This window comes from Elephas maximus, chromosome 3 (genome assembly GCF_024166365.1).
Source record: "Elephas maximus indicus isolate mEleMax1 chromosome 3, mEleMax1 primary haplotype, whole genome shotgun sequence".
NCBI lineage: Eukaryota > Metazoa > Chordata > Mammalia > Proboscidea > Elephantidae > Elephas > Elephas maximus.
The window spans coordinates 39,779,933-40,034,055 of record NC_064821.1 but is presented as its reverse complement, the minus strand read 5'-3'; the positions used below and the strand labels follow the sequence as shown (position 1 = coordinate 40,034,055).

Here is a 254,123-nt window from a genome sequence, read left to right as displayed (position 1 = left end):
ATCCAGCCTTGCACAGCTTTCCCCATGGCCAGCCCTAGGCCCTCCTCCCTCCCGGTCCCGCCTCCCCCTCCAGCTCACCCAGACAATGCCTGCAGTTCATGGTCTTGACTCTGCCACGTAAAATCAGCACCCACCCTGCTCCCCAGCCCTGGCCCTGCTGGGTGCCTTTTCTGAAGACCTGGCTCCCTCAGCCTCGGTAAAACAGGAAAGATACTAATATTCATATTGTAGGGTTGCTGTGAGGAAGCAATGAGGGGTGTGTATGAAACGCTTACTGTGGGGCCCAGCACATAGTGGGAGCTCAGTAAACAATTACAGACATCCCTTGTGTCTGAATACAATCCACCCTGACAACAGACAGGATAACAATTTTCAGAGAAGAGCATGTTTCCCATGATTTCAAACAGGGAGGGGCATTCCAGGCACATTCTGTCTTAGCTACTTAGGGCTGCTCTAACAGAAATACCACAAGTGGATGGGTGGCCTTAAAGAAAAGAAATTTACTTTTTCACAGCTCTGGAGGCTAGAAGTCCAGATCAGAGTCTTGGCCATGTGGATTCTGTCTGTGGGCCTCTCTCCTAGTTTCTGGTACCTGCTGTCCATCCGTGGCATTCCTTGGCCAAAAACCCCAATTAACCTCCCCAAATACTACTAAAATACTCTGAACACCTAACAACCCACCATGATTTTCTTGCCTAACATAGAGCATTGTAAACACCGTTTACATAGTTACTCAACACTTAAACTAATGAGTAAGTTGTTTGTGAGCTGAATGGAAGCAGCCTGTATGAGATCAGATACCAACTACTTTTCCCGTTTACTCCCTCTCCTGGGGTCTACTGTCCCTTCCAGCTTTTCTTCCAGTCCGGGATTTTCCAGACCTCTCAGGCTGGCCAGCTTCCCTCAGACCCCTGTGGTTGGCGTGGTGACAGTGATAGTGCCAAGGACATTTGAGGAATGCAAACCTGAGACGTGCCCAACAGAAAATGGCTGGAGCTCCCCAGCATTGCACACCAAACCTTGTTGCCCAACTTGCATGAAACCTAATTTTGTTCACTGGCACAGACATGCCAAGATCTTATAGTGGGTGTTTGTTTATTCAGATAGTAAATTTGGGGGTACAAATCTTGCAATACACAGGTGTCTGTTAACAGATGAACAGATAAACAAATTGTAGAATATCCATATAAGACAGAGGTCCCCAGGCTTCAGAAAATTCCACTGCCTCAAGCAGCTTGCTTGGCATGCCCCATAGCTATACATTAAAATCCTGGTTTCTTTGCTTGGCACACCCTATAGCTTTACATGAAAATCCTGGTTCACCTCTCCTTAACTGCTGCCCAAAACTAGAGGAAATTGCCAGGAACTGGTTTAGGTGCCATGTTGACATTCAGGATAAACTTTTAGCCCATTAAATACATCATACCTAGTCTGTAGGGTTGCTATGAGTCGGAATGATGGCAGTGGGTCTGGTCTGGTTTTTGGTGTAGTAACTTCCCCGCCTCTGGGTAGAGTTTAACTGCCATTTTCTGAACATGTGATCCATGAAGTCGTATGTAAACCCCATCATGCCTGTGTAGTATGATTAAGAATGTTGCTGATATAACTTGTATGAACTTCCTACTTGTAAATCCCTTAAAAGTAACCTTCTCCCTCACTCTCACTGAGCAGCCTTGGCGGCAGCAGCCCCAACTCTTCCTTTCCTTGTGCAATGAAATAAAGGCATCTTTCCACTCTCCCATGTCAGTCTCCCGTTACTGGCTAAGATGAGTCACACAGAGCAGAACCTGGGGTTTCTATCTGATAACACATACAATGGGATATGATTTAGCTATAAAAGGAATTTAGTTCTGATACATGCTTAGATATGAATAAACCTTGAAAATATTATGCTCACCTAAAGAAGCCACACACAAAAGGACAGATATTGTATGATTCCATTAACTTGAAATATCCAGAACAGGAAATGCACAGAGACAGAAAGTAGATTAGTGGTTACCAGAAATTGGGGGAGGCGGGAAACAGGGAGTTATTACTTAATGGATAGTTTCTGTATGGGGTGGAATGTCATGGATTGAATTGTGTCCCCCCAAAATATCTGTCAATTTGGTTAGGTCATGATTCCCGGTATTGTATGACTGTCTACCCATTCTGTCATCTGGTGTGATTTCCCTATGTATTGTAAATCCTATCACTACAATGTGATGAGATGAGTTATTGGCAGTTATGTGGATGAGATCTATAAGATTAGATATTGTCTTAAGCCAATCTCTTTTGAGATATAAAAGACAGAGAGTGACCAGAGAGACATGGGAACCTCAAACCACCAAGAAAGCAGCTCCAGGAGCAGAGTGCATTCTGTGGACCCACGGTTCCTTCGGGGAGAAGCTCCTAGTCCAGGCGAAGATTGACGACGAGGAACTTCCTCCAGAGCTGACAAAGCCTTCCGCTGGAGCTGACGCCCCGAATTTGGACTTGTGGCCTACTAGATCGTGAGAGAATAGATTTCTCTTTGTTAAAGCCATCCACTTGTGTTTCTGGTGAAGCAGCACCAGATGACCAAGACAGGTGATAAAAAAAAGTTTCAGAAATGAATAGCGGTGATGTTTGCACAACATTGTGAATAAATCAGTGCCACTAAATTTTACAGTTAAAACAGTTAAAAATGACAAACTTGATGTTCTATGTATTTTATTTTATTTTTTTCCTTAAAATATTTATTGTGCTTTAGGTGAAAGTTTGGAGCCCTGGTGGCACAGTGGTTAAGAGCTTGGCTGCTAACCAAAAGGTCAGCAGTTCAGACGACCCTCCCTGAAGGCCGAGCTTGGCCTCTCTCTGCAGTGCCAAGTCCCCCCTCCCACAGACGAGGTGCCCTAGTGGCTGCTCTCTAGTTGGAAACCCTAGTGGTGTAGTGGTTAAGGGCTACGGCTGCTAACCAAGAGGTTGGCAGTTCAAATCCGCCAGGCGCTCCTTGGAAACTCTACGGGGCAATTCTACTCTCTCCTATAGGGTCGCTATGAGTCGGAATCGACTCGACGGCAGTGGGTTTGGTTTTGGTTTACTCTCCAGGGGGTTCCCCTTCCCACTGCCACAAGCTGACCTGCTGATGCCAGAGCCTATGGCCAGCACTCTGTCCCCGAAGCACCTTCTTGGGAGAAGGGTCCCACCACAGCCCCCTGCCTCCCACCCCCTCAGGTGGAGAAGCTGGTCTCCAGCACCAAGGTGGTCTCAGCAGCAGGGCCAGGGTGAGAGGCTCAGAGGGGCCTGTGGGGTGCCTCCCTGGTGGGGAGGCTGAGCACATCAAAGGCATGCTCCCTGGGGGAGTGGAATCTAGGAGCTGCTGTCCACAGCAGGCATGTTCCTACTTGTCCTCCACAACCTGCTGGCTTTTGTTCCCCAGGAGAGAGGCTGGGCTGGGGGAGGATGGGCTTATCCAGCAGGTAGGGCCTTCCCTTAAGTTGCTGGGTAAACACTGAGCCAGGAAGCCACAGGTACCAGTTCTGCTCCCTCCACATCTTCAGCTCCAAGACCCCACTGTCTCCCTTCATGCCTGCAGGAGTTTCCTGCAGAGCCATCACAGAGTGTATGCGCCTGGGCCTGAAGCAGCATGGAGAGGACCCTCTGTGTGGAGAGCATCACTGGTGGGAGGAGAGAGCCCCTGAGCCTGCTGCCTCTGGAGGTAACTAGGAGCCAAGCCCCTCGGTGAGCCAGAGCGCGGCCTGGGGACACACTGGGCTGGGCTTTCCTGGCCTCTGCCTGCAGCAGAGTTTGTTCCTGTCCTCCCCAGACCAACCTCCAGCAGAAGCCAGGAGAGCAGACCTCTGCAGAGGCTGCGGCGGAGCAGGAACTGCGGTGGCTGGAGCTAGGCTCCGAGATGACCCTGGAAAACGGGAAGGAGGGAGCCCGTGCCCCGCAGGGCTGGGGTCGCCTGTTCCAGGCAGTGTGGCAGGGCCAGGCAGGCCTGGTGACACAGCTGCTGCGGCAGGGGGCCAGAGTGGACGACAGGTGAGCCCAGCCAGATGGCTTTCAAAGGATCCCTTCCCCTGGCCGGTGGGGAGAGAAGCCCAAGTCTCTTCCCCCGATGGGGGAGGGCACCCTTCTCCGGGTAGGGGTCCCTTCCCCCGGTGGAGCGGGGTCTCGTCACAGCGCCCGCGCTGACACCGCCCTTCGCCCCGCCCGCAGGGACAGCGCCGGCCGCAGCCCGCTCCACCTGGCAGTGCTGCGCGGCCACGCTCCCCTGGTTCACCTCCTGTTGAGGCGCGGGACCCCAGCGGGCGTCCGGGACAGCGCAGGGCGCACGCCGCTGCACGAGGCCGCCTGGCCTGGACACTCACAGCTGGCTGAGATGCTGCTGCGACGCGGGGCCCCGGCGGCGGCGCGCTGCGGAGCGGGCCTCACGCCGCTGCACTGGGCCGCCGCGCTGGGCCGCCCGCTGCTAGCCAGCTGTCTGCTGGGCGCGTCAAGTCCGGGCCCTGCGGCGCTGGCGGCGACGGTGGACGCGCACGGCTGGACGGCGGCGCACTGGGCGGCAGCGGGAGGCCAGCTGCCGGTGCTTGAGCTGCTGTTGACTGCGGGCAGCGCGGGCCTCGAAGGCGCGCTGCACGTGGCGGCCGCAGCCGGGCGGGGGGCTGCGCTGAGCCTCCTCCTGGCGCGTGGGGCGTTTGTGGACGCCCGGGACGGCGCGGGGGTCACTGCACTCGGCATTGCCGCCTCCCTGGGCAGCCGGCAGGTACGTCCTCGCCTCCCTGCCGGACCTGAGCCGGTACAGGGGTGGAGCGCCAGGGCCCTCCTTCCCCTGCTTCAGCCTCTGCTTCAGCCCCGGGTTGGGCGGGAAACAGAGTGGATGCTGCCCAGGATCTCAGAGGACGGTGGAGGCTCGGGCCTTCTAGCCAGTCGGTGCAGGGAGGCAGGGAGCTTCCTGCAGGAGGCGAAGAAGGAGACAGAACTCTCCGGCGCAAGGCTGGAGGGCTGGAAGGTGCCATCTGGAGCTGGGGAGTGGGGGCAGGGGCAGGCCACGTAGGGCCGAGCCCTGAGTGCCACCCTGATTTATACTCCTGGTGTTTGTTACTTCACCACCTGCCTTCTTACCGCAGCAGGGTAGGGTTCCTTGCCTGGCATTCAGATTTTATTCTTGATCTCCAGGCTGTACTTGGTCCAGCTGGCCCCAGGCAGCCAGGGAGGACAGTGGGGTGGCTGTACAGTCTTGAATTTAATTTTACCTCAATTAGGGGGAAAAGTGAAACCTCCAAACAGAGATCCTCCTGGAGTGGCTTAGGCTCGGGCTTATTTGCTAGAAGGGGAAGGAGAGGTAGGAGTTCTAGGTCAGACAAACGCTGAGTGGCCCTACCCCACCTTGGGCCTGGGCCAAGGTCTCTTTCTGCTCTCCCTTTTTCTCTCCTCAAAGGATATAGAGGTGCTGCTTGGCCATGGGGCAGATCCCAGCCTTCGGGACAGGCATGGCCGCTCTGCACTCCACAGGGCTGCCGCCGCTGGACACCTGGCCTCGGTCCAGCTACTGGTAGTCCACGGTGGGGAGGTGAATGCTCAGGACTCACTGGGCCTCACGCCCCTGCACCATGCTGCTCGGGGAGGCCACGTGGAGGTCGCCAGCCACCTCCTGGACAAGGGTGCCCAGGTCAATGCTGCAGGCTGGCTTGGCAAGACCCCCCTGCACTTCTCTGTGGAGTCATACCATGGCCCCACCACAGAGCTTTTGCTGAGCCAAGGGGCCAACCCCACCCTGAGGACACAGTGGGGTGAGGTGGCCCAGGACTTGGTGTCTAAACAGAGCCTTTGCAGGGAGCAGAAGGGGTACTAGGGGCACACAGCCCCTCAGGGCCTCAAGCTTCTCCCTGAGGGCTGGAGCCTCCACAGCCAGGATGGGACAGAGGCTCCTGGCCCCACAGCCTTCCTAGTTCTCCCAGGGCTTTGATCTGGGTCTGAGGCTGCCTGGTGGGGTAACTGCTGAGAGACTCCTGGAGGAGGAAGAGGATGATAGAGGAGAAGAAGGAGGCAGTGTCCTGAGCCCCTGGACTCGGACCTATGGCCGGACAGCCCCCAGCTCTGGAGGAGTGTCCATCTCCACTACACCTCAGTCCTCTGCACTCTTTAGCAGAGAGACTGGGCCATGCAACAGATTTGACCACAACCTGATGGCCTCCCTTCACCTTTCCGTGTCCAACCACGAGGGTGTCACATGTGCCTTAGCTGCTGTTTCTGTACATACATATATATATACATGTATCCATTGCTGTCAAGTCAATTCCAACTCATAGCGGCCCTATAGGACAGAGTAGAACTGCCCCACAGAGTTTCAAGGAGTGCCTGGTGGATTCGAACTGCCATCCTTTTGGTTAGCAGCCATAGCTCTTAACTACTACACCACCAGGGATAGTTATCTCTGACTAACCCACTGCTGTATCCACATACAAAATCATCCTTGTCATTATTTGATTTAACAGTATTGTTTTTGTAAGAACAGCTTTACAGGACAGATTTCACCTTTCAAAAATGAGTCTTGTCATGCCAAGTGAGCTCCTCTGGGCCCTAGTGGGCCATGGAAGCACTTGGAGTTTACTCCAAGTAAGCCCTGAGAGAGTCTGATGGTGACATGGTCTGCTTGGCCCACTGGACTGTACCTGGGAAGCAGAGACCAATGAGAGATGGTGGTGACATGGACGATGGTGGTAGTGTGGAGCAGGGTTGGAGCAGGCAGAATTAGGATGGCTCTGGATAGAGCCCACTAGACCTACTGATGCCTGGATTTGAGGGTGAGGGAAAATCTCCAAAACGTAGCAATTCCTCTATAGCAATTTCCCCTAGTCAGGTTTTGACCTGAGGCAGTGCGGGGTGGATGGTAGGGCTATCTATCGGAACAGGGAGAGCAGGGTCCCCAGGCTTTGGCCACATTACCTTTGAGATATGCATGTTAGATACCTCAGGGGAGATGGAAGGTGGGCATTAGAGACATGGATCAGGAAAGGTGGGGCCTGGAGTTACATCTTTGAGAGTCCTCAGAGTGAGGATGGTTTATAAAGCTACAGGATGGACCTACGTGCAGCCCTCCGACAAACCCTGTGGAGTTCATCTAGAGTCTCACTGCTTTCTGTCCCCTCTGCTGCTTCCACTCGGGTCAACGCCAAGGAATGCTGCAACAGCCAGGCCAGCCTCCATCAAGAAGACCCTACTGGTCTTTCTGCTTCTGCCCTTGACTCCCTGTAGTCCATTCTCAAAACAGTGGCCAGTAGTCATATTTAACAAGTCAGATAAAGTCACCGCCCTTCTTCCAAGACAGATCTGTTCGTTCTGGCAGTCTGTGATATAGTCAATATTCTTCACGAAAACCATAGTTCAAATGCATCAATTCTTCTTCGTGCTTCCTTTTTCATTTTCCAGATTTCACATACATGTGAGGCAGTTGAAAATACAATGGTTTGGTGATTATTATAATTGTCAATTATTGTGATCACTTGTACATGTTTCCTTAAAAAAAGTTGAATTGGCAAAACTTGTGTGACAGCTATATTTACAACAATAACCAAAAAATAAAAGAGTAGCTGGTTGAGCCTTCTTATGTACAACCAAAAACCTCATGAGATTTGGTTCTCTGGTTTGGAGGTTTAGGGTCACGGTTTCATGGGACATCCCAATTAATTGGCCTAATAACATGTTAGGCTAGGTTCTCTAGAAAAGCAAAACCAGTGATGTGTGTATATGTATATATAAATAGAGAGAGATTTATCTCAAGGAAATGGCTCACGTCGTAGAGGCTGGCAAGTCAGAAGCCTGTAAGTCAGGCATCAGGCTAGAGGCTTCTCCTGACTCATGTAGCTGCAGGGGCTGATGAACCCAAGATCGGCCGGTCGGACAGCAGGCCGATGCATGTGGACTCACAGACTGTGGAGGCTGATGCATCCCAATATCAGCAGACAGTATGGCAGTCCACAGGCTCAATCCCAAGAACCAGAGATCAGATGATAATGAGTTGGATGCAGGATCCAGAGCAAGTAAGCAAACTTTGCCAGAACACCCATATATACATTGGATGCAGGCCACACCCCTGAGGAAACTCCCCTTACAACTCATTGGCTGATCATATCCAATCACATCATAGAGGATGACTACATAACTGCCAAATTACATCATTACATGACCGCCAAACTACATCATTACATAACTGCAAAACTGCATCATTACATCGCTGCCAAACCACTGAGAATCATGGCCCAGCCAAGTTGACACTCAACCTTAACAATCACAGTCCACCTCTCATCAACATGGCACCTATACACATCTCCTTAAACCATACACAATCTCTAAATAAAGACAACTGCAAAGTCATACTTACATCTAACGTGATACAATTAACATGCGTACAACCAAAAACACACTAGCGAAGAAACAAAAATATTTGGTGCACATATACGAGGAAATAATACACATAACAACTACAGTCCTCGTTAATGCAACTGATCTTGTGGTCGTAACTGGTATCTTGAACTACCTTCTTCCACCACATATTCCGTATTTCCTTTACCCTCAGCAAGCACCTGAGATAGTCATAGTTCTTTGCCTGGTCATGTGACCCAAACCTTCATTCCTGAAGGGTCTGGGGCATTAGTGGTCATGTCAGAATTGGGTTCCTGTAGTTTTCCATTGACTTAAATCACAGTGGGTGGTAGCGCTAAGAGACATCCTAAGGGATCTTCTGTATTCCAGAAACACCCTTCTTTGCCTTCGTTATGCAATACCAATCTGATTTCCCCTTGGTAGTAAGAATCAATCACACCAGCCAATACAGTAACTCCCTTCTATGCCCATTGATCCAGAGGCATAAGGAGCCCAAAGTGGCCTGGTGGGATTCTTAACTTCCAGCTAAATGGAATCAGTGTTGTGTTTCCTGGTGGAAGCATACCTCCCTTTGGAACTAAGACCTCTAGACCTGCAGAGCATAGGGTTGCAGGGACAGGGAGCAAAAAGTTCACAAGTGGGTCACTAAGGGTAATAGTGAGTGGTGCCACTCCCATTTCTACTTCTTGATTCCTAGAACTGTGCATCCTGGCTATGGGAGAATCAGCACAGGATGCTGATTTAGAGCACATGAAGCCTCCTGGAGAAAACTGTCCCAGTCCTCCAAAGTATTGCCACCTACCTGGCACTGTAATTTTGTCTTTAGGAGGCCATTCCATCATTCTGTCAAGGCACCTGCTTCAGGATGATAGGGAACACGGTAAGACCAGTGAATTCCATGAGCATGGGCCTGTTGCCACACTTCGTTTGCTGTGAAGTGAGTCCCTTGATCTGAGGCAATGTTGTATGGGATACTGTTATGGTGGATTAGGCATTCTGTGAGTTCATGGATGGTAGTTTTGTCAAAGGCACTGCATGCAAGAAAGGCAAATCTGTATCCAGAGAAGTATCTACACCAGTAAGAACGAAATGCTGCCCTTTCCATGATGGAAGTGGTCCAATGTATTAACCTGCCACCAGGTTGGTGGCTGATAACCTCAAGGGATGGTGCCATACTGGGGACTCTGTTGTTCTCTGCTGCTGGCAGATTGGGCACTCAGCAGTGGCTGTAGCCAAGTCAGCCTGGGTGAGTGGAAGTCCATGTTGCTAGGCCTATGCATAACCTCCATCCCTGGCACCGTGGCCACTTTGTTCATGAGCCCATCAGGCAATGATGGGAGTGGCTGGGAAAAAAGGATGACCGGTTACTATAGAATGTGTCATCCTATCCACTCGATTGTTAAAATCTTCCTTTGCTGAGGTACCCTTTGGTGAGCAGCCACAGGAGACACAAATACCTTCACTTCTTTTCCCCATTTAGAGAGGTCTAAACATATACCTGGGTGAACACATACCTTTTCCTCATACCTTCTTGTCACAAATTTTCCAATCATGTTCCTTCTAAGTTCCTGACCATCCAGACAAACCATTGGCCACAGCTCATGAATCGGTATATAATCACACATCTGGACATTTCTCCTTCCAAGCAAAGTGAACAACCAGGTGCAGCTGCTCTAAATTCTGTCCAATGGCAGGATTTCTCTTCACCACTGTCTTTCAGGGAGGTCCCAGAAAGGGGCTGTAGCACTGTGCTATCAACTGATGGTAAGGAACTCCCCATGAGGCACAGGCGCAGACTGGGAGAGGGCAGGTAATGTAACAGGAGTGGAAACTATGGGCATTTGGGCCACTTCCTCATGCAACTTACTTATGCCTTTAGGTCCTGCTTGGCCCAGTCTCGTATATACCACTTCCATTTATTGATGGAGTGCGGCTGTGCATGTCCGACTTTATGGCTCTGTGGGTCAGATGACACCCAGGTCATGATGGGCAGCTCAGGCTCATGGCGACTTGGTGGCCCATGGCTAAGTGTTCAGTCTCTACTAAGGCCCAGTAACAAGCCAAAAGCTGTTTCTCAAAAGGACAGTAGTTATCTGCAGAGAATGGCAGGGCTTTGCTCCAAATAATCTAAGGGTCTGTGCTGGGATTCACCAACAATGGCCTGCCAAAGGCTCCAAATAGCATCTCTAGCTACCCTTGACACTTCAGGCACCATTAGATCAGCTAGATCTTGTGACCCAAGAGGCAGAGTGGCTTGCACAGCAGCCTGAACCTCTTGTACAGCCTTCTCCTATTCTGGGCTCCACTCAAAACTAGCAGCTTTCACATTTACTTGATAAATAGGCCAGAGTAGCACACCCAAATGAGGGATATGCTGCCTCCAAAATCCAAAAAGATCCACCAGTCGTTGTGCTCCTTTTTAGTTGTAGGAGTGACTAGGTGTAACAACTTATCCTTCGCTTTAGAAGGAATATCTTGACATGCCCACGCCACTGAATTCCTAGAAATTTCACTAAGATGGAAAGCACCTGAGTTTTTGTGGGATTAATTTCCCACTCTCTAGCAAATTAAAAAAAAAAAAAAAAATTTTTTTTTTTAGATGGTTTACCAAGCAAATTAGTTTCTCGTTCAACAATTAATACACATTGTTTTGCGACATTGGTTGCCAACACCATGACATGTCAACACTCTCCCCTCCTGGACCTTGGGTTCCCCATTACCAGCTTTCCTGTCCACTCCTGCCTTCTCATCTTTGCCCCTGGGCTGGCATGCCCATTTAGTCTCATTTTGTTTTATGAACCAATCTTTGAAGGGTGAAGCTCAGGAGTGACTTCAAAAAGAGTATCCAGGGGCCATACTCTTGGAGTTTCTCCAGTCTACGTCAGACCGGTAACTCTGGTCTTTTTATGTGAGTTAGAATTTTGTTCTACGTTTTTCTCCAGCTCTGTCTGGGACCCTATTGTGAACCCTGTCAGAACAGTCCGTGGTGGTAGTCAGGCACCATCTAGTTGTGCCGGACTTAGTCTGGTGGAGGCTGTGGTAGTTGTGGCCCATTAGTCCTTTGGACTACTCTTTCCATTGTGTCTTTAGTTTTCTGCATTCGCTTGCTCCAGATGGGGTGGGACCAGTGGAGTATCTTAGATGGCCACTCAGAAGCTTTTCTTTCTTTTTTTTTTTTTTTATTGTGCTTTAGGTGAAAGTTTACAGCTCAACACTATCATAAGAACTTGAGAAATAGTTTAAACTGAGAAGAAAATATTATTTTGTGGTTACAAGAGGAGGGAGGGTGGAAGGGGGGGAGAGGGGTATTCACTAATTAGGTGGTAGATAAGAGCTACTTTAGGTGAAGGGAAAGACAACGCACAATACAGGTGAGGTCAGCACAACTGGACTAAACCAAAACCAAAGAAGTTTCCTGAATAAACTGAATGCTTCGAAGGCCAGCATAGCAGGGGCAGGGGTTTGGGGACCATGATTTCAGGGGACATCTAAGTCAATTGGCATAATAAAATCTATTAAGAAAACAGTCTGCATCCCACTTTGAAGAGTGGCGTCTGGGGTCTTAAACGCTAGCAAGCAGCCACCTAAGATGCGTCAATTGGTCTCAATCCACCTGGATCAAAGAAGAATGAAGAACACCAAGGACACAAGGTAATTACGAGCCCAAGAGACAGAAAGGGCCACATAAGCCAGAGACTACATCAGCCTGAGACCAGAAGAGCTAGATGGTGCCCAGCTACAACTGATGACTACCCTGACAGGGAACACAACAGAGAACCCCTGAGGGAGCAGGAGAGCAGTGGGATGCAGACCCCAAATTCTCATAAAAAGATCAGACTTAATGGTCTGACGGAGACTAAAAGGACCCCTGCGGTCATGGCCCTCAGACCTCCTGTTGGCCCAGGGCAGGAACCATTCCCGAAGCCAACTCTTCAGACATGGGTTGGACTGGACAATGGGTTGGAGAGGGATGCTGGTGAGGAGTGAGCTTCTTGGATCAGGTGGACACTTGAGACTATGTTGGCATCTCCTGCCTGGAGGGAAGATGAGAGGGTAGAGAGGGTTAGAAGCTGGTGAAATGGACACGAAAAGAGTGGAGGGAGAGAGTGGGCTGTCTTATTAGGGGGAGAGTAATTGGGAGTATGTAGCAAGGTGTATGTAAGTTTTTGTGTGAGAGACTGACTTGATTTGTAAACTTTCATTTAAAGCACAATAAAAATTATAAAAAAAGTTTACAGCTCAAGTTAATTTCTCATACAAATATTTATACACATATTGTTATGTGACAGTAGTTGCAATCCGTATAATGTGGCAGCACACTCTCCCTTTCCACCCTGGGTTTCCCATGTCCATCCAACCAGCATCTGTTCCTTTCTGCCTTCTCATCCTGCCTCCAGATAGAAGCCACCCATTTGTTCTCATGTATCTGCTTGAACTAAGAAACACACTGTTCAAGAGTATTATTTTATGCTTTATAGTCCTCTAATCTTTGTCTGGAGTGGGCTTTGAGAATGGTTTTAGTTCTGAGTTAACAGAGTGTCCGGGGGCCGTGGCTTCGAGGATTCCTCCAGTCTCAGTCAAATCACTAAGCCTCGTCTTTTTACGTGAATTTGAGTTCTGCACCAAACTTTTCTTCTGCTCCATCAGGGATTCTCTGTTGTGTCCCCTGTCAGGGCCATCATTGGTGGTAGCTGGGCACCACCTGGTCTTCTGGTCTTAGGTTGGTGGAATCTCTGGATTATGTGGCCCTTTTGGTGTAGGGGTTAAGAACTATGGCTGCTAACCAAAAGGTTGGCAGTTCGAATCCTCCAGGCGCTCCTTGGAAACCATGTGGGGCAGTTCTACTCTGTCCTATAGGGTTGCTATGACTCGGAATCAACTCAAGGGCAACGGGTTTGGTTTTGTTTGTCTGATTTGTCTCTTGGGCTAATATTTTCCTTGTGTCTTTGGTGTTCTTCATTCTCCTTTGCTCCAAGTGGGTTGGGACCAATTGATTCATCTTAAATGGCTGCTTGCAAGCTTTTAAGACCCCAGACACCACTCACCAAAGTGGGATGCAGGACATTTTTTTAATAAACTTTGTTATGCCAATTAACCTAGTGCTCACAAGATTTTAAGACCCTAAATGCTACTCACCGGAGTAGGATGTAGAACATTTTCTTTATAAACTATGCTATGCCAATTGAGCTAGGTGTCCACTGAGACCATGGTTTCCAGCCCTCAGCCCAGTAATTTGGTCCCTCAGGGACTTTGGATGTATCTATGAAGCTTTCATGAATTTGCCTTGTTTAAGTTATGGTGACTTCCCCAGTATCGTGTACTGTCTTACCCTTCACCAAAGTTACCATTTATCTGTTGTCTAGTTAGTGTTTTTCCCTCGTCATCATTCCCCTCCCTTGTAACCATCAAAGATTGTTTCTATGTGTAAATTTTCTCATGAGTTTTTATAACAGTGGTCTCATACAGTACGTGTCCTTTTGTGATTGACTTATTTCACTCAGCATAATGCCTTCCAGATTCATCCATGTTGTGAGGTGTTTTGCAAACTCATCATTGTTCTTTATCGTTGCGTAGTATTTCTTTTTGTGTGTATATACCATAGTTTGTTTATCCATTCATCTGTTGATGGGTACTTACGTTGTTTCCATCTTTTTGCTATTGTGAATAATGTTGCAATGAACATGAGTATGTATATGTCTATTCGTGGACAGCTCTTATTTCTCTAGGATATAGTCCCAGGAGTGGCATTGCTGGATCTATGGTATTTCTATTTCTAGCTCTTTTTTTTTTTTTTTTTACAAAGTATGTTATTTATTTTCTTCTCAGGGTTTTTCCTTAAACATATGCTATTTTCCTTGGACCTCTGAGGCTGTCTGGTTCACGATGCTAGCAGAATATTTTCTATCGGTGCAAATTTTCTCCCAGTAGAGCAAGATACTATCTTTTTTTTAAAAAAAAATTTTACTGTGGTTTAAGTGAAAATTTACAAATCAAGTCAGTCTCTCACACAAAAACTTATATACACCTTGCTACATACTTCCAATTGCTCTCCCCCTAATGAGACAGCCCGCTCCCTCCCTCCACTCTCGCCTTTCGTGTCCATTTCACCAGCTTCTAACCCCCTCTACCCTCTCATCTCCCCTCCAGGAAGGAGATGCCAACATAGTCTCAAGTGTCCACCTGATCCAAGAAGCTCACTCCTCACCACCATCCCTCTCTAACCCATTGTCCAGTCCAATCCATGTCTGAAGAGTTGGCTTTGAGTATGGTTCCTATTAAGGAAACATTCTGGATCCCACCTTGGAGAGAGGCCTCTGGGGTCTTAAACGCTAGCAAATGGACATCTAAGATGCATCAATTGGTCTCAGTCCACCTGGATCAAAGGAGAATGAAGAACACCAAGGACAAAGGTAATTACAAGAGACAGAAAGAGCCACATAAACCAGAGACTACATCAGCCTGAGACCAGAAGAGCTAGATGGTGCCCAGCTACAACTGATGACTGCCCTGACAGGGAATGCAAAAGAGAACCCCTGAGGGAGCAGGGGAGCAGTGAGATGCAGACCCCAAATTCTTGTAAAAAGACCAGACTTAATGGTCTAACTGAGACTGGAAGGACCCCAGTGGTTATGGCCCCCAGACCTCCTGTTGGCCCAGGGCAGGAACCATACTCAAAGCCAACTCTTCAGACATGGATTGGACTGGACAATGGGTTAGAGAGGGATGGTGGTGAGGAGTGAGCTTCTTGGATCAGGTGGACACTTGAGACTATGTTGGCATCTCCTTCCTGGAGGGGAGATGAGAGGGTAGAGGGGGTTAGAAGCTGGTGAAATGGACACGAAAGGCGAGAGTGGAGGGAGGGAGCGGGCTGTCTCATTAGGGGGAGAGCAATTGGAAGTATGTAGCAAGGTGTATATAAGTTTTTGTGTGAGAGACTGACTTGATTTGTAAATTTTCACTTAAACCACAGTAAAATTTTTTTTTAAAAAAAAGATAGTATCTTGCTCTACTGGGAGAAAATTTGCACCGATAGAAAATATTCTGCTAGCATCGTGAACCAGACAGCCTCAGAGGTCCAAGGAAAATAGCATATGTTTAAGGAAAAACCCTGAGAAGAAAATAAATAACATACTTTGTAAAAAAAAAAAAAAAAAAAGAGCTAGAAATAGAAATACCATAGATCCAGCAATGCCACTCCTGGGACTATATCCTAGAGAAATAAGAGCTGTCCACGAATAGACATATACATACTCATGTTCATTGCAACATTATTCACAATAGCAAAAAGATGGAAACAACGTAAGTACCCATCAACAGATGAATGGATAAACAAACTATGGTATATACACACAAAAAGAAATACTACGCAACGATAAAGAACAATGATGAGTTTGCAAAACACCTCACAACATGGATGAATCTGGAAGGCATTATGCTGAGTGAAATAAGTCAATCACAAAAGGACACGTACTGTATGAGACCACTGTTATAAAAACTCATGAGAAAATTTACACATAGAAACAATCTTTGATGGTTACAAGGGAGGGGAATGATGACGAGGGAAAAACACTAACTAGACAACAGATAAATGGTAACTTTGGTGAAGGGTAAGACAGTACACGATACTGGGGAAGTCACCATAACTTAAACAAGGCAAATTCATGAAAGCTTCATAGATACATCCAAAGTCCCTGAGGGACCAAATTACTGGGCTGAGGGCTGGAAACCATGGTCTCAGTGGACACCTAGCTCAATTGGCATAGCATAGTTTATAAAGAAAATGTTCTACATCCTACTCCGGTGAGTAGCATTTAGGGTCTTAAAATCTTGTGAGCACTAGGTTAATTGGCATAACAAAGTTTATTAAAAAAATGTCCTGCATCCCACTTTGGTGAGTGGTGTCTGGGGTCTTAAAAGCTTGCAAGCAGCCATTTAAGATGAATCAATTGGTCCCAACCCACTTGGAGCAAAGGAGAATGAAGAACACCAAAGACACAAGGAAAATATTAGCCCAAGAGACAAATCAGACAAACAAAACCAAACCCGTTGCCCTTGAGTTGATTCCGAGTCATAGCAACCCTATAGGACAGAGTAGAACTGCCCCACATGGTTTCCAAGGAGCGCCTGGAGGATTCGAACTGCCAACCTTTTGGTTAGCAGCCATAGTTCTTAACCCCTACACCAAAAGGGCCACATAATCCAGAGATTCCACCAACCTAAGACCAGAAGACCAGGTGGTGCCCAGCTACCACCAATGATGGCCCTGACAGGGGACACAACAGAGAATCCCTGATGGAGCAGAAGAAAAGTTTGGTGCAGAACTCAAATTCACGTAAAAAGACGAGGCTTAGTGATTTGACTGAGACTGGAGGAATCCTCGAAGCCACGGCCCCCGGACACTCTGTTAACTCAGAACTAAAACCATTCTCAAAGCCCACTCCAGACAAAGATTAGAGGACTATAAAGCATAAAATAATACTCTTGAACAGTGTGTTTCTTAGTTCAAGCAGATACATGAGAACAAATGGGTGGCTTCTATCTGGAGGCAGGATGAGAAGGCAGAAAGGAACAGATGCTGGTTGGATGGACATGGGAAACCCAGGGTGGAAAGGGAGAGTGTGCTGCCACATTATACGGATTGCAACTACTGTCACATAACAATATGTGTATAAATATTTGTATGAGAAATTAACTTGAGCTGTAAACTTTTTTTATAATTTTTATTGTGCTTTAAATGAAAGTTTACAAATCAAGTCAGTCTCTCACACAAAAACTTACATACACCTTGCTACATACTCCCAATTACTCTCCCCCTAATAAGACAGCCCACTCTCTCCCTCCACTCTTTTCGTGTCCATTTCACCAGCTTCTAACCCTCTCTACCCTCTCATCTTCCCTCCAGGCAGGAGATGCCAACATAGTCTCAAGTGTCCACCTGATCCAAGAAGCTCACTCCTCACCAGCATCCCTCTCCAACCCATTGTCCAGTCCAACCCATGTCTGAAGAGTTGGCTTCGGGAATGGTTCCTGCCCTGGGCCAACAGGAGGTCTGAGGGCCATGACCGCAGGGGTCCTTTTAGTCTCCGTCAGACCATTAAGTCTGATCTTTTTATGAGAATTTGGGGTCTGCATCCCACTGCTCTCCTGCTCCCTCAGGGGTTCTCTGTTGTGTTCCCTGTCAGGGTAGTCATCAGTTGTAGCTGGGCACCATCTAGCTCTTCTGGTCTCAGGCTGATGTAGTCTCTGGCTTATGTGGCCCTTTCTGTCTCTTGGGCTCGTAATTACCTTGTGTCCTTGGTGTTCTTCATTCTTCTTTGATCCAGGTGGATTGAGACCAATTGACGCATCTTAGGTGGCTGCTTGCTAGCGTTTAAGACCCCAGACGCCACTCTTCAAAGTGGGATGCAGACTGTTTTCTTAATAGATTTTATTATGCCAATTGACTTAGATGTCCCCTCAAACCATGGTCCCCAAACCCCTGCCCCTGCTACGCTGGTCTTCGAAGCATTCAGTTTATTCAGGAAACTTCTTTGGTTTTGGTTTAGTCCAGTTGTGCTGACCTCGCCTGTATCGTGTGTTGTCTTTCTCGTCACCTAAAGTAGTTCTTATCTACTATCTAATTAGTGAGTACCTCTCTCCCAGCCTCCCTCCCTCCCCACTCTCGTAACCATCAAAGAATATTTTCTTCTCTGTTTAAACTATTTCTTGAGTTCTTATAATAGTGGTCTTATACAATATTTGTCCTTTTGCAACTGACTAATTTCACTCAGCATAATGCCTTCCAGATTCCTCTATGTTATGAAATGTTTCGGAGATTCATCACTGTTCTTTACGGATGCATGGTATTCCATTGTGTGCATATACCATAATTTATTTATCCATTCATCCGTTGATGTGCACCTTGGTTGCTTCCATCTTTTTGCTATTGTAAACAGTGCTGCAGTGAACATGGGTGTGCATATATCTGTTTCTATTTCTAGCTTTTTAAGGAGGCACCATAGCGGTTCCAAAACGGTTGTACCATCTTACATTCCCACCAGCAGTGCATAACAGTTCCAATCTCCCCGCAGCCTCTCTAGCATTTGTTATTTTGTTTTCTTAATTCATGCCAGTAATGTTGGGGGAGATGGTATCACATTGTAGTTTTGATTAGCACTTCTCTGATGGCTAGTGATCTGGAGCATCTCCTCATGTGTCTGTTAGCCGCCTGAATGTCTTCTTTGGTGAAGTGACTGTTCTTATCCTTTGCCCATTTTTTAATTGGATTATTTGTCTTTTTACTGTAGAGGTATTGGATTTTCTTGTAGATTTTAGAGATTAGAGCTTTGTTGAATTTGTTGTAGCCTAATTTTTTTTTTTTTCCCAGTCTATAGATTCTCTTTTTACTCTTTTGGTGAAGTCTTTTGATGAGCTAAGTGTTTAATTTTTTGAAGATCCCAGTTATCTAGCTTATCTTCTGTTGTTTGTGTATTGTTAGTTATGGTTTGTATTCTATTTACGCTGTGTATTAGGGCCTCTGACGTTGACCCTATTTTTTCTTCTATGGTCTTTATAGTTTTTGGTTTTATATTTAGGTCTTTGATCCATTTTGAATTAGTTTTTCTGTATGATGTGAGGTATGGGTCCTGTTTCATTTTTTTACATATGGCCATCCAGTTTTGCCAGCACTATTTGAAAAAGACTGCCTTTTCCCCATTAAATGCACTTTGGGTCTTTGTCGAAGGTCAGGTGATGGTAGGTGGATGGATTTACATTTGGTTTCTCAATTCTGTTCCGTTGGTCAATGTGTTTGTCATTGTACCAGTACCAAGCTGTTCTGACTACCACAGCTGTATAGTAGGTTCTGAGGTCAGGTAGTGGGAATCCCCCTACTTTATTCTTCTTCATTAGTGGTTTACTTATCTGGGGGCATTTTTCCTTTCCATATGAAGTTAATGATTAATTTTTCGATTTCGTTAAAGAATGCTGTTGGTATTTGTTCAGGATTGCATTGTATTTGTGGATTGCTTTGGGTGGAATTGACAGTTTCCATTAGCATGGTATGTTTTTCTATTTGCGTACATCTCTTTTGGTTTCTTGCAGTAGTGTTTGTAGTTTTCTTTGTATAGGTCTTCTATGTCCCTGGTTAGATTTATTCCTACGTATTTTATTTTTTAGGGGCTATTTTTTTTTTTTAAATGGTATTGCTTTCCTGATTTCCTTTTCATAGTTCTCTTTGTTCGTGTATAGGAATCCAACTGATTTTTGTATACTTATCTTATATCCTGCTGCCCTGCTCAATCTGCCTGTTAGTACCAGCAGTTTTCTTGTGGAGTCTTTTGGGTTCTCTATGTATAGTATATCATCTGCAATAGGGATAGTTTTACTTCTTCCTCACCAATTTGGATGCCTTTTATTTATTTTTCTTGTCTTATTGCTCCAGCTAGGACTTCCAGCACAATGTTAAACAGGAGGTGATAAAGGGCATGCTTGTCTTGCTACTGTTCACAGGGGGAATATTTTCAGCCTCTCTTCATTAAGAGTGATATTGGCTCTTGGTTTTGTATAGATGCCCTTTATTATGTTGAGGAATTTCCCTTCTATACTTATTTTATTGAGAGTTTTTTAAATCGGGAAAGTCTGTTGAACTTTATTGAATGCCTTTTCTACATTGATTGAGATGATCATGTGATTCTTTTGTTTTTTTTATGTGGTAACTTATATTGACTGATTTTCTAATGTCGAACTATCCTTGTATACCTGGTATGAATCCCACTTGGTTGGGGTGTATTATTATTATTATTTTAATATAATGCTGAATTCTATTGGCTGGAATTTTTTGAGAATTTTTGCATCTCTATTCATGAGAGATATTGTTCTGTAATTTTCTTTTTTGTGGTGTTTTTGCCTGGTTTTAGTATCAGAGTTATGCTGGCTTCATAGAATAAATTTGGAAGTATCCCTTCCTTTTCTATGTTCTGAAATAGTTTGATTAGTACTGGTGTAACCTCTTCTCTGAATGTTTGATGAAATTCTCCAGTGAAGCCATCTGGGCCAGGACTTTTTTTTGTTGGGATTTTTTTTTTATTTAATTACTTGTTCAATCTCTTCTCTTGTTATGGGTTTGTTCAGATTTTCGACCTCAGTTTGTGTTAGTTTAGGTAGGTAGTTTGTTAGCATGCAAATGTTTACCAATAAGTCCAAAGTCATTGACATTTCTTCCTTATGTCCAATCAGCATAATGTCATCAATGTGATGGGCTAGGTGACATCTTGTGGAAGGGAAAGGTGATCGGGGTCCCTGTGAACTAAATTATGATATAGGGATGAAGAGTTGATATATTGCTGAGGTAGGACACTAAAACTGTATTGCTGGCCTTGCCAGCTGAAAGCAAACTGCTTCTGATGTTCCTTTGAAACCAGAATCAATAAAAAGTCATTGGCCAGATCAATAGCTGAATACCAGGTACCCGGAGATGTATTAATTTTCTCAAGCAATGAAATCTGGAACAGAAGCTGCAAGTGGAGTCAGCACCTGGTTAAGTTTATGACAATCCACTGTCATTTTCCAAGACCCATCTGTTTTTTGCATGAGCCAAATAGGCAAGATGAATGAGGATGTGGTGGGAATCACCACCCCTGCATCCTTCAAGTCCTTGATGGTGGCAGTAATCTCTGTAATCCCTCCAGGAATGCAGTATTGCTTTTAGTTTACTATTTTCCTAGGTTGGAGTAGTTCTAACAGCTTTCACTTGGCTTTTCCTACCGTAATAGCCCTTACCCCACTTGTCAGAGATCCAGTGTGGGGGTTCTGCCAGTTGCTGAGTATATCTATTCCTATTATGCGTTCCGAAACTGGGAAAATCACTACAGGATGGATTCAGGTACTGACTGAACGCACTGTGAGGTTAACTTGAGCTAAGACTCCATTAATAACCTGAACTCCATATGTGCCCACTCTGACTGGTGGGCCACAGTGATGTTTTGGATCTCCTGGAATTAGTGTCGGTTCAGAGCAGTATCCAGTAATCCATGAAAACCTGATTATTTCTTTTTTCCCAATGAACAGTCACTCTCAGTCACGCTGTAGATCCCTTTGTGGAAGGCTGGGAGAAAGATTAACAGTGTAAATTTTTGTCAGTGTAGTCACATCCTTCCTCAAGGGGACTCATCCTACCCTCCATTCAAGGGGTTGTGGGTCTGTAAACTGGCTCAAATCTGGGAATTGATTGAAGGGCCATGGCTCTCTATTCTGGTGATTCGAGTTAGACTGTCATTGACTTGACCTAGAATTCTTTTGCTTGTACAGATCAAGTAAATATTTGGTAGATTTCCCATCTATTTTAGTCCTGGGGCACTATGACTAAGTAACCAACGCCATAAGTCCGTAGGAGTCAGGCTATTCTAATTACTGCTTTGACTCTGCTGTGCATTATGATAACCACGCTCACCTTTGTTGGTTGAGTGCTACCACTTGGCCCCTACCACTATGGGGTCCAACCAATCCATTGTAGTTAGGTGTCTTAATTCAGCTAGGGCAGTTCCCACTGTCAAATATGACTTACATAAAATAGCAATCACAGCAGTCTTCAAGGATGCTGGGGATCCCTTCACAAATTTGTTCCTCACCGTTGAGGTAAAAGGTATGTCCTCTAGGCACTCATGTATGGGTCTGTGGGTCTAACCTGATAAATCCACCCTAACATGCCAATTTCCCTAAGCCTTTGGATACCTTCTTCTACAGTATACAGAAGCAGGTCTGGTACTTCAACCTGATTTAGTGTAGGCCACTGTGTAATCCAGGCTTCAGTGAACCAACCAAATAAACTATTTAGATCCTTTCCTAACCTCTCAAGCTGAAACATTGAATGAAGAATCTGTGATTAGTGGTCCCACATCAACAAATTCAGACTGATCCAATTTTATGTTCCTTGCACCATTATCCCATACCTTAAATAGCCATTCCCACACATATTCCCCAAGTTTCTGTTTGTACATATTAGAAAAGTCAAGCAGTTGTTTTGAAGTGTAGCATACCTCCTCCTGTGTCACTCTTCATACTCCTAGTTTGTTGCGTATGACTGGGGTTTTTCAAGCAGTCATCTAAGGCATGATGATTGATCTTTACGTCTTTATTTGCCTAGAGTAAGACAGGAAGAAAGAGAGTCAGGAATAGGAGGAGGATATGGAATGTGTGGCTAATTGCCACCAGGAACAACTGCCTGCTTTGCTATGAGACCAGAAGAACTGGATGGTGCCCAGCTACCACTGCTGAACATTTTTATCAAAGATTCTATAGAAGAATCTTGATTAAAAACAGGGAAATGCAGAACAGAATTTCAACTTCTCATGGACTCCAGACTTTCTGGAGCCATCGAGGTTGGATGAACACCTGAAGCTATTGCCTGAGATAATCTTTAAAACTTAAACTAAAAATATCTCCTGAGGTCTTCTTAAAGCCAAACAATAGTTTAGTTAGTAAAAAATGTCGGCCTTGAGCATTATAGACAGCATAGATAGTTTTAAGAACTATCTATACGGATCAAAGTGACAACAGCAACTCAAAAGATAAGAACCTTAGGAGGCACTGAGTTTATGTTCATGGGGGAGGAACAACTCAGAAAAGGAGGATGAGAATGGTTGCACCACTCAAAGAATGTAATCAATGTCAATGAATTGTACATGTAGAAATGATTGAATTGTACATTTTTAAAATAATTTTTATTGTGCTTTAAGTGAAAGTTTACAAATCAAGTCAGTCTGTCACATGTAAGCTTATATACACCTTACTATATACTCCCATTTATTCTCCCCCTAACGAGTCAGCCTGCTCCCTTCTTCCAGTCTCTCCTTTTGTGGCCCTTTTGCCAGTTTCTAACCCTCTCTACCCTCCCATCTCTCCTCCAGACAGGAGATGCCAATACAGTCTCAAGTGTCCACCTGATACAAGTAGCTCACTCTTCATCAGCATCTCGCTCCAGCCCATTGCCCAGTCCCTTCCATGTCTGATGAATAGTCTTCGAGAATGGTTCCTGTCCTGGGCCAACCGAAGGTTTGGAGACCATGACCGCCGGGATTCTTTTAATCTCAGTCAGACCATTAAGTCTGGTCTTTTTATGAGAATTTGGGGTCTGCATCCCACTGTTCTCCTGCTCCCTCGGGGGTTCTCTGTTGTGCTCCCTGTCAGGGCAGTCATCAGTTGTGGCCGGGCACCATCTAGTTCTTCTGACCTCAGGATGATGTAAGTCTCTAGTTCATGTGGCCCTTTCTGTCTCGGGTTCATAGTTATCATGTGACCTTGGTGTTCTTCATTCTCCTTTGATCCAGATGGGTTGAGACCAATTGATGCATCTTGGATGGCCGCTTGTTAGCGTTTAAGACCCCAGACGCCACACTTCTAAGTGGGATGCAGAATGTTATCATAATAGAGTTTATTATGCCAATTGACTTAGAAGTCCCCTTGAGCCATAGTCCCCAAACCCTCGCCCTTGCTCCGTTGACCAAAGTATTCAGTTTATCCCAGAAACTTCTTTGCTTTTGGTCCAGCCCAGTTGAGCTGACCTTCCCTGTATTGAGTATTGTCCTTCCCTTCACCTAAAGTAGTTCTTATCTACTAATTAATCAGTAAGTAACCCTCTCCCACCCTCCCTCCCTCCCCCCTCTTGAATTGTACATTTTGCTGGGTATATTCTCGACAACAACAAAAGAAAAAGAAAACACCATGGATCAGGGCTGGTGCACCTCAGTCCTCAAAGTGACATCTTTGCTTTTTAACACTTTGAAAAGGTGTTTTGCAGCAGATTCGCCCAATGCAATATGTCATTTGATTTCTTGACTGCTGCTTAGATTGTTGATCTAAGTAAATTGAAATCCTTGACAACTTCAATATTTTCTCCATTTATCATGATGTTGCTTGTTGGTTCAGTTGTAAGGACTTTTGTTTTCTTTATGTTGAGGTGGAATCCATACTGAAGGCTGTAGTCTTTGATCTTTGTCAGTAAGTGCTTCAAGTTCTCTTCACTTTCAGCAAGTAATTCTGTGTTGTCGGTATATGGAAGGTTATTAATGAGTCTTCCTCCAATCCTGATGCTGCATTCTTCTTTATACAGTCCAGCTGCTCAGGTTATTTGCTTAGCCATACAGATTGAATAAGTATGGCTAGAAGATACAACCCTGACACACACCTTTCCTGACCTTAAACCACACAGTATCCCCTTGTTCTGTTTGAACAAGTACCTCTTTGTCTATCTACAGGTTCCTCATGAGCACAATTAGGTGTTCTGGAATTCCCATTCTTCGCAATGTTATCCATAATTTGTTGTGATCTACACAGTTGAATGCCTCTGTGTAGTCAATTAAAGAGAGGTAAACATCTTTCTGATAGAGCAGTACTAAAAAACTAAAACACCACATAAGCAGTCTGACTGCCCTGACACTGCCACGATGTGAGAAAGCCCAAACAAGCCCACATGGAGAGACTACATGAAGAGAGAGAGGTGCCCAGTGCTCAAGCTTCATCTGCCACCTGACCAAAACTGCATTGGGCACTCTGAGCCAACTACCCACATAATGTCTTTCCAAATTCCTGATCCACAAGATTGTGAGCAACATAAAATGGTTGTTTCAAGCCACCAAGTTTTGAGGCAACTTGTTATCCAGCGGAGAAATTGGAACATCGAAGTCCATACAACACTTTCAAGGCTCTACGCAACTTGTACCTCCTTACCTCTCGAGCCTCCCACCTCCTCACTCAGAAATAATGGCCTCACCCTGGGCCACTTGCTCCCTCCACTCCATTTTTGCTGTCCTTTGTCCACACCAGGAGTGGGTCCTTTGCATTTTCTGTTCCCTCTGCCTGGCAAGCTCTTCCATTAGATACCTGCCTGGCTTGATCCGTCACTTCCTTCTTTGCCCGAATTTCACCTTTTCAGTGAGGACTCTTCTAATAATATTTAAGATTGTACCCCCTCCCAAAAGGGAAACCTCTTTAAGCAGAATGCCAAGTATATGGGGAAAGAATGATGGAGTAAGAAAATTACCAATGGATGCTAAAATGAGTGAGTGGCAGTATGAAGAGGGATAAGATATTTATGTCATCTGAAAATGTGGAGGCTATGGAGGGGTGCTGCTCAGATCTATGCTGAAGGTAGGATTTGTCATTTAGTGGCAAGGCCACCGCAGCATTTCAGCTGAGAACATGGTCTTGCTGGCAGCCCCAGCCACTGACTATGCACAGCAAGGGTTCCGGGGCCTGGGTATTTCTGCCCATCACAAGACTTTTCTAACAGGCAATCTTTGATTCACAGCTATTGGGCTATTCAAGCTGTAGTCAGGTCTCCATTCCCATCTGAGGCTCTCCTTGCGCAATCCTACTTCCTGCCTTTTTGATAGGCATTCACCCCAGTAAATCTCTGTATTCTGTCTTGTACTTTGTCTCAGCATCTGCTTACTGGAAGGTTTGTAATGATGCACAAAGTATTTCTCCACAAACTACTTATGAATTACAAGGGAAAAATAGTTGAGACGCTTGGCAAGCGTGACTGTAACCAAGTGGTCCAAGCTACCAACATCATCCACGTTGGAATAGACTGACATGGCTTTCTGATATGCTGCACTGAGGACGTGATATCATTTCTATGGTATACTGCCAAAAATGCATATCCCAAATCTAATTATGAGGGAAAAAAAAAATCCCAACTGAGGGACATTCTGCAAAATAACTGGCCTAATGGCCCCCAGGCCTTCTGTTGGCCCAGGACAGGAACCATTCCCAAAGCCAACTCTTCAGACAGGGATTAGACTGGACAATGGGTTGGAGAGGGATGCTGGTAAGGAGTGAGCTTCTTGGATCAGGTGGACACTTGAGACTATGTTGGCATCTCCTGCCTGGAGGGGAGATGAGAGGGTGAGGGGGTTAGAAGCTGGTGAAATGGACATGAAAAGAGAGAGTGGAGGGAGAGAGTGGGCTGTCTCATTAGGGGCAGAGTAATTGGGAGTATGTAGCAAGGTGTATATGGGTGTTTGTGTGAGAGACTGACTTGATTTGTAAGCTTTCACTTAAAGCACAATAAAAATTATTAAAAAAAAAAACCTGACCTATACTTTTCATGAATACCAAGAGCAAGAAAGATGGAAGAACTGTTCTTGATTAAAAGAGACTAAAAAAACATGTCAACTAACTGTATGATCCTGGAGAGGGAAAAAACATACTATAAGAAACATTTGATGAAATTTGAAATATGGACTATAGGCTAGATAATAGTACTTGTCTTAGTCATCTAGTGCTGCTGCAACAGAAATACCACAAGTGGATGGCTTCAACAAAAGCAGTTTATTCTCTCACAGTCTAGTAGGCTAGAAGTCCAAATTCAAGGCATCAGCTCCAGGGGAAGGCTTTCTCTCTCTGCCAGCTCTGCAGGAAGGCCCTTGTTATCAGTCTTCCTCTCTGGTCTAGGAGCTTGTCAGGTGCAGTGACCTCAGGTCCAAAGGATGCACTCTGCTACCAGTGCTCCTTTCTTGGTGGTATGAGGTCCCCCTGTCTCTCTGCTCAGTTCTCTCTTTTACATCTCAAAAGAGATTGGCCCAAGACACAATCCAATCTTGCAGATTGACTCCTGCCTTATTAACATAAATGCCACTAATCCCACCTTATCAACATCATAGAGACAGGATTTACAACACATAGGAAAATCACATTGGATGACAAAATAGTGTACAATAATACTGGGAATCATGGCGTAGCCAAGTTGACAAACAGTATCATATCAAAGCTAAATTTCCTGATTTTGATCACTGTATTGTGGTTTGTAAGAGAATGTCTTTGTTCTTAGGAAATACACAGTGAAGTATTTAGATACATCTGGCTTACTTTCCAATGATTAAGAAAAAAGACACACAAGTTGTAAAGTGGCCTGGCAGCAGAGGTATCTGACGTCCTCTAACTTCACAAGGGGGAAAGAGAATCATTATGAGTTTCAATTGCCCAAGGCAACCTTTTTACCAATTCTGACACCAACCATGGCTCCCACTGCACTCTGTACTAATTTGCTGGGTTCGATAATTTGTTGCAATGGCCACAGAGAACTCACAGACCATACTCAAGATTATGGGGTTTATTAGGGAAATAACAGGCTACCACTCAGGATCAGTATCAACTTAGAAGTAACAGGAACAACTTGGAATACTGTTCTTAATCAGGACAGCTTCTGCTAGCCCTCTGCTGCTTGGCCCTGCTCAGGGCCTTTTGCTGCTAGGCCCTGCTCAGGGCCTTCCTGGGCACGTGTTACAACTCTTGGCTCCGTGGGTCAGTGAGCCTAGCTCTGACAAGTGCCTAGAGGCACCCCACTCAGCCAGCAAGCCTCCTACCCAAAGGTGCTCATCTTTCTCACTCTGTGGGCCAGGAAGGCCATCATCTCCTGCTTGCTTCCTGGTTCTGCTGCCTCTACTAACACCATTTCTCTGCCACTTCTTCTTGCCATCGTCTCTTGCTGTCTTCCATGTTATAGCTGTCTTTCTTTGTCTCCTGTGTCTAGGATGTTCCTAGTACAGGAAGCCTGGATCCAAAGGATGCACTCTGCTCTCATCTCTTCTTTCTTGGTGGTAGTGATATCCCCCTTCTTGCCTCTGGAATGGGTCATTTTATGCCTAGTGAGATGGCAAAACTGACTAATCCCCTCGTTAGGGTTCCATATACCTTATTTGCATGGTCCCTGTCCCACAAGGGTGCCATGAACTTTATTTGCATTATTAGCAAGCTGTCCAATCCCCCTTGGAAGGCCACAAACACCTCATTTGAATAACCCCACCCAGTCATTTGGTGGGAGTTACAAACACTATGGCTAGAAGAGCCATATTAAATAATTCTTTGCACTGTACATGTGTTTATAAATATTTATACAGATAATGATAAAAAATGGAGCAAAATGTAAACAGGGCATTTTGGTAAAGAGTATTAGAGAAAATAAAACACATGAAGCAAGATGTAAACAGCCTGTGTATTTGGGTACAGTATTCTGAAGTTCCTTGTACTAGTCTTGCAAGTTTTCTGTATCAAAATAAAAAGTTACAAAGAAATTGCACACCCTCACTTGCCCTCCTGCTTTATTATTTATTGTAAAATAAACATAGAACTTACCATTTTTTTTATTGTGCTTTAAATTAAGGTTTACAGAGCAAATTAGTTTCTCCTTAAACAATACATGTTTTGTGACACTGGATGCCAACAACCATGATGCATCAGCACGCCCCTTCTCCACCTTTGGTTCCCCATTGCCAGGTTTCCTGTCCCCTCCTGTCTTCTCGTCCTTGCCCCTGGGCTGGTGTGCTCATTCAGCCTCATTTTGTTTTATGAGCCTATCTAATCTTCGCCAAAGGGTGAACCTTAGGAGTGACTTCAGTACAGGCTTCAAAGGGTGTCTGGGGGCCATACTCTTGGGGTTTCTCCAGTCTCTGTCAGACCAGTAAGTCTGGTTTTTTTTTGTGAGTTAGAATTTTGTTCTACATTTTTCTCTAGCTCTTTCCGATCCTGCATTATGATCCTTGTCAGAGCAGCCTTTGGTGGTAGCCGAGCACCATCTAGTTGTGCTGGACTTAGTCTGGTGGAGGCTGTGGTAGTTGTGGTCCATTAGTCCTTTGGGCTAATCTTTCTCTTGTGTCTTTGGGTTTCTTCAGTCTGTCTTGCTCCAGACAGGGTGGGACCAGTGAAAACTTACCATTTTAGTGTGCAATTCAGTGTCAGCAATAATTATATCCACAGTGTTGTGCAGTCACCACCTGTATCTAGTTCTGGAACATTTTCACCACCCAAAAAGGAAACCCTACCCATTAGCAGTCACTCCTCAATGCCTAGTTCTCCCTAGCCTATTCTGGACATTTCATATAAATGGAATCTTATGTGTTTTTTTTTCTCTGGCTTTTTCTCAAGTGGCATTTTCTGGAGTTTCATCCGTCTTGTAGCATATACCCTAACTTCATTCCTTTTCATGACCTGTGCACGGATATATCACATTTTGTTTATCCACTCATCAGTTCATGAACACTTGGGTTTCCCTGCTTTATTTTTCCACAGCACACACCACTGTCTTATCTATAATACATTTAACGCAGGTACAGCCAGAGTGCTTCTTGGAAGCGAGGACATATTAGGAGGGACCTGGAGAAGAAGAGCATGCTTGGTAAGGCAGAGGGTCAGGGAAGAAGAGGCAAAACCCTTGAAGAGATGGATTGACACAGTGCTTGCAAAACAGGCTCAAACATAGCAACGATTGTGTGGACGGGGATTGTTGTATATGGGGTTGCTATGACTAGGAACCGACTCCACGGCACCTAACAACGACCAAACCGCGAGGGCAGAGACAGCCTTTTGCTCACGGTCGCATCCCAGCACCTAGCGTTCGCTCTGAGTAAGACTTCCGGGGGATTTGCTGAATCTAGGGCGGAAGCTCGGACGCGAGAAACGCAGGTCTCGAGAACTACAGCTCTGTAAGCCGCCCGTGGGAGCCCATGCGCGAGGCGCACGCGCGAGGCTCCGGAAGTCCTCTCCTGGCAGTGACCTGATCCGGAAGCGCTCGCGCGCCTCCACCGCTTCCACTCTCTGCAATATGGCGGCGCAGTGCGTGCTTTGCTGAGCGTCCCGATCGCCGGCCCGCGGGCGCCATGGTCTTCCTTACGACACAGTTGTGGCTGCGGAACCGCCTCACTGACCGCTACTGGCGGGTTCAGGAGGTGCTGAAGCACGCCCAGGTGAGTGCTTGCCCGCACAACCTGCCACTCGCCGCCTTCTGCCCACTGGGTCCCTTCCCCATCCGGCTCGCCAGCCACTGGGCACACCCGGGTCGCATAGTGGCACCCAGAGGGGGTCCAGGAAGCCCAGGGCTCACAGATGCAGGCCTCATGTCAAACCCCATTTCCTGTTTTTTTTTTCACCCAGCATTTCCGGGGAAGGAAGAATCGGTGCTACAGGTTGGCCATCAGAGCTGTGACTAGAGCCTTTGTGAAATGTACAAAAGCACGAGGATTGAAGAAGAGGAACATGAGGACAGTAAGCGTGGGTTTCTGGTGGACCCAGCAGAGCCCAGCTGCTCCTCAGCCCCCTTCATCTCTATTCCATTGAGACCAGTGTCACTGCAGGGCAGAGTGGCCTTTCCCACAATTCCAGGATACAGCCCCCGCCCCCCAGGCATCTGCGCCATTTCAAGTCGTGTGTGTCTAAAGCCAAACTCCTGGTCTTCATCCCAGGTCACTGAGCCTTTCCCAGGGAATGGCTTCTCCAGACTTCCGTTTGCTGAAATCAAAAGCCTTAGCACCATCCTCCACGCCTTTGTTTCTCCCACACCTCGCATCCAAAAAAAAAAAAAAGCCGCAGCAAATTCTGTTTGCCTCACAGACTGCATACCGGCTAGCTGGAATCCCACCTCTCCTCACTGTTCCACTGCCACCACCCTGTTCCCAGCCACCACCTGGGTCACAGTCAGAGTCTGCTTGCCAGTCTCCCTGGTTTAGTCTAACCACCACCCTCTACAGCTCACGTCTCCCCTCTTCGTAAGACCCTTTGGCGGCTTCCCATGGCACTGAGGGGTTAAAAACCAAAACTCTGGAAAAAGCCTGAGAGTCACCAAGGAGGGGCTCAGATAGTGTTTTAAGATGTAAGAGTAACAAACAGCTTAAAAGAGAGTCTCCCCTCCCCACCAGAGACCACCCTGTTTAATAGACTGGGACCCAGAATGTGGGGGCGCATGCCTTTGACCCCTCAGAAACTCCATTGTGCTGTGTCCCAGCCACTGAGTGGCATATTGACTTTCCCATCCTTCATCTCTAACTTAAATGTGCCTTGGGGCCACAGCCTTCCAGATCTTTCCTTGGCTACCCACTAGCCTCACCCAGTTCACTTGTGCAGGCCATGTTTGCAGTTCTTGAACAGACTCCTACTCTACTTGCCTGTGAGGTCCTCTGCCAAGGACCTTCCAGCCTCTTCCCTCAAGATTATTCACTCCCTGGAGCTTTTACTTGAGTACTTTGTTCTGCCTCTGTTAGCACTCATCTTGGTGGCTGTAGTTACTTATCCACATGGATCCTTTTTTAGACTCTGGCACAATCACTTAATGTTCGCTCAAAAAGTGCATGTTGCATCAGTGTGCCACCTTATAGAGTGGGAATTCCCTACTTACCATTTAGAGATGATGCTGGTGTTTGGATGAAGAGTATCAACCTTTGCTTAAGTAGAAAACACACTTTTCTATTTACTTTTACAAAGATACGTTTTAGTTCCATGGGGTCTTTGCTAGGAGGTGTGCATGTAATGTACAGAACTAGTTCTTAGGTATCTTTATGCCTTCTTATTTCAGCTTTGGATCAATCGAATAACAGCTGCTTCCCAGGAGCATGGCCTGAAGTACCCGGCCTTTGTTGGCAATTTAATTAAGGTATGATGAGGATGAGGCACCTGTGAGAGGGCTGAATGTCTGCAGAAACTGTCACATCTGGTGGGATCCCAGCTGGCAGCCCCAGCAGGCAGAGCTGCAGGGTGTACCCTAACGCTACTTTCTACACAATGGGGTCCGGCATGCTCCAGGCTCACAACTGTGTTTCTTTCCTGCATGTGGGACAGCTGTGAGCCTGGAGTTTCCCCATAAGAGGAAGGGCAGAAGAACTTGGCTCCGACTTTAAAGTCTAGCTTTACAGTTTTAGCACTGCAGGTGAAGTTGAAATACGTACAATCAAAACGGAGACTCTTGTGGAGGACAGGGTAGATTAAGCAAGTGTGGCAGAGCTGTGGTATTTGTTGAGTCTGGGTGATAGCTCAGTTCCCTCTGCTCTTGTGTACATTTAAAATGTTTTCTTAAAAAGTTATGGGGCGGGTGTTGTCCTTTCTGTCTAACCAGGCACTGCCTGTGGCACATTTCAAAGATCTTCATGGTATGCTTAGGTGTGATGTCCCATGTTACTGATGGGGACAGAGGCTCAAGAATGGAGAGGACTCTGTTCGAGGGTACACAGGTCCCACATGGGGAGTCAGGGCCACCCCATCCTCCCCCAGCTGCATTTAGTGCATGGAGATGTCCCCGTTTCCTGTCCTTATACTTCGGGCAGTGTTTGTTTGCTCTCTGAAGTAACTGACAGTTTTACCTGGTAGGTGACTCAGCGCAGCACCGTTTCGGGAACGGCTGTGCTCAGTGTGTGCCTTCCCTGTGCCTGCTGCTGTCCAGGCCTCGCACATGCTGTGTCTGGGTCTCGCCCTCAACGTTTATAAAGTAGGGCTGTGATCTTTCCTTCTGGGTTGACTTGGGGGTTACCCTAAGCCAGAAGTCTCTTTCTGGGTGATGACTGTGAGCCCTAAATGAAGTCTCTGCATCCAGGCTGGCCCCAGGACCAGATCCTGGCCTTGCCTTCTTCCCCGTGTCCCACAGCTTCCTTGGTGCCTTAGCATGGCTTCACCTGTGTGAGCATGGTGTTGACATACCATACACAGGATAACTGGGTGAGGGGTGGCCGTGTGGTGTTGCACTCAGTCTGCTGAGGTGCTCTTCTGAACCTAACTACTGTCTGTCCCTGACTACACAGTCCTGAACCTGACTGCTGTCTCCGCTGCTTTCTCTCCCAGTGCCAGGTGGAGCTCAACAGGAAAGTGCTTGCAGACCTGGCCATTTACGAGCCAAAGACTTTTAAATCTTTGGCAGCTTTGGCCAAAAGGAGGCGAGAAGAGGGATTTGCTGCTGCCTTGGGGGATGGGAAGGAGCCTGAAGGCGTGTTCTCCCGCGTGGTGCACTACTGCTGAGTAGTGCCAGTGTATGACTTAAGAAATTTTTTTCCCCACAATGGTCATACAACTAAAATAGGAGTGAGAGGAAAGTTTTAGCCAACAGTTTCTAAGTCAATTTACAAATGTTTATTTATATTTTATTAGCCAGTGTGAGAGAAAGGTCTTGTCTTTCCTCCTTTTGGAACAGCTTCACAGACTTGTCTTATGTAGATCATAAAAATAAACCTTGTATGGTGCTCCGCTTTGCAATTTGTGTTTCTTGCAAACAGGGCATCCCAAGGGATGCAATTACCTTGGGGTGCCCTGGCCTGGGGGAGCGTTGCACCTTGGTGGGGGTCTGTGCTCACTTTGCCTTGGGAATGCCTGGGGTTTGGGGTGTACTCAGTTGAGGGGTGCACTTGCCCAGGGATGCCCTCGAGGTCCTGGGTTGTAGTATGCACCTGAGCATGCTGTTTTCTCCCTTGGAATCTTAGATCATCTGTCTTCTGTAGATGGGGGGGCTTATGCCAGGCCTATACACACGGACCCCAGCTTTCCTCCAGGGCATGGGGTGGCCTGCCCTGTACCTACCTTCCCAGTTCCTGGACCTGCATCTGGGCTCATGTCGGGCATCCCTTGCCACCCCCAGGATGTACTGCCTGGGCTCTGATGCCAAGCATTCTCCGTCTTTGCCAAGTTCCCCTGGGTGGGTTTCTCATTCCTGGCTTGGGCCTCATCCCATCTGTCGCCCCCCACCCCACTTCCTGGTGCTTGGAGCAGGGACCCTGCAGCCTGCTGTTCAGCCATGCCAGCCTCAGTTCATCTGTGGTCCCCTCCATCTCTCACCTGCCTGTCCTGTCCTCCCACAACAGGCAGATAGGCACCCCTCCCTGAGATACCCCATGAAGTCCAACCTGGAATCCTTCTCAGTAAGCTTCCCAGTGAGAACGGCCTACCTACCCTCCTCATGCTGCCTGGCTCCCTGTCCGCCTCTTGACTGCAGTGACCTCTTCTCAGAGCACCTCCATGCAGAGGTATCCACACCTTGCCTCTCCCTGCTCAGGGCCAGGCCCTCCCTATGGTCTGAAGCTGGAACCTTGGCCTCTCACATGTGTCATGAACCCTCCTTCATTTCTGTGTCCCCTTTGCTATCACAGCCTGTTCTCCTTCCTCTGCCAAATGACTGTCCCCTTGCAGCCTCCTGTCCTCTGGCCTGGCAGTTGGCCCACTGTGCCTCTGGCTGCTCTCACCAAAGCCTAGGTCCCACAGCCACTCCAGCCCTGGCCTCTCTGATCCCAGGGAACACTTACTCCTTGTGGGCACTTACCCTTCCCACAGCCTATGACATTGTGGCTGCCTCTTTTTGCCCTATGAGGTCCTGTTCCCAGGGCTTGGGCCTCCAGATGCTTACTCACTGGCACCCTCACGTCTCCTGCCAAGACCAACTCCCCAAGCTCCAGTCTGCATGTCCAGCAGCTCTGTTGTGTGGCCACTGGTCAGGGGCTCCCACAGTGCCTCCTTCCCCTGTGGGTGACGGTACTTTTCTCACCTTTGCCAGGAGTCACCAGGAAACCATTCTGGGGCCCTCCCTTGGGCTAACCACCACCTACTAGCACACACTGTCCATGTTCCTTTATGTCTTCACCCCCACTGCAACCACCTTGGCTCAGACCTGAGCAACCCTCCACCTGATCCTTGTCCCTCTGTATACAACGGCCCCACACTGTGAACATTTGGAGGCTGGAGGCCAAGGGTGAGTTGAGCACTGCGGATTCCTGGCACTGAGTGCAGTGCTGGCAGCACACACAGGCACTCACTGCACAGTAATCGTCAGTACAGCGTCAGGGAGCAGACAGCTGGGTGAACAACAGAGCGCCCTTTGACAGGGGATTGAATTTCTCTTGTGTGTTTCATCTCAGTGAAGATGGGGCTGTAGGCTGCCCCCCTTCTGACCTAAGACCTACATTTTCCTCAGTGCAGGCAGGCATCAATGGCCTTGCCCCCAGCTCCAGGCCTGCACCTGACTGGAGTCATCAGCTCTCTCCACTCTGCCCGATCACTGTCCAGGTAATGGACAAGGAACCCACATAAGGCTGAGGATTTACAAGATGATTGCTGGGCCTTCCGGAGCAGTGGGACTTCCTCCTCCTTTCCCGTACTGTGTGCTGGGAACAAGAGAGGTGGGTGGACTCAAACTAGCTTGCCCATGGAAGGTGGAGAGGAGAAACTGCATCACATATGGGATTGTTTGAGCTGCTGGGTTGAGTCTCCCCAGAAGTCAGTCCACATCTGGAGTCTTCAGGGGTTAGAGCCAATGGAGGCCTTTACGTTGAGCCAGTTTGAGTTGGGCATGATGCCATTGGCCACTCAAAGTCTCTGAACCTGCCCCCACCTGGTCTTTCCCTGGCTCTCCCACAGGTTTCCCTGCCATCCTCACACGGGCCTTGCACTAGTCCTGGTGAAAGTTTGGGATGACTTGTGCAGCAATAGATGGCTAACGCAGCATTTGTTCATCTGTGCAGTGCAGTGGCAGTACTGCAGGTGGGTGATCTGACCCAAGGCGGCCAGAACTGCGCAAGGCCTCCAGGGCCACTAGCTCTAAGCCTTTTATAAGTGAGCAAATGAAAACGAGGGTCACAAATGCATTACACCCCTCCCATGGCTCCTCACAGTTCCATGAGGTGCCTGGACTCAGCTTGCTTCCTGCTGACATCTTCAGCCCAGCACCCTCACTTCCTCCTCTCCAACCCTAGCTGGAATCCTGTGGAACTTCTGCCTTCCACCAAACTGTCAGGGGCTTTGTAGCAACATCGAAGTCAACGTTTCCAGTTACCCACTGACCAATCTCTCTTCCTGTGGACTGCATTTTGAAGACAAGAACTTGGTATTACTTCTGTGTCCCCAGTGCCTGGGGTCAGTTAGGCTTGGAAAATAATGACCGTACTAGCCGCCACGTATTAATTTCAGCAAAGAGTATCCATTGCTGCGTGCCAGGCGCTGGACTAGTGGCGATTTACCAAGCACCTGTCAACCTCCCGCGAGGGAGGTAACACCATACTTCCACGCTCCACGCGTCCCTCCACCATGCTCTTCACAACTAGGACGCAGCCTCCCAGAACATAGCCGGGATGGACAGGGCGGGAGGGCCCTCTGGGGACGGCAGGTTGGCGGTTGGTCCACCCAGCACCGCCGAGACTGAGCCCACCCGCCAGGACCGCACACTGTGTCGGCTGGGGTGGCGACGCGCAAGCTTCCCCATCGCTGGGTCTCAGTGCGGACGCGGGCCGCGCTGGCTAAGGACCGGCTCGCCGTCGCACCGCGGGCTCTCAGAACGCGCCACTTCCGGGTTGGAGCCGCCTCGCCCGAAACGCCGCGAAGCCCCCTGGGTAACGAGCCCGCCCCCGCTCACGCCGATTCCCGGTGTCGGCGTCAGGCTCGTCACTGACAGGCAAGCCGCGCAGCCAATCGCGGCCAGGCAGAGCCGGGCCGCCCGCAGGCTGAGCCAATGACGCGCACGAGGCTGGGCGGTGGCCGTAGAGCGTCGCGAGGAGCCGCCCTGCCGGGAAGGAGCCGAAGGGAAGTCAGCGGCACAAAATGGCGGCGACGGCAGCGGCCGGGGCTCCGGGGCCTGCGGTCCCCGTGGCGGCGGCCGGGGCTCCGGGCGCGGGGAGCGCAGCCCCCGGGTCTCAGGGAGTGTTGATCGGGGACAGGCTGTACTCCGGGGTGCTTATCACCTTGGAGAATTGCCTCCTGCCCGACGACAAGCTTCGCTTCACGCCGTCCATGTCGAGCGGCCTCGACACCGACACTGAGACCGGCCTCCGCGTGGTGGGCTGCGAGCTCATCCAGGCGGCCGGCATCCTGCTCCGCCTGCCGCAGGTGAGTTCGCTGTCGCGAGCCTCGGGCCGGGTTAACCGTCGGCCAACGCCGGGGGTGGCCCGGCCCTTTGTTGGTGGCTGGGCCGGGCCTAGTGCGGCCTCCGCCCAAGAGTCGGGCCCAGCGCGACCCTCGTCTACTTCTCTTTCCTGGAGCCGGGCCCAGGGCGACCCCATCCTCCACCCTCTCCCTGGACCAGGTGGCCGAGCCTTTGTGGAAAACGATTTGGTTTTGGCTCGCTCTCAGGAGCCACACCAAGCCCGGTGACTTGTGTTTAACCATGAAACCCTTGAATTGAGCGCTTGGAAATGATGGGAAACTCTTTTTTAGGTGGCCATGGCTACCGGACAGGTGTTGTTCCAGCGCTTCTTTTATACCAAGTCCTTTGTGAAGCATTCCATGGAGGTAAGGACCTTTTTCTCCATAGACATAGCCCCAAGTGAAACCCAGGGCGGTAGCTCAGAAGAGGGCCTACCTGTCCTGTAGACCAAGCTCTTTTTATGTCTTTGGAGGCCATCAGGAGCAGAACAAACAACTCTGTGTTGAAATGCTTACGTTTTAGCATGTGTCGATGGCCTGCGTACACCTGGCCTCCAAAATTGAAGAGGCTCCAAGACGGATACGAGACGTCATCAATGTGTTTCATCGCCTCCGACACCTTAGAGAGAAAAAGTAAGTTTTGCTAGAAGTGTCAAAATTTCTTTTTGTTTTTATGACTCAGTTGCAATAACATTTCTGTAACAAAGCTCAGGGTGTGAGGTTTTAAACTGGTGGGTTATTCAATAATATATTCCCAAGTACCCAAAACAGAGTCTGGTGCCCAAGTCATAATCAACTGATAGTGTTTAGTGAATGAGGGAATGGCACCATGGAGGACAAAGGCCCTGTGGCTGTGGTTTTGCTGGTGTTGGCTTCCTGGTTCACCCATGTAGTCACACCCCAATCCATCTCTTGTGTAGTACATGTCTCTGAATGCCATAGAGTAGGGTTTTTCAACCTTGACACTATAGATGTTTGGGGTTAGGTGGTTGTTTGTTGCAGGGGACTGTCCTGTGCATCACTGGGTGTTTAGCAGCATCCCTGATCTCTACCCAGTAGATGCCAGTAGCACCCCCACCCAGTGTGGCAGCCAACAGGTGTCTTCAGACGCTGCCACTTGTCCCTAGGATAGCAAAATTGCACCTGATCGAGAGCCACATTACATCTAGCTAGACTTTGTATTCCTAAAGGAGGTGGAATTCCTTTGGAAAACACAGCTCCGTCTTGTTAAATGTCATCCTTTCATCGGTTGTCTAGTTTTCCATTTATTTTCAAACGTGTACACATGTGTTTTAGATCATGCGAAGTACATCCAGCCTCTCTGTGGTGAGACCCTGAGACCCTCCACTATATTTAGTTGGTGTTTATTATGCATCAGGGGAAGGTGACTGAGAAAAGATACTAAGTTAGCACTGGGGTTTGAGGAGGACTTTGTGATTTTGCTAGAGGAACTGAAGTTCACTTTCCAGTAACGTCTGCCTTGGTAGTGTTTGTAAGAGTCTTCTCTTTGGAGGTAATTATGGGGTTTGAAAGACCTCGTTTTATTTGACTCTTATGCAGGCCGCATGCTTTGTCTTTGCAGGAAACCTGTGCCTCTACTGTTAGATCAAGATTATGTTAATTTAAAGAACCAAATTATAAAGGCGGAAAGACGAGTTCTCAAAGAGCTGGGCTTCTGTGTCCATGTGAAGCACCCTCACAAGGTGGGTATGGGGCTTAGCCTGTGACCTGCCACATCACTTTTCAGCTTTTGCCACCTCATTTCTCCATTTTCACAGTGAGTGAAGGCTCCGGAGAGGATTTACATGCTACTTTCGCTTGGTTTTCTAGTTTATAATCTCAAATAATTGTTCATCTCTAACTTTGTCGCGTTCCCTGTTCATTTTGATAATATATTTTTAAGGGTTGTAGAAATGGTATCTTTTAAGTTTGAACTTTCAAAAATAGTGACAAATTTGTAAAAATTGGATTTGTCAGTAGACATCTTTTTCAGTAGAGCTAATTATTTTCAGAAGTTGTCTTAGGAATAGCTTTTCTTCGGGTCATGGGGTAACGGGGAGAATTCTGGACCCATTTACTCTGAAAGGAGCTGAACCAGTTTTGTGGCGCGTTAGTTGGGAGGATGGCTGCCACACTGTTAGTTTACTTGCAATGCCGTGGATATATTTCCTGTGTTATACTTGAACAAAATGTGTTTTGACAAAAGATTGTTGTCTGCATCTTTTAATTCACCCCCTTTTTGTTGGTGGGTTTCCTCACGTCTTCTCTTACTTTGGTTTTCAGCACTGTTTCAAATTTTTGGTAAAATATCAGCATATCTAAGTGTTTTTCTTTACTTGCCGAGCATATTTTCACAACGTGTTGTGTTAAGTTGGCAATTGGGATGCAGAGATGTTTAGGGCAGGTCAATATCACTGATTGAAAAGGTATTGAAGACAATCGTGGGACGGGCGGCATGCTGGCTGCCAGCAGGAGGCCTTTGGCCATGGGGCAGCTCATCTTTACCCGCATGCTTGCTGCCAGCTGCCAGAGCAGCGAGCAGGTGCGTTAGCCACGCTCACTTCTGCTGAGCTGCCACCGATGTGTGACCAGGAGCCCAGTCCTTGAATCTAGCATGAGGCTCTTACTTGCTGCTTGGACACCCCAGAGATCTGAATGCTTGGTCCTCAAGATTCACAGTAATAACTTACTGACCCGTATCTTCCAGATAATCGTTATGTACCTTCAGGTGTTAGAGTGTGAGCGTAACCAACACCTGGTCCAGACGTCATGGTGAGTTGATCTTCTTTGTTGTCTGGGACCAGCAAGGGCAGTGGCAGACTGTGTTCGTTTGAGGCCCTTTGGGCAGTGGGTAGTCAGGCTCGTGACTGTGGGCTGGAGTTGTCTGGAGTGCCCAGTGTTACTGCTGTGTAAATTCCAGTCAGCTTCCCAAAATGCAGGCACTGGCTTAACGGTAAGGTGGCCTCTATCTACCCTCTCCCCCTTGGCCCATCAGGAATCTTCCCCAGGGAAAGTGAAGGCCTCAGGTACCAAAGCAGACTTGGTGGCCTCACTCTACTGTGAAGTGGCTTCTCACTGGTTCCCTGTGAGAAATTTGGGAGGAAGTGGGGTATAAGATTCTTGTACAGCTTTGGGACTGGTTGTAACAATGCACATGTTAGAATTGAAGCCCAGAGTAACAGCTTAGTGTTCGGGGTACCCTGGTGAATTTTTCTATGGAGTTAAATCTATAAGGGTCATATTTTTGCTGACTGAATTGTCTGGTGCTATGATGTGTTTAATAGAGAACCTATTTTGACTTTTCTTTTCTGTACTCTTTCAATCAAAGGGTAGCCTCTGAGGGTAAGTGACTAAGACTTCTCCTCTGCTGTCCAAGCGCTTTGGTGCAGGACAGCGGCCGTCTTCAGCCAATCCAATGCAGGCTCTCCACAGAAGGCTGGCTCTAGACCGGTGGTATGCCAACGATAGTATAGTAATGGCCGGTGCTGCGTGTGGTTCTCTGGGACTGTGCTTCTTGTTTATTTTCTGTTCTACCTTAATATTGTACTGATTAGAGTTAATAACTGTCTCGACTTGAATTTTGTCCTTTTAAAACTGCCGCACTTGTACAACAAAGATGCAACACCTTTTTCTTTAAAAGTCTTGTGGAGGGCAGTAAGAATGGAGGTGACAGATTGGCTGGTGGGGACTCAGACGGGCAGTGTGGGGTCTTGGCATTATTTCTGGATGCCCTCAAGTTGCTCTTCTCAGCAGCTGAGCAATGACATGTTCTAGCAAAAGGTGTGCATCTTTAAATTATCCCACGGACACTTTTTTAAATACTGTAACTTACCTCAAGTAGAGCAGTAAGTTTAAACGTGTTATGAAGACTTGTTTTTAGGACTTACAAGTTAATGGATTAATGTTATTTTCACTACCTGAAAACTAGAAATTTCTTTATTAGAAATCAAAAATCATTACCGATGGTTATGTTTAAAATGTTTGAACTGTTTATTCACAAAGTTGTTCCTTGGTCACCTCTGGGGACCCTGAGCAGGCAGTTAAGAACCAGATGCTGGTGATGGTGTCTGTAGAAGTGACCGTTTAGAAATCTCTGAGTGGGTTTGTGTATTACATCTTCCAGGGATGAGGGCAAAGATCATGGGTGGGGGGTGTAAACAAAACTGTAGCGGGCCTGACTTCGCTGTGAGTGCAGCCTGACCTGAGGGTGGCCGCAGTGGGGTCTGTTCACCTGATAAATGTCTATTCAGCTGTTTCCTTGTGGGATTAATCCCGCTTCTGCAATGTTGACACAGCTAGTACAAGGTCTGGTTTTAGACTGTTAAATTTTAGAGAAATATATTTAAAGGAACATGTTGAAAACGTAGTCAATTTAAAAGGTCTTTTTAACTTTTTAAAGAAATGCACGTTTTGTATTTTAATATCTTTAACATTTTAAAAATGTACTGATTGTGATGAAACTTTGAGTATTTTTGTTGTTGTTGTCTGATTTTATGAATGTTCACTTTAAGACTCCTTGTTGCAATGGGACAATTTGGAAACCGTTCTTTGATAAGGCTGAGAAGAAGATGTCTTGGGGTGCTGCCTCTCCTGTGCGCCTGGATTGCACCACAGGCGCCCCCCCCAAGTGGACTCCTTCTGGAAGCCGTGCCCAGTCGTAAGGGGGCAGGCTGCGTGCCCCTCGGAGGACAGACCGGAAGAGGACGTTGGCCCCACAAAAGCCCCCCGGGCTCATGCTCAGCCCCTTCCTTTGAGTTTGCATGTTTCTCTGCACTGCGGATTTTGAGCGTTTAGACTTCTTTACTCAGATGCATTTTAACCACTGTGGTGGACATTTCCTCCTGAAGCGTTGTGCTTTGCATGAGAACAGGCCGAAACGGAGGGAAAAGTGAAGTTCAAATTGGTTCTCTTTCATAGCAATACGTATTGTCTGACATTCAGCCAGCTTTTTTTTTTTTTTTCTTCTTTTTTAATAATTTCTGTCTCCCTGTCCTATATACGGAAAAAGTGGCTAGGATGTTTCTCCACTAGCTCTTGAGGCTCCCACAACTGCCACGCCCTCAGCCCTGACAGTAGACCACTTAGAGGGGGCGCCTTACCCAGATGTGTGGACGGAGGTCAGGGTGCCGGGTGCTGCAATTCCTTGGCTTTTGCTTTTCAGGAACTACATGAACGACAGCCTTCGCACAGACGTGTTTGTAAGGTTCCAGCCTGAGAGCATCGCCTGCGCCTGCATTTACCTCGCCGCCCGCACGCTCGAGGTCAGTGTTCACCTGGAGACACCTGTGTGTGCTGCTTCAGATGTGCCTCTGCCGGGCCCCTAAAAGCACACCACTCAAGTACCTAAAACACCCTTGTTGGTCTGACATGTTGAGAAAAGTGTAATGTCGTGGTGTTTGTGTTTGCAGATTCCTCTGCCTAATCGTCCCCACTGGTTTCTTTTGTTTGGAGCAACTGAAGAAGAAATCCAGGAGATCTGCTTAAAAATCCTGCAGCTGTATACCCGGAAAAAGGTTCTTTTATGCTTTTCTGTGTGACACATACATTTGTGTTTGGTCAGAAACATCTGGTTCTGAATCAGTGGTGGTGCCTTTTACAGGTTGATCTGACACACCTGGAAAGTGAAGTGGAAAAGAGAAAACATGCCATCGAGGAGGCAAAGGCACAGGCGAAGGGCCTGCTTGCTGGTGGCACACAGGTTCTGGACGGCACATCCGGATTCTCTCCCGCCCCCAAGCTTGGTGAGTGTGGGGAGCACAGAGCCTGAGCCCTCATCTGGGGATGTGCCTCCCTGCCTTCTCTTAGAGCCCTGTTGGGATTCAGTCAGCAGCTTGCTTGAGCTCTTTGCGTGCATCAGGCCCCAATGACCGCTGGAAATCTGTGCATGTGACTGGGGCCCCTGGAGGAGCACGCTGTTTCTATGATCATAACAGGGAATGTGGGCAGGCTTCCAGAATGTTCCTGGTCATCTGATCCACCCGATGAACTTGTCCTTTGATGAAAAGTTTGTAGCAGATACTAGAAGGCCCTGCTCCTGACAAATGAGGGCTACACGTGGCCTGTCTGCATCTTTGATTTGTGTGAGGTTTCGAGTTTCAGGCCAGGAACGGAAAGTCCCTGCTAGCTTATGTCCCATCCGTACCATGGAGTGGCCGTGTCTTACTCTGCTGAGTCTTGCCCCTTATTGAAACAGCTTTCTGATGATCATTTTTTAACTCCCCATACTTGATTCTAGTAGAATCTCCCAAAGAAAGCAAAGGGAGTAAGCCCTCTCCATTGTCCGTGAAGAACACCAAGAGGAAACCAGAGGCCTCGAAGAAAGCCAAGGCTGACAGCCCTGTGAACGGGTAAGACCACCTGCCACACACTGCCTTCGTGGCAGCTGGGGGCTAACTAACTAGGAGGACCACAGGTCTGACTGTTTCTCCCTCACAGCTTGCCAAAGGGGAGAGAGAGCCAGAGCCGGAGCCGTGAGCAGAGCCCCTCAAGATCCCGGTCAGGGTCTGCCTCCCCAAAGAGAAGGTATGTGCATCTCAGCTCACCTGGGGTACAGTCAGGTAGAGGCAGGTTTCTCTGTGGAGTGGGGGCCCATGTCTCTGTGAGCCCCCCACAGCGTGTCCATGGGTTCTGGTTGGGACAGTCAGTCACCGGAGTGGTGGTGCCTCCCTCCCCTCTCCTCCAGGAAAAGTGACAGCGGGTCGACATCCAGTGGGTCCAAGTCTCAGAGCCGCTCACGGAGTCGCAGTGACTCACCCCCAAGACAGGTGCGCCCTGGTGCCCCGTACAAAGGCTCCAAGGTGAGGAGCTACACCAAGTCCAGGGACTGCAAGTACCCCGCCCAGAAACCTCCAAAGTCCCGGAGCCGGAGCTCATCCCGCTCTCGTAGCCGCTCACGGGAGCGGGCAGAGAATCCTGGAAAATACAAGAAGAAAAGTCATTACTACCGAGATGAGAGGCGGGAGCGTTCTCGGTCATATGAGCGAACGGGTCGCCGCTACGAGCGGGACCACCCGGGGCACAGCAGACATCGCAGGTGAGCGCAGGGCCCTATAGTGGCTGCTGGACAGCTGCTTCTCAGGGCATGGAGTCCTGCCCCGCCGCCCCAGCCCTCATGCCACACACCTTGTGACTGTCCCTTCTGCATGGCTCCCTTTGGGAATGCCATTGATTCTTTGGACCTTGTTATGAATTTCAAGGTGGAATTGAGAGGGCAGTGAGGTGCCCCTCAGCTGGCCGGCCTGTGCACCTACCCACGACCCTGTGCCTGGGTGTGAGGCACATACCCTTCTAAGCACGGGGCACCCCCAGCCTAGTGGCTGGTGGAAGGAACAGAAGTGCACACGGTGACGGTGGTGGAGCTCGGTGCTAAAGACAAGCTGTCTCCTCTCCCCATACTGATGCTCAATTACGTTAAACCAAGAAAAATGATTTTTAGAACCTTTGCCTATATTAGGTTGTACTTATGTACATATTTTGCGGTGTTTAACAGTACAATACGAGAAGATGGCCTTAACAGTCCCTCTCTGTCAATGTTGTAAATAAACATGTGTTGTATACAAGTGAAAGCTGTATATGAAAACTCAACTTGGATTCTGTCAGCTTGAGACTTGTGTAGAGAATTCTGATTTTTAAAATGTGAGGTATTTCGATCTGTGTTGAAAGTCGTATATTTTTATCTGTGCAATGCTGCGTGCAGGCCGCCAGCTCCTAAATAGAGAAGTTTCCTATATATGCATTTTATGTGGTTAAATAAACAATTCTCTCTACTCAGGACCTTTGGAACGTTGAAGGGTTTGTAGTTTGTCCCTCTGCTCGCTTGTTATGACAGTGGTGGTGTGCGCAGCTGGCGCTATCCGTTGTAGTGGTACGTCCACGCTGTCGCTGCTCCATCTCATTAAAGTGTTGGCTTTTGTACTGAGCCGTGTGTGCGTGCTCTCACTGGAGGATGGTGGGACTCGGCCATCTGCTCTCGGGACAAACGGTTCTTAGGATCCAGAGAAGGGAAGGTTTGAAAACTTGCCAAAGTGATTTGGCTTAATGGGCATTTGGTGTGTGACCTTGCCCACCTCAGTTGTGTCCCCTTCCTGCTCGAGGTGGTCATAGTCATGTCCTACCAGGGCACTGTGAGGCCATGAGCCAGCTCCCCAGGTTATCCGTGTGTATCATGAAATGATTTGTCTAAATTCTTGAGAGATAAAAATCAGATCAGCACAAAGGTGGTTCCTATGAGGTGGAGGTCAGACTTAAACTCCGCTCTCCAACTTTACCATGTGACACCAGCTGTTCCCCCCATGGCATTCTCTACTTCTCTGCATGGTTCGATAATTCATCGTAGTGACCACACGGTACTCCAGACCATACGCGTGGTTATATGGTTTATTAGGGAAATAGCCAGCTGCAGCTCAGGATCAGGATCAATTTGAAAGTAGCAAGAACAACTTGATCAGCGTTAGGAGGCACACAGGCCTCCAGTGGTCAGTGGGTGTGACTTCTCTGTTGGGCTGCCTTCTCTGCCAAGCAGGCCTCGCCCCGCTGTGACAGCCTCTCTGCCACTAACTGGCCCAGCTCACAGCCATTGTAGGAGTATGCTCAGCTTCTGGCCTTTGCTGCTGACTGGCCCAGTTCATAGCCAGTGTAGCAGCTTCAGGACCACCAGGCACCCACGTGGCTCTACTTCCCTGCCGGCCCAGCTCTTAACATCTCTCTCTTAACTGGAAACCCTGATGGTGTAGTGGTTAAGAGTTATGGCTGATAACCAAAAGGTTGGCTGCTGGTATCCACCAGGAGCTCCTTGGAAAGCGTATGTTGTTGTTGTTAGGTGCCGTCGAGTCAGTTCCAACTCAATAGCAACCCTATCCACAACAGAACGAAAGACTGCCTAGTCCTGCGTAATCCTTACAGTCATTGTAATGCTTGAGCTCATTGTTGCAGCCACCGTGTCAATCTACCTCGTTGAGGGTCTTCCTCTTTTCCGCCAGCCCTGTACTCTGCCAAGCATGATGTCCTTCTCCAGGGACTGATCCCTCCTGACAACATGTCCAAAGTATGTAAGACGCAGTCTCGCCACCTTTGCCTCTAAGGAGCATTCTGGCCACATTTCTTTCAAGACAGATTTGTTCATGCTTTTGGCAGTCCATGGTATATCCAATATTCTCCGCCAGCACCACAATTCAAAGCTGTCAGCTCTTTTTCGGTCTTCTTATTCATTGTCCAGCTTCCATGTGCATGTTATTGAAGATACCATGCCTTGGGTCAGGCGCACCTTAGTCTTCAGGGCGACATCTTTGCTTTTCAACACTTTGAACAGGTCCTTTGCAGCAGATTTGCCCAATGCAATGAGTCTTGATTTCTTGACTGCTGCTTCCATGGCTGTTGATTGTGGATCCAAGTAAAATGAAATCCTTGACAGCTTCAATCTTTTCTCCATTTATCATGATGTTGCTCCTTGGTCCAGTTGTGAGGATTTTTGTTTTATGTTGAGGTGCAATCCATACTGAAGGCTGTGGTCTTTGATCTTCATCAGTAAGTGCTTCAAGTCTTCACTTTCAGCAAGCAAGGTTGTGTCACCTGCATAACGCAGGTTGTTAATGAGTCTTCCTCCAATCCTGATGCCCTGTTCGTCTTCATATAGTCCAGCTTCTCGGATTATTTGTTAAGCATACAGATTGACTAGATATGGTGAAAAAATACAACCCTGATGCACACCTTTCCTGACTTGGAAATTGTATGGAGACAGTTTACCCTCTCAATCAGGAAGTTTCTTAAACCTTTGCCACTTCTTTGTCCTGATCCTCATCAGTTCCAAGCAGGGCTTACAACCATTTCATTCAGGTTTGAACCCCGGCTGAGAATTTGAGTTTCTAATAAGTTCCCTTGTGATGCTAATGCTGTTGATTTGGGACCGATTTTTTTATTTTTTATTTTTTATTGCACTTTAAGTGAAAGTTTACAAATCAAGTCAGTCTCTCACATAAAAACTTACATACATCTTGCTATATACTCCCAATTGCTCTCTAATGAGACAGCCCACTCCCTCCACTCTCTTTTTATGTCCATTTTGCCAGCTTCTAACCCCCTTTACCCTCTCATCTCCCCTCCAGGCAGGAGATGCCAACATAGTCTCAAGTGTCCACCTGACCCAAGAAGCTCACTCCTCACCAGCATTCCTCTCCAACCCATTGTCCAGTCCAATCTATGTCTGAAGAGTTGGCTTTGGGAATGGTTCCTGTCCTGGGCCAACAGAAGGTCTGGGGGCCATGACCGCCAGGGTCTTTCTAGTGTCAGTCAGATCATTAAGTCTGGTCTTTTTATGAGAATTTGAGCTTTGCATCCCACTGCTCTCCTGCTCCCTCAGGGATTCTCTGTTGTACTCCCTGTCAGGGCAGTCATTGGTTGTAGCCGGGCACCATCTAGTTCTTCTGGTCTCAGGATGATGTAGTCTCTGGTTTATGTGGCCCTTTCTGTCTCTTGGGCTCGTAATTACCTTGAGTCCTTGGTGTTCTTCATTCTCCTTTGATCCAGGTGGGTTGAGACCCAATTGATGCATCTTAGATGGCTGCTTGCTAGCGTTTAAGACCCCATGTGCCACTCTCCAAGGTGGGATGCAGAATGTTTTCTTAATAGATTTTATTATGTCAATTGACTTAGATGTCCCCTGAAACTATGGTGATTTGGGACCAATTTTGAGAACCACTCATACAGCAGCGGTTCTCAAAATTTATCATTCTTAAGAGTCACTTGGGGATGTTGTTAAGATGTACATTCTGATTCAGTGTATCTGGAGTGAAAATTAAAATTCCCAGCAGGGGTTTGAACCGGAAGGAACCAGTTTGAAGCCCTGGTTACAAGGCAGGGCCTCCCTCACCAGACCAGCCTGGAGAATCACCTGGACAAACATAACAAATTTTGGGGGGAAGAAAACAACCTGGGAGCCTTCCGTACCTTCTCCAAAGGATTAGGACAAAGGTAAAAACTCCTCAGGGCATAGGGGGAAAATCTCCCGAGTTGTTTTCCTAAAGAGCTAACGCAAAAAATCTTATAAAGGAGCTCATTACACCACAGGTTGCCTCCCTAAGCTTGTCTCCGCCCACCAGTTGGTGCTGGCTGCCTGTGGTCATCTGTCACTCTGGTTGACCTATGGCCCTCAACCTTCATTTGCATCTCAGCCCCCCACCCTGCCCTTGGACACAATCATGAACAGATGATGCTCCCAGCTGGCTGCATCCCCTCAGTGGCTCACTGAACTGTCCTTGGCTGGCCCCACAGGCATAGGGCAGCTTGGCCCACTGGTATTTGAGGCTTGGACTTCACTGGCTCACGGGCTTATGCATGTTTGACCTTCACTGTCACTGCTTTATCTGTGCCACTAGTTCCCTCCCTCATTCAGCACAGTGTGACCCAGCTGGCTGCAGATTGAGCCCTCGGGTGGCATGTAGTGTGTGGCCTCACCAACAATGCCATTGGGCCCCAGATCCTTCCCTACAGGTCACCTGGTGTAGGCTCTGAGTTGGTTTGGAAAGCTGGATGCACCCAAACTTACCCAGCGCTGACCTGCACCTCAAAAGCTCTGTTCCCTTCTCTGAAAGCCCAGGTGTGTCTGAGCTGGGGAGAGGCTTCGGTGGGAGGGGATGTGAGGCTTCAGCTCCACCTTTGCCCCACAGGGGAGTGCAGCCACAGCAGGAAGAATCTGGAGTTTCAAGAGCCTCTGGACCCCAACCACAGTCTGGGGCCCCCAAGACACATGTACCTTCAGTTTTGCCAGAGCCTATGCTGGGGCACAGCTGAGACTTGAGATCACCTGCTTAGGCCCATCACGCTGATGACACAAGTCAGCAGAGTCCAACCATTCCCGGGTTTCCTTCCAGGAACCTGATGCATTTGCAGTGACATGGGGTGTGCGACAGGCCCAAGGTAGAGGATACAGCCAGGTTGAGCCATCATACACTGAGCACTGGTGGAAGGAGGTCTGACGTGGGCATCAGGGTGATGCTACATGGTGACTGGGAGCTTGTGGTATACCATGTCCATGGCTGCCTGCCCACGAGCTGTCCACACATGGACCAGCTTGCAGCCACCCCATCCTTCGGTGGTGGTGTAGGTTGACGACTCCCTTCCCCTAAGAAAAAGGTGCAGCCTAAGGGAGAGAAAGTAATGGGTTTAAAGTACTAGGCTTTGTTTTTAATGCAACTTAGTAAATCGTAAATTTCTATCATTAATAATGGCTATTCAACAGCTGGTTTACAAAATTCCTGAAAACTTAACAGCTGGCTCTCTCAGACTGGTAGGAGCTGGCTCCATCACTGCCAGGTCGGCTCCAACTCTGACAAGCCAGCAGGGGCACTGCCCCTCCAACTCCCAGGTCAGAGATGCACAATTTTTCAAAATTATGATGTTTCTGAAGAAAAGGTTTTCTGGAGGCACATGGGTATTTTGGGAACAACAAAAACATGTGCATTGATTGTGTACTTTCCTTGAGAGACTGGAGCGCCTTTGAATTAGAAAGTGAGCCTCCCACCCCCAGCTCTTTCACTGCAGTCTGTCTTTCTAGCTTTTCAGGTCTTTGCGGAAGAGTGATCTTCCTACTCCACTTCTGGCTCATGTCCAGATCAGAAGGGTCTACTCTTGCCTCCATCTGATGTCTCCCAGGTGTTCTGTCACTCCTTTGGGACAGACACGGACCCTCATCAGAGTGGCTGCTATCCACCTCCCTCGGGAGCAGGCTACATGCAGCGCTGGTGACAGAAGCATGGGGGGGGGGTGCTTAGTCAAACGCCATCCTCTAGGAGGTTTCTTCTGGCTTTCAGACAGTGTTGACTCTGATTTTTCTTTCCATAGCCACAGTATGGGAGAGATAGGAGCTTCTTTGCTTTTCGAAAGGAAAAAGAAATCTACCTATGCAAAACCGCTACACGCGGGACCTCCTTCACTTACAGAGACTGCCAGACCAAAGCGATGGGGGTCACCTCAGCTGCCAGTCCGAGGACAGGCACAGGCACCTTGAGACTCCGCAAGAGTCACTCCCGCCGGGCGCCCCTGGTTCTTTGCCCAATACACCCAGCACCTGCTCTTTCAGGGCTCGGCGAACGACGGGCGACTGCTGGTGTCCAAGCTGCGTGAGGGGAAGGAAGAGGGGCCTGGAAGCTCGGGCCGAGTCCCCATCAGGCATCTGCCGTCCTCGCCTCACGCAGGGCTGCCCATCGGCCTCAGGAATGAAATCGGCGGAAGTCGGGTCCCTATCACCAGATTCTGGTCCTCTCGCCTCCGTCTCATGCTGTGACAGCCGCTCTAGCCACTTCCGTCGCTCCAAAAATTCTACTTCCGCCACCCCGAGAACGCCACATCCGTTCGTCTTAGCGTTCGCGTGCGTTCGCGTCTCTAAGGGACCTGGCCTCTAGCGCTAGGGATGCGTTAAGAGTTCGGGCCACGCAGGCGCAGACACCACTCCTTGGGGATTATGGGAAATGTAAGGGGGGGGGAAGGGCGGCTCCTTTCGCCGGAAGCCGATGCTTTCTCGGCCCGATAGGGCCTCTTGCGACGCAAGACCGGGTACCGTGAGGACGCCAGGGGCCGCTGGGCTTAGGAGCCGCCGGACGGTCGTACGCAGAGTTGGGGCAGGTTTGGGGACGGACCGGAAGTGCCTGAGCGTGGAGGCAGAATGGTCAGTTTGGGGCCCGCCAGGGTCGGGCTTGGGAAAGGTTGGTGGGAGGACCGAGGGCAGAAGAGGCTGCGGCGTGCGGCCTCGGCAGCGCGAGCCGCACCCGGATGGACGGGGCCCCGGACGGGACCTGTATCCTGAGGCCGGGGGCCCTGGGCCATTGATCCCGCCGCAGGGCGCAGGTCCTGCTCCTGGTGCGTTCGCGCGACGCCGCCGTCCCACTGTGGGCTTGGGTGCCTCAGCGGGGGAAAAGGGTTTAGGGAGGGTCGGTGACCTGCCTGAAGTTACGTAGCTGGGGCGTGGGATTTGAGCTCTAGTGTGGTCGTGTGAGGGAGTGAGCCGGGTTTGGAGTATCTTCACGGCGGGATCGGGTGACCGAGGGTGGTGGGATGCCGGAGTCTCGGCAGGACCGTCGTTCCCCATCCTAGCCTACCTGGGACTGCTGAAGGCACTGTCCAGCCGCACTCACTTGACTCTGAACGAGCATCTGTGTTCCAGCTCCCTTAAGCACCTGGAGTTGCCGCCATCCACGATGTTCTTGGTGCGTCTGACTTGTCAGCTGCTCAGGGCTGCTCCACGGGCAGGTAAGATCTTTCTGGGGGTAGATGAGTGGGATGCACACCTGGGTTAGGAACGTGGAGCTCAGCTGCCCAACTCACCTCCCCATGGCTGGAGCCAGGGGCCTTGCTGCACAAACTCTTTACCCTGCTGCAGGCCCTTGCTGAGCTCAGGAAAGGTTAACATCCGAGTATCACACAGAGGAAGGAAGCCTGGGTCTCAACTTTGGCAGGGCTTCCAGGGCAGGCCTTGGGTTCGGACCACTCAGTGTGTAGTAAGAGCTGATGTTTGAGACATCAGTGGTAACTGCCATCTTGTTTCCCACAGGCCGTGGTCTGCCCTGGGCTGTCCCAGGGGTGCTGGGCACCCATGCCTACAGGCCCTGCTATAGCACGCAACCTGTGGGCCCAAGCAGGGCTGCCTCCCTCCCTGGCAGGGGGACCCAGGTGGAGCTAGAAGAGATGCTGGTGCCCCAGAAGATGTCCATAAGCCCCCTGGAGAGCTGGCTCACCGCTCGCTGCCTCTTGCCCAGCCAGGGTGCTGCAGCCCCTGGGACTGTGACTCCCCAGCTCTATGAGTGCCCACGTAGCTACACAGGGGAGGGGCCTGAGAAGGGGGATGCAGGTGTCTTGGGCGTGCCCCAGATACAGTGTAAAAACGTGCTGAAGATCCGCCGGCGGAAGATGAACCACCACAAGTACCGCAAGCTGGTCAAGAGGACTCGGTTCCTGCGGCGGAAGGTCCGGGAAGGGCGCCTGAAACAGAAGCAGGTGAGTGAGGAGGGGGAGTCGGGGCTGCTTGAGGGCCCGAGGGGGCAGGTGGCTGAGGATGCCTGGGTGGCCACATACCAGCCAGTGATCCCCCTTCTACCCTCACAGATAAAATTCGAGAGAGACCTGCAGCGCATCTGGTTGAGGGCCGGCCTGAAGGAAGCCCCTGAGGGCTGGCAGACCCCCAAGATCTACCTGAAGAGCAAATGAGTGCCCTCCCATTGCTACTGGTGATCCATTGTAATAAAAAGTTCAAAGAGCCCACCTGTTCCCAGGCTGACCTGGCACCTCGTCTGTCCGGGCTGAGTTATTGTGGAGTGGAGCCTGGCGCCAATCTCTAGCATTGGAGTAGACTGAGGCCGAGGTCCCAGGATGGCAGATTGGCAGTCCGTTTCCCCAGCTGGCACTTGTCCTGGTGCTAGGAGCAGCCCCACAGGCTTCTGCCCATCCTGATGGTGCTAGAAATGACAGTATCACTGCTCACGAATGTCTGCTGTGTGTTGGGCCATGGAAGCCACAGAAGAGCCCATGCTCAGCCCTTCCAGGAGGAGGCAGACTCACCCTTAGCACAGACAGCGTAACGACTTAGAAATGGCCAGGCAGGGGTAGGGCCGGGTTGTTTTATGTATGTGTGTGTTGGGGTGGGGAGTCTTTGAGGGGAGGCAGAGAAGGCCCTGGTGCTCTCCACAGATGATAATCTGGCGCCTGGAGGCTCCATGACCTGGGCCTTGAGTGGTCTTCTGAGCCATCCTGCTTTTCTGGGATAGGTTGTGTATGCCACAGGGCCAGGCAGGATGTCAGCAGGGCTGCCAGCCTCCCCAGGCACTTTGGCCCAGGTCACTTGGCAGCTGTTGGCCCCTCGGTCCTTGCCCCTTCCTGGGTTCTGAGTGGCCATGGGGGTGTAGGGCTGATCAGGAGGGTGTGCTTGGGAAGGTTCAGGGTTGGGGCTAGCTGAGGAAGGGTGCCCATTTAGGGGGGCTGGAAAAGCTCTGCAACTGCAGCATTGGAGGACCCTTGCCCAGGGTTTAGGATCACTGTTCCTTGGGTTAAGAGGATGTCACCCCTGACAGCAGGGTCTGGATGAGCTGGGTGAGGCTGGAGCTGCAGTCAGGAGATGGGTCTTGACCTCAGCTACCTCTACCCACTCTGGCTCCCCAGCATCTTAGTTAAAGAGGAGCAGTACTCTCAGAGCCTTCAGGTGGGAGGCTAGGTGCTACCCTGCCTGCAAGGCTCTGGGGGTTTCTTATCTTGGTCACAGAAACATTTCTGAGCCCGGGCGGAGCTCCTGTACGCCAGTCTTCATGAGGGTCTCAGTGAGAGTCTCCCAGGGTTTTTTTTTTTACATTGGAGTGAATGCTATTGTCAGTTCCCTAAAGCACCAGGTTGCAGGGGGTTCCTGCCCTACTCACTGTCCACCGGGGTTTTCCTTGACACCTAGGGGCAGGGCGCATAGAGGGGCCCTGTGTAGTGGGCTGAGAGGACCAGGAGGCTGGCCTTGTCCTGGAGGGCTGGGATGCCTTAGGCCATAGTGGGGCACCCGTGTCTCCCATGAGTGGCCACAAGGTGGCAGCAGCCTGGCTCCTGGCAGCACCCTGGAACCGGAGAGGGCCAGACGGGTGGAGCTCGTTCCTGTTGGCTGAGTCGCCAGAGAGGATCCAACCAGACAGGATCACAGGTGTTCTTTCTGAGTCTCAGTGTCCCCAGTTGTGAGTTGGGTTGGGCAGGGGACCCAAGCCTGGGTCCCAGGATGAAGCCTCCCTTGTAGTGGGTGCTAGACCCAGCCTTCTTGTGCTGCTCCTGCAAGTTCACCCAGGTCCACCCCCCTGCCTGTCAAGCAGGAGCGCCCTGGCTCACCTGGCCGTCCCTGCTGTGGGAGTGGAAACCAGACGCAGGTTCATTCCCTGCCTTAGACTTCCAGCAAGGATGACATGATGGAAGCCTCTGCCTCTGGGAACTTAACTGGGAGGCTGCCTGATGCCACCAGGAGTGAATAAGTCCCATGGTGCCAGGTACCCCAGTCACCCCTGTGGCCCTTCAGGCCCAGCATGGGGACCAGCTGGGGGCCTGCAGGCCAGCCGTTTGCTTCAGGGCACTGGTTCTAGATCGGGGCATGTGGATGACAATTGTGGTCACTACAGGAGGTGGCACTGGCATCTCTTGAGTGGAGGCTAGGGTGCTGCTTAATGCCCCACAGCGCTCAGGATACCCCACCACAGTTACCAGGTCCCAACGGCAGCAGTGCCTTGACTGAGACCTTGCTGTGGGGAGGGGCTGTGTCCTGTCAGATCACCAGTGTCTCATGCTTATAGACCCCTCAGGTGGGTGACCCCTTGCCGCCTGCCCTCGACAGGCATGTGCTGCAAGGTGTACCCCGTTTTGTGGCTTGGAAGCCCTTGGGCCATAACTGCAACCTGGATAGGTAATCTTGAGGCTTTATTATTTTTACCTTTTCAGCCCCTCCCTGTGGGCCCCCAGCCTGCCTGCGGCTCATAGGCTCAGTTGGCCATTAATTCTATTGCCTCTTTGCCCTGTGCCCCCACAGGCCTTGGGTACCCACAAGTAGAGGCGGACCATTGCTGGATTCTGGCCCAGGACTCATTCTCCACCCTCCCACACTGCAACAGCTTGGCTTTCAGCCGGAGGGGGATCTGCCAGGCCAGAGCTGGTGGGGTGGTTCTGGGCACACGCTGGGGACTGTTCTCTTGGGGCGGGTGGGGGACAGCTCCTGCACGATGCCTCACCACTGCATTGCTCCTCGCCTGGACTGTGGCTTCCAGGGTCTCTGGCATGGGCTGTCCCAGTGTGGAGGGCCCTGGGGAAGAGCCTCCCAGCTGCCTCCTGCCTTGGCTGAGGAACCTCAGTCCCAGCTCCTAGTGTTCTGTCTGCAATGCTCAGGCCAGGCTCTGTGGACAGAATCAGGTGGCTGCTGGCCATCTGTGAGCGGGCAGCCAGTGAGCTCTGTGCACTCCCGGGCCCAATGCTGGCCAAGCCTGAGCAGAAGAACTGGCTCCTGGGACCAGGCTGCACCCACTGAGCTCCTCTAAGAGGGATGTCAGGGCCCTGGATCCTGCCTAGGGGCTCCAGGGTCCTGCCTAGGGGTGGGGATCTGTCTTAGTTTTGGAAAGCCGCCCCTTGTCCTTAGCCACCTGAATGGCTTCAGGGTGGGGCTGAGAGGTCCCAATTCAGGTCTGGGATTAATGCTTATGGTGGGGTCCTGGGGAGCCTTTGCCGGGGCATGTCAGCACCGAAGGGATGTGGGCAGGAGGGGCGAAGGGAGACAAGCACCCCACCACCCAGTGCCTCAGGCATTTAATGTTGGCCTCCAGGGCGCACACTGATCCTACTTGTAGATGAGGAAAGTCGATCCCTGACCTGGGTCACTTGTCCAGGGTTACACAGCAGGTAAGTGCACAACCTGGATAAGAACCCAGGCCAGCTGAGTGAGACTCTGCCGCTTGGGGCATCCTGTGGGAATTGGTGATGCTGGCTGGTCCATGTGCTTGTGAAGGCTGTGGTTCTCTGCAGGATGTATGGGCCTGTTCTGTGTCTCTGAGTGAGTCTGGGTGTGTGTGAGGGGGGCGCGGTATTTGGAGACCACTCTTGAATGAGTGGGAAAATGCTGCAAGGTCCCATTTGACAGGTGGGGCAGGGACAGGGCAAGACCCAGCATCCATGTCCTAACAGCCGCCGTGGGAGCAGGCAGCTCCAGGGTCATGGGCTGCTCCCCTAGCTGAGGCAGTGCAGGGCTGCCAGGCGCTCCTGAGTCCACTGGCCAGGACAACAGGACACGGGAGGCAGGGCCCCAAGTGACTGCAGAGCAGGTGGGGGTATAAGCTTGTGCCAGCTCCTTGGAACCTTCAGGAACACTAGGGCACAATGGTGCAGGGGGGATGAGGTCCAGGTGGAGCTGGACACTGGAGCAGTGGTCATCCGTGCATTAAAAGTTCACATCCCTCACAAGAGTATGCCGTGCACCGCTGATTTGGAAACACAGGGTCTGTGAGGCTAGGCAGGGTGACTGCACCCTGACCCCATGGCTCCGGCCCAGCTGCCTGTGCAGGGAACCACAGGTGTGTGCACCATGTCCTGCTGGCCATGCTTGGTTCAGCCCAGCTGCAGGTGAAGGGCCAGCCTACACACCACAGAAAGCTGGGTTGGCCTCCTTGCACGAGGTGACAGTCATCTGTTTGCCCAGGACGTTCCCAGGATCAGCACAGGTGTCCTGCACTCTGGCACGCTGGGAAGTTGGTCACCCTCCTGGGGGGATCCTGGGTGCTGCTTACACAATGCCTTCACCACAGCATGCTGGAGTTCAGTGTAGCAGTTTCCTGAATGTATTTTGGAACTTTCTTTTAAGCCACCAAAAAATGTCAGTGCTGTTGCCTCTGCTTGGAGTTCAGCATCCAGTAGCCTCCAGGCAAGTCTCACAGCCCTCCTCCCTTCCGCGATCCTGTCCATGCCTTGGACTCCCAGATAAATGCATGGAATCCGAGTTCCCGAGCCTGGCCTGGCCCTGCTGTGCCCATACCCTGTGGGGGGGTGGGGTGATGGTTCCTGTCCTTCGGGGCCACCTTGGCTGAGGTTCTGCCGAGAGGGGGCCTGGGTCTTGTCCCCGCGGAAGGGGCTGCATCCCTATAGAATGGCCCCCAAGACCTGGATCCAGATGTGGGAGCTCGAGGTGCACCCTGGCTCCTGCAGCCCCTGAGGCCCAGCAGTACTGTGACTGGGGCTCCAGGGTGCCTGCCGCAGGCTCAGCTCCTCCTGCCAAAATGAGCCCGTCACCCTCATTGGTGTTCTTGCTTTGTATTTGATGTTGATATTTTTGTGCTTAATTTTTCAGCCAAATAAAATTGTGTATAATTTAAAGTTAACTTGTTCTACAAGGTTTATAACAAAAACAGCAGTTCCTGCCTCACTCCTTACCCACTCTGAATACTCACCACCTGGAGGCAAGGACCTCAGCTCCTTCAGTAGATTCTTCTGATAGTCCTTGTGTTTCTAAATAACACACCTGAACTATTTCTTGATTTCTTGGTTTAAACACACATGTTGATTTCCCGTTCTGGGAGGACTCCGCTCTCCTACCTGGGCCTGCCCCGACTTGCCCTCCATAACCTCACAGTGTCTTGAGTAGGTGACTGTTGTGTTTATACCCGTAAATAGTATTCACACCTGGCCTCTAGCTTGTCAAAATCATGTTCCTTTCTTGTACAGCTACTTGTTTCCCTATTTTTGTTTTTCTTTTGTGCTCTTTTCTGTGTATCTATTATTAACTCAGCCCCAAACTTGCTGACAGAATTTTTAACTCTCAGTTCCATCCAACTCCTCAGGTAATTTTTGTTACCTTAGCATTGCCTTCCTGGAGCCTACTGTCCTTCTGGGTTTGCTGCTCTGGGGCCTTATCACAGCTGCCAGGTAGATCGTCCTGGGGATTTCTTTAGCCTCATCAGCTGAATCCTTTGTTTCTGGAATCTCATGTTTTTCTTGATTTACTCTTTTCTTTTCATGGAGCACATCCTATAGCTGTTTTCTGAGAAAGTGTCCGTAGGAGATAGATCACAGAATTTAGGTTTGTGTTCTAAATTCTAGAATTATATTTTAAAAACAATAATAATTTACATGTATTGAGTGGATATCCTCCACCACAGGCATTATTCTAAGTTACTTATAGGAATTATTTCACAACAAATCTATGTGTGAGAGCTGAGGCACTTGGCATGACAAAACTCAAGTTTGAATCAAACTCCATTTTGTTCCTAGCTCCTATTTTTATCTCAAAATGTCACAACTTGTAAAACTTTAAGTGAAAAATAAGGCAAGAATTTGGTTTGTCGAAGTCCAGAAAATTCTTGTCAGAAGATGTTTATCAAAAATGCTTGTACAGCTTGTTCCAGGAAGAATATATGTTTAAATTTGGATTACTGCTGTTAAGACAGACTATGATCATGTGCTCAGCTTATGATCTCCTTCCCCATTTTACTGTATGAAAGCTTACCCCCTTTTTCAGTTGAGTTGGAACGCTTTGTAATTTCACTTTTTGACTTCACATTGTGTTTCCCAGCCTAGCTGTTCTATTCCCTGAATAAATCTCTGTTGATTTCTCTAAATAGAATTCTTGATGGTCTTTTTGTGCTTTGACACTTCTGGTGTCAGAAGTGGGATCCTGACGGTGTATTATCTGTGGTGATCCCAAGGCTTCCAGGATGTGGGCTCAGGTACCAGCGGAGCCATATTTTGGGCTCTCTGTCTCCATGGACTCTTGGAAGTCACTTGATGGTAAATAACCTCTTGGATCTGAGCTCTGCTTCCTTACGTTGAAGCTCTCTGAGCTTTATTTGGGGATTTGATGTCTAATCGTCCTTTTTGTTAAATGCAAATCTGGATGATGGGCCAGATTTTGATTTGATTGTTGCACAGGTATCTCAGAGTTTGTTGTGCCACGAAAGTCTGTGGCCATAGGTCGAGCCTTTAAGAGACATCAGGGTGCTCACTACTAACTGAAAGACTCCCATGATAGGATAAGCTTGGTTGTTAGATGGACCAGAAGCACTAAGCTGCCTGCTGGGTGCAAGAAAACTCTCATGCAATGAGGGCACACTGTAAGACATCATACCGTCCAGACCCCACAGTGCTCCCTTCTAGGAATCTGACTCTCAGAAACCAGGAGCAAAAACAAACATTTGGTGTTTTTGTGCACATGTTTGATCTGTCCATTGGCAAATGAGGTGGGGAATGCCAAATATTAAAATGTGTCAGGGCCACCATCTGGAACCCCTGCTTGCTATATGAGTAAGCACTTTGGTCCTCTGGCCTATGCTTTTTTGTCTAAATGACGACCTTACTAAGGGCAGTTTGGAGAACACTGGCCACTTTGGGGATCTTTTGACAAATCTCTCTGAATTGGCTTTTCTGCACAGAAAATTAGAAGATAAAGGCTCCCAAGTTAAAACAACCCAATGGGATGCCTATTTTGATTGATACCTAGAGGTTTCCAAAAGACATAAAGATAATAAGATAGCTTCCCTGCAGGATCTCCCCCTGCCGTCGAGTCGATTCCCCTGAAAAAGCTTTAACTGAACTTCTTTTCTATTCAAACGCAAGCAGCTGACAATGCCTTTTAAAATCTGTCCTGCAGGTGCTGAGGACACTCCTAGTATTACTTTTGTTCCTTAAACTTGCACAGAACTACATAATATTGTGAGGGACTTTCCAAAGATGTGAGAGAGACCTTATAAATGTGCCAAAGAATTTAAGATTTTAATTGAAGCTTACCAGCCTGGGCTTCCAGGCCTATATCAGCTAATTCAAATGATAACCAGGCCTGGAGAAGCTCAGCTCTAGTTAGAACAGGCTGATTGGAAAGATCCTAACAACACCTTAGCCCCTAACATAGATAGAAAGCTGTTGATTTGCTTGAAGATGGTTGAGCAGTAGGTAAAATGTTGCTCAAAGCCATTCCCAGAGCCTTTCCTCCAATAACTGATCAGACTGAAATTCTTTTTTTTTTTAATTGTGCATTAGGTGAAAGTTTACAGAGCAAATTAAATAAAATTCATTCTTGCAAACAAAGATGAAACATTTTATTATTATCAGAATAGATTACTTCAAAAATTTTCTGAAGACTCAGGTTTAACTTTAGAAGCACCAGGTGCCACAGAAGCCTTTAATGCAGTCTTTATATCAGGGCTGAGACCTGATATCTTGGCCCTCACTAAAAAACACTGATTAGATTGGGAAACAGCCCTGAGCACGGAAATAACTAATTTGGCTTATAATCTTTCTCAAACTTTAGAAGCAGAAAAAAAGAAAAAGGCTACTAAATTATTTGCTATCCAATTGCAACAACTGTAGGACCAAACCAAAAGAAGAATATTAAACCTTTTAATAGTCCTAAAGACCCACAACATGGCCTCTGCCACTATTGTAAGAAACATGGCCATGGGAAAAGTGAATGCTATAAATTGAAAAACAAGCCAAAAGACTCTCAACCAAAACCCCCCATTGAATTTAATATGGAATGAGAGAGATTCAGAGATGAAACAGGAACTTACCCTATGGTGACACTTAACGTTCAGGGAGAACTACCCTTTATGTTAATGGAGAAACTTGCAATTTTTAAATTGATACTGGAGCCACCTTATCTTCTATTATCCCCACTTGCTTACAAAAATCCCTGCCACGGAGTACAAAATCCACTGAAAAACCAAGAACAAATATTAAACCACTCCCAGCGTATTTCTATATCCCTTGGCCCCACCGAAGACTTAAACTCCTTTTTACTTGCACCCCTGATACTCCAGTCAATTTGTCAGGCCAAGATCTTTTATCAAAATGGAATTGTCAGTTACAATTTACCAAAAGGGGGGATATATTTTTAAATTTGCCTGACACCCCAAAATCTTCCAGCACAAGTCCAGAATTAGAACAGATCCAAAGAAAAGAGCTTGCTTGCTGTTTGCAAGCAGTAGTATCACAGAAAGACAATGATTCAACCCAATATAACCCTCTCCCCTTTAATGTTTTTTCACTGATTCCTGAAACCTTATGGGCTAACACATCTACTGACATGGGCTGAGTTCTGCCTGCAGAAGCAATTTACACTCAAATAGACACATCTAAACCTTTACCAAAAATTCTTCAGTACCCCCTAAAACATGAAGTGAAGGAAAGGTTAACTCCTATAATTCAAGACTTTCTTATCAAAGGCTTAATTGTCCCCTGTACCAGCCCTTGCAATACTCACATCTTTTCTGTAAAGAAACCAAATAATAGGGGCTGGAGATTTGTTCAGAACCTGTGCATCATCAACCACATTGTTATTCCTAGGTTCCCAGTAGCCCCAAATCTTCATTTATTGCTTTCTAGTGTTCCCTCAGATGATGCCACCCATTCTACAGTTGTATATTTATGCAGTACTTTCTTCAGCATCCCTGTGGATCCCAAAAGCCAAGATCTGTTTACTTTTACTTGGGAAAATCAACAGTCTACCTTGACTGTGATGCCCCAAGGATTCAGTGAGTCTCCTACATATTTTCCGCAGGCTTTACATGCTGATTTGCAACCACTGCAGTTCCCTAACAAATCTGCATTATTATGTTGATGATCTATTGGTATGTTCAACCTCCCAGCTGACCTGCCTTGACAGTAGTATAGTCTAATTAAAATATTTAGCTGCTGGTGGATATAAAGTTTCCAAAGAAAAGCTACAATAGTCTCAGCCTTCACATACTTTCTGCAGAAGGTATTTCTATTGACCCTAAATGAAAAGAGGTCATCTTTGCTTTTCCTGTGCCCAAAACTAAAGAACAATTGTGAGGATTTTTAGGGCTTTGGGGTTATTGTAGGACCTCAAACAGGGGAAACTGAAACTTGGAAAAAGGAAGGCTGCATCCAAGAACCTGAACTGACACTAAACTTTGGGCTGGACCAAATAAGAAATTAGTTTTCCCCAAATTTTTACATGTTCCTATGATGTGAGCCCTGCATGGAAGCTCTCATCCAGGATGAGAAGCCTTTGGAAAAACCATGGCTTGGGTCAGGTGCACCTCAGTCATCAAAATTACCCCTTTGGACTTCTAAGTCAATTGGCAAAATAATTCTATTACGAAAACATTCTGCATCCCACTATGAAATGTGGCGTCTGGGGTCTTAAATGCTAACAAGTGGCCATCTAAGATGCATCAATTGGTCTCAACCCACCTGGATCAAAGGAGAATGAAGAACACCAAGGTCACACGATAACTAAGAGCCCAAGAGACAGAAAGGGCCACATGAACCAGAGACCTACATCATCCTGAGACCAGAAGAACTAGTTGGTGCCCGGCCACAATCGATGACTGCCCTGACAGGGAGCACAACAGAGAACCCCCGAGGGAGCAGGAGATCAGTGGGATGCAGATCCCAAATTCTCACAAAAAGACCATACTTAATGGTCTGACTGAGACAAGATGAATCCTGGCGGTCATGGTCCCCAAACCTTCTGTTGGCCCAGGACAGGAACCATTCCCGAAGACAACTCATCAGACATGAAAGGGACTGGACAGTGGGTAGGAGAGAGATGCTGATGAAGAGTGAGCTAATTATATCAGGTGGACACTTGAGACTGTGTTGGCATCTCCTGTCTGGAGGGGGGATGGGAGGATAGAGAGAGTTGGAAGCTGGCAAAATTGTCACGAAAGGAGAGACTGGAAGGGCTGACTCATTGGGGGAGAGCAAGTGGGAGTATGGAGTAAGGTGTATATAAACTTATATGTGACAGACTGACTTGATTTGTAAACGTTCACTTGAAGCTCAATAAAAGTTAATAAAAAAAAAAAGAAAGGAAGGAATGGCAATAAATTTCTACATAAATGAAAATAAATAAATAAATAAGTGTATCAATTTGGCTAGACCATGATTTTCAGTGTTGTGTGATTGTCCACCATTTTGTGATCTAATGTGATTTTCCTATGTGTTGAAAATCCCATCTCTATGATGTTAATGAGGTGGGATAGTGGCAGTTATGTTAATGAGACAGAACTCAATGTGTAAGATTTGATTGTGTCTTAAACCAATCTCTTCTGAGATATAAAAGAGAGAAGCAAGCGGAGAGACATGGGGACCTCATACCACCAAGAAACAAGAGCCAGGAGAATAGTGCTCCCTTTGGACCTGCGTCCCTGTGCTGAGAAGCTCAACAGGGGAAGATTGATAACAAGAACCTTCCCCCAGAGCCGACAGAGAAAGTCTTCCCTGGAGCTGGCATTCTGAATTCAGACTTCACAGAAGACTGTGAGAGAATAAATTTCTGTTTGTTAAAGCCAAAAAAAAAAAAAAAAAAAATTACCCCTTTGCCTTTTAAAACTTTAAATAAATCTTTTGCAGCAGATTTATAACTATAAATAACCATATGTTTATTACTACCATATTTTTAATGGTCTCATCACATTTGTGAGAGCTCCCTGTTTATGAAGCCCATACTGTGAGAAAAACCAGACTAAAAAATGTTTACCTTTCCTAGATTAATTAGAGACAAAAGTAATATTAATGTTATGATTATATTTTAGACACTTTGGGTTTTCATGTAGATGAAAGCATACAATATTCATGTGCAAAGACTGGCTCAATAACTGTCAACAAGCTGATTTTGTTTCTATGTTTAAATACTCATGCCATTTGATGATAGTCTATGGCTCTCTGAGATCAACTGGAGTGTTCTCAGTGTCCTCACTGCTCATGATATAGTCTTACTGTCAGAGTAACTGTTGAACAAATCCCTGTAAATTATGTTACACCTTCTTAGGGATTCTACTATCTTATACTGGGATGTTGCTGGATATATAATAAACTAGAGCCACTCAGTCTTGTCATCAACAGGTGGTTTCGTTTTCCCCTTCCGCTTAACTGAAGGCTCTTGTCACAAACTGCAGATCAGAAATGGACTCTTCTGATCCCTTTTTCCCCCAATTTTTGGCTACTTCAACAGGGATCTCCATCAAGAGAGTGAATAAATAACGTATTCATACAATGCTAAACAATTCATACAACACTGAACCACTGGAAGCTAAAGAACTAGAGCTATAATATACACTTGTATCCTTTGTGTCAACATGGATAAATCTCAAGCAAGGCAGAGTGAAGAAAAAGCAAGCTACTGAATATGTACCACATGATACCATTTATATGAAGTTTAAAAACACAAAACAGTACCACGTATTGACAAAGGACTCACACACCTGTAATAAGAGTACAAATAAATGCATGGGAAGATAAACACCAAATTCAGGGTAATGGTTACTTCTGAAGAGGAAGGTGGGGAGAGGGGGACACAGGCGATTGCAAATCTGTTGGTAAAATGTCCTAAGTGGAGTAGTGGGGACACAGATGTTTGTTATTCTTTGTACCTTTCTGTACTTCTTAAATACTTTATAATAAAATTAAAATTTTTTCTCTGTCCCAAGTAAATAAATAAAAATAAAAGTAAAAAAGAAATGGACTCTTCTGGAAGACAGATCCAAAGAGCCTTGGTACAAGGAACTGTAGCAGGTATTCTTGATTATCGATACTGCGGGAAGACCCTCACCAGATTCAGCTGACATTGTGATCATACACCAACCCCTGCCAGAGTGTTCCAAGAGACTGAGTAAGGGTCCTGGGACTTCATTGTGCCAGAGGCAGGTGACTAGTGAAAGCATCCACTTTAACCCAAGATCTCAAAAACTAGGCAGGATAAATGAGCTGATTTAGAAGAGAATAAGTAGGCACATACAAAAACTCTTATTTTCCCTTAACCCTCTCTAAAGCAAGCTTGCTTCTACAGGCTATTACGAAGCACTCTTTAAATGGTATCTTGTTCCATCTGACCCTCAGAATTCAGAAGAAAAGAGCATATGAAAATCTTAATATGGGTATCAAGCCAAGGAAACTTGAGAAACACATAGAATTCTGTAGGAAGCAATGAATGGTATTCATTGGACTTATCTAGAAAATGACTCAGGACAGTGGGTCGGGGTGGACTTATGCCCAGGGTCTCTGTGGAGTTCTTTGACATTTCTTGGCAAGGTCATTGTTTGATCTGTAGCAGGAAACCACAGGGGAAGTTTAACGGGGGGAAGTTTAATGGGAGAAGTTTCTTTCTCCCCCCCATAGCAAAGAAGTCTGCTGGTGTGCCCAGGCCAGAGCTGGTTTGTAGATGCTGGACATGCAATAGGCAGCCCCCTGGAGAAGGACATCATGCTTGGTAAAGTAGAGGGTCAGCAAAAGAGAGGAAGACCCTCAACATGATAGATTGACACAGTAGCTGTAACAATGGACTCAAGCATAGCAACAATTGTGAGGATGTGGCAGGAGCTGGCAACATTTTGTTCTGTTATGCATAAGGTTGCTATAAGTCGGAACTGACTTGATGGCACCTAATAACAATACTGCAGGTAGGGGCTGGTGATCAGTTACTAGTGGGTGTGCAGGGGGAAAGGAACCCTCCAGGTTGCAGGTGAGCTGTGAAGGGACCTAGAGGAAATCAGGGTGCTGGTGAGGGCAAGAGGCCTGCAAGGCACTGAGGGTGCTGGTTTCCACTCTGAGAGGGTGGTGGGAAGATTACTGTTAAGTCAGACCACGACTGCAAGGTTGCCCAGGGACTCCGCTTCATGGACTTGTGGCTGGGGCAGAGCTCCACCAGAAGTCCCAACGCCAACATCATTGACCCTCCATGGCATAGTCAGAAACAGGCAGAGGGACACTCCCTTCCAGCATATCCCTTCAGTGCCTCTACTGGGAAAACTTGGCTTAGATGCTTGAAGAAATTCCATCCTCATCATCACAGAAGAGCAGGTATTGAAGACTGGATTTGGAGTTGAGAGATAGTAACATGGTAACTGGCACAATATAGGATCAACACAAACCTGTCCTTTTTTCTACCAGGACATAATTGGACAAACAAAATGTTTCCACAATCAACGACCACAGAAGCAGTAGTCAAGAAATCAAATCTGCTGCAAAAGACCTCTTTAAAGCGTTAAAAAGCAAAGATGTCATTTTGCGGACTAAGGAGCACCTGATCCACGCCTTAATGTTTTTAATTGTCTCATATGCATGCGAAAGCTGGACAATGAATGAGGAAGACGGAAGAAGAATTGATGCTTTTGAATCATGGTGTTGGTGAAGATTATTGAATATACCACGGACTGCCAGAAGAATGAACAAATCTGTCTTGGAAGAAGTACAGCTAGAACGCTCCTTAGAAGCAAGGATGATGAGAACTGTCTCACATACCTTAGACCTGTTGTCTGGAACGACCAGTCCCTGGAGAAGGACATCATGCTTGGTAAAGTAGAGGGTAAGCAAAAAAGAGGAAGACCTTCAATGAGATGGATTGACACAGTGCCTGCAACAATGCGCTCACACTAACGACAACTGTGAGGATGGCGCAGAATCAGGCAGTGTTTTGTTCTGTTGTACATAGGGTCACAATGAGTCAAAATCAACTCCATGGTGCCTAACAACAACAATGCCAGAAATGTCACATTTAAAGGTAAAATCCCTTGGTTAGGCATGAGAAGCACCAAGATGTGCTTTGCATGTGCAGACAATACCCTCGGTCCTCCCAAGAAGCTGGTCTGGTAGCTGCTTGTCAAGCCCCAGCCTTCAGAAAGTAAGGAATGTCCCTTCCTGACTAGCCAGGAATGTAGGTGAACTTGAGAATCTCATAAGCGGAGGTTCACCCAGAATTATAGGCACCGCAGGTAGAATCTGGGAGAGGTAAATTGATCGTTCTTGGTTCCTGACTCGAAACTGATGAACTGATAAGGACAATAAAGATATATTTCTGGCATTATAAAAGAGATAAAAAATACAGGGGTTATCACACCCACTAGGATGGTTATTATTTAAAAAAAATGGACCCACTCCTTGGAATATACCTAGAGAAATAAGAGCCTTTACATGAACAGATACATGCACATTCATGTGCAGCACAGTTTACGATAGCAAAAAGATGAAAGCAACCAAGGTGTCCATCAACGGATGAATGGATAAATAAATTATGGTATATTCACACAATGGAATACTACACATCGATAAAGAACAATGAGGAATCTGTGAAACATTTCATAACATGGAGGAACCTGGAAGTCATTATGCTGAGTGAAATTAGTCAGTTGCAAAAGGACAAATATTGTATAAGACCACTATTATAAGAACTTGAGAAACAGTTTAAACTGAGAAGAAAACATTCTTTTGTGCTTACGTGAGGGGGGAGGGAGGGAGGGTGTGAGAGGGGCATTCACTAATTAGATAGTAGATAAGAACTACTTTAGGTGAAGGGAAAGACAGCACACAATACAGGGGAGGTCAGCACAATTGGACTAAACCAAAAGCAAAGAAGTTTCCTGAATAAACTGAATGCTTCAAAGGCTGGTGTAGCAGGGGCAGGGGTCTGGGGACCATGGTTGCAGGGGACATCTAAATTAATTGGCATAATAAAATCTATTAAGAAAACATTTTGCATCCCACTTTGAACAGTGGCGTCTGGGGTCTTAAACGCTAGCAAGCAGCCATCTAAGATGCATCAATTGGGTCTCAACCCACCTGGATCAAAAGAGACTAAAGAACACCAAGGGCACAAGGCGATTATGAGCCCAAGAGACAGAAAGGGCCACATGAACCAGAGACTACATCAGCCTGAGACCAGAAGAACTAGATGGTGCCCGGCTACAACCAATGACTGCCCTGACAGGGAACACAACAGAGAACCCCTGAGGGAGCAGGAGAGCAGTGGGATGCAGACGGCAAATTCTCATAAGACCAGACTTAATGGTCTGACTGAGACTGGAAGGGCCCCGGTGGTCATGGCCCCTAGACCTTCTGTTGGCCCAGGACAGGAACCATTCCCGAAGCCAAATCTTCAGACATGGATTGGACTGGACAATGGATTGGAGAGGGATGCTGGTGAGGAGTGAGCTTCTTGGATTAGGTGGACACTTGAGACTATGCTGGCATCTCCTGACTGGAGGGGAGACGAGAGGGTAGAGGGCATTAGAAGCTGGTGAAATGGACATGAAAAGAGAGAGTGGAGGGAGAGAGCGGGCTGTCTCATTAGGGGAGAGAGTAATTGGGAGTGTGTAGCAAGGTGTATATGGGTTTTTGTGTGAGAGACTGACTTGATTTGTAAGCTTTCACTTAAAGCACAATAAAAATTATTAAAAAAACGGAAAATAACAAATGTTGGCGAGGATGTGGAGAAATTGGAACACTCATCCATTGCTGGTGGGAAGTAGCATGGTACAGCTGCTGTGGAAAACAGTTTGGCAGCTCCTCAAAAAGTTCAACATAAAACTAACATATGGCCCAGCCATTGCACTCCTTGGTATACACCAAAAATAATTGAAATCAGGAACACAAACAGATACTTTTACACCAATGTTTACTGCAGCTTTTTTCACAATAGCCAAAAGATGGTGCTATGGATTGAATTACATCCTCCAAAAATGTGTGTTGTGTATCCTAACCCCTACATCTGTAGTAATAATCCCATTTGGGAATGGATTTTCTTTTTATGTTAATGAGGCAGGATTAGTGTAGGATGTTCTTAAACCAATCACCTTTGAGATATAAAACAAGCAGAGATGCAAGCACAGTTGGGAGATAGATTGCATGCCACTCGAAGCTCACCAAGGAGCCAAGAAAGAAAGACCTTCCCCAGAGCTGACAGAGAAAGCCTTCCCCTAGAGCCAGTGCACTGAGTTCATTCTTCTAGCCTCCTAGACTGTAAGGAAATAAATTTCTGTTTAAGGCCACCCACTTGTGATATTTCTGTTATAGCAGCTGCAGTGAAATGATTTACTTTATGAGGCCTTTTGCCTTGGTTCTTTGGAAAAACAGCTGGAGAGATTTTTCCTCTACAACCTGAGGAGTTAACCTTTGCCCTAGTTTTCTACCCCAGAAGGTTTGTTACTTTTGTCCAGGTTGATTGACAATTCCTGGATAAGCTGTAACAACTTGAGGCTTGATACTTTTTGTCGGGCCCTGGCCTGTCCTATGATTAGTCTATTTTGTGTACTTTTCAGGGATTGGTCAATATATTTACGCAATTGTAGTGACTATGGATTACTACGTAAATGAAGTATCTATGGCCTACCAAGAGGGGACTGGTCAGTTTGTGCCTTCAAAGTGATGAGGAGTTTGCTTATATATATGAAGCCAAACTTAGAGATGCTGGCAGACAGAAGCAGAAGGAAGAAAGAAGAGCAAAGAAGCAGAGAGAAAGAGGAGACAAGAAACCTCCTAAAAGAGCTATAACACAGGTCAAGGGGTATAACACTAAAGAAGGTGAGAGGCCCAGAAGGTGCAGTGCAAGTAGAGTTGGTAGTGAGGGCAGAAAACCGCTGCTAGGAATGCAGCTAAGAGAACTGAACAAAACTGCTATACTGGCTATAAGCTGGGTCAGTTAGCAGTGGAGAGGCTGATGGCAGGACGGCCAAAGGCAGAGAGGCCTGTCTTAAGGAGGCCAAGAGGAGGCCTGTCCTCAAGGGACTGAGAGAAGGCCTGCACGGCTGAGATGGGGCATGCGTGGCAGTGAGAAGGGCCCTCTTGCTTGCATGGTGGAAAGGAGCTAAGAGTGGTCCTGCACTGAAGAAGGAAGGGATGTGCTCTCCACTTCAAGAGAGCCTTCCAGACTTTGCCCACATATTTCCTTATCCTGAGCTGTAGCCTGTTGATCCTAATCCCAGCTTGTACCCTGTTGCTTCCTTAATGAACCACTTAACTGTGCGCATGGTCTGTGAGTTCTGCACGGCCATTGCAACAAATTATCTAACAGCAGAGAAGTAGATAGTGCCATAGGGAAGACAGCTAGTGTCAGAATTGCTAAAAAGGCTAGCGAATGGAGGTATGTCTGACCTCCACCTCACAGGGATCAGCTTTGGGCTGATCTTGGTCATTAGCCTCCCCGAAGTTAGACAGATTCTGATGCTACTATTAACCATTTTACAGCAGCACTGGATAACTAAAAGAGATGGAAACAACCCAAGTTTCGACCAATAGGCAAATGGATTTAAAAAATGTAGTCTGTCCACACCATGGAATATTATTCAGGCATATAGAGATGTCGGGGGACAGCCCCAGCAAGGAAAGACCCTCACTGTGCGTCCTGGCAGGTAATCTGAAGAGCTGACAAGTAGCCCTTTCCAGATTCATGAGTTCAGGGAAACTTACTGACACGGGCAAGCAGCTGCTCTCTCCAGTGGCGGCCGGCTGGAGTATTTTCTGCAACCACCTAGCAAGGGACCCAAGCTTATATACGATTTCCAGCTGGGACCAAGGCTCATCATTTTCTCCCACATCCTTGGGCAGTCAGTGTTCCCAGGGACTTCACATCCAGGCCCAGATGTTTTCCTTCTTGTTGCTAAGGCATTCCTCAGCCTTGGCCGCTGGCCCAGTCATGCCACTCCCGGCCTTGTACCTTAGCCGAGTCCATCCCAAATTCATCCCCAGCATGCTTCAGTGAAGAGCAAAGCTGATTCCATTAGGGAGGGGATGCATATAGCTGAATAGCATTACCCTACAGAGAAATGTAATTTTGATACATGCTACAACATGGATGAGCCTTGAAAATGTTATGCTAAGTAAAATAAGTCAGACACAAAATGAGACATATAGTATGATCCCACTCATATGAAATATCTATAATAGGAAAATCCATAGAGACAGAAAGTAGATTAGAGGTGACCAGAGAAGAGGAGGGGGAGTGGGGAGTTATCGTTTAAGGAGTACAGAGTTTCTGTTTGGGGTGATAAAGCTTTAGAAACAAATAATGGTGAATGTAACTAATGCCACTGAATTGTACGCTTAACAATGGTTAAAATGGCGGCATCTGGCATCTTAAACACTAGCAAGCAGCCATCTAAGATGCATCAATTAGTATCAAACTACCTGGAGCAAAGGAGAATGAAGAACACCAAAGACACAAGGTAATTATGAGCCCGAGAGACAGAAAGGCCCTAATAAATCAGAGACTACATCAGTCTGAGACCAGAAGAACTAGACAATGCCCAGCTACAACCAATGACTGCCCCGACAGGGAACACAACAGAGAATCCTGGATGGAGCAGGAGAGCAGTGAGACGCAGACCTCAAATTCTTGTAAAAAGACCAGACTTAACGGTCTGACTGAGACTAGAAGGACTCTGGAGGTCATGGTCCCCAGACCTTCTGTTAGCCCGAGACTGGAACCATTCCTAAAGCCAACTCTTCAGACGGGGATTGGACTGAGCTATAAGATAGAAAATAATACTGGTGAGGAGTGAGCTTCTTGGCTCAGGTAGGCACATGAGACTATGTGGGCAGCTCCTGTCTGGAGGGGAGATGAGAAATCAGAGGGGAATGGAAGCTGGCTGAATGGACACGTGGAATACAGGGTGGAGAGAAGGAGTGTGCTGTCTCATTAGAGGGAGAGCAACTAGGAGTACATAGCAAGGTGTATATAAATTTTTGTATGAGAGACTGACTTGTAAACTTTCACGTAAAGCACAATAAAAATTAAAAAAAGAAAAAGAGGGTGAGAATGGTTGCACAACTCAAAGAATGTAATAAATTTCACTGAATTGTAAAAAAAAAAAAGGCTAAAAAGGCAAATTTTATTATGTATATTTTACTACAGTAATAAAATAAATTTTAAGGCATAAACTCAAGACATCTTCCACTCTTACATAACAACCCCCTTTAAAGGCTCTGGGTGTGGCCTATCTCTGCTTTCCAGGTGACATTTGCCAGGATCCGAGTTGGGGATATCAAAGGAGGTTTCAGAGGCTTGGGAGAGGGCTGGAGAGCAGGCTGTCATCACAGGCTTTGAGGCAAGCTTCCTTGATTCTCACTTAGGCATAGGCCAACCCCTATTTTGCCCTCCCTGGACCTTATTTCAATCCTAGGTACAGAAAGTCTCTGGGTTATCAACTTCCGACTCATAGAAAACTCATACTTACCCTTTAATGTTGTGTAAATTTGCCCTCACTTTGAAACAATTGAACCAACCCCTAAGCCCTACTCTCAACAAATTCTTCATTACAGTCACCTCCACTTGCTGCAGGTGTAGCTTTTAAATCATTGACAAGACTTTGAGCCTTTTCTTGCACTAAACCAAAAAATAAACCAAACCTGTTGCCATCAAGTCGATTCCGACTCATAACTACCCAACAGGACAGAGTAGAACTGGCCCATAGGATTTCCAAGGAGTGGCTGATGGATTCGAACTGCTGACCTTTTGGTTAGCAGCCAAGTTCTTTGGCTCCTTTTTTGCACTAAGCCAAAAAAAAAACAAAAAACCATTACTACTGACTAGATTCCCACTGAAGGCTAAATAAGAACTGTATGCACCTGTTCCAACTTATCTACACATTTGACTTAAACACTTAAAGACACAGTTAGGAACAGATCTTATTCATAACCCAGGGACTGCCTGTACAGATTTAATAACGCTGACTCCAGAACCATGACTTCAGCTTTTGGTGAGAAGGGTTAGTCAGGAGAACATGTGAAAAGGCAGTAGCTCTTTGGCTCATGCTACTTTCTGTCTCCTTTCTCAGCAATGGCCATTTCTGCTGGTGCTGAGCACACCCAGAGCCTCTCCTCCAGGTGTGACTTTGACCCCAATTCGTTGGGATTAGCCAGAAGTCTCCCGACTCAAGCTTCCCTCTGGGGGCTTCTCCAGGTGACTCAGTTCTAGATATGCAGTTACCACCTGGGGGAAAAAGACCCAAATGTATGATCCACATTGAGGGTTCTGACAATGAAGTCACACTTTTCCCTCTTCCTAGTGTTTGTGTGAAATGATCCGGCAAAATAGATGCTACAGAAATAATGCATTTCCATGTCTCCCTTCTCAAATAATAACTATTATTGGTTCATCACAGGATTTCTTACCAAGCACAGAAGGAATGGAAGCTTCAGATATTCTCTTGTGACAGAGGAAATTAAAAAAAGTTTCTCAAACTTGCCAAAAAAAAAAATAATAATAATAATACGGCTGTTAAGTCTCAAGCCTAAGCTAATGGATCTAGTTTATGAACCAGATATAGGAGGTCTCGGTGGGTTAGTCATAGGATACTGCTGCACCTACATAAACCGAATAAGTCAAATAGAAGAGAATACCATGTAAGCGATGCCAGCATAGAAAATCACTGACCCAGGGTCTGAGCATGACTGGTAAAATCTTTGGTCTTGATTCCTTGACATTTTTTGAGGATAAAAGGACTGGCAGATCCTTGAAAAAGAATTTTTTTTTGTTGCATTTGTTATATTCTAATGCATTTCTATGCATTTTCAAATTACAATGTCTCGATGTATCAATTATCTTTCAGCCCCTGTCTCAACAGGTCATCCGACTTGTAGTTGTCTACCAGAAGGAGATGAAAGTCTTCCTGGGACACATTCAGAGCTTCATACACAGAATCTAGAGTGCCCCCTTCCTGGTGTGATGAGAAACAGCAATCTGACAAGCCATTAGTGCTCCTAAAGAAGAACCAACACACATGCAAGTGACCCGTTCTAGGAAAACTGGTTAGAACCAGCAGAAAAAAAGTCTGACAATGAAATTATGAGTGCATGTAGTTTGTGAAACTCTGGTCTCAACCTCAAGGATTTGCTGAATCAACAAAATTCCTACTGAAACCCAAAGGGACCTTGTGGTTCAGCAATCCATCCCCACCAAGCTCTGCTGCCAGCATTCAATCCTGAACTTAGAAACCAAGGACTTTGGAAACTGACCAATCACTTTTCCTTGTGAAGCTTCATGGCTTTTGTCTTTTTAAGTCCTGTCCTTGTTTTGTTCTGGAAGACAGTTGTATTAGTCTTCTGTTGCTTCACAACAAATCACCACAAATTCAGTGACTTAAAATAACACGTGTATTATCTCACAGTTTCTATTGTTTAGGAACTTGGATACAGGTTTGCTGGGGCCTCTGCTCAGGGTCTTGCCAGTCTGAAATCAAGGTGCCAGCCAGGGCTGCAGTCTCACCTGAAGCTCAGGGTCCTCTTCCAAGCTCAGGTTGATAGCAGTGTTCAGTCCGTTGTGGTTGTGGGACTAAAGTCTCTGTTTTCTTGCTGGCTGTTGGCCAGGGCTCCTCTCAGCCTCTAGAAGCCATCTTCATGTCCTTGTTATGTGGTCCCCTCTGCAGGTCCTTTCACAACATGGCAGCCGCAGAACTCATAGTAGGTTGCTCCTCCAAGGACAGCAGGAGATTATCCCTTAGTCAGCTATGATAGAGACTTCATAATCAGGGGAGTGACATTCTACCACCTTTGCCACATGATGTGACCTAATCATGGGAGCAAATATCCCACATTGTCTTAGTTCCCACCCACACTCAGGGAAGGTATTCTACAGGGTATGGACACCAGGGGTAAAGAATCTTGGGCCCATCTTATAATTCTGCCCACCAGATGGTCTTTATAGAGACTGTTTTCTTTGTGTTCTTGTTCTTGGCTGTTTTCGAGTAGCCCCAACTCCTGGTAACACTATGTACAACAGAACAAAGTACTCCCTGGTCCTGCGCCATCCCCATGATCAGTTATGGTGTGATCCATAGGGTTTTCATTGGCTGATTTTCAGAAGTAGATTGCCAGGCCTTTCTTCCAAGTACACTCAGTCTGAAGTTTCCCTGAAACCTGTCTAGCATCATAGCAATATGCAAGCCTCCACTAACAGATGGGTGGTGGCTGTACACGAGGTGCCTTGGCCAGAATAGAATCTGGGTCTCCTGCATGAAGTGTGAGAATTCTACCACTGAACCACCACTGCTCCCATTTTCCTTGTGTATTCATGAAAGTCCTAAGAGCTTTAATGGGATCTTCTCAGCATTTTCCCGTATCAGTCAGACCACAGCTCTCACTCACTGAACCCCTCCAGGGCTTCCCATATCGCTCCTGGGAAAGCCAGACCACAGCTCCAGGAAGGCTTCTTCTGGTTGTCACCAGCTGCTGTTCTTTTCACACCCAGAGCTTGTTCCCTCCTCAGCCCCTGGAATGTGGCTTCCAGCCTCCACCTAGTAATTCACCTGTAATTTTCTTACTCCCTCAGGGGCCTTTCCTGATCTGTCTGTGGGAAGGCGCCCCCTGCCTGGTTTTATTCTTTTGACGGTACTTACCACAATGTATAAAGGATCTCATTCATCAGCGTCCAGGTTTCTGGAGGGCAGGGATGGGGTGTTGTGTTTGGGCTGAAATGTTAGTGCCTGGGGCAGCATCTTGTGCACAGTAGGGGCTCACTAAATATTTGCTCAATAAGGGATCAACATGTGTCTTTGTGAAAAACAAAAACTGTGTGTGAACACGTGTCTGTGTGTGCCTCTGTGTGGTTGTGTGTGTGTGTGTATCTGTGTGATTGTGTCTGTGAATATGTGCTTGAGTGTGTGTGTTTGGGTCTCTGCGTGTGTGTATGTGTGTGGCTGTGTCTGGTGTGTGTGTGTGTGTCTGTGTGGTTGTGTTTGGTGTCTTTGTGGTTGTGTCTATATGTGTATGTGTCCAAGTGTGTATATCTGTGTGTGTCTGTATGGTTGTGCATCTGTATGTGTATCTGAGGTGTGTGGTTCTGTCTGTGTCTGGTGTGTGTCTGTATGATTGTGTCTGTGTGTATGATTGTGTCTGCTGTGTGTGTCTGTGTGTGAGTGTGGTTGTGTCTGGTGTGTCTCTGAGTGCCTGTGGTTTTCCTTCCTGACGAGCCAGCTGCCTGGAATGTCCAAGTCACCAGAAACAGAAGCCAGAATCAGATTCTCAGTCTTTGAGCTGAGCAGGCTGGCTGACCCCTTTGTTGGGCCACACCTCCTGGAGGGGGGAAGGCTATGGGCTCTGAGTGGTAGGGGCTTGGTGGGAGCTGTGGGAAGACCGTGGTGATATCAGGGGCATCTTATGTCCTGCTCCATCCTGTCCCAGGAGGCTGCATATTTACAGCAGAGCTTTAGCCCATGGGCCCCCTCTGCAGCCTAGGGAGGAGCCAGAGGAGCCCAGGCCTTGGCTGTGGGACAGGCAGGGGGCCTGGTCACTGCTTCCCCCTGCTGGCCACTGCTCTCCTCTGGCTATTTCCTACCACAGATGGGGGCGTGGGGGACCAATGGTCCTTTGCTGCTCACATGGGCTCCACTGGCCTCAAGCAGAGAAAACAGAAGATGCAGCAGGGAAGAGGGTGCTGAGGCACTCCACGGCATCCGTCCACCGTAGCTCAGGGGCCTAAGGGGCCCAGATGCCTCCCAAGGGGCTTCCCCTCATCCTGCAGCCAGGGCTGTCAGGGCCAGGGCCTGAGCTGGGCTCAGCCAAGCACGGCGTTTGCAGCCCCCTTGGGCCTCTGCACAAGCCTGCAGCAGGAGTAGGGGGAAGGCGGGCTCCCCAGGGAGCTTAGGGTGCCCTGGCTGAGACAGAGGTGTAGGCCAGGCGCTCCCAGCTCTGTCCTTCTCTGAGGCTGGCCTAGTCCCATCCATAGACCGTGCATCTGGGGCCAGTCCCCCCAGACCTGAGGGCAGTTCTGAGCCTCCTTCTATGGCCAGAGACACAGAGGACTCAGTGACTGAGGGACAGTGTTAGAGAGAAACAGCAAGAGCCCAAGGGTGAAGGAGAGAGGGACAGATAGATGCAGGGGAGGGCAGCAGGAGGAGGAGGCAGGACAGAAGGCAGCCGCAGCCCTAATAGAAACCAGTTAGAGAAACAGAGGGAAGGCCAGGCCTGAGGCCGCCGCCCAGGAGGGGCTTGTTTTTCCAGAATGAAAGGCCCCAGGGAGGGGCTGAGGGAGGGCCAAGTGGCTGTCCCGATTTCTATTTGGAAAAGGGGCTCCGCCCCCAGGCGGATCCTGCTGAGGAAATGGGTCTGTTAGTTGGGTTCTCCGGAGCCCTGGTGGCATAGTAGTTAAGCACTCGGCTGCTAACCAAAAGTTTTGCCTTTCGAATTCACCAGCTGCACCATGGGAGAAAGATGTGGCAGTCTGTTTCCATAAAGACTACAGCCTTAGAAGCCCTATGGGGCAGTTCTACTTTGTCTTGTAAGGTCGCTATGAGTCAGAATCTACTCCATGGCAACGTTTTATTTATTTTTTTTTAATTGAGGTCCTAGGAGGGAGGGGGAGTCTCCACGTGCTTCTGGCAGTCCTCTCTGTTGTCCTCCCTCGCTCCCTCTCACTGCAGCTGCTGCTGCCTCCTCCCCTATGTTGAGGCCCAAGTCAGGCTGGGGACTTGGGGAGCAGGGCAGGGTCCTAGGGTTGAGACCCCCACCCAGCAGAGAGGCTGGGGCCTGTGGTGTTAATTCAGTCCAAATGAGCAGTCTAAAAAAATGCACCGAGGATTTTTTGTGGTTGTTTAGGATTCTTTTTTTTTTGCTTGAGGTTTGCTTAACTAGAAGGAGTAGGTTTGGTACACAGTGAGAGCTCTGTTATTTCGCATTTGTTTACGGGACTTTGTAAGTTTTCCCAGAGCTTCAAATTTGTACCTTCTGTGTGGGGGTGGGGGGGCTCCCATTATCCCCCTCCTCTCCTCTGGGATTGGGGCCCCCACACCCTCTTTTCTCCCTCCCCTCCTCTGGGTGGAGGGGGTTCCCGTTGTCTGGGTGGGGGGTTCCCATTCTCTAATATGAGAGACTCACATCTCTAGAGCAGGAGCTCCCATCCTCCCTCTTTCTCCCCCTACTCTGGGTGGGGTGGGGGCTCTCAGGAGACCTGTAACTATGGGTCTGGTTTCAGGAAGCCCTGGCTAGGCCCTGGATGGGGGCAGGCCCAACCGGGAAAGGAGGGGCTGCTCCTGGGCCATCGCTCAGGGTCTTCACAGCAGCTGTGCCCTTCCAGACACGTTCCTCGCCCCCCTACGGCCCGATGGGGCAGGTGCTACTTCTGTCATCCCCACTTCCCAGCTGAAGGCGCAGAGGTCCAGAGAGAAGGACCTGCCACAGCTAACTGGTAGAGGGGGAAGAGCCGCCCTGTCTGGCAGGAGTGCCAAAGGGGTGCGGTCAGAGGCAGCACAGGCTCCCTGGAGGTCCCTGCTCCAGACACCTTTCTGCTGCCTGACCTAGAGTAGGCAGAGCCTTGGCCAGGCTGCTAACCCAGGAATGCCCTGGCTCTACTCCATGCTTGGGGTCTGAGCCCGGGGCCCCACCCGAGAAATGGACAGAGGGGCCTCACCCCAGAACCCAGCCCTGCAGCAGCCTGGGTGTCCCCTCCTGCTTCTTCAGAGTTGGGCTGCTGCCCCTCCACCCCCAGGACCTGAGCCAGAGAGGCGGCAGGCCCTGCTAGGACACCGCCCCCCCTCACCAGGGCCAGCCAAGGATGGGGGAGGCTGAGGGCTGGGGCGGAGCCAAAGGGGTGGTCTGGCCTCGGTCTTCCAGGCTCAGGGCTCTGTGATGTCATAGCGGGTGCTGACGAGGGGGGGGCCGGGGCCGGGCTGTTTTTCTGGAGAGTTAGAGCCGGAAGAGACAAAGCGGGGCTGGCGGGCCAGGCAGCGCCATGGAGCTGCTGTCCCGAGTCCTGCTCTGGAAACTCGTGCTTCTACAGGGTGAGTGTGCGGTGGGCAGGGGTCAGGGTGCATAGGGCGTATGTGAGAGAGGGCTCAGGAGTCCCGCTGTGCAAGTGGTCTGAGTTCCTCTTTCGGGAGTTTCAAGCTGTCTCTGTCTGAGCTGGAGCTGGAATGGGGAGGGACACCCCCGGGGAAGGGGTCGGGTCTAGGGGACTCAGACAGAAGAGCTCACAGGGAGACCTTAGGGCCCAGAGAAGAGGGGTCCTGAGTTAGACTGCCAGAAATTCCTTTCCAGAGATGGGGAGCCCAGAGGCCCTGGGGGCTCCAGGCCAAGAATGGGGAGGAGGCAGAGGTGGCTTTCTCCGGATGAGGTGCACCCACATCTTGTGGGTGTGCTTGTAGGTCCTTCAGTCAGTGCCTCTCCCAGTGGAGGAAGTTGGAGGTGATGAAGAGGGCGGTGGGTTGGAGGGCTGAGGGGGTCTAGCAGAGCTCACACAGTCTGCTCAGCCCCTCTGCACTCCCAGGCCCCCTGGGCCCGCCCCCAGTGGCCGCTGACCCGGCACATTCCTGTCCTCCCGGGCGCTCAGCCATGTCTCTCTAGCAGAGCTCAGCCCGTGGGGGCCGCAGTGGGGTCAGTTCCCACCTCTGCAGCCCTGAGTTCCTCCCTCCCCAGGGCAATCTTGTGTCTGAGGGGCCCTCGGCAGGTGCACGCCCCCCGCTGGAGAGGCTTGAGAACAGAGCCCTCAGAACCAGCCCTGAGCTGTGCTGTGGTGTCAGGCTTTGGTACTTTTGGTGGCCTTGGGTAGCCATGATGGTGATGATGACCATCCCTGAAAAGTGGCCCATGGGCCGGCCTGCACTGCATCTAGTCCTGGCCACATCACTACCCTGCTGGGTGACCACCCTCCCAGTTTCCGCACCCCTAAAAGGGCAGGGGCCATGATCCCCATCCTGTGTCTTCTTGACTTCTCCACTTCACCCCCCACCAGGGAAGTGGGTGTCGCAGCACCCTCTCATCCAGGTTATGGAAGGGACCCGGGGGCCCACGTGAGGCTCCACCAGAGGGCAGTGCAGCAGGTGGCCCCTCCTAGGTCTGACTCTCCTCTCTCTCCTTCCAGGCACTGCTGTCCTGGCATCCTCAGGTTAGTGACCACCGTGTCGTCGGGGTCAGAACTCCCGCCCTCCAATCGCTTCTCATCTTGGTGGCCCTCCTTCCCCTCCTGATTTGCCCCCTCTCCCCAGGGCCATCAAGGCCGGCGACCGTCGGCAGTGCTGTGGTGTCTGAGGCGGCCGTGAACTGGGCTGCGGGTGACAGGGTCGTGCTGCGGTGCCAGAGCCCGCGCATGGTGTGGACCCAAGACCGACTGCACGACCGCCAGCGCGTAGTCCACTGGGATCTCAGTGGCGGCGGCCGCGGCCCCGCGCGCCGGCTCGTGGACATGTACTCCGCGGGCGAGCAGCGCGTGTACGAGCCGCGCGACCGCGGCCGCCTCCTCCTGTCGCCCTCCGCCTTTCGCGACGGCAACTTCTCCCTGCTTATCCTCGGTACGCCAGGGGGCGTCAGGGCCTCGGGGCGCGGGAGGCGCGCGGCCGCCATAGGCGCGGAGCTCACGGCTGAGGTTTTCGCTGGCTTTGCAGCGGCGGAGGAGACCGACGAGGGGCTGTACACCTGTAACCTGCATCACCATTACTGCCACCTCTACGAGAGCCTCGCCATTCGCCTGGAGGTCACCGACGACCGTGAGTGTTCCGGACTCGGGCTCTTGACTGCACTTCCCTCACCGCACCCACCTTTCCTCAGTCCTCTGGCTGTGAGCGACCTGCCCTCATTGCCCTCCCACGCCCACCCTGGCCTCTGGACGCCCCCCTGCCCAACCCTACCCCCCCAACGCGGAACTCCCTAGCACTCCTGCCCTGTGCCACCCACCCCCGCAGTCCGGGCCGCCCCCCCGCCACCCCTTCGGCGAGCCTAGGGCGGTCCCCGCCCCATCCTCAGTTCTGACCGGCCCCGCCCCGCCCCCAGCCCTGGCCGCTGGCGCGCGATGGGACGGCGAGAAGGAGGTGCTGTCGGTGGAGCGCGGCGCGCCTGCGCTGCTGACTTGTGTGAACCGCGCGCACGTGTGGACTGATCGGCACGTGGAGGAGGCGCAGCAAGTGGTGCACTGGGACCGGCAGCCGCCGGGGGTGCCGCACGACCGCGCAGACCGCCTGCTCGACCTGTACGCGTCAGGCGAGCGCCGCGCCTACGGGCCGCCCTTCCTGCGCGATCGCGTAGCAGTGGGGGCCGACGCCTTTGCACGCGGCGACTTCTCACTGCGCATTGACCCGCTGGAGCCAGCAGACGAAGGCACCTACTCCTGTCATCTGCACCACCACTACTGCGGCCTGCATGAGCGCCGCGTCTTCCACCTGAAGGTCACGGAGCCTATCGTGGAACCGCGCCCCCGGGACTCGCCAGGCAACGGGTCCAGCCACAGCGGCGCACCGGGCCCAGGTGAGGAGCAGCCCTGGGGCCTTTGAGAATGTCGCAGGGTCAGCACGGGGAGGTGTGTTTCACGGAGCCAGCGGGGCCGGTCTTCCCTGTCTCACTCATGTCCCACATTTACGGACGTGGGGGTTCCCTGGGGAAGGCCCCCACTGGCTGGGGCTGCTCTGAACCTGCCCTCAGCTTGACCGCAGGAGCCCAGCAGGGCGGCCCCCCATCAGGGCAGGTAGGGGCTCACTGCCTGACCCATCCTGCACTGCCCCTGCAGACCCCACGCTGGCTCGAGGCCGTAGTGTCATCAACGTCATTGTCCCCGAGGGCCGGGCCCACTTCTTCCAGCAGCTGGGCTATGTGCTGGCCACCCTCCTGCTCTTCATCTTGTTGCTCATCACTGTCGTCTTGGCTACCCGTACGCGCCGCCACCGCAGAGGTGAGGGCTGGGCCTGCCAGCACTTTACCACGGCTCAGCTAGGGGCTCAGGCAGGGCACAGGGGCTCCCCTTCCAAAGAGGCCCCACAGAGAATGGAGGATAGAACTAGGAAGGCCCTGCCACCAGAGGTGGGGCTGGGGCGCACTGAACTGTGCGCTCAGCAGGAGGTGAGCAAGGGCCCAAAGGGGCACAGGGGCTAGCCAGGGGCTTCCTCAGGGTAGTGAGGAGTGGCTGCAGGGCCTGAGCTACCTCCAATATGAGTCTTTCTCCCAGGATATGAGTACTCGGACAAGAAGTCGGGGAAGTCAAAGGGGTGAGTATCCCCCTCCCGACCTTCCTGGGGACCCAGCTCCTCGCCTAACCTTCCCCTGCCCTAACCTTCCCCGTACCCCCTCCTCTAGAAAGGACGTGAACATGGCGGAGTTAACTGTTGTCTCAGGTGATCAGACTCTTTACAGGGGTGAAGATATTCAACTAGGTGAGAGGGGCCTCTAGGCCTGGGCTGGGGGAGGCCCATGTCTGGGGGGCTGCTCACCTTGGCCTACCTATGACAGATTACAAAAACAACATTCTGAAAGAGAGGGCTGAGCTGGTCCACAGTCCCCTGTCTGCCAAGAACATTGACCTGGACAAAGGTGAGTAGCCGGTGGGGGCCCCTCTGTACCCCCATCCCATCTCAGAGCCCAATGTCTACCCCTGCACCCTACTCCACCCACTCCCAGGGGCCTCTTAAGTCACTGCACCCAGCCCCATGTTCCCTGGGAAGCCCTGCTGGATGTCTGCCCTGAATTTCCCACTGGGAGGGTGGGGTACACCACAGATCCAGCCTTGACCCTTGATTTCCAGAGTTCAGGAAGGAGTACTGCAAATGAAGTAATCTGGACTCCTGGCTGGGCCAGCAGCTCTGCCACTTCCCATCTGTCCACCTTGGAGGACGTCCGTCTGACCCCCATGCGCTTGGTGCCACTGGCCCTCCTCCAGCGGCTGGTCCCGCTTTCCTGGAACTTGGCCTGGACTGGCGCAGAGTGGGCTGCCTCCATACCCTGCTTTGGAAGCCACCCCAGTTCTCTCAAGCAATAGTGGGCTCCATGGGACTCCTGGCTGGCAGCATGGCCACTGCCCATCAGCCAGCCCTTGCTGCCTCCTGGGCTCACTGGTGACCCTGTCCCCCCAAGACTCCCCTGCCACTGCCCTTGGATAAGCCAGGATTCCACCAGCATTCACCAAGCCTTCAATCCCTCCTGGCCTCTGCCTACTGAAGGCTGGGGTTGGGGGACATTCTTGGAGGGGACTCAGAGGCGATGTGATGCCCCAGGGCTGGCATCCCTGTGCCTATTCTAGGAGCCACTTTGGCAGCCCGGGCTCCCCAGGGCTCCTCTAGGCCCCACCATGGGTTACTCCGAGCGCCAGCTGGGCTGCAGTCCACTCTGCCTGGGACCTGAGGACTTGGTGCCTTCCAGGCCCAGGACTAATGCCCCTCTTCACTGCTTTGGGCCACCTGGGGTGCCCCATTGCCCCTTTCTTTGCTTTCAACCCCCTGCTCCAGCCTTGTTTCCAACGAGCTGCCTTGACAGTCACCGGGCTCTGTGTGACACTTGACCCTGACTGCCTTCTCACAGCTTCTCCCTGGGCTGGAAGCTGGGGCCACATTTGACTTCTGCTTTTGGCTGAGGACAGAGGAGGGATGAGGATGATTCTGGGGTGGCCTCTGCTGCCATTCTGACTCCCCACATTTGCTCCTCCTGGGGAAGTGCCGCTGTCATAATAAAGGCCACATCTGATTTTTAGAGCTTGGCCCAGGTGCGCCTCTGCAACTCCCCCTTCTCCCAGGGGGCTAAATCAGTCTCAGGAATCCCAGATGCTTTCCACACCTTCATCTGAAGTTCTTGTCTGGCCCTCCTAGAACAAGTATCCTGGGAAGGGGGACCATAGGAGCAAATTCTGTGGTACTTGATCCTGGTTGTGAAGGCATTTCAGATCCTCCTCTGAGGGCTTGTTTGGACATGGGAGGGGACTGGGTGGATATGAGAACAGAGAGAGAAGGCTGTGTTAATGCATGTCCTCTTGAGAAGTAAACACCAAGATGGGGTCAGATGGGCAAGGATAAAGGGGGAGGAAGCAGGAGTAAGAAAGAAAACCTTCAGATTGGGATGCAGGTCTGACACCTCCGAAAGGAGGTGGGCAGGAGAAGCCGGGGGTCAAAGGACAGCTCAGGTAAAGTCCCACCAGGCCAACAGGGGCTCTGTGACAGGGACCATTGGGCTGGATGCGTTCGATACCATGTCAGCTCATTGGCTGGGAGCAGGCTGCTTGGCACCAGTGTGGGATGGAGCCAGGGGCAGCAGTTGGGTGGCAGGATAGCAGAGTGGTGCATTTTCTTGGATACCACAGGCCAGTGACTAAGTGCTGGTTACTGAAGCCTGTATCTGTCCACTTCTGACCCATCCTCCAAGGCCCTCCCAGGACAGCAGGGGGCAGGGAAGAGTGATGGACACCCACAAGGATCCCACAGTGGCAAAGGCTGGGAAGGAGGCCAGGCTGAGGGGTGTGACCTGTTCGAGGAGGAGCCTCCCTCCCAGCCCAGTGACCTCTGGCCCCACCAGTGGCTGCACTGGCCACTGGACAAGGCCTCCCATAACAACTTATGCTCTAGCCACAAACTCACTCCTCTTGGCAGGGCCCAAGCCTGACCACGTCAGCATCAGTGCTGGGACTGGCCTCAGGCCATTGGCCACCACACTGTCCAGTTCACTGTGGCTTGGGCCAAATGTCAGGTGGGAAAGAGAGACCTCAGGGGCCGAAGGCCAGCCTGGGGCCTCAGACTGCCACATCTGTGTGCCTGTCACCAGCTCCTTTGACCAGCAGCCACCTGGGGCTATCCTGGGTGATGCCAGGCCCCAAATAAGCTCTCAGGACAGAGACTGCCTTCTTCCCTCCTAGGCACCTAGCAGAGAGCCATGGCAGACCCTTCTTCTGAGGTCATCCTGCCTGGCTTCCTCAATTTACCTCTGGGGAAACCAAGATTGGAGGGGAAAGGGACCAGGTTCTGGAACCAGCAGGGTGGGTGGCTGATCTGGCGGAGGCCTTGCTGAGTGGACAGTAACAGAACCCCACCCACCCTCCCCATCAGAGCAGAGGCAATGGGGGTCATGACCTTCAGCCTGGTCTCACCTGGGGGTTGGGCCCCAGCTGGGGCTGGGGTGTTGATGGTTACCCTCTGGCCCTTCTGGCCAGTACTAAAAGCCCAAGATGAGCATGACAAGACAGGTGGGAAGTCCCAGGCTTCTCCCAGCTTCAAAGGGGGTTGTCTGATGATGGGTCACAGGGACATCACACACTCTGCCTTTACTTGGGCAGTATTCTAGAGCCTCCCCTTCTTCCCTCTCCCACCAGCGTGGGACTCCTAGCGGTCTCAAGTCTCCTAACTGACCCCGAGGCCAGTTCGAATTGCAGCAGGAATGAAATTCCTTCACACACTCCCGTAATCACCATCCGCAGGCACCTCTGTCCACAAGAGCACACCGCTATACACTGGCTCGCACATGCACACCCGCATCCATCCGGGCACCCACGTCCCCTTAGGGCCGCTGTTTCTTGGAGCTCCCGTGGGACTCCGAAGAGGGCGCAAGAGCTCAGAGCTGGCGCGGGGGCGCAAAGTAACCAGGTAGTCCCAGCTCCCGGCCTGGACAAAAAGTATCCTCAGCTTCCCCGCTGGTGACCCCCGCAACCCGCGGATGTTACTAGGGCGCCTCCAAACCCTGAGCAGCCGCAGACCCTGGGAGAGAATCCTCGGGAAGTGGTGGAGGATTGGGACCCGGCAAGAGCGAGACTCCTCTCGGCGCGGGGCGTGGCGTAGCGTGGCCCCGGGGGCGGGTCTCCCTCTGACAGTTGCGGGCGTGACCAGCAGGTGGGGGATAGGGGCGGAGCCTGCTGAGGGCCCACCCACCTGTCGTGGGGTGGGGGCTTGCCCCAGTCAGCCCGAGGACCCCCAGCCTGAGGCCCGCATGCAGGTTCCGGCGGCATGGGTACCGGCCGGGCAGGGGGCTCCCAGCCCGAAGGTGGGTGCGGTGCCCAGGGAGAGGCGGGGAAAATGCCTGGCTGGATCCCCGCGCCGCAGGCTCGCCAAGACCTGCGCGCACGCACGCGTGCGCAGCCTGCGCCCCGCCCAGGTGACGTCACGGCCCCGCCCCCGCTCCCGGGCGCCCCCAGGCGGCCGCGCTCTCGGGCCTCGGGCCGGTAGGTCCCTTTAACTGCGCTGCCCGAGGGGGCGGCGGCGGCGCGGGGCGGGCCGGGCGGCGGCGAGCGGACGCAGGCCGCGCGGCGGGCGGACGAGCGCGCCTCCTTCTGACTCCGTCAGTCGCCCGCGTCCCCGGCGGCGGGGGCGGATGGGCGGGCGCGGGCACGGGCCGTGGGTCAGCAGCCGGGGTGCGAGCCGGAGCCGGGGGCGGTGCGCCGGGGCCGCAGGCCGGGCTTGTGAGGCCGGGTGGTGGCGCCCGGGGGCCTCGGCGCGGCCGGGCCGGGAGAAGGCGGTGCGGCGGCCGGGCGGGGCACAGGCCAGCGGGCGGGGACAGCGGCCCGCGTCCGAGCCCCGGGCTGGGCCCTGATCGCCGCGCGGGCCCCGCGCCCGCCGCCGCGCCATGGCGGAGACCAAGATCATCTACCACATGGACGAGGAAGAGACGCCGTACCTGGTCAAGCTGCCGGTGGCCCCCGAGCGCGTCACGCTGGCCGACTTCAAAAACGTGCTCAGCAACCGGCCCGTGCATGCGTACAAATTCTTCTTCAAGTCCATGGACCAGGACTTCGGGTCAGTGGGCGCGCGGGGCCGTGGGGCCCGGGGCTATCCTTCCAGACGCGCGGTCCGGGGTGGGCCGGGGCCTGAGTGCCCGCCTATGGACGTGCACAGGTGTCTGAGCACCTGTTTGTGGGGGCAGGGCCTTGAGGGTCCTGGGCCCGTGAACGTGCCCCACAGGCGCCCCTGACTGCGGCTTTGCCTCCCCGCCGCGCGTGGGGACCCCGGTCTGGGTGGTCTGGGTCTTCGTGTGCGCCCTGGTGGGCCTTGCGGGCACCCAGTGTGGCATGTGGATCCATCTATCTGACTCTGGGCCCTAACTGCCAGGCCAGAGGCCTGAGAACTCTGGATGAGGGTTTGTGAGGGTTCTGGTCTTTCCACCTGTGGGGCCTGGGCCCTGTGTGCCCAGTATAAGTGCCTAGGGGCACCCAGGGAGCTGTCTTTCCCCAAAATCACATCTTGACACCTGTCGGGGATCAGGGCTCGATGCCTATCTCTTATAGAGGGTGGGTCTCAGGGCTGCACCTGAGCAAAGACAGGTGGTCTGGAGGGTTGGCCTGGAGGGTGTGTGGTTCATGGGGCTGGGGCAGGGTGGATAAGGCAGAAGGAAGTGAAGGTGGAAGCAGGGCTCAGGCACCCAATGGGTTTCCTAGTCAGGATGGGGAAGTGGGCTGGGACAGGACAGGGATGTCTGCTGGGATCTGCAGAAGTTCCCAGGGGTTCAAGATAGACTTCCCCTGGCCCCTCCTCCAAGGCCTGAAAGCTGGCAGTGGCCAAGGGTGGCTGGGTTCTTGGGTGGCCGCTCACCCACTCCTGCCTGGGGCTCCTGGCCTATAGCCCTTGTGTTTCCTGAGCAGCTGGGCCATCTGCTGACTCTCAGCCTGAGTCCACGTCTCTGTGGTAGCTGTCCCAGGCCAGGGGACTTCCCGTTTGTGCTGGTCTGGGTCTCTGGGACTGTGCCTGCACAGCCTCGGGTAACCCGAGTCCCCAGCTCAGCAGTACTGCAAGGGGGCATGCAGAGGCCCTGTCGGCAGAGCAGGTGTGCCCTGGCTGCCTGCAGGCCAGCCTGAGTCCTTGTGCGAAGCGACCTCCCTGGACTTTGACATTGAGGCAGTTTCCTGGACTCTGGTTTGCATGGGCCCTGGACAGGCCCAGGTCAGGCCAAGCTCAGGCCACTCTGTGACTCTCAGGGGGGCCTGAGGGACATGGGGACAACTGAACACTGTTCTCCAAAGGGGGAGGGTGTGTTCTTGGCAGTCCCTGAAGGCTGGGCAACCCCCAGCCCTGCCCACTGGCCTTCCTGCCTGGTTATGAGCCTCGTCTGGGGTGGGGGTTCCACAGGACGGGGGCTGCCTGCCATGGTTCCACATGCTGGGTGACCTCAGGTGGCTGTTCAACCTCTCTGGGCCAGGGTTTCTTTGTGAGGATTAAGTACTTGAAAAGGTGTTTTTGCTTTTCACTTCATTAATTATTTTAACAAAAATCCCCAAAGTCACACTGCTCTTTGTCACAGACTCAAGTCTCAAGGAGAGGGTGGCATAAAGCGAGCACAGCTCCCAGGTTGCCTCCCTTGAGCTTGCCCTGGGGAGTACCGTGAAAGGGCCTTGCCAACACTGCTGCGCCCAGGGTCAGGAAATAACCAGGACCCCCTCAGCGCTCACTCACTGTGGGGGGGTTGGAGGACCTTGGGTGTCCTGACCAGGAGGTGGGTGGGGTGGACCTGGGTCTTGAGGCAGGCGTTCTTAGGTTGGCTCTTGCGGGGAGAGCAACTTGGGAATGGCTGGGGCGTGCGAGAGGAAAGAGGTCAGGCCTTCCCTGGGGAGAGCTAGCTACCGTGGATGCAGAGGGCTGGGGAGCTCAGGCATGAACGTGGCCTCAGGCTGACAGGAGGAAGGCTGGGAGTCAGGAAGGGCTGCTGCAGAGTCCAGGTGAAGGTGTAGAGCCTAGGCCAGGATGAGGGAATGGGGAAGGGACAGACAGGGGCACAATGGGCTGGACAGGCAGGGCGGAACTCACCTGGTTGCCTCCCTGGCTAGCAGCCTAGTAGCCTCAGAGACCCAGGGGAGGCCCTCCTAAATCTTCCTTCCTCCTTTCTCCTGAAGTTTCACCTGCAGAGCTCTGAAGTCTGTTTTATTCTATACAATAATTTATCTGATAAAAGACATTTCTATTGAGATGGACCTGTAAAAACCCATTGTCATCGAATTGATTCTGACTCATAGTGACCCTATAGGACAGTAGAACTGACCCATAGGTTTTCCAAGGAGTGCCTGGTGGATTTGAACTGCTGACCTTTTGGTTAGTAGCCGTAGCTCTTAACCACTACGCCACCAGGGTTTCTAGAATGGACCTTTAGCATTCACATTTAAGTATAAATGAGAACTTGAGACTCACCCTGAATACCAAGTGGCTGTAGCTGTAGGTTGGAAAAAGGGAAGGCAGGTCCTGGCTGGGCTGGCCCAGTGGCCCCTGCCATGGAAGGTGTGGCCTCAGCTTGGAGGCTGGTTCCAGCCTGTGAGGAACGAAGGGTTGGGCCCCACTCCCCGAGTGTGTCATTGGCCAGTTGGGTGCGGGCCTCTCTACCCTTCCTCCACCTAGATGGTTTGCACTTTCCACATGCAGGCCTCCAGTGTTCTGAACCAAGGCCCCAAAGGGTTAGGTGGGGACTAGGGGGCAGAGGGAAGGCTGAAGAGAGGAGCTTTGAGCCTATGGTGGGCTGGCCTGGAGGTTCAGCGTCAACTCTCACGTTTTGTGAGTGGCAGGTGCAGGGAAGGTGTTAGCTGTGAGACCGAAGGAGTTCCTTGTCATCAGGAGTGGGTGGATGATGCCAGGTTGGCTAGACTTGGCACTGGGCTCATCACAGAGGTGGCCCCGACACCTCTGTCTCGGAGGGAGGTTGACTGAGGCTCAGGGTAGGTGTCACATGGAACCCTGTGCCTGTGTGGGGGCTGCTGGATAGGGCTGAGTGCTTGTTTGGGCCAGACTCTGACCTCCCAAACACCTGGGGGCAAGGGGAGCATGGACCTCTGGCCTCATGGGCACAGCTCCTAGAGGAAGGAGTGCAGGCCAGCAGCCTCTGGGGGTAGCTCCTGGGGTAGAGGGGATTCCTGAGGACCCCCAGGGTGCTGAGGGACCCCCCACTCAGTCATGTGCTGGCTCTGCCACCACCTGCTCTGTGGCAGGCAGATTGTGAGCTGGGTAAGTGGGTGGGATATTGCCGTCCGCACATAGCTGGAATGTCCCACCTGGGAGGACTGGCTTGTTGGTGTTGTGTCCCCTGGGAGCCAGGCGGCTACCTCCCTTGTGGCCTCAGAGCAGATTCTTCATCGGGGTGAGTCTGTGGGGGTGGCGGGCGGGCCTCACAGCCATACATTCGGGGATAACTGGGATCTTGCCAAGAATTGTGGGGTGGCAACCAAATGCCAGGGTGGCCACCCCTGAGTATTGGTAGACTGTGTTCCTGGGGTTGCTTTCTGGGGTTGCTGCCCCGACTCAGTGGGACCTCTGTCTGGGAGGCTGTTGGGGGTCATGCCCCACACTGGGCTGAGCCAGCAACACCCACCCCCGTGGAACAGAGGAAGGCTTCGGGGAGCTTGGCCCTTGCTCCTCTGCTTGGGTGGGTTGGGGGCAGGGCAAAATCAGCCCCTTGGGAGCCAGGCTGGCCCAGCCACCTCCCTCTCTCCTCCTCCAGCCTGGCTGGGCCTGAGGCCTGTAGTCCCTCAAGTCCTGACCCTGGGTTGGAGGGTACGCCCAGGGGAGCAGGCCCTGGGAGGTGGTGTGGGGGTCACAGGGTCCTTGGGCCACCTGAGGTACGTAGATCATCTTGGGAGGCTTGTGTTTGGCATCTGGGACCGGTGGGTGGATAGTGAAGGCAGGCGACTGTCCTGAGCCAGGGTTTCTCCAACAAGGTGGAGCGGGATGGGGTGCTCCTGGGCCCCACCCTCCTGTGGGTGACTCAGAGTCCTGGGGTGTGGTGGGGAGGGGCTGCCACCCAGCCCACCTCGGGGTGGCATGTTGGGTACTGAGGTTCCTCTTGGGCCTCTGCTGTGGTCACTCAGAGAGGGTGCCCTCATCCCACTGGGCCTGAGGGGGGTGTTCCATGGCCTCTCTGCCTGACAACCACAACTGGAGGGCCCCAGGCCTCTCTCTTTGTGGCCCTCTCAGCCCAGAGTCCTGGGAAGCCTGGCCAAGCTCTGCAGGGCAGACATGGGGTGGGGAGTCCTCAGAGAATGATCCTCTGCCCCTTGGTGGGGTCTCTGTCATTAGTACACATGTAGTGGCTCTGGGGAGGCATGGGGAAGGGGTACTTTGGGGTCCCTCCCAGTGAGTGGGGTCTCCAGGGGCTTGTTCCCCCTGTGGCTGCTGCTACCAGGCAGGGTGCCTGGGGCAGATGGGGCAGGGGCTGCCCTGCAGCTGCATCTAGGTGGCCCCAAGGCCTGTGTCCTGCCAGGTGCAGATCCAGGCCCTGCTGGGCTCCAGTTCCCATTTCTGTGCCAGGGCCAAGTCCTGGGCATGGACAATCCTGTCTGCTGGGCACCAGCTCCCATTTCTCTGCCAGGGCCAAGTCCTGGGTATGGAAAATCCTGTCTGCTGGGCACCAGCTTTAAGAGGGTGGGGCATTCGGATGCCTCCTGGCTGGCCTGGCCCTGCCCCTGCCCCTGGCCCCCGGGAGGCCACCGCATGGGTGCGTCTGGGCTGGAGAGCCTGGCCCCTGCCCCCTGCCTGGGTGGAGCTGCCTGCTTCCCTCATCCCCTTGAACCCTGATGCCTGGCCCCCTGTCCTCACCTGTTTCCAAGTCCTGCGGGTCATCTGGCCTCCTTCCCACTAGCTTCACCCTGGCCCTCTGTGTCTTGTCCACGCCCGTTTGCCTTGGGGCCTGCACTGAGGTGGGTGGACATCTGGCGCGGGTCAGTGGGGTGGGCAGTAGGGTCTCTGTTCTCTCTCCAAGCAGTCTCAATTGGCTGTGTCCCCAGCTGCCATTCCAGGCTTGCAGTAGGGGGAGGGCATGGCTCCCCAGAAGTCGGGGCTGGTCCAGAGTAGGGTCTGCTTCCATCTCCCAGTGGGTGGGACAGGAGAGTGGCAGGCTGCCTATCCATGTGTACAGATGTGTGGGTGTGTGTGCATGCATGCGGTGTAGTTGTATGTATGTGTGTAGATGTGGGTGCGTTATGGTTGTACATGTACGTGTTTGTGCATGTGTTTGCGTGCATGTGGCCCTGGGTGCATGTGCTTGTGTACGTTTGCATTTGTGTGTGTGTACATGTGCATGCGTGCAGATAGAGAGGTGGTGGGAGGGAATGGTTTGAAGGTAGAGCTGAGTGATTAGTGGGAGGCGGGGACAGAGGGCAAGGGTGAGTCCTGGGTACCTGGGAGGATGGAGTTGCTACCCCAGAGATGGGGGTGCCGTGGGGCATGTACAGGAAGAGCGTCTGGCTGTGGGCTCAGCCATGGGCTCGGCCATGGTCGAGGAGAAGCCATTTGAAGTCCTCGAATGAGGCTGAGCGGGAGGTTAGGTCTGAGTCCGGAGGTTAGGTCTGAGTCAGGGCTCTAGGGGTGGTGCCTGGGCATCAGACCCAGGGCTGGACGGGGTTCTGCGTGGGGCAGGGTTCAGCACGGGGTAGTGCTCCGTATGGGAGCGGGGTATGTGGTCAGATAGGACAGGGTGGAGTCTGGGTCCACACTGGATGAGCAGAGAGGTGAGTGACCAAGTCTCATCCTCACGGTGTCTTGTCTGGGGCTTGTTGTCTGTCACCAACTCTTAGACCTGGAGCCAAAGCCAGGGGCCCCCCAGGGACTTGGGGGAGGTGAAGCTGAGGTGGCCAGGAGGGGTCTAGGGGCTGACCCTAGAGGTGGACAGGAGCCCTGGGATGGCCCCCTGTGGTGATGGAGGGTAGGGACAGGTGGGGCCTGGACCCTAAGAAGAGGATGTGGGGGCTAAAGAGACCTACCTCTGGGGTGTGGTGGCTCCTCCTGGGGAGTGGGTGGCTTAGAGAGCGTGGACGGTGCTTTGCGCAAAGATGGGGGTATTGTCTCTAGAACCCACCGGTGGGAAGGCTGTTGGAGTCTGTTGGGTGGTATGGTGGGGTGCAGAGTGTGGCGCCCATGGCTGTGTCCCTTCCCCAGGGTGGTGAAAGAGGAGATCTCAGACGACAATGCCAGGCTGCCCTGCTTCAATGGCCGAGTGGTCTCCTGGGTGAGTCTGGGGTAGCCCTGCCTGCCTGTCCCACCCAGGGGTACCTTGTGAGAAGAGTGATTCTAACTGGGGTGGGGGTGGTCCCACAGGCACAGAGAATGGGGAGGTTGAGGCTATAGGGGAGGAGGCTGCCACCTGTGCCCCAGGGGTCCTGCCTGGGTGGTCTGGTGGTAGAGAGTGGGAGATAGTCTGGGGGTGGGGGTGTTCTAGAGGTGGGTAGGAGTAGTCTGGAGGCAGGGGGATGCACATGAGGCAGGTGGGGATGTTCTGGGGGCAGGAAGGTGGTCTGGGGGTAGGCGGGGTATCTCTGAGTACCCACTCTCCCTCTGCAGCTGGTCCTGGCTGAGGGCGCACACTCGGATGCAGGGTCTCAGGGAACGGACAGCCACACGGACCTGCCCCCACCTCTTGAGCGGACGGGGGGCATCGGGGATTCCCGGCCCCCCTCTTTCCAGTAAGGACCTTGGCAGATGAGGGATGAGTTCTAGTGCTCCTAAGGGACCTCTGGCCTGTTGAGCCCACAAGGAGGGCAGCTTAGGGGAGGGTGGCAGGAAGTAAGAGCTTCTGTAGAGAAGACGGCAAGGCCCCCACAGTGCAGGTGGCATGGTAAGAGGCCGGAAGTACAGGGGAGGCTGAGGGCTGGGACAATGCCACAAGTGTTGGCGCCAGGCAGTGAGCCCACACCTCTTGTCGGCACAGCCCAAATGTGGCCAGCAGCCGTGATGGGATGGACAATGAGACCGGCGCAGAGTCCATGGTCAGCCACCGGCGGGAGCGAGCCCGGCGCCGGAACTGTGAGGGCCGCGAGGACGGTAGCGTGGCTGCCGCCTGCCACCCCCAAGCCCCTTGGCCTGGTGACCTTTGCCTGGCATCCCCAACTTCCCCCACGTCCCCCTGCAAAGCCCTGTTACTATCCCCACCTTCTAGAGCAGTGGCCCCCCCGCCGAGGCCTCAGGTTGAGGCCCCAGGCCCTACTTCCCATGACCCCTCACAGCCTCTGCGGCCTCTCAGCTCCCCAGAAAACAGGAGATTGAGGCTTCCATGACCCTGTGACCTCCGGAGGCCTCCCACTCAGCTCCCCCCTGCCACCCCCACAGCCTCCCGGACCAACGGGCACCCGAGGGCAGAGCGGCGGCGGGATCTTGGCCTGCCCCATGACAGCGCATCTACTGTGATGAGCAGTGAGCTGGAATCCAGCAGCTTCATTGACTCAGACGAGGAGGACACCAGCCGGTGCGTGAGCAGGTGGAGCCGTGCTGAGTATCATCACGTGGGTGTGCGTTGTGTGTATGTGCGCGTATATGTGTGTGCATATGCGTATCTGTACATGTGTGCTTTGAATATATGTGACTGGGTGGGCACGTGAAAGTGTGTAGGTAAATGCTGTGACTCTGTGTTTACATGAGAATACAGGTTCATGAGGGATCCATGTGTGCACCTGTGTGTGTGTTGGCGTGTTCCAGGCCCAGTGGTGTGTACACACAGGGAGCTGAGCCTTCCGAGCAAACCTGTCCCAGGCTCTGCCCAGCCAGGTGGAGCAGGGTCCAAGCTCCCAGCCCTCACATCCCAGGCAGCCCCCTCCCCCCTTTCCTCAGCTCCTCCCTTAGCTCCCCTTCGCACCCCTGCCCCCCGTCCAGGTTTCCTCATTTGTCTGGGTGGGTGGATGCATTCTTCCCTTCCCTGTTCCGGGTCCAGCCCTGATCCCCACGCCTCCCCAGGCTGAGCAGCTCCACGGAGCAGAGCACTTCTTCGCGGTTGATCCGCAAACACAAGCGGCGGCGACGGCGGCAGCGCATGCGCCAGACAGACCGAGTACGGGGGTCAGGGCTGGGGCGGCATGGGAGCGGGGATCAGGGGGTTACGGGTTGGGGTCAGCATCCTCTCACCCAGCCCCCGTCCCCCTAGGCCTCTTCCTTCAGCAGCATCACAGACTCGACCATGTCACTGAACATCATCACCGTCACACTCAACATGGGTGAGGGCCTCGGGGCTGCCACCTGCCTTCTTGCTCACCCCCTGACCAAGGCCTTGTTCCCTCCCATCCCCCACCTGCCCGCATGCCCCCCGCCCCCCCACCTCCCACTCACCACCTGCTCCCTCGCAGAGAGGCACCATTTCCTGGGGATCAGCATCGTGGGCCAGAGCAACGACCGTGGTGATGGCGGCATCTACATTGGCTCCATCATGAAGGGTGGGGCTGTGGCCGCCGATGGCCGCATTGAGCCGGGCGACATGCTGCTGCAGGTGTGGGGCCCAGGGTTCCCCCATGTAATCACTGATCCTCAACCCCCACCATTGCTGATTCATGACCCCTTGCCTTCAGTGACCCCTCACTTCCCATTCTCCACTACTGCTGACCTCCACCCCACCCCTGCCATTGCTGGTTCCTGACTTCTGACCCGGTCATTGCTGACTCTGAACCCCACCAACCCCAGTCCCCCTGCTCTCACTGACCCCTGATCCCTGGCCCTCACCCTGCTCCCAGGTGAATGATGTCAACTTTGAGAACATGACCAATGATGATGCAGTCCGTGTGCTGCGGGAGATCGTGTCACAGACCGGGTGAGGCCCGTGGGGGTGGGGGGCTGGCAGAGAGGACCTTGCAGCCTATGTGACCTGCCCTGCCCACCTCACAGGCCCATTAGCCTCACGGTGGCCAAGTGCTGGGACCCAACCCCCCGGAGCTACTTCACCATCCCGAGGGGTGAGTGACCCTGTGGGGTGGGCAGTAGGGGGCGGGGGCCTCCTGGCCCAGCCTGAAGGGCTCTCTCCTCTGTGCCCTGTGCTCCATGTCCCCCCTTTTCCACCTGTTGTCTGTCATCCGTGGCACCCAGCTGACCCTGTGCGGCCCATCGACCCTGCCGCCTGGCTGTCCCACACAGCAGCGCTGACGGGCGCCCTGCCCCGCTACGGTACGAGCCCCTGCTCCAGTGCCGTCACACGTACCAGCTCCTCCTCACTAACGAGCTCTGTGCCCGGCGCTCCACGTAAGTGGCGGCTTGCGGCCCTGCCCAACCCCTGGGCACGCACACCCTGTGAGGCCAGCACGCCAGACCTGCTCCGGCGCTCCATGTGGGGACCGCCCCCCACAGAGAGACCTGGCCATTCCTGGACCGCTCCTTTGCAGACACACTGGGGACTGGTCTGGCCTTGCACATCTGTTCCCTCAGGCTCCCACCAGGGCCCACGAGGATACAGCAGTCACACCTGTCTCTCATATCTTGCACAGACGTTCTCATGCCCCCTGCACTCCATGCACCCCCACCTACCTCTCCTCTCTGCACCCTCGTGCATGGCCATGCATCCCTGCACCTTTCATACCCCCTGATTCCCCATGTACCCCTTCATACTCCTGTATCCTCATGCACTTCTGCATCCCTTCATCCCTCCGTTCACTACCCTGTATCCCCTCATACCTCTGTTCACCCTCTCCTATCTCCATTCACCCTATTATTCCCTAACATACTTCCATTCGCTTTTGTACCCTCTCATATCTCCATTCACCCACCTCTGCCCCCTCATGTCCATTCACCACCCCCTGCACTCCCACATAGCATTTACTCCCTACACGCCCTCATATCTTTGTTCACCCTCAACACTCCCTCATATCTCCATTCACTCCCTGCACCGTTTCTTCCCACCACTCTACATTGGGAGTGATAGATGTAGGGGGGCTGGGTCAGCCCCCAGGGTCCCTGCCTGAGGTCAGCCATGGTGGGAGTGGGAAGAGGTGGGTGCATGGATGTAGCCCCCACTCTGCTTTTCTGCCACTAACAGGACTAACAACCCCATGGCTAGCGGGGAGGGTGGGAGTACGGGACATGGCCCCTCCCCATCAGGCTTTGTTCTGAGGGGTGGGGGTTGGCCTCACCCTGGGTTTGAGTCCAAGATTCCAAAGTGCCCAGGAGGGTGGAAAATGCAGATCCAACCCTCTCACGCCCACTCTCTGACCCTGGGGGTCTTAGAACTTCTCCACCTGGAGTGGGATCACAGCCTCCCCCTACCCGGCCCCGCCACCCGACCCCCAAGAGAGGTACAGCCACTGTCCTTCCCAATCCCCCTAGAGGGTTAAAACCATGGCTCCCCCAGCTGCCAGGAGAGGTGTGGCTATGCCCCCCTTGTCCCCATCCTCAAGAGAGTGTGGCCACAGCCTCTGTCCGTAGAGGCCTGTCATCCGAGTCCCCCCCCGCCCCACCCCACCATGCCTTGCAGAGCTGGAGGAGGCGCCGCTGACAGTGAAGAGTGATATGGGTGCCGTCGTGCGGGTCATGCGGCTACCGGACTCGGGGCTGGAGATCCGTGACCGCATGTGGCTCAAGATCACCATTGCCAACGCCGTTATTGGTGGGTGTGGAGGCACATGGGTGGGGCAGCCAGGGCAGGGGCTGGGCCAGCCCTGAGTGCTGCTGGGTGCCGCAGGCGCAGACGTGGTGGACTGGCTGTATGCACATGTGGAGGGCTTCAAGGAGCGACGCGAAGCACGAAGGTATGCCAGCACCATGCTGAAGCATGGGTTTCTGCGGCATACAGTCAACAAGGTCACCTTCTCAGAGCAGTGCTACTACGTCTTCGGGGACCTGTGCAGCAGTGAGTGGGGCCAGGGGTCAGGGGGGCAGGGGGCTGGGCCTGCCCACCACCTACCCGCCTAGTGTGCTTACCACCCCTCTCTCTGCCAGACCTCGCAGCCCTGAACCTCAACAACGGCTCCAGTGGGGCTTCGGATCAGGACACCCTGGCCCCGCTGCCCCACCCAGCTGCCCCTTGGCCCCTGGGCCAGGCCTTCCCCTATCAGTACCCTGGGCCCCCACCCTGCTTCCCACCTGCCTACCAGGACCCTGGCTTCAGCTATGGCAGCGGCAGCGCCGGTAGTCAACAGAGTGAAGGTGAGACCCATGCCTGGGCCGCCTGGCCCTTCACTGCCCCCTTACTGTCCCCGCCACCTGGCTCTGTCCCTGCCTGCCCCCACTTCCCCCCGATCCCTGCAGCTCTGTGCTTGGACCATGGGCATGGTCTTTCTGGAAGGGGCGAGGGTCAGAGTGACTGGAGAGCGTGGGTCTGTGTGACCATGGTCAGTGTGTGAGGGGGCAAAGGAGAGAGTCTGAGGAAGGGACAGCAGGGCCTTGTCTTGGCCTGGCTGGGGGGACAAGGAGGAGGAGTCTGAAGAAGCAGGGAGCATGGGAGCCAGCAGACAGTCATGGGGGAGGGCAGTGTGGGGGGCTCAGGAGCCACATGGGTAAGGGAGTGTGGAGGTGGCAGAGGCCATCAAGTAGGAGTCAGGGAGCAGGGACAGTCCCTTTCTAGCCACCATCCAGACTGTCCCAAGGATACAATGGTGAAGACACCACTCTGCCTATGGCATGTGCAGCCTGGTTTGGGGGGGTGGTGGGAGGGTCACAGCCATGCTAGCAGGTGGGAAGTCAGGGAGCCGGGTAGCAGGTGAGGACAGGGCCTACTGGGGCAGAGGCCTGAGGCCAAGTGGGCCAGGGGGCCCAGTCGACTGGGAGGGCTGGGGGAGAACGGAAGGGCAGCCAAGGAAGCTGTTGGGAGGGAGGCCGTGTCTGGACCCTCTGTGTCGGGCTGGGTGCAGGCTTCTGCAGACCTGGGGGCAGGTCAGTGGGGTGTACCTGGCAGTGTGGTGCCCCAGGGTGGCCCCAGTGTGTAACTCATGCTATCCCTTGTTTTGTGCTGAGCAAGCGTTAGACTGAAGCTCTAGAGGAGAGGACCCTCAGGGCCGGTAAGCCAGGGGCCCGCCCGGCGTCCCTGTTGGCGTGACCCCGGCCGGCCCATGTCCTCAGGGTCCCTCCCCACTGGGAGCCCAGGATGGGGCTCTTAGCAAGGCGGGGCATAGCTGGCCAAGATCCCGGGGGTGGGGGGCTGGGTGGACCTTAGCGGAAGCACCAGGTGGGCCACCAGGTGCGCTGGGGCCTTCACTGTGCCTCAGTTTCTCAGCTGCCAAGCGCTTGGGTGGGGCTAGAGTGAGGTGTGGGGTGCTGCATGGCCCCTGGAGCATCCCCACCACCTGTGCTGCTCCTCATCCGCCCGCTGAGCCGCTCCCCTACCTCCTTGGGTGGGGCCTGCCCTGTGTCTCTGCATGGCTGGGACCCCTCCCTCTGACCACCCCACCTGGATCCCCTGGCCCTGTTGGCCAGGTCGGCCTAGCCCTAACTGGCTGTCCTCCTCCCCTTGCCCCCAGGAAGCAAGAGCAGCGAGTCCACCCGGAGCACCGGCGGGAGTAGCCGGCGGGCCTTGGGGCGTGAGCAGGAGCGCCGGGCAGCTGGCGCAGGGGGCAGCGGCAGTGAGCTGGACCCCACAGTGCCAAGTGGGGCGGGTGGCTGGCGGGAGCGCCCGGCCAGCCAGCTCAGCCGTGGCAGCAGCCCTCGCAGCCAGGCTTCAGCTGCCGCACCTGGTCTGCCTCCCCTGTGCCCCCTGGCCAAGGCATATGCGGCAGTGGGTGGGCCCCCTGGGGGACCGCCTGTGCGGGAGTTGGCGTCAGTGCCTCCCGAGCTCACGGGCAGCCGCCAGTCCTTCCAGAAGGCCATGGGGAACCCCTGCGAGTTCTTCGTTGACATCATGTGACCAACGGAGAAAGTGCCTTCAGCCCTGGCCCAAGTGGGGACGGTCTTGCCCCCTGCATGGATTGTCAGCCTGCCCACCTGGCCACCTGCCTGGGACTGTGTGTGTGGGCTTGCCTTAGTGATGGCTGGGCCCAAGATGGCCACCTGTGCTTCCAGTGTATGGGACGGGGGGTGGGCAGGCCTGGACAGGGGTGGGAGCAGGTGGGATGGGGGAACACCATGGTCTGGACTCAGTGCCCCATCTGCTCCCAGGTCTCTTCGTCTAGTGGGTGTGCGTCCCAGGTCCATGAAGACTTTAGCCAGAACTGGGAGGCCACATGACCACATGCAGGTCTGACCTGCCCACCTTGGCATGACCCTTCCACTGACTCTTCTTTGTCTGGAGGTGACCCCCAGGATGAAGAAGACCCTATTGGTCCTCCACTGATCCTCACTCGCCCAGAGACAGCACAGGCCCCTCCCTGCTCTGCCCACCTGGCCGAGGCTGAGGGGCCTCTTGGGGGTAGAAATCAGAGCCTGTCTGTGGCTGCCTAGGGCAAGGATCTAATTTATTTATTTATTGCCTGGCCCTGCACTTTGGGAAGGTGGCCATGATCAGCCCCCACACCTGCCACTAGGAACAGATTTGCATGTTCTGGCCATCCCTCTCCTAGGTGCAAATGTGGAGCACACAGGTGTATAGAGGAGAAAGGAGAGCCAGCTCAGCTTGGTAGGGATACAGCTGGGCCAGGATGGAGTGGGCACATGACCCTGAGGCCAGGGGCTGGGGAGGGGGAGTGGCCGAGGGGGAGTGGCCCCTGGTGCCCATCTGCACACCACCCCTCCCGTGCCCCGGCCTGCACAGGCTGCGCTGTAGATACTGTATCAAAGTCTAAGAGTCTGAATAGTTAATATATAGCTGCTCCGTGTAAATGCTGCTTCCATGTAAATGCTATTTTAAACACTAAAAAGCATTTAATTTTATGGGATTGAGATGTGGCTGTGTTCCTCTTTCCTGTGGCTGCTTTAGGAGATGGGGTGCGAGGCGCCCGTCAGTGCCCCCAGGGCCCTTGACCAGGCCTCGGCCAGCCCAGGTGCAAGCCTGCCAGGCTCTGTCCTGGGTGCTGGCTGCTGCTGGGGTCCTGGCAGGCAGCTTTCTGTCAGTGGTGCTGACTACCAGCTCCAGGGGTCCTTGTAACTGGCGCTGGCCACGGTGCTGACCCCCCCCCCCCCGCTGGGGCACTGTCCGAGGTGCTGGTGGCTGCCTCTCCTGCTCCACCCGCTAGGTCCCAGGAAGAGAAGGAAGCTGGCACCTCCCCTTCTCTGAGAAACATCTGCCCTGGGATCCAGGGCGGCAGCCCATTTCACCAGCTTCCTGCTCCTGCAAAGCCTGCAATTGTAGACATGCTGGGTGTGCCCCAGACTGGGCACTGCCAGGCGAGGACCCTCTGCTGTGGCCTCAAATGGCCCAGCCTGGGGCTTTCATGGTGTGGGCCACCCCCAGAGCTGCAGGATTCCAGGGAGCCTGTGGGGGCCATGTAGGCCTCTCCCAGAATGTGGGGCTGCGGCACTTGACAGACAGTCTCCTGGGGTCCCAGACCTCTTGTACACAGTGCAGGCCCAGGGTCATGTGGGGTCAAGGTCAGCTGTTAACTTGGGGTTAGAACCTAGGGCTGAGGGGTCTCAGAGTCAAAGCACAGACCTGGGGTTGTGGGTTGGGGACTTTTGGTTTGGGGGTCTCTATTGGATTGGCATCACTGGGGGTGAGCTCACGGGGTCTGGGGTCACGGACTCTTGGTTTTCCTGAGTCTCCCCTGCACTCCTGGGCCCCTCCCCCAGGAAGAACTCCAAAGTGTTGAGTGCCGGGTGCCATAGCAGGAGGTAGCACTTGGGCAGGTGGACAGAAGCCAGGATGCCCAGGGTGCAGAGGAGGATGGCTGTCATCTGCACGGCGGGTTGGTAGGCCATGTGCACGTTGGCGAAGAGAGGCACAAAGGAAATCCAGGTGATGAAGTAGGCCAGGGTGGCAAAGGTGAGGCCACGCGCACGGTTGTACCGGCTGGGCTGGCTCTGTACCAGGAAGGTGCCCAGGAAGCACAGGAAGGCCAGGATGGCGTTAGTGGCATGCACCAGGCCGAAGCTGACCCAGGAGCGCACATAGCAGTGTACCAGCGCCTCTTGGGGCAGTGCCCGCCAGTCGGTCACCACCTCAGGCGGGAAGGCCACCAAGTACCAGGTGCACAGTGCCGCCTCTGCCAAAACGGCCAGCAGCACCACCAGCCAGGCCCTTGGGCCCCGAAACCAGCCCTGCAGCCGCCCCGTCCAGGCTTGTGGCAGCTCTGACTCCACAAATATCTCAGCTGCCTGCAGAAACAGTGTGCTCAGGCAGCCAGTCAGCGGCAGGTGGAACAGTGGCTGCTGTGCGAGGCAGCCAGTGGGACTGGGCCACCCGGGAAACAGGAGCACGCTGAGGCAGACCAAACCCAGGCAGGCCAGGCCAAAGCAGGCCAGTGGCCCGCCAGAGGCCCGCACCATTGGGCTGTCCCAGTGATGGATGAAGAGCCCCAGGGTTGCTAGCGTCAGGCCCAGCACCAGGCCCAGCAGCACGAGCAACCCCAGCGTGATTGGCTCCCTCCATGTCAGGAACTTGGGCCTGCGTGGGAAGCAGCGCATGCTCCGGTCTGGGGACCACTCATCCAGGCCACACTGGGTACAGAAAAGGTCATCTGCAGGGCAAGGAGGGGAGACGGGTGCTGAGGTAGTGGGCACAGCCTCACCTCTTCACAGGCTGGGGGGACACTGAGGAGCCAGGACAGCCAGGCTGCATGTGTCCCCGTGTCCCCAGCCGTGTGGAGGCCCCAGTTCATCTGGACTGTGTACGCCCACTCCACCCTGCCCCCAGCCATGTGGGCGCTCACCTTGGTGACGCCTGTAGGTGCCAGCCCTGCAGTCCACGCAGTCGTAACAGCAGGAGTGGGAGCCCTTTACACGGCGCACCTGACCCTCTGCACACTGTCGCGAGCACTGGGACACCGGTGGCTCCTGGGGCAGAGCAGCCTCAGCCCGCTGGTTGCTGTGACCATCCCCATTGCCCAGCAGGTGGGAGGTGCGACCCCAACAGTGACCACCAGGTGGGAGGTGTGGGTAGGAGTATAGACCTGAGTACCCACAAGGCTGTGCTCCCATGGCAGCAGGGGTGTTGTGCCTGAGTGGCCTAAGACCTTGTGAAGGGGACACGTGCCCCTGGCTCACCTTATGGCCTGGCGTGTGCCACGTGATCTGGGAGTGGTGGAGATGGAGCTGGCCGTTGAAGGTGCCCACGGTGTGGAACTCAAACTCCTGGCCCCGCCACACCAACAGCTTCAGGTCGTACTCCATATCCACGTTCCCATTGGCGTCGAAGGACAGCTCCAGGCTTCGGGCGTGGAAGCTCATGTTGTACATTCTCTCCAGGAGCTAGGCAGGGGCAGGAAGATGGTGGGCGGAGCCCAGAACCACCTGCCTGTCCAGACCCCTGACACCTGCCCTGCTCCTGGTGGCTCTGTGTATGTAGATGGAGACAGGTGGTGCCTGTGGCGGAGCCCTTACCTGCCAAGGCTGCACCGGCTTATGTGCAGGGCAACCTGAGGCATTGCAGCGAAGTGTATTGTGGAGCGCCTGAGCCACACTGTACACGGCCGCATAGGCAGCGAAGGACTGGTGATTCTTCAGCGCAGTGGAGAGGTTCTTAAATGTGATATGATCACACTGTGGACAGCGTGGCCCCACCACATGCTCCTCTAGGCCTGGCTGTGCAGCATCCAGTGAGGTGCAGAAGGCTGGGTCAGCAGCTAGGGCCAGGAAGGTGGCCACGTAGCTCGGGAACTCTGGCAGCGGGGCACCGCGCTGCAGGAAGCCAAGCACGGTGCCCATTTGGGCCATGCCAGGCACTGTGGTGACCAGGTCTGAGGATAGCCAGGCCTCGCTGGTCACCCATACCTTGGGTGTAAGCTGGCTGTGGACACTGTAGCTGAAGAGGGCATGGGCAGCTCGGGCAGAGGCAAACAGCACCACCACCTGCACGTTGCTCTGGTTCACTATCTGCAGCAACTTCTCTACCTGGCCCAGAGGTGCACTATGGCCAAGGGGCAGCGGCACCAGACCCTCATAGGCGATGCAGATGTTTCGGGCACTGGCCAGGCTGGAGAATATGCTCAGGCCCTGACGGCCATACTCATCATCGCTGCCCACGGCTGCCACCCAGTTCCAACTAAAGGCCGCCAGCAGCTCCACTATGGCCATCAGCTGCACGCGGTCACTGGGCACCGTGCGGAAGAAGGATGGGAACATCTCCCGGTTGCTCAGCCGGTCCGTGCTGGCACCATAGCTGACCTGCAGGCCAAGGGCCTCTGTAAGGGAGTGCCACGCGGGGTGGTGGGGGGGGGGTGCATAGGCCAGGCAGCAGGCGCACCTGGGGCATGAGGAAGAAGCCGAAGAACTTGCCAGTGACGAGGGCGAGCTCCGAGGAATGGGGCCCGATGACAGCCAGCACACGTGGCTGGTACTGTGTATAATTGCAGTAGGCCGCAATGTCGCGACTGCCTGCCTTGGCCAGGAACACCAGGCTGGGCTTCATGGCTACCACAGGCTCTGAGCATGAGTCGAACAGGTCGTAGCCCAGACGTAGCCCCGGCAGCAGGGCTGACCCATTGTTAATCTCATCCACTGCCATCTTCATAGCCAGTGCCCAGAGCAGGCCAAAAGCTGAGAACCTGGGGCACGGGGGTCTGAGGACACTGGACCAGGGATGCCCCCACTGGCTGCTCCGGGCTGGCCTCAGACCTCAGCCTGGTCCCTGCCCCACCCCACCCCACCCCAGACCTGCCTGGGTCCGCAGCCTGGTCCCTGCCCCACCCTGGACCCCAGCCCCATACCTTTTGCACGTGATGCTCTCTGGCTTCGTCCTGTCCCCAAAGTCAGTGCCCTCAGCTGAGCTCATGGGGAAGAGCCCACCCAGCGTGTAGTCGCCTTCCATTTTGAGCAGGCGTGACAGGCACAGAGGGGCCCCCACTGCAGGGCCCAGGAGAGCCACGAGGCCCAGGAGAAATGAGAGACCCGAGGGAGTCAGGCCAGGCATAGCGGGGTGTATAGCCTCCAGCAGGTGATATGCCAGGCGGAGACCAGATATAGGGAGCTGAGGTGGGGGACAGTGGATTTGTTTAGCAAAACCCTCTCTGTCCTCACCTGCAGAGCCCCTGGGGCCCCTGGAACAGGAACAGGGGCAGGGGACATTTTCATGCTGCCCTGGCTGAACCTGCTGCAGGTTTGCACGTGACAGGACTTTATTTTGATGCTGCCGCTGACACCAGGTGACCAGGGGCAGGCAGTCTCTGAGCATCTGCTGTCGACATCCCATCCTGAAGCCACCTACAGACAATGAGGTGGCCTCATTTCAGCACCAAGCACATGGCCTCTCCAGACCCAGGGGCAGCTGCAGAGTAGCAGGCGGCTGCGGCAGGGGGGTGGGGGGGGTGGGGCGGGGGGCGTAGGCTTGGAGGGCCTGAGAAGGGGGCCCGGGCACGGCATGCCTGGGCTCGTCTGTGGGGGCAGGTGCCAGCTGGCTGGGCCCTGGCCTGTTACGGGCCACCTCTGAGGACAGAGCTCACAGCTGGGCCTGAGGAGGTATCCATGCAAACGAGAGGGAAAAGGCCACAACCAAATGGGCTGACACGGCTGTTTGCATAGGGGCAGGGATGGCGGGGGTTGTAACATCAGGCGCATGTGTGCCTGTGTGTGCACGTGTGTGTGTGCATGCCCTAGTGAGGCAGGGCCATTGGGGGGGTGCCCAAGAGTTGCTTTGAGCCTCTGTATGTCCCCCTCCATGACACAACACACTGGATTCCAGGGTAGGTGTGCACTGGGCCCTGAGCATAGGAGGAGCCTGGGGGACAGCTTGTAGAGCCCCTGGGGTGTCTGATGAAGCGACCTCGATGGGGTAGAGGGGGATCCTGGTGGTCCCAACTCTGGCCAGCTCCAGCAGATGTTGGTGCAGGCTGGTCTAGGCACCTCCCCTCTGTCTCTCCGCCCTGTCCTGTGGGGGAGGCCCCTGCTGTGTGTGCATGTGTACGGCTTCACACACAGACACATGTGCACACACATAACGGTGCATACGCATAGGCGTACAACCATATGCACACATGTACACACACACACACACATACCTTTTCTGGATCAAGGAGCACCCATCCTGGACCCTTCCAGGGCTGCACACTGCTAGGCCCCTTTTACATCCCTCCTAATGCCCTCCCCCAACCGGGTTCCTCCCCATCTGGTGAGGCACCTGGCACATCACAACACTTCCATCTGCAGAGTTAGCTTGTCCAGTAAATGTGATTTATTCATACTGGAAAGCCCAACATGCGTTACAATTTCCCAGGGTCAAGTCCACCCGAAAGGTTCACTGGTACACGTCTGTTCCACACACACTGTCCCTGCAGCCCAGTGTCCTGGGTCCACCATGAGCAGACATAGTGGGAGAGGCCACCTGCCTGCCTGGCCTAAGGACGCCAGGTCCAGAACCCTCCTTGCACCAGGCCCATGCTGGCCTGCTGAACACCATGTTGGGGGCAGCAAGGGGCAGGGGAGGGGACACAGCATCTTGGGGAGCTGGGGCAAGGGGACACCTTGGTCCAGCAGCATATGGCTCCCCGGGGGCTTCGGGACTGTGCAGACCACAGGTGACTAACAGGGGAAGCGCCTGCTGTGTCCTTGAAGCTGACACATCTGCAAGGGGCAGAGAGGGAGCTTCAGCGCCAGCTGTCACTGTGGGCCCGAGGCCTGCTCAGCACCTGGAAGCACCGACTGGGCGGTAGGGGAAGAGAGAAGCCCATAGAGCCCAGGCTGTGACCCAGATGTCCCCTCCCTGCCCTGGCAACGGGCAACCCAGGAGGCCTTACACCTGGGCAGACACAGGGGCTGCTCAGCAGCATGTGTTGTGGCCTGAGGCAGGTATAGGAAGGACACACACACCTGGGGTGCTGGAGAGGGGGTCTCTGAGCTCCTGGGACCGTGACCACCACTTCACAGACATGGGCAGGCGGGAGGACTGCTGGGCTGCAGTGGTGAACACCTACTCCACCTGCCCCTCCTCCACCCCTGCTGCCTTTCTGCTCCCAGGACCTCTGTGAGCCCAGCGGAGCAGATGTCTGCTGAGACACCCAGGGAATGTGGGATGGTCACAGACTGACCAGGACGGCAGAGAAGCAGACAGCCAGCACCCACTTCTCTGTCAGTCTGCCCCAGCATGAAGGAGGACGCAACGAGAGGACCGCCCGCTGCACTAGGGGAGGTCCAGCAGTGTGTGCTCTGCATAGAGCTTCTGGACAACATCGTAGACACGTTGGAGGAAGGGTAGCGCCTCATCCAGCATTGCTATGGCCTGCTCAGGTGGCCCCACCTTCATGGCCTCCAGGAAGACCTTGCGTGTGGGCAGGGCACAGAAGGCCACGGTGACAGCCTGGCGTACGACCCAGGGGTGGTAGGCAGCCAGTGAGGCATTATACGAGTCAGTGCAGAGCGTGGAGGTGCGGGCATTCTCAGGGCTGGTACGCAGCCTCTCCAAGAACAGCTGCAGCCAGCGCAGGGCTCGGTGTAGCCGCAGCACAGTGCGACAGCCCGAGTCAGGGTGGCGTGAACGCCGCTGCAGGTCCACCAGCTGGTGGCCCACCTCATAGGCCACCATGGACTGCAGGCTGGCATAGTGTTCCCCCTGTGGGCTGCTACGCAGCCGCTCCATAATCTGCAGCTTTGCCACCACGTCCTTGGAGATGAACGCAAAGATGGCACCCAGACTGTTCAGAAACCTGCTCAAGGGAAAGCCGGAGCTCAGTCTGTGCTTCCCAGGGTCCCATGCCACCTGAGGGCAGGGCCTGGCAGGGTCTGCAGCGCCTCCCTCCCACCAGGGCTGCAAGAGCTGAAGCCCCAACCCTGACCCCTCCTCCCAAAGGCGTGGGGCCCAGGCATGTCGCTTGAAAGAAGCCAGGTGCTGCCGGCCTTAGGGCCAGCACCCAGCTCTGTACCCGGCTGGCAGGCACCAACCTGGTACTTACAAGCACCTGCAGGAATGTAGGGATCAGAGAAGGGGACCTTTGGCTAGGAAAGCCCTGCCCCAAACCAGTTCCTCGCCACCTCTGGGGCAGGAGGCCCCTCTGGGGACACTGACAGTCGCAGGGAGTCCCGCGCAGGCACATACTTCACCAGCCCCCACCAGCCGCTGAGGTAGTGGTTCATTAGGATCTCCTCTTTCTCGTTGAGGCACTGCTTAAAATCAACCATGACGACTTTCAAGTTGAAGTCTGCCTCCGAATCATCCATTTTCAACAGGAACTGAAACACACAAAGCTCCCACTAAGTCAGCTTGTTCTGCACTGTGTTTTTATTTTTCTTCCGTAGGAAAGGGGCGGGAGGGGGTGGAAAGAGCTGGGATCACAGGCTACCTACTCAGAGCCCTGCAATGGCACCCCACCCCCCAAAATGGAATTCTTCCTAAGGCGGGCCCATCTGCCTTCCAGACATGCCATGCCTCCTGTCCCTGCCTCGAGGTCTTTGCCCTGCTGTGGCCTTGCCTGGAACCCTTGTAAAGAGATCTCCACCTGGGTCTCGGTGAAGCTGTCCCTGACCAACCGCTTAATGCGGCATACCCTCCCAGGCTTCCTCAGACGCCTCTGCTATGTTTCACTGCGGTGTGTGCTCTAGCCACTGTCCTACTTACGTGCTTATTTGCCATCTGTCTCTCACTAGAGTGTGTGTCTGTTTTTACTGTGCTGTTCTTGGCCCTCGGGACCCACTGTGAACAGGTGAGTCCTGCCCTGTCAAGGTGATGTTCTAGTGGGAAGGATAAACAACAACCAGTAAACACAGGGGATTCCGATGCAGCATATGAGTTGGTGAACCTCAAAGAAACAGAAGCATGACAGCAAGGCAAGAGGCAGGGAGGGTAGTTGGGCAGCCTCCCTCCTTCCTCCATCACTGTGGCACCCCCTGGGCCAGAGCTGTGGCCACAGAACCATCTTTTCACTCTTGCTGCTGAAATTGTACACGATCTGTGCAGGAGGGTGGCAGGGCCAAGGACCTTACCACACTCTGAAGACAGGCCCTTCCTCCAGCCCCAGGGAACCTGCCAGAAGCATCCACAGACCAGAGGCTACAAAGGCACTGCTCTGGACCCTGCATGCACTCACACATCACTCCACAACACTCAAGTGCCCACGCAAGAGTGGGTACCACTGGGAACCTCAGCCCCTGCCTCCCTGGGTATGCTACCCCAAGGGCATCAGCCTGACATCTGAGGGTACCTGCAATGGAGCCTGGGGACTCAGCCACATGTCACCTTGTATCCAGGACAAACTTGTGCCTGGGGGTTCCTGTGCCCCTTGATGCTTGGAGCCCTGATTTGCCCCCTCACCCCCGTGGGGTCCCTAGCATGGAGAAGACCAGCTGTGATGACACCCCCAACCAGGAGGACAGCTGGTTCCTCAGTGGGCAGGTCACTCACCATCCTAAGACTCTGCATCTCTGGGAAAAAAGGAGTCAACGCGCCCTGCCCTGTTCACTCCCCGGCTGCTGGGAGCATCTGGGGGCACCAGTAAGTGCTGAAGCCCTGCAGGCCTTATGAGTTTGGCTGCATGCCTGGCTTTGGGTGGAGCCCCAACAAGCAAGCTCACTGTGTCTACAAGTATGGAGTCCCTAGAGATGAGTTCACTGTGTCTTCAGGTGCCGGGGAAAGGTTGGGCCTGGGCTCAGGAGGATGGTGCCCGAAGACTTTAGGTAGCGTCCCCTCTCAGGGCCTAGTTCTCTGTCCATTGAACAGATGGTCTCTGAGGCTCTGGGTCTCCTTCCTGGTCACCAGACAACCTGCCGCTGGGGCTTCCTGCCCAGGATCACAGCCAACAGGAGCTGCCAGTGAGCCTTTCACAGCTGTCAGTCTGCGACAGGAAAGGTGGGCAGCCTGCCAGCTCAGGTAAGGTGATTGCAGAGGCTCAACCAAGGCTCCTCAAGGGGCAGGCAGCCCCAAGGTCAGGGCTGGGAGGGAGGACAGCTTGGGCACTGGAGTTTGTGACTGACAGCAGGCTGGAGTCCTGGCCAGAGAGTGGGCAACCTGGCGCCCAGACCTATGGGTGGGTGCGGAACCCAGCAATTTGGGCCCCTGTCCAGGAAACCTGTAAGTCTCACCTGGGAAGGGGGCTGCGGAGGCACCAGGGTAGGGTCTGCGATTCAGAAGAGAGTGGGGTCGGGCCCTGGGCAGGTCTTGCTCCAGTTGAGGGCACCGGGATGGGGAGGCATAGGACGGTGGTGGGGGGCCGCCTTGCAAGACAGGACTCAGGCGCCCACCCCGCCGCAGCCCTCCGCGAGGGTTCCCCTTCCCCGCTTCCGCCCCTGGGGTCCCAACAGTTGCCCCTCGGACCCACACCAGGCTCCTCCACGGCTCCAGACCCGCCTCGGTCGGCTCGGTTGGGTTCGACCCTGCCCGCCCCGCCGAGTCCGGCCGGAAACGCTCACCTCCTCCTCCGCTACAGCCTTCTGCAATTGCCGGGCCGGCCGTGCCGGCCCCGCCCGCCCCTCTCAGCTCTAGGCCGCCGGCGCCGCCCATCGATTGGTTGCGGGGAGTCCAATCAGGAGGCCCAACGAGCCCGCGTTTCCGGCGAGCAAACCAGAAGACGGCGCTGTTGGGGCAGGGGTTGCGCCTGCGCAGTGCTTCGCAGCGCGTCGGGCTCCCGTACAGCCAGCGATCCTGGTGGTCAGGGGTCCTAGTGTGGGGGCGGTGGGGTTGTGCTTGGAACGAGGCGCCGCTGGCTCAGTGATCACTGAGGAGCGGAGCTCGCCCTTCTCCCGGGGGACTGGGGCCTGCGCCCCCCTCGGCCGTTTTCCTTCCCCGGTTCCCTCCCAGCCTAAGTCCCCGCGGGACCCCGAGGACGCGGCGGGAGTTCAGGTGCGGCGTGTCGGCCCGACCCGGCCCTGCACGTGCCCCGAGCCTGGGAGTTCGCCCAGTGAAGATGCCGGAGATCAGAGTCACCCCTCTGGGTAAGCTCAAACCCACCGTCAGGAGGAGCTAGAGGAGATTGGGATTCGAATGGGTGACGATGACCTTTGGTGGAAGTGCCCCGAGCCAGCCCCCCCCGGGAGCCCTTCATCTGTTTTCACTCTTCATCGTCACCACAACCCTGGGGGTTAAGGACTCCTATCCCCATTTTAGGGACTGTGTAGCTGGCTCACAGAAAGCCTCGGTAACTTACTCAAAGCCCACAGCCATCACCGTGTTGTTACTGTTAGGTGTCATCGAATCAGTTCCAACTCATAGCCATCCTATGTACAACACAGCGAAACACTGCTTGGGCCTGCACCACCCTCACAATCATTGTTATGCTTGAGCCCATTGTTGCAGCCACTGTGTCAATCCATCTTGTTGAGTATCTTCGCTTTTTTCTTTGACCCTCTAGTTTACCAACCATGATTTCCTTCTGCAGGGACTGATCCCTCCTGATAACACGTCCAAAGTATGTGAGAGGAAGTCTTGCCATCCTTGCTTCTAAGGAGCATTTTGGTTGTACTTTTTCCAAGAGGGATTTGTTCATTCTTTTGGCAGTCCATGGTATATTCAATATTCTTCTCCGGTACCACAATTCAAAGGCGTCAAATTCTTCTTCGGTCTTCCTTATTCATTATCCAGCTTTCCCATGTATGAGGCAACTGAAAATACTATGGCTTGGATCAGGTGCATCTTAATCCTTAAAGTGACATCTTTGTTTTTTAATACTTTAAAGAGATCTTTTGCTGCAGATTTGCCTAATGTGATGAATATTTTTATTTCTTGACTGCTGCTTCCATGGGTGTTGATTGTGATCCAAGTAAAATGAAATCCTTGACAACTTCAATCTTTTTTCCATTTATCGTGTTGCTTATTGGTCCAGTTGTGAGGATTTGTGTTTTCTTTATGCTGAGGTGTAGTCCATACTGAAGGCTATGGATTTCATCAGTAAGTGCTTCAAGTCCTCTTCATTTTCAGCAAGAAAGTTGTGTCATCTGCATATCGCAGGTTGTTAATGAGTTTTCCTCCAACCCTGATGCCGCATTCTTCATATAGTGCAGCTTCTTGAATTATTTGCTCAGCATACAGATTGAATAAATGTGGTGAAAGAATATAACCCTGACACACACTTTTGCTGACTTAAAACCACACAGTATCCCCTTGTTCTGTTTGAGTGACCGCCACTTGATCTATGTACAGGTTCCTCGTGAGCGCAATTAAGTGTTCTAGAATTCCCATTCTTTACGATGTTATCCACAATTTGTTACAATCCACACAGTTGAATGCCTTTGCATAGTCGGTAAAACACAGGTAAACATCTTTCTGGTATTCTCTGCTTTCAGCCAAATCCGTCTGACAACAGCAGTGATATCCCTCATTCCACATCCCCTTCTGAATCCGGCTTGAATTTCTGGCAGTTCCCTGTTGATGTATTGCTGCAACCACTTTTGGATTATCTTCAGCAAAATGTTACTTGCGTGTGATGTTAGTGATGTTGTTCGATAATTCCTCATTCTCTTGAGTCACCTTTCTTTGGTATGGGCACAAATATGAATCTCTTCCAGCCTGTTGGCTACATTTCTTGGCATGGATGAGTGACCACCTCCAGTGCTACAATGATTTGTTGAAACATCTCAATTGGTATTCCATCAATTCCTGGAGACTGGTTTTTCACCAGAGCCTTCCAGGCAGCTTGGACCTCTTCTTTCAGTACCATGGGTTCCTGATCATATGGTATCTCCTGAAATGGTTGATCGTTGACTGATTCTTTTTGGTATAGTGACTGTGTATTCCTTCCATCTTTTTTTTTTTTTTCCCCTTCCATCTTCTTTTGATGCTTCCTGAAGTTGCTTAACATTTTCCCCATAGAATCCTGCACTATTGCAGCTCGAGGCTTGAATTTTTTCTTCAGTTCTTTCAGCTTGAGAAATGCCAAGGGTGTACTTCCCTTTTGGTCATCTAACTCAAGGTGTTTGCATATCATTATAATAGTTTACTTTGTCTTCTTGAGCCACCTTTTGAAATTTTCTGTTCAGTTTGTTTATTTCACCGTTTTTTCCATTTGCTTTAGGTGGTCAACATTCAAGAGTGAGTTTCAAAGTCTTTTCTGACATCCATTTTGGTCTTTTCTTTCCTTTTTTTTTAATGATCTCTTGCTTTGTTCATGTATGATGTCCTTGATGTCATTCCACAACTTGTCTGGTCTTTGGTCATTAGTGTTCAATGCATCAAATCTATTCCTGAGATGGTCTCTAAATTAAGGTGTGATATACTCAAGGTCATACTTTGGCTCTCATGGACTTGTTCAAATTTTCTTCAGCTTCAGTTTGAACTTGCATATGAGCAATTGATAGTCTGTTCTGCAACTGGCCCTTGGCCTTGTTCTGACTGATGATACTGAGCTTTTCCATTGTCTCTTTGATTGAATTTGATTCCTGTGTATTCCATCTGGTGAGGTCCAAGGGTATAGTTGCCCTTTATGTTGTTGAAAAAACGTATAAAGTCATTGGTCTTGGAAAATTTTATCGTGTGATTCCGGCATAGCTTCTATCACCAAGGCCATATTTTCCAACTACTGATCCTTCTTTGTTTCCAACTTTCGCATTCCATCACCGGTAATTATTGATCCATCTTGATTGGATGTTTAATCAATTTCAGACTGCAAATCTTCAATTTCTTCACCTTTGGCCTTAGTGGTTGGTATGTAAATGTGAATAACAGTTGTATTAACTGGTCATCCTTCTGGGTGTATGGTTGTTATCCTATCACTGACAGCGTTGTACTTCAGAATAGATCTTGAAATGTTCTTTTTAATGATGAATGCAATGCCATTCCTCTTCAAGTTGTCAAGCCCTCAAAGTACAACAAACTGACAGATACATGGGGGCAGTCATCACCGTGAGAGGTTCAAATCCAGGCAGTGTTTTTCCGCCACGTGGTACTGCCTGTACATGGGTCCCGGCTTTTAGAATCCTTTCCTGGATGCAGCTTCCTTGGACTCTTAGGGCCGTGCTGAGAGGGGGTGGGGCTGCATGGCATTCCTTCTGTTCTGGTGAGGACACTGAGGCCTGAATCAGTCCCTAGCCTGAGGTCGCTTGGTCAGCGTGTGCGTGGAGATCCTGACCTCTGTTCTGGCTGCTCCTGCAGGTGCCAGCTCTGTGGAGAGTGGTTAAGGGATGGGCTTTGGGGTTGTATTCTGTCCTGCTAGTAGCTGTGTGATGCCACATCTCCGTCTCTCTGTATGTGTTCTGACAGCGAGGCAGGTGTGAGCTACCTAATCTCAGAAGGCTCTGAGGTAAAGTGCTCGCCCCCATGCTTGGCACAAAGTCAGTCTTCGGCAGATGCTGCACTGTCCCTGGGCAGTGGTGTGGGAGACCACTCAGAGTCTCTCCCACCCCTGTGACCTCACGGTTGTTTCCTCTGTCAGCGTATTTGCCTCCCCTTGCACATCGACCTTTGCCCACCTTTGCCCTTCGTGTCTCCTCTGACCTCACCTCTTGCTCAGCCGTCCACCCTCTCATTCTGTCTTACAGTCTCTCCACTCGGCACTGCTCACACCAGGGTTACCTGCAGCCCCGTTTACCCAATACAGCAATCAGCACTCAGTTCAGCAAAATTAAAAAAAAAATAGCTTTATTTTTTGTAAGACGTACATATGTGCATTATGAAAAGTCTTAATAGGAGTCCCTGATTCTTGCAAATGGTTAATGTGCTCAGCTGATAAACACAAGGTTGGAGGTTTGATTCCACCCAGAGGCACCTTGGAAGAAAGGCTTGGCAATCTACTTCGAAAACATCAGCTATCAAAAATCGTATGGAACACAGTTTTACTCTGACACACATGAAGTCATGATGAGTCATGATTGGCACCATGGCACCTAGTTTAACAGTGCTAAGGAGAAAAGGGGGCCCTGGTGGTGCAGTGGTTAAGAGCTTGGCTGCTAACCAAAAGGCTGGCAGTTCAAATCCACCAGCTGCTCTTTGGAAACCCCATGGGGCAGTTCTGCTCTGTCCTGTAGGGTTGCGATGAGTTGGAGTTGACGTGACAGCAATGGGTTTTTTTTAAGGAGAAAAGACTCACTCAAACCTAGGGTCCCAGAAGCAGCTGGGGCCATCCCCTGGATGCCCTGGGCACTCTGTGTGCCTGGTGCCACTCTGGAACCTGCCTCCTTCCCTGGGCAGTATGTCAGGGGCATCTTCCATGTCTGTTCCCACAGCGCTGAGCTTCTCACCAGTGAGTCCCTCCCTGCCCCAGCACAGACACTGAGCTTGGCTCCCAGGCTTCTCAACTTATGCAGCTGTTGGCAGAGCTGCAGTGAATGTCCCACCCCTGGCCTCCAGGACAGAGTGCACGCCCCACGCTTCCACAGGATCACCACCTCCACAGCCTTTTCGACAGCTGTGGCATGGGGTCCCCTCACCTGCTGTGGCCCCATGCCCTCCCCAGTTGCTCTCCAGAGGCTTCTGTGGACTCCTCCTTCCTGGCCCCCATCCCAGCCCACCTCTTTCCCACTGCCTGTTCTTCCTGATGGGGAGCCATGGTGGTACAGTGGTTAAGAACTCAGCTGCTAGTCCAGAGTTTGGCAGTTCAAATCTACCAGCTGCTCCTTGGAAACCTCATGGAGGTATTTCTTCACTGTTCTGTAGGGTTGCTATGAGCTGAAACTGACTTGATGGCAATGGGTTTGCGTTTTTCTTTTTTGGTTCTCTCTGACAGCACTTTCTTATGGCTTCAGTTACCCCACATCTGCACTTGGGTCACCCCAAAGCCACCTTACCACCATGAAAACAAACCCTTTCTGCTCACCCATTTTTCCTTTGCCAGTTACACCTGCGCAGCTCCCGGGCAACAGGCGCCCAGGCAGCAGGTTGACACCCAGTATCACAGGCGCTTCCAGCACAGGGCCTGTGCGCTGCTCCCCTGTCCTGGCTCCCCCATCCTTTTCAAGAGGAAGTCCCTGTGGTGGTGCTGCAGTGCCCGAGCCCCCACTGCCCCCGTACCCCCACTGTGTTTTCACTTTGCTACTTGTGGCTGTTGCCATCTGCCGCCCTGGACATGGTTCTTATTGATGAGTTCGTTATCCCTCCTCAACCTGGAATGTAAACTCTGTGCGGACAGGGATTTCCCTTCTCTTTTTTTCCCCTCCTAACTGACTCCTGCCCTCCCATGTGCCCCAGACTCTGCTCCTCACTTCTCCCTGTGATTGCTGTGGGACCTGCTAGGAGGTAGGACGGCCAGGCCCTAAGAACCAGGTTCTTGGGTCAGAAAATGGGCCCTGGCCCATTGAGGGCCATGTGCCCTGGGTGGATCCTGAAACTGCTCGGGCTCTCAGTTCCTGGTCTGTGAGGGACAGCCCTCCTCTCCACAGATGCCTGTTGAGGCACAGCTCAGGGCGGGGGATGCTGCTGAGAGGAGACAGACAGGTCCATCCTCGTCAGGCTCACGCTTCAGTGGGGGGCAGAGCAGACTTGTAGGAAGACCCCAGACCATGTGGGGTAGGGGCAGGGTGCAGGGCACAAGGCTGCCATGGCCTGCTGTTGTCCTGATCAACTATGGCCTGGTCACCTTATCGTGTATAGTACTAACAGCCAGACATTTGGGTGGCTGGCAGAGGGAGGCACTTGGGATTCCAGGAGAGCATCATCTGCTGTTGTCAGGCCCTGCCGAGGGTCCCTTCCCTTGCAGACCTGTTGGTGGGGATGCTGCTGTGGCCTGGGGTGGAGTGTTGCACTGTGGTTGGGCATAGCTACTCTGGCTGGGCATTGTCAGACGGGAGGCTGATCTCCTGCCTTGGGGCACCCAGACCTTGGGCGCCCAGGCCTCTCCCAGCTTAGGGGTGGCCCTAGGGAGGGCCGTGTGTCTGCAGGCTGCCGAGGGCCTTGGGGAGGGCGCTGTGGCCCTGGAGCACCGTCTCACCTCTGTTGAGCACTGCACGCTACCCATTCTTGGCCTTCGAGGATGTGAGCCCCAGTGGGCAGGCTGCGACCTTGAGTGGTGAGGGGTTTCCCCCTCTATCCCAGCCACACATGGGGTGGCGGGGGGGTGGTGGGCACCAGCCTAGGTCTCTTGCCTGGCTTAGAGCCCCAGTCACCCTCACTCTGCATACTCGCTGCCACCCAAGCTGTCCCTACCCCACTCTGCAGAGATCGTGGCACCCCCACCTCAGCGTGCAAGGATTGTGCACCAGGTGGGAGGCTGGGAGGAGGTGGGACAGGCAGGTCGAGGTCTTGGGACGGTGGGTAGTGCTTGGAGCCTGCTCGTGGGGGACGGTGGCACAGGGGTCTGGGGAAGAGACACGGCGGCCACCCTCACCCCCACTCCCCGAGCAGGGGCTGGCCAGGACGTGGGCCGCAGCTGTATCCTGGTCTCTGTCGCGGGCAAGAACGTCATGCTGGACTGTGGGATGCACATGGGCTTCAACGACGATGTGAGTGCTACAAGTTCCGCGGACGGTCCTGTCATCTGCCTGACCCTGTCACCTGTCAGCCGCAGACCCCTCGCCGGGCTCTCTCAGGCCTTAGATGGCAGTGAGGCGTGGGCGCGTGGTCTCGGAGCTGTCTGCCCACTCTGGGGTCAGAATGTGCTGGTGTCCTGGGACCGGCCCCTGTTCTTTTGTTGAGTCTTTACCCTGCCACCAGCCTTCCCACCCCGGGCCGCCCACAGACCCAGAGGCTGGCCTGCCGCATCCTGATCCCTCTCCTTGACATTTCTGCAGAGGCGCTTCCCTGACTTCTCCTACATCACTCAGAATGGCCGGCTGACCGATTTCCTCGACTGTGTGATCATCAGGTGAGCCGCGCTGTGCCCGACAGGTCCCTCCTCTGCCAGCTGCTGGTGAGAGTGCTGCCTTGGTGCCCCCTTCACGGTGGACCCCAAACAGTGTTTTATGCCTGGGAGGCCGCAGGCTATGGGTGGTGGGCTGCCTGGGGCCCCCTGTGTGATGTGTGCCTGTGGGTTGCACCTGAGGGTGTCCCCTGGAAGATCAGGCTCCGCCCTGGTTCTTCCTCAGCCTTCCGCTTGCCTCAAAGCCTCAGTGTTCACAGACACGCTCGGGACCTTCCCTCTGCCCCAGGCCCTGTCCCCGCCTCCAACCACCCAGGTCATGCGTCACCTCTGCATTGAGGTCTCCTTGACCCTGTGGAGGTCAGCAGCTCTTTACTTGCCTGAGCTTTCATTTACGTTCTTTGTAAACCATCTGCTAAACACTTGGGCTGTCAGTTCCAGTAAGATAGAGGTTTGTCTGCTGTGCTCATTCCTAGTCCGCGGTACTTAGAACTGGGCCTGCTGCATAGCAGGCACTCAGCGAGGAAGGGAGGGAGCCCAGAGCTGTGGGAAGGGAGGGGCGGGATACCCCAAGTTGAGCCCCCTTCCTCCTGCAGCCACTTCCACCTGGACCACTGTGGGGCGCTTCCCTACTTCAGCGAGATGGTGGGCTATGACGGGCCCATCTACATGACGCCCCCCACCCAGGCCATCTGTCCCATCCTGCTGGAGGACTACCGGAAGATTGCCGTGGACAAGAAGGGCGAGGCCAACTTCTTCACCTCCCAGATGATCAAGGACTGCATGAAGAAGGTGGTGGCTGTCCACCTGCACCAGACGGTCCAGGTCAGGCCTGCGCCAGCCCACCTGTACATCCTGAGTCACCTGGGGGCTGGCCAGCTGCACTGTCCTCCTCCTCTGTCTGCAGGCAGCAGTGGGCAACTGCCCTGGGCTCAGACTAGGCTCCGCATTTAGCCAGGGTGGGGGTGGTGGGCACCCAGGAAGGCTTTGGGGGTGTGGGCTGGGTCTCCAGAGCTGTGTGTGGAGGCGAGCGGTCAGATTCGGTAACATTTCCCCCAACTGTGGGTTTGTCTGTTTCTCCTCCTGGTCTGTGGGTTTTCCTTTTTATATTGTGACACGTTTATATGTATCCCCATCTTGGATTATTTTGTCCTTCCACTTGGAAATTTTTTGAGTTGAAATACATCTTAATAATGCTTTTTTGTCTTGAAACCTACTTTCTTAGTAATTTAGTTAGACTTTCTTGGTTGTCACATTTGTGTGGTATACTTTATTCCATCTTTCTACTTTCATCTTTTCTGCGTCACATTTTCGGGGTGGCTCTTTCGGGTAGCATGTCATGGGGCTTTGTTTTGTACCCAGTCTGTAACCTGTCTTTCAAACGGAGCATTTAGACTCCCCGTTGAATACAGCCCTGATATACTTGGGTTTAGATGTGCCTGATTACCTTTGCTTCTTACTTGTCCTGCTTGTTCTGTTTCTTTCTCTCCTTTATAGCCTTTTTTGGGGATTTTTTTTTTAATTTTTATTCCATTTCTCTCCTTAGGCTGTTGTTAATTGCATGCTTTTACCGTCTGCTCACTGGTAGAGATTACAAAGTGCATCCAAGACTTGACAAAGACTTAATGTTACTTGGGACCTTTGAAACACAGTAAATAATCGTTAGTTGTGCGGGATAATCAGTGCTTGCTCAGTTTTGTCCACCTGTCCACGCTCTTCGTTGCTCCTCACTACTCCCTGCATTCTTCAGCCTGCTGTTTGGGATGATTCACCTCCTGCTTGGAGGTGATGAATTCTCTCCATTAGTCTACATATGTATTTATTTTACCCTCATTCTTGGAGGACTTGTTTCATTGGGTCTAGAATGCTAGGCTGGCTGTTATTTTCTTAATAAGTCATTCAGTCTGTTATGAAGGGTGTCTCCTTCTCATTGGTGTTTGCAGTTGCTCTGTGATGAGCGTACATCTGGTTTCCGTCTTACTGAGCTCAAGGTCCTCTCGAGTCTGGCTGGATGCCTATCATCAGCTTTCTTCAGATGTTTTTTCTGCCCCCATCTTGCTCCCCTCCCTGGGGGCTCCGACTACGGAACTTCAGGCCCTCTCTCTCCAGATCCTGCATCCACGCCATGGCAGGGCTGTGGGCTCTCGATGGGACAGGGCTCCTCCTCACTACTGTCCTCCATCAGGGCAGTTACCCGCCCTTGGCATCTCCAAGCTTCTGTCTGTGGAACCCTCGTGGTGCAGTGGTTAAGAGCTCAGCTGCTAACCCAAAGGTCAGCAGTTCGAATCCACCAGCCACTCTTTGGAAACCCTATGGGGTAGTTCTACTCTGTCCTGCAGGGTAGCTGTGATCCGGAATCAACTCAGCGGCACAAGGTTTGGTTTTATCTGTCTGTGCTGCATGCTGGATGTGTATTCAAATATGTTAGTAATTCTCTTCTTGGTTATATATCACCTACTATTAAGTGAAAACCACTGGTTCTTAATTTGGTATGTTACTGTTATTGGTCTTAGAATTTCTACATTTTTTTAATCAAAATTTTTAATTCTTTCATTTGTTTGAATATATAAGTAACAGTCATTTTAAAGTCCACATCTGATAATTCCATTTTGAGGAGCCCATTTCTTTAGTTTGTTTGTCTTGTTTTGTATCTGTATCTCATCTCTTGGGTCTTGAGTACTGGACGTTGTGTGTAAAAAACGAAATGCTGAGAAGCTCCGAGTGATGTGATCTGCGGCCAGCCCGGCCCTTTCTGCCTCCCTAGCCCCTCTGCTATCTTTCTTCTCAGCTGCCCTCCTCCCTAGCACAGCTCACAGGCCTAAGCTCTGTCTTCTCTCTCCACAGGTAGATGACGAACTAGAAATCAAGGCCTACTACGCAGGCCATGTGCTTGGGGCAGCCATGTTCCAGATTAAAGTAGGCTCTGAGTCTGTGGTTTACACGGTGAGTGGAGGCTTTGGGCTATGGTGAGGCTGTGGGTGTTCGGTGGGACAGGGCTTCTCTCACTGCCATCCTTCTCCATCAGGGCGATTACAACATGACCCCGGACCGGCACTTGGGGTGAGTGGCCAGTGCATTTGTTTCACCCAGTGGGGTTCTTCCCCAGAGCCTGGCCTCCCGAGAGGGGGCAGGGAGCAGCACCTGAGCAGCCAGTGGGTACCATGCTAGCACTCCTTGGGCATCACCTCCACCCCTGGGCCGCCACCTCCTCCCCCTGCTCCCCACCCCCCGATGCTCCTGGTGTCTGGACCACTTGTACAGAGGAGGCTGGCTCCTGGCAGGAGAGGCCTGGAGGGCTGCTGGCTGTGAGTGGGGCTGGGGTCAGTTTGTTGATCCCGACCCTGTGGGCATCCAGTGCTGCGTGGCTCTATCTGTTCAGCTTGAGGGAGGTGGACAGGGGCCTATGCTGTGGGGACAGTCTCTCCCATTTCTGTCCCAGGGCTGCCTGGATCGACAGGTGCCGTCCCAACCTGCTCATCACAGAGTCCACATATGCCACGACCATTCGTGACTCTAAGCGTTGCCGTGAGAGGGATTTCCTGAAGAAGGTCCATGAGACCGTGGAGCGTGGTGGGAAGGTGACTACTGGCCAGGGACAGTGAGGGTGGGCCCTGGGGTCTGTGCAGCTCCAGCCCCCAGAGGTGCCTGGTCTCGCCCTCTTAAGGCACAGGGGCTCTGGCCATCAGAGCCACCAGTGTGGGTTGCCTGGCTGCTCCTCCGAGAGTAACCACAGTGAGCTCTGTGCCACAGGTGTGGCCAGGGCTCCCTGCCTCACTGACCTCTCTGAGCCCGCCATGCCTCCCCAGGTGCTGATCCCCGTGTTTGCACTGGGCCGTGCCCAGGAGCTCTGCATCCTGCTGGAGACCTTCTGGTAGGTATGGCCAGGACAGGCCTGGCCTTCTGGGGGAAGAAGGGGGTTCAGAGCTGCTGTACTGACAGTTGGGTGGGTCCACAGGGAGCGGATGAACCTGAAGGCACCCATCTACTTCTCCACGGGCCTGACTGAGAAGGCCAACCACTACTACAAGCTCTTCATCACCTGGACCAACCAGAAGATCCGGAAAACCTTCGTCCAGAGGAACATGTTTGAGTTCAAGCACATTAAGGCCTTTGACCGAGCGTTTGCGGACAACCCTGGCCCAATGGTGGGGCTCTGGTGGGAAAGGTGTGGGCAGGGGCAGCCACCCTGTGTCTGCTGCTGGTGGGAAGGCTGGAGGCTCCAGGCTGGCGGTCCACACGTCCACCTGCAGGGGACTGATGGGCAGCTGGGTGGAGAGAGGTCCTGTCTGCAGATGTTCTGGGGCAGTAGGGGGCACCTGTGCTTTGGGACAACTAAGTGGGTCAGCGGTGGGTGGACTATAGATAGGAGCAAGATCAGGTCAGGCTCTGGACCTGGCTGGCTCTGCACAGCACCCAGACTCCCAGGGTGTGCCCCTCACACACTAACCAACCCCACGCCCACTCCCAGGTGGTGTTTGCCACACCAGGGATGCTGCATGCCGGCCAGTCTCTGCAGATCTTCCGGAAGTGGGCAGGGAACGAGAAGAACATGGTGAGGGTCCAGGAGGGAGGGTTCCGGCACACCAACCATTGTGGTGTGTGGCGAGACTGAGCCTGGCAGGGTCTGCAGCAGGGCTGGGGGTGCATTTGGGGAGGCTGAGGCAGAGCATGCTCCACGTCCCTCCTGCCCACTGCAGGTCATCATGCCTGGCTACTGTGTGCAGGGCACCGTGGGCCATAAGATTCTCAGTGGGCAGCGCAAGCTGGAGATGGAGGGGCGGCAGGTGGTGAGCACCTACCCCATTCAGGGGCTTGATGGGGCGGGTGGTATCCCCTGGGGTGGGCAGGGTCCTCTCCAGCTGCACTATGGTGACACTGCCATCTGCCCCACAGCTGGAGGTCAAGATGCAGGTGGAATACATGTCATTCAGCGCTCACGCGGACGCCAAGGGCATCATGCAGCTCATCGGGCAGGCAGAGCCTGAGCACGTGCTCCTGGTGCACGGCGAGGCCAAGAAGATGGAGTTCCTGAAGCAGAAGATTGAACAGGAGTTCCGTAGGCACCAGAGGGAGTGGCGGGAAGGTCCCAGTGCGAAGGGGAGCACACTGTGGACGGGGGTGCTGGCAGGGCTGGCCAGACTTGGACTGAGGTCTGCTCTGTTCACCTGTCCAGGAGTGAACTGCTATATGCCAGCCAATGGCGAGACAGTGACGCTGCCTACGAGCCCCAGCATTCCTGTGGGCATTTCGCTGGGGCTGCTGAAGCGGGAGATGGCACAAGGTACACTGGGTGGTGAGGCAGGCAGGTGGACAGCAATGTGGGTGAGCTAAGGCAACAGGGTGGACAGCTCCCCTACCGACAGCTGTGGTTCCTGCCCACAGGGATGCTCCCCGACGCCAAGAGGCCCCGGCTACTGCAGGGCACCCTGATCATGAAGGACAGTGTGAGCGTGGGTGGGCGGTCCCTGTGTGGGGAGAACCCTGACCCTGTATACTGCGTTCCTTGTCCCCACACGGTGTTCCCTGACCCTGTTCCACCCCACCCCTGTAGAATTTCCGGCTGGTGTCCTCAGAACAAGCTCTTAAGGAGCTGGGGCTGGCTGAACACCAGCTGCGCTTCACCTGTCGTGTGCACCTGCATGATGCCCGAAAGGAGCAGGAGACGGTGATGCGTGTCTACAGTCACCTCAAGAGGTGACAGCCCTGCCCCAGCCCGCATCCCTGTCCTGGCCCCAGGGCAAAGGCTCACCATGCCCCTTTTCCGCAGCATCCTCAAAGACCACTGTGTGCAGCACCTGCCTGATGGCTCAGTGACTGTGGAGTCCATCCTTATCCAGGCTGCTGCCCACTCAGAGGACCCTGGCACCAAGGTGCTGCTGGTCTCCTGGACCTACCAGGTAGGTGGCCGCAGAGGTGCTGGGCCCCAGGGGCACAGTGCTGGGTGTAGGCAGCGTGGGTGGCAAGTAGGAAGGTAGGGCCCACCCGGCAGCTGCTCCCTTGCCTCCCTGCAGGATGAGGAGCTGGGGAGCTACCTCACATCACTACTCAAGAAGGGCCTTCCCCAGGCTCCCAGCTGAGGCCCCAGCAGGCCTGCTACCTCTACCTCTGCCCACTGAGAGCCCAGCCTCTGCTCCAGGACAGTGTCAGCACCCAGGGATCTGGCCGCTGTGTCCCCCTGGGTGAGCAGAGCCCATGGTAGGGCCACAGCCCTTCCAGCACCTGGGGATAAGGCCTGTGGTATGGGTGCTCCTACTAAGAAGGTGCTTCCGACTAAAACATAAATGAGCGTTATTATCTTTGAGCTTTTATTTGTCTCTTTGAGTCTCCTGGGAAATAGGGGGAAGCTCCTGTGTAGTTTCCAGTAAAGGCAGGCCTCTGGGGGCTCCCTTGCTGCTAACCACCTTGGGGGTGGGTGCCAGGCCTGACAGCAAGAGACACTAACATATACTCCATTCCACAATGGCGCCCAGCTTGTGGGCACTGGGTTCCAAGGGGGTGCAGGGAGACTGAGAACATCTCCACATGCACATGGCTGAGATAAGAAGCCAAGGAGGCTGCAACCTGGTGGTTATGAAGGGGCAGGCCCCTGCAGGGTATGGTGGCACTCAAAACTGCCCCAGAAGCCATGGTTCCCCTGAGCCAGGGGTTGAGGGTCAGTTGTGGTTTCCACCCTATTGGCCTGCAGTACACAGAGGCCAGGAGCCTTGGGGCCTGCAAAAGGCAGGCCCTGGGACATGCTCTGTCGTGTGCAGGGAGGGGGTTCACTCCTCTGTGCAGGTGCTGCCTCCTGGTATCCAGGAGTGTGGCAGTCGGGACCCACACGTGGAGCCTTCACACAGGACCTCCACTGCTGAGGTCCCTGGGCTGGCTGGAGGCTCCCCTGTGCCAAGCTCCTGGGCCTTCCCACTGGGCCCAGTCCAAACTCCTGTCTGCTAATAAGATAAGAAAGCTGTGACTGCACTGCCACCAAAAGCCCCACAGGATCTGTGCCTCCTCCCCAGCAAGGACCGCCCCCAAAAGGGGTTGGGCAGGGGGAGACACAGCTGGGCCCACCCAGTCCCATGTCTCTCACCGAGGTCTCCAAGGCCTGGGTACCGCACCGCCATCAGGAACAGGCCGTGGGCTGGGGCCACACGTGTCTGGTGCTTGCCCAAGGGGTCCCTACTTTCAAGGATCGCCTTCACCTGGGCAGGCATCAGCATCCCCAGCCCCACAGCCACCAATACCGCTGTCATTCTCCGCACCTGCAACACCAAAGTCAACCTGCTGGGTCAGCCCAAGCCCCTTCACCCCTTCCCCCCACCGCCCCCGCCGGACGGAGCCCACCTGCCGGTACAAGAAGGACTGGCTTTCAAACTCCAGGTTCCAGAACTGCAGCGCCCTGGGGACAAGGGCAGCATGATGTCTTGCGATGTCTGACTGAGGCGCTAAGTGAGGCCACGCAAGGCAAAGTAGGGAAGAGCCAAGGCACTGGGCCAGCAAGTGCTAAATTCTGGGACTCGGACAAACTCCAGTCCTCACGGCTTCTAAGCCCTGGGAACCCTCAGTGACCACCCAACCCCCAACTGAAACCACTGGGAAGGGAACTAAAACCAGAAAACAGGCTCCTGAAAAGGGAGAAATAGATTGCTGCAGGGGCGGGGGAAGGGACTTAGATGCTGAGAGGGCGGCCTGGCCTGGGACCACTACCCGGCCAGCCCTAGGGCTCTCAGAAGGAGATACTGAAAGGCTGAGATCCTGACGGGGTTCCAGAGGAGCTGAAGGCAGGCAAGCATCAGCTCATCTGCTGAATACGGGAGCACACACCAGTGTGCTTGGCAGGAATCCAGACTCCCCCTGCAGAAGTCCCTCCTCCCTCAGAACTGGCCCCAGCAGCTACCACCTGCCTGGAGGCGTCCTTGGTGAGTAGAGGCAGCAGAAGTCACCCGGAACCACCAGCCTTGAAAGCTCTGCCCCCCCATGGAACCTTTTCAGCAGCCGCCAAAATCCATCCGCTGGATGGCCAGCTTGGGGCAGGGTGGGGGCTTGCAAAGAAAGAGAACATTCTCTGTCCTCTGTCCCCAGCCTCCCTGGACCCTACACCCAGGGAGGCCACACCTGCAGGCTCACAGCCGTTTGGGCCACAACCTTCCGGCTAGGTATAGGGTGACCGCCACCTAGCTGGGCCTGGTGGATGTCTGAAGTCCTGGCCTCCTCTGGTCTCCATCTCTGCTCCTGCACTGCCTACGTGTACGGTGAGGGGCTGGGGCTCCATTGAGCTCCCAGCAGCTTTCAGATTTGGTGTTGGTGACCACAGAGACACAATTGAGGTGGAACCCCTTTCTCACCTGTTCTCCTGGGGACTGACAAAGGGGCTAGCATGCCCAGGGGACACGGTGGCGCGCCGCAGTGTGCGCACTGAGCTCCTGGCTGGGCTGCCAGCTGACTGGAAAGCACTGAAGTCGTGTGTCCCCAGGAGGTGCTGGGCAGCCTCCTGCATGGCGGCCACATCCAAGCTCCTGTGACAGGAAGCCAGGTGCGTAGTCAGGTGGGAGGGCCAGCCAGGTGGGCCTACCAGTCCCCTCCCCACCCACAACACTCACTCAGCCCGAAGAGCCCAGCACAGGTTTCGTTCAAACACAGACAGCTGGTCTGGCTGGGGGCAGCCAGTGGCCAAGCGATACAGGTAGGTCCTGGATGTGGCTGTGTGGCGGGCATGGAAGTCACTGGGCACCCTGAAGGCCTGCACCACCCTGTGGAGCACAGTGGGCTGCACTGGGGAAGGACCTCACCATTCTGTCCAGGAGAAACCTCTGGGCTATGCCCACCACTACCACCACCGAGGAGCTCTGTCCAGACACAAAGTCGTTCCTGATCTCCAGCCTGTAGTGGGCAGAAATCAGCCAGCCTTAGCAAGTAGACAGGTTGCCAGGCATACCTGATGGCCGGGTGTCTCATGTGGCCGTTGAGGGCCTCAACCAGGATCTCAGGGGAGAAGGGTGGCTGGCCCGGGCGCCGCTGGACATCCAAGTGGGCTGAGTTGCTCAGTGCGTGGACGCCAGCATCTGTGCGGCTGGAGATGGTAAACCTGACGGGCTCGACGGAATTCAGCCGCTCTGCGGCCTCCTGCAGGATAGAGTAGCTGGGCCCGGGAGAGTGGCACGGAGGGGCCCAGGGCCGAAGCCCCGAGGGCGGCTCCTCCTCCCACAGGCACCCGTGGGGCTCCATCTGCCCTCACAAAAACAGCCGGGGCCTCACCTCCAGGAAGTTCTGGACTCCGACGGCACGCTGGGCGCCCCTGACCGCAGCGACTCCGCTGCAGAGGCGGGCGGAGGTCACTACCGAGGCCGCGCCATCCAGCCCCGCCCGCCCTCGGACGCCAAACACAAAGCCGTTTCCTTTCCCCGCCCCCCGCCCCGAATGCTTGGATCGCCTCTCCGGAGCCACATCCGAGCGCGCCGATCCTAAATTTAGCCCCCACGCCCCCGCCCAGCCCAGGGCTCGTCTGCTCTGCCTGCGCGCGGCGAGGCGGCAAGACGTACTTGAAGGCGGTGCCCCTGTACTGGAAGTACACAAGGTAGCGCGCCCGCACAGAGCCTGCCGGGACCGAGCCCATGCCCGGACCGAACCCTGCCGAGCCCCCAGAAGGTGCAAACCGCACGTGGGACCGCGCGCGCGCACGCACTCACCTGGGCCACGCCCCCGGCGTGCCTGCGCATGCGCGCTCGCCCCCGCTCCGCGGCCCTCCCAAGACTGGGAAGTGGGGGGGGGAGCGGGGGTGGAGGTGGGGGGTGGGGCCACGTTTGGGGAGCCAAAACCAAACCCAATGCCTCGGAGTTCATTGCACTCATTGTGGTTCTATAGGACCGACTAGAACTGCTGCGTCGGGTTTCCAAGGCTGTAATCTTTACGGAAGTAGCCCTGGTTGCTCAGTGATTAAAGCACTCAGCTGCTAACTGAAAGGTCAGCAGTTCAAACCCACCAGCCGCTACATGGGAGAAAGTTGTGGTAGTCTGCCTCTGTAAAGATTTACAGCCTTGGGAACCCTCAGGGGCAGTTCTATTCTGTCCTATGTGGTCGCTATGAGTTGGAATTGACTCGATGGCAGTGGATTAATCTTTATAGATGCAGACTGCCACATCTTTCTTCCGCTGAGTGGCTGGTGGGTTCTAACTGCCGACCTCTCCGTTAGCAGCTGAGCCCTTAACCACTGCGCCACCGGGCCTGGGGAGCGGCTGCAAAGTTCCGGCCCCCTGCGGAACGACCACTACAACCACTCGGTGATGCGCCCGCTCATGCACGCATGCACTCACTCATTCACTCGCTCACTCATTCACTCTTTCCCTTCTCACCAATCTCCCCGCCCCCCCCCCCCCCCCACCATGCCGCGCGGCTTTCTGGCCAAATCTTCCTAGCTTTGGGTTTTGCAAACGCCCGGAGTTGCGAGTTGCGCAATCGCTGCGCAATGGCGAGGATCGTTGCAGCGGGCGGGGGCGGTTCCAACTCCCCACCCACGGCTCCCGAAGCCCGATTTGCACTGGGCCAGCCTAACTTCTCCAAATCGGGCGACCGGGTCAGAGCCGGCCGCGTAAAAGGCTGCAGGGTGGGGCGTGGGCGACGCTCCTCGGCGGTGACAGCGCGCAGCGGGGGCGGGCGGCGGAGTTTGCCGACACTCCCCGGCAGTGACAGCGGGCGGCGCGCTAGGGCGGCGTAGTTTGCCGACGCTCCCTGGCGGTGACAGGCGGGGCGGGGCGGCCTGCGGCCTCATTCCGGGCGGGCGGGCGCCGAGCACGGCGCGGGCGGGACAAGCGGGCGGCGGCCGGGCGGGCCGAGGATGCCGCTCGGCGCGCCGCGGTCGTGAGCCAGCGAGCCGGCCGGCTGCCGCAGCCATGACGGTGGAGTTCGAGGAGTGCATCAAGGATTCGCCGCGGTTCAGGTGCGTGGGCCTGGCCTCAGTCCGGCCCAGGGATGCGCGTGGCCTTTTTGTGGCCAAGGAGCCGGCACCCCAGCCTCTTCCCTCTGAGCACCGGGGTGCCGGGAGGGGGATGGGTGGCGGGGAAGAGGGCGTCGATGCAGCCGTTGTGCCTGGTGAGAGAGGAAGGGGGTCAGTGCCGTGATGGGCAGAGCTGGACGGACCAGCCCAGAGACTGGTAGCCTGGAGGACCCCGCCTTGGACAAAGCCCGCAACTCCACGACTGCGCGACCCTCCCTCCACCCGGCTACCCATGCCCACCACCAGCTGGGAGGAACCGTAACAAAAGATGCCTCTTCTGCTGGTCACCTCGCACGGAGGATGTGTGCTGGGGGCGGGGCGCCGCCTGGGGGCTGGACCAGCCTGTAGCCCGCATCTTTGTCCGGCTGGGTAGCTGTGAGCAAGGCCACCTTTCTGTGGGAGTTTACACCCCCTTGTGTCTGCACCTTCATGCCATGGCCACCAGCACGAGGTTGAGCAGAAGGGTCTACACTCTCACGGGCCCTGGGTCCTGCCCTGGCCTGGGCCGTCTGGGTTCCAGTCTCCGTCTTGTTCCGTGTGTCCACAACAGTGCATGGGGGACAGGCAGCTGGAGCCAGACTGAGTCTGGGGTTGTCTGCTTAGCTGGGGTGAGGAGTGGCCTGTGTGACCTCGAGGGCCTGGAGGGGTGGGGCTACAGGAACCCACAGGACAGATAGGTCCGGGTTGGGGGCGGGGGGTGGTGGTGTTAGGGGCTGTGTCCACCCCTGGGTGTGTGGGTTTATCATTCCTGGGTGTGCAGGCATGCACACTGTGTGCACCACATCTTCACAGCATGTGCACATGTGTACTCTGCCTTACTCGTTGGACACTTAGCAAATGCTAAGGGAACGCCTCCTTTGTGCCAAGTACTGGGGTGTTTGCGCCTATGCGCCTGCTCAAATGCATCCTATCTGTGCGTGGTGCACACGCATGTGCTCTGCCACTCTGTGCACACCACCTGTGAGGCGTGGGTGAGCTGCGTCAGGCATGCATGACACACACATGTACGTGAGCGATAGGTGCCTCCGTGTGTGTGCAGAGGCCACCTCTCTGTAAAACATGCGTGGTATGTTTATCACACACATACGCACTGGGTCACTGAATACACATGTTCATGTGTGTCCTGTCACTAGCACACGTGTGCACTGTGTGGGCACACACATCTGCTGTGCCGCTGTATGCGTGCACATGTGATTGTGCATGGCTATGTGCATGAGCATGTGCGCTGTGCTTCTGTGCACATGTGTATTCGGTCATGCACGTGTGTGGTGAGGGCCCTGGGGGTGTGTCTGTGAGGGGCCTGGGTGTGAGTGCATCTGTACCTTGGTCATCAGAAGGCCTCTGGAGGCTGGGGTGAGGGATGCCCAGGGTGCAGCCCAGAGTAACCTCAGGCTATGGAGCAGGGGGACTAGGGATGACCCTCTACATTCTCCCATCTTCCATCTGTGATGATCGAGGGGGAGGGGTCTGGGCAGCTCAGGAATCCTGTGATCCTGGGTCCTCACTTGTCCCTGTCTGGCCAGAACCAGGGTTGTAGGGGAGCATTGTGGGTAGCTTTGCCCTTGTGCCCTGATCTGAAGCCTCCTGTTCCCCTTCCCTGTGTGGATGGGTCAGGGCTGACCCTGCCTTGAACATGAGGGGACAAGTCAGACCCAGGGAACACTGCACCTCATTTGCCTGGGGCCTTCCCTCCCACATTGGCTTAGGGGGTGCCCTGGCTGCCTGGCTGGCTCCTCCCAGTAGGGAGGGGCTGCCTGAGAAAGTGCCAATGAGGGGGAGTGGAGTGGGGTGTGGTGGGGTGGGGTAGTAAGGATGATTCAGACCTTGGTCCTCAGGGCAGCACACAGGAACTGGGCTGGGGGTGATCTAGGGTTGGGGCTGCCATCTGAGCTGGGATTGGACCCATCGTGGACCTCAGGTGCTGCCCAAAAGTGTAACTGGACTTCCCTAGCAGCCTGTCCTCCAGGCAGTGGGGGGTATTTGGTCACCAGGTCCAGCCCAGTGTGACCCCAGCTGCTTACTCCTGACAGGGGAGGGGGCTGTGAACAGCCTCAGTGGAGCCTGACAGTCCTCAGACTAGGGGTGGGCCAGGTTCTCTGACTGACTCTGTCTCGGTTGCAGAGGGGAGCTGCTGCCCCTTTTTGTGAGTGCCCCCTCCTCTGGGTGGGGCTTTGGGCCCTGAGTCACAGCTTTGGGGGAGGGGGCAGCTGGCACCTCACCCCCTGCCTCCTCAGAGAGGAGGCCTTTGGTCTCTGGGATTGGGAAGAGAGAGAGCAGAGGGGCATGGGGCTCCCAGGGCGGGGCTAATTTGCCCCAGCTCCCATTGCGGCCATACTTGGGGACTTCCAGGGCCTCAGGCCCCCTCGGGGGTAGCAGCTCTGCGTGTTGACCGCCCTCTCCCTCCAGGCCGCACTGCACTGGGAAGTGAGGCGCTCTGGGCAGTGGCTCCCTCTGCAGCCCCACCTCCTGGGTGGCTGGCCCCTCCCCTGCCCTACCCCCAGAGTGTCCAGGGGTGATAGGCCAGGCTGGGCTTACTGCTGGGGAGCCATTCTCCTGGGTGGGACGGGCCTTGGGGGAAATCCTGCCAGGACTACTTGGCTCTCTACGTGTCTGTTCTGCACCGCCCTCCCCCCCCATTCTCTTATCCCTTGGGAAGATAGGGACTGTTCAGAGAGGTGTAGACATCTCCTGGACTGGTAGCACCATGGAAGGTCCCTGCTAGCCCAGCCTGGGGAGTTCTGCTGTCTAGCTCCTCAATCAAGGAAGGTTACACCCACATGACCCCAGGCCCCTCCCCCTAGATTGGGAAATCCTAGGGCAGTAGTGGGTGTGGGGCCATCCCCCTGCCAATTCCCCTACCTGGGGCAGGGCCGCTCGCCCCAAGTTCTGCCTCCCTGAGCCCCAGCATCAGCCAGGCCTGAGCCCCACCCCTTGTCCTCATCCCCAGGAGTCCAGATGGGCCCAGCTCGCCAGCCCAGCAGCCGTTGGGGGTGGGGAGCAGACGGGATCCTGGCCCTTTTTCCCAATTTCCTGTTCCCGGAGCCAGTGGGGGGGGGGGGGGGCGGGGAGTCACGTGCCAGATCCATCTGCCTCTTGCCTTCCTTCCGGGGATTCTCTGTCGTGGCTTCTCTGGTGATGTCATGTGTTAACTCTTCACTCCCCAGGCAGCCCATTGTCAGGCTGTCCTGGGGGGCATGGGCTCTACTGAGGCCTGGCCCACCTTTCCCCTGGGGCAGATTCTGTGCCATGTGGTGTTTTGAGGTTTGGGGGCCTGGGGGACAGCCCCTTCTGTAGTTGGTCTGGGGTCTTGAGATGCTGCCTGGACAGACAGAGCTGCCACCTGACAACCCACACCCACAGGCCACCCGCCTCCCAGGGCCAGCCCTGAAGGAGTGGAAAGGTCAGGCCCCCAGGGGCTGTATCTGCTGTGGTCAGCCAGGCTGGGTTCACGGGCTTGTGTGTGCTCCACCGCCTGTGTGTATGGAGCTCCTGGCCTCTGTCGTCAGGGGCTGAAGGCTTGTCTGATTTTCTGTCGCCAGGTTGGGAGTCACAGCTAATCTGGCCTCTTCCTGCCTGGGGTGGAGGCGGGCACTGGGGCAGCTCCAGAGTCCCAGACCTAGGTCACAGACTGCCCCCACCTCCTCCCAGGGCCAGGCCTCAGTTTTCTGATCTGCCCACCTTCCCCACAGGGTCAAGGGACAGGGGTGAGGCATGGGAGTAGGTAGCAATGATGGACCCGTCCCCACTTCAGTCCCTGCGTGGGTCGATGTAGCTCTTGCCTGACCTCTGCTCAGAGCAGCTGCCCCACTCACTGGCCCATCTTTCTCCAGGGCGACAATTGATGAGGTGGAGACTGATGTGGTTGAGATTGAAGCCAAGCTAGACAAGGTGAGGGGGACCTGGAGAGTCCAGCGTCTCTGACCCTATGCCCAGCCTCGCCTCAGCATGCAGGGGGCCCCCTGAAGGGGCAGGCTCTGCCTTCCAGAGCATGGGTATTGGTGCCTACCTGCCCTTGTGTGGATGTGAACACACGTGTGTCATGATGTCCCACGCGTCCCAGGTGCATCTGCCACATGCACACACCTTCATCCACCCCGAGTCTCCTCCCATTAGGTGGGGGTGGACTTGGGGATCCCCAGACCCTCAGTGTTTTCCTGCCTAGTCACACTGTTCTCTGGATAGTACCTCAGTGTGACTGGGTGGGGCACTAAGGGCTGAGGCAGGAGACAGGGAAGGGGAGGGTCAGGATTCAGCACCTGTGAGCCCCCAGCCAGAGGGACCCTTCCCCTACTGCTGGTCCCGTGCCCCTCCCAGCCCTGGGCTCCCTGACTGGTCTCCCTCCTGTCCCACACTACTGGTCCCATGCCCCCCCACCCAGGTTTCCCTGACTGGTCCCCCCCCCCCGGCCCCTGGCTCTATACTACTGGTTCCATGCCCCCCCCACTCTGGGTTCCCTGACTGGTCCTCCCTAGCCCCATACTGCTGGTCCTGTGCCCCCCTATCCTGTATTCTCTGACTGGTCGCCCCCTCCAGCCCCACACTGCTGGTCCTGTGCCCCCTCCACCCTGGGTTCTCTGGCCCTGGCCTTTAGCAGAATCCCCTGCTTCTGGAGCTGAAGTCCAGGTGGTGCCCCCTGTCACCAGACTGTCCTTATACCCCTTGTCTGGTCCTGGAGGCTCCTCCCAGCTCCAGCCCCAGGCCCTCTGGAGCCCTGTGGGCTCAGGGGTGGCAGCCCCTTTCAGCCCCAGCCCCTGGCTGCTTAGGTGGCTGGTGGGCCCTGTTAAAACCTGGCCAGTTCAGGGGTCCCACTTTGGGGTGGTTCCCTGCGTGATTCTAGGCAGGTGCCGAATGGCGGGCCTAGAGAAACTTTGGTCCTTACTGTCTCCCTCCCCTACAACAGCTGGTCCGGCTCTGCAGTGGCATGATTGAGGCCGGCAAGGCCTACGTCACCACCAACAGACTCTTCCTGGGCGGTGTCCGAGACCTGTCCCGGCAATGCCAGAGCGACAGTGTCATTACGGTGAGGGGTACTGGGTGGGCACGGGATCGGGGGGACTAGCTCCAGGAGCAGATAGATGTCAGTGCCCAGCTGACAGTGCGGCTCTACGGCCTGGGTAGGGGGCCTGGGGTGGAGGCAGGGGGTTTATTGCCCAGTGTGGAGTCCCCTCACCCCATTTTCCCCCCAGGAATGTCTGCAGAGGTTCGGAGATAGCCTGCAGGAGATGGTCAACTACCACATGGTGAGCCCTACCGCCACAGTTCCCCTCCCCCCACAGCCCTGCCCCCCATAGCCCCTCAGGCCCCCCCCAACTGGGACGGAGCTCTCCAAATGGTTCACTGAGTGGAGGCCACATTTTGGCAGCTCCAGGGTGTGGGTAGCTGCCCCTGATAGCCAGTGGGTGGGGTCGGGGGACCCCACCGAAGGGCTCTGCTGTGTGCCAAGTAAGGGCCAGACAACGGGGGGGTACCTGGATCTTCAAGGTAACCCCAGGTGGGGACACAGCCCAGGCCCAGGCAGAGGGTCTCCAGGCAGGCCTGGAAGCCTCTCTTAGCTGACCCCGTGGCCTCTGGAGGACCCACTACCACCAGGGCTGGTGTCCCTGACTGCCTGAGACCTGAGCAAAGAAAGACCAAGCACATGGGTGGTCCAACCCTGGCCTGGGAACTAGAGCCCCAGACTAAACATCCCCCACCCCTGGGGAAGTTCAGAAATAAACTTTGTCTGTCTGTCTGTCTGCCTGCCTGCCTGCCCCAGATCCAGGGCCCAGCCCTGCAACCTGATTCTGGGTCCAATCAGTGCTGGAGGGAGCCCGGAAGACCCCTCCAGCTCCTACTCCGTCCCCGCCCCCTCCCTGGCCAGGTGCCCTTAAGGGCTCCAGGCTCCAACTTGAGGCCTTCCCCCTGCAGCCCCAGCCGACAGCTGGTGGTCATCCTCAAAGCCACTTTCAGGTCAAGGAGGGCAGGGTCTCATGGTGCTCCCCATCTGGGGGCCGTGAAGTGGGCCCATCAGAGCAGCTCTGGTCTCAGCCTGGCAGAGAGCCCAGAGGGGGATGGGCAGGTGGTCACAGCTGTTGCCTCTGGGCACCAACCCCACTCCCCCTGGGGTCTTTTTTTGGGCGGGTCTGTCGGGGGGGGGCTGTACCCTTCCCTGGCTAAGCTGGGGGCCCAGACAGGGCTGGGGGGCTTTCCCAGGCCTGGTTCTCATCTGGGGGCTCAGGGACCTTGCTTTTGGGGCCTTGTGGGGACAGTCTCCTAATGCCCCCCACCCTCCCACATCCCCAGATCCTGTTTGACCAGGCCCAGAGGTCCGTGCGGCAGCAGCTCCACAATTTCATCAAAGAGTGAGTGTTCCCTATGGGCCCAAGACCTCAGGCTTCTCCTGGCTCTGAGATCCTCTCCTGGGCCAACGTCCTCCTCCTGGTGAGGCAGAATGGGAACCATGACACTCACCAGGGAACTGCACCAATGTCGGGTTGAGACCTGACGCTGGAGGGAGGAGCAGCACATGGCTGTGCACCACCTCCTGGAGGGCTGGGGCTGCCCCCAGCCAGGTGACCTTGGCTTGCAGCCCCAAGGCTGGGTGGGGGCTCATCAAGGGCAAAGGCTGGGACGTCATCAGGGCTGGGTGCCCAGGAAAGAGCGGTTCTAGGTGGGGACACCTATGGTGATCAGGGAGGGCTTTTAGCAGCGGATGGGGCAAGGTGGCATGTGACCTGTGTGGAGAGACAGCATCATGATCCCTAGGGGAAATCTAATATCAAGTATGTGCAGTTGGAGTGCATGTGTGGCACCCAAGTGCAGAGGTGGCTTTAGATAGGTGAGTCTGGAGTCCAGAGGAAGGCTGAAGGTCTGCCTGAGATGGACCAAACTGTGGAAGGGAGGTAGGAGACTGAGGGGGAAGGAAGGCCAGGCTGGTGATGGCTGAATGTGACCTGGGCAGGAGTGGTTGCGGGGGCGAGGAGGGGAAGCCAGCAGGACCAGAGAGTGTGGAAGGAGCAGGAGGGGAGGATGAGGAAGGAGACTGAGAAGTGGCACAAAGGAGACCTCACGGCACTTGTGCCAGTATGCACCCCTCCCCCTGACCTCTGACCACTAACCTCATCGGCCCCAGGGATGTGCGCAAATTCAAGGAAACCAAAAAGCAGTTTGACAAGGTACGCGAGGACATGGAGCTGTCCCTGGTGAGGAATGCCCAGGCGCCTCGACACCGGCCCCACGAGGTTGAGGAGGCCACAGGCGCCCTGACCCTCACTCGAAAGTGCTTCCGCCACCTGGCACTGGACTATGTGCTGCAGGTCAGTCCCAGGGGGTGGAGCAGCTCCTCCTGAAACAGTGGGAGGGCTTCCTGCAGGAGGCAGTGGGTGGGGACAGAGATGCCAGGTCCTGTGAAACTGGGCAGGGGACAGCTAGTGTGTGATGCCCAGGTCAGGGCCGGAGGTGGAGACGAGCCTGGCTGTATTACCAGTGGGAGCAGACACAGGGGCTCCAGGACCGTGGGAGGAAGGAGTTGGCACAGGTCCTCGGAGCTGAAGGTAACCTGGGGTTACAGGGAACCAAAAGCAGCCCGAGTGGACTCTGGCAAGGTACATCCCTGACACCCCTCACCTGTTCACTCCCTCTTCTGGCAGATCAACGTCCTCCAGACCAAGAAGAAGTTTGAGATCTTGGATTCCGTGAGTACAGGGTCAGGGTGGATGGCTGCAGGTGTCTACTGCCAGCTAGGGCAGGCCTCACCTGTGTCCCCTAACCCCCCTGCAGATGCTGTCATTCATGCACGCCCAGTATAGCTTCTTCCAGCAAGGCTACAATCTCCTGCACCAGCTGGACCCCTACATGAAGAAGCTGGCTGCTGAGGTGAGCCGTGGGAAGGGTCGAGCCAGTGCAGGTTCTCAGGGAGGAGGGTGCCCACTGCCCTCCCTGATGCTGGGCCCGCCCACAGCTGGACCAGCTGGTGATCGACTCAGCTGTGGAGAAGCGGGAGATGGAGCGCAAGCATGCTGCCGTCCAGCAGAGGGTGAGGCCCGGCCCCCTCACCCCACACTGTATGTGTGTTTGCGTGGGCCCCATTGCCTCTTGTCTCCCCCTACCCACCTCCTGACCTCAGGGAGCCCCACCCTAGCAGACACATGGCTCCACTCACCAAGCCATGTGTGTGTAGGGGGGCATTGTCACTCATCCCCTACCGCCCCCCCACCTCAGGGAGGCCCACCCCAGCACACACAAGGTGCAGCCTTTGCCCCAGGCCTGCCCACCTCGCCCCAGTCACATCCACTCTGCCATGCTATTCTTGGGTGTGTGGGAGCCAGGAGGAGAGGGCCTTGAGGGGCCTCTGACATGGTGGGATATGAGGGGCTGTGGGCACGTAGTGGCCTGGGCTGGGTTGGGTGGGGCAGATGCTGTGGTTTGAGCTGGGTCTCTGGGATTCAAAGGAGCCCTGGTGGCAAGGTGGTTAAGCGTTCCGCTGCTAAACGGAAAGGTTGGTGGTTTGAACTTTCTCAGCTGCTCCAGAGGAGAAAGATGTGGAAGTCTGCTTTTATACAGATTACAACAGCCTTGAAAACCCTATGGGGCAGTTCTACTTTATCCTATAGGGTTGCTTTATGAGTCAAAACTAACTACAAAGGGTTGGGTTTTGGTTTTCCCTGGGGTCCTGCTCCCTCCTGGGGGCCAGGGGTGCCTTAAGCGCTGGCTCATTCTGGGGCCTCTGCTTGCTTGCCAGACAGCTGCCCCCGCAGCAGCCGAGGGGAGAAGTGGGCGGCAGGCGGGGGAGCGGCTATTTCGGGACTACATAGAGGCCTGTGGGAGTTGGGGGCGGTGCCGGCTATCAATCCCTGGGGGTGGGGCGGGCTGGGGAGGGGCTGTCAATCCCTGGGTCAGGGGCGGGACTGGGTGCTGGATGGGGCTGTCAATCTTTTGGAGCTGGGGGGCGGGGTGGGTGGCACTCACCGGCTCTCTCCCTCCCCCCACCCCGCCCTGCAGACGCTGCTGCAGGTAAGTGAGCATCCACTCTTTGGGTGTGTGGGGGTGGGGATGGGGCACACCAGGCTGGGTGGGTCCTCTGGCCTCCCACCCCCCCACCCCCGGGCATTTCAGCACCAAGGACACCTCCGCTGGCCCCAGAGCTCTGATCTGGCAGGACGCCCTTGAGGACTGTCTCCGGCACCTGTGTGCACACGGGTATGAGCAGCGGCTGGCACCAGCAGGACGTGGGCTGAGCCTGGACCATGGCCTGTGGGGGCAGCAGCAGCTGTCCCTGCCTCTCCCATCCAGGCTGGGAGCAGGTGCGGGCCTTTCTCTCCTCTGGCCCGGCCTCCAGGCCCACCGCACTCTGACACACAGGGCTTAGTGGCCTCAGCGTAAAAGGAGCTCTGTCAGGCGCTAGACGACAGGCCCAGCTGGTGGCATGAATGGGCTCAGGATGTGGAGGGGGGCAGCTTCCTTCCTGGTCCCAGAGCCTGTTTGTCATTCTGAGACTGAGGAGGCAGGCCAGTGCTAAGGCCCCAGCTGTGAGTGACAGAGATTGTCCCCCCTGGGGGTTTCAGAACCCAAACATGAGGGTCAGGAAATGTCAAGGGTTTCATGTCTGAGAGCATATATGGTCATGTCTATACATGTGGCCTGTGTGGCCACCCCAACAAGTACCCACTGCAGCTTCACATGGGGGAGGGGATAGGGGGACACTGCTGAGGGCCAGGCCTGACCTCCCCAGGACTTCTCCTATGACGAGTCCAAGGCAGAGTTTGACGTGGATGCGCCCAGCGGTGTGGTGATGGAGGGTTACCTCTTCAAAAGGGCCAGCAACGCCTTCAAGACATGGAATCGGTGAAGGCCTGGAGCAGGCGGGGTCGGGGGGCAGGCTGGGGTGGGCTGGAGGAGAAATGGGGGCAGCTCTGCTTGACCCCTGAATCCCACTCACTCTACCAGGCGTTGGTTCTCCATTCAGAACAGCCAGCTGGTTTACCAGAAGAAGCTCAAGGTGAGCATTGGGGATGGGCTGGGATCAACACTGGCTGGGTCCCTCTCCTACATGGACCATGGGTGGGCTGGTGAGTGGGGCCAGGACAAGCTAAGGACATTTATGGGCACCAAAGCCAAATGGTCAGGGGTCCAGAGGGTTGGAGATAGGACTTAGAGTGCTTAGGGCCCAGATGGTCCGTGTCTCTAAGTCTAAGCAGTAAATGGTAGTCAGGGTGGGGCTAGGGGCTGGGTCGGGATGCTGAGCTGGGGCCAGCAGTGGTTCCACCCGCAGGACGCACTGACTGTGGTGGTGGACGACCTTCGCCTCTGCTCCGTGAAGCCCTGCGAGGACATCGAGCGCAGATTTTGCTTTGAGGTCGTGTCGCCCACCAAGTGAGAAGGTGAAGCCTGGGGGTGGAGGGTGGGGGGTGCCCGTGCCCATCTGGCCTGAGGGTCCCTTGCCTTCAGGAGCTGTATGCTGCAGGCCGACTCAGAGAAGCTGCGGCAGGCCTGGGTTCAAGCCGTGCAGGCCAGCATCGCCTCCGCCTACCGGGAGAGCCCAGACAGCTGCTACAGTGAGGTGTGCCCTCCCCGCGCTCTGCACACGTGTGCACACACTCAGGGCTGCTGTGAGATGACCCCTGCAGGCTGCACGCGTGTGTGTGCGTGTGAGCACATGTGTGTGGATGCATACCTGTGGATGCATGCATGTGTGCGTGTGTGAGCACATGTCTATGCAGGCTTTTGCTTCAGGGGCTTTGGCCTCTGCTGGCTCCTTTGATTGAGGAGGAGGAGGGGTCCTGGTAGGGAAACTGAGGTACAGGTGAGCCTGACACCCTGTTGGGCTGAGCACTCCCCACTGCTCCCCCCTCGCCCCCAGAGGCTGGACCGCACTGCATCCCCATCCACGAGCAGCATTGACTCTGCCTCAGACTCGAGGGAACGAAGTGCCAAGGCTGAGAGCACCTTGCAGCGTGTGCAGAATGTGGCTGGCAACAGCCAGTGTGGTGACTGCGGCCAGCCAGACCCCCGCTGGGCCAGCATCAACTTGGGCGTGCTGCTCTGCATTGAGTGCTCGGGCATCCACAGGTGGGTACTGGCAGTGGGTGGACCTGGGCATGGGGCAACAGGTGAATACCTTGACTCAGTCCTGTCCCTCACCTTCCAGGAGCCTGGGTGTTCACTGCTCCAAGGTGCGGTCCCTGACACTAGATTCATGGGAGCCAGAGCTTCTGAAGGTGGGTGTGGGGGTTGGGTGCAGGCCACTGGGCCACTGCAGGGCTGGGTGCCAGGGTCTGCAAGCTGCAGCTGACACCCGGTGCCTGTCTACCACAGCTAATGTGTGAGCTTGGGAACAGCACTGTGAACCAGATCTACGAGGCCCAGTGTGAGGAGCTGGGTAGCAAGAAGCCCACGGCCAGCAGCCCTAGGTGAGGGGGGTCCACTTGGCTGGGCCAGGGAGCCTTGACAGACTTAGGTGAGGGGGGTGTGGCCTGTCAGGCTCAGGTGCCCCACCTGAGTCCACCTGACGTTTGCCCCGGTCTAGGCAAGACAAGGAGGCCTGGATCAAGGACAAATACGTGGAAAAGAAGTTCCTGCGGAAGCTGCCAGTAGCGCCGGACCGGGAGGTGCGAGCTGACAGGGAGTCAGGCCCCCTGCATCGGCGGGCGCAGAAGTGCCAGCGGCACCACAGCTCCCCCCAGGCCCCCACCCCGCGTCGCAAGGTCCGGCATGAGCCATCCCTGCCCTCTGTCGTGGCCCTGTCCTCAGGTACCAGGCTCGCCCAGCAGGCTGCATGCTCACCAAACCCCAGATCCCAGGTGGTTGGGTGGGACGCAGGTGCTCACAGGTCCAACCCCCAGCACAACCTGGGGTAGCCCGTCTCACTCCAGACCTCAGTTTCCCCATCTGAACATGTCGTTTTGCCTCCTTGCAGCCAGCACTTTGGAGCGCAAGTTCCGCCGGGATTCCCTTTTCTGCCCGGACGAGCTGGACTCCCTCTTCTCCTACTTTGATGCAGGGGCTGCTGGGGCGGGTCCACGCAGTAAGTCTTCGGTAGCCCCCCTCATCCTCCTGCCACCCATGCCCTCAGGTCCAGCCAGGTGAGCAAAGCTGGGGCCACGGTCCTTTGGAGGGCTTGCCTCCAAGGGCAGGACTTGCCTGGAGGGTGCCCAGATCTGGATAGTCACTGCCATCTGCAGGAGGGATTAGGCTGGGGATCCAGTGTTGCAAAGAGGCTGGTCTAGAGGTAGAGAGAATTTGGGGGTCAGTGGGGTTATGAATCGAATTGACTCAGCGGCAATGGGTTTGGTGGGGGCTAAGCCTGGGACAGTATCTTGAGGGCTGATGATATGTTGGCCTCGAGGTCAAGGCCAGGGTTGATATGATGTGTGCAAGCGTGTGTATGTGAATGCATGTGTGGCTATGTGTACACAGCTATGTATGTGTGAATGTGATTTGTGAATATGTGAATGGCTGTGTGCACCCACGTGTGTGTGCGCACCCAGAAGTATGTGTCTGTGTTTGTGTGCACACCCACGTGCGTGCTGGGGAGCCTTGGCACTGGTATGCAGGAGCTGGCTCACGTGCATCTTTTCCCATCTTTGCTTGGAATCGGCTGGTGGGCATCTTTATACACCACAGAAATTGGCGCATGCTACAACCTAGGCCCCCAACCTAGGGCTGGTTGTTAAACGTTTATCAGTGCCCATTGGCCTAGGACACTGTGCAGCGTTTTCCTGGGCCGTGTGGGCAGAAGGTACCTGACAGGGACCCGGAGCCAGGAGCCGTCAGGGATGATGGGAGCCACGCGGGGGTGATAGTGGGCAGCAGAGGGCGCTGCTGCACCCTCTCAAAGCCTGCAGCTTGCTTGGCGTCAGGCTGTCCTCGGTTGGGTTGTGGCTCTACCTTTCCCCCCAGGGCTCCCTGGAGGAGCCCGGGGCCTGCACCGCTCAGGAACCCCTATGCCCGTGGACCCCACAGGTCTGAGCAGCGACAGCGGCCTAGGCGGCAGTTCAGACGGCAGTTCCGATGTACTTGCCTTCGGCGTGGGCTCGGTGGTGGACAGCGTCACAGAGGAGGGTGGGTGCGCGCCCCCGGCTGCACCTGGGGCCCCTCCCCTGCCCGGGGCGGCCCCCAGAGCTCCCCCTGGTCACGTCGCTGCCCTTGACTGCACCCATCCCTACAGAGGGCGGGGAGTCGGAGGCGTCCAGTGGCGAGGCAGATGGGGAGGCTGAGGCCTGGGGCCTGGCTGACGTGCGCGAGCTGCACCCCGGGCTCCTAGCGCATCGCGCTGCGCGCACCCGCGACCTTCCCGGGCTAGCCGCGGCACTGGCCCACGGGGCCGAGGTCAACTGGGCTGACTCAGAGGATGAAGGCAAGACGACACTGGTCCAGGCTGTGCTTGGGGTGAGTGGAGGGGTGGTGGGATCCAGGGCACCGTGTGGGAAGAGTCATGGGGCTTATTTGCATAATTTGACACATATTTGCATAATTTGGCTGTATTTGCATATTCCTGGCCCGTCCTTCTGTGGCACTCACACGAAGGCCCCTTGTCCTCCAGTGGAGACCAGGCTTGGACCTGGTTAGGGTGCCCATTGCTGGATCAGGTGCGGGGGGCAGTAAGGGGCACATTTCTCCCGGCTAGGCCTGACCTGTCCTCACTTTGCAGGGCTCCTTGATCATCTGTGAATTCCTTCTTCAAAACGGAGCTGATGTGAACCAAAGAGACAGCCGGGGGCGAGCGCCCCTGCACCATGCCACGCTCTTGGGCCACACTGGGTGAATGCCCCACGCTGCCTGTGTCCCCAGGCCCTGCTGTCACACACAGGGCCTGCCCCAACTCACCCCCTCCTGCCCCACAGCCAGGTCTGCCTGTTCTTGAAGCGGGGGGCTGAGCAACACGCCCTGGACCATGACCAGCAGGACCCACTGAGCATTGCAGTGCAGGTGGCCAATGCAGACATTGTCACCTTGTGAGTGTGGGTGGAGTCTGTGGGGTGGGAGTCTGTGGGGTGGGTATGGGCAGGCAGGGCCAAGTTCTCACAGGGGTTGATTCCCAGCAGGTTCCTGGGGCTGGGTGGTCCATGGGGCAGCAGGGAATTGGTGAGGCTGGGGTCCTCACAGGGCAGGGTGGGGCAGAGTTGGGATTTGTTACAGGTGGGGAGCCTTGGTAGTGTAGTGGTTAAGAGCTACAGCTACTAACCAAAAGGTAAGCAGTTCAAATCCACCAGTCGCTCCTTGAAAACCCTATGGGGCAGTTGTACTCTGTCCTATAGGATCGAAATGAGTCAGAATCTACTCGATGGCAACGGGATTGCCGGCGTGGTCCTCGTGACTGGGCAGGGTCTGGGGTGGGTCTGTAGTAAGGGTCCTTCCTGGGTAGATGCTGGGCGTCTGTCTCATGATGCCGGCCCCCAGGCTCCGTTTGGCGCGCATGACTGAGGAGATGCGTGAGGCCGAGGCGCTACCAGGCCAGCCGGGCCTGCTGGCGGGCAGCAGTCCTACCGAGCTCCAGTACCGCCGGTGCATCCAGGAGTTCATCAGCCTCCACCTGGAGGAGAGCTAGGGCCGGGCCGGCCGGGCAGCTGAGGGACCCCTCCCCGGCACCCGGCCGCCGGCCTGGCCACCCTGCATGCCCCTGGAGACCCCGGCCCTGCCCACCCCTGGCCCTGCCTGTGATGACACCTGGGCCCACTTCCGACAGCTCCCATGCTGGGTGCTCCTGGTGCACTGCTCGCCCACCCTTCCCTCCTCAGAACTGCCTAGACCCCCTGGGAGGGGAGAGGGACCCCGGCACTGAGTCTTCTCAAGCTCTAGGCTTTCCCAGGGTGGGAGGCTGAATCACCTGGTACCCCCTCACCTTTCCTGGGGACCCTCTGTCCTCAAGTAACCCATGCCTTCCTCTGGGCTCTGGGTTGCTCACACCACAGACCACTCAAGGCGTATGTCACTTTGTGCCCTCTTTGCCCTCGGGGTCTGGGTTACCTCATGTGTACCCATCAGACCTGGGGACCAGGTCACCTTGTGGGGCCCATGTCACCTTGTGCCCTTTCTGTCCTCAGAGCCTGTGTCACCTTGTGCCCTCTCTGCCCTGGGGCCTGGGTCACTTTGTGGAACCTGGGTCACCTCACAGGACCTGTGTTACTTCCTGCCCTCTGTTCTCAGAGCCTGTGTCACCTCGTGCCCCACGTTTACTGTCCCAGAACACTGGCCTGCCAGTTGAGTCCCTTCTACAAGCCCCCAGAGCTCCTCCTTTAGGCCCTGAGGCCCGTGGCTGGCCACCAGTGCCTTGCCAGGGCAGGGAGGGGCAGCCCATCCAGGGATCAACCCCATGTACCTCACTTAGTGACCCCAGCACCCAAGCTGGGCTGCGAGGGTGCTGAGTAGGTGGGGCTTTGACCTGGGGCTTCAGCCCCTGCTGGACGCTGGCGTCCTGAGCCACGTGGCTGGCCACGCAGGCCCACGGGGCAGGACGGCCACAGGCCCGTCCCTGCCCCCTCGGGAGGCACCTTCTCCGGTACTCGGACCAGAGCCCTGCATAAAGCAACTTTGGCACTTTCCACCCGCATCCGATGTCTTTGTTACGGCTGAGCGGGTTTTCTACGACACCCTCTTTTGGACTGTCTTGCATCTTTTCTCTGTGGACTCTCGAGGACCCCCTGCCCCAGCTCTGCCTGCAGCCTGGCCCTGCCCCCACCAGCCTCGCCCCTTAGGCTGGGCCTTCAATGGGGCCAGGAGTGTCTCAGCAACTGTGGGACCCACCGTTTTCTGGGGGGGCCTTTGTTTCCCTTTTCTAGACGATAGGCCTGGGGCAGTGCCTGGGCCCCCTCCACAACGATGGGCCCTTGGTCAGGCCAGTCAGCTGGTCACTATGCAAAATGCTGTGCGGAGAGGCTCAGTGGGTGGAAAGGCTGACCTGGGGCACCCCCAACTCCCTTGCCCAATGGCTGTGAACCCTGAAGAGAAAATTAACTCTTTCATTTCTCCCTGCTTGAGCCCCACCCACTTCCTCTGGATCACACACTGTTAATAAACCTCTGCCGCTTGCCATGTTGTCTGCTCATTGGCTCAACTCCCACACTCTGCTCTGTTTCTGGTCCCACCCTTCCCTGCTTCCCTTTGGGGGAACTGAGTAGGACGGGACCAATATCCCTTCCCCAAAACAATGCCACTTGGGCTTGGTCAGGCTGGAGAATCCAGCCCCCACCTGCCAGATGCCTGACGGGGCTTCACTGATGAACAGACTCCTGACACCCCCAGCCTCCTCTGGAAGGGGTGAGAGGATAACACCAAGGGGAGAAGATGGTCTGGGCTAGTTCTGTTCCCTGGGCCTGCAAGCTGACCCTTTGCCCAGTGCCACTCCTACCCACCTCCCATCCTCCGGTCTACCCTGTTCCTGCTGTGGTCTGCCCTGGGGAGGCGTCAGCCTAACCAAGCCAGGGTGATGTGGAGGTGCACACAGACACTAGCCACCCCGTGGAATCATGATTTTATTACAAAACAAACCAAGGTCACCAAGTGTCTTGGCCAGTCTGTATCCTTCCTTCCGCCTGCTCGATGGAAGCTGTCCCAAAGGTAGGGCAAGCTCCACTTGATACATGAGCACACAGACAGGCACAGATGTGTAGACATGCTCAGAAACATGGAGGAGCCCCTCACACACACAGACACACATGCGCCCCCTCCACACACACAGAGACAAACACATGCATACACAGAGGCACACAGATGCATACACAGAGGCACACAGATGCACATGCACACACGCAGAGGCACACAAGCACACAGGGTCACTCCTGAAACATGGAAAGCCAGAGTGGTCTGGATGCTCCCTCCTCCTGGGTCTGGGCCTCCTTCAGACCTGTGACCCCCACCTCCGGGGAGGGCACCTGGGCCCACGGGTTGCCTGGATGTGCCACAGCCCTGGCATCTGCTCATGTGCACCAGGTGCTGTGCTTCCTGGGCCTCCTGGGCTTGCTTGGGTGGCAGAGACCCCCCTGTTGGGGGGGTCTGGCCCACCCTGGGCAGTCAGGACAGTCTGATGCTGCCAGAGCCCCCAGGATCAAACAAAGTAGCTGACAGCCCCTGCAGGGCTGGTTCAGGTGCTGGGAGTCTGGGGAGGGTGGCGATGGGCTCCATGCCCGATCTGACTCTTCAGCTGAGACTCCCACTGGGGCCCCTGGAAGCGTCCGTGGGAGATGAGGCTGCCTTGGCCCCCTAGATGCTTGGCCTTGTGCTGGCAGCTGACGGGCATTTGGCCGGCCTCCAGCTGGGTGTGGGATGCCCCTGCTGCCGTGCTGGGCCCAGTCTGGGATGCCCATGCCTCACAGAGCCGGTGGTAGCCCAGCAGCAGGGCAAGAGCCACTGCATCAAGCAGTAACTCCAGCAGCTCCACCAGGGAGAGCACGGACATGCCGAACAAGAGGCTCATGAGGTCTTTCATATCTGAGAACAACTTCTTCACCTGTGTTGAGGCCCATGATGAGTTGGCACATGGCGGCCCTCACCCCACCCCCTAGGCTGGCCCAGCCTGCTGTTGGCTCACCGGTGGCGTCTCCTTCATCTTGAGGTAGCTGTGCCTCTGGTAGATGTTCACTTTGGCAATGTTGCTTCTGGGTGGGAACAGAGGCATGAGGGGGCTGGGTCAAGCCGGGCCCTGCTTGGTGGGGCACCTCTTTGGGGCCCATGAGGGGAAGGGGCACTAGGGGGCATGGTTAGCAGGGGGAGGAGCTGGGACACAACCCCTTGGGGGGGCAGCAAACCTACCTTGGGCTCTGGCTCCGGTTCTGAGGACCCCCAAGCACAGTCAGGATCCAGTCCTACACACAGGAGTTTCTATGTGGCTGCTACCCCTTGCACAGCCCTCCACCCCCAGCACCAAGGGGCAGGTCCGAGGGCAGCCCGCACCCACATCCCTTCAAAGGCACTCACAGCAGACTTGGACGAAGGCCACCTGGAGGTCCCCATGGAGAGCTTGTAGAAAGACTCACTGAAGAGACAGACCCATCCATCAGCCCCCTGCCGTGGTACTTAAGGCAGTGACCTCTGATCCCCAAGGCCCCCCACTCACTTGCAGGGCTTGAGACACAGGGAGAAGCAGGAGAGGCTGTGAGTTTCCAGTTCCTGGTAGAGGCTGTAGAAGCAGTGACCTGGGGAGTCAGGGATTACAGATGGACCCATTAGGAGATGCCCGAGGGTGGCTGGGAGGTGTGGGGTGACTCCGCTTCCAGTGGCCCAGGCCGGGCGGGCAAGGGTTCACTCCAGGCAAGGAGGGTGGTGGGTGGTGGTGGGCGGGGCTCACCCCAGGCCGGGTGCCGAGCGTAGGTGCAGTACTCAGCCCCCGCCGGCAGGGGGTAGCGGTAGTAGCCGCATGAGCAGTTCTTGACCATCAGCTACTGGAAGCAGGAGACCAGGCAGGCCTGGGAGAACAGGAAAGGATGGGAGCTGGGAGCCCCGAGGGCCACCGTACTCTAGTCAGGGGCCCGCCAGCATGCCCAGCCCCCTCCTTCTCGCGGCCGCCACCTCTCACTGTCCGAGACTGTGGGCCCTGTGCTCTGCCCAGGGTGAGAGAGGGTGGTGGCCACCCTGAGCGCCCCCCGCCCCTGATGCGGCCCCACCTGCGTGGTGTAGGACGTGTTGTACAGCAGAGGTACTTCCGCACCGTTTTCTCTGTCCACGCAAGCCCCGTAGGGGCTCCGGAGCCGATGCACCGCCTCCTGGTGGGAGGTGGCTGCCTCAGTTCCCGCCTCCTGCCAACAGGCCCCGCCCCGCCCCAGGAAAGCAACCGCCCACTTCTATGATGCTGATGGTAGTCTCTGTCCCTGGCAGGATGCTGAAGCTGCGGGCCTCCAGAAAGCGGGGCTCCAGGAAGGGTGGCTCCAGGAAGGGCGTGTACTTGCGCCCGTGGACCATGATCTTTATGCCGGCCTCCGTGGACAGCAGGGGGAGGTGATCCTGCTGCTCCACCCTGAGCAACAGGGTGATCCCTGGGGGAGGAGGACAGAGTGCAGCAGTCCACACCCAGCCTAACCCCCTCCCACTCCCCAACCTGGTCCCCTGCTCACACCCGGCCCAATCCACTCCCCGCCCGTATCCCGGCCTAGCCCGCTCTGCCTATACCCTGGACGCAGCCACCGCCACCACCACCTTTGCCTGGCTGTTTCCGTGCCCATTTCCACCTGGCCCTCACCTCTGGCCTAGGCTGCCCCTCACCTTGGCTGATGTCCTGGTGCGTTGATGTCAAGATGTCATTAAAGGTGTAGCAGCTGCCGTAGATGGGTCTTGAAGCTCCTGGAATGCGGGCCTAGGTTCAGACAAGCCCATGCCATTGACGGGTACCCCACTGGCCAATTTCGAGTGACTTGAGGGGTCGCGGCCTGTCTTATCTCTGCAGGAGCTATGTGTGGCCAACGTCCAGCCGGCAGCACCCAGGGCTGCACCAGCCCAGCCCAGCTCCTCACCTGGCTAGACAGTCCCGCTGGTTGTCCTCGCAGGACAGGACAAAGTGGTTCTGGTGGCTGTCTTCCTGGGCGGTGGCCAGGATGTTCATGTAATGGAAGTGGTACCATTCCTGCACAGCCTTTTCACCCGAGGAGTAGGTGCGGTTGAAGCAGTCACTGCCCGTGCTGTTGCACTGGGGGCACGTGGCGGGGGCGTCAATCCTGCGGCCACAGCCCCCTTGTCTGCCTGCCTGGCTAGCTTGCCTCCCCACTCCCATGCCATGCTCTCCCCTCCCATAGTCCCTCAGGGTGAGGGCACGTGGGGATCCCTGCCACAGCCCCATCAGGGCTAGGGACACTCACCAGTCTGAACCCCACTTTGTACTGGCTGCCTGTTTCGATCAGCCTCTGCAGACGGAGTTTTCGGTCCAACTGGAAGGTGGTCTCAGGGCCTGGGCTGTTGGCCATTGGGGCAGTGCTGGTGGGCCACCTGCCCTCACTGAGGTTGAACTTGTACAGAGAGTAGATGTTCTCCCGTGCGAACTCATCCAGCTCCTCCAGGTGCTGGCGGACCAGCCTGGGTGAGACAGGTGGGCACACTGAGACAGAGCCACAGCCCTGAGGCTCATTGAACCAGTCCCTGGGGGCATTACTGGAATGAGCTGTGTAGAGCGCCAAGGCACTGACCCCAATGTTGCAGCACTCTGCAACCTCAGTCTCCCAATGTGTGCCACCCAGGCAAAGCCTGGCCCCCTTCCCCTGACATCTGAAGGCGCTCTTTAAATTGGGAGCATGACTTAGGAGTTTTCCACTTTCCATGGCTCCTGGGGTTTGCCGGACAAGGCAGGTCCCCCAGCCCAGCCCAGCCCTCGTGCCTGCCCGCCCCCATTGCAGCCTCCACCATCCTCCTGGCCCACTCATCCCCTCTGTTTTCATCCGTGCTGCCTCCTCACTAGCATGCAGCCCTGCTCCCTTCCCAGTGACACTGGAACTGGTCTCTGGGCTGCCCTTCTGGAAAGCATCCCCCTCTCTAGCCCCTGGGGACAAACTGGCCACACAGGGCTGGAATTCCTTCCTGTCCTTAACCCTCCTCCTCCGCCAGGTAGAGGTCTAAGAGGTCCTGGCTGGGCAAGGGGCTCGAGGAGATGGGGTCATTGCTGACCAACTGAGGCTGTGTAGGGGGATGTCCACAGGCTGCCGGGGGAGGAGTCATTATCCTCCTGCCAGCCCTGGTCCAGCGCCCCCCTATCTGTGACCTGGCCCAGCCCCCCATTCCCTTTCTGGTTCCCCACCCTCTCCCTCACTGGTGTGGGTTCATGTCGCACAGTGTGATGGACGGGGAGAGCCTGCTGCCCCCGTGCACAGGCACCGTCCTGGCAGCCTGGTAGCCCAAGCACTCCTGAAGGTGTAGTACGAACTTCCAGCAGAATATGCCCAGGGTACCCAGGAGCAGCAGGCCCCAGGTTGCCCTCCGGAGGCAGCTGCGGCTGGAGCCAAGCAGGCAATGGGGGCCATGGATGGTGGTGTTGGTGCAGAAAAAGGTAAACAGCTCCGTGAAGGAGGAGTGCAGCTCCACCAGCCCGTCCTGGCACTCCTCTCAGCCGGTGGTGGTGGTGGTGATGGCTGGGCCTGGGGGTGCCTCCAGGTCCCTGGTCCTGCGGAGGTTTCATGGGTCCTGGCTCCTGCCTGGAGCAGATAAGCGTCTCAGAAGGCCCCCGGCCCTGCCAGGACTCTCCCCAGCCAGGAACGGACAGGCTTCCATTCTCAGCGCCTAGGGACACTTCGCTGACCCACCCCTGTGACACCAGGTCAGGCTCCGGGCACTGCCTTGGGCCAGTCTTATCAATAGCCACAGTTGGAGCCTGGGTGGTTGGGGTGGCTGGAGGGCAGACGGACATGGCGTCCTGGGCCCACCTGACCCTGCTCGCAGGCAAAGTTGTGGTCGATGGGGCTCCTGGGGATCCAGGGTCCAGGAGACCTGCCCAGTGGGGGGCTGTGTTGTATCCATGACCCCAGGGCCCAATGTTGGAGTCTGGAGAGCCTGAGGAAGATTCATCTCTCTCGTCCCTGTTTCAGGACCTTGGGCAGATCAGAGGCATAACTAAGCTATGGCATGTGGGGCAAGTGCCCTGAGCGCCTCTTGAAAAGGGATGCTAACGAGCAGTTTCTATTGGCCATGTAAGTTTCTACTGGCAGCTGTGAGAGATCATTCAGCAATTTAAAACTAATTGCCGTAGGTCCTATTTTTTGTAAATAGGGCCCTGTTTGGGCTTTAGGACAAGGTGGGCAAGGGGGCTAGCCATTTGTGGGGTCCCGAGGGTCCTAGGGAAAGGGGGCCACTACAGAACCCTGGCTATGTCCTGCCTGGCTCCAGGGTTCCCCAGCCAGCTGACCCCTCTTGGACAGGCCTGAGATTCAAATGCCCCCCATACAGGGACAGACAGGCAGCTGCCTCAGGGCCTGGCGATGCTCTGAGTCACTTGAACGTGCTTCCTGTGGACTTTCCATGGTGTCCCCATCTTGGTCTGAATCAGCTGAGCCTCCCTGTGCCTGCCCAGGGTACCACCTGCTGGGCTCTGGCCCCTTCCCGCTGCCCAGGTGCTGGGCAGGCCCTCGGGAGGGGGCCAAGAAGGGAACATCTGCTGGGTCTTGGCCAACACATGCCCTATCATGTATGCCCAGGCAGGCTGCTCACGTGTGTGCTGGGAACCTGCGTGTAGGGACAGGCCAACCAGCTGTGTGGTGTCCCAGGGCTGAGGGGCGGAGGGCAGGATTGAAGCCCCTTGGCCCCACATCCTGTGAGCTCGTGCCATCATGGTCCCCTGACAACACGGGCTGCACCCATACCTACATCCCCGTGACCACACTGAGCCCATCAGTAAGACAGGACTGATCAGCTGCACCTTACAGGTGAAGTTCTGGAAGTTTCTCTCAGACTCCTATAGCTGCTTTTCTCTCCACCTAGACTCCCTCCTGCCACAGCTGGGGCTACTAGGGCAGGAAAAGGAGGAGCTCTGGAGAGAGGCTCTTGGGGACCAGTCAGAGCCTCCAGGGCTTCCCTGAGATAGGGTCGGGACTCTGGACACCAGGACAGAGAGTGCAGACTCACAGAGGTCCCAAGGCCCAGAGAAGAAGTGCACACCCCCACCCATACACAGGTACACCCATGCGCGCATACACACGCACACATGCATACGCACATGCTCTCTTTCCACAGCCACCAGGCATTCCGTCAATGCCCCTGCAGGGGCTTCGTGCCTCCCCATGTCCCCCTATGTGTGTCTGTGTGTGGTGGCAGGACCGTGGTGGCAGGACCATGATGGCTTCTCCTCCCAGCCTGGCTCCAAGTGGACTCACACTTTTGTGTCCTGTATAGAGTGTGGCATGAGGACTCACTCTGTGGGGGTGCCCACCCTGGATGCCTTCGTGGGCCTATCCAGCCCACGGCACGGGCCACGCACCCGCCACATGGAACACATAGCTCCCTACTCAGGTGTGAGAGATCAAGGCCCTGAGATGACTGTCCCATTGTCCCCACCAGGATCTTCCTTGACGGCACCCCAGAGGCAGGCATGTGAAGGGGAGCCCCGAGGAGCTTCTCTTGCCTGCCCCCGACTACATCAGACTCCTTGCCCACATTGAGTCCCCATCCACCCGTCTGGGTACCTTGAGGTCAGAGCTCCCAGGGGCAGGCACCTCCATGCTCGTTCCTGTCAATTGGCACAATGGTGGTGGCTTAGCAGATGACAAGGCAGGGATGTGGCCTGAGGCTGGCTGGGCAGCCTCCTATTTATGAGAGGCCAGGCATGCAGGGGCGGGTGGTGAAGGAGGGGCTGAGTGGGCCTGGGGGTGGCCACGCCTGCTCTCGAGACCTGGAAAGGAAAGTCTTTGAGGGCTGGGATGTGGGGCCCAAGAACCTGGGGCAGCTGGGGCAAGGGAGGGAGAGGAGAGGTGTGTGTTGGGCTGGGAGCCCCTTGGGTGCCTGGTTTGCCTGCCCTGAGCAGACCGCGCCCGGCCCTGGAGCTCAGATCCATACTTGTGCAGTACAAGGTCCAACACCTGCTCTTCCTCCTCCCTCTGACCCCTCACCTCAATGCCCCCTCCTTCTGCCAGGCTAATGCTGCCAGCTCTGACTACAAGCGTTCACAGTGGGGAGAACACTGGGTGGGGGTGGGGTAGGGGTCGGCCTGTCTGCTTCCAGCACCCAGGTGTCTGGTGGGACCAGCCATCGGGATGGGCACTAGTTGTAGGAACAACCTGGGGCCTGGTGTGGAGACAGCATTTGGTGCCCCTGGGTGGGCACCTTAGCTCAGCCTCCCGCCAGGCACTAATGTCACCAGCAACCACACTATACACTAAGACCACAAAGCACACGCTAAGATGACATGCCACCTGCTAAGACCACATATCCTGTGAGAAGATGACACCACATGCTACGACCACTGTGTTGGTCATCTAGTGCTGCTATGACAGAAATACCACAAGTGGATGGCTTTAACAAACAGGAATTTATTTTCTCACAGTTTAGGAGGCTAGAGGTCCAAACTCAGTGTGCTGGCTCCTGGGGAAGGTATTCTCTCTCTGTCAGCTCTGGAGGAAGCTCCTTGTCTCTTCTGAGCTACATTAGCTCCTGGCAGAGCTTCACATGGTTTGGCATCTCTCTTCCCCCATCTCTACTTCTCTCGCTTGCTTGTTTAATCTCCTTTATATCTCAAAAGAGATTGACTTAAAACATACCCTACACTAATCCAGTCTCATTAACATAACAAAGACAACCAATTTCCAAATGGAATTATAACCACAGGCATAGAGATTGAGATTTACAACACATATTTTGGGGGGGACACGATTCAATCCATAACAACCACACCCTGAGTACACATACACCACACTAAGTAAGACCACGTGCCGCATACTAAGATAACGTGCCAGGAGCTAAGACTACCCATCCCATGATAAGGACGCACAGCACACACCAAGACCACACACCACACTTTAGGACCACACACCACACATAGGGTCCAAATGACACTGTCTCTGAGTCTGAAGTCCTCAGCCTACGTGTGCTCATGTGAAGCCAGGGGTGTGCTGAAGGCAGGACCATCAGGTGTCCCTGTGCCTCCAGGATGACGAAGTGTCCCTGTCCCCCAGAATGATGAGGTGTCCCTGTGCCCCCAGAATGACCCGCCGTCCTCCCAGGATGAACAGGTGGCCCTGTGTCCCGAAGACCACCAGGTGTCTCTGTGCCCTCAGGACCACCCACTGTCTCTGGCCCCACTGGACGACCCAGTATATCCATAGGATGACAAAATGGCCTCATCATCCGAGATGACCAGACCCTCAGCCTGGTACCGGGCTTGAGGTTTGGGCTCAGGCCCTGCAGCCCCCCTCCAGGGCAGACTCTGGGTTCCTGACACCACACCCTAATCGGTGCTGAAGGCCTGGGCTCTGAAGAGGGTGTGGCATGGCCCTCATGGGCTTGGAAGGAGGCAAGAGGCCCCTGTGAGGTCACAGGAGGGGAAGTCATGTGGGAAGCAGCTGGACCCTAGTTTCACCCTGACCTGCGTGTGAATCACATCACCATCACTGACCAGCTATGTGAGGTACCCAAATTGCTCAACCTGTCTGAGCCCGTTTCTTCAAGTGTAAGGGCATAAATTCAGAGGTCAGACCAGCTATATTGAGGGTGCGGAGCCCCAGACTTGGTGGAGGCCAGGGTGTCGCTGGCCTCCCTCCACACCAAGCAGTTTCCCTCCAGGGGTGGGTCTGTGCACCTCAGATCACACTGCGGAGCTGACCGGGGGCAAATGCTGCCGGGGGAGGCCATCAGTGGCAGCAGAAAAAGGTCCCCCAGGCTCTATCTGGGTAGTTAAAACTGGAGCAACCTGTGTCTCCAGGCGTCACAGGGTTGCAACAGCGAGCACCAGGAAAGCCACCTCTAAGGACAGAGCAGTAGGGTGCCCGGGGGGAGGGGGTAGGCCCAGTATAGCTGAAGGGAGATTTCAGGGAGCAGGGACTGTGGCCCTCCTGTGGGAGACGGGGCTCCAGCCAAGGGCAGGGGCAAGGAGTCAGAGCTTGGCTTGTAGGAGGCATGCTGCCTCGCCCACCCTCCTCACTTTTGCTTTGGGAACTGCTAGATACCACCAGATGGAGCTACCAGAGGGTTGAGGGGCTTCAGCCATGGTCCCACATCCCAGCTCTGGGCCTGGGGAGAGGCCAGAGGTGGCCCCAGAAGATACACTTGATAGGGCAGGGGGGTTTCCTGCTGCCTGACCCTTCCCAGTACAGAGACAACCTCTGGTGCCAATGAGGTCGGTTGGTCCTCCCTCCAGGCCCTTCCCCTCTCCTGCCCCCTAGTCCCCTGCCAGCCCCCAGGGGAACAGAAGTTGCTTTGGCTGGGGTGTCCTGGTCCCTGGCCTGAGGCCGGGCCATACTGGCTGTTCACCGGTGTGGGGCAAGAGCAGGCGAGGGTGTTGAGTGAGTGGACGAGTGCGGCCTTGGCTCCCCTCAGCCTTCTGCCCTCTCTGGCCAGCGTGCTGAGCACTGCCCCAAGCTTGGCCCTTCTCTCCCTAGGGGGGGCGACCTTGGGAGAAACAAGAGGCTGCCTGAAGACTGCAGGTGCCCTGGGTGTTGTATAGGACTCGAGGCTGGGTTCCACCCCATGATGAACCCCACATTCAGGGATAGCCCAGAGTCTGCCCTCAGCCTCTGCTTGGCCCTGGGGGGCTCTGGTCCAACCCATATGAAGCCTGAGGCCTGTGGACTCTGCATTCCTGTGCTGGATCCCAGTGGGGTGAGTGGGCCAGGGGCTGAAGTCAGGTCCCTGTTACCAGGCAGGGAGGGGGCCTCCTTGGTGCTCCTGAAGGCCTTGCCCACTCCTAGCACAGGCCACACTGTCAGGGCATGGGCCCCACATGCTGTGTTCGTGGAGTGTGTGGTAGAGCAGATGTGGGCTGGCTAGTTGTCCCCCGCCTCCCAATGTGGGTAGGGGTCCACGGGGAGGGGCAGAGATGTACAGTGCCGGCTTTCCCTGGCCACCTCCAGGCTCTCTTTTGTGCCCTCCCTTGAGCCCGGCCAGATCCAAATGGTGTCCACTGGTCGGATGTGATTGGGAACTTCAGGTCTGGCCCTAGGGAGACAGTTTGTTGGAGAGTGGTTTCTTGAATCTCACCCTCTAGCCTCCCGGCAACTGTCAGGACACAGGTACCTCTGTCCAGGATGAGGGAAGAAGTGGCCAGTGTTGCACTCTTTCTGAAGCCTGGCCATTGCAGATGGCAGCTCCAGTCACGCTGGCTGCCCAGTGCACACTGACAGGAAGTCCTTCCCTAGGGTTCTTCCAGACTCTCCGACTCCAAAAGGGATTCCTGCCCCTGAGGTGTGGCTTTAGGGTCTGAGAAGTCCCAGTCACCATCTGAAAGGCAGCTGCCCGCCCAGCTGTCCACATCCTGTCCTGATCCTGAGGCAACCAGCTGGACAGCCAAGGGCCTGAGTCTGCTGACCAGAAGGCAATGGGTGTGGAGTTGGGGTGAGGCCTGGGGAGCTCCTGTGGTCACACCTGTCTCAGGTGTGCTCGAGGAGCATCCTCTACACCAAGATGCTCTCCACAGGATGCTCCCAAACTCCAGCAGGGACATCATGCCCCATTTTGCATGGGTGGTAACGGTGGTGGTACAAGGAGCCAAGAGAGGCCCCTGACCTGCCCCTTCCCTAGTTGTGCTTTACCGGTGTGTGTGGGTTTAGTGGGCATCCTGTGCCCATATTCCCAGTGCCCTGGTGGCCCCTTTACATAACTTTCCATGAGCTAAAATCAGCACCACCCACTCTTCCTGGAGGTGACAGGGCTCTGGGGCGGAGGCGGGAGGAGAGCCTGAGACTGAGAAGGCTCCAGGGGCAGAAGCAGGGGATGGACTCCCAAGAACTGGGTCATGACATTGGATGTGGGCACATACACACAAACACAACACAGGCAGGCACGCAAGCTCCTTCCGGGCCCCGAGACACCCTCTGTGGGCACGGAGGCCAGGATGGCTGCCAGCCTGCCCACCCTCTGCCAGCTCTCCAGGGTCCAGCACCGTGATGAGCCCTCTAGGAGCCCAATTAGCCCCTTCTTTCTGCATTGGTGGAGGCTGCCAGCCAGTACCTCCCACCGTTGGTATTTGTTTCCGCTACTGTGGGGGCCGCAGGGGCAGAGGCTTCCTGGGACAACCTGTGGGGGCACCCCAAGTCCCCCGCTTGGCCCCATCCTGGCTGCCTCTCACAGTGGTAGGTTATATGCTCACTTGCCCACACCTCCCCTCGTCCAGATACCAACAGTCCCGCCCCTACCATCTAGCTGCCCACCTGTCAGACACACTCGTGTCCAGCCAAACATCTCTGAGTCAGATGTGAGGATGTGAGAGTGAGATGCTCTCATGCTTGGCACTCTGCCCTGGGGAGGTACGAGTCCACAGGCAAATCCAGTGAGTGGGGCTGCAAGGCCTCCTCTGTGGGTTCAGCAGGCAAAGACAGGGAGAGGGAGGACACTGGGGTGAGGTCATGGGATGCAAACCATTCAGGAGTATGTTCATGCGTGTTCACGCGTGTGTTCACATGTGTCTCTGAATACAGGAGCGTTTGACACCTCAGCCCCAGTGAGCCCATCTGTGTGCCTGATTCTCAGCTGACCCAGGGCTGGTGCAAGAGTGGAGGGCAGACAGCCAGGCTGAATCCAAGCTTGGAGATGTCGGCCATGGGCCAAGGGTCGGCCTGGAGCTGTTCTGAGCGGGGTAGTCTGCTGGGGTCCAGGGCTATGGCTACACCTGCTGCAGCTAGAGCCTTGTGTGATGCCATTCCTGGGATCCAGTCCCTCTCTGCTCCCTAGATGCCCCCGCCCCCGACGTGCAACCTCCCTGCTTAGCCCCTCTTCAGATGGTAGTGGCTGGGTGTGCCTCCCCCTCCACCCAGGGCCAGGGAGGGGACCGTGGGGGCAGGAAACAAGCTCAGTGCAGTGTCCACTGGTGCACAATGACCTATTCACAGGCTGGGTGGGAAACTCTGGGGGTTGGGAAACAGTGGAATATTTTTATGAGCAGGCTTTCCCCATAGAGGCTGTGGAGCTGTGTAGGCTTGCCCACGCAGACCCCACCTAGGACAGGTTTTCCAGCAGGGCTCAAGGACCCCCATGTCTCACCTGTGCGCAGACAAGGCAGCCCAGGACCTGATTCCTAGGGACCCAGAGAGGGGCTCTGAGAGGTTGGGGGGCAGGTCTGGTCACTGACGGACTGGGTTACTTCACTGCTGTCCTGTTAAATGGGAAATGGGAACAAGACTCCGGGTCCCCAAACCGGACGGGGCTGATCCTTGGGATAGTGGCTGGAGTGAGGGTTGGTGGTCCCTGTCATGGCCACCCTTTCGCTGGACCTGTCCTGTGAACTGCGGCCCTGGCTCGGCCGCTCTCGGCCAGAACGGGAAGCTTGGCGCCTCCTTCTGCCGCTTGACGCCTCCCCTTCGCTCGCGTCCGCCTGGCCGAAGGGCACTCTGGCTGTGGAACGTCGGCCTCGGTATCCGGTCTGCTGAGCCTTGCGCAGCCGGCAGCGGGACATTGACACGCGGGAGCGGTCAGCCAACGCCGCCTAGAGCGGCCGCCCCCGCACCCCGGAAGCGGAAGCATGACCGGCCCCGCCCCGCGAGCGGCCATCTTGGAAGCTGAGGCGGCGGCGGCGCTGCGGCGGGTGCGGTGGGCTCGGTCCCGGCGCGGCGGCGGCTATCTCTGGCGCGGGCCCAGCTCTCCCGCACCCTGCTCTGGCCTCGACCACGGCGAGCCTGAGCGCGGCGGCGGCCTACGCGCGGCGACGGGGAGAGGTGAGCGCGCGTGCCGGGGCCTCGGGCCGCTCGTCCGCCCCGCCGGAGCCGGCCGGAGCGCCGGGCCGGGGGCTCGGGGCCGCAAGGCGCCGCTCGACCCGGCTGCCGGCTTGCCGTGTCGCCGCCTGCGCCCGCCGTCTACAGGGTCTCCAGTCCCGGAGCGTCGGTGCGCGGAGCCCGAAATCGGTTACGGCTGGCGCCCGGGCTCCGGGCCTTGTGGTCCTCCGGCCAGTTTGGGGATTGGCTTGGGTCTCTTGAGAACAAGCCTTCCCGTTAACTAGGAGACCTGAGGGTACCTGCAGGACGAGTCAGCGTTGGTCTTGGTTGATAAATATGTCCTTGGTACTCCTTGCAGGGGCTGGGGTGGCTGCCGTTTGGCCCGCCGTCGCTTCCCCGCGGAACACTTAGAACTTCAAACTGCTGTATAAATCCGAGCACTAATGAGTGTGCCCAGGACTGTGCTCTGGGGAAAGTGGCCGAGAGAAAATTCAATCAGAGTGGGGAAGCCGGACGGAATCTATCCCGCCCCCGGCCCCCGCCGGCAGTCTCGACTGTTGACTTGAGCCCTGGAAAATCGCTAATCTGCGCACTGCCCCTCACTCACCACATCTGCTTATTACCCGCGTGGACCCATCCTCTGACCATGTGTAACCTCTTGGCCTCCATTCCCGTCAATACCGGGCCTCATCTGTATCCATTCCGCTTCCTGGCTACTTCTGGGTCTAAGAGAGATAAGGCGACATCTCTGTCTCCAGTAGATCATAGTCCAGCGGAAGATAATGCAGACATGCATCCAATCACCACAGGTTTATTTGCAGACTGACAGTATTCCAGGGATCTTTATCGCAGGATTGTGGTCAGGATTCAGTGGAAAAGAACTTAGGAGTCTCCCTTCCTTGAAAAGTTCAGCGGGCAGACTTCATGCATGGTGGGACCTGGGGTGCTTCGAAGTGGCCGCCAGTGATCTCTAGGGCAGTTTCGTGGTGGTGGGCTGCCCCTCAGGACAGCTGCCCACCAGGGTGTCAGGCAACCTTGGTGGAAGAGGAAAAGACTTTGTGAGTGGCCTGGGTACGTCCTTTGGGCATCCCATTGGTCAGGCCAAGGTCTTAGCCACACCACTACCTGAATTCTGAGGACTCAGCTTGGGAGTGAGGTGCCCAGAGGAAGAGGGAGCAGGCTGAGTGGATGCTAGGCAGCAGCCTCACTGACATGAAACTGAAGGAAAATGTGCCCTGTGGGGAGGAGTCGTTGTTTCCCCTCCGTTTTTGTGTTAGAGGTCTTCATTGATGCCATTGCCTTTTTTTTTCCCCCTTACACTCTTCTTCCGTGTAAGTGATACACCTTGTGTGCCATGAGGTGAACTTTGTCCTGTAGATTCTTTGTTTTCACGTTTTGATGCCTTTGTATCTTTTTTCCACCCTCTCCTTTTTGCTGTTGTGTTTAGGTGGGGAAAATTGAGAGAAACAGCTTTACCTGGAGGGGAAATGAGAAACCTGAGAGAGGCAAAGAAAGGTAGTTGGAGAGCCGTTTCCTCTTTATGAACTGAGTAGTTGAGTCGTGAGTACAATTTTATTAAAGATTATGCCCATGAAAGCAAGGACGAGTGAGAAATCTGCTCCTGACTGACCAGACAGGACCCATTTTGTTTCTCATTTCGTGTTATGTTCATTAATTATCTCTAAACATCCAACCTAGCCACTTAGCTGATTTCCAAACACAACTGACTTTGAATTACTCAGTGAGTTACTTTGTGTATGAAAGAATGGTAACTTCAGGGTGAACATATTCTGTGTAGTGATTCTGCTGGTGGGTTGTTGTGTTTGTTACCAGGCGTTAGCCTGCAGTCAGTACATGGTCCATTTGACTTCTGGAGCTGGGAGCTCAGGGGCAGTGCTGTGTGTAGGCAGTGTTCCCTGCCTCCTCAGGACTCTGCCCTGCCCCCTGTGCTGCTGCCAGGTCCAGTAACCTGGGGAGGACCAGGCACGCAGCCCTGGCCCCTTTGGGGCTGGAAGGCCCCTGTGCAGTGTGGTGTTGGGTTATGTGGAAGTCAGGAGTGAAGAGCAGTGTTGGAGGCAGTCAGAGTGGGAGGCATTTGACTAGGGAAACCAGAGTGCCTTCTTAGGAGTTGGCTCTTGAGTTAGGCCTGGAGGGCCTGAGTGAGTTTCTTGCCAGCAGAGGCTGGGCTGGGATGCAGCCATGAGGCTGCGATGAGGAGGGGGTGAGCCGGGGAGAAAGACCAGGTGGTCTCCTTTGGGAGTTGGGAACTGAGAAGGCCTCTAGGGTGCTGTGTAGAAGCTGTGGCAGGCAGGGGGAGGCGTTGGTGCAGTTTGCTTGGGGATGGGGACCCTGAAGGACTTCTGAGGGGGTGGTGGGGCAGAACTTCATGGGGAAAGTTAAACAGACTTGAGCGTACAAGGTAGAGCGAGATAAAAAGATTAGAAGCTAGGAGACCAGTTGGGAGGCATTTGTGGTCCTGAACTCAGATGATTGTGGTGGGAAGGGGAAGAAGGGGTAAAGGAGGACCAGGCCCACCCTCTAGGCCCTGGGGACAGATAGTGAGCAGAAACAGGCTGCTGTGCCTCTTGAGTCCTGGCTGATGAGGGGACATGCAGGGGATAGACGGAAGGGAGGGAAGGAACCAGCATATGGCTGTCTTTGGAACTTCAGGTGCAAAGGCCCTGTGGCCGGGGAGCGACTGACAACTGTCTGTACCGGCCAAGATCCAGATGGAGATCCTGGCACTGGCATCCAGGGCTATTCTCATTGACGCATTTGGCCAGAACATGCCATGTGGGGCAGTGTGAGAGTGCTGAGTGGCAGAGGGGGTGGCAGGAGGAGGAGAAGCTGGCTTCGAGGTGGCAGAAGGTCTGCAGCAGCCAATCCAAGGCAGGCCATGTCAGGATGGGGATGGCTCCCACTCACTCTCCACATTTGACAGGCCTCTTTGCAGCTCCTTCTTCCTCTCTCATTCCACTCACATCCCTGTGTAGTTCTGTTCTCTACCATGTCTAAGAGGTGGTTTTCACACTTTATTTTTAGCAGCAGAGGCTTTTTCACTTTCCACCCTAGATTACGAGAGACTCCTGTGTGTAAAACTGTCTCCCCCATCGCTGTCCCTCCCCTCAGCCTCTGGAGCACAGCTGAGGGGCCCTGGGGCCCCCCAATCCAAGCCACCACCCCTCTTCTGGCTCCTAACCTTCACCGCTGCCCAGCCAGGGCCATCCCATCTGCCCTGCGCTGAGCCACTGTGGCGACCTTTCTAACAGAAGACTTGACCTAAGATTCTCCTGGGCATACCAGTACCTGAAGGGGGAGGCACAGCTCCACAGAGTGAGCCAGGCCCTGCCCCCAAGTGGCTGCAGCCCTGTTCTCCTATCTCCTCTGGCCCTGACGTGCTGACCCGGTCCATCTCTCAATTGCCGGCGGCTCTGTTCTCCTTGGCCCCACGCATGCTTTCAGGTGTCACCATCTCTCCAGCCTAAGAGGGACTCCCGCTTTGTGCCCCTGTCCCTTCCACTCACGATCATGGTGTGTTTTTGGTTAGGGCCCTGCTTGTGGTGTGTGCTGGTTTCTGTGGTGTTAGGACCCAACAGCGTGGCCTCAGCCACAGAGCTGAGCAAGTATACAAGCTGCCCGGAGCTGCTCTGGCTGGTCTCAGTGCACCCCCAGCTGGGACCCTTTCCATCTGAGGTCTCCCTCTGCACTTAAATTCTTCGAGGGCAGGGGAGGGGCTGCAGGGTTTTATTTATTGTAACTTCTGCCAGGTGCTTGGTAAATCTGTGTTGTTTAATGAAAGTGGTGGTGGGACAGGTGGAGATGGAGGGTCTGAGATCAGCAAGGGGGACACAGATCAGGGTGAAGGGGCGTGAGTTGGGGGGAGTCAGGACACCCTCAGGTTTTGATCCTGGGTGACTGAGATGAAATGTGCATGTTAGGATCAGGGGGCATGATGAATCAGGGAAATTAAGAAATAAAGTCATGCAGAAATTAGGGCTGCTAAAGCCAGCTTCAGTGAGGAGGGTGTGGTGGCAGACCTCCTGCTCTTTGTCACTGTGCGCCTGTTCTTAATAGATGAGCAGCAACAGCAATAAGAGAGCTCCAACGACAGCAACCCAGAGACTGAAGCAGGACTACCTTCGGATCAAGAAGGACCCGGTGCCTTATATCTGTGCTGAGCCCCTCCCTTCAAACATCCTCGAATGGTGAGGCCCCATGCTCCGTTCTGGCGGGTGGCACCGTGCTCCTACGGGTCTGGCTGGGTGGGTTGGTGTTCCCAATCATGGTGTAGAAAGGTGCTTGCCCTCTTCGGGTATGCGTGGGCATCACGAGGACTGCGCACTCTTGGTCTTCTTCGAAATGGATGGCATGCAGGGGACAGGAAGAGTCCTTTCTGGAGAAGGCCATGGTGTTTGACACTGGATGGGGGCTTTAGGGTGTGTGGGCTTTTGTGGTGGGCATGGTCTCACTGCTGTGGGTCAGTTCACATCTGTGAGTCTAGTAGTTAGAGGAGAAACTACATTTTTGGATGATATCACTCCCCCCCCCAGCCCCCCGCCCTGGCTGCCTCACATGGAGTAAGCCTGTCTGACCATCCTACCTGGAACATGAGTGGCCCAGGGAGGCAGGGTCTTCCATCTCAGCTTCTGGCACAAGACTGGCCCAGATACTGCCTCTGCCTGTACCCCGCTGGTCCCAAGGTGCCCTGCGCTCTGTAGACTCTTTGCTTGATAGCTCCTTTGCTGGATCAGAGTGGGGGTTACAAGACTTCTCAGATTAGGAGTTTGCCTCTGCAGAAGTGCCGCTGTGGCCAGAGTTGGTGGTTTTGTCAGAGAGAAAATGTGAGGCAGAGAAATTAAAAATCACTGTTTCCTTGGTTGAGAGGCATTTTATGTTTTGATCTTTAAAAAAAATAAATAAATTTTTTATTAATTCCACAAAAAAGAGATTTAACTGAAATAAAAGGAAATGCTTTTCAGGTCCGACTGGTAATTAATGGTTCTGAGTCTTCCTTTCTCAGTTAGCAGAGAAGGGCTCAGTCGTGGAAAGGCAGAAGAGGCCCAGGTGGGCAGGGCCAGGTGTGAGTGCAACTGTTTTCAGAGTGCTCCTGCCCCCAGATGACACAAAATCAAATGTGGATCCTAGGATGAAGTTGGCAGATGGGGGGGTGGGTTCCACCAGCCCTTCACCTCCTCCTTGATTCATGGGAACTCTCTTTGGGGGACCTCTCCTGCAGGTCTGTGGTTGGGAGTCCCCAGGACCACCCCCAAGTTCTCTGGTTTGTCGGAAGGACTCCCAGGACTCAGCAAAGTTGTGCCTACTGCTAGGAGATACAGCGAAAGGACACAGCAAAAATCAGCAAAGGGAAGATTCATGGAGAAAGTCCAGGGAAAACCAGGCGCAGGCTTCCGTTCCCTGTGGCTTCCCACAGGACACGCTAGTTCCCCAGCACCAATTGTGATAATACCTGCCAGAGCTCCCGGTGACACGTGAAACACTGCCAGCCAGGGGAGCCCACTAGAGACTCAGCTGGGCCCAGGGTTTTTACTGGGTGCTGATCATTTAGGCACCCAGACCCCAGAAGGAAAACAGATGTCCCACATAAACCACAGCCTAGCACCGTGGGCCACTCGTGTGGGTGAGGGTGGAGGGATCCATGCTTCCAGACGCCAGTTGAGAGCCCAGATGGCACACAGGCCTTTCAGAGGGTGGCGGTAAGGTCCATGGTGTAGAGAAGAGCTTTTCTAGAAGTGAACTGTTTTGATCACCTGCGAGCCTCAGAGCAGGTGGGTCCCCTCCCTTGCTTTGTTGTGCTGTATGCTGCTCACTAATTCCGGCCCACTGGCACAGGTGTAAAAGCTGCACCAGCAGACGACACTGCCGTGTGGCCCCACCAGCGTGGGGTGGGTATATGTGTGTCCTGGGGGGAGAGAGAGGATTGCCAGATGGTCCAAAGCGATCACCACAGAGACAGCTGTGCCTAGTTTCTGGGATGTAGTTTTACTTTCTTGTGTGTGCTTTTCTGTTTTCCTTGAGAGTCCAGACACCCTTTGCGGAAAGCCCGTTTCTCAGTGAGGGAAAAGATGGGAGTCCAGATGCTACTTCCCCTTGTCTGAGGCAGGCAAGGCCCTACCTGGGGTTGGCTGTTGGCACGTTGGCTTAGCAAGGATCGTGGGCTCTCCTGTCCCACGTACTTGAGGACAGCTGCTTTGAGGTCTGCCCCGTCTTTTCCAGGCACATCCGTGCCAGTACCACTGAGCCAGCCTCACCCACCTTTGTTCTTGTCTACATGTGTGAGAAAACAAGGAAGACCCTCAATGAGATAGATTGACACAGCGGCTGCAACAGTGGGCTCAGGCATGACAACAATTGTGAGGATGGCACAGGACTGGGCAGTGTTTTGTTGTGTTGTACATCGGGCTGCTGTGAGTCAGAACTGACTCGGTGGCACCTGACAGCAACAACGTGTGTGATATTTAAGCAGAAAGAAAAATACTAAATTCCAAGTACGTCTGGAGCATGTATTGTGAAGTTTGGGATTGCTTTCAGATTTCAGTAGACGTTAATGGTCAGAGGGGATTAGCCTCTCGGGTATTGTGTTCTGGGAGCTGAGTACTTTATGAGAACCTTAGCAACTCGGCCTTGAGGTTCTGCTGTGGGTGACTAGAGTGTCCAGAAGTGGTTATCCTGTGGCATGGGGCTGTGGCCTGGCCCCTAGCCACCTCATGTCCCTCTTTCGCTCTGTGTGTGTGAGCACCTGGGTTCGGCTGGTTGTGGAAAGCCCAGCCTCAGAGTACATAGGTTCTGGAGAATTTGCCATGCCCAAATATCAAGCAATGTCTTCTCTTCCTCAGGCACTATGTTGTCCGAGGCCCTGAGATGACTCCTTACGAGGGTGAGTACTCCACTCGGGGTGGGAGTGTGGGGCAAGCTTATCTTTAAACTTCAAGTGGCTCCTGTCTGTTTAGCATTTCCTGTTTATGACAGTCTTTCTGTCATGAATATGTGTTATCGTGACAGTTTTTCCATCCCAGATGTATGTTTGTTAAATTGGACTTAACGTGGCGCTCATCTTTGGGTCACTCGAGTCCTACAAGTGTTTGGTCAGAGGCTATAAGCACCCATGTGTCACCTGGCCCCAGACGTCAGTGGGATCAGTGCTGGGGAGATGTAAGCACCCGTGTTTCACCCAGCCCCAGACATCAGTGGGGCCAGTGCTGGGAAGAACAGACGGGTGAACAGGACGTGATGCAGCATGTTCTTCTGCCATCTTGCAGGACCAAGATGAGTGTTTGTCAAGGGGAAGAAAGGTGCGCTACCAGGGCAGGCTCTGTGCCGGTCTCTGAGCAAGCACTTTTCATTTCATGTCATCCTCAGAGCTGAGGATGGGTCTCTTTGTGTAGACAGTGTGTCCAAGCTCAAGAAGGCTAAAGGGCCTGTCAGCCAAGGGGGGTCGTCCTGGGCCCTGTTGGCAGGGAGTGGTCTGAGTCCTGGATCCTGTCAGCAGGGGGCGGTCGTCCTGGGTCCTTTCGGCAGGGGGGTAGCCTGCTTGGCACCGCAGCTCCCTACTGCCATGGTGGCTGATCTGGTAGCATGTAGGGCCCTTTGCCACTCAGGAAGTAGACCTTGAAGCTGCCGCTTATAAGCCTCTGCAGTCCACTAGAGCATCAGCAGGGCCCGTGCCAGCCTTGGGGTTCTGGGCCCTGTAGGGTAACAACGGCCACAGACACTGTCACTCAGGGCAGGCCCAGGTCATAGCTGTCAGCTGGCTAGCTCCTGGGTCCTGGCCTCAGGTGGCTGGAGCAGCACGCTCTGTCTGCCTCCGTGTGGGAGCACGCCCGAGATTTCGTCACAGAGTTCTGTTGCTAGAGAAACAGTGTGAAGCCCCCTGTTCTGGGCCCTCAGAGAATTGTGGGCTGGTGTTCTATAGGTAGTGTGCCAAACGTATTGTACGTGAAGTGCAATGTCTTTGACGCAGCAGTCCCAATTGATTTTGGGGTGACCTGTCCTAGGGAGACAATCGCCGGCCGGAGAATCTTGATGGGTGATGTCCTGGCGTCCTTTAAAATACTGATTACGGGGCAGGCTGAGCGCAGCGGCTGGTGTGGGCTCATGGTGGGCGTCCGCTTCCCTTGGGGTCTTGTAGATGAGGCCAAGATGGGGCACGAGCCAAGTTTCAGGAACATTCATACAATTTTGCAGAAATATGTATTAAGGGCGTACGCAGCTTTAATGAGCTTGAAGAGACACCAAACACGAATAATGGTTACCAATAGCAAGTGGGATTATGGCTGGTTTTCAAGTTTTCTTATTCTTTGTGGTTTTCAGTATTTTCCAAGTTAAGTTTTGAACATTTATTAATTTTGTAACCAGATGCCCCCCTCCTTCACCACCACCACCACACCAGCCGGGGTGTTGATGGCTGAAGTGCTGTTGGAGGTGAGCCTAGACACGTGAATGGATGCATATACACACGCACATGTGTGCACATGGTGACACACGGAAACGCATGGGCACATATACACATTTGTGCACACGTGTGTGCACACAGGGCACACTTAAACACACAACATCCCACACATGTCACTGGGGAGCCCTCCTGCGTGCAGGGCCTGCCCTGTCTGTCTGGGGTGACTGCAGGTCTGCATTTGGACAAGTTCCACGTGCTGCCTGTGAGAAGCAGAGGTTTGCAGCCTGGAGTGGCAGCACAGCTCTGACGCAGGGTTCAGTCATGTTGAGTGACAAGCTGGGTTCTGGGTTGACTTTGTGGGTGGCAGTGACGGGACTTGCTGATAGATTGGGTGTGATGTGGGACAGAGAGTCGTGGACAACATCATTTGAGTCTGAACCACTGGGGGATGGTGAAGTTGCTACTTGGTGAAAACCAGGTCTGGGGGAGGCATCAGGAGTGCGTCTTGGTTGTGGCGGGGCCTGTCAGGCATCCAGGGCAGAGCTGAGTGGACAGTCAGGCCGCAGGAGGCTGGCATGTGGACATGGGGGCAGACATCCAGGATGGAGGTGCAGGTCAGCGGGACGAAGCACAGGGACCCCAGGAGAGTGGACTGAGGTGGGGGCCAGCAAAGGAGAGGAAGGGGTCAGGTAGGCCGGGGGCGTTGTGGCGGCCAAGCAGGGAGGATCCACAGCCTGAAAAGACATGGCTGTGAGGGTTCAGGAAAGGGGGCAGGTACTGGTGAGGATGTCTCAGGTGACCCGAGGTGGGGAGAGACCTTATTGGGTGGACTGGGGAGCATCAAAGGAAAGAATCTGAGGGAGTTCACAGAAAGGAGAGCACGCCCATAATGGGTAGGGGTCATGTGCCACCAGCCTAGTAGGTGGAGGAGGACTGGATCGTGCGAGAGGGGCTGCTGGGTCAGGGCCTTGAATACGGGGGTGGGGGGCCCAGTCCAAGGAGGGGCTCCTCTGTGAGGCGAGGTGGAGGGCTACATCTGAGGAGCCCGTGGGTGTTCTCTTCTGAGTGAGGGGGAAGTGCATGAGGGAGGAGTTGGAGGGGAGAAGAGGGTGCAGAGGCGTGGGAGGTCTTCTCGGAGTAGGGGTCCCCCCCTCCATGGCACCAGCATCACATGGGCCTGGTTTTACGGGGTGGGGGCTGTGCCATGAGCAGCATGTGTGGAAGTGTTGGGGGGTGTGTGGGGAGTTTGAGAGCCTTGATGGGATGCTGGAGGGTGGTGGGGAGATGGGGAAGGGTGGGAGGGTGGTGGGGAGATGGGAAGTGGCACTGGGTGAGGCAGGGCTGCGGGGACGGTGACAGGCTCTTTCCTGTTCCATGCAGGCGGCTACTATCACGGAAAACTAATCTTCCCCCGAGAGTTTCCCTTTAAGCCTCCTAGTATTTATATGATAACCCCCAATGGAAGATTTAAGTGCAACACGAGGTAAGGTGCTCTGGGCCAAGGTGCTTCCTCTGGTGGGAGCCAGGTACACCTGCCCCTCCTGAGTAGCTCCTCTCTGCAGGTTGTGTCTTTCCATCACCGATTTCCACCCTGACACCTGGAACCCAGCATGGTCTGTCTCAACCATCCTCACGGGGCTCCTTAGCTTCATGGTGGAGAAGGGCCCCACGTTGGGCAGCATCGAGACCTCGGACTTCACGGTGAGGAGGCACCTTGTAGGGGATCTGTGGTGGCCACTTCCTGTTCCTGAGACACTGTTACCTCTTTGCAACAAGCAAGCAGCTGCAGGAGGAGGTCCCTGTGTCCCCTGATACCTGGCCCCACCTTTGTACTTGGGGATGCCTTGATGCACAGCCCCCGACCCCTGCCGTGCTGACCACATGGACCGTCTGCTCAGCACCGGTCAGGGATGGGGTTGGGGTAGGGCAGCCGGTCTCAGTGGAGCTGCTGCAGCAGTGGCCACCTGGAGTCGTGCGTGAGGTGACAGCACCTGTTTTCTTCGCATGAGCTTGTGGTTTTACTTTTTTAAGTCGGAATCAAGTGTAATGTTATTAATTGATGGTGATGAAAAGATGAACGAGCTAGTCTTTTTAAGACTGAATCCGTTTCCCGTGAAGAGCGAGCTTCTTAAATGCTTTCTGTGATACGAAGATAGCAGCCCTTGACCAGAAAACATCCTGTTTAATTTTGAGAGTTGAAATGAGCTTTCAAGCGGCTGTTTCCCTTCTCTTTCAGAAAAGACAATTGGCTGCACAGAGCTTAGTGTTCAACCTAAAAGACAAAGTCTTCTGTGAACTGTTTCCTGACGTTGTGGAGGTGAGTGCCTTTCCCTACACTAAGACGCTCAAGGTTTGCTTCTGTGTTTCTGCGTGTCCCCAAACTGCAGACACCTCGGGGGACCCTCCCAAGGGGTGCAGAACATGGGGGGCTGCAGAACATGGGGGGCTGCTCCGCCACAGGCATTAGCGTGCACACTGGTGGGTGGACAAGTGACAAGTGTACAGGAGAGGAGGGGCAGTTGGGAGACCTGGATGGTGGGCCTCCAGGCCCTGCAGAGACAGCAGAATGGAGCTGGGCAAGGGTGGGAAGCAGGGGCGGAGCCTGTCCTGACACATCTGCTGAGGCTTTGAATGGACCAGGAGTGGGCAGCACGCTCTGGGGTTTAAACACTTCCTGGTCTTTGCACGAAGGCAGTGCCATAGTGGTCAAGGCCTTGGCAGTTCAGCCTCAGTCAGACCTGGCTGATTCAGGGCCGTGAGCCCCAGACTCAGTGACCATGGGGACTGCTCAGTCCTCTCACCTGCAGGACGGAGTTAAGAGCGCTGGCTGCCTCATAGGGCCAGTTCAGGATAAATGTGGCCGTTGGGCAGAGTGACGCATAGACCGTGCTGTTCACACGGCCATTGGTTCACGTGAACGACAAAGCACTTCCCTCTCCCCAGCCCCTGGGTGCGAGGCAGCATGTCTTTAGACCAACGTTTTTCTCCTGTCTCTCAGGAAATTAAGCAGAAGCAGAAAACCCAGGATGAGCTCAGCAGCAGGCCCCCAACCCTGCCCCTGCCAGATGTGGTCCCCGACGGTGAGACCCACCTTGGCCAGCACGGGGCCCCGCTGTTCAACGGGCACGCGCCAGCGGCTGGGCCGAACCCCCCGGGGCTGCAGCAGGCCAACCGCCACCACGGACTCTTGGGGGGCGCGCTGGCGAACTTGTTTGTCATCGTGGGGTTTGCCGCCTTCGCCTACACAGTCAAGTATGTGCTGCGGAGCATAGCGCAGGAGTGACAGCACAGCGATATCCTCGGGGCAGCCAGGCCAGGCACGGACAGCGGCAGGGCCATGGCGGGCAGACGTGTGGCAAGTGTGGTGCCTCACCTGACTCCTGCGTTTAGCTCTTTAAAACCTGGAAAAGGACAAAACCAAAGGGTGATTGGAGGAGGCGGAGTGAGCCCTTGAAGCCCTCTTCTCCCAGTGGTATCATCGGGGTTGGGGCCATGGAGCTGCTCGGGGCGCGTCCAACATGCGGTGCCGTCCGACACGTGGGCCGTCACGCTTTGATTTTTATAGCACATTTCCTGTTTTGTCTTTGGACTTGTTTTAGTAAACATGTTTTTCATTTTATTAGATTTGGTCACTTAAAAATACAAATCTCAAAAGCCTATGAAGTACTCAGTGTGTATCTTAGTGGGATGTTCTGATGGCCGGGCAGAAAGCCCATGTTTGCCCATCCTGTGTGTTCCCCCCAGTTCCTGCAGGGTGTCCCTTATGAGCCCCTCGTGTCCCTCTCATGTCTCCCTGTGTTCTCTGATGTCCCGTGTGTGTCCCCCAGCCTCAATGCCATTCTTCTGGTACTGGTCTGGCTGTCAGCAAGGTGGGGCTGTGAAGGAGATGGCGTGCTCTCCTCTGTGCTGGGTGATGGGCACAGTGCCAGGGAGCCTTTGCCAAACAGTCTCTGAATGAGGTTGAGGGCTGGGGAGCCCAGTCAGCGATGGGAACACCCATGACAGACACCTACTGGGACCTGGCCGACCTTGGTGTGTTCAGGGAGCCAGAGGATTTTCTCTAGGAGAATTCTGTCTGCACTGAAGCTGCCGTGAGAAGCTGCCACTCTGACCGCCAGGGGTCGTCATTCCCCAAGGAGCGCATTTCTTCCAGTTTTACTCAAGCAAGAGAGAGAAGTCACACACGCTGGACCGCCACTGCAAGGATCATTGCCCAAAAGCTGCCCTTTGCCAGGCATCTGCTCTGAAACCCCGTGTTTGCCGCAGCCCAGGAGGAGTGGGCCCAGTTTGGTAGTAAGCCCAGGTGGCAGTGATGGTGAACACAGCCTTACACCTCTGGCTTGGGCTGAGATGGGCTGCATGTTCACATCGGGTGATGGAACTTGGCGTCACAGAGGGAATGGCTGCCCTCACAAGGCATGTCCAGGTTTAGTGTAAAAACCCAATGTGACCTTGCTTTTGAGTTCGATTACCCCAAATTCCCAATGGTCTTTTTTTTCTACCTTCTGTTGTTAATTTCACAGGTGGGGAGGTGGGTGTGGGCTGTGAACAGCAGTTGGAAAGGTCAGGGTGGGTCGTGGGCACAGGCGGGGAGGTCAGGGTGGGCTGTGCCCACCCAGTAGGGAGGTTGGGGGTGGGCTGTGTCCACTGGGTGGGGAGGTTGGGGTGGGCTGTGTCTGCTGGGTGGGGAGTAGGGGTAGGTTGTGTCCATAGGGTGGGGAGGTCAGGGTGGGCTGTGAGCACAGGCAGGGAGGACAGGGTGGGCTGTTTCCACCAGGCAGGGAGGCTGGGGTGGGCTGTGTCCACTGGGCGGGGAGGTTGGCGTGGGCTGTGCCCGTCCCCAAGGCCTGAGGGCCGGGGCTGCACCATGATGGCACCTTGAAGGGCACAGAAGGCCTCATCTGAGAGCCAAGTGGGAGAGAGTCCTTCAGCTCTCTTTGGCTTTTGATTGTTTTAGATTGCTTTATAATTTACCACTTGTAAGTATTTAACCCGCTTTTATAAGAAGAATCTTTTCTTATATCTTTGTTTCTAGTTCTGCTTTGTTTACATTTATGTCTTGCTGCTCGTGGCTGTCCTGTGTAGCCTTGAAAGCCCTGAAAGACCTTTGCGGGCCAGGGGTAGGGGGCGACTCGCCCATGGCGCTGAGTGTGTGGCGCCGTACTCTCCATGGTGCTGCCCTGCCCATAGCGTGGGCAGCCTCATGGGGCCCTCCTAAGCCTCTGTGGTAACGAATGGAAGTCAGGATAAGTGGCCATTGCGTGGTTGGGGGCTGCACACTCCCCTCTGGTGGAGCTGTGGCGTGGCTGCCATAGTGGGTGGGGCTCTGCACCAGGGCCCCCTCTGCCCCTACCCATCCCTCCCCCTGCGGCTTCGCTGTGGGGTCAGGGGGAGTCCAAATGTGCTTCCCGAGACTCAGAGCGGAACGTGAGCATGTGTGGGGCTCAGATACCTGTGGGTGTTCCTTTCCTAGATATGGGTCTCAAGTTCAAGTCTTGAGTCTGTAGGGGGCGGGTTCCCTGGGCCAGCAGAGCCTCGGATGGCATTGTGAGCTTATGCTGTCTTCAGTGACCGGTAGGACCTTGTCCATCTCAGAGCACGTGCTCACATGGACCCACACCTTCCACTGTGGCAGGAAGTCACTGGTGGGGGTAGTTGTGGCTTCTTGCGGGCCTGCCAGGGTCCTGCTATGCAGAGTTGAGGTGGCGATGTCCCCACATGTGTGAAGCCCTTCCTGCAGTGCAAGCCCTTGGGTGCGCATGTGGAGCTGGCCTGGGAGAGGAAGTGAAGCTCGAGTGCGGGCCTTGACTGAGGTCTTAATTCCAGCAGATGCACTTGAAAGACCCAGTCAGAACAGCCTCCTTGGTGTGGGCTGGCGGGGCTCGGGCCGGCCTGTCAGGGAGGGGGCTCACACAGCCTGCTTCTCCAGGGCTGGGGTGGGGCAGGGTGGCCTGGGGTGTCTGGAGTGGGGTGGGGTGGAGCTTTGTGGCAGGGTGGTGGGGGTCTGGGGCTGGCTGGCGGTTTCTGGGGCAGGTGTGTGGGATGGGGGTGTTGGGTGAAGAGAACAAGCAGTTGGACCTCAGCCCCCTGGAGGGAGGGTGGCCTCCTGGGGCAGGAGGGAACCTCCCTCGCTCTTGTGTGGATTTCTCAGGGAGCATCACTCATGGGGACACACACAGGGGCCCTAAGGAGACAGAGACCAGAGGATCAGCTCTGTTGAGTAATACCCTGTGGATGTCTGGCCTGGGCCGGGGTGGCCATGTGGTGCCGCCTGTGGGCAGACGGTGGGGGCCCACTCCATTCTGACAGTGCCTGGCGTGGAGGTTGAAGGCGTGCACCTGGGCAGATGCTGCTCACAGGTGGGGGCCACTCTGAGTCTGCGGAGACCTGGTGGCAGGAGTGTTCCCCCTGCCCCCCGCCCCCATGAGCCTTTAGCTTCCCCTGGACCCCAGACGTGATACCGAGAGCTCTGGCCTTGCTGATCACTGCACCGGGCTTGGAGGGCCTCAGTGGAGCCTTGCCTGCCAGATGCTCTGCTTTGAGCCCTGGCCCCAACATCCACAGGCACTAGCTGTGGATGGGTGCGCATAGGGTCCACTAAGAGGTCAAGTGGTGGGGCTCTTTTTGCCAGCACAGGTCCAGGCCACACGGAGGTGCAGGTCACTGGGCAGGGGGTGTCCAGCTGGCTCCAGCCATGTAGTGGGCCTGAGTTCCCACGGGTGGGTGCAGTGGGTCTTGCTGTGACCCCTGCAAGGAGCCAGCATTTGGCCCAGAACTCCAGGCTGGCTCAACACATGGTTGCTGAAAGCTTATCTCCAAACAGCCCCCTCAGAAACATGTGGAGTCCCCACAGAGGCCCTGGGAGCCAGGAGGGCGGAGGGGTAAGCTGGCCAGTGGGCACGGTGTCCTTGCTGCCTTTGCCCTTCTTGCGGACGTCCAGAAACGGGGGAGTTGAGGGGCTCTTTCACCAATGGGGGCGTGCCCAACTCACTTCAGCCACCCACAGCGTGGGACTCAGAGAAGAGGCTGATGCCAATCCAGCTCAGCCTTCAGCATCCCTACCCTCCACTGTGTGGCCACTGCCCACCCCACAGGACCCCTTGATGGCCTTCCCATCCCACTCCCTGCAGCTGGAGGTTGTGCAGAGGGATACCGTCTCACCCTGTGGCCACCCTCTAGCCTGCACTCTTTTTGGAGACCCCCACAGGCCAAGTGCCTGTACAGGGGCCACTCTTGCCCAGGAAGGCGCCTCCTACACACACAGCCAGGGGGAAGTGAAGTCTGGGGGGCTCCTTCCCTGTCCTGCCTGGCTTAGGGCGGCAGGGGGCTGAGAGGGCAGTGAAGTCTAGGGACCAGCTCTGCCACCCACTCTTGCGCTCTAAGTGAGTCAGTCTTCCCAATGGAGAGGTGGTGCCCAGGGTCACCCAGGCCTGGTTCCTGCCAGGAAGGTCCCTGACCCAGGCTGGGATCCTAGGGTCTGTGCCCTGGGCTAGGAAGCCTCTGGAAAGTCATCGGTAGGGCATGGGAGGGGCGGAGCTTGTGAGGCTGTTGGCTCTGTGGCGCCGTGTGGCTGCTGGGGCAGGGGGCTGTCAGTTTGTCATCAAGGGCACCCAACCTGGGGAGGCGCAGGAAGCTGCAGTTATTAGCAAATTGGACCTTGGGGATTGGTGGGGTGGGGGCGGGGCAGGTTAGCTGTTGGTGACCCCGCCCAGGTCCTGGGCTGAGGAGTTCACTGGACAGGGGTAGGGGGCAGGGCTGTTCTTAAAGGAGGAGAAGGGAGGGCCTGGGGAAAGAAGATGCAGCTCCTCCCTGACCAGCCCCCTGCCCAACTGCGGGTCAGTGGGGAGGGTCCCCGTCCCCGGCGCCTCTGGGGCGGCCTGGGGGCGGCAGTGGCGGCTGACAGATCATCAGCGCGTGAGCCCTCCCCCTTGGAGCCAACAAGGTTTGGGAGGGAGCAGAGGATTTATTTGGCGGGTGGAGCGTGGAGGGCAGTGTTCAGAGAGGAGGTCGGGCCGGTGTGGCCAGGGTAGACTCACTCCTCCGTGGGCGCCGTGGGTACTGCTGGTACAGGAGCCTTCTGAGCCATGCCGTCTCTGAGCAGACATGCAAGGGCACCCTGGGGCCTCGCCTGAACGCGGGGTCTCCAGGCACCCAGCGCTTCAACTGCCACGCCCCTGAGCAGACCGGGTTTCAGGTCTCAGCACCGCACTGAGCATAGGCCACTGTCTGTGTCGGGAACCACAGGACATGGAGGGCTGGGTGTTGGCTGCAGCCATGGCCCTCCTCTGGCTGCAGCTTGCACCCCTTGGGGGTGTTGGAGCCCGGCAGGAGCCCAAGCGGCCAAGGCAGCCCAGCCAGCGCACCGTGCCCCTCAATGCCACCATCCCCAACGGCCAGGAGCCCCTCAGCTTCCCCAAGGTAGGCACGGGCTGGGCACACCTGGCCTCCAAGGGGCGCTGGCTGCTGTTGGCACCCCTTCCTGCAGCCCTGTCAGGCTGGAGAGGGGTGTCAGGCAGAGAGCCCCCTCCTCTCTTGCAGCCTGGGGGATGGGGGCTTCCTAGCAGGGCTGCCTTAACCCTTTGAAGCAACAGGCCCAGTATGCCTGGAGCAACCTGCTGCAGAAGGTGGTGGCCATAGGTGTGATTGTGAATGTGCTGGAGGTGAGGAGGGGCCCTGGGTGGGCTTGGCAGTGGGTCCCCAGACCTGCGCTAGGGAATCTCAGACTGCAGGGGCTTTGGCCAGCCTGACCCTTCCTGGGGGTCCTCAAGCTGACTGCCTAGCTCACCCATGAGGAAGGCACCCTGGCTGTGGCCTAGTGCCCACCCCTCAGGTACCAAGTGCCCAGTCTGTTCTGGATCTTTCCAAAACAAGAGACTACATCTATCCCAACCCTGGGCCTCTGGGGCCAGGGTCTTCTGAGGGGGTATTGGCACTGACCCCAGTAGCACAGGCCTCAGGGCGCCTGGCAGGCCCCCGCCAGCCCTGGCGGCCTTTGATCCCGCCCGCACCGCCTCCCAGGGCGTCTCCGTGGCGGCCTGCCCTGCCTCTCAGCCCACGCAGCCCATCAGGCCTGAGGCCATGTTTTCCAGACGGGTAGGCAGAGGAGGGTCAGATTGAGGAGGGTCAGGGCTGTGGACAGCAGTGGCGTCCTTGGGCCTAGTCTCCAGGCCGGCGTCCCAGGGAGGGGCAGGGTCTCCCACCTGGGCCCCTGAGCCACAGGCCCCCTGTTCTGCCTCCCCGTGGCCAGGATTGCCCCTCCAGGTTTCTCTGAGGAGGGTGTACCTGGCCATGTGAAGTTGGGGTGCTACAGGCTGGTCCTCCCAAGCGTGCCCCCCACAGTCTTGTCCCTCCAGGCCCCTGACCCCTCCTGGGTGCTAAGGAACAGAGTGAGCAGGAGCCCCTACCCCTCATCCAGGGCCCAGGGGACTATGAGAGGAGCTGTGTGGACAGATTGAGAGCCACAGGTGCTTGGTCAGGATGGTTCCTTCAGCTCTGTCTGTAGGACTCCCAGCGATGCTGTTCTGTCTCTGGGACAGCTAGGCACTTCCCTTGGCTGGGGCAGCATACTAGTCCCTCTCCCCTGCCCCACCCCCCACATAGCTACCAGAGGCCTCGGGGCCTGAGTTCTCAGATGCCCGTAAGACATGGCTGGACTTTGTGGGGCGGTCAGACGACACGGTGAAGAAACGATGCCGTGCCAGGGACAAGAAGTCGGTGAGTCCTGGCCCAGCACTACCCTCCAGATCCCGACCTTCCCAGACCCTCTGGGGTGTGCTCAGTGCCCCCCACCCCACCCCTGGCCCTCACTTTCTCCTCTGCCTGCCCCCAGAGAGTACTCCCAGGCCCCCCAGGGCCTCCTGGGCCCCCTGGCCCCCCAGGGTCCCCTGGTGCCGAAATCAACAAGGAGGCCCTTTTTCAGGAGTTCCAGGAGATGCTGAAAGGTGAGGCCGTTGCTGCCGCTTCCCTCCCTCACCCTGGCCTGTGCTCACCCTGTCCTGGCCCGGGCTGGCCATATGTGCCTTGTCCCCTCAGAGGCCACTGAGCGTCGGTTCTTGGAGCTGCTGGGTCCGCTGTTGCCTGAGGGGCCAGGTGGGCGGCTGGTGGCCGAGGCCTTCCATTGCCAGCTGAAGGGCCCTGTGCTGGTAGACAAGAAGATGCTGGTGGAGCTGCAGGGTTTCCAGGCTGTAAGTGGGAGAGCTGGGTGGGGGGCTGTGGGACCAGGGGGCAGCTGGGGTGGGAGGGCCTGGGTGGAGTCTAGGGCTATGGTATGGGGGGGCGCTGGGCACAGAGGTGAGAGCGGCCCTAATCAGGGTTAGGGGCCCTGCTTATGAAGACTCCCCCTTTCACCGGAGCCAGGAGCTGGGTCCAGGAGGTGGCCAGGAGGCAGATGATGCCCCACCAGGCCCCTTCTGCCTCCCCACAAGAGCTAGGGCTGAGGGACTGGGGTATGGGGTGTGGTCCAGGCCTAGAGCCAGGAGGTGCGGGGTGAGGGCCAGGCCTGGAGCTGTGCTAATTCCTTTCCCTCGCAGCCTGCAGCCCAGGGTGCCTTCCTGCGGGGCTCGGGCCTGAGCCTGGCTTCGGGGCGCTTCACAGCCCCGGTGTCTGCCATCTTCCAGTTTTCTGCCAGCCTGCACGTGGGTGAGCGGGAGGAGCAGGGGGTGGGAGACTCTACTTGAGGAGTCCTGCTTGGGGAGGTGGGACAGGGTACGAGGGGTCCTGCTAGGGGATGAGGATGAGGCATGGGGGTCCCCTTTAGGGATCCCGCTTGGGGAGGTGAAGGTGGGATGGGAGGATCCTAGACAGGGTACAGGAGTCCTCCTTGATCTGCTATGCCCCTGGCCTCAGACCAACTCTCCCCAATCCCGGCAATCACTCCTGGGGTGGGTCCCAGGCACTGTGCCCTGAAGCCCCCAGCCCCCTCCCCCAGTGGCACCCCTCCCTAGGGGGGCCACTGCAGACTGGGCCATCTCCGCAGACCTTGGAGAGCTAAGGGGTAAGCTCCAGCTGCGGGCGCGAGACATGGTCCGTGTGCTCATCTGCATCGAGTCCCTCTGCCACCACCACATGTGAGTGATGCTGCCCAAGCGCTGCCGCCTCCTGGACCAGGCGCTGGGGCAGGTTCAGCCCTCAGGGTGGAAGTCTGGGGCGGGGTTGATCCCATGGAATGGGGGGTCTGGGCCTGGGGAAGGGTGGGGCTCTCGGGGTGAGGGTTTGGGACGAGGGGGAGTTTAGTCCCTTGGGGATGGTCCAGGTCCGGGGTGGTTGCCACGCCCTCACTTGCACCACTGCGGTGTCCTGTCCAGGTCCCTAGAGACAATAACGGGCCTGGAGAGCAACAGCAGGGTTCTCACTGTGCACGTGCAGGGGCTGCTGCAGCTGCAGGTGAGTTGGCAAGGGTCCTGAGACCTGGTGGGGTGGCGGGGGAGCTCTCCCTAGTGCTTGTGTGCTTGGGCCCTTTGTCTGCTGGTTCCCTACCCCACCCCACCCCCAGCATAACAGCTTCCTGCATGGGGCATTGCTGGTGGGCATGTTGTCAGGTATGAGTGAGTTTCCCATGTGGGTGGGGGTGACTTCTTGGCCACCCAGCACCTGTGACGTTTATGGGGGGGTCACCCCAGGCTGGGCAGTCGGCCTCCGTCTTCGTGGACAATGGCTCTGGGGCCACCCTCACCATCCAGAGCAGCTCCAGTTTCTCAGGCCTGCTCCTGGGCATGTGAGACCAGAGGAAGAGATGCCACCACGCTGCTGTCCTCTGTCCACGCCCATGGTTCTGACAATAAAGAGTGAGGGGCTCGAGCCCGCATCACCCTCCGTGTTGCCTGGTCATTGCTTGGTGGTGGGGCCAGACAATTGAGGCTGACCGAGGGTGGGGGTGTGGTGGGGGTGTTATCAATGCTTGACCCAGACTTGACCTCAGGTCTGCAGAGGGGCCCGCAGAGCAGTACCCCCACGTTCATTCACACCCCATCCTGTGGGTGCACATGGCCACAGGGAGTCTGGGGACCTGCTTGTCCAGTGACCACATTGTCTTCTGGAGCTGGTTTGTCACTGGGCTCCGGCCAGGGACATGGTGCCCCCCACGGTTCCCTGAACCTGAGAACCACCCCCCAGAGCCAGCACTGGAGGCCATAGGGGTTGGCTAGCAGGAAAGTGGCGTGATGTGATCCATTGCTCCCACACCTGGGGCACAGAGGGTGAAGGGGTACCTGCACCTGAGGTGCAGGGGATAGTGGTGTGCCCATAATGGCGTGCAGATGGCAAGTTTCGGAGTGCATTTATATGTGGGGAACAGAGGACAATGGGGGAGCCCTTGGGAGGGTCGGGGTCTGGAGCCCAGAGCCCCAGGCCTGCAGCTGGGAGGATCATACCTATTGGTGGGGGACAGGTGTTGGCAGCAGGCGTTGTGTGCCTGGCTGCTTGTGAGGGGTTGGGTGGGGAAGGGGTGGCAGGCCACTGCAGCAGGCATGTGCAGACCCAATGGTCAAAGACCTGTGGGTTTGGTACCCCCGCCCCCTCCCGCCACCCCCTCTTGGCTCCAGCAAACCCAGACAAAGAATGTAAATTGGCCATAACAGGACGTGCCATGGTCTCCAGCCGCTGAGATAGCATCTCTGGTTGGCACCTGCACTCCCAGGCAGGCTGCTGTGGGCTTGGGGGACCCCAGGCGTGGAGGCAGAGGTGGACTCAGTGGCAGGAGGGTCTGGAAACCCCATTTCCAAGGCTGATGGGGGCTCCCTTCAGGGGCCAGAGGGGGCAGGAAGAAACTGGAAGACAAGCTGGAGCCATTATCCCCCGACACCTGCTGGGGGCACAGGAGGGCCCTCCCTGAAGCAGCAGTGGGGTAATGGGGCTGCTGATGGAGCTAAGCCGGGCATTTGTCCATACAGCTGATGGGCTTGCCTGTTGACCTCTTCCTGCTCACCTCTCCCCCCACATGTCAGGGGTGGCGTGGGGTGCCTAGAGGGGAGCTCTGCTTCACAGCGAAGGCTGCTACTCCCTCGTCTGAATGGGAGTGTGCTGGCAGCCGGCAGCCTCCGAAGATCAGGGTCCCCATGGAGGAAGTGGGTGGGAGGGGTACACAGGGAAGGCTGAGGTTGGGGAAGGGGGTGACATCTGCTACTCCCAATTTTGGCATCCTTGTGTGACCACAGGTGCCCAGGAGGGGTTGGGCATAGACCCGGGGCCCTGACCTGCCTTACCTGAGGGGCTCTGCCTTGTAGGGGTAGGAGGCTAAAGTCCTCGGCTCAAGGTTCCCTCTGTGGCCCGTCAGTGAGAGGGAGTAGGGCCACACCCCTCACAGAAGGGGACACTGAGGCTATGCCCAGGAGCTCCAGCCCAGGGCATGGTGCAAGGGCCGATGGTTGGGGTCTGTGGAGGAGACAGAGCAGGGCCTGGACTGGATGGAAGGTGGGGGCACAGATGGGTGCTGGGGTGCAGAGGGGCCGCAGAGGTGGGGAGATTCCTGGGGTAAGAAGGGGCTGAGGTGGGTGGGCACCTGGGGTGGGTAGTGGCTGCTGGGAGGGCCGTACTTTTCTGGTTGGCATTGGATGGGAGGGTCAAGGGGGAGCGCATGGACCCTGGGCAGCAGATCCCTCATTTTGAAGCATCAGGGTTTCCAGGGCTCCTTCCTGTGCCTGACACTGGTCACTTGTTCACCTGAGGACAGCCCCACCCTCCAGAACCCAGCAGCCAAGACCCTGGGGGGTTCCCTTGGTGGTCCTTCTGTGCCAGCCATCTCATCTACCGTGGCCTGGTTGGGGGTCTCGCCTTCTAGGGGGTGGAGGTGACAGGAATGGGGACCTATAACAGCACAGGTGCAGACCAGGCACAGAATGAGTCGGAGACAAATGGAGCCACGGGGGAGGTGCGGGAACAGCCCAGTGCCTGTGGACAGGGGGCCAGGGCCAAAGGGAGCATCTGTCATCTCTGTCTGCCTCCTCTTCCTCTCCCTGCACTGCCCTCCTAATGGGGTCATTACCCACTTAGCAGTTGCTCCCCTGGAATGTCTTGTCTCCACTGAGCCCCATGGGGGTGGGGAGCAGATCCTTGGGCCTGGCCGGGCATTTGCTGCAGAAGGCATCAGGGGAGTGTGGCCTGGGGTGGTCCAGACCAGCCCTGTGTAGTTAGCCCCAAGAACACAGGCCCATCCCCCAGTGAGGCAGGGGGTCTGTCTCCCCTGGATTCCCCTGGCTCTGCCCCGGCTCTGCCCTGGACCCAGCTTCTGGATCATTCGCTCTCTGCCTTGTCTCCTCCCCTAGCCTTGACCCAAACTCTAGTTTTGGAGAGTGCCCAGGGCAGTGGGTGGGGTGTGGAGCTCCCCATGAGGGGCCCCAGGCCTTGGAGGTGAATGGGGGATGCCTGTCACAACCACCCAGCCTTAGCAGGGGGCCTGACCACTGCTGATGCTTGTGGTGGGGCACACAGGAGTCTCAGAGGTCTCAGGGAGCCCTGGGAAGGTGTGGGAGTGGAGGGGGGCAGGGCTTCAGAGCCCAGCTTTGGGGTGGCTGGAGTGACTGGCTGTTTCCCATTTCCCGGCGCCTAGTTGGATTTAGAGCCAGAGTGGCCGGCGTGGTGCTGGGCGGTCTTGGGCTGACGTGCTGACCTTTCCGTGCCCCAGAGCAGTGGGGGCCTGGGCTGGCCTCGCTGACTGACCCCAGGGCTGACTTCCCATAAGTGCTGTCCCAGTCCTGCCAGGCTGGGGGCTGGTCGGGGAGGGGGGGGTTTCTGGGGCAGATCAGTGGTGCGTGTGCTTCTGGCCACCCGCTGAGGTCTCATCTGAGGCTGGTCCCAGGTCTGAGGCCATAGCCCTGGGGTTTGAGTGGTGGACATGCCTCAGCCTTGGGTCAGAGCTAGGGACCCTTGCCCTGCATCTTCAGTGTGCTGCCCTGTACCTGTTTTGGTACAGACAGGAATGTCTAACTTGGGGTAGCTGGAATGTGTTTGGGCCAGGAGAACCAGCCAGCCCTCAGGAGCAGAGGGCAGAGGGAGGGTCCTGCCTGGGAGGGGGGAACTGAGCCCCAGGTCACAGCCTCAGTGAGCCTATGGGTTCCAATGCTATTGTCCAGAACCCCCCATCCCTGTGGTCCCCTCTGGGGTTGCTAGGTGGGCTGTGGTGGGGGGCTTGCCAAAGAGGCCCTCTCACCCGGGCATGGGCCCTGGGATACCTGGCAGAGGTGTGGACCTTGGGGTGCAGACAGGATAGGCTGGCTGTTTCTGACCTCTGACCTCATCCCTCTCAGGCAGGACAGGGACTGGAAGGGGAGGTCAACTTCAAGGGCCTTGTCCCCAGCTCTGCCACTGGGAGGGCAGGGGGGAGCACAGCACAGGGGTTCTTGAGTCCTGCCCACTGCCTGGGAAGGTACTCCCATGGTCTACCACACGCTCTGACCCCTGTGACCTGGCCTAGCCCCCTGGCCTTCATCAGAAATTTTGTGTGTCTGGTGGGGGCTGGCCCCCTGGGATACTTGCAGTACCCTGAGGACAGAGTGTAGCCTTGGGGTGCCTGAGGGCATTGGGAACACCTGGGGTGTCTGGGGCATCAGGGGCTGTGTGTCTGAGAGCTGTGTCTGCCAAGGGCTGTGTCTGGTGTCTCTGACTTAGGAGGCTGTGAGTCCCCATGTTGTGTGTTGTTGTTAGGTGCCATCGAGTTGGTTCCAACTCATCGTGACCCTTTGTGCAACAGAAGAAACACCTCCCTATGCTACCTCATCCTCACATTTGTTGCTATGCTTGAGCCCAGGGTTGCAGCCACTGTGTCAATCCATCTTACCGAGGATCTTCCTTGCTTTCACTGACCCTTTCCTTTACCAAGCATGATGTCCTTCTCCAGGGGCCGATCTCTCCTGATGAGATGTCCCAAGTACATGAGACAAAGTCTCGCCATCCTTGCTTCTAAAGAGCATTCTGGCAGTACTTCTTCCAAGACAGGTTTGTTCCCTCTTCTGGCAGTCCATGGTGTATTCAATATTCTTTGCCAACACCGTAATTAAAAGGCATCAATTCTTCTTTGGTCTTCCTTATTCATAGGCCAATTTTCTCATGAATATGAGGCGATTGAAAACACCATGACTTGGGTCAGGGGCACCATAGTCCTCAAGGTGATATCTTTGCTTTTTAACACTTTAAAGACGTCTTTTGCAGCAAATTTGCCCAATGGAATTCATCGTTTGATTTCTTGACTGCTGCTTCTGTGGGTTGGAAACCCTGGTTGGCATAGTGGTTAAGTGCTACGGCTGCTAACCAAAGGGTCGGCAGTTCGAATCCACCAGGTGCTCCTTGGAAACTCTATGGTGCAGTTCTACTCTGTCCTATAGGGTCGCTATGAGTCAGAATCGACTCGATGGCACTAGGTTTGGTTTTTTTTTGTTTTGGCTTCTTTGGGCGTTGACTGTGAATCCAAGTAAAAAGAAATCCTTGACAACGTGAATATTTTCTCCATGTGTCATGATGTTACTTACTGATCCAATTGTGAGGAGTTTTGTTTCTTTATGATGAGTTGTAATTCATACTGGAGGATGTGGTCTTTGATCTTCATCAGTAAGTTCTTCAAGTCCTCTTCACTTTCAGCAAGGAAGGTTGTTAATGAGTCTTCCTCCAATTTTGATGCTTTGTTCTTCTTCATATAGTCCAGCTTCCTCAGATTATTTGCTCAGCATACAGACTGAATAAGTATGGTGAAATGATACAACCCTGACCAACACCTTTCCTGACTTTAAATCACGCAGTATCCCCTTGTTCTGTTCGAAAGACTGCCTCTTGATCTGTGAACAGGTTCCTCATGAGCACAATTAAGTGTTCTGGAATTCCCATTCTTTGCAATGTTATCCACAATTTGTTACGATCCACACAGCTGAATGCCTTTGCATAGTCAATAAAACACAGGTAAACATCTTTCTGGTATTCTCTGCTTTCAGCCAAATCCATCTGACAACAGCAGTGATATCCCTCATTCCACGTCCTCTTCTGAATCCAGCTTGAATTTCTGGCAGTTCCCTGTTGATGTACAGCTACAACCACTTTTGAATTATCTTCAGCAAAATGTTACTTGCGTATGATATTGATGATATTGTTTGATAATTTCTGCATTCTGTTTGATCATCTTTCTTTGGTATGGGCACAAATATGGATCTCATCCAGTTGATTGGCCAGGTAGCTGTCTTCCAAATTTCTTGGCATAGATGAGTGCGCATCTCTGGTGCTACATCCGTTTGCTGAAACATGTCAGTTGGTATTCTGTCAATTCCCGGAGCCTGGTTTTTCTCCAATGCCTTTAGTGCAGCTTGGACTTCTTCCTTCAATACCATCGGTTCTTTGTCATATGCTACCCCTGAAATAGTTGGACATTGAACAATTCTTTTCGGCACAATGACTCTGTGTATTCCTTCCATCTTCTTTTGATGATTCCTGCGTGTGCCATTCAATATTTTGCCCATAGAATCCTTCAATATTGCAACATGAGGCTGGAATTTTTTCTTTTGTTCTTTCAGCTTGAGAAATGTCGAGTGTGTTCTTCCCTTTTGGTTTTCTAACTCCAGGTCTTTGCACACTTCATTACAATACTTTTTATGGGTTGAATTGTGTTCCCCTCTCCCCGCCCAAAATGTGTGTCAACTTGGCTTGTCCATGGTTTCCAGTATTCTGTGATCGTCCACCATTTTGTCATCTGATGTGATTTTCCTATGTGTTGTAAATCCTACCTTTATGATGTTAATGAGGTGGGATTAGGGGCAGTCATGTTAATGAGGCAGGACTCAATCTACAAGATTAAGTTGTGTCTTAAATCAGTCTTATTTGAGATATAAAAGAGAGAAGCAAGCAGAGAGATAGGGGACCTCATACCATCAAGAAACAAGAGCCAGGAGAATAAGGTGTCCTTTGGACCCGGGGTCCCTATGCTGAGAAGCTCCTCTATTGGGGAAGATTGATGGCAAAGATTTCTCCCAGAGCCAACAGAGAGAGAATGCCTTCTCCTGGAACTGGCACCCTGAATTGGGACTCCTAGCCTCCTAGACTGTGACAGAATAAATTTCTCTTTGTTAAAGCCAACCACGTGTGGTATTTCTGTTATAGCAGCATTAGATAACCAAGACAATACTTTATCTTCTTGAGCTGACCTTTTAAATCTTCTGTTTAGTTCTTTTACTTGATCATTTCTTCCATTCACTTAGCTGCTCTATGTTCAAGAGCAATTTTCAGTCTGCTCTGACATCCATTTTGCTCTTTTCTTTCTTTCCTGTCTTTTTAATGACCTTTTGTTTTCTTCATGTATGATGTCCTGATGTCATCCCACAATTTGTCTGGTCTTCAGGCATTAATGTTCAATGCCTCAAATCTATTCTTGAGATGGCCTCTAAATTCAGGTAAGATATACTCAAGGTTGTACTTTGGCTCTGGTGGACTTGTAATTTTCTTCAGCTTCAGCTTGAACTTGCTTATGAGCAATTGATGATCTGTTCCATAGTCGGCCCATAGCCTTGTTCTGACTGATGGTATTGAGCTTCTCCATTGTCTTTTTCCACAGATATAGTTGATTTGATTCCTGCATATTCCATCCATCGGGGTCCACATGTATAGTTACCGTTTATGATGTTGAATAAGATATTTGCAACAAAGAAGTTGTTGGTCTTGCAAAATTCTACCATATGATCTCCAGCGTCCTTTCTATCACCAAGGCCATATTTTCCAACTACTGATCCTTCTTCTTTGTTTCTAATGTTTGCATTCTAATCTCCAGTAATTATCAGTGCATCTTGATTTCATGTTTGATCAATTTCTGACTGCAGAAGTTGCTGAAAAATCTTCAATTTCTTCATCTTTGGCATTAGTGTTTGGTTCATAAATTTGAATAACAGTCATATTTACTGGTCTTTCTTATAGGTGTATGGATACTATCCTACCACCGACAGTGTTGTACTTCAGGATAGATCTTGAAATGTTCTTTTCCAAAATGAATGTGATGCCATTCCTTTTCAATTTGTCATTGCTGACATAGTAGTACATATGATTGTCCCATTCAAAATGGCCAGTACCAGTCCATTTCAGCTCACTAATGCCTAGGATGTTGATCTTTTTGTGTTCCATTTCATTTTTGATGACTTCCAATTTTCCTAGATTCATACTTTGTACATTCCATATTCTAATTATTAATAGATGTTTGCAGCTGTTTCTTCTCATTTTGAGTCCTGCCACATTAGCAAATGAAGATCCTGAAAGCTTGACTCCATCCATGTCTTTAAGGTTGACTCTAAGGAGGCAGATTTTCCCCAGTCATATTTTGGGTACTTTCCAACGTAAGGAGCTCATCTTCTGGCACTATATGAGACAATGTTCCACTGATATTCATAAGGTTTTCACTGGCCAATTTTTTCAGAAGCAGATTGCCCGGGTTCTTCTTCCTACTCTGTCTTAGTCTGGAAGCTCAGCTGAAACCTGTCTCCCATGAGCGACCCTTCCGGTATTTGAAATACCAGTGGCAGAACTTCCAGCATCTCAATAACATGTAAGTCACTACAGTACAATAAACTGACAGATGAATGGTTGGTGATGTGTGTGGGGTGGGTATCTGTATCTCCCCAAATCTGAGGTTTCCCACACCCAGGAGCCTCCTGCAGCTTGAGGTCAATGAGGAGCTGGGGTCTCCCGCTGCCTGGGTTATCCTGTAGCCTGGAATCTATGAGGGGCCTGGGTTATCCTCCAGCCTGGGTTATTCAAAGCCTGGCTCCTGGAGGTGGATTAGGGACTGGGAAGCCTGTCCTAGTCGCCCCCACCTAACGCAGTCTGTGCCTGCTTCCACCTCTGCCTGTCTGCCTGGCTGGGTGTCTGAAGGTACAGGTGGGCCTGGCACAGAAGGGCTCAGGGACAAAGGGCCTCTGTTCAGGAGGGTTTGGGGTGCAGTCCCTGCTCTGGGGCAGTGACTCATGGGTTCCTCTGGGAGCCGAGTGCTGCAGCAGGTGTGATAACATCAGTTTTGCAACAGCTGACGTGTCATACATGAGCCTGGGGGAGGGTTGCCGCCCATATCCTCTCCCCCAGCACAGCAGTGCGGCCAGGAGGGACCCAACTGGGGTCCCTAGAGGCTGCTCTAGCTGCTGGACCGGGTTGGGGGGAGGAGAGAATGGGAGGCAGGTGTCAGAGGACAGAACATAACTCCATTCCTGAAGCAAGGCATCTCCAACAGCCTCGCCCCAATCTCTCCTGAGACTTGGCACCTCCCTGGCCCCCCACCAGCTCCCTTACCTGGGCTCGCAGCCCCTCTCGCCCATTCCCAGTTCCAGAGGGCCACTGGAGTGCTGTGTCCAGGTCTGTCCCTGCCTCTGCCCCAAAGAGTGGGGGATATACCCTCAGCAGCAGAACATACCAAGGCCAGACTTGCTGAAGCACTTTCAGGCAATTGGCTTTGGAACTGTGTGCAGCTGGAGAGGCCGCTTGTCTGGGGGCACTGTCAGGGAGGTGGGCCACCCCTGTCACTCATTGGGCTGGAGCCTGGCTCTGATCACTACCGCTCCACACGCAAGGTTCGAGGCTGGATGCTGAGGCAGGGGTGCAGGGCCCAGTGGGGGTGGCTGGGCTGGCTGAGACCCTCAGACGCCACAGAAGGGAGGGGCTGGGGCTTGGGTTTCCTCTTCCTCGGGTCACCAAGCTGGGTCAGGCCTGGGTTGGCAGGCTGGCGGGAGGGGCGGTTGCTACTAGCTGCGCTGCTGCCCCCAAGGCCTAATCCTGGGAGCTGGCTGAGCGCCCTTCCTGGGCTCCTGTCCTGCCAGCCAGCCTACGCTACACTACTCGAGGTGTTTACTCAGGAGGCCGAGGAGGCTGTGTCCGTGGCGCCCACGGTCACACTTTGCAGCTACCAGCCTCTCCTTAGCCTCAGCATTGTCAAGGACCAGCAAAGCCCTGCCATATGGCCCCTGCCTCCCCACCCCTGGAGCCTGGCCAGCAGCAGGGGGCCCAGGGTCCATGCGAAGGAAAACTGCAGGGACTCTGGGCCAGTGCTGGTGGTGCCTATGCCAGAGGTCACCCTGGGCACCACCTGTGAGGGGGAAGCAAGTGCAGGGGGCACACAGGAGAGAAAGAAGGAGCCCTGCCCATCTCATCAAGGGCCCAGGCTAGTGGCTGCCCTCACTGCCCCAGCCTGCCCTCTTGCCCACCTGCCTGCCTGCCTCACTGTTGTCAGTTTCCAGGTCAGCCCCCGCTGGCTACCAGAGCCCCCATTTGGTGTGGGGGCTGCCCAAGTGGAGCTGATTCTGGCCAGTGTGTTCCTGACAGCACCCTACTGACGCTTCTCCCCCTGTCCTACAGAGACCTCAACCCTCAGCATCTCCTAGGCCCCCCGGTGCCCACCCCACCCCATCCTTCAGCTTCTGCCGAGGCTATGGTAGACACTGCCGCCCTCTTAGCCTCAATTCTTTCTAGGTCCTGGCCAGTGGGTGCACCTGAGTGGACCCTGGGTGTCTCACGCTGGTGACGGTATGGGTAGGGGAGTGCTGGAAGGAGTCAGAGGGCTCGGGCCAAGACATACAGACATGCACAACAAAGACAGACTCCCATAGAGAAACATGAACAATACACACAGACACAGAGACACAAAAAACACAAACAGACATGCATAACGCAGACACAGATACACACAACACACAGACACACATAGAGATGGACATGCACACCACACACCACACACACTCCTCCTCAGTCGTCTGGTGCCGCCCATCCCCAGCCTCACTGAGGAACTAACCGGAACTGACCCAAACCTCAGACTGAAGTTTGTCTCTTTTCCTGACCCTGTCCAAGCTTCCAGAGCCCACCAGGGTCTAGTTGGAGGCTGCCTGTTGCAGGCTTAGGGATGGCCATCCACCCCTACCTGTGCCCTTGGGCTGGTCCAGCTCCCAGCCTGGCGGCCTCTCCCTGAACACAGAGAAGGCCTGAGCGCCTCACCCTGCTGCCCCACCCCAGGTCAGCTGAGCAGGACAAATGAGGGAGGCTGGTGGCTCCCGCTTGGGGTAGCCCGCCCTCGCTGATGGATTACCAGGCCATTTGCACCCAGAGTGAGCCCCAAGTCCCTGGAGACTGCCCAGAGCAGGACTGAGGGAGCTTGGGGTGCCCTGCTGCTAATTTGTTCCCATCTCATCTACTTCAAAACATCCTGGTGCCAAAACACAACCGCTAATGGCCACAATAAAAATTTTAAAAAAAGGGAAATAAGTGTTGCTGAGAATGTGGAGAAATTGGAACCCTCACCCATCACGGATGGAAATGTAAAATGGTGCAGCCACTGTGGGAACCAGTTTGGTGATTCCCTCAGAAAGTAAAACATAGGATTACCATATGACCAGTGATTCCACTCCTAGGCATATACCCCAAAGAATTGAAAACATGTATTCAAACAAATACATGTCCACGCATGCTCACAGCAGCATGATTCACAACAGCCCAGGTGGAAATAGCCCAAATGTTCAGCCACAGATGAAAGGATAAACAAATTGTGGTACATCCATACAGCAGAATGTTATTCAGCCATAAAAAGGAATGAAGCACAATACTGATACATGCTACGACACGGGCGAAACTTGAAAACATCACGCAGAGTGAAAGAAGCCAGACACAAAAGGACGATTGTACGATTCTAGTTATATGAAACATGTAGAACAGGAAAATGCAGAGACACAGAAAGTAGATTAGCGGTTACCAGAGGCTGGAGCAGGGGAATGGGGAGTTATTGCTTAAGGGGCCTGGGGTTTCCTATTGGGGTGATGAAAATGTTCTGGAACCCAGATAGAGGTGTTGGTTGTACAACCGTGTGAATGTGCTAAATGCCATTGAACTGTACACTTTCAATGGTTGCAACAGTAAACTTTGTATGATGTATGTTTTAATATACACATGCACACCGATGCCACACAGTTAAAAACAAACAACCTCCTGTTCCCATGTCCCATTCCAGCAGCCTCTGGTGGCCAAGGGGATAGCCAGGTGCTTTGAGGGGAGGCAAGGAGGCCCTCCTAGGGGACCCCAGGCAGGCCAGGGCCCCGGCAGAACAAGGCCAAACTGCAGGGTTTCGATGCTCACCACGGCAGGAGCAGAGGCCCGGAGGTGGGCTGCCAGACCTTTCGTCACCTGCCCTTCTCCTGGCCTTCCCCCCCCCCCCCACTCTTCCCCCGGTCCTCCGTGCGCACCAAACTGGATGCACCGTGCTGTCCTGGGACCGCCTCCCCTGAACCTTTGTTCTCTTCTGTCTGTGCCCCATTGCCCTGGTTCCCAGAATGGTGCAGGGGTGGTTGGGGGTGCCTGGGTCTGGTCCTGGCCTTGTCCTCAGCATGTGGGCCATGCCTGGCTCATGTGGGCTCAGGAGGTGCGTGGGGTGAATTAGGGGTGCCTGGCTATGAGTCAGAATCGACTCGATGGCACTGGGTTTGGGTTTGGGTTTGGTTTTGGTTTTGGTTGGTCCTCCACAGGGTTTCAGGCCAAAGCATTGAGTCCCGAGGGAGGAACGCCCACCTTCATCCAGGCTGGGGAGTTCCGAGGGATTCCTCTTTAACTCCTTCCCCCAAAGGCCTCAAGTTTTGGGTGATGGGCAGACTCCCAAATCAGGGGGTGGACAAGGCTGTAACCAGCTCCTCATACCATCCCCATGGCAGGGTGGTTCTGGATCCTGGGGGAAAACAGGGTGTGAGAGGCTGTTTTAGTCATCTAATGCTGCTGTAACAGAAATACCACAAGTGGATGGATTTAACAAAGAGAAATTTATTCTCTCACAGTCTCATAGTCTAGTAGGCTACAAGTCCAAATTCAGGGCATCAGTTCCAGGGGAAGCCTTTCTTTCTGTCAGCTCTGAGGGAAGATCCTTGTCATCAATCTTCCTTTGGTCAAGGAGCTTCTCAGCACAGAGACCCTGGGTCCAAAGGATGTGCTGTTATCCTGATTCTTGTTTCTTGGTGGTAGCTTCCCCATGTCTCTCTGCTTGCTTGTCTCTTTTATATCTCAAAAGAGATTGATTTAAAACACAGTCTAATCTTGTAGATTCAGTCCTGCCTCATTAAAATAACTGCCACTAATCCCACCTATTTAACATCATAGAAGCAGGAGTTACAACACGTATGGAAATTGCATCAGAGGACAAAATGGTGGACAATCAAACAATGCTGGAAATTATGGACTAGCCAAGTTGACACACATTTTTGGGGGACGCAATTCAATCCATGATAGAACTCCATGGGAGGAGGGATCAGGGGTGCAGGCATGGGTAGAGTAGGCCCTAGTACACAGGGCTGGGTAGGGACTTACTTTGGGTGACCCCTGATCCAGCCAGTGCAAAGGTGGGGTCACGTGGCTGCAGTGTGGCCATGGGAGGGGGGCATTGCACTGCTCAAGGCAATGGGGTCAGAGTGGAGGGGAGGAGGGACATGGGGTGAGCTGGGGAGTGGCAGCACTATCATGTTATGGTTTTTGAATGTTCTCAAATCACGTACAATTCTGTAGTGCTCTTAAATCATATATGGCTCTGTAATGTCACTTCAAGGGAATTACACATGGTGGTGCAATGGTTAAGTGCTCGGCTGCTAACCAGAAGGTCGGTAGTTTGAATCCACCAGCTCCTTGGCAGGAAAAAAGACCAGGCGATTTGCTCCCATAAAGATTACAGCCTAAGAAATCCTATGGGGCAGTTCTACTCTATAGGGTCGCTATGAGTTGGGAGCTCACACAACAACAATGTCACTTTTGTAAAGATCTTAAGCCACAGATACATAAGTTACTTATAACATGTCTTAGAAGCAGAAAATTTCTGAACTCAGTCATAGAAAAATAGAAGTGACGTATGTGAAGAACGTGGTAAACAACCTTTCAGTTGATCTTGCTCCTGCATGCTGTAATAAAAGAAAATGTAACATAGTTTATCTTTGTAAACTAGCCTTGAGACATAAATCTAAACAATTTCCCTAACCTGTAACCTTGAAGATGCAACATTCAGCTAATCTCTAACCCTGGAGAGAAGACAATATATTTGTCTTTGATGTCACACTGGCCCTCATCACGTGAGGCCAAGATGAGGAATTCGCATATAAACCCAAGGCAGAGATGAAGCCTCCTTCTAAAGTCTGACTCTTTCCTAGGACTGAGACTCTGGACTGAGATTTTGTTTGCCACCTCCAACCTTGGACCCTAGCTACGAGGAATCTCTGTTGAATTTGAGCTGTAGTAAATGAATAATTTCTTTTATAAGAATCAGCACAAAGCTGGTTCCTGCGAGTCAGAGGTTAAAGACATCCCAAATGTCCAGCTTTTCTAAACTGCTATACCACTCCATCATCTCTAACATCAACTACTCCCTCTACCCTCAGTACTCTCCTTCCAGTCTTGGCATTCAGTAATTCTCGCAATATCTTACAGAACTCATGAGCTGTATCAAGGAAGTGGGTCACATGGTTGTGGAAGCTGGCAAGTCCCAAATCCAATGGGTCAGGCATAGGCTCCTCCCAGCCCACGTGGCTGCAGGGCCTGACCAATTCAAACTGGCAGGTCAGACCAGAGGGTACAGCTCACAAGGCTTCAGAAGCTGGCGAATCAGGTCAAATGATAGGCTGAAGGTCCATGGGGCTGTGGAGGCTGGTGAATCCCAGAATCGGCAGGTCAGATGGCAGGCCACTGGCTCAAGTCCCAAGAACTGGAGGTTAGATGATCATGAATCAAATGCGGGACCCAGATGTAAAGAGAGAGTGGGTGCTACCAGGGCACCCACATATATATCTTGGATGCAGGCCACACACCAGGGAAAGGGATAACTTGAGTAAGGGTGGGACTTGAGTCATGCCCTCTGGCAAGGCTGTGACTCAGCATACACCCCATGCCAATCCTGCCTCGTTAACATGTAGAGGTTAGGATGTACAACACATAAAATGAAGGAAAACCATACAATACTGGGACTCATGTAAGTTGACACATAACTCCAGTCATCACAGGTTCCATATACCTTAACTGCATAGTCTCACTCAGTCATTGTGTGGGAGTCACAAAGATCATGGTTAGAAGGACCACATTAAGTAATTCATTGCACTGCACATGGTTAAGCTTTCCTCCTGAGACCACTTGTACAGGTAAAAGCCTGAAGTCTAAGGAACGGGACTCTAACTATTGAACTAACATTGCAATTGTTAATTCTGATTCTCTGGTTCTAAATGAATGTTGTGAGGTCTACTGGTGTGCCTTGCCATGACTACCTTGCAATAAACTAAATGCATTTATGCATGACCTATTAATTACTAAGATAAAATCCTACATGGCAAGCATTGTCTCCAGATACGGTGGGGATCAGGAAGGGTTGGAGGAGCCTCTGGGACCCAAAAAGGGGTCAGTCTGCTGGACCAGGGTCTGGGGAGGGGGCTGGCGAGACCCTGCCTGGGACTGGGAGAGGATGGGGGAGAGGCTGTGGTGAGTGGGGCTTGAAGAGACCCCAGGCAGACAGTACCCACCCTGTCCCTCAAGGAAGAGGGTGGGTACCTGCAGAGGCTGCCTGACGGGGAAAGGGGCTGTTCCAGCTCCTGAGGCTGTGAGGGTTCTCCTGTTGGGGGCTGGGATGGGACTACAAGAGGAGAACTGGGTGGTGGTGGGGTGCCCATGTGAGATCAGGCTGTGATCCCTCCAAAGCCCTGTGTTTCCTCCTAGGACCCTAGAGGTTGGGGACGGACCACCGGCTGGCCGTGGCCTAAGGGTGAACACAGGAGACCACTGCCCAGTCCTCTTGGCTCAACTGGGGGAGAGGGGGCTGCCTGCTTAGCCCAGGGCAGGTTAGTGGATGAAAATTAAGAGGAAAACCAGCCCATGGCTCCTGAGAGTAGAGCACTGAGGGGTAAGTTAGATTTAACTGGAGCTTCTTGTTCACTGTGCCTCCCAGGAGTCTGGGCCTTTTAGCTTGTGTTCCCCGCCCTGGTGTGCTGGGCCTACACTCGGCCTGTCCACGCCCCCCTGCTGGGCACCAAAGCCTGAGATTCCTGCGGATTGTTGGCCAATCTCAGGATTCGGACAGAGGCCCAGGGCGGATTGGGCCTCGGGAAGAATGGCTGGCTGTTCCATCAGACCCTGCAGACCCTGTGCTCAGACAGTCAGCCAGAGAGGGGGGAGAGGGTTGGCTAGCCCAGGCAACGTGGGTCCCATCTCAGCCTAAGAGGGCCACCCTGTACCAGGCCAGCTCACAAAACTCCAACGGAGGCCTCCCTGGTGTCTGCTCTGAGCCCTGGGGGGCAAGGGCTCAGTGACGCCTGGGGCTGGGAGAGGCCAGAGGCCAGAGTCCCAGTGGGTCCACCTGGAGTCAGGAGGTCAAAGAGCTTTGGGAGTTTGAGACCCATGGTTGAAGCCCACTGTGGACCTCCAGGTGGTGGGTGGGCAGGCAGGGACCTGTGGGTGGCTCTGAGAGGCACAGGTGCACAGCCCTCAGTGGGCCCAGGCTCAGACAGCTCTTTGTGCCTGTTGCAAGTCCCAGCAGGTGGCTGGCTAGTGGGCACCTGGCCATAGTCTTCCTCACAGAACAGTTGTGGCTACATGCTGGGTGCCAGGGGCTGAGAGCCTTACCTGAAAGACACAGGGTCACACTGTGCCCTGGGGGGTGATGCTGGTGGCTTCCTGGGAGAGGGGGACCAAGGGAAGCCATTGGCAGGGGAGGGTGCCAGAAACAGGAAGGGCGCAACCAGGTACCGGCGGGAGGAATCTGCAGCGCAGGTTTGGGGAGTCAAAACAAGAGCGAAAATTGGAGCTTAGGCAGGGGCTGGTGGAAGCCAGGCATTACACGGGTTCTGGTGAATTCTACCATCTCTAGGTTCAAGGATAAGCGGGCAACTGTGGGTCACAGTACACAAGGGGCACTCAGTGGTAACCAAGGTCACAACCAGGATAGTGATGTTGACAGTCACAACGCACAACACTGCACCCCCACAAAGATCCTTCAGGTTGCCCCTTACAGCTATGACGAACCCTCCTGAGACCTACTACCACGTTAACCGCAGCACGATGTGAGTGGTCAGCCCAGGCTGTGGTATGTTGTTTTAAGATGTAATTTTTTAGGCTGAACAATATGAAATTTTTTTTTTGTGGGTCAAAACAGCTGCATACTGGCAATTTCCTGTGGTTCACACTAGTCCTAAAGCTTGCAAGGACCACAGGAAACGTTGCCGTCACTGGTTTAGGAACTTGTCTAATGGACTTTTTTTTTTTTTTTTTAACTGTAAGGTGAATTTGTTTCCTAAACAATTAGCAAACACGTGCATGAATTTTAAAAAGTCCTACTTAAAGTGTTGTGGACATTTGCCCGTTTTCCGTGGTGGCTCACCTCCAGAGAACAGCTCTGGCAGAACCAGGCTGTGATAAGAGTGAAATCTGAGAGTCCAGCCCTTGGACTGACTCCTGACTCTACTGCTGGCTGTGTGGTCCTGTCGGCCTTTCTAAGCACCCATTTCCTCATCTGAAAATCGAAGAACTGAATGCACCCGCTCCCCAGGTTATTCCAAGGCTCACACAAGGTATTCCAAGGGATGTCAGCCTGGGCTCTAAGATGGCCAGCAAAGAGCTCACAGCTTCTTGTAATCAGATCTGTTCAACCCCTACTGAGTAAAGGTGGGAAAAGCATCTCCGTCACGGGTCACAAAACCTCGTCCAAACTTCTTTACAGTCCAGGGCTTTATCCCGAGACTACTGGCAAGAAAAGCAATTGCAGATATTCTTCTGCCTTGAAACAAAAACAATCCAAACCTGATCTTATGCTCATGGCCTGAGAACGCCTAGGAATGGGCAGCGAAAATGCAAATCAGAACTTTGTAGCCCCTGTCCAATTCATATGGTTGAATAAATATTCTTAAATTTTTTGTCTGGAAGGAAAAAAAAAATTGCCCCAAAGTGGGAATACAAAGACTGGGGCAGGAATACAGCCCAGGTTACCCAGATAGAAAACACGAGTCAGAGTCTAAAACAAAACGCATGACAGTCACACACCATAGGAGACTGAAAGGCGCGTACTGTCTAGTTGTTCCCGGTGCTACTTTATTTTACTTTCGCAAGGACCATAGTGTTCACTTTTCACATTTAAGAAGAACAAAAACAAAAACGAAAAGTTGGCATCCAGAGCTTCTGAGGATGTTGGCATGTGCAAGAGGGTCGGTCAGGCAGAGCAAGTGAACGAGCTGTCTCTCAAACACCTACCAGCCAACACTGTTTTCTTAAGACAGAACTTGGGAAACCTCATCAACACTTTCCACAGCTCAGATTCTTGGAACGTGGACCCAGAATCCAAAGAGAAACACTCACTCAGTGTGATCGACACAGGTCCTGACAGTCCACACGCCATAAGGAAGCCTTAAAAGGCATCTTTTTAGAGAGACGTGGGGCGTGATTTATGTGTAAACTTAAAAGAGAAACGGAGTTTTAGAATTCTTTCAAGTTTAAACACACGCAGCAACGAACAAAGCCTACGACTCAAGTTTTAAAAACAGATTAATCCACAAATTCCAAGTTCTGATATAAAAGTCTTTTCTTAAATAATTTAAAAAATACTGAGAACTACACACTCCCAATTTAAACTCTTATCTATACAAATTTACAGTATTTATAAATACATCACAGGCGAATGTTGAATTATATTTACAACAAATTCACTCTAAGGAGACACACAGGCCAAACTACCATTAAAGCTAATTAATACAAAACAAAATCAAATCCTAGACCTTGTACATGACAAACAATTCCAATAAAACAACGGTAATTTTGGCAAAAGCCGTTTTGGCTGCAACACGGGCAGGTCAGGAAGTACATTCCCTGTGGCCTGTGCTCTGTTCAAGGCAGTTTCTTAAGTGGATAGTGAGATGGGGGAAATGATTCAGTCCCCACTCCAGCTGTCTTGATTCTTTTGGTTCATGTTCTGCAAGTGCCTGCCAGCTCCAGTCTCAGGCTCCCCTCCCCTGCGGACAGGACGTTTTCACACCCAAAGCAGGGCATCTCCCAGGGTCCTGGTTCAGACTGGCTGAAGTCAAGGACATTGTAAGTGGGTGCAATGTGTTGCCCTGGTATCCCCTAGAGTCTCCCAGGCCTGAACAAGAACCTCTGGAGTGAGAACGAATGGCCACTGAGAGACACTCTCCTGGACGCAGCAGTTGGAGGTGGGGCCCAGGTGTTGTTCAGCGATGTTTGGCATTTGTTTGAAAGCTCTGCTGGTCACTGGATAAACCAGATGCCCCTCCACGGCTGGATTCATCCTGGAAAACCGGCCGGAACCTGTCAGCCACGCCAGCGAAAAGCCTGGGGGAGGCCACTGAAGGGCTTGTGGGGCTTTCGCAAACCCTCCTTCACCTAAGCTGCGTGGCCCACAAGCCCCCAGTGACCCTCCCTGCTCGTCGGGTCGGCGATCTACTCTCCAGCACCAGTTTTCAGTTGTCGCTCAGGGCCAGAGGCAGCTCAGGGGATGCCCTCCTTCCTCTGGCAGCACTGTGAGGGCGGTGCCGACCAGTCGTAGATGTATGAGAGGCGCAGCCGCACCTCCTCTTTGCAGAGGCGGCCCTCGCGCATCAGCGTTTGGTGCTTCTCCAACATGTCCTCCAAGCTCTGCTTGTGTGTCACCAGGTACTGGTTGCTGCAGCCGCGGGACTTATACTCAGTGTCGAAGCGTGGGTCGTGCTCACGCTGCACGTCCACAGGGGCCAACCAGGCGCCCAGCGACACGTCCTCGCTGTGCCACGCGCGCAGATACTCGCGGCTCAGCCGCAGGTAGTGTACTAGGTCGGCGGAGAGCACATAGCCACCTCCCAGCGCATAGGGCAGGTAGTAGTCGCAGAGCTGCCAGGCGCCCTCACGCCACCGGCCGCCGGGCTTGACGCGGCCGCGGCCGGAGAAGAAGCCCCAGTAGAGACGGCGGCGGCGCGGCGGGTCGCGTGCGCGCAGTTCGGCCACCATCGCATCCAGTCGCACAAATGAGTCGTCGTCCGCCTTGAGCACGAACTCAAAGGCCACATGCTCGTCCAGCCAGGTCAACATGGCCAGCACCTTGGCCGTCAGGTTCTCGTAAGAGTCGCGCAGGGTAGGCAGCAGCAAGAGGTCGCCGTGCCGCACCTGCTCGCGCTCCAGGGCGCGCAGCTCGTCGGCACCCAAGCCGGCCGTGCCCACCGCGAAACGCGCCCACACGTCGCCCGGGCCACCGCGCCGCGAAGCCGCCAGCCACGTGCTGCGGACGATGCTGCGCCGCTCCGCCGCCCGAGGCGCGCTGGCCACCAGCACCGCCAACAGGGCTGGGGTGGGGGCGGCGCGAGCGGCGGCCCCTACAGGAGGTGGGAGGCGGTCCGACCGCGGCCCCTCGACCGCGCAGCGAGCCAGGTACAGCAGGGCGGCGCCGCAGAGCGCCAGGCCGCTCAGGCCCAGCGCTGTCCGGTGCCGCCACGCCCGGCGCAGCAGCTTCATGGCGCCCGCGGCTGGGCCGGCGGCGGCGGCCGGCGCGAGTGCGCAGGCGCGGGCTCGGTGTACGGTGCGTGTGCGCACGGCGTCCTGGGGCGCGCGCCTCGGCCGGGCGCCGGCGTGCGGCCGCGGGGCCTTCTCTCAGGCGCCGAACCCCCGGAAGCGGCGGGGCAGGGCGCGAGGGGCCGCGGTCCGTGCCCTTCGGGGTGGCGGGAGGAGCCCCGAGTCCCGGACAGGGCGCTCGGAGGCCGACGAGCTAGCGGCGGCGGCGGCGGCGGCGGCGGCGGCGGCGGCAGCCAGGGTTGAATTGGGTTCGGGAATCACGTGGCCTCGCACTCCCCTCCCATTGGTCTACCCCGGGAGCCGTCGCGCGACCGCTTCCGCCCGGAGGGAAGATGGTGGCGCTCGCGCCTCCGCAGTGACGGGGCACCACCCCGCGGCCCGCGGCCCGCGGCCCGCCTCCTCCCGGAAGAAAGATGGCAGCGGCCTGAGCAGAGTCCGGTTGGAGGCGTCACAGGCGCTCGCGGCTCCGCTCTTCCGATTCTGGGCAAGGAGAGGGAGAACGGTGAGTGAGGGGCCTCGGGCGGCCGCTGCGGACCCTAGGCCCAGCGTCCCTGAGGCTCGCTTCCCCTCGGGCCGAACGGCAAGGGGTGGGAGTTGGAGGCCGAGGCGGCTGCTGCCGCCGCTCGCTCTGTGCTGGGGGTCATCGTCCGTTGGTCAGTCCGTCCGTCGGGACGGCGGAGTTGAGGGAATGGGCCGCGGGGTTCAGCATCTGCATGACGCCCGCTGGCCGCCTTCTGGCAGGGAAAAGCCCGTACCTTCTCGTCCTGGGGGCGTCGTCCTGGCCCAGCACCGTCTCCGCGCCCGGCCCCGGAAGGTGGTCGTCGGGTCCGCGGTCGGTCTGGGCGTCGGGAAGAGCGGGCGGGCGGGCGACTCGACTCCGAGCGTTCCCAGAGTCGGCAGGGCCCGGGCCGGAGGTGCCCGACGAGTGTCAGTTGTTGCAGCCGCCACGGCCCAGGAGCGACGCTAGCCCTGGAATAATTTTCTCCGGTCTTTGCGGCGGCTGCTCTGCAGAGGAGCTCGCGGATCGCCTGGCCCTGCCCTTCAGCTCGCTTCCCACCGCAACGTGCGACATTGTCTTTGTCAAATTTGACCAACGTCACACTGAATCTTAGGTCAAGGCAGATTATCAAAGGAGCGTGGTGAACCCTGGCACTGACCAGCGAGGTGACCTTGGGCAAGTGCCTTAGTTTATTCATCTGTAAAATGTGGACGGTGAACCCTAGTTAGTAGGATCTGGAGAAGACTGGAAATTTAGTATATAAAGCTCTTAACCGATATCCGGGTCAGTTAGTAATAGTTGTTATTAAAACTGACAACAAAACTTGTCAGAATGTGCGTTTGACTTTTTAATGGAACAATCTCCTGGTTACACTGGAGCGAAAACCCAGGCATGGCCAAGAAACATGGTCTCCACTTAAGCTAGAAACCCTGGCCTGGTGTTTCCAACATCTGTTCATTTAGTTGTCAGTTCCTATTAAGTGGTGGTAGCTAGAGCTTATTTGCTACTTGGTGGGAACCAACACTTCCAGGGCATGGAGATTGGGTATAAATGAGACAAATTCCTGGCTCTTTGAAATCTGTCCTAGTTGGAGAGGCCAAGGATGAGGCAGTGAACAACTGACTGATGGGTTTAGGCTGCTCACTGATACAGTGAGTGGAGGAGAGAAGTTTCACTGGCTGAACTCCTGGTATTCATACAGTTATTTGGGGGGCACTTTTTGTGTAAAGCATCATGTAGATAATGATTCCCTGTAAATTCATAAAGATGAGTACGGTCAGGAATGGACTTTGCGTTTTCAAGAAATGAAGTGCAGTCTGTTTTGATGCACACGTGTTTTTATGACCACAGTGAGTGGAGTGACGTTGACACCAGGAAGTTCTCTTGGTTCTTATGCAACACTTCCCTGGCCAGGAGTGCTGGGATGGCAGGGATAGATTCCACCTTCAGCAGGAAAGGGGAAAGCCCTTGTCCAGGCTGTGGCTGTGGTGGCAGGAGCCGGTCAGCACTGAGCGAAGAAAAGTAAACTCAAGCACCTGTATCTGGGGCTCCCTGCCTTGGTGACCATAGACTTGTCCTCTCTGGGCTGGTGGCAGGCTACTGTTCCCCCTCTGTCCACCTAACTAGCAGCCCCTAGCTCACAGCTCCACCTCTGTGTGTGTCCACTCCATCTTTTTCTCCTTAGTACCCCTCACCCTTCCAGCAGTCTCTGTTGAGTGCTTCCTGGACTGTCCCCTAGTCATCCCTGTGTCCACTAGCAACAATGGTTTCTTTTTGCTCCAGTTATAAAGCTGCGTAGGTTTGAGTCATCTGTCCCTACTTCCCCACTCAAAACCAAATCTCCTGCTGTCGAGTTGATTCTGATTCATAGTGACCCTATAGGACAGAGTAGAATGGCCCCATAGTGTTTCCATTTCCAAGGCTGTAAATCCTTATGGAAGCAGACTGCCACGCTTTTCTCCCATGGAGCAGCTGGTGGGTTTGAACTGTTGACCTTTCGGTTAGCAGCCAAGCAGGAGTCACCAGGGCTCCTTCCACTTCCCCACAGGCCCTGTGATTTTTAGTGTGTGTATCTTTGTTATCTAATGCTGTCATAATAGAAATACCACAAGTAGATGGCTTTAACAAAGAGAAGCTTATTTTCCTACAGTTTAGTAGGCTAAAAGTCCAACTTCAGGGCATCAGTTCCAGGGGAAGTCTCTCTCTCTCTCTCTCTGTCGGCTCTGGAGGAAAGTCATTGCCCTCAATCTTCCCCTGGTTGAGGAGCTTCTCAGACTCAGGGACCCCGTGTCCAAAGGACGTGCTCTGCTCCTGATGCTGCTTTCTTAGTGGTATGAGGTCCCCAAACCTCTACTTGGTTCCCTTTCCTTTTATCTCTTGAGAGATAAAAGGTGGTGCAGGCCCCACCCCACAGAAACTCCCTTTACACTGGATCAGGGAGGTGACCTGAGGTAAGGCTGGTGTTACAATCCCACCTAATTTTCTTAACATAAAATTATAGTCATAAAATGGCGGACAACCACACAATACTGGCAATCATGGCCTAACCAAGTTGACACATTTTTACGGGGACACAATTCAATCCATGACAGGGTGCTTCAGCAGGACACAATGTTCCAGGGATGTGTGAAGCAGGAATGCCTGTGTTCTTTCACCATCTGGCGTCTGCGATGCTGGCCTGGTGCAGACAGCGTGGCTGTGCTGGACCTGGAGCTGAGGGAGGTGTGGTCCCTGCCCATGAGGGTCACGGGCTGTGACAGACAGTGCTTGGGTGGGGGGGTCACAGAGGTCATGATGGACAGCATTCAGGAGGTCACAGGGGTCACAGCAGACATGCTTGCCGGGTCACAGGTCACAACCAAGAGCACTCAGGGGTGATGGGTCATGACATGCTTGGGGGGGTCACGGGTCACAACAGAGTTGTGCTCAGGGAGTGGTTCCAGCGCAGACAACACAGAGGAGCCATGGTTGTGTGTGTGTGTGTGGGACAGGTTGGCAAGGACAGTCAAGGAGCTTTCCTAGGCCCTGGGAAGAGGGACACAGGCTGTCCTTGGAGAGTCAGCCACCACGCATGTGAGATGGGCCCACTGAGAGAGGGAGACCTGTCACTGAGATCAGGTATTTGGGCTGAGAAGGAGACTAATGTGCAAAGAGGGGTCAACACTCAAAGGAATGCTGTCGGGCAGGGGCAGGGCCAGGGGCAGGGAGGGTAGAGAGGACTGACTCATCGGGGAAGCAGGTGGTGTGTCTGCCTGTGCCTTGAAGACCAGCGAGCCATGCTGGGGATCCTCCATCCTCACCTTGCTGGCTCTGGTGGGGCTGTGTGCGCATGTGCAGGCTCGGACAGGTGGGGTGAGTGGGACCTTCCCCAGGGACAGGAAGGCCTGCAGCCACTAGCCAGGGGGACAAGCAGTGAACCCTTTGGGATGCATGAACGTGACCCCGCTAAGCAGCCAATGGAGAACTGAGAAGGCAGCTGTAGAGGGGCAGAATCATTGTGGGAGGTGGAGCCTAAGTGGAAGACACAGGTGGGGAAGGGCAAGAGGTGCGTGGGGGTGAGGCCCCGCTGCCCTGTCCTTGGAGCTGGGACCACAAGTACATCAACAGGGACAGACTCCCTGGGGAGCCCTGGCCTTGTGTCCCTGCATAAACATGGCGTGTGGGCACAGGGCTGTCGCGACTGGTACAGAGGGCAGTGAGGATGTGGGGGCCTTGTCCCTGCAACTGCTGGGAGGCGAAACGCATGGGCACTGATCCTCGTTGTGACTCCCTCCTGTGCCCTCCCTCTTCTGCAGACTCTGCCCACAACTGTGGGTCGTCCTGGCACTGTCCCAGCTGAAAGTGATGTCTTGCCTGGTGATGGCGTCCCGGCTGGCTTCCCCCCGCAGCAGAGCTCTGTGCTGCCTCTGGCTTGTCCTGGCCTATGTGTCTGCACGACCTGCCAACCACTCGGCCGTCCGGGAGAGAGTGACCAACAGGGAGGAGAACGAGATCCTGCCCCCAGACCACCTGAATGGAGTGAAGATGGAGATGGATGGGCACCTCAATAAAGAATTTCACCAGGAAGTCTTCCTGGGCAAGGCCCGTGATGAGTTCGAAGAGGACTCAGAGCCACGAAGGAGCCGGAGGAAGCTGATGGTCATCTTCTCCAAGTAGGGGTGTTGGGGGGTATGGGTGCTGTGGGGCTGAGGGATTGTATGACCGTGGGGGCCAGACCCACCCTCATTCAGGGTCTGGTTCCAGATTTTTCCCTTGTCCCTGGCTCCTGCAGATCCCAGGTGTGGAGTCTGGGTCAGGAGCCCTGTCCCACCCTCCAGCCTGGCTCCCTCTCCCTATGGGGGACCCGGGCACCCAGCAGCATCCCTCATCAGCACTCAGTTGGGTCCTTTGTACCAGCCAGTGCACAGAGGGGCAGAGGTCAGACAGAGTGCGGGGACGGGGAACGGATCAGGGGGTGATGAGAGAGCAGGGCTGTGTGGGGGTCAGGAAGGCTTGAGGATTGGCCCCAGGAGAGGGACAGTGTATGCTCTGGGCTCTTGGGGGAAGGGTGCTCCAGGAAGAGGACAGAGGCCCTCATGTGAGATGCCATTGGTGTTCCAAGATTATAACGAGGACCAAAAGCCCGACTCGTGGATCTGGTCGGAATCTAGTTGATTCATTCACATGGTGTTCCACGTGTGTGAGCACACACAGGCTGTATGCCAGAGCCCAGGCCCCCCAAGCACCTCCACAGCACCCTGTGAGTACCACCCTCCTCTGACTCTGCCTTTGCTCTGTGGCTGTGGAAACAGGCACCCACCCCCAGACAGGGAGCTGCAGGGACCATTAATCTCACCAGGTAAAAAACAAGCGCAACCTTCTGTCAGTGAAAGACCCCAGACACCTAGAGTCAGCTGGGGTGAGTGTTTCTCAGTCCCTTCTCTGCATGCAAGCACCTGCCGTCACTTACAGCTTTTATGAAATGTTATTGTCTGCACATTTCTTCCAGCTTTCAGTACCAGAAATAAGTAGAAAATTCCATTCCTCATATTTTAACAGTCACGCACTGTCCTAATCATCTAGTGCTGCTATAACAGAAATACCACAAGTGGATGGCTTTAACAAAGAGAAGTTTAGTGTCTCACAGCCCAGTAGGCTAGAAGTCCAAATTCAGGGAGCTGGCTCCAGGGGAAGGCTTTCTGTCTCTGTCGGTTCTGAAGGAAGGTCCTTGTAATGCATCAGTCTTCCCTTGGTCTGGGAACATCTCAGCGTAAGAACCTCAGGTCCAAAGGATGTGCTCTGCTCCTGGCGTTCCTTTCTTGGTAGTATGAGGTGCCCAACTCTCTGCTTGCTTCCTTTTCCTTCTGTCTCTTGAGAGATAAAAGGTGGTGCAGGCCACATCCCAGGGAAACTCCTTTTACATTGGATCAGGGAGGTGACCTGAGTAAGGGTGGTGTTACAATCCCACCCAAATCCTTTTTAACCACAGGTAGAGATTATGATTTATAACAGCAAAATCACAAAATGGAGGACAACACAGAATACTGGGAATCACGGCCTAACCGAGTTAATATACACATTTTTGGGGGCACAGAATTCAATCCATGACACATACTTCTTCAGTTTTTGGATTTGCATAAATGCTCGCTGGGAGAGGAGCGGCTGCTTGGGTCCGGTTGTTTGTGGTGTCCTTGTGTGGCTGATTTTGCCCACCTTTTTAAGTGTTTCTGGTAGATTCCTAGAGATGAGGTTGCAGGGCCAGGGGCCACGTGGTGCTGCTGTTGGAGCCGGATTGCTGCCCAGAGCCTTCTGGGTGCTGTCAGTCTCCTGGTGATGCCCTTTGTCTGCGTCAGAAACTGTCGTTTAACTTGGTTTGTGGCAAGTTCTTACTTGCCAGAAAATTTTAATTTTTACGTAATCAGAGTGGTTAGTATTTTTTCTTTCTCTTTTTCTACCCATGTCTTGCCTTGAGACCGTTCACACTAGGTTATAAGCCCAGTCCTCACTTTCCTTGTAGCACTTCTGAGGTGCTGTTCTCACGTTTAGGTTTCTGGTTTGGAGTCGATGTCTGTGTAGGTGAGGCATCGTCTCTTCCTCCTGTGGGAGTCCTTCTTCCACAGCCTCTGGCCTAGTGGCGCTTCTGGCCCTGGCGCCTGGTTCTACACGCACGCAGATCGCGTGGTCTGTAGGGCCCGAGGCTACTGGGGATAGGGGTGCTGCAGGAGCCCGGGGTGGGGCTGGTACGGAGGGACCACTGGGGATGAGGGCAGTAAGGTGGGGCCTGGGCTGATGCAGGGCTGCGTAGCTGGGAAAAGCTTTGGGAATGTAAAAATGGTGTGGGGGTGGTGTCTGACCTCTCCTGATTTCACAAGGGGAAGGAGAATCAAGATCAACAGCCCAAGGCTGATTCCTATGAGGCAGAGGTCAGACATGCTTCCTTTTGTTGCCGTCTTTACCAATTCTCATACCCACCGTCTCTCCCGCGGCACTCTCTACCTCTCTCCTGAGTTTGGTAATTCACTGCAATGGCCACACAGAACTCACAGACGATCCTCATGATTATGGGGTTTATTAGGGAAGTAACAGTTACAGTTCAGGTTCAGGAATGCTCAGGGTACAGTCTTCCATCCGGACAGCCTCTTCTCAGGCGGGCCTGCGGGCAGGCCTCTCTCTGGCCCCTCAGCCTCTGCCCTGCTTGGCATGTCATTAAGCACTTATCTACTGATAAGTGTTCCCTGGCACCCGACTCTGCCAGTAAGCCACAGCCCAAAGGCACTCAGCTCTAGCTTCTTGGGTTGCAAACCTAGCTCTCCCAAGTACCCGGAGGCGCCTTACTCCTCCGGCCTGAAGACACTAGCTTTCTTGCTCAATGGGCTGGGAAACCTACTGCACTGTCTCCTGCCAGTCTCTCCTGCCTTTGCTGCTGCCGTTTCTCTGCTACCTCTTCTCACCGTCTTTAGGGTTACAACTCTCTCTGTCTTCTGGTTCCAGGAGCTTCTCAGCACAGGGATTCCAGGTCCAATGGACATGCACAGCTCTTGGCTCTTCTTCCTTGGTGGTGGTGAGATCCTCTTCCCACCTCTGGGATGACTCATTTTAAGCCCAGGGGGATGGCAAAATTGACCAATCCCCTTGGAGGGCCACCATCACCTTATTTATATAGTCCCATTCAATCACTTGGGTGAGAGTTATAAGACCATGGCGAGAAAGGTCATATAAATGCGGTCCATCGAACCACAGGGAGCCCCGCTTCCAGTCCTGCTCTCTGCTCCTCAGTGTCCCTGTCTACAAGGTAGGCGTGGTGAGAGCACTGGCCTGGCTGTGGCCTGCCATGTACATGTCTCCCTCTTGTGAACTGGGCCACTGTAGGATTCGAGAGGGAGGATGTGTCTGACTTGTGCTCCAGCGTGGCTCCTCTGGCTGTATATGGAGAGTGGAGGAAGGGGCATGGGGTCTCGGGAAGGCCTTCTGTGGCAGTGACCTAGGGTCACGGGGCAGTGGTGGGGACAGTGTGACACAGTCAGGCCCTGGGCTTGTTCTGAAACAGGGTGGCAAGCTTTATTGATGGGTTGGGGTTATTGCATATGAATACCCAGATTTGGCCTGTGCAGCCAAGAGGGTGGCAGCGTTTGGCAGTGTGGGGCAGGCTGGGGGCCAGCGTGGATGCTGAGTCTTGAGTTCAGGGCCTACCAGGCTGGAGGCAGGTGTGAACATCCTCGGTGTGTGGAGTATAGAGAATGGACAGGAGAGGACTAATCCCTGGCCCAGCGGCTTCAGAGGTCAGGGAGAAGAGGATCCAGCAAGGAGCTACTGCCAGGGAGGGGAGAGGGTGTTGGGGAGCTGGGCGAGGACAGGGTATAGGAGATGGGGGACCCAGGGGAGAGGGTGTCAGGGAGCCAGGTGAGGATGGTATGCAGAGGAGTTCAGGGAGCCTAGGGAGGCATGTTGGGAAGCTGGGTGAAGTCAGGGTGTGGGGGGAGGACCCAGTGGAGGGGTGGTGGGGAGTCAGGTGAGAGCGCGGTACCCTGACTTGCATGCCCTTCACGAGTGCCTTGCGCAGATGACGTTTCCACGTAAATAAAGCCGTTTGGGCTTCCTGAGTCCTCTTGGCTGCAAAGGGGAGTAGGGTTTTGCTGCTACCGGTTTCAGACCCACAGTAGAAAGAAACCAGAAGCAGCCACCAGAGGGCAGGGCTGCCTCTCCTTGGAGGTCAGGACGGGGCTCCTGTCTCCTGGATGGAGCTGCCCTGATCTCTGTAGGCACTCAGTGCCCCAACCAGCTGGGCTCCTCAACAGCACACATGGGCCCCCAGACGAGGCTTTCTGGGGGTCAGGGGATGGACGGAAGCCGAGGGGAAAGGGTCCTGCCCTAAGGGTGTTGGGGTCAGTGGAGGTGTGTGGGGGAAGACACCCTGGGCTCCTACCTTGGAGCAGGGGGATGGGACTTCCTGTGGAGCGAGCCACCCAGGGGGTTCCCTGTCTGGCCGGTGCTTCCAAATGCCCAGGTGTGCAGACCTGCCCTGTACCTGGGGAGTGGCATGGGGTACAGGTGAGACTGGAGGCCAGAACCAGACACACCAATCCCTGTGTTGCTGCCTGTGTGCCCGATTCTGGTCTGGGAGCCATGGGCAGGGGGGCCACAGGGCCTGGAGTGCAGACAGGGGCCCTTGTAGGGGATCTCCGTTCATTTGTCTGCCCTTGAACTGGGAGGAGTGGGGCTAATGGGATGGGGATAGTGGTCAGGTGGCTTAGTGGGGGTGGGGTTAGCAGAGGGGGGAGTTAGTGGGAGGTGGGGTCCACAGAGGAGTGGGGTTAGCAGAGAGGCAGGTCTGGGGCAGGGGAGGCGGGTCTGGGTGGGGTTATTGGCAGGTCAGGTCAGTGATGGGAGCTATGGCTGCTCCTAACTCCAGCTGTGCACTGTGCTGACCCTGGGGTTCAGCACACACTGAATGCCCCAGTGTTAACATCCTGTGTAGCCATGGTATGTTCATCACACAGAGAAGCTGACTGTGTGTGTCACTGTCAGTTCCACTCCAGACTCACTCAGATTCAGGGCTTCTTCACTGACGTCTCCTCCTGCTCCAGCACCCCATCCGGGACCCCCTGTACTCAGGGTTGGGTCTCCCGAGGTTCCTCTGACTGGGCAGGTTCTCAGATTCTCCTTGTTTCACAGCCCTGGCTGACTGAGAGTGCTGGTCCGAACTCCGTGGAGTGTCCTTGAACCTGTCTGGCGTGTTTTCTCCTGATGAGCCTGGGGCTGTGGAGTTTTGGGAGGGTGTGGATGCTGAGTCTTGAATTCAGGGCCCATCAGGCTGGAGGCAGGTGTGGACATCCTTGGTGTGTGGAGTGTAAAGTTTGGGGTCGCATGGATCATCACTGAGAGAACGGACGAGAGAGGACCAAGCCCTGGCCCAGCCGGCTTCAGAGGTTGGGGAGAAGAGGAGCCAGCAAAGGAGCTGCTGCCTGGGAGGAAAGAGGGTGTCGGAGAGCTGGGTGAGGACAGGGTGCAGGAGATGGGGGACCTAGGGGAAAGGGTGTTGGGGAGCTGGATGTGCCCTCTCATCATGTTGAATTGGGGTGCAGGACACCCACGTGTCACTGATGTGGCCACTTTGGCCACTTGGTTAAGGTCGTGTCTGGCATGCGCCCCCTTTTCCTGGTCTTTGGCAGGCGTCCCTGAGTCGTGCCCAGCCTGAGGGGTGGGAGTTAAGCCCCACCTCCTGCAGGGGGAGGGGCATCATCTATGTTCTTTGAAATTCTTCTGTAAAGAGGCCTTTTCTTCCCATTTGTTTATTTACTAGTTTACGTCATTGTGGACTCATGGTATGCGCACGTGCTATAGGTCATCACTTGGCACCGTGTCAGGTACAGTGTTGCTCCAACTTTGGCTGTTGGGGGCTCTTTCCGGATCGGCTCTAATGTCCCTTTCACAGGCCCCCTTCTCTTGTCTCTTGAGACTCCCTCACTTTCTTATACTACAAGACCTCCAAGCTCATCTTGCACTTGCCCTGCCTGGCCCCAGGACCAGCCGTTTCTCCAAGGAGCCTGTGATGGACGAGGGTGTTGGAAGACAAGATCTGGGTGCCAGGTCTGCTCTTTGCTGCAGGGGTGCCAATGCTTCTAGGCCCTCCCAGCAAACAACCTGACAACCCATGTGTTCACACCTGTCCACAGTTGTTTCTGTATGCTGATCTGTGTCTGTTAACAGTTCAAACCCATGTCTGCAGCCCACACCACCAGCTCACCCTGGCTCCTTTGTTTTTTGCATGAGCTTGTCTGTGTCTGTAGCTTTCCTTCTCAATGAGCTCTGAGTCACATTTTTAGGTGGGGATGCTGGGAGATGGTTTCTGCTCTGCGCAGTGTGTGTTGCTAAGGTGGCTGAGGGGTCCTGCCCCCTGTGCTCTGCCCTCAGGGGCACGGGGACTGTACTACTGATGGGGGCTCGCTGGGTTCAGTGCCACGTGGGACCAAGAGGCTGCCAGGATGTTGTGATGCACAGTGGGAGGCCACAGGGGTAGCAGGCTTGGCTTTCCTCAGGGGCATGTGTTAGGCCCCACGGTCCACCAGGGGCACTGCCGTGTGTTCGAGGAGCCCCATGGCAACGTGTTCAGTGTGAGGACTGAGGCCTGTGCACTTTTAGGAGCATGGATGGTGGGGCCCCCTCCTCCCCACAGAGGACAGTGCTGTGACCTGCAGGTCTTCCTGCCTGAGCTGGCCAGCGCCTGCCTCTGGACCGTGTCCCTGTGGACATGATTTTGGTCTCCTGAGTCTCTTTTCTCCAAACCCTGTAACTTCACATGTCCCTGAGGGGTTTTGTGTGGTCAGGTGTCTGCATCAAGTAAGGTAAAAGTGCCAGGAATGTGATGTGGAAGTAGCAACTGGGTGACTGCCACTCATGGTGGGGGGATGACAGTCCACTCATTTCTCAGTGTGTGGGGATCCACTCACCTGCTGTTTGTCTGGAGACGGAGAGGAAGTTCCACACCCAGTGGCAGCTGCAGACTGCACTGCCTGCCCTCTCCCTGCCCTATCTCACCCCTCCTGTCCCCGCCCCAATTTCGTCCCCCCTGATGTGCCTGGAAGCCAAGGCTGACACACCTGCCCCCACACAGGGTGGACGTGAATGCTGACCGCAAGATCAGCGCCAAGGAGATGCAGCGCTGGATCATGGAGAAGACGGCTGAGCACTTCCAGGAGGCCGTCCGCGAGAACAAGCTGCACTTCCGCGCTGTGGACCCCGACGGCGATGGTACTGCAGTGGGGAGCTCCTGGGGACATGTGTTTACTCAGCAAATGCCACTGACAGCACCACAGGGCCCAGCGGTTCTCAGCTGGAGGAACACAGCGAACCAGCCCCAGACCTTGCCTGGGGGCTCCTTCATGTCTGGCAGGGCGGGGTGGGGGGTGTCTCATGGCTGTGGGAAGTTAGGGTCTCACTGGGGGGCAGGCAGGGCTGCGCTCCCCTCGGTTGCAAAGTCTGAGTTCACGCAATTTCCTACAGGGCCTGTTCTAGGACTGCATGTCCTGTCATTCCTTTCGGGTCCTGACCTGCTGGCCCTTGGGCCTCCCTGGGAGCTTGGCCAGGCCCTGTGGGAGCAACAGGTGCTCTGGCTACCTGGCCTGTCTGGGGGCACTGGGGTCATCTCAGGGAGTGAAAGCACACAGTGTTTGGACACTTGGGACACACAGCTGGCACTGAGTGTGACAACTCATTTGATGCCCAGGGTTGAATGGCAGGGAGGGGCTGGTCATGAACTGCCGTTCGGGTGGACACCCTGGCTGGCAGGTGGTGGCAGTGGGTTCGGGGGTTTGGGCTCTGCCCTTCACACCACAGCCTGAGTGGAGAGCTTGGAGCTGGGCGCTTGGAAGTGTTTGGTCTCCCAGCTGCGTGTAGCACCAGGATTTTTAACAGATGTCTTAGAAAATTAGGTCTCTTTTCAAAAACTGGAGCTCTGGTGGTACAGTGGTTAGGAGCTTGGCTGCTAACCAAAGAAATGGGCATTCGAATCCACCACCTGCTTCTTGAAAACCCTATTGGGTAGTTTTACTCTGTCCTATAGGGTTGCTATGAGTTGGATTCGCCTCTCAACAGCAACAGGTTTGGTTTTCAAAAGTGGAGCGTTCGCTTCCTAACGCATGTGACCACTCTGCAGGCCGCGTGTCATGGGATGAGTACCAGCTGAAGTTCCTGGTAAGCAAAGGCCACAATGAGCGAGAAATTGCCGAGAGGATAAAGAACAACGAGGACCTAAAGGTGGACGAGGAGAGTGAGTCCGGGCCCTGGCTGCGCTTTGCGGGGGTTTCCCTCAGGTGTGGGCCCGGCAGCTAGGACCCCTGGATAGCATCTCCAGCTGCAGAGGGCAGGCTTGAAGGGTGTTCCCCTGTGTGTGCGCATGTGTGTACACGCATGTGCGTGTGTTTATCTCGTGTGATATGTAGGCATGCTGGGTGTCAGGCTGTGATGAGACTGTGGTGTCAGATATGACCACCATGGGTGTGGCAGGGTGGACGGGTGGTGATAGGCCGCGTCAGTATGGGTTCTCAGGTACAAATCATTGTTTGATGATGCAAACTCTCCATGAAGAAGCTCGTAGTGTGGACACGCACTCTGACCCAGTTGGGCCAGCTGGGCTGCACTTGGAGGTTGGAGGTTGGGTAGGGGCTGGCCAGGGTGCAAAAAGTGCAGTCCCCAGGCAGTGAGAGCAGCCTGCAAAGGCCTTAGGTGCTGCGAGCTCTGCTAGGGGGTGCGGAGCGGGGGGCGGGGGGGAGCGGCCTGGGTGCCTCTGCCGAGTTTGAACTTCTGGGGAACAGGAGGCGGAAGGTGCCAGAAGCAGCTGCGTGAGACAAGAGCTAAATAGAGGTGCTGACCGAACAGCAGACAGGTGGTGGGGGCAGGGAAGGCTGGGAGAGGCCCAGAATCCTGGGCCTTCATGGGGTACAGGGCCTGGAATAGCTCTTTACATTGCGTCCTGCTGCCTGGACACCTGTGGCTTTGTGGGGCGAGGGGGCCAACCAGAGGCGGCGTGGGTCGGGCCCTGGCTGTAGTGTATCAGATGTGTTGCCCTGGGGGACCGGGACTTGCGGGCAGCCCTTCCCGATTCCTCCTCACTGCCCGGTGCTAGACTTCTTCGTGCTAGACTGGGGGAGGGTCCTGTCCACAAGGGGGTCCTTTCCACGGGGGGATGGGGGTTGTGACATTCACAGAGCTTCCTCTGTGTTTGCGCAGAAGGAGCCTGTGGAAAGTTTATTTCACCATTCCTGTAGTCATATCTAGAAACTGGGTTTTCCTTTGAAACAGTCTTCTCCCTAAAGCAACGTTGCACGTGAAAGAAATTGAAAGGAACAAAAAAAAAAGTTGTTTTTTTTTGTTCTCGTAAATAGTTGAGTCAGCCTCCAGAGCGCACCTCCACTTCTCATGAAGAGTAAACAAACAGCAGGGGTGTAGCCCTGGGCCCCTGCGTGAGACACTTCCTCTCCCTGCTCCCTGAGTCCCCCCTTCTCTGGGTGACCCCCCCCCACTGGCTGTTCCCTGAGACCCTTCCCCCCTGCTCCGAGACCCTCCCCTCTACTCCCTGAGACCTTCCCCCCGTTTGCTGCGTAAGACTCCCCCCTTGCCCCCAAGGCTTCTTTCTGCCTGAGAGAGACCAGTGAGCCGCACAGGCCTGGTGCCCACAAGTCTGCATGCTCCCGCTGCCGAGACCCTCGACCTTGTGTGGGTAGAGGGATGGGGGTGGGGAGTGTGGGTGGCAGTGAGGGGATGTTGTCCAGGGGACAGTGTCAAGGGCCTCTGGGCCCCTGGCCAGCCTGGATGGCAAACTACAGGCGGGGGGCTGGTGAGGCTTTGTGACGGAGAGGGGAACGGGCAGAATGGCCCCTGACCCCAGCTGAGGCGCTCTCACAGCTGTCAGTGCGGGGAGCCTACCCCGTCAGGCCTGGGCACCCCAAGGAAGAAGCGAGCAGGTGCATAGGTGGCAGTCAGGCAGTCAGTGAGACCCAGCGGCTGCCCCAGGGATTGGATGATAGGAATGGCGAGCTGGAGTCCGGTGAGGGTCAGGGGCTGCCTCAGGGACAGTTCTCCATCAGGAGCCTCATTGAGTGATTCGACTTTGGAAGGGCATTAGCTTGAAAGCACGGAATAGAGCAGACTGGTGACACCGCAGATGCGAAGTGACATGAAAAAGAATAAAGCAAAATGGGCTGAGAGTGACCGAGGGTGGTCAGCAAGGCCCTGGGCGGGGACCCTGGCTAGAGGTGGGAGGGGATGGAGGGAGGGAATCACCCTGGGCATGCAGTGACCTGTGTGCGGTCACCCCACAAGTGTCCACCCTATGTGTAGTCACCCCACGTGCACCCACCCTGTGTGTAGCTACCCCACAAGCATTCACACCAGGCCTGTGGTTATCCTGAAAGTGTTCACCCCAAGCTACATTTACCCCAGGCCTGAGGCCACTCTGCGTTAGCCAGCGCAGTCACCCCGCCTGGTGCGTGATTGAAGGCATAGGAGGGTCTTGGTTCTAGCAGGAAACCTCAGGCAGCCCTTCCCACCAGGTCCGAAAGAGAACAGCCCTGCAGAAAATTCCCCCAGGCAGTGAAGGGCTGTGAGTTCACTTGGCCCTGAAGCCCTGTCGTTGGCCCGAGAGGCCTAACTCCCGAGAGGCCTAACTCCCGAGGCCCTGCTCATATCGCCTGCTGTGTCTGGCCTGGTGGTGCCTAGCCATCCTAGTGTCCTGGCCCATGGGCAGCGTCCTGTGCAGTTTGCCAAGGTTCTCACAAGACGGCACCTCTCAGCACAGGAAGTCCTGGAGAACCTCAAGGACCGCTGGTACCAGGCGGACAACCCCCCTGCGGACCTGCTGCTGACTGAGGAGGAGTTCCTGTCTTTCCTCCACCCGGAGCACAGCCGTGGCATGCTGCAGTTCATGGTCAAGGAGATTGTACGAGACCTTGGTGAGGCCGCGCAGGGGACTAGGTGGGGCCCTGGGCTGAGGCGGGGCCTGGGGCTGAGGTGGGGCAGCCTGTGCTAGGGCAGCCTGTGCTAACCTCCATAGTTGGGGCTTTGCCATCTGCGTGGTGCTGATCCTCCTCCCCAGGTAGACAGGCAGGCAGGCGTGAAGTCTGAGATGGCCTTGTGGCCTCTACCTAGGCTGCACTATGACATGACAAGGAGACCCAGGCATGCAGAGCCTGTCTAGCAGTCCCCCACGTACTCTGCAGCCCCCATCTGCCCCATGGCCCCCCACGTGCCCTGCGGCCCTGTGCTCACATGCCCTCGCCCTGCAGACCAGGATGGTGACAAGCGGCTCTCCCTGCCTGAGTTCATCTCCCTGCCTGTGGGCACTGTGGAGAACCAGCAGGCCCAGGACATCGATGACAACTGGGTCAAAGACAGGAAGCGAGAATTTGAGGAGCTGATAGATGCCAACCATGATGGGATTGTGACCCCAGAGGAGCTGGAGGTGGGACCTGGGGGGGCCACATAGGGAGGTGGGGGACACAGGACCACCTTGGGGGAGTGACTGCATGGGGGTAGGGAGGGGCTGTGCTGGGATGGGGTGAGCATCCCTGGTGGACTGCATTGGCCCTGGGGTGCTGCCCTGGCTTGGGGCTGTGTGTCCCTGAGAGACCCTGTTGGGGTCTGGGCACTCAGGCAGCCCCCGGCTCTCCCGGGAGGGTCTCCATGCTGGGGGAACAGGAGGAGCGGCCTGCTGGGGAGGCAGAGATGAGCCAAGTGCAGGAGGGCTGGGTGGCTCCATTCCCTTGGTGGTGGCACTGGGCTGTGGGGCCAGGCTGAGAGTGCCTGCACTCAAGGGTTGGCATCTGCGGGGTGCGGTAGTCGCGGGGTGCGGTAGTCGCAGAGTGGGGGCAGCACTAGCGGGACAGCGTGGGCCCTGGGCTCTGCCTTGCTGACTGCCTCGCGGCATCCGTTGCAGGAGTACATGGACCCCATGAACGAGTACAACGCCCTCAATGAGGCCAAGCAGATGATCGCCATTGCTGACGAGAACCAGAACCAGCACCTGGAGCCCGAGGAGATCCTCAAGTACAGCGAGTTCTTCACGGGCAGCAAGCTGGTGGACTACGCCCGCAGTGTGCACGAGGAGTTCTGATGCCCCATGAGGCTGCACGTCTGGCACCAGGTCCAGACAGTTCTGACGCTAACCCAGCCTGCGCTTGTGGCCATGGCTGCAGGTGGTGCCTTCTGGAACCTTCTCCCCCTCCCGTCACACCGAGACAGGCCTGCAGGCCGATCATTAAAGATTTGCTGACCCTGCAGAGCCCTGTGCTGTGTCCTGGGCCTGAGGCCCCTCTGGGCTTCCTTCAGTCCTTGCAGCTTGGACGTCTCTTCTCACACTGAGAACTGCCTCGGGGCCCACTGAGGCTGTTTCTGCCCATGGAGGTTCCACAGCACCTGCTGCTCCCACGTCTCCTTAGAAACAGATTAAGAAGCCAGGGGGATGCTGGGGGATCACCAGCTTCTTTCTGCACGGACGTGTCAGAACTACCCACACCGGGCAGTGCAACCTCTGAGGAGATACAAAGTTTATGGTGACAAGAATCATTAATTTACTTTAAAATATAGTTGTTTTTTTCTCCCAGATTTATTCTTTCAGTGAAAAAGTGATGGTTTTTGTACTGTAGCTGGTAGTTCCCACGGAGCAAGTGGTGCCAAGGAGCAGCAGGGGCTCCTGCAGCTGCTGAGTGGCATTCAGTGTTGGGTCCAGATGTTGCTTGTTGGGGAATCCCGCACGAGCGGCAGCGTTGGGAGGCCGCCTGCTGAGAGGTGCAGCCTCTGCCTCTTGCAGGACCGTGTGGGGGCCTGGCTGGCCAGGGCTGTGGCACATATGCATCTGACCCGCCCCCCCCCCCCAGGAATGTAGGTGGCCCCAAGCCCTGCGATGCCACTCAGGGTGGGAGCCAGCCAGAACTTGGTCTGCTGTGTCCGAGGGGCCTGCCCCACAGGTTGCCACCCAGACCCCACAAGCTGGCCTTTTAGGGTGTCAGTGGCAGAACCCACTGGGTGGGGACACTGGAGCCTGTTTCCTGTAAACAAGCAAGAGGCTGAGGGAGGCTTTCCATACTGAGGCTGGTGCAGAGTTTGGGCAAGTCCATGGGGACAGTTGTGGCGGGGGGAATCGGGAATGATTGTAGGGGTGTAGCTTCAGGGTTAGCCCTCCCTGCCCTCAGTGTCTGGCTTGGCCACTTCTGAGTCCAGGAGTTGTGCCAGCTGAGGGCCACTCCTCCTGCGTCCTGTCTTGCCGTCATGCCTCTCAAGCTCATATCCACATGAAGAGCCAGAAGATGCTCGGCCCGTGGCCCTGGGGGCTGACTGCGGGGAGTGGGTCACCTCCATGAGTAGGACCCATGCTGTCCTGGCCCAGCGGGCACGTGATACACTGTGAGGGTGCATCTGGATGTCCTTCAGCCACACTCAGCTGCTGAGGGAGGGGGCCTGGTGCTGAGGAAGGGGGCCCCTACCTTTTGTCTGATTTGCTGGTGGCGGTGGACCCTTTTGCCTCAAGTTGGGAGCCCTGACGGTGTAGGTTGGGCCAAGCCTAGCAGGCAGGCCTTGTCAAGTGGCCTGTCAGATGTCACCAGACTCCATGGTGGGGGGGGTCAGGAGCGGGGCCAGGGGTCCAGCTTTGGGCCCTGCAGCAGAGCATTGCTTGCCCACAGGACTCCGAGTTTGCCGAAGAGGAAATCAGTTTGCCTTTAATGGCAAACGTAAGATTTTTCTCATTGTCAGTGGGAGAGGGAGCTAGAGAGCAAAATGGAGCCTTCAGAAAACGCAGGAAGTTGCATGGTTGGGAGTGTAGATTCTTGTGTACACACGTATGCACACATTCCCACACACATGCACACAAACCATATACACATGCACACACACCACACACAACACCACAGCTGCCCTGAGCCCCCTTCCCACCAGGCAATGAGGGGGCATTTTGGAGGCTTGGGGAGGGTGAGCCTGGGGGGTGGATGGAGAGCCTTTCTCTCTCTCCACCCCCTCCCACAATGCAGCAGGGGGGCAGCCGGCCCAGCGGAGGTGTGGAATTTCCCCACGCTCCTCCAGGGGAGGGGGATTTCCACAGCGAGGCTGGCATTTCCACCCTCTTCCCCTGCTGTCTGGAGGCCTCTCCATGCCCAATTCAGGCAACAATTTGGAGACTCATAAGTTCATTTTCTGGTCGATAACCCGGTTACTTAGTCACAAGTTAAGAGGTATAAAAGGGACACCTTGACATCTCCAGCCCCGCTCCCCTCCCCAGAGGCAGTGTAGCACAGAAGAAAAGCAGATGCGTGTATGCACACGTGTGTACATGCAGGTGTATGCCTCTGAATGTGGGCGGGTGGATGTGTGAGCATGGCATCTGCGTGTGCGTGTGTGTGCACGTGTATGTGCACGTGTGTGGTGCATGTACTTGCATGTATATGGGTTTTTTTTGGTGCATGTGTGCGTGCATGATGCGTGCCTGCGTATGCATGTGTGTGGATATGGATGTGCAAGTATGAATGATATGGGTTTGTGTGGCAGGTGTACACTTGTGCATACATGTGTGTGTGTACGTGCATGTTTCTGAGTGTGCGTGCATGTACGTTCTCGTCCTGACACACTGGCAGTGAGGTGCACACTCTGCCCTTGGCCTTGCTGGAGCGCCCCCTCCGCATGAGGCTGGAGCCCTCTGTGGTGTGGACGAGGTCACCCTCCAGCCTCACTGCAGTGAAAGCCTGAAGTGGGGGCCCAACGGGTGGGGGTGCCTAGGATGGGGTCCTGAAAGCCAACCCCATGGCCTGGGATGCTGGGGCCAGAGTTTGGGGCCAGCAGGGGCGGGTGGGCCATCAGAGCAGCCACAGAAAAGGGCTGGAAATTTGTCTGCGAGAGCAACCACGTGTGTGCACACATCCTGGCACATGGATACAGCTGCTGTGTGGGCCCACACCAGCTGCGTGGACCCACACCTGCTGTGTGGACACTGGCCACGCATCTGGACCTCATCCCTGCTGGCGACTGTGTTGTCCCAGCTCGCCCTTGTCACTCGCGTGGCACCATACCCTGGGCCCACCCCAATCTCTACCCTGCTGCCCTATCCGCCCCACAGTGCCTGCCCCACCATGATGCCCATCCCAAAGTGCCTGGGGACGGCCAGACAGCAGGAGGTCTGCTCCAGCCACTCTCCTGACCTAGCCAGCTGCCTTGGTTTACACAGTGGTCCACGCAGCCTTTTGTTGAGAGGCTGAGGATTGGCATGAATGTGTCTGAGGCAAGGTCAGCTTCCTGAGGGTCCCCCACACCCCAGCAGGGAGAATTGGTGCCAGGAAAGATTGAGCCATGTGAGGAGAGGGTGCTAGGCAGGGGGCTCTGGCCTCTGTGGGTGGCCTGGCCACACAGGAGGGAGGGGGCAGGCAGGACCAGCTCTGAGGACCTGGCCTGACCCTGTCCTTCTGATGTCCCCGTGATCTTCGCACTGGGGGAGGGATCTTAATGGATGACCGGCTGTGCCCAGCCTGAGGTTGGTGGCCACCAGGAGTCGGGGGGCGCTAAGGGGCTGGGATGCAGGCAGGAGAGAGTCTCCAGTCGGGACTGGGGACCCCAGGCTTCTACTTCCTCCCGCTCCTCCCCCGCCATCCCGCCCCTCCCCCACAGCCCTTAAAGTCACATCCTGCAAGAACAGCCCCAGACTCTGAGGAGACTGAGGATGTGCGAGGGGACGCGGCTGTTGGTGCCCTGCATGGCCCTGCTGCTCCTGGCACTGGCACTCAGCTGTTCGGCCACGCTCAACTGCAAGGGGCCCACCTACCCCAGCGGCAGCAGGTGCTGCAATGAGTGCCAGCCTGGTGAGGGCCTGGGTCATGGGGCTGAGAGGGGGCCAGGAGAGGGAGGACCAGGAGGGGGGACTGGGAAGGGAATGGGGACGGGACCCAAGGGACGGTCAGGAGGGGCTGGGAATGAAGGTGGGGGGCGGAGCGTAGGCGTGAGGATTGTAAGGGGCCGCATGGGGTCTCTCTTAGCACCTGGAGCTGGGGGATGGAGCAGCCAGGGCCAGGCCGGGGCGACCAGTCTGCAGGCAGAGGGGCTCCGAGCTGATGCTGCCCACCTGTCTTTGCCCCACAGGTTATGGGATGGAGAGTCGCTGCGATGACTCCGGTGACACCGTGTGCCAGCTGTGCAAGCCCGGTTACTACAATGAGGCTTTCAACTATGAGGCCTGCAGGCCCTGCACGCAGTGCAACGAGAGTAAGCACCACAACTGCCCGGCCTGGGGCCCCGGGCCCACTACCCCCAATCACCATCACCATTCCACCCTGCCCCCCCCACTCCCACCCCCGGCTCAGCACTAGGAGACCACAACCACCTTCCACTGTCACATGTGGCTGCATGGAGTCCCCACACAGCCGCAGAAACAAACCCCCAAACCACAGTGGGCTGCTCTCTGGGGTCCCACCACAAGGGGTGTTCAGGGGTGTGGCATGTTCTGGCCACATGGGCCTTGCCTGAGTCTAAGCTGCCCTGTTGGGGAGGCTTTCTGGAGGAGGAGCTACAGGGCCCTGCAGAGGGCAAACAGGCAGACCCCTGACACCCCTTGGAAATGCTCCTGGCTGGAACCGGGCCTTGGGGCACCTCCTAGCGGAGTGAGGCTGAGGTCCCCACCCTTGGTGCTTGTGCTATGCACAAGCCTAGGGAAGGCAAACCCTGACCTCTCCCAGGACCCCAGGACCCTGCCCTAACTGCTCCTAGGCCCTAACCCTCCCCCCGGCCCCTGACTCTGTCCCTACGGCTCTCCGGCTCTCCTTGGCCCAGGAAGTGGAAGTGAGTCCGTGCAGAGCTGCACACCCACGAGGGACACTGTCTGCCACTGCAGGCCGGGCACCCAGCCCCAGGGCGGCTACAAGCCAGGAGTCGGTGAGCGGTGGGGCCTCAGGCTGGGTATCAGGGAATCTGGCCCCCCACCACACCTGGGACCCCTTCAGGCCTGGAAGGGGTAAAGGGCAGGCCGTGGCCAGGGAGGGCTAGGCCCAAGCACCGCTGCTGAGGTAGGGCTGGGGCTGAGCCTGTCCTGTCTCTCCCCTGCAGACTGCGCCCCCTGCCCACCGGGACACTTTTCCCCGGGCCACAACCAGGCTTGTAAGCCCTGGACCGAGTAAGTGGCAGGCACCTGGCTGAAGGGCCTGGGGGCCTGGGGGCCTGGGGGGCTGGGGATGAGGGGAGGGCTGGGGGCTTGGGGGCCCACGGGCCTGGGTGGTGTGTGACCCCTCGGTATAGGCCGGAGTGGGATATATGACCAGGCCCAGGTACTGGCAGGGAAGCTGTGTGTGTGTGTGTGTGTGTACGTGAGTGTGTGTGTGTGTACGTGAGTGTGTGTGTATGTGAGTGTGTGTGTATGAGTGTGTGAGTGTGAGTATGGTTGTGTGTGGGCAAGTGTGTGAGTGTGCATCTATGCGTATGTATTAGTGTGTGAGTGTGTGCATGATCGTCCACAGCTGGGGCCCCTGTCTCCACAGGGCTGACATTCTAGAGTGAGGTAGGCAGGACAGAGGGCAGGGAGCTCAGGAATGCACAGGCCCAGTTGAGCCACTTGGGTGAGGGTAGAACAAGCCAATGTGGTGGGCATGGAGGAGGCCCCTGAAGGGACACAGGGAGTTGGGGAAGCCCCTCCAGGGTGGGGCAGATGTTCCAGGGGTCAGGCTTCGGCAGCAACCAATTCCGGGACCTGGGCAGAGTCACTGCCCCTTCTCTTCCACTGCCTTTATTCTGTGGTCTGAGGCAGGTAGCTGTGTGGATGCTGCCCAGAGACTGACCCAGGGCGGACCCCACCTGCATCACATTCGGTCCCAATGTGGACCCCTCCATCGCAGTCCGACCTAGTGCAGACCTCCCCATCACAGTCCAACCCATGGTGGACCACTCCCCCGCCCACTGCAGTCCTGGCCTTAGGCCCACCCGGGTGGGGTGTCGGGTCTTGCCTGATCGGGCCTCCCCACAGCTGTACCTCCACTGGGAAGCGCACCCTGCAGCCAGCCAGCAACAGCTCAGATGCAGTCTGTGAGGACAGAAGCCCTCCGGCCACCACGCTACTTTGGAGCACCCAGCACCTCCCAGCCCTACCCACCCCTGCCCAGCCCACCACTGCCCAGCCTGGGGCCTCACAAAGGCCTCCTGAAGCTCCAACAGGCCCCCCCAGGGGTAAGGAACCTGGCCTTACCCCAAGCAGGTGAGGCGGTAGGGATGGGGTCTCCCTGTCCCTATGGACCTCATCCCAGCCAGTCCTGTCCCCCACAGGCCCTGCGCTGGCTGCCATCCTGGGCCTGAGCCTGGGCCTGGGCCTGCTGAGTGCCATGGCTGCTGTGCTAGTCCTAATCCTGTACCGCCAGGCCTGGAGGCCGCCACCCACTGCCCTGAAGCCCCCTGGTGAGTGCCTGCCTGGCTCAGCCCAGACCCTCCTGCAGGGTGAAGACCCCCAGTCATCTCCCACCTGCCCTGTCCTTCTCCCCAGGGGGCAACAGCTTCCGGACCCCCATCCAAGAGGAGCATGCCGACGAGTACTCTGTCCTGGCCAAGGTCTGAACGGAGCCAGCGCCCCCTCCCCAAGCCGCATTCAGAAGGTTCTGGCTGGACCAAGCCGCTGCCACTGCTCCCTGAACCCCTGTGTCCCCTCTGCGCCGTTTTAGGCGTTTCTGGGCTGGCCCCTGGGCTCCAGTACGTATGTCGTGCATACTCCTGCCCAGACTGCCCCCAATAAAGACTTTATACACGTGGGTCTCCCGAGGACACCAAGGGCTAAAGGCGCACACCCACGGGGGGCGGATGCAGGTGCATACACCAAGAGGGAGATGGAGGGACACACACCCATGGGGAGTTATGGGGGGCAGGGGGTGCACACTCACTGGGGAGTGAGGAGCATGCCCCCACGGGGTGGTAGGGGAATGGGGGCATGCAGCCAAGGGGGAAAAGGGGCACACACAACCACGGGGGAGATGGAGGGATGTGCAGCCATGGAGGAGGCATGGGGGGCAGGGGAGTGCATACTCACTGGGGAGTGGGGGGCATATACCTTCAGGGGAGAAGGGAGGTAGAGGGGGATATGTTCACTGAGGGACAGGAGTCTCGCACCAATGGAGCTGATGGGGGATGGAAGATACACACCGATTGGGAGGGGGTGGGGACAGGTGACACACACCCATGGGGGACTAGAGGGGTGGGGGCAACGCATCCATGGGCAAGATGGGGCCTTGTCCATTTCTGGCTAGGAGGGGTCTGGGCCAAGGCATTCTGGGCAATAGGACACTCCACCACTCGAAAGGCCCCATCCTCCCCATTTTCTGGGCTTGGAACATCCTGGGGTTTGTAGGGGGGCAGGGGGTGAATAAAAAGTCCAAAATAAGTGTCCTCAGAAAAAGCAGCCCCACGGTTTGTTGAATGAGCACCAAGAGAAGCCCGACCTGGCCTGCAGCACTGTGCTGCAGGCTAGGGGCAGCAGTAGCACCCGCCGATGGGGACATTGGACCACCAGCCACCTTGGGTCCCTGTTCACCCTTCCGAGGGGTGACACGGGTATCGGCCCCCCATGTAGACCCCATGCAGCTGGCAGAACTGTGACTAGGACCCCAGCTTGAGATGAATGGGCAAAGGAGGAGGGGTGCCATCACAGGTCCTCCTGAGCCTACCACCCGGCCTGGTGCCCCTGCAGGCAGGGGTAGTGATGGTAAGCCATGCGGAGAGCTGGTGACCCCTGAAAAGGCCACCATCGGGCACTCTGGGCACCTGCTGTCTTATCCCTAGGAGCATACCTGGCAGAGGAGCATGAGTGAACAGAATGTCCTTAAAACTTTAATCCATGTAGACCCAGGCTGGGAACCCAAATGCCCATCAGCAGTAGGATGACCCATAAACTGCAGCTTGTTCAGATGGGAAGACGCTGGGCCCGAAAAGAACATAGCTCCTGTAACAATGCCCCTGCGGGCAGCGTTTCAGAAGAACCCAGACCCCGTGAGGACTGGGGCTCCCTGGGGCAGCGCACTTGGGCTGCACAGGAGCCACATGTGGAAATGCACTAGCCGTCTGTGCCCTATCCTACATGCAGGCCACACCTGTGAGAAAGCTCACAAGTGCGGGACAAGTGGCCAGGTGTTAGAGAAACTGAAGCATTTGCCCACAAAGTGAGAGCAGAAAAATTCACAAAAACATTAATAAAAATGGAGCCACACAAGAGGTAGAAGAAGACAATGTGTGTGTTTCTGAGCTGAGGTGAGAGGATTCTCCCTTCCCACCTGGTCAGATGTCCGGCTGGCTGAGTCTCCTAAGGCCAGCCCACATGTGTCCCTGGAGGATAATGAGCTGCTCACAAGGTCTTGGCAAGCACAGAAGAGCAGATAAAGTCATCCTCAATCCCACCACTCAGTTACAGACACTCCACTCATTCACTCAGATACCGCGTGCTAAGCAGACACCCAGGTACACAGCACACAGGGGACTCAGGTACACAGGATATATAGGTATACAAAGCACTCAGGTATGCAGGATATACAGGTACACAGAGCACTCAAGTACATAGGGTACTCAGGGTACACATACACAGGGCACTCAGATACAACAGGGAACTCAGGTACACAGGGTACTCAGGGTACATAACACACAGAGCACTCAGGTACATGGGGTACACATACACAGGGTACTAGGGTACACAAGGCACACAGTACACATACACAGGTTAGTTGGGGACATAGGGCACACATGTACACGGGGTACTCGGGTACACAGAGTACACAGCATACCAGGCATAGAAGTGTGGTGCAGTGGATTGCTTTAATATGTTCCTTCTAGCCACAGTCTTGTAACTCCTGCAAAATGATTGGGTGGGACTATGCAAATAAGGTGCTTGTGGCCCACAAAAGGGATTGGACAGTTTTGCTAGCGCAAATAAGGTGTATGGAACACTTGCAGGGGTGGGACCATGCAAATAAGGTCAGTTTTACCATTCCCCTAGGCTTAAAGGGAGCCAATCCCAAGGTTGGAGGGGGGCTTCACTACCATTATGAAGGTTAATACCCGCCCCCCCCAAAAAACCAAACCCAGTGCTATCAAGTCAATTCCAACTCATAGCGACCCTACAGGACAGAATAGAACTGCCCGATAGAGTTTCCAAGGAACACCTTGTGGATTTGAACCACCAACCTTTTGGTTAAACAGCTGTAGCACTTAACCACTACACCACCAGGGTTTCCATGAAGGTTAATATTATGTGTCAAATTGATTAGGCTATTATTCTCAGTGGTTTGGCAGCCATTGGACTGATTGCGTTTCTATAATGTTATATATTGTAATCTCATTCATGCTGTGATCTGGTGCAGTCAATCAAATGTGATCAGCCAATCAGTTGTAAGGGACGTTTCCTCAGGGGTGTGGCCTGCATCCAATATATATGGACCTTCTGGCAAAGCTCGCCAGTTTGCTCTGGATTTTGCATCTAACTCGTCAGCCGCTGACCTCCGGTTCTTGGGACCTGAGCCAGCAGCCTGCTGCCTGACCTACAGATCTTGTGATTCACTGTCTCCCACAACCACATGAACCTGCAGCCTTCTGCCTTACCTGCCAATTTTGGGTTCATCAGTCTGTGCAACCACATGAGTCAGAAGAAGCCTCTAGCCTGTCTGCCTCCTCAACTTCATGAGCCATTTCCTTGAGATAAATCTCTCTCTGTGTATTTATATACTCTTCGCTTGTTTTTCTGCTCTAGAGAACCCAGCCTAAAACATTTGGTACCAAGAATGGTTCTAAAGGAACAAAATGGGAAGGATTTTTCTGAACTGGTTCTCAAGTCTAGCTAGCCTTAAAGGCACTGATGACTCTGTCTCCAGTAGTAAAGAGGGCACTGCTAATCCATTGCATGAAGTGGCAATAGAAACACGCAAAATATCATCTCCAATGGATCAAATATTTGTGAAAGACAAGGCTCTGGGTGACTGCATAATTGATACTTTTCTATACCTTTGTCAGAATGAGAAGTATAAGGAAGCTAGTTGGTTGGTCCCGCTTTTGCTAGACAAAGTGTTGAAAGAAAGAGATGAGCTCAGGGCTTCAGAGTCACAGCTTGTCATGGATTGAATTGTGTCCCCCCAAAATATCTGTCAACTTGGCTAGGCCATGATTCCCTTGTATGACTGTCTACCATTTTATCTTCTGATATAATTTCCCTCTGTGTTATAAATCCTATCACCATGATGCAATAAAATGGATTAGCTGCAGTTATATTGATGAGGTCTGCAAGATTAGATAGTGTCTTAAGCCAATCTTTTTTGAGATATAAAAGAAAGAAGTGAGCAGAGAGATGTGGGGACCTCATACCACCAAGAAAGCAGCTCCAGGAGCAAAGTGCGTCCTTTGGACCTGAGGTTCCTGCGCTGACATGCTCCCAGAGCATAGGAAGATTGATGCATCACAAGGACCTTCCTCCAGAGCTGAGAGAGAGAGAAAGCCTTCACCTGGAGCCAGCGCCCTGAATTTGGACTTCTAGCTTACTGAACTGTGAGAGAAGAAACTTCCCTTTGTTAAAGTCACCCACTTGTGGTATTTCTGTTATAGCAGCACTAGATGACTAAGACACAGCTCAGGTGCCATATAAAAGATCTGAAAGTTGCCACTTGTGCCCTGAAAAAAAGCCCTATTTTTTGTAGTAACAGAGCTGATGCTGACGAAAACCAAACCGAGTTTATCGTAAGAGCGGCTGAATTACAATGCCAGTTCAATTCCCAACTTTAATGGTGTCTGGAGTTAAAGTGAGGGCATTGATTGGGGAGAAATGGGATCCTGAAACTTGGAATGGGGACATATAGGCAAATAATCAGGAAGCTGGGGATACTGAGCCCCTAAATTCTGTTGAATCACTCCTGCCAACAGAACCAGCCCTCTTAATACCGTCTGAAAAGATTACTCCATCTTTGTTGGCTAGGCCACCCTCCCCAGTAAAACTATCATGTCTTCCACTACCTCCATTTGATGAGATCAACCCAGCTGTGTCTGAAGAGCCTTTGTCTGAGATATCACCTGGGGAGGCATCTGGGCCATTGCCTGGGGTATCACCTGAGGCAGATATATTACAAGACATTGCTGAACCCCATAACCCACCCTCACCACTCATTTTTGCTTCTAGACCTAGAACTAGACTTAAGTCCCAGCAAGCCCCAAGAGGTGAAGTATGAAGTGTGACCCATGAGGAGGTACGCTATACTTCAGTAAGAATGGCTTGATTTTTCTAATATACACAAACAGAAACCTGGGAAATATGTGTGTGAATGGCTATTAAGGGTGTGGGATAACGGTGCAAGGAACATAAAGTTGGGTCAGTCTGAGTTAATTGATATGGGCCCACTAAGCACAGATTCTTTATTCAATGTTTTGGCTTGAGAGGTTAGAAAAGGGTCTAATAGCTTATTTGGTTGATTCACTGAAGCATGGATTAAGTGGTGGTCTACACTAAATCAGGTTGAAGTGCCAGACCTGCCTTGGTATACTGTCAAAGAAGGAATCTAAAGGCTTAGGGAAATTGGCATGTTAGAGGGAATTTATCAGGTTGGACACACAGACCCATACATGGAGTGCCCAGAGGACACACTTTTCGCTGCAACAGTGAAAAACAAATTGGTGAAGGGAACCCCAGTATCCTTGAAGACTGCTGTGATTGCTATTTTATGTAAGTCATATTTGACAGTGGGAACTGCCCTAACTGAATTAAGACACCTAACTACAACGGGGCTGGTCAGACCTCATGTTGGTAGGGGCCAAGTGGCAGCTCTTCATCACCAAAGACAAGGTGGGTATTGTTACCATAATGGACATCAGAGTCAAAGCAGTAATCAGAATAGTCTGACTTGTGTGGGCTTATGGCATTGGCTACTTAGTCATGGTGTCTTTAGAAGTGAAATAGATGGGAAATTTACTATTTACTTGACCTGTACAAGCAGAAGAGTTCTAGGTCAAGTGAATGGCAGCCTAACTTAATTTGCCAGAATAGAGTTACGGCCCCTTAATCAATTCCCACACTTGAGCCGGCTTACAGACACACAACCCCTTGAATGAAGGGGAGGCTAAGTCCCCTTGATGAAGGACCCCACCATACTGCCACAAATGAGGGGGCTAGTTCTGTTAATCTTTCTCCCAGCCTTCTCCAAAGGGATGTATGGCCTTTTGGAGAGTGATTGTTCATCGGGGAAAAGGAAATTATCAGACTTTTGGGGGATTACTGGACACTGGCTCTGAACTGGCACTAATTCTAGGAGACACAACCTGTCACTGTGGTCCACCAGTCAGAGTGGGGGCATATGGAGGTCAGGTTATTAATGGAGTCTTAGCTCGGGATCATCTCACCGTGGGTCTAGTGGGTCCCTAAACCCAACCTGTAGTGATTTCCTCAGTTCCAGGATGCATAATTGGAATCAACATACTCAGCAACTGGCAGGACCCCCACACTGGATTCCTAGCATGTGGAATAAGGGCTATTATCATAAGAAAGACCAAGTGGAAACTATTAAGATTGCCCCTACCTAGGAAAATAATAAACCAAAAGCAATATTGCATTCTGGAAGGATTGCAGAGATTACTGCCACCATTAAGGAATTGAAGGATTCAGGGGTGGTGATTCTCACCACATCTTCATTCAACTCGCCTATCTGGCCTATGCAAAATACAGAAGGATCTTGGAGAATGACAGTGTATTATCATAAACTAAACAAGGTGGTGACTCCAATTGCAGCTGCCGTTCCAGATGTGGCTTCATTGCTTGAGCAAATTAATACATCTCCTGGTACCTGGTATGTAGCTATCGATCTAGCTAAATGCCTTTTTCTCCACGCCTGTTTTGAAGGACCAACAGAAGCAGTTTGCCTTCAGCTGGCAAGGCCAGAAATACACCTTCACTTTCCTACCTCAGAGGTATATCAACTCTCCAGCCCTATGTCATAATTTAGTCCACAGGGACATTGATCACCTTTCCCTTCCACAAGACATCACACTGGTCCAGTACATTGCTGACATTATGCTGAGTGGACCTAGTAAGGAAGAAGTGTCAATGACTCTGGACTTATTGGTAAAACGTTTGTGTGCTAGGGAGTGGGAAATTAATCCAACAAAAATTTAGGTACCTTCCACCTCAGTGAAATTTCTAGGGGTATGGGGCATGTTGAGATATTCCTTCTAAAGTGAAGGAAAAGTCATTGCACCTGGCCCCTCCCACAACTAAAAAGGAGGCACAATGCCTAGTGGGCCTCTTTGGATTTTGGAGGCAACATATCCCTCATTTGGGTGTTGCTTCTCCAGGCTATTTATCAAATAACTCGAAAAGCTGCTAGTTTTGACTGGAGCCCAGAAAAAGAGAAGGCTCTGCAGCAGGTTCAGGCTGCCATGCAAGCTGCTCTGCCACTTGGGCCATATGATCCTGCTGAGCCAATGGTGGCTGAAGTGTCGGTGGTACACAGAGATGCTATTTGGAATTTCTGGCAGACTCCTATTGGTGAATCACAGCACAGAGTCTTAGGATTTTGGAGCAAAGCCCTTGCCATCCTCTGCAGATAACTACTCTCCTTTTGAGAAAGAGCCTTTGGCTTATTACTGAGCCTTGGTAGAGACTGACCACTTAAACATGGGCCACTGAGTTGCCGTGTGGCCTGTGCTGCCCATCATGAACTAGGTGTTGATAAACTCAGATGTGCCCAGCAGCACTCCATCATTAAATGAAGTGGTATATATGAAATCGGGCCTGAGCAGGACATGAACACACAAATAAATTGCATGAGGAAGTGACCCAAATGCCCATGGTGTCCACTCCTGTCATATTACCTTCCCTCTCCCAGTCTGCAGCTATGGCCTCATGGGGAGTTCCTTATGATGAGTTGAACGAGGAAAAGAAAACTCATGCCTGATTTACAGATGGTTCTGCATGACAAGCAGGCACCACTCAAAAGTGGACAGCGACAGCACTGAAGACCCTTTCTGGGATCTTCCTGAGGACAGTGGTGAAGGGGAATCCTCCCAATGGGCAGAACTTCGATCAGGGCACTTGGTTGTTACTTTGCTTGGATGGAGAAATGCCCAGATGTGCGATTATGTACTGATTCATGGGCTGTGGATAATGGTTTGGTTGGATAGTCAGGGACTTGGAAGGAACATGATTAGAAAATTGGTGACAAGCAGGTATGGGGAAGAGGTATGTGGAAAGACCTCTCTCAATGGGGCAAAAAAGTGAAGATATTTGTGTCTCATGTGAATGCTTACCAAGGGGTAACCTTGGCAGAGGAGGATTTTAACAATTAAGTGGATAGAATGACATGTTCTGTGGAAACCAATCATCCTCTTTCCCCAGTGTGATGGTTCAGGTTGCGTGTCAACCAATTCTCTGTAGTTTTGTAGTTATGATGAAGTTTGGAAGCTATATAATGATGTTGTTGTTGTTAGCTGCCATCACGTTGCTTCCAACTCATAGTGACCCCATGTACAATAGAATGCAACGCTGCCTGGTCCTGCGCCATCCTCGCAATCGTTGTTATGCTCGAGCCCGTTGTTGCAGGCACCATGTCAATCCATTTCATTGAGGGTCTTCCTCTTTTTTGCTGACCCTCTATTTTACTAAGCATGATGTCCTTCTCCAGGGACTGATCCCTCCTGATAACATGTCCAAAATATGTGAGTCATAGTCTTGCCATCCTTGCTTCTAAGGAACATTCTGGTTGTACTTCTTCCAAGACAGATTTTTTCATTCTTTTGGCAGTCTGTGGTATATTTAATATTCTTCACCAACACTACAATTCAAAGGCGTCAACTCTTCTTTGGTCTTCCTTATTCATCGTCCAGCTTTCGCATGCATGTGAGGCGATTGAAAAGATAATGGCTTGGGTCAGGCGCACCTTAGTAATCAAGGTGACATCTTTGCTTTTCAACACTTTAAAGAGGTCATTTGCAGCAGATTTGCCCAATGCAATGTGTCTTTTGATTTCTTGACTACTGCTTCCAAGGGTGTTGATTGTGGATCCCAGTAAAATGAAATCCTTCACAAACTTCAATCTTTTCTGTTTATCCTGATGTTGCTTATGATCCAGTTGTGAGGATTTTTGTTTTCTTTATGATGAGGTGTAATCCATACTGAGGCCATGCTTTTTGACGTTCATCAGTAAGCACTTCAAGTCCTCTTCACTGTCAGCAAGCAAGGTTGTGTCATCTGCATAATACAGGTTGTTAATGAGTCTTCCTCCAATCCTGATGCCCCATTCTTCTTTGTACAGTCCAACTTCTCAGATTATTTACTCAGCATACAGACTGAATAGGTATGGTGAAAGGTTACAACCCTGAAGTACACCTTCCCTGATTTTAAACCACGCAGTATCCCTTTGTTCTGTTCGAACGACTGCTTCTTGATCTATGTACAGGTTCCTCATAAGCACAATTAAATGTTCTGGAATTCCCATTATTTGCAAGGTTATCCATAATTTGTTATGATCCGCACAGTTGAATGCCTTTGCATAGTCAATAAAACATAGGTAAACATCTTTCTTGTATTCTCTGCTTTCAGCCAGGATCCATCTAACATCAGCAATGATTATACCTGGTTCTGCATCCTCATCTGAATCAGGTTTGAATTCCTGGTGGTTTCCTGTTGATGTACTGCTACAGCCGCTTTTGAATGATCTTCAGCAAAATTTTACTAGTATGTGCTATTAATGACATCGTTCATTAATTTCTGCATTCAGAAAAAATCTCCTTTCTTGGGAATAGGCATAAATATAGATCTCTTAAAGTTGGTTGGCCAGGTAGCTATCTTCCAAATTTCTTGGCATAGACTAATAAGCACTTCTAGTGCTGCATCTGTTTGCTGAAACATCTCAATTGGTATTCTGTCAATTTCTGGAGCCTTGTTTTTGGCCAATGCCTCCAGGGCAGCTTAGACTTCTTCCTTTAGTACCATTGGTTCCTGATCATATGTTACCTCCTGAAATGGCTGAACATCAACCAATTTTTTTTGGTATAGTGACTCTGTGTATTCCTTCCATCTTCTTTTGGTGTTTCCTGTGTCGTTTAATATTTTCCCCGTAGAATCCTTCAATATTGCAACTTGAGGCTTGAATTTTTTCTCAGTTCTTTCAGCTTGAGAAATGCCAAGCACATACTTCCCTTTTGGTTTTCTGTCTCCAGGTCTTCGCACATGTGATTACAATACTTTATTTTGTCTTCTAGAGTCACTCTTTGAAATCTTCTGTTCAGCTCTTTTCTTCATCATTTCTTCTTTTCACTTTAGCTACTCGATGTTCAAGAGCAACTTTTAGAGTCTCTTCTGACATCCATTTTGGTCTTTTCTTTCTTTCTTGTCTTTTTAAAGGCTTCTTGCTTTCTTCATGCATGATGTCCTTGATGTCATTTCACAACTCGTCTGGTCTTCGGTCATTAGTGTTCAATGAGTCAAATCTATTCTTGAGATGGTCTCTAAATTCAGGTGAGATATACTCAAGGTTGCACTTTGGCTCTCGTGGACTTATTCTAATTTTCTTCAGTTCCAGCTTGAACTTGCATATGAGCAATAGATAGTCTGTTCCAAAGTTGGCCCCTGGCCTTGTTCTGACTGATAATATTGAGCTTTTTTTATCATCTCTTTCCACAGATATAGTGGATTTGATGTAATGATGTAATCATTCCCATAATGAGATCTGATATAATGTAATCACCTCCATGATGACATCTGGAACGAGCAGCCAGTCAGTGGAAAGGGGGTTTCCTTGGGGGTGTGGCCTACATCCAATATATGTGGACATTCTGGCAAAGTTCACTGCCTTTTGCTATCTCTAGATCCTGCATCTGACCTCCAGTTCTTGGAACTTGAGCTAGCAGTTTACCCACCAATCCTGGGATTCCTTGGCCTCTGCAACCTGTGAGCCAGAGGCCTGCTTTATGACCTCCTGATCTTGGGTTTGCCAGCCTCTGCAGCTATGCGAGTCAGGAGAAGCCTCCAGCCTCACCCACAGACTTTTCAGCCTCTATAACCACATGAGCTATTTCCTTGATATAAATCTCTCTCTCACTCTGTTTCTCTGTCTGTCCATCTCTCTCCATATATACATGCTTCACTGGTTTTGCTTCTCTAGAAACCCAGCCTAAGACACCCAGACACTTCTGTCATTTCCCAATGGGCTCATGAACAAAGAGACCATGGTGGCAGGGATGGAGGTTATGGATGGGCTTAGCAACATGGGCTTCCACTTACCAAGGCTGACCTGGCTACAGCGACTGCTGAGTGCAGCATCTGCCAGCAACAGAGACCAACACTGAGTCCCTGATATGGCACCATTCCTCAGGTGGATCAGCCAGAAACCCGGTGGCAGGCTGAATATATTGGACACATTCTGTCACGGAAAGGGTGGCATTTTGTTCTTACTGGATAGACTTACTCTGGGTATGGGTTTGCAGTCCCTGCATGCAATGCTTCTGCCAAAATTACCATTTGTGGACTTACAAAATGCCTTATCCACCATCATGGTATCCCATGCATTGCCTCGGATCATGGAACTCACTTCAGAGCAAATGAAGTGCAGCAATGGGTCTATGCTCATGGAATTCACTGGTCTTACCATGTTCCCTATCATCCTGAAGCAGCTGCCTGGATAGAATGATAGAATAGCCTTCTAAAGACACAATTATGGTACCAGCTAGGTGGCAATATCTTGCAGGCTTGGGGCAATGTTCTCCAGGAGGCTGTATATGCTCTAAACCAGCATCCAATATATGGTGCTGTTTCTCCCACAGCCAAGATTCATGGATCCAGGAATCAAGTAGTGGAAATGGGAGTGGCGCAACTCATTATTACTCCTAGTGACCCACTCGAAAAATTTTTGCTTGCTATCCCTGCGACCCCATACTCTGCAGGTCTAGGCGTTTTATTTCCAAAGGGAGGAGTGCTCCCACTTGGAGACCACACAGATTCCATTGAACTGGACGTTAAGAATGCCACCTAGCCACATTGGACTCCTCATGTCTCTGGATCAACAGGCAAAGAAGGAAGTTACCCTATTGTCTGGTGTGATAGATCCTGATTACCAGGGGGAAATTGGATTGATACTACACAATGGAGATAAAGAAGGGTATGTTTGGAATACAGGAGATCCCTTAGGATATCTCTTAGTACTACTATGCCCTGTGATTAAAGTCAGTGGAAAACTACAGCAACCCAATTCCAACATGACTACTAATGGTCCAGATCCTTCAGGAATGAAGGTTTTGGTCACTCTACCAGGCAAAGAACCACGACGAGCTGAGGTGCTTGCTGAGGGAAAAGGGAATACGGAATGGGTGGTGGAAGAAGATGGTTCTAAATACCAGCTACTACCATGTGACCATTTGCAGAAATGAGGACTGTAATTGTTATGAGTATTTCTTCCTTGTTTTATTATATGTGTATATGTGCATACACACACATATATATAATTTTGTTTTGCTCCCTCCTTTATCCCATTACTTATGAAATATAAGATGTAAATGGGGCTAGTGCATTTTCAGTGGTATGTTTGTTAGTTGTATCATGTTAGGTGCAAGTATGACTTTATAATTGTCTTTATAGATATGTACAGTTTAAGGAGATGTGTACAGGTGCAAAGTTGACAAGGGGTGGAATGTGATGGTTAATGTTATATGTTAATTTGATTAAGTTACTACTCTTAGTGGTTTGACAGCCATAGGACTGATTGCTTTTCCATAATGTAATAGAATGTAATCCCTTCCATGATGTGATCTGATGTGATCAGTCAATCAGATGTGATCAGCCAATAAGTTGTAAGGGGAGTTTCCTTGGAAGTGTGGCCTCCAGCCAATCTATATGGACATTCTGGCAAAGCTCACCAGCTTGCTCTGGATTCTGCTTCTAACTCATCATCTTCTGACCTCTGGAGCCAGCAGCCTTCCTCCTGATCTGTAGATCTGGGATTCAACAGCTCCTGCAACCCTGTGAGTCAGCAGCTTTCTGCCCGACCTGCCGATTATGAGTTCATCAGCCCCTGCAACCACGTGAATCAGGAGAAGCCTCTAGCCTGATGCCTGACCCATGGATTTGGGATTTGTCACCCTCCACAACTGAGATAGCCATTTCCTTGAGATAAACCTCTCTATATATTTGTATACACTTCACTGGTTTTGCTCCTCTAGAGAACCCAGCCTAAGATAACCATCAAAAAGAAGAGCCAGAAGAGTGGCTAGGGATAAATGAAAAGTAACTTATAAAGGACAGTCAATAAGAATAAGCTCGGACTACTTGGCAGAAACCATGCAGGCAAGAAGGCAATGGGATGACTTATATAAATCATTGAAGGAAAAAATTGCCAGCCAAAAATCATATATCCAGCAAAACTGCCTCTCAAGTATGAAGGTGAAATTAGGACATTTCCAGATAAACAGACGTTTAAGGAATTCATAAAAACCAAAACAAAACTGCAAGAAATACTAAAAGGAGTTCTCTGGTTAGAATATCAGTAATATCAGATATCAACCCGAGACTAGAACACAGGACAGAGCAGCCAGGTGTCAACCCAGATAGTGAAATCACAAAAATAAATCAAGATAAAAAATGGTCAAAACAGGAAAACAGCCATGTCATTATGTAAAAGAAGACAACATTAAAGCAATAAACAGGGACTAAGAAATGTAGTCATAGATCTTTCATATAGAGAGGAAGTCAAGGCGATATAAAGAAATAAAAGTTAGGTTTAAACTTAGAAAAAGAGAGGTAAATATTAAGGTAACCACAAAGGAGACTAACAACCTTACTCATCAAAATAAAATACAAGAAAAAATAAAGACTCAGCAGAAACAAAATCAACAACAACGAATAAGAGGAAAAGACAATATATAAAGATAAGCTACTTAGTGCAAAAAATTAAGTGGGAAAAAGAAACTGTCAACAACGCACAAAAAAAGACATCAAAATGACAGCACTAAACTCATACCTATCCATAATTATGCTGAATGTAAATGGACTAAATGCACCAATAAAGAGACAGTGGCAGAATGGATAAAAAAACGTGATTTGTCTATATGCTGCCTACAAGAGACACACCTTAGACTTAGACACAAACAAACCAAAACTTAAAGGATGGAAAAAAAATATCAAGCAAACAACACTAAAAAACAAGCAGAAGTGGCAATATTAATTTCTGACAAAATAAACTTTAAAGTTAAATCCACCACAAAGGATGAGGAAGGATACTATATAATGATTAAAGGGACAATATACCAAGAGGATAAATCCATATGAAATATTTATGCACCTTAATGACACAGCTTCAAGATACATAAAACAAACTCTAACAGCATTGAAAAGCGAGATAGACAGCTCCACAATAATACTAGGAGACTTCAACACACCACTTTCGGCGAAGGACAGAACATACAGAAAGAAGCTTGATAAAGACACGGAAGATCTAAATGCCACAATCAACCAACTTGACCTCATAGATATATATAGAACATTCCACCCAACAGCAGCCAAGTATACTTTCTTTTCTAGCGCACGTGGAACATTCTCTAGAATAGACCACATATTAGGTCATAAAGCAAGCCTTAGCAGAACCCAAAACATTGAAATAGTACAAAGCATCTTCTCTGACCATAAGGCCATAAAAGTGGAAATCAATAACAGGAAAAGCAGGGAAAAGAAATCGAACGCTTGGAAACTAAACAATACCCTGCTCAAAAACGACTGGGCTATAGAAGACATTAAGGATGGAATAAAGAAATTCATAGATTCCAATGAGAACGAAAACACTTCCTGTCAGAACCTTTGGGACACAGCGAAAGCAGTACTCAGAGGTCAATTTATATCAATAAATGCACATATCCAAAATCAAAGAATTATCCTTACAGCTTGATCAAACAGAGAGCAACAAAAGAAACTCTCAGGCACCAGAAGAAAGCAAATAATAAAAATTAGAGCAGAATTAAATGAAATAGAAAACAGGAAAACAATTGAAAGAGCTAACAAGACCGAACTGGTTCTCTGAAAAAATTGATAAACCATTGGCCAAACCGATGAAAGAAAAACAGGAGAGGAAGCAAATAACCCGAATAAGAAATGAGATGGGCGATATCACAACAGACCCAACTGACATGAAAAGAATCATATCAGACTACTATGAAAAATTGTACCCCAACAAATTTGAAAACCTAGAAGAAATGGATGAATTTCTAGAAACACACTACCTACCTAAACTAATATGAATAGAGGTAGAACAACTAAATAAACCCATAACAAAAGGAGAGATTGAAAAGGTAATCAAAAAACTCCCAACAAAAAAAAAGCCCTGGTCCGGTCGGCTTCGCTGCAGAGTTCTACCAAACTTTCAGAGAAGAGTTAACACCACTACTACTAAAGGTATTTCAGAGCATAGAAAAGGACGGAATACTCCCAAACTCATTCTATCAAGCCAGCATATCCCTGATACCAAAACCAGGTAAAGACACCACAAAAAAAGAAAATTACAGACCTATATCCCTCATGAACTTAGATGTGAAAATCCTCAACAAAATTCTAGCCAATAGAATTCAACAATGTATCAAAAAAATAATTCACCATGACCAAGTGGGATTCATACCAGGTATGCAGAGATGGCTCAACATTAGAAAAACAATTAATGTAATCCACCAAATAAATGAAACAAAAGACAAGAACCACATGATCTTATCAATTGATGCAGAAAAGACACTTAACAAAGTTCAACACCCATCCATGATAAAAACTCTCAGCAAAATAGAAATAGACGGAAAATTCCTCAACATAATAAAGGGCATTTATACAAAGCAAACAGCCAGCATCATCCTAAATGGAGACAGTCTGAAAGCATTCCCCTTGAGATCAAGAACCAGACAAGGATGCCCTTTATCACCACTCGTATTCAACATTGTGCTGGAGGTCCTAGCCAGAGAAATTAGGCTAAAGAAATAAAGGGCATCCAGATTGGTAAGGAAGAAGTTAAAGTATCTCTATTTGCAAGTGACATGATCTTATACACAGAAAACCCTGAAGAATCCTTGAGAAAACTACTGAAACTAATAGAAGAGTTCAGCAGAGTATCAGGATACAAGATAAACATAAAAATCAGTTGGATTCCTCTACACTAACAAAAAGAACATCGAAGAGGAAATCACCAAATCAATACCATTTACAGTAGCCCACAAAAAGATAAAATACTTAGGAATAAATCTTACCAGAGACATAAAAGACCTATACAAAGAAAACTACCAGTAACTACTGCAAGAAATTAGAAGAGACCTACATAAGTGGAAAAACATACCTTGCTCATGGATAGGAAGAATTAACATTGTAAAAATGTCTATTCTACCAAAAGCGATCTGTAGATACAATGCAATTCTGATCCAAATTCCAACGACATTTTTTAATGAGATGGAGAAACAAATCACCAACTTCATATGGAAGGGAAAGAGGCCCTGGATAAGTAAAGCATTACTGAAAAAGAAGAACAAAGTGGGAGGCCTCACACTACCTGATTTTAGAGCCTATTATATCGCCACAGTAGTCAAAATAGCCTGGTACTGGTACAACAACAGACACATAGTCCAATGGAACAGAATTGAGAATCCAGACATAAATCCATCCACACATGAGTAGCTGATATTTGACTAAGGCCCAAAGTCACTTAAATGGGGAAAAGACAGTCTCTTTAACGAATGATGCTGGCATAACTGGATATCCATCTGCAAAAAAATGAAACAAGACCCAAATCTCACACCATGCCCCAAAACTAACTCAAAATGGATCAAAGACCTAAACATAAAATCTTAAAAGAATAAAGATCATGGAAGAAAAAATAGGGACAATGCTAGGAGCCCTAATACATGGCATAAACAGTATACAAAACATTACCAACAATGCACAAACACCAGGAGAAAAACTGGATAACTGGGAGCTCCTAAAAATCAAACACCTATGCTCATCCAAAGACTTCACCAAAAGAGTAAACAGATTACCTACAGACTGGGAAAAAGTTTTTAGCTATGACATTTCTGATCAGTGCCTGATCTCTAAAATCTACATGATACAGCAAAAACTCAACAACAAAAAGACAAATAACCCAACTAAAAAATGGGCAAAAGATATAAACAGGTACTTCACTAAAGATGACATTCAGGTAGCTAACAGGTACATGAGGAAATGTTCACGATCATTAGCCATTAGAGAAATGCAAATCAAAACTACAATGAGATTCCGTCTCACTCTAACAAGGCTGGCATTAATCCAAAAAACTCAAAATAATAAACGTGGGAGAGGTTGTGGAGAGACTGGCACACTTATACACTGCTGGTGGCAATGTAAAATGATGCTACTACTTTGGAAATCAATTTGGCAATTCCTTATTTTTTTTTTTTTTTAGAAAGCTAGAAATGGAACTACCATATGATCCAGCAATCCCACTTCTTGGAATATATCCTAGAGAAATAAGAGCCTCTACACAAACAGATATATGCACACCCATGTTCATTGCAGCACTGTTTGCAATAGCAAAAAGTTGGAAGCAACCAAGGTGCCCATCAATGGATGAATGGTTAAATGAATTATAGTATATTCACACAATGGAATAGTATGCATGGATAAAGAACAATGATAAATCCGTGAATCACTTCATAACATGGAGGAAACTGGAAGGCATTATGCTGAGTGAAATTAGTCAGTTGCAAAAGGATAAATATTGTGTGAGACCACTACTATAAGAGCTCAAGAAATAGTTTAAGTAGAGAAGAAAATACTCCTTGATGGTTACAAGAGTGGGGAGGAAGGGAGGGAGAGGGGTATTCACTAATTAGATGGTAGACAAGAACTGTTTTAGGTGAAGGGAAAGACAACATACAATACAGGAGAGGTCAGCACAACTGGACTAAACCAAAAGCAAAGAAGTTTCCTGAATAAACCAAACGCTTCGAAGGCCAGCATAGCAGGGGCAGGGGTTTGAGGACCATGGTTTCAGGGGACATCTAGGTCAATTGGCATGATAAAACCTGTTAAGAAAACATTCTGCATCCCTCTTTGGAGAGTGGCGTCTGGGGTCTTAAATGCTAGCAAGTGGCCATCTAAGATACATCAATTGTTCTCAAACCACCTGGAGCAAAGGAGAATGAAGAACACCAAAGACACAAGGTAATTATGAGCCCAAGAGATAGAAAACCAGCCCAGTGCCGTCAAGTCGATTCCGACTCATAGCGACCCTATAGGACAGAGTAGAACTGCTCCACAGAGTTTCCAAGGAGCGCCTTAAATCAGAGACTACATCATCCTGAGACCAAGAGAACTAGATGGTGCCGGGCTACAACCAATGACTGACCTGACAGGGAACACAATAGAGAACCCTTTAGGGAGCGGGAGAGCAGTGGGATGCAGACCTCAAACTCTCATAAAAAGACCAGACTTAATGGTCTGACTGAGACTAGAAGGTCCCCAGACCTTCTGTTACCCCAAGACAGGAACCATTCCCAAAGCCAACTCTTCAGACAGGGATTGGACTGGACTATAGAATACAAAATGATACTGGTGAAGAGTGAGCTTCTTGGATCAAGCAGACACAGGAGACTATGTGGGCAGCTCCTGTCTGGAGGCAAGATGAGAAGGCAGAGGGGGACAGAACCTGGCTGAATGGACACAGAAATAGAGGGTGGAGAGGAGTGTGCTGTCTCATTAGGGGGAGAGCAACTAGGAGTATATAGCAAGGTGTATATAAATTTTTGTATGAGAGATTGACTTGATTTGTAAACTTTCACTTAAAGCACACACACACACACACATACACAAAAAACACTAGGCGGCTACACCATTTAAAAAAAAAAAGAGAGCTGGGAGTGGAGTGCATACTTTGAATCCAGGGTTCCTGTGCTGAGAACCTCCTAGACCCAGGACACAGAGCTGTAACAGTGAAGTCAGCTCAGACAGCATGGTGGGCTTTCCAGCCCATGGAGTGAGGCAGCTACAGTAGGCTTGCCAACCCATAGAGCAAGAGAGCTGAGGGTCTTCGAGAAGGAGCCTTCTTGGTGGAGTGGGAACCCTCTGGGCACTTATCAGCGGAGCTAAAGAGCTTCATAACACTTGCCAGAGAAGGACAGAGCTCAGGCCAAAAGCAAGGGTCCAGGCCGAGATCGAAGGCCCAGTGGCAGCAGCAGCCAAAAATCAGCTGTCCTGATTGAAGAACTATATCCAGAATTGTTTCTGTTACTTCCAAGTTGGTGCTCATCCTGAATTGTAGCCTGTTACTTCTCCAATAAATCCCACAATTGTGAGTATGGTCTGTGAGTTCTGCGCGGCCATTGCAACAGATTATCGAAGCCAGCAAACAAGTAGAGAATACCACGGGAGGGATGGCTGGTGTCAGGATGGTAAAAAAGTTGGAGAGTGGAGGTGTGTCTGATCTCCACTTCTTAGGAATCAGCCTTGGGGTGATGCTGATGTCGATGACTCTCCTCCCCCCTTGTGAAGTTAGACAATGAGTTCTGATGCCATGCCATTTTTATAACAGGAAACACATACACTGGTACAGGACACAGGTACACAGCCCCGCCTCAGAAGCCCACTGCACAGTAGGCCATGCCTTGGCAGGGATGAAGTAATGGTAGCTCTTCAGGAGGAGGCCCTGAAGATGTGGGGCACTGACATTTGATGTGACTATTGCCTTTGGCCTTGTCCACAAATTGCCATGTCACTGTGCACATGACCTATGCCCTATAATATCCACGTTATTACATGCACAGTCGCATGGGGCACCTAGCCCCCTCAGGAAGGAACTCCATCCAGTGCAGCAGCCTGGCTTGTTTCCACAGGGCTGAGCTGGCTGCATCTCGATGCCTGAGCTCAGTGCGGTCCCTCACGGGGCTGGCTGGGACTTTTTCAGCTTGACCATGCAGGCTGAGGGTGTCCCTGACCCATTCTGTGCACCGCCGTGAAGCCCCTGGCACCTCAAACTCGGTCTCCAATTCCTGAGGACCGGCTGACACCTGACAGTCTGATAAGCATCATTTGCAGAGTTTGCAATATTTTCTGGGGCCCAGTGCATTAGGCGTGCACCAAAATTAGGGGTGACCCTTTCTGGGCTAGACTGAACTCTTAAGTCTTCTACAATGAGCAGTGGTAGAAGTGCCAGAACCCTCTACTCGTTCTACTTGGGACACCTTCACCTAGTAGGCGTCCAGGCGTTACTCCGGCGTCTGCAGATCACAGGACATTCTTTCTGTCCAGGTGCCTTTGAGTCATCTCTCAACTTCAAGGGCTGAGCATGGGTCTCCAGCTGCCAGGGATCTGCTCCAAGAGGGGGAATGCCAGGACTGTGCGCCGCACCTGTGGGGCGGCCTGAGCCACAGCCCGTCCAAGAGGAAACCCCTATCCTACAGTGATTGCGTCTCTGAGAAGGGCTCCCACATCTTGGACTTGAGAGCAATAGTTCAGACCCAAACTGCCAATCCTGTTGTCCCTACAGAAAAGGGGATGAGCTCGTTGGGGAATTGGCGGCTGCAGGCCCCAAAGGGGCTTCTGACCAGATGTCCTGGGACCCCTGTGTCATGGCCTTCACCACACCTCCAGCCTGTGGGCAACACTATGATCACGTTTGTGCTCTCCCATCAAGCTTCTAGCCCCCCCCCCCCATTCCTGGAAGTTTCCATCAACTTCCCCTGTGCTGGGGGTTAGGGGACTGTGGAGAGAGTGAGGGGACAACCCTCAGTTGGAGACATCCAGGGAAGAGGCTTCAGGGAGGAGGTAGAACCTGGATCACACTGGGGAAACTGAGGCCCAAAGAGACATGGGGAGGATCTGGGAGGGGTTTGGAGGCCAAGCTCTCTGTGACCTTCGACCTCTGTGGGCTCCCTCCAGGTGGATGGGGCTTGAGGGGTGGGGGCAGGATGATGAAATTTGAGAGATGTGGGTTAGACACTGTTCCAGCAACCCAACCCTGAAATCTGGAAGGGCCCCTCTCTTCAAGCTTCAGGTGACTCCATTGGAAGCAGCTGATAATGACATTCAGGCCCCACCTTCCACCAACTCCTCCCAGGCCTCCCCCAGCCCACCTCAAAGGAGCTGCCCTGGGGAATAGGAGTTAACAAGGGGTCCCCTGAAGTTCTCTAAGCAATAGGGAAGGGGTTCTTCAGGGCTGGAGCCCACCCAGCCCCTCCCACCAAGTGCCCCAGAGGGAGGGGCGCCTCTTCCCGACTGGCCTGGTCTTCCAAGGGCTCCTCAGCTATTGGGCTGGGGAGCGCCTGGTGGGGCCGCGCAGGGTCCGCAGGCAGCTTGGTGGGTGGCTACAGTCCCAGGCCGGTGTGGAGGCCAGGTTGAGATGTCTGGAGACTCAGTGGGATGTGGGACTTCATATCACTCCCTCTGGAGGACTAGGCGAGGAAGCTGGAGCTGAGGAGGTGTGTCAGAGAGGGAACAGCGGCTCAGCCAGGAGCAAGGGGGGCTCAGCGAGGGAAGAGGACTCGCTCGTACCGGGGCATACGCGTGGGGAGTTGCGGGGCGCCGAGGTGGCCCCCGCGGACTACAGCCGTGGGCGCTACCCGCGCCGTAGTGACTCAGGGTACCTGCTCTTGCCTGCATCCGGCGCCCCGAGGCCTCCCGCCCCGACTGCCTTCTCCTCCCTGCCAAGTCCGGCCTCCAAGGGTCCTGCTTGTGAACAACGTCTCCTGTCCCCTCCGTCTCCCGCCGCTCCAGCCCTGTGCGTCCGTCACTCCCAGGTGCCTCATAAACAGAAGCGGTGGGACCACTGTCTTGGGCACGTCCGGGGCGGGGAGTGTCGGGGGCGTGTCCGGGGTGGGACGCGTCCGGGGCGGGGGGCGGGCGGAAGTGCCGGGGTCATCAAAAGGAGCTGGCCAGGCCCGGGCAGTAGGGCGGGATGAGCGCGTGGGCTGCCTGGTATGGCATCGTGCTGCTCTGGGCGCTGGGCCTGGGCCAGTGCCCTGCGGAGGAGCAGAGCTGCGGTCCGGGACGCTCTCTGCGCGGGACGGAGTCCAACGCGCGCTGCTGCTACACCTGCACCCCAAGTAAGCCCCATCGCTGGGAAGGCTGGGCGCGCCCAACTGCGAGAGGGTGAGGGGCGCGGGGCGGGGGAGGGGGCGGTCAAAGGCCCTCTTGGGAGGTAGTAAGTGGCTGGGTGCCGGCTCGAGGCTGGGCCCGGGGCAAGGGCGCGGGAGCCTCCACGGAGAAGAGTCCTGGGGTCTGGAGCCTGGCAGGGACCTCAGGGTTTGCTGTGAGACCTCAGCCTTCACCCAGGCTGCTTCCTGCCCAGCTTGGGGGTCCCAGCTCCCGACCTGACCACACTTCTGCCCCACCCTGGCCTCTGGCCTGCAGCTGTGGGTGGTGGGGCCCTGGATGTGCCAGCCAGGGGCCACAGATGGAGGGAAGCACTCCTAGAGCTTTATACCCTGCTGGCCAGGAGCTGGGAGGCAGACTCTGAGGGCCCCAAGTCTCCATGGGTTGGTGGCTGGTATGGTGGACAGCAATTCAGAGGTGGGGGCAGGCAGCAGGTTCAGGTGTCCCCTGGGCACCCAGGGGGCGTGGCAGCTGATAGCAGTGCCAGGGGTAGAAAGGGAAGGGGAGTAGGTCTCCAGGCCCAGGATCCTCAGGAAACCCCCAGATGACCGTCCAGCAGGACAAGTCCCTGGTGACAGGAGTGGAGCAGCTTCAGGGCAGTGGGGGGGGGGGAGCGGGGAGTGTCACACGGCCAGGAAGAACAGCTGGACAGAGCCCTTGGTCCTGGGCCCTCTGGGTGCCCTCTGCTTGTGGGGCTAACTTATCCAACTGCTGAGAAGCTGCCTTGTCTCTACAGTCAAGAAGGACTGCCCCGAGTGGAACTGCACGTGTGTCCAGCCTGAGTTCCACTGTGGAGACCCGCAGTGCATTAGCTGCAAGCACCATCCATGCCCACCAGGCCAGGAAGCACGACCCCAAGGTGGGTTCCCAGAGGCTGCCAGAGCATCTGGGTGTGTGTGGGCAGGCGAGCAGGCATGCGTCCATGGGTGGGAGACTGGGTGCTCCAGTAGGTGGGCAACTGTGGGAGGGCTGTACATTTGGGGAGGTGGTCCTCCCTTAGCCTGGGTGAGGGTACCAGTGCCGCCTTCCAGCTGGCTGTGAGGGCCAGCAAGGACTGTCCCAAGGGCCGTTGGCCCTCAGGCCCAGGATCTGCACCCTCCCTGTCCATTCAGCATGGAATAGCCAGCCCTGCCCCCCGTACCTTGTCTTGGGGGTGATTTACCTGTGATGGGAGGGTCCTGCTGAGAGGCAGGAGCTGGAGGGTGCATGAGTGACTGAGCACTTGAGGCAGGTGGGGAGCTGTAAGTTTGGACCAGGGCACGGGCTGGAGGGGAGGCTGCTCAGTCTGGCGTCAGCAGGGTGCCAGCCTCAGCCCCTTTTCTTTGGGACCCTGCCATGGGCCTCCTGGTCTTTGCCTGCTGCACCAGACTGGAACCCTGCAGGCTCTTCCTACTGACTCCTCCCCCCTGCCCCCACCCCGCACTGTTCCCCCTCCCACATCCACCTGGGAGATTCCCCTTCATCTACTGTCACAGCCTGTGGGTGCCCCCATTTCTACCTCTCCACAGGTGCCTAAAACAGACTGGCTCACTGCTTTATCCCAGAATTCGTGTCCATTCTATCTGCAGACCTGTGACTTCAGAGATCTCTGTAGAATGGATGACACGGAGGGGACAGTTATTCTGCTGTGGACCCCAACCCCAGGGGCATACCCAACTGAACAACCCCACCTCATTCACCCAGCACCCCTTGCAGCCTGTCTGTCTGTCCCCAGGGAAATTTACTTTTGGCTTTGAGTGCGTTGACTGTGCTCCTGGGACCTTCTCTGAGGGCCGTGATGGCCGCTGCAAGCCAAGGGCTGAGTGAGTTCTGGGGGGCCTCTGGGGGACCCAGGGAGTCCAGACCCACTCTGGGGGGCCGGCAGGCTGAGGGCTGAATGGTGGCTCTGGTTCCTCCCAATGCAGTAAGACCCAGGGCCCCCTAGTGACCTGGTGATCCCCGAACAGCTCAGAGGATAGCAGCCCATGTGGGGACTGCCCCGTCACTGCCTTGACAGTGCCTCTGTCTGTGTGTCCAGCTGTTCCCGGCTGGGGTTCCCCACTGTGTTCCCTGGGAACAGGACTCACAATGCTGTATGTGGCCTGGGGCCCCCCACTGAGTCATGGCACCCCCTGACCCTGGCCCTCCTCGCTGTGGCCACCTGTATCCTTGTCCTGGTCACTGTCCAGCTGGGCCTGCACATCTGGAAGCTAAGGAGCGCACGCACATGGCACCGAGGTCAGTTGTGCCCTGGGTGGGGAGCTGGGGACCCCAGCCACCCACTGACGGCAGCCTCCTGCAGGGACACAGCGGCCCCGGGAGGTGCCAATGGCCGAGGACACCTGCAGCTACCAGTTTCCTGAGGAAGAGCGGGGGGAGCGACTGGCAGAAGAGAAGGGCCGGCTCGGGGACCTGAGGGTATGAGGTCTGGCCGTCCTTGTGAGCAGCACCAAGCAGGCCCTCCCAGGAGCTTGCCTGGGTGGGAAGAGCAGCCCTGCTTTGGTCCCAGCTCTGGGCCCAGCCCTGCTCCCTCAATGGAGGAAGTGGGTGTAGGATGGTGACAGTGACGTGTGTCCTGACCATGTGAAAGAGGCAGCCACAGTAGCAGGGCCTTGTGGTAGACAAAGACTTGGCTTTGACCACAGTCCCACCCTTGTCAGTCCTGCTGGGTGGTGTTCGAAGGCCAGAGTGCTGACCTGGGCCCAGGGGCTGTACAGTGGGCATCCTGTGCCTGGCCTGGCCAGGTGGTTGGTCAATAAACGCTTGCCAAGTTATCTGTGTGGATGCGTGCTTCTGGGGGGTATCAGGGAGCTGAGGTGGGGGCCCCACCAGGGCCTTCTGTCCGCTGCACGTGGTGCCATGGGGGGCAAACAAGATCTGCCCTTCCTGGGGGCTCCCAGCTGGGCTTGGGGCAGGGACAGTCAGGGGACATTCCAGCCCTGGCACAGAGCTTGGGCAGGGGCCCCAGGCCTGGAGGCTTGCTGTGCTGTACTGGTCTCCTGCCTCCTTGTGCCACATGGCTGCCCTGTCCAAGCCCTCCTCCCTGACCATCTGCCTGGAGAAGGCACGCCCAGGGGCAGCTAGTGTGTGTCTGGTCCCTGGGCAGGGCCCCCACCCCTCCAGATGCCGGCGGAGGGTCTGATTTCTGGGCTGGCCACACAGCCTGCTGGCCTCTGCAGGGGGTGTCTGCCCTGGCCTCACTAGGGCCCTGTGCCCAGGATGAGGTGTCTTTCTCCGCTCAGCGCTCAGTGCCCTGGATGACATTCTCTGAGTTGCCTGGCTTGGCCCTGCTGCCACCCTTCTCCCTGGTGATGTAGCTTCTGGCCATGCCCCCCCGCCCCATACTGGCTGGTACCCAGTGAGATTGATAAGGACCTTGGCTTGCTATCCTGGGTGTGGCTGTGCCTGCCCCATATCCCACACTAGCACAGACCAGCCTCAGCAGGAGCACCCTCAGGGCGCTGGCACACCCGGCCCACAGCCTAGGACAAGCAGCCTCCCCCAGAGGCCCCACCCCTGTACTCGGCCCCAGGAGCCCCCCTGACTCACCTGCTCTCCACCTGCAATGGGCCCATCTCGCAGAGAGGAGGAGGAGGAGAGAGGTCCCCCCACCCGCCCCTGTTCATTCCCCCACCCATGTCCTGCTCACCACAGCACAGCACACAGGCTCCTGAGAGATACTGAGGGAAGAGGCAATGCTAGTCTGATGGAGGGGACATTAGGACACAGAATGTGAAAAGCCCAAGCTCCAAGGGTCACAAAGTGACATCTGGAAATGGCAGACAGTGGACAGTCCCCTTCAGTCCTAGAAACAGGGATGTCAGTGGCTCTTAGAACTTGACTCAAATAGGAAATTTGGCCACTGCTGTCCTGAACTTGGGACCTAAGCCCCATGGCCAGAGGAGGCAGACACCAGCAGAATGAACCGGTAGAATATGCCACTCCATCAGGGTTGCTGAGAATGTTAAGCAACATGGCAACAAGGCTGGGTGGCAGTCAGGGGCAGCTGACCTAGAGGGTCAGAGGCTGAGACGGAAGGGACAGCAGTGCCAACCAAGAGTGGAGGAAGAGGGTCTCAGAAAGAAGGACACCATGCAGTGGCCCTAGGGGACAACTTAGCCCTGTCTGCAGACCTGGGCCCCTGCACACGCCCACTCCACTGGTCTCTGGGTCTCCTAGGGTGCTGGTGGCTGTCCTGAGACCTTTCCCAGGCGCCAGCTCAGCTCTGCGCCATGGGGATGAGGAGTCAGAGCCCCCACAGACTCTGGGACCTTCCCGAGACACCAGCTAATGACGTGCCCGAGCCCAAGTCTGGGCGGGCGCTGCGCCACCTGGCTGACTCAGCGTGGAAACTCCTCGTGGGCAGCCCCAGTAACATGTCATCAGGCGGAGGCGCTGACGCAGGATGGGTGGGGGATTCCACAGTGGGGTGGGGGCAGAGTAGAGAGCAGCACCTACGTGGGCCCCCTTGGGGCCTTGTCTGCTGTGTCCTCAGCTGACCACTTTCCTCACAAGGTGCTCCAGCCTGCCCACCCCAGGCTGCCTGAGTTTGTCTCTGCTGCCCTCAGGCCCCATGAGGTCTCCGGGGACAGGAGTGGTACTGGGAAGCAAACAAAGGCAGCGTTAAGAGTTGGGCGGGGGGGGGGGGGCGGGGAGGAAACTCTTCAGACAGGGATTGGACTGGACTATGGGATAGAAAAAGACACCGGTGAAGAGCGAGCTTCTTGGATCAAGCAGACACATGAGACTATGTGGGCAGCTTCTGTCTGGAGCGAAGATGAGAGGCCAGAGGGGGTCAGAAGCTGGCTGAATGGGCACAAAAATAGACGGCGGAGGGAAGGAATGTGCTGTCTCGTTGGGGGGAGAGCAATTAGGAGTATATAGCAAGGTGTTTATAAATTATCATATGAGAGACTGATTTGACTTGTAATGTTTCACTTAAAGCACAATAAAAATCAATAAACAAATAAAATGTTAAAAGAGTTGGGGGCAGGAGTCATGGGCATATGGCCAGCAGGAGGTCAGGGGAGTAGGGGTGGCTCCTGGAATTTGGGAGAGGTTGGAAAGCCCTCTCCCTTCCCAGCTGCCTCTTCCCAGCAGGGGCATGCTTTAACCCTGCCCCTGGTTCCTTCTAGCTCCCCTTCCAGCCATCTTCTTAGAGTCCCACATGCCCTTCCATGCCTCCTCCATCCCAGCGCATGGCCCCTTCTCCCAGAGGCGCCCAGACTCTCAGCAAGAACACTGCTCTTGCACACAGTAGGGCCAAATTGGGGTGGGTGGGCAGGGAGGGTCATCAAGGGGCTCAGGCCCAAAGCCCTGCCTGGGGGTGGGACAAGGACAGAGGCAGGAGATGGGCAGGCGGAGGGTCCCACCCAGGGTCCAAGTTTGGAGCTGAGGGGATGGGGGGGGGACGGACAGTGCTCAGGGCCCAGAAATGGAGTGGGAGAGGTAGGTATGCAGAGCCTGGCAGCCTGGGCTGACCTGGGCCACCGAGGGGCCCCTAGGAGAGACCCTGCCTTGCCAGGAACTCCACACCCCCAGGAGCTGAGCTCCAGGTGTTCAGGAAAACCACAGCCCATTTCCCACACCCTAGGTCACAGCATTGTGTCGCTTCAGTCAGATAAGGGCCCAGGCGGCCACCCTCTGTTCCCAGAAGCACTTCCGGCAGCCCAGCCCCCACCCCCTCACCTGGCTGGAGGAGGCCCCTGTCCTTCCCTGTGATGAGACCCTCAGCTGGACAGAGACCTAGGGTGGGGCAGGGAGTAGGGACAAGAGGGGTCTACTTCCTAGCCTGGACTGGCCACTTGCTCTCCCTGCCTGGCCCCAGACCTAGGGCAGCCGCAGAGGCCAGTGAAGGGGACGGAGATCCCAGGCTGCCCCAGGTGCTGGGACATGGGACCACTGATCATGTGGGACAGGCTGTCAGGCTCAGCCACCAGGAGCCCCAAACAGGTTATCACCCTTACCCATCCCCTCTGCTGTGGCTTTCTGACATTTGGGGCATGGTCCCTCCTCCCCAGCTGGTTGAGCTGGCCTGCCCCTCTCCAGCCCCTACGAGGGCTTCAGGGCCCCTCAAAGCAGCTCTGCTGGGGGTGGGGAAAGGAGGCACAGACCCCCCACCCACCACGGATGCCATCTCTCCAGGAAGCTTCAGGTTGGGGTACTTTTCAGAGATGGGATGGATTCTGGCCAGGGGTGCTCCTTGAACCTCCTTTAGATACTTTCTAGGGGACAAAGGGGACCAGAATGGCTGTGCCACCCTGGAGCGATCCCCATTTCTCAGGGCTCCTGGGGCTCCCTGGGTGGCTGAAGCACCCAGCAGACCCTGGGCCCTGTCTGCCAGAGGTTGAGGGAGGCCCCAACTGGTGCCCAGGTGAGAACCTGGGATGACTCGTCCCCCAGGATGGACGGGGATGTGGGAATGGTGGGGGTCAGGGGAGTGCCTGAATCAGAGCTGGGGACAGCTAGACCCCACCCATATCTTCTTTGGTGGAAGGCACTGCTCTGAGTTCTCCAGCCCCCAGGATTCCCTCCTGGAGAATTCCCTCCAGAGAGGAGGAGGGAGGGAGGGAGGATGGGGGGGGCAGTGAGAAAGAGGGGAGGAGGAAGGAAGGAGGAGGGGACAGGGAAGCAGGAGAGGAAAGAGGAGGAGGGAGAAAAAGGAGGGAAAGAGGGAGGGAGGGGGAGGAAGAGGGACGGGGAGAGCGGCACCTCTGGGCCTGAGTCACTTGGGAAGCACTCCCTGTCAGCCTCCTGAAGCCCCCCCCAACTGCAGGGTTCAGATGGCTTCTGTTGTGCTGCCTACCTGTGGTTTCCTGGAATATTGTGGAGCCCCATACCTGCCAGGTGGGCAGGGGACCCATACCTCACTGCGTCCAGACATCATCTTCTGCCCGCCTCTCCCAGACAGTCACCTTGCAGGCATGGGGTGTCTTGGAGCCTGCAGAGGCAGGTGGGCCTCCAGGGACCCAGAGGAGGGTGGGTGTGTGACGCCCCAGGGTGAAAGAGCTGCACTCTGGGAAGCCTCGTTCATTCGCTGGCATCTGCTTAGGCTCTGATATGGGGGACACCAGGGATGTGGGGGCAGCACGTACAGCCCAGACCTTTGGGCTCAGGATAGGGTGGCCTCAGGATAGGGCAGGCCACATTGCAGACGTGCCATCCCCTGCTCCAGGCCCAGGACCCAGGCGAGTAATCTCAGGTGGGACAGCACTGTTTTCCTTGGTAGCAGGGAAATGTACCCAGACCTTCTCCTACAGAATGACACGGCCCTGCCAATCCCAGGGCGGGGGGTGGAGGGATTGGGTGGCACAGGCCCTGTTGCCAGTGGGGAGAGTTGAACAGCACTGACGACCACCACGGGGACACGCCTGACCATGACCATGAGGCATGTACGATGGGAACCACATCAGTGTCAGCCAGGCCAGGGCCTTGGGCAGAGAAAGAGGTAGGAAGCATCAGGGTACAGAGGCCCAGGGGGATGTCAGGGCATGGGAGACCAGTGCTGGGTGTTAGGAGGTGACCCCGTGGTAACAAGGGCCGTGGATTTCTGAAGACGCCCTGGTGGGGTGCCCAGTAGGGACTTTCCGAGCCTGCCTAATGTGAGGCTGGTTCAAACCCTCTCTCCTGTGCCCAGCCCCAATTCACCCTGAGCTGTTCTCAGGCATCTGAGAGTTGGAAGGGCCATCCATGCCCAAGTCAGAGGCAGCCAGGCTGCAGAAGGGGAGACTTTACCCAGATCTGCTGGAGGGGACTTGGGGCTCCAGGACCCTGGTCACAGTGACAAATGTGTGCTCTTGCCTCTCAACTGGGACCCCCCACTCTAGGCCACAGACTGTCACTGCAGGGGTAGGGCAGGGCAGGGTTAGGTGGGACGGGGTGGGGGCAATGTGGGCAGTGGGACGGGACAGATTGGGGGGTAGGGTGAGGTGGGCAGCACAGGGTGGGTGGCTGAGGCGGGTCCAGGCTGTGTGGCTGTGTCTGGGTCAGCCTCGGACACGGGATCCAGGTCTGGACTGGGCCCCTCACCAGCGCTGTGACCTGGGTAACCCTCTTTCATCTCTGAGCCCTAGTTTCCTCCTGTCTGGCAGGGACAGTAGCACAGTCTCCCAGGCCCCGTCAGACTCCCTTCTTCTCGCTGCTGCCTCCAATGCACTCCCTCCCAGCCCTTTGATTTCGGGACACACGGCGGTCGAGGGCGCCCTCTAGCGGTGCCTTGCCATGGCTCCCCGCGGGAGTGCAGCCCCCGCCCACTCCTCGGTCCCTCCGGCCCATAATGGAGAGAGCTTCGGGGATTTCGCCTCCGCTAGAGTCCCTCCCCGTGCCCAGGCTGTGCCGGAGTCGGAGACTCGGGTGTGAAGGGTCCTCCTTGGTGGGGGCAGGGCCGGCGACAGGCGCTCCTCGAAAGGCAGGGCAATAACGGGCCGGGGCCGGGGGGAGTTGGAGAAGAGGGGCGGGGCGCCGGTGACGGGCGTGCAGGGGGGCGGTGCAGGAGCTGGGGGTGGACCTGGACTGGGGAGCGGGGTTGTAGGCGGGCTCTGGTGTTGTTGGTAGGGGGGCTTTGGTGCACCCCAGGGGCCGTGGTCTCCAGATCTGCGTCTTGGGCTCTGAATCCGTCTGCAGCCTGGGCGCTGGCTGCCAAAATTCCCCGCACCCCAACCCGGTTTGAGCCGGGATGTTGGAGGCCAAGCAGCTGGGATGAGGGGCTGGCAGGCCAGCAGTGGCTGCTCAGGAGGTTGCCTCCGCATTCTGCGACATCCCTGACCTCCTCATCCCTGACCTCCTGACGCCCTCCAGGACCGGCCTCTGAGACCCAGCAGAGAAGGTGCCTGAGGGGCAGCGGGAGGGCGTCTGCGCTGGGATCCCCAGGGCGCGTGGGGGCCGGCGGGGCTCAGCCAGACCCGCTAATGCAACCGCGTTTGTAACAAAGTAGGCTTTATAGGTCCCCGAGAGGGCGAGCGTCAGAGGCGCTCCAGGTTAGGAGCCCCGGTGGCCCGCGGCCTTGCGTCCCTCGCGCTCTTCCTCGCGCTCGTCCTCCACCGGCCCCGGGTAGGGTTCCTGCGTCGGGGCCCCGCCGCCTGCGAGCGGTTGCCCCGCGTCCGGGGCCTCGGCGTCCCAGAGGTCGAGCGGCAGCCCCGTGGGGCCGGGAGTTGGGGCCTCAGCTTCCTGTGGCGGCGGGGGGCGCCGCTGAGCCGAGGAGGGTCGCCCGCCGCCGGGGCCCCGGGGCGGTGCGAGCCTGCGTGCGCCTGGCCTATTGGGGGCGCGGGCCAGGGGCGGTGGCGCCGAGGAGGCAGTGTCGCAGACAGGCCGGGGTCCCGACGGCGCGTGCGGGGGGCGACAGGCCAGGCGAGAACCACCCAGGCGCGGCCACAGGTCTGTCTCGCCGTTGTGCAGAAGCACAAAGCGGCGCTGCGACAGCAGGGGCAGCATCTTCTGGTTGCGCAGGCTCTTCTGGAAGGTCTCCAGCGCCAGGTCTGTGGGTGTGGGGAGGGCGAGTGGGGAGGGCGAGTGAGGGGCACTGGGAGGGTGGGCAGGGGGAGGGGCGGGGAGCGTGAGGAGTGGGACCCAGGCTTTTAGAGAAGGGGTGTGGGGTTCTAGGTAGGCCCTTCTATGTTGGAGGGCCCGGGTTTGTGGAGGTCTGTGCTTGGGGTTGTGGCCAGGGGTTGAGGGCCCTGAAGGTGTGGAGGGGGCTCCTCCATAGGGGCTCACCCAGGGTCTCCACGACCACACCCGGGATCACTTCCTTCAGGACCTCACAGTTGGTGTGCAGGGCAGGGTTGGAGTTCATTTCCAGAAGCCACACCTGGGGCCAACACTGGTCAGTAGCCCCATCCCCAAGCCTCCTCCGCCAGCAGGAGGTCGAGGCCCTGGTCCCCATTAAGCTGGGTGCCCTTGAACAGGGCACTTGTGTCTGTCATTTCATTCCTCCTATTTGCCCAGGAGCTGAGGCAGTAAGAGCCTATCTGGGATTGGGAGCTGCCTCGAGGAAGGGGTATAACTCTGTCCCAGTGGGAGCAGGGGGCTCAGCCCCTTGGACATGTCCACCTCCAGGGCTGGATGGACCACGGTGGGTCTGGCTGGATGGTCAGGGTATGCACAGATGGCCCCTACCTATTTCACCTACCAACCCTGCCTACTTGCACCTACCAACCTGGCCCCACTGCCTGCATGCTCAACCACACCTTGAAGTTCTCATCGATCAGGAAGTCACAGCCAATGAGGTCGAAGTAGCCTAGCTTGCACTCCAGCTTGGACTTGACCGCCAGGAAGCAGTGGGCCATGATCTGCTGCATCCGCTTCTGTGGAGTGGGGGACTGTCAGTCAGGGCCCACCACCTGCTTGTTGCCTCCCAGCCTGCACAGTCAAGCCACATCTCTCATCTGCAGCTCTCACCTGCACACCCACCTATACCCTCGCTTGCGCACTCATCTGTACCCACACCTGCACAGCTATACCTGTATCTCACCTGCACAACCAGCTGTACCCTTACCTTTCACACTCAGGTTCTTATAGTCACATACTCACAGCCAGAAACTCATTCACACCAGCTTTTTTTTAGTCATTCGACAAATTCACGGAGCTTCTATGATGTGCCACATACTGGGCGTACAAGAGTGAACAAAGTGTACACGGAATCCATGCCCTTGAACAGCTCCCTCATACCAGGGGGGATAGACATATGTAATACAGAAATTATTACATAGGTTGTGCAGCGTAATAGGTGATAAATAGTAAGGGAAAAATGAAGCAGGGTAAGGGGATCACAAGTTCTGGGGGTGTAATGTAAAATGGGGTGTGGTCTGACTGTGCCTCATTGAGGGGATAGTGAGCAGGCAACAGGAGGAGGAGCCATGGGGGTGTTATATCTGGGGGAGGAACAACAGTCATCAGGAGGGGGCATGCTTGGGGTTTTCAAGGAACAGAGCAAGGCTCCTGTGGCTGGGGTGGAGAACAGACGGGGAGAGTAGGAGGCGAGGCCACAGAGATGGTGCCAGTTAGAGCAGGGGGACACAGGAAGGACCTTTTACTCTGAGACCATTGCAGGTCGAGCATAGGAGGGACATGTCTGCCCATGTGTTACTAGGCTCCTTCTGTCTGCTGTGCTGGGAAGAGACAGAAGGGGCCAGGAGGAAGCTGTTACAATAATCCAGGTGGCCAACTGGATTGGCTGATGAATGGATTGTGAGCTGTGAAGGAGAAGTGAATGATGATTCCTAGGTGTTTTGGTCTGAGACTCTGGAAGGATGGAGTCCCCATCGATTGAGGAATGGAGAAGGGCTAGGTAGTCTGAGACGGCCATGGACTTGCAGGTGGGGTGTTGACAGGCAGCGGGATAGAAGATGAGTTCAGGAGAGAGGTCAGGGCCAGATGGTTAAATGTGTAGTCTTAAGCATATAAATGGAATTTAAAACCAGGAGATGGGCTGTCATCACAAACGGGTGCATATAAAAAGAAAAGCATCTAGCTGAGCCTGGGTCTCCAGTGTGCAGAAGGCAGGAAATGAGGGGCCAGCAAAGGGGGCCAGGAGGGAACTGGCAAGGTCTTTGAAACCACAGGAGAAAGTACATCAGAAAGTGAGCTGTTGTGTCCAAAGCAACTGATGGGTCAGGTAAGAGGAGGGCTGGGAACTGACCCCTAGATTTAGCAAGGTGGAGTCACTGGTGACCTCAACAAGAGTGTTTCAGTGGCACAGCGGAGGGTGAAGCCTCAATGGAGTAGGCTCAAGAGAGACGAGGACATCATCAAAAACGGTGGCATAAGGACCTCCAAAAATTCACTTTGCATAAAAGCAACCAAAAAAAAAAAAACTGGAAAACATGGTCAGAATAAACTTTTTCAGAACTCTGAAAATTAACCAAAGATTTACAGCAACTTGGGGAGCATTTATTCAGGAAAAGTGGCTGAATCTCAGTAAGAACTGTGAGTTTCATGGCGTCTTAACCTGCCCTAGACCCATACCCTGCTTCCCAGCTCAGCAGTAGCCTTGAAAAATAACAGCCCACTTTTCTACTATTGGAGGGAGCAGAACAGACCTCATTCACAAAGAATTGTAATTACTTGTTTTGCCTTGGAAAACACCACTTGAAAGGCCTATCTTTATTTTAACCTGATTCAGATTTTGCCTAGTGCTAAAAGCCTCACCCTGGAGAGTGTTTATCAAGAACATTTACAAGCGAGTATTTTAACACTGGGGCCCTGGTGGAGCAGTGGTTAAAAGCTATGGCTGTTAACTAAAAGGTTGGCAGTTTGAATCTATCAGCTTCTCCTTAAAAAAACCCTATAGGAGTTCTACTCTGTCCTATAGGGTTGCTATGAATCAGAACTGACTTGATGGCAATGGGTTTTGGTTTTAACACTGCAGCTGCCTTGGACAATGGATAACAGTTGGAACAAACAATAGACTATCAAAAAAAAGAAAAAAGAAAAAGCTGAGGAATGAGATAGCATGGGCTTTGAAAAGCTCTGACATATTCCTGGTAAATAAAGAAGGACGCATTCAAGCATAGCATTGTGAGCATGCTAAAGAAAGACTGGAAGGCCTTAGGGTCTCGCCTCTGGCTGATGTTGAGGCTTTATGTAAGCAGGAAGTGAAAGCTAAGGCAGAGTTGTAAACTGTCTGGGTGAGTGTTGAAGATGTACCCCAACAACACACACGCACAGCTGCTCCGAAAAGACTGGGAGATTTATCAGTTTCAGGCATTTAAAGGAATACATGTCCAATCATTAGGTGACCACTAAGCTAACCAAGTAGAGACTTCAGTGGTCACACACAACAAAGAATACGGACTTTACAGAATTAGTTCAGAAAGGTCACTAAAACAACAACGACTACAACAAGCAGCAACAACAACAAACCTTGGGGAGAGAGAAGAACTGATTTTCAGAGTTGTCACATTATATTATTTAAAATATCAACTTTTCAACAAAAAGTTATAAGACATGTAAAGAAGAAAGAAAGCGTGGCACATGCACGGGGAAAGAAAATCAATAGAAAGTGTTCTTGAGGAAGCCCAGGACAGCCAAAAAAAATCTTAAGAAAGAACATTGTAGGACTCACACTTCCCAATTTCAAAACTTCCTACAAAGCTACAATAATCAAGACAATGTGGTACTGGCACAGGATCCCACCAACCCAGACCCAGAGCCGTTGAGTCGATTCCGACTCATCTTAGGCATAGGTTAACACAATAGAATTGAGAGTCCAGAAATATACTCATACATCTATGGTCAGTTGATTTTTGACAAGGGTGCTGAGACCATTCAGTGGGGGAACGAATAG

General features: G+C 54.3%; 19 protein-coding genes and 1 long non-coding RNA gene across 38 annotated transcripts in view; 13 read left to right on the top strand and 7 right to left on the bottom strand.

The window, feature by feature from the left end:
- The first annotated feature begins 3,483 nt into the window (after positions 1-3,483).
- On the top strand, positions 3,484-7,414 carry ANKRD65 (ankyrin repeat domain 65). Its single transcript, XM_049875858.1, has 4 exons — positions 3,484-3,679; positions 3,788-4,005; positions 4,183-4,729; positions 5,405-7,414. Exons 1-4 carry the CDS (start codon positions 3,608-3,610, stop codon positions 5,816-5,818), a joined length of 1,251 nt encoding a protein of 416 aa, XP_049731815.1. The 5' UTR covers positions 3,484-3,607; the 3' UTR covers positions 5,819-7,414.
- Positions 7,415-29,894: 22,480 nt separating this feature from the next.
- On the top strand, positions 29,895-35,186 carry MRPL20 (mitochondrial ribosomal protein L20). 2 transcript variants are annotated; one of them, XM_049877608.1, is made up of 4 exons: positions 29,895-30,068; positions 30,256-30,366; positions 31,670-31,747; positions 35,039-35,186. In XM_049877608.1, exons 1-4 carry the CDS (start codon positions 29,982-29,984, stop codon positions 35,132-35,134), a joined length of 372 nt encoding a protein of 123 aa, XP_049733565.1. In that variant the 5' UTR covers positions 29,895-29,981; the 3' UTR covers positions 35,135-35,186. The 2 variants fall into 2 exon arrangements, with proteins under 2 accessions (XP_049733565.1, XP_049733564.1); XM_049877607.1 differs by lacking the exon at positions 35,039-35,186 and adding an exon at positions 32,926-33,320 and having other exon boundaries at positions 29,899-30,068.
- A 1,400-nt stretch (positions 35,187-36,586) lies between these two features.
- On the top strand, positions 36,587-44,751 carry CCNL2 (cyclin L2). Of its 3 annotated transcripts, none has more exons than XM_049877602.1 (11): positions 36,587-36,942; positions 37,270-37,344; positions 37,502-37,611; positions 38,561-38,681; positions 39,686-39,750; positions 42,140-42,239; positions 42,387-42,491; positions 42,578-42,719; positions 43,217-43,325; positions 43,414-43,500; positions 43,661-44,751. In XM_049877602.1, the coding sequence occupies exons 1-11, from the start codon at positions 36,658-36,660 to the stop codon at positions 44,013-44,015; spliced, it is 1,554 nt and encodes a 517-aa protein (XP_049733559.1). In that variant the 5' UTR covers positions 36,587-36,657; the 3' UTR covers positions 44,016-44,751. The 3 variants fall into 3 exon arrangements, with proteins under 3 accessions (XP_049733559.1, XP_049733558.1, XP_049733561.1); XM_049877601.1 differs by having other exon boundaries at positions 43,214-43,325; XM_049877604.1 differs by lacking the exons at positions 42,140-42,239; positions 42,387-42,491; positions 42,578-42,719; ... (1 more) ...; positions 43,414-43,500; positions 43,661-44,751 and adding an exon at positions 40,307-41,835.
- LOC126072454 (uncharacterized) lies at positions 41,925-50,397 on the bottom strand. Its single transcript, XR_007516510.1, has 3 exons — positions 49,909-50,397; positions 48,725-49,111; positions 41,925-43,890 (listed from the first exon to the last, which is right to left on the bottom strand). It is a non-coding gene; the product is annotated as an uncharacterized LOC126072454 (long non-coding RNA).
- A 53-nt stretch (positions 50,398-50,450) lies between these two features.
- AURKAIP1 (aurora kinase A interacting protein 1) lies at positions 50,451-52,605 on the top strand. Of its 2 annotated transcripts, none has more exons than XM_049877605.1 (4): positions 50,451-50,635; positions 51,131-51,216; positions 51,518-51,960; positions 52,069-52,604. In XM_049877605.1, the coding sequence occupies exons 1-4, from the start codon at positions 50,481-50,483 to the stop codon at positions 52,168-52,170; spliced, it is 786 nt and encodes a 261-aa protein (XP_049733562.1). In that variant the 5' UTR covers positions 50,451-50,480; the 3' UTR covers positions 52,171-52,604. The 2 variants fall into 2 exon arrangements, with proteins under 2 accessions (XP_049733562.1, XP_049733563.1); XM_049877606.1 differs by lacking the exon at positions 50,451-50,635 and adding an exon at positions 50,650-50,826 and having other exon boundaries at positions 52,069-52,605.
- A 25,238-nt stretch (positions 52,606-77,843) lies between these two features.
- Positions 77,844-82,637, top strand: MXRA8 (matrix remodeling associated 8). 2 transcript variants are annotated; one of them, XM_049877600.1, is made up of 10 exons: positions 77,844-77,951; positions 79,031-79,054; positions 79,155-79,457; positions 79,551-79,652; positions 79,936-80,406; positions 80,666-80,827; positions 81,101-81,140; positions 81,229-81,266; positions 81,382-81,462; positions 81,674-82,637. In XM_049877600.1, the coding sequence occupies exons 1-10, from the start codon at positions 77,903-77,905 to the stop codon at positions 81,697-81,699; spliced, it is 1,296 nt and encodes a 431-aa protein (XP_049733557.1). In that variant the 5' UTR covers positions 77,844-77,902; the 3' UTR covers positions 81,700-82,637. The 2 variants fall into 2 exon arrangements, with proteins under 2 accessions (XP_049733557.1, XP_049733556.1); XM_049877599.1 differs by having other exon boundaries at positions 77,845-77,951; positions 81,229-81,305; positions 81,674-82,636.
- A 2,480-nt stretch (positions 82,638-85,117) lies between these two features.
- On the top strand, positions 85,118-99,323 carry DVL1 (dishevelled segment polarity protein 1). 4 transcript variants are annotated; one of them, XM_049877596.1, is made up of 15 exons: positions 85,118-85,634; positions 91,743-91,812; positions 92,145-92,266; positions 92,512-92,624; positions 92,910-93,045; positions 93,531-93,624; positions 93,718-93,787; positions 93,917-94,056; positions 94,298-94,374; positions 94,449-94,516; positions 94,647-94,724; positions 96,025-96,156; positions 96,232-96,399; positions 96,489-96,695; positions 98,006-99,321. In XM_049877596.1, the coding sequence occupies exons 1-15, from the start codon at positions 85,465-85,467 to the stop codon at positions 98,386-98,388; spliced, it is 2,028 nt and encodes a 675-aa protein (XP_049733553.1). In that variant the 5' UTR covers positions 85,118-85,464; the 3' UTR covers positions 98,389-99,321. The 4 variants fall into 4 exon arrangements, with proteins under 4 accessions (XP_049733553.1, XP_049733550.1, XP_049733552.1 ...); XM_049877593.1 differs by having other exon boundaries at positions 94,647-94,799; XM_049877595.1 differs by having other exon boundaries at positions 92,512-92,606; positions 94,647-94,799; positions 98,006-99,295.
- Positions 99,324-99,382: 59 nt separating this feature from the next.
- Positions 99,383-103,784, bottom strand: TAS1R3 (taste 1 receptor member 3). The gene is made up of 6 exons (XM_049877598.1): positions 103,280-103,784; positions 102,817-103,117; positions 101,955-102,737; positions 101,619-101,822; positions 101,285-101,405; positions 99,383-101,092 (listed from the first exon to the last, which is right to left on the bottom strand). The coding sequence occupies exons 1-6, from the start codon at positions 103,759-103,761 to the stop codon at positions 100,107-100,109; spliced, it is 2,877 nt and encodes a 958-aa protein (XP_049733555.1). The 5' UTR covers positions 103,762-103,784; the 3' UTR covers positions 99,383-100,106.
- An 873-nt stretch (positions 103,785-104,657) lies between these two features.
- Positions 104,658-108,950, bottom strand: CPTP (ceramide-1-phosphate transfer protein). 3 transcript variants are annotated; one of them, XM_049877592.1, is made up of 4 exons: positions 108,812-108,913; positions 108,576-108,610; positions 106,597-106,730; positions 104,658-106,207 (listed from the first exon to the last, which is right to left on the bottom strand). In XM_049877592.1, exons 3-4 carry the CDS (start codon positions 106,716-106,718, stop codon positions 105,685-105,687), a joined length of 645 nt encoding a protein of 214 aa, XP_049733549.1. In that variant the 5' UTR covers positions 106,719-106,730; positions 108,576-108,610; positions 108,812-108,913; the 3' UTR covers positions 104,658-105,684. The 3 variants fall into 3 exon arrangements, with proteins under 3 accessions (XP_049733549.1, XP_049733547.1, XP_049733548.1); XM_049877590.1 differs by lacking the exon at positions 108,576-108,610 and having other exon boundaries at positions 108,903-108,950; XM_049877591.1 differs by lacking the exon at positions 108,576-108,610 and having other exon boundaries at positions 106,597-106,745; positions 108,903-108,939.
- On the top strand, positions 108,888-122,513 carry INTS11 (integrator complex subunit 11). Of its 2 annotated transcripts, XM_049877584.1 has the most exons (18): positions 108,888-109,424; positions 115,276-115,423; positions 115,759-115,856; positions 116,145-116,218; positions 116,809-117,037; positions 119,057-119,155; positions 119,238-119,272; positions 119,652-119,790; positions 120,019-120,083; positions 120,168-120,357; positions 120,681-120,764; positions 120,910-120,999; positions 121,106-121,268; positions 121,386-121,493; positions 121,595-121,656; positions 121,764-121,906; positions 121,980-122,109; positions 122,224-122,513. In XM_049877584.1, the coding sequence occupies exons 3-18, from the start codon at positions 115,818-115,820 to the stop codon at positions 122,287-122,289; spliced, it is 1,716 nt and encodes a 571-aa protein (XP_049733541.1). In that variant the 5' UTR covers positions 108,888-109,424; positions 115,276-115,423; positions 115,759-115,817; the 3' UTR covers positions 122,290-122,513. The 2 variants fall into 2 exon arrangements, with proteins under 2 accessions (XP_049733541.1, XP_049733539.1); XM_049877582.1 differs by lacking the exon at positions 115,276-115,423.
- A 93-nt stretch (positions 122,514-122,606) lies between these two features.
- On the bottom strand, positions 122,607-125,870 carry PUSL1 (pseudouridine synthase like 1). Of its 4 annotated transcripts, none has more exons than XM_049877586.1 (8): positions 125,734-125,870; positions 125,450-125,507; positions 125,130-125,317; positions 124,795-124,944; positions 124,540-124,710; positions 123,539-123,593; positions 123,285-123,456; positions 122,607-123,144 (listed from the first exon to the last, which is right to left on the bottom strand). In XM_049877586.1, exons 1-8 carry the CDS (start codon positions 125,805-125,807, stop codon positions 123,044-123,046), a joined length of 969 nt encoding a protein of 322 aa, XP_049733543.1. In that variant the 5' UTR covers positions 125,808-125,870; the 3' UTR covers positions 122,607-123,043. The 4 variants fall into 4 exon arrangements, with proteins under 4 accessions (XP_049733543.1, XP_049733544.1, XP_049733545.1 ...); XM_049877587.1 differs by having other exon boundaries at positions 122,607-123,141; XM_049877585.1 differs by lacking the exon at positions 122,607-123,144 and adding an exon at positions 124,099-124,236 and having other exon boundaries at positions 123,354-123,456; positions 124,795-125,317.
- Positions 125,871-126,975: 1,105 nt separating this feature from the next.
- Positions 126,976-143,217, top strand: ACAP3 (ArfGAP with coiled-coil, ankyrin repeat and PH domains 3). Of its 2 annotated transcripts, XM_049877580.1 has the most exons (24): positions 126,976-127,127; positions 131,015-131,072; positions 132,085-132,204; positions 132,371-132,424; positions 133,467-133,525; positions 134,296-134,479; positions 134,609-134,716; positions 134,813-134,857; positions 134,943-135,038; positions 135,124-135,198; positions 136,894-137,006; positions 137,109-137,160; positions 137,434-137,534; positions 137,610-137,721; positions 138,022-138,230; positions 138,310-138,379; positions 138,477-138,571; positions 138,688-138,911; positions 139,078-139,185; positions 140,124-140,222; positions 140,329-140,549; positions 140,812-140,921; positions 141,005-141,115; positions 141,561-143,217. In XM_049877580.1, the coding sequence occupies exons 1-24, from the start codon at positions 127,081-127,083 to the stop codon at positions 141,706-141,708; spliced, it is 2,619 nt and encodes an 872-aa protein (XP_049733537.1). In that variant the 5' UTR covers positions 126,976-127,080; the 3' UTR covers positions 141,709-143,217. The 2 variants fall into 2 exon arrangements, with proteins under 2 accessions (XP_049733537.1, XP_049733538.1); XM_049877581.1 differs by lacking the exon at positions 134,609-134,716.
- A 404-nt stretch (positions 143,218-143,621) lies between these two features.
- Positions 143,622-156,162, bottom strand: SCNN1D (sodium channel epithelial 1 subunit delta). Its single transcript, XM_049875495.1, is given in 14 exon segments — positions 143,622-144,606; positions 144,688-144,754; positions 144,909-144,961; positions 145,074-145,131; positions 145,213-145,291; positions 145,444-145,561; positions 145,760-145,858; positions 145,935-146,128; positions 146,355-146,407; positions 146,603-146,775; positions 146,945-147,158; positions 147,886-148,177; positions 155,751-155,784; positions 155,905-156,162. Coding segments are annotated over 14 exon segments (2,058 nt in total). The 3' UTR covers positions 143,622-144,240.
- A 90-nt stretch (positions 156,163-156,252) lies between these two features.
- UBE2J2 (ubiquitin conjugating enzyme E2 J2) lies at positions 156,253-168,507 on the top strand. The gene is made up of 7 exons (XM_049877579.1): positions 156,253-156,421; positions 160,493-160,623; positions 163,273-163,313; positions 166,209-166,311; positions 166,391-166,529; positions 167,065-167,145; positions 167,827-168,507. The coding sequence occupies exons 2-7, from the start codon at positions 160,493-160,495 to the stop codon at positions 168,109-168,111; spliced, it is 780 nt and encodes a 259-aa protein (XP_049733536.1). The 5' UTR covers positions 156,253-156,421; the 3' UTR covers positions 168,112-168,507.
- Positions 168,508-172,727: 4,220 nt separating this feature from the next.
- Positions 172,728-176,560, top strand: C1QTNF12 (C1q and TNF related 12). Its single transcript, XM_049875856.1, has 8 exons — positions 172,728-173,246; positions 174,429-174,542; positions 174,658-174,769; positions 174,861-175,012; positions 175,358-175,466; positions 175,804-175,894; positions 176,132-176,210; positions 176,447-176,560. The coding sequence occupies exons 1-8, from the start codon at positions 173,076-173,078 to the stop codon at positions 176,543-176,545; spliced, it is 927 nt and encodes a 308-aa protein (XP_049731813.1). The 5' UTR covers positions 172,728-173,075; the 3' UTR covers positions 176,546-176,560.
- Positions 176,561-193,819: 17,259 nt separating this feature from the next.
- On the bottom strand, positions 193,820-196,343 carry B3GALT6 (beta-1,3-galactosyltransferase 6). Its single transcript, XM_049877578.1, has one exon. It carries the CDS (start codon positions 196,242-196,244, stop codon positions 195,249-195,251), a length of 996 nt encoding a protein of 331 aa, XP_049733535.1. The 5' UTR covers positions 196,245-196,343; the 3' UTR covers positions 193,820-195,248.
- A 335-nt stretch (positions 196,344-196,678) lies between these two features.
- Positions 196,679-213,368, top strand: SDF4 (stromal cell derived factor 4). The gene is made up of 7 exons (XM_049877577.1): positions 196,679-196,803; positions 200,595-200,951; positions 207,890-208,026; positions 208,931-209,044; positions 211,566-211,724; positions 212,058-212,233; positions 212,708-213,368. The coding sequence occupies exons 2-7, from the start codon at positions 200,644-200,646 to the stop codon at positions 212,882-212,884; spliced, it is 1,071 nt and encodes a 356-aa protein (XP_049733534.1). The 5' UTR covers positions 196,679-196,803; positions 200,595-200,643; the 3' UTR covers positions 212,885-213,368.
- A 3,096-nt stretch (positions 213,369-216,464) lies between these two features.
- On the top strand, positions 216,465-219,623 carry TNFRSF4 (TNF receptor superfamily member 4). 3 transcript variants are annotated; one of them, XM_049875853.1, is made up of 7 exons: positions 216,465-216,611; positions 216,889-217,011; positions 217,576-217,677; positions 217,849-217,915; positions 218,759-218,986; positions 219,055-219,183; positions 219,269-219,623. In XM_049875853.1, the coding sequence occupies exons 1-7, from the start codon at positions 216,473-216,475 to the stop codon at positions 219,441-219,443; spliced, it is 963 nt and encodes a 320-aa protein (XP_049731810.1). In that variant the 5' UTR covers positions 216,465-216,472; the 3' UTR covers positions 219,444-219,623. The 3 variants fall into 3 exon arrangements, with proteins under 3 accessions (XP_049731810.1, XP_049731812.1, XP_049731811.1); XM_049875855.1 differs by having other exon boundaries at positions 218,759-218,958; positions 219,269-219,433; XM_049875854.1 differs by having other exon boundaries at positions 218,759-218,958; positions 219,040-219,183; positions 219,269-219,433.
- Positions 219,624-240,623: 21,000 nt separating this feature from the next.
- TNFRSF18 (TNF receptor superfamily member 18) lies at positions 240,624-243,634 on the top strand. 2 transcript variants are annotated; one of them, XM_049875851.1, is made up of 5 exons: positions 240,624-240,816; positions 241,602-241,724; positions 242,580-242,667; positions 242,883-243,082; positions 243,147-243,633. In XM_049875851.1, the coding sequence occupies exons 1-5, from the start codon at positions 240,669-240,671 to the stop codon at positions 243,266-243,268; spliced, it is 681 nt and encodes a 226-aa protein (XP_049731808.1). In that variant the 5' UTR covers positions 240,624-240,668; the 3' UTR covers positions 243,269-243,633. The 2 variants fall into 2 exon arrangements, with proteins under 2 accessions (XP_049731808.1, XP_049731809.1); XM_049875852.1 differs by lacking the exon at positions 240,624-240,816 and having other exon boundaries at positions 241,608-241,724; positions 242,434-242,667; positions 243,147-243,634.
- A 6,100-nt stretch (positions 243,635-249,734) lies between these two features.
- Positions 249,735-254,123, bottom strand: part of TTLL10 (tubulin tyrosine ligase like 10) — a 16,461-nt gene continuing 12,072 nt past the window's right edge. The window contains 3 exon segments of the mRNA XM_049877575.1: positions 249,735-250,317; positions 250,553-250,646; positions 251,026-251,142. Of these exon segments, the coding sequence (XP_049733532.1) occupies positions 249,821-250,317; positions 250,553-250,646; positions 251,026-251,142 (708 nt within the window). The 3' untranslated portion in view covers positions 249,735-249,820.

What these genes read in the sequence shown, in the direction of transcription:
- UBE2J2 (XM_049877579.1), top strand. Translation starts at nt 160,493, where the DNA reads ATGAGCAGCAACAGCAATAAGAGAGCTCCAACGACAGCAACCCAGAGA. An exon ending in CCTTCAAACATCCTCGAATG is followed by an intron (nt 160,624 to 163,272) that starts GTGAGGCCCCAT and finishes TCTCTTCCTCAG; the next exon opens with GCACTATGTTGTCCGAGGCC. An exon ending in TGTTTCCTGACGTTGTGGAG is followed by an intron (nt 167,146 to 167,826) that starts GTGAGTGCCTTT and finishes CCTGTCTCTCAG; the next exon opens with GAAATTAAGCAGAAGCAGAA.
- ACAP3 (XM_049877580.1), top strand. Translation starts at nt 127,081, where the DNA reads ATGACGGTGGAGTTCGAGGAGTGCATCAAGGATTCGCCGCGGTTCAG. An exon ending in TTTACCAGAAGAAGCTCAAG is followed by an intron (nt 137,161 to 137,433) that starts GTGAGCATTGGG and finishes TTCCACCCGCAG; the next exon opens with GACGCACTGACTGTGGTGGT. An exon ending in GAGGTCGTGTCGCCCACCAA is followed by an intron (nt 137,535 to 137,609) that starts GTGAGAAGGTGA and finishes CCTTGCCTTCAG; the next exon opens with GAGCTGTATGCTGCAGGCCG.
- CCNL2 (XM_049877601.1), top strand. Translation starts at nt 36,658, where the DNA reads ATGGCGGCGACGGCAGCGGCCGGGGCTCCGGGGCCTGCGGTCCCCGTG. An exon ending in TCGCCGCCCGCACGCTCGAG is followed by an intron (nt 42,240 to 42,386) that starts GTCAGTGTTCAC and finishes TTGTGTTTGCAG; the next exon opens with ATTCCTCTGCCTAATCGTCC. An exon ending in TCTGCCTCCCCAAAGAGAAG is followed by an intron (nt 43,501 to 43,660) that starts GTATGTGCATCT and finishes CCTCTCCTCCAG; the next exon opens with GAAAAGTGACAGCGGGTCGA.
- PUSL1 (XM_049877585.1), bottom strand. Translation starts at nt 125,807, where the DNA reads ATGGGCTCGGTCCCGGCAGGCTCTGTGCGGGCGCGCTACCTTGTGTAC. An exon ending in GAGTCCAGAACTTCCTGGAG is followed by an intron (nt 125,318 to 125,449) that starts GTGAGGCCCCGG and finishes TCTATCCTGCAG; the next exon opens with GAGGCCGCAGAGCGGCTGAA. An exon ending in CTCACCAAGGACGCCTCCAG is followed by an intron (nt 123,594 to 124,098) that starts GCAGGTGGTAGC and finishes CCTTGTCCCCAG; the next exon opens with GGCGCTGCAGTTCTGGAACC.
- TAS1R3 (XM_049877598.1), bottom strand. Translation starts at nt 103,761, where the DNA reads ATGGGATGTCGACAGCAGATGCTCAGAGACTGCCTGCCCCTGGTCACC. An exon ending in GAGAGCATCACGTGCAAAAG is followed by an intron (nt 103,118 to 103,279) that starts GTATGGGGCTGG and finishes CCCGTGCCCCAG; the next exon opens with GTTCTCAGCTTTTGGCCTGC. An exon ending in GCTTCTTCCTCATGCCCCAG is followed by an intron (nt 102,738 to 102,816) that starts GTGCGCCTGCTG and finishes CTTGGCCTGCAG; the next exon opens with GTCAGCTATGGTGCCAGCAC.
- DVL1 (XM_049877593.1), top strand. Translation starts at nt 85,465, where the DNA reads ATGGCGGAGACCAAGATCATCTACCACATGGACGAGGAAGAGACGCCG. An exon ending in CGGGCGACATGCTGCTGCAG is followed by an intron (nt 94,057 to 94,297) that starts GTGTGGGGCCCA and finishes CCCTGCTCCCAG; the next exon opens with GTGAATGATGTCAACTTTGA. An exon ending in CGGTAGTCAACAGAGTGAAG is followed by an intron (nt 96,696 to 98,005) that starts GTGAGACCCATG and finishes CCTTGCCCCCAG; the next exon opens with GAAGCAAGAGCAGCGAGTCC.
- INTS11 (XM_049877582.1), top strand. Translation starts at nt 109,397, where the DNA reads ATGCCGGAGATCAGAGTCACCCCTCTGG. An exon ending in CCGTGGAGCGTGGTGGGAAG is followed by an intron (nt 119,791 to 120,018) that starts GTGACTACTGGC and finishes ATGCCTCCCCAG; the next exon opens with GTGCTGATCCCCGTGTTTGC. An exon ending in GAAGCGGGAGATGGCACAAG is followed by an intron (nt 121,494 to 121,594) that starts GTACACTGGGTG and finishes TCCTGCCCACAG; the next exon opens with GGATGCTCCCCGACGCCAAG.
- CPTP (XM_049877590.1), bottom strand. Translation starts at nt 106,718, where the DNA reads ATGGATGATTCGGAGGCAGACTTCAACTTGAAAGTCGTCATGGTTGAT. An exon ending in GGCTGGTGGGGGCTGGTGAA is followed by an intron (nt 106,208 to 106,596) that starts GTATGTGCCTGC and finishes TCCCTTGAGCAG; the next exon opens with GTTTCTGAACAGTCTGGGTG.
- TNFRSF4 (XM_049875853.1), top strand. Translation starts at nt 216,473, where the DNA reads ATGTGCGAGGGGACGCGGCTGTTGGTGCCCTGCATGGCCCTGCTGCTC. An exon ending in CTGCAATGAGTGCCAGCCTG is followed by an intron (nt 216,612 to 216,888) that starts GTGAGGGCCTGG and finishes TTTGCCCCACAG; the next exon opens with GTTATGGGATGGAGAGTCGC. An exon ending in CACTGCCCTGAAGCCCCCTG is followed by an intron (nt 219,184 to 219,268) that starts GTGAGTGCCTGC and finishes CCTTCTCCCCAG; the next exon opens with GGGGCAACAGCTTCCGGACC.
- MRPL20 (XM_049877607.1), top strand. Translation starts at nt 29,982, where the DNA reads ATGGTCTTCCTTACGACACAGTTGTGGCTGCGGAACCGCCTCACTGAC. An exon ending in AGGTGCTGAAGCACGCCCAG is followed by an intron (nt 30,069 to 30,255) that starts GTGAGTGCTTGC and finishes TTTTTCACCCAG; the next exon opens with CATTTCCGGGGAAGGAAGAA. An exon ending in AGAAGAGGAACATGAGGACA is followed by an intron (nt 30,367 to 31,669) that starts GTAAGCGTGGGT and finishes TTCTTATTTCAG; the next exon opens with CTTTGGATCAATCGAATAAC.
- MXRA8 (XM_049877599.1), top strand. Translation starts at nt 77,903, where the DNA reads ATGGAGCTGCTGTCCCGAGTCCTGCTCTGGAAACTCGTGCTTCTACAG. An exon ending in CTTCTCCCTGCTTATCCTCG is followed by an intron (nt 79,458 to 79,550) that starts GTACGCCAGGGG and finishes CTGGCTTTGCAG; the next exon opens with CGGCGGAGGAGACCGACGAG. An exon ending in CAGCGGCGCACCGGGCCCAG is followed by an intron (nt 80,407 to 80,665) that starts GTGAGGAGCAGC and finishes CTGCCCCTGCAG; the next exon opens with ACCCCACGCTGGCTCGAGGC.
- SDF4 (XM_049877577.1), top strand. Translation starts at nt 200,644, where the DNA reads ATGTCTTGCCTGGTGATGGCGTCCCGGCTGGCTTCCCCCCGCAGCAGA. An exon ending in TGTGGACCCCGACGGCGATG is followed by an intron (nt 208,027 to 208,930) that starts GTACTGCAGTGG and finishes ACCACTCTGCAG; the next exon opens with GCCGCGTGTCATGGGATGAG. An exon ending in TGACCCCAGAGGAGCTGGAG is followed by an intron (nt 212,234 to 212,707) that starts GTGGGACCTGGG and finishes CATCCGTTGCAG; the next exon opens with GAGTACATGGACCCCATGAA.
- ANKRD65 (XM_049875858.1), top strand. Translation starts at nt 3,608, where the DNA reads ATGGAGAGGACCCTCTGTGTGGAGAGCATCACTGGTGGGAGGAGAGAG. An exon ending in TGAGCCTGCTGCCTCTGGAG is followed by an intron (nt 3,680 to 3,787) that starts GTAACTAGGAGC and finishes TGTCCTCCCCAG; the next exon opens with ACCAACCTCCAGCAGAAGCC. An exon ending in GGGGCCAGAGTGGACGACAG is followed by an intron (nt 4,006 to 4,182) that starts GTGAGCCCAGCC and finishes CCCCGCCCGCAG; the next exon opens with GGACAGCGCCGGCCGCAGCC.
- AURKAIP1 (XM_049877605.1), top strand. Translation starts at nt 50,481, where the DNA reads ATGCTTTCTCGGCCCGATAGGGCCTCTTGCGACGCAAGACCGGGTACC. An exon ending in CTGAGCGTGGAGGCAGAATG is followed by an intron (nt 50,636 to 51,130) that starts GTCAGTTTGGGG and finishes TCTGTGTTCCAG; the next exon opens with CTCCCTTAAGCACCTGGAGT. An exon ending in CAGGGCTGCTCCACGGGCAG is followed by an intron (nt 51,217 to 51,517) that starts GTAAGATCTTTC and finishes TGTTTCCCACAG; the next exon opens with GCCGTGGTCTGCCCTGGGCT.
- C1QTNF12 (XM_049875856.1), top strand. Translation starts at nt 173,076, where the DNA reads ATGGAGGGCTGGGTGTTGGCTGCAGCCATGGCCCTCCTCTGGCTGCAG. An exon ending in AGCCCCTCAGCTTCCCCAAG is followed by an intron (nt 173,247 to 174,428) that starts GTAGGCACGGGC and finishes CCCCCCACATAG; the next exon opens with CTACCAGAGGCCTCGGGGCC. An exon ending in AGCTGCAGGGTTTCCAGGCT is followed by an intron (nt 175,013 to 175,357) that starts GTAAGTGGGAGA and finishes TTTCCCTCGCAG; the next exon opens with CCTGCAGCCCAGGGTGCCTT.
- B3GALT6 (XM_049877578.1), bottom strand. Translation starts at nt 196,244, where the DNA reads ATGAAGCTGCTGCGCCGGGCGTGGCGGCACCGGACAGCGCTGGGCCTG.
- TNFRSF18 (XM_049875851.1), top strand. Translation starts at nt 240,669, where the DNA reads ATGAGCGCGTGGGCTGCCTGGTATGGCATCGTGCTGCTCTGGGCGCTG. An exon ending in CTGCTACACCTGCACCCCAA is followed by an intron (nt 240,817 to 241,601) that starts GTAAGCCCCATC and finishes TTGTCTCTACAG; the next exon opens with TCAAGAAGGACTGCCCCGAG. An exon ending in CGCTGCAAGCCAAGGGCTGA is followed by an intron (nt 242,668 to 242,882) that starts GTGAGTTCTGGG and finishes CTGTGTGTCCAG; the next exon opens with CTGTTCCCGGCTGGGGTTCC.